Source organism: Triturus cristatus, chromosome 12 (assembly GCF_964204655.1).
Source record: "Triturus cristatus chromosome 12, aTriCri1.1, whole genome shotgun sequence".
Classification (NCBI taxonomy): domain Eukaryota; kingdom Metazoa; phylum Chordata; class Amphibia; order Caudata; family Salamandridae; genus Triturus; species Triturus cristatus.
In genome coordinates this window covers 131532095-131803450 of record NC_140595.1, presented here as the reverse complement: position 1 = coordinate 131803450, position 271356 = coordinate 131532095, and the positions used below count along the sequence as shown (strand labels likewise).

The 271356-nt window shown below is 44.4% G+C and overlaps 1 protein-coding gene and 1 long non-coding RNA gene across 6 annotated transcripts; one reads left to right on the top strand and one right to left on the bottom strand.

Annotated features, from left to right (window-relative positions):
• Positions 1–46965: 46965 nt before the first annotated feature.
• DCAF8 (DDB1 and CUL4 associated factor 8) lies at positions 46966–269499 on the top strand. Of its 5 annotated transcripts, XM_085638708.1 has the most exons (15): positions 47451–47670; positions 53722–53828; positions 62252–62301; positions 65579–65656; positions 67919–68586; positions 86391–86531; positions 92871–92965; positions 118618–118725; positions 140667–140739; positions 173777–173834; positions 176539–176646; positions 194634–194764; positions 219840–219959; positions 249029–249145; positions 265625–269499. In XM_085638708.1, exons 4-15 carry the CDS (start codon positions 65611–65613, stop codon positions 265742–265744), a joined length of 1785 nt encoding a protein of 594 aa, XP_085494834.1. In that variant the 5' UTR covers positions 47451–47670; positions 53722–53828; positions 62252–62301; positions 65579–65610; the 3' UTR covers positions 265745–269499. The 5 variants fall into 5 exon arrangements, with proteins under 5 accessions (XP_085494835.1, XP_085494833.1, XP_085494834.1 ...); XM_085638709.1 differs by lacking the exons at positions 47451–47670; positions 53722–53828 and adding an exon at positions 46966–47055 and having other exon boundaries at positions 265625–266782; XM_085638707.1 differs by lacking the exon at positions 53722–53828 and having other exon boundaries at positions 47437–47670.
• Positions 207463–208355, bottom strand: LOC146772880 (uncharacterized). The gene is made up of 2 exons (XR_014972291.1): positions 208242–208355; positions 207463–207733 (listed from the first exon to the last, which is right to left on the bottom strand). It is a non-coding gene; the product is annotated as an uncharacterized LOC146772880 (long non-coding RNA).
• Positions 269500–271356: the final 1857 nt, after the last annotated feature.

Here is a 271356-nt window from a genome sequence, read left to right as displayed (position 1 = left end):
GATTTTCCAGCACCCTGGCTATTATTTTTGTTTTAGTAATGAGCGAGGTCCCCCGGGCGGCTTGTTCAATGTTTGGGATATGCTTTAACTGTGAGCTCGGCTCCCTTGCGGCCGATACTTCAGTGTCCGCGTGGCGGCCGTTTCAGGAGCGCCTCGCTAAATTTTACAAATTGCGTGTTTGGGATGTACCATTATCGAAGTAGAGGGGGAGTATTTGTTTATATGGGTGTTAGGACAAATCCTTAACCATGCGCTAGAATTGCTACAAAGTTCTTTTTAAGTTCTTTTTTAAAAAATACATTCAGTAGCGCTAGTGCGTATGCAATGTTGCGGAAGTGCTCTTTAGTGTTTTCCGGTAAATAAAGCAATAGTCTTGTGTCAACACAGGCAGGCAACAGAATGCCTAACCTTACGTAAGATCTGCCCAGCCTGCAGATGCTCTTTAGCCTCTTTAAAACAGCTTCTACAGAGGCCGATGACGGCTGTTATCAGGCGCGCAACACCCATTGGACTCAAAGGGCTTCAGCCCCCCCGTCGTGTGTGGCAGCCCGGGATGAGACCGCTTCCCGGGCAGACACAAAGACGCGCCCGAGCACTTCACAGGTCTTTAAAAAGACCATTTGCATGTTAATGAGGCCTCGCTGTTGTTTCACCCCGTCTAAGAGCCCCTGCAGCCCCACTCTGCCTAGATTCAGCCCCCCCCACCCCCGAAATCAGCGCCACTCTGCCTACTGTTTAAAGATTTAGCACCCCCCCCCCGAAATTTTTGCTTAGTTGTTATTGGAAAGCAATTTGATTGGTAAATTGGCCGACTTTTGTTTTATTGTTCCAGAAGACGATAGAACCGCGCTGCATGACCACACCGTGTGATCTTGGGCACACTTTACAATTTCCACCATCCATCCAGTGGCTAAACTGCACAGTGTAAAACCCAATAACTGGGCACAATTACGGCGTCCCTGTGTGATCTTGAGCACTTATCACATCTCTGAGTACTTTAAAATACTTGAGCTCTTGGACAAATACTACCATGCATTTGCCTTGCCCAACTGTTTGCTGGTATGTGATTGATAAGAAACATGGCAGCACGACAACTGCTGTGGCCATTGCCGCACAAAAAGCACTGTCTCCAGAGTTGAGGCCGGGATTTTTCTCTCTTCTCATTTGATGGTGGTATTCGATCTGTTGTTTGGCTTGTTTGCTGTACTGTGCACACAGTTCCACGACACAATAGAGCGTAACAGAAGTAACAGTGTCTTGGTTGTGAAAGGCATGGCCTCCCATACCCGGCTTGTAATGGGAAAAGGGAGTGAACAGCAGTTTTCAATTAACAAGAAAAAGGTCAGAATAATTCTGGTGATTGGTGTTCCTGTTGGCGTGAGATTGTACGTTTGTCTGGTGGCGGTGCAGCATATTTTGTCCCATATTGGTTCACTATTATGTCATCTTTAATATGATTAGAGCTAAATTTAACATCATTATTATCAGTTTAACATTTAACTACAGCATTCAGCAATTGGAAGTAGACCAGTTAACGATTGCAAAGTGCCTCTCACTGAAGGGCTAGACACGTGGCAGTGCTTTTAATAACATTTGATGCATTATAACTAGAAAGTATTTTATTGAAATTAGTAAACAGTGCAGCAGGGAGGAATTATGTGGCGAATTTTTAATTCAGCAGAAATAGCCACAGCATTGCATAAATACAGTGTCCCTGACCATAACTATCACATTACTATGCACGGCACCCCTAGTCATGAGCACCTCCCTGGTCACTCCCACAAACCAATACATTTCAGTTTTCGGTTCAGAATTGCACAGCATGTATCTCGAACTCGCATATATCAAAGTGCCAGCATTACCGTTGCTTCTTTCTGCTTCTACCGCCTCCTCCGGTCCCTGTAGCAGCCGTGCAGCACAAATAACTAATCCCAGCCGCAGCGGCCTGGAAAAGCGGCCGCCTTCAGCCACGGTCACAAAGCTCTCTGGCCACTTCCCGCTGAAAGCTGAATATGGCGCTCATACCTGTGGAGCAAGGCCCGGCATTAACCTTGCTAAAGAAAGACGAAAGCGGGTGCCGTGCAACTAAATTATATAGCGTGGCGCCCGTCCCTAATAAAGTTATGAGCATGGCGGCCCGTGAAGGCCACCATGCTGAGAAAGAAAAAAACACTAAGCAAGGAAATAAAACACACAAGAAGACTAAAGCTGTCGTTGTGCTACAACAGATGGCGTGTCGCCCGTGGTTCTTAAAGTTATGCTCATGGCGGGTCAAGAAAGGGCACCATGCCGATAAAAAAACACAATAATGGACAAAACCAGGCACGCTAAAACATATAGCGCGACGCCCATGTCAAGGCAGGAAGCTTCAATAAAAAAAAAAAACAAGGAGGAGGGGTGGGACGTAGTGCCCGGCGCCACGTAACCGGCCAGTAAGGTTCGCGGTCGAACGAAATGGCTTTTCTTCTGAAGGCACGTTAAGCCCTTCGTGAGTTTTCATTTGGCTTAAGCAGTTACACTGTTTTTGACAAACGAAAAAAAGTATTTAAAACTTGGAAGGAAACGACATGGCACGAGAAACGAATGCTTCAGAAAAACAAGTAATGGTAAAAAGAATGACCGCGTGAACAAAAATGCAAGTGAAGGGCTGCTTGGGAACGAGCCTCTGCATAGGCTTAACATCGGTAATTCTCGTAAAATATAATTAATCTCCCCATGCCTATCCAAAAGTCAATGTGTCTGTCTGTTATGTAACTGGTGTCCTTTTACAGCACTGCAATACTATTCGGTCAACTTTGCGCTATTTAAAAATACAAAAAAAAATAAAACCCGGCTTCTAAAGTGGTCCGGACGCGAGCGCCCAAAGTGAAAGCAAATTTGTCAGGCGGACGCGCTTGGCGGGGGCGGGGGAGCGGACCCTTTGTAGTGGGATGCCAAACGGGTGATAACGAGAGGGCTCGTGGGTGGTAGAGTGTGGAAGTGGCTTCATACAATGAGAACAAGCAAGAAGGGGGTGGCAAATGGTGTGCACTTTGATGTCCTCAGTGGCCGCGCGGCTCACTGAGGACATCACTGTATTTGCACTGTATTTGGAGGCCTGAAAAGCACTGTTTGCACTTCCAAAACTCGCTTACTATAAGTCTCGCCAGAGCAGCGCTAAAGCGCTGTCTCAGACGAGACCTAAAAAGGTGACACACCTCTCAGCCTCACCACATGTAGATGGAAACTAGATCTTAATTCCGAAACTGCACGCACGGTGCTCCGAACGCCTCCTAACAAGCCATCATTCACTGCCGGGCAGCCCCGCACAATGGGGAAGAGAGAGGGCCTGGGACCTGGTACCCGTACTGGGCAGTGAGAAGTACTTGTGCCACAATGCAAGAAAACAAAGAGGAGCCTACCATTTGGTGCATATGAACTTTTCCCTGTTATGCATGTGTAAGGGTCACTGTGTGGACGCTCCATGATAAACAAACATAATGGCTAAATGCATAAAAAAACATTCAAAGGAACTCTTTAAAATATTTATGCAAGTTTACACCAAACTTTATGCTAAAAAAATAATGCACGAAGCCTGAAATCCCACTTGAAATTCATGCATCTAAATGTTATTATTAATATAACTGGGAATCAGAATTTTTTTTAAATAGTATTCGCGTGAGGCACACTATGCTGCGAAAGACATCTGGCTTGTTTTAAGAGTCCCTTAACAAAATCGTTCTGCTTTTGAAGCTGGCTTGAAAATAGCAAAGTCTGAGTAAACAGCTCTATCACCCCTGTTACTGAGAGGTTACCGCGAGGTCCTCTTTCGGCACAAAGGGGATTAGCCTCACGGACAGACCTGCCAATTCTAAAGCTGGCGAACCAGGTTTGAGTCCTGACATCTGTTCCCCATCCCGGGATTCCGGGCAAAGCACTCAATCTTCCCGTGCCTAAAAACATGAATCTGACCTTCTGTAACAACCTAGTGCTTGTGTAAAGCGCTCTAATGCCGGTCAAGCGCTATACAGCACTCCGTGGCAGCAGTGAAGGTAAGGGATATAGGGTTAGCTTATGCAAATTAATTTTTAAAGCACAAATATTACTTTAGCCACCACCATAGGCTGCTAGCAGTCATTGCGCACTAACAGTACGCTGTCAGGACATTTTTACACATTGTAGCTGACACTTTTCCTAGAGTGCCCGTACCATGTGTTTTACGTTTATTTTATCTATAGCTTCTTTAGAAGCTAAAAATATTCACTTCTTAACAGAAATAAAAGCATCTATGTCTTCATAAAATATATAGGGCCTCATGTAGGAAGCCAAATACCGGTCGGTAACGGCCGATTTTCGGTAATTATACCGTTACCGACCGGTATTTTGGCTTTTGAGATGTAGGGGGAGAATTTCATGATTCGGTATTTACCGAATCGGTAAAATTACCGAATCGGTAATATTACCGAATCGGTAAATTTACCGATTCGGTAAATACCGAATCATGAAATGAGATGTAGGGGGAGTGTGTGGTGGGTGTGGGGATTCGTTATTTACCACCAACTAAAGGTTGGTGGTAAATGACGAATAGGTGACAAAAAGCATTTTTGTGCACGTTTAAGTGTGCAATGTGGCAGACATACATGCCCTTAGGGCATGTATGTGCGCCACATGTGCACACATGGCCGAATCAGGGGTGCAACAGGGTATCAATGTGACACCCTGCCACCCTTGCATGTGCTCCCCCATTACCGAATCGGTATTTACCGATTCGGTAATGAGGCATACCTTCCCATCAATGGGAAGGTATGCCTCATTACCGAATCGGTAAATACCGATTCGGTAATTACCGAATTTTTCCGAATCGGTAATATTTAGCGACTCATTACCTACAATCGGTATTTATGAAGTGGTAAATGCAAGCCCACCTACATAAGGCCCATAATAATGTAACATCGCGGGAAGGATTCTGGGTAACAAAGGAGTTGGTGTCTGCTTTCTGCCTGCTTAAGAGTTGGTGTAGATATCTGTTTTGTGTCACTCAGACAGCAGGGCACACAAAACATATGTGCTAAAAAGCTCCTCTCTGACAGGCATAAGCCGCATTTTGACTATGCGGTATACGCTTATGCGAAACGACAGAAGGCATCTATCCTCTGCTTACAAGAAACCCACCTTAATTCCACCGAAGTCGGCAAACTACGAGTAAAATGGCGCGGACTCGTCTGCGCCACGACCTACTCCTCGTTTGCCCGGGGAGCACTGATATGGATCCGCCCAGGAACCCCTTTTCGGGAACTTAGACGGGTAGTGGATGACGACGGCAGATACGTTCTACTAGAGGGTCTCTTAGATGGGAGGGCTATCCTCTTAGGAAGCATATACGCCCCAAATGTTGATCAGGATAAATTCTGGGACCGCCTCACAATCTCTCTGGCCCAATTCACGCATATACCCTGGCTACTAGGCGGGGACTACAACTGTATCCTGGACCCGGGGCTGGACCGCTCACATCCCCCACTCCCACACTCCCCCACTCCCACACTCCCCCACATACAGACAAATAGACCGATTTAAAGCATGGGTCGCACACTGGTCCCTCGCAGATGCATGGAGGCTCCACCATCCCCAGTCCCGTATTTACTCCTTCCACTCCATTCCTCATAACCTACGAGTCCGGCTTGACCGATTCTTGTGCACTGCAGCGCTTCTCCCGCAAATATGCCACTCGGACTATCTAGGTAGAGTTGTTTCCGACCATGACGCACACATTCTCGGCCTCAAGTGGCGGCCCCCGCATCCCCCTGTCCCCACGTGGCGACTGTCGAGGGACTGTCTCGCGGACCAGACCTTCACGCATGACCACCAACGTAGCATCCAAGACTACTTTACGCATAACACAGGGACCGCGTCGTCAGCCCTGGTCGAGTGGGATAGCTTCAAGGTAGTGGCCCGTGGAGAATGCATTCGGTACAGAACCGGAGTGCGACACATTTTGGAGCGAGCCCTAGAGACGGCGGAGCAGCGCCTGTCGACGGCCACTAAGGCCGCAGACCAATCAGCAGCGACGGTAGCTCAGGTTGCCCACGCCAAATCAGAGTATCAAGCGGCGTGCGTGGACCTCCGTCGACATAATTTTCGGGCATATGCAACCCGAATGCACAAGGACCGTGACAAATCGGGTACACTCCTGGCATGGCTCGCTAAGCAGGATACTGAAGTCCGGCCTATTACCGCAATTATAGATCCCCAGGGCACCCTGGTATAATCCCAGGACGAGATCCTTCAGGCGTTCTATCAACATTACTCGGCGGTCTACACTGTTCCCTCGTCTCTTGATCCCGGAGCCGTCGACCATTTCCTAGACCCTCTCCCCCTTCCCCGGATCTCCGCCGCGGACCGGAAGGGACTAGACGCAAAGATAAAAACAACTGAGATTACAAGCGCGGTACGAGCACTGGCCCGCGGCAAGGCCCCTGGCCTTGACGGGCTCCCACTTGAATATTACGCCACTTTTGCTCCACTATTGACCCCTCGTCTATCAGCAGTATTAGACACGGCGCTAAAACTCGGCGAACTACCTGGCTCTATGAGAGCGTCGGTGATCGTGACATTCCCGAAACCCGACCGGGACCCTCAACTCCTAGCCTATCGTCCCATCACACTACTCACAGCCGACTGCAAAATTCTGGGAAAAATTTTGGCGGACAGATACTCACAAATTATACGCCCGTTAGTACACCCGGACCAATGCGGCTTCGTTCCGGGAAGAAATACCTCTCATAATATCAGGCGCCTCTTTCATATCCAGGATCAGATTGGTGACCGATTTCCTCACGCGGCAGTTCTGATCCTGGACCTTGAAAAGGCGTTCGACACTCTGGCGTGGCAATTCCTCTTCGCTGTCCTGAGACGGGCGGGCCTTGGCCCCACACTCATAGCCTACACTCGCCTGCTCTACACCAACCTAACGTCCCGGGTCCGCCTCGGCCACTATATCTCCCCGGACTTCGCAATACACAGAGGCACGCGACAAGGGTGCCCCCTTTCGCCCTTATTATTCGCGCTGGCGGTTGAACCCTTAGCCATCCGGCTTCGTAGAGATGGGCAAACCTGGGGTATCCCACTAGCGGACGTTACACACTGTGTATCCATGTATGCGGACGATCTCCTCATAAACATACGAGATGTGACAGCGGATCTCACCATGCTTGAGATCGCTCTAGCGGAGTTTGCGGAGGCCTCGGGACTGAGAGTGAATTGGGACAAGTCGATGATTTACCCCCTCCACCCGGATACCCCTTCCCGGGAGGTCTGGATTGGCGACCGGAAACTACATTGGGCGACAGAGGGTCCCCGATACCTCGGGATTCGATTATATCATTCCCCAGTTGACATGTTCGAGGGTAACCATCGTAGGGCACTAGCAGGGATACGATCCTCCATCGGGTTCTGGCGGAGCCTGCCGTTGGCCCCGATCGGCCGGGTAGCCCTGGCGAAGATGATACTGGTCCCGAGGCTTTTGTATTACTTTACCAATCTCCCAGTGATCCGATCCCGCTCCTTCTTCAAAGAGTTAGACACGCTTCTCAGCTCCCTAATATGGGGACAGGGGCGGCACAGAATCGCACTGGCCAAGCTAAAGCTTCCCACGACGCAAGGGGGGCTCGGGGCGCCCTCATTCGAAGCCTACTTCCTGGCGTCGCAGCTCCAGTGGCTCTCATACTGGACGGCGGAGCGATATACACTCGAGACATGCACGGCCACAGGATATATGCCCACACCCGAACTGCGCCGTCTGCTTCTACCGGGCTCCCGCCCCACACGAACCTACCCCCTGCAGGTAAACATCGCCCGGAAATGTATTCAACGCATACACCGCATGGCACCGCGCTGCCCTCCATACACGCCATCATTACCACTAGTCGGTTGGCCCTGCAACGACGGATTTTTCACATCCACCATGCTCCGGGAGTGGATGTCTAGGGACATCGTCGAAGCAGAATTGCTGTTTGACGAGGGACAGCTCCGGCCGTACCGGCAACTCATGGAAGTATACGATCTACCCCCAGGCCAATTCCTGCTTCACCGTCAACTCCTCAGCCATTTTCGACCATATGCAGATCTTACACGGGGGGAGCCTCCCACACATCCAGTCCTCCACACAATTTTACGAATGGGACAGGGTCGACACCTCATTACATGGTTATACAAATCAAGCCGAGACCTAACACCCCCACTGCTGATGCCTCTCCGAGCCCTATGGGAGGAGGAAGCGGGACGACCCTTTCATGACAGCGAATGGGACAGGGCGTTAGAATTCCCCAAAAAAGTATCCAGGAATGCCCGCTTTAAGAATATCCAGTTTCACATCCTACATAGGGCTTACCTGACGCCAGCGCGCCTTCAACGCTTCTATCCCGACACTACCTTCCTTTGCCCTCGTTGTCAAGCGGGGGATGCTGCCTTTTTCCACATGTTCTGGACCTGCCCGGACATACAGAACTATTGGTCATCTATCCACTCGACACTCGGGGATCTTACTGGGCTGACCCACTTGACTACCTGGGAGGGATGCACGCTGGGTATACTGGGGCGGAGGAAGCGACACAAGGTGCCGATGCGTTTCGTCTTCCTAGCCCACCTACTGGCCAAACGCTGTATAGCCATGCACTGGCGATCCCCTACCGGTCCCCCGCTCGCGGCTTGGGTAGGGGCGGTTCTTAAATGGGCTGCAGCCTAGGAGGACGCAATACGGGAGGAGGAGGCCAAAGGTACCCGAAAAACCCCAATCTCTCTAGAATGGGCGCTCCTACTACATCAATTCAGACAGTCCCAGGCCCCGGATGCCCCGGTCACCGACATGCATACCTCCGACCCCGTGTCGCCCCACATGACGCAGGGCCCCACAACGGGGGATATCCCCCATTGTCCCCCCACACCACCCTTAAGCCAGTTGGGTCCCTCCCTGCTCCCCTGACGTACCCATCGGCTCCTCACACCGGATTGCGCGCACGCTCATCCCCCCCCTCGGTGGGAGGCAGCAATACTGTAGGATGGTCAAGGGCGGGCTCCGGACATAGCCTTGGCCACATCATTCAGAACTTCATGGCACTCCCCAGTTTGGCTCTCCTCCCCAGTTTTTACTTTACTGGCAAGGAACTGCTACAGTACAGACCGCATCTACACAGAACAAGACACATACATGCTTTCTATATCGCAAATGGTGTAATTCGTTACTCATGTAACATGCTCATTTCCACGGAATGTGGTGTATGTATGCTTATCTTCATAAATGCCAATAAAAAGAACGTTCACAAAAAAATAAGTCGCATTTTGAATTCGGCAGAGGGTTGTTTTGCCATTGTCCTGAAGTTCCTTGCACATTTATGCCAACAGTGCGTAGTTTTATGTGAAAAACAACAACATTTGGAATGTAAAGTTTAAGCTATTGCTGTTGCATTATTATTAGCAACGCCAATAGCTCAAACTTTCAGTAATGCGAGACCTATTGCATTGCAAATGCTTGTTCTTCAAAGAAGTCTTTCGAGTTAAAGTGACTCCTCCTCTTGCTTGCCAAGCGCATGGTCATCGACACCATTGTTAGATTGTTTTTTTCCAGCTGTTGGATTCGGTCATGTGCTTCTCTGCTCTGGTCGACACTGTCATAAGGATTCTTTCCTAATACCGTCAGTATTGTTTTTGATCGAATTCAATCCATATTTAGAGGATAACTTTTTTAACACTGATTTTGTGCGGGAGACCGGATTCCATCATGCTCTTTGGAGACTTGATTCCATCATGCTCTTTGGAGACTTTGCCCCTCTGGGCCAAAATTCTCTTCTACGTGTTTTTTAATATTAAAATATCCAAAAGGTGATGGAACTGACACCTTTTAAATGTTGTCCTTACTGCCATTCTACATTTCCAAATGCTGATTTACACAGGGTGTGTAATTCATGCCTGTCTCCTGGTCAAGAACAAACCTGTGAGGCCTGTAAATCATTCAAGTTAAAGAATACTCTACAAGACAGGAAAGCCAGAAGACTGCTAATGTATTGACGCATTATCAATGAGACACAAGACATTTTCGGTTCAGAAGAGCCAGAAAGCGAAATGGAGGCACATCCATCTGCTGCAGATGAGGGTAAATTCTCTCCAGAACCGAGCGCCGATTCAGAAGAACAAGAAGATATCCTCACATCAGGGCAACAAACCATGAGTAAATTGGCCCATCGAAAACCACAGACATTACAGAAGTCTGATGTTGGGCCTGCCCTGCCTTCAGACCATGGTCGGTAACGATCTGCTGATTCCGGAAAGTCTGGCCTCGGCTCAGCTCTGAAAAAACAGCCTAAAGTCTAATGTTGGGCCTCCACTCCCTTTAGGCCGAGTTCGGCAACTATTGGCTGATTCCAGAAAGTCTGGCATTTGTGCGTATTTGAAAAAACAGCCTAAAGTCCTCGGTCTGAAACTGTCTACCTCAGAATCCTCGTTCTTGGCACTGAAAAATTAAAAAGCAGACACGTCTATATCTTCAGAACTGAAACCCTTGAATCCGAACTCTGGACTCAAAACGGAAACAATTCGCTCACAAAAATGCAGGAGAAAAGAAACTAATTTCGGAGTAGAAAAAGCAACTAGTTGTGCATTCTCCACAGACTGTACAACCAGTAATTGAGAAAATAAATTAGCAACTAGATTTTCGACAAAAACACTCAGTAATCCATCCTGATACAGAAAGAATACCCACCAGGCCCCCTCAAGAGCATGCATAACCTGTTAAAAAATAACTATCTTTTTCAGGAGGCAATGGACATTCCTACAAAAAAAGAAAAAAAAGGATAAAGCCATCAGTCCACTTTGCTTTAGTCTTCCTCCACAACAATATGAACACACCATCACCACAACACTCTCCAGTTCATAACCACATACATTCACCAGAAGAATCATTACATCTTTTACAGGGGATGGATGATGATCAACAGTCAATACCACCACAGGATGACTGGGATACAACTGATAAAGATCCACAAGATAATACAGATCCCGATCTTTATACATCTAAACCCTCCCCACCAGATGATACCGCTACATATCATGACCTTATCAGTAGGGCTGCAAATTTCCATAAGGTACCATTATATACTGAAGAAATAGAGGATGATTTTTTATTTGAGACTCTTTGTTTAACACAAAGATCTACACAGTATCTTCCTATGTTAAAAGGAATGCTCAGGCATATTATGGATATATTCAATAACCCTGTCACACCTAGAATTATCAGTCCTAGAGTTGATAAAAAATAGAAGTCTTCTCCAGCTGACCCTATTTACATTAGAAGTCAACTTACACCAGACTCTTTGGATGTGGCTACTGCTCGCAAAAGATCAAACTCCCAAGCAACTGGTAAGCTCCACCACCAGACAAATTGAGCAAACGTATAGATGCTGCAGGAAAAAGGGTAGCAGCTCAATCATTGGCGGATTTCTAATTCTATAGGCCTATTATCAAGATATGATAAGGCACACTGGAACGAAATGGAAGAAATTTTACAACATCTACCAGAGGAGGATAAAAAGAGGGCATATCAAATTGCATCAGAGGGTGAACTTATTTCTAACAAATATTAGATGTGCCATTGATGCTGCTGAAACACCTGCTAGATTAAACACTAGCCGCATACTAAGAAGACATGCCTGGTTAAGAGTATCTGGTTTTAAACCAGAGTACAACAAAATTTACTAGGCCTTCCCATTGATGGAGAGCATCCTTTTGGACTGCTGGTAGACAATCTCTTGCAAACATTTTTTAAAAAGTCAATGAGACTGCGAAATCAACGGGAGCCCTACAAACACAATTTCAATGGGGCACTTTTTGTCACTTCTCATATCACGGAGAATCAAAAACAACCTCCACTGACACATACACCTCCTATAATAAAGCACAAACTCAAACAGCTTCTCCTAGAGGATATTATAGGGGGTCCTACAGAGGAAACAATAATAGAGGTAAACGAGGTTTTAACAAAAACAATACCTCCACCAACACCAAGGCTTGACTCACCTATCATCCTCCCCAATCACACAACCCCTGTCAGGGTAAGACTACAATACTTTGTTACCGCATGGATAAATATCAAATCCGATCAATGGGTGTTGGATATTATCCTACATGGTTATTGTCTGGAGCGCACATCAACACCTCCAAATATTCCACCTCACACTCTCAGATCATCAACAGACCATCAAAAGCTACTCAAAGAGGAAATTCAAGCTTTACTGAACAAAGGCGCAATAGACCTAGTGCCACAACAACAAGGCACAGAAGTCTATTCCCTTTACTTCCTTATACCCAAAAAGGATGGAGCTCTAAGACTCATATTAGACCTCAGACCTCTAAACAGATGCATCCTTTCAGAACATTTTCATACGGTCACTCTTCAAGAAGTCATACCACTTCTCCAACAGGGAGACTTCATGATTGCATTAGACCTAAAGGATGCAAATTTCACATTCCAGTTCACCCAGCACACATGCAGTACCTCAGGTTTGCCTTTAACAGACAACACTTTCAATTCAAAGGTCACCTCAGCACCCAGGGTGTTTACCAAATATCTAGCAGTGGTAGCAGCCCAGTTGCGAAGGCAAAACATACACATCTTTCCATATGTAGACGACTGGCTAATCAAAAGCAACACATCACAAATGTTTGCAACACACACAAACTACAATAAATTAACTCTTCAACTAGGTTTACAATACATGCAGTAAAGTCACACCTGTATCCTCTTCAAATTCAGCCTTACTAGGGAGCCATACTGAATTGTCAAACATGAGTAGCCTACCCAAATGCAGCCAGGATAACCTGGTGCCACAGTTTCAACCTGAAAATCATGCATCAGTGAAAACAGTTATGTCTCCCAGAACCATGGCTTCATGTATAGCCACAGTACCTCATGCCAGACTCAATGTGCGCCCTCCACAACAATGCTTAATGCAACAATGGTCTCAAGCGGAGGGTCAATTGGGAGATCTAGTGTGGATCAGCTGCCAAGTTTGCCAATCGCAGCAATGGTGGAACTCAAAAATCTAATACAGAGATGGCTGTTTTTAGACCCAGTTCCACAAATAACCATAACAACAGGGGCACCAATGACTGGATGTGGAGCGCACTTACAAGAAATGACTGTACATGGGCATTGTACACACAGTCAATCCCTTCTACATATCAGTCACCTAGAGCTGCTGGCTGTTCATCTACTGATCAAAGGTTTTCTTCTTCACCCAATAGGAAACATAGTACTAATCAAAACAGACAACATGACTACCATGTATTATCTGCAAAAACAGGGGTGATCAAATATCCATAGCTGTGTCTCATAGCACAGAAGATTTGTAAGTTTGCTCTACAACCCAACATTCAGTTGGGCGCACACTACATTCCAGGAGTTGACAACAAATTGGCGAATCTCGCCAGCAGGAAACTCCAACAAGTCCATGAATGAGAACTCAATATACAAGTCCTACACCCATTCTTCCAACAATGGGGACTACCACACATAGACCTATTTGCAACACCAGAAAATGCAAAATGCCAAAACTTTGCCTCCAGATTCCAACATCCTCAGTCCAAAGACTATGCCCTATGGATCAGTTGGTCAGAGATATTTGCTTACGCTTTTCCACCTCTTCCCCCTGCTACCATTTGTAATTCGCAAATTAAGGCAGGCATCCCTGGCGCTCATGCTAGTTGCTCCCACATGGGCCAGGCCACTTTGGGACACAATGTTACTAGAGTTATCAGTAGTACCACATCAACTACTACCCAACAGACAAGACCTTCTCACTCAGAACCAGGGAGCAGTAAGCACACACATCCCAGATCACTCAGTCTTGCAATTTGGCTCCTGAGGGCTTAGAATTTGGATATCTAAATCTACCACAAGAATGTAAGAATATCTTAAAGGAAGCAAGAAGGCCCACAACACGGGCATGCTATGCAGCTAAAAGGAAGAGATTTGTTCGTTACTGGCACTCTAAAGACCTTGATCCACTAAAGGTATCACCTCAAAATATTTTATGTTACCGGCTTTATTTACAAAATGCAGGGTTAGCTTTTACTTCTATAAAAATACATCTTATAGCTTTAGCTGCATATCTTCAAAATAGAGAACAAACCTCTATATTCAGAATTCCTTTGATTAAAGCTTTTTCACAAGGCCTTAAGAATTCAGGGTTCTCCCAACCCCAGTATGGAACCTTAATATTGTACTGACAAGGTTAATGGGTGCACTATTTGAAACACTGCACAAATGCCCTTTACAATTTTTACTTCACTTCACTCAGAAGAGTAGGAGAAATTCAAGCACTAACTATAGAGGACACTTTTTTTTCAAGTACATTAAGACCAAGTTGTTCTAAGAATGAATCCAATTTTCTTTACCTAAGGTAGTATCGCAATTTTACATGAGCCAATCCATTGAATTGCCTATATTTTTTCCTCCGCCAGACTCGGTAGCAGAAAAAGCGTTACACACATTACATGTTAAAAGAGCACTAATGTACTATTTATATCGAACACAATTATTTTGGAAGACTAAAATATTTAGGGCATTCTCTAAACCACATAAGGGTAAAGCAATTTCCAAATCCGGTATTGCATGATGGATAGTAAAATGTATCCAAGCCTGCTATGCTAAAGCTAAAAAAAACTCTACCCATCCCACCAAAAGCCCACTCTACACACACAAAAGGTACTTATATGGCATATATGGGAAATATTCCAGTAGATGACATATGTAAAGCAGCTAAATGGACTACTCCACATACATTTACAAAACATTACTGTGTAGATGTTATGGCACAACAACAAGCTAATGGTCCAGCAGTACTACATACATCATTTCAAACAAATGCACCCGGCACAAGTTAGTCACCGCTTATAAGAGGAACTGCTTTGTATTCTATGCTAGTGCAAAACCAACAATTGAGGGACAGAATGCAGCACAGTGTCATACATTCACCCCACTACAGAGATTTGCTCTCCATGCCATTCCAGTTTGAACCCAGCCATATGTAAAACAGTCTTTATCCTGCGCCCAATGGGAACAGTCCAGCCCGAACTGCCAGGCCAGTGTATGAACTGGGGTGGCGAAGTGAGCTAAAGAATGATGATGGATTCAACCCAGATCAGTGACTGGGGGTTAGTGTTTGAAACGTTTAAGCACTCTGTCCATCATCTCATTATGTTGCTTTGTATTCTATGCTAAGCTTGTGTATCTACCGTCACACATGCTACCAAACGGTGAATGTTACCCTGTAAGCATCTTTGTGGCATGTAATGCTGTAGATTCACATGCATCCTTCCCGGTGACTTGTGTTTACTGCATTTGTGTACATTACTTATCACATTATTACATGGTCAACTACATAGGATACACTAATCTTTCACTCCATCCTCTCCCGCGAATGGAAAACAATCTAATAATGGAGCCGATTACCATATGTACTGCAAGCAAGAGGAGGAGTCACTGTACCTTGTGACTTGAAAGACTTCTTCGAAGAAAAACAACTTCCAAGCCCAACATTAGATGGTGAACCTATGCTTCAGCATGTTAATCTACAGCACTACATGCCACAAACAGATGCTTACAAGGTAAGGAACATATATATATATATACATATATATATATATATATATATATAAGAGAGATGTATTGTAATAAGATGTTACTTTAGATTTTTTTAAACATAGAAATTCACTGAAAAAACAAAGATCAAAGTGGAGATATACATAGGTGATATAATAATAACAAAAAAAATACAGTTTAAAAAACAAAAAATTCTATAATGCCAAAGTACTACAATTATTTTTTAAGTGGGAGTAAAGTGCTGTGCAAGAAAATGTAAAAGTCTTGTGCGCTAGGACCACAATCTTCCCAGCTTTTAGGAACAAGCGTTACACTTTTGAGAGGTAACGCTGGAAAGGGGGACATTGTGCCGCGGCTCTTTCCTTTACTGTAATAGTTCTACTGCTTTGACCAGTGCCATGAGCATCAATAAAAGTGAAAACAACTGGGGGGAGGGGCTGACTGCTTTGAATTTTGTGACGTCAGCTTGCTGTCACCCAAGTAAAAACAAATAAATAAATAAACTCCAGAAGTGAGGAAAGCTCGTTCCTCAAGTTCTAACTTTCTTTTTAGGTCTCCGCCTACCAGACAGCGCAGCTATCAGGTATGAGAAAGACACTTTCAGAAAATTGACCTGGGGATGCATTCCACCTGTGGCTTAGTATTGGCTTTGTGGTTTGAAACTCAAATTTTCTGCCTTTCAATTTGCTGGCTTTATTTGCTTTAAGCTGTGCAGCTCGAGTTCGTACCTCCCCATCCTAAAGCTGTGTTTACAGTATTCCAGGAACTCGTTTTCTGTCATAAATAGCCCTTCAAATCTTGATGTCATTATGTCACATTTGCTGGGCCTTCAAAGGCTGAGGTCAAATGTCAAGCTTTGTTGTTGTGGGAGCCTGGTGTTTATTTTGCTTATGACTGACTTTAAAGTGAGAGCATTTATAGGAAAAGGGAATACAGCCTTTTTTCTCCATGGAGCCTGCTTGTGCCCTCTTAATTTTTTTATTTATTTTAGACATAGCCATCTCAAAAGACATCTCTTTATCTGCACAAAATATTTCCAATTTTTTTTTTTTAATTCCTCTTCTTTTGTGAATCCATTTAATTTATGATGCAGCCTTTTTAGAAACGAAGTATGAAACTGCATTTCAGTCATAGGGTGATCTTTGGCAACTTACACTGTTTACGGCCCATTCCCTGTCAAGCACAGGATAAGATCTTTTAACAGGAAAGGCTCAGCCACATTGTAACACAATTTAACAATGCTTGGTTTTCACTTTGGTGTGTAAGCATATACTTCATTTATGACATATGTGGCAACTAGTTTTGGAGAGTTGGATAAGTCTGAAGGTACTTTCTACGAAAGCTTTTGTGTTTATGTTTAGCGACATAATAACTATGTATTCTGTCTGCAACTGTGCCCTTTTTGAACACATAAATTACTGGATACAAACGATTTCCTTATATGTCTTTGCAGGCAATAGGGTCATGATTTCAATGATGCAGCAGGTGCAGGTGCACAGGTCCAAAAGGTTTAGGAAACCCACTGAGTACGGTTATTGTGATATTTTACTACTAAACAAGCAGTCACAAGTGCAGTTACCTAGCAGGCACCAGGGTCATTATTTGAATGGTGTAGTGGGGCAGGGGGCAACATCTCTAGTTATTGCTGTATTTTACTACTAAACAAGCAGTTGAGTGCTTTTTTTTGGTACTTTTGAAACCACTGTACCCAAAGTAACACATAGCTTAGAGCATCACTATAACAAAAGCTGTAAACCTATTAGGGTTTCTGTCTACCTACAACTTGTGTTACATTCAGCGCATTTATATGACACGTTTTCACAGTTTTTGTATGGTCTTAAAATGCTTCTGAATCTGGACACTAACACCGTAGCAAAAGCATTCTTCATTCTATAACATTAGCACTTCAGCCGTTGTAAACACAATATAAATACTTATAACTTACTATATGGTATTGCATACCAAGCATTTGCAAAGCCAATAGGTCTCGCCTATGCGAGATTTATTGGCTTTGTCAATTTTTTCTTTTAGCCAATGCGTGTTTAAAAAGATATTCCTCTGGTGCTTTCCCCAGAAGGATAGTTTTCTTCAGTGTTGTGGGCCAACCATTTGTATCCTTTGCACTACAGAGGTAATGCGGTGGGTGAGAACAGTTTGTCCGCTGTATTAGGGGTTAATAACACAATGTATGCCTCTTATTCGTTTGTCGTAAAAGCAAAATATCTGCATTATTTTGTTTTAATCAGTAAGTCACACCCATGTCAGGTGTACTAAACAAATGCTCAAAGAGAAAGCTTTTGGAATGTTCGGGAGAGCGAGTGTAGGATACCGTGTAAGGTGAGTCAAATTTTGAATGAAAATAAAATGGTGTGGTGTATCACTTGATCAAGTGATGCTGAGCAGACAGAGACCGCTTGTACTGCCAAATGGGAGTGAAAGTTGATACCTCAAAAATCAACACTTGGTACTAAAGTAGCTCACACAGGTGCAGACATGAGAATTGTAAAATAATGAGAAACTAGTTGGAGTAAAAGCCAAACACCTACTGTGCTGTTGGGCAAAAGTGACCTCTGGGTTGCAACAGAAGACGTGCATGGGAAAATACCTGAAAACAACACCAGGTTAGAATAGCTTGAGACAGCGACAAGAATGAGAGTCGAGAATTTTTGGGGTATTCACCCACAATATTACAGAGAAAATCACCTTTATGCAAAATAATAAAGGGACACTTGGCATTAAAATTGAAAGAGTTAAAAGCCTAGTAAAACCAGTAAATAAAATTCAAAATTCATTGATTAGGGAGGAGGAGCCAAGATGGCGACCGGAGCAGGCGCTTGAGCGCCCGGCTCCGTCGGCCCTTGGCCTCGGACTATCATCCTGATTCCTATCCTCGCCGATTTTCGAGGTGCACCGTGTGCGACGACGCGCTGACCGCCCCGCCGCTTTCCCGGAGTCTTAGCCCGCCCGGATGCCGGAGTTCTTGGTGCCTTTGTTCTTCGCACTGGACCCCTGCTCTGTTGTGGCCTTGGCCGGCCCCCTGGAAGCTCCGCAGTCACTGGACCCGCTGGCGCAAACCTGAGCCCCGCGGTCCCGATCCCGCCTCACACCACGGACTGTCGCCAGATGAGCCGGGGGAGAGAAGCCCGGACACCTCCTGCACCCTGCACCTGACGGGCTGGAGCTATAGGGTAGGCCCCGGTGTGGCGGGTCTTCTGGCCCGCTCTGTGGACCGCGCTGTGGGAGGCTGCTGACCCCCTTCTTCTATCGCCTGGTTGGCGGCACAGAGCGCCCGAGGGAGGGGAAGCGACTGTTGGCTTTCACCCGTTGCGGCGCAGACCTGATGGGAATTGCCTCCTTGTAACGACCCCCCCCTGGCCACTGCACCGTTCAGCGGTAAAACATGGCGTTGCTTGCCTGCCTGCTGCTGGGGGGGGATGCTCCGGTCTCGCCCGCTACCCGCCTCGCCCTCCCTCTATCAGACTCTAGCTCCACAGTGCCGTCCCGGATTGCTGCCGATGTGGGGGCGCAGCTTCCGCTGACATGCGGCTCCGTTCTGGCTGCCCTGCGGGACTTTCGTCTGCAATTGTGTGCTGGCTTGCAAACACTGAGTGAGCGGTTCGACTCCATACTGTCGGCTGCGGGTCGCGAGCGCCCCGTTTGTTATCAACAAGACATGGGTCGGCCGGCGCTTCTGTCCTCTTGCGGGGCCGCAATGACGGTGTATAACCGTGCTACGCTGGTGTCTGCAACTGGCTTTCCCGGCATCCAGGATCAATCGCTCTCCTGCTCAATTGCGGATACTTTGTTTCCCCGTTCATCGCGGCCTGCCTTGTTGTTGCCTGCCCCACCGCGCCCGCAAGAGTATCCAGCTGAGCGACACCTGACGTCCACGAGGAATCGTTCTCGGTGGCCTACGGCTTCTTTTAGGTGGAACTCGTGTACTTTACAGGCCAGGTTTGGATTTTATATGGTGCACAAGGGGACCTCAATAGCTGATCGGCGGCCATTTTGTGACTCTACTTCTCCATCCTCTCCCCAGCGGCCATATTGTCTTTGTCTGCACGGGATGCGGGGCCTTCATGTGGGGGCTGGTCTAATCTTAAGCCCGCGATCGGGCCAGGGCTAGGTTGAGTTATATCACCATGGTTTCACGGCTGGACTGGACTCGGACTGGAACTGTTTGCATATGTTGTGCGCACTCGTCGCGAATTGTCTGCCTTCATTTAAATTGCTGTGACACGTTATCTTCACACGATCGCTTTTGGGTATAGTGGGTTTTCAGTGTGTGGAGGCGTGGCTGGCCGGTGGTCCCGGGCGCTCCGAGGTTACGTGGGCTCCTCCCCGCTTTCTTTCTTCTGTGTTTTCTTATTTTCTTCATTCTATTCCTACTTTCTCTCTCGTCTATATTTCGGGTTCATTGGGCGACAGGCACTATGCTGGGGGGGGGGGCAGGCCGTAGCCTCCGCATTGGTGTAGGGTGGGGGGGTAATTCACTGTTTTTTAGTTCTATGGGCCTTTTTCTTCTATGTTTCTGCGCTATACTTGTTTCGATTCGGGGTCCGGGTGTGGGGTGGATTGAGTGGGGGCGGCTTTGGAGGGGTGCGTATTTACTCATGTGACTATCCTGCTATCTAACTGCACCGCCTCACTGTTTGAGCTTTTCTATGGTCGTTTTAATGATGCTGCTGCTCTCCTGTGTGGTGAAGCCATCTTGCGGACTCGAATCTCCTTGGTTCTATCCTTTACTGACCTTTTTCTCGAAAAATTATTTTAAAAACCTTAAAATTAACCTTCACTTCTCCTTTCCCTTGTGTCAAGGATCTCTCCAGTGTATACCTCGTCAATCGTAGCTAAGCTTGATCATCAATGCACAAGGGATGTAATGTTTGACTCAGTGCTTAACCGTATTGTGGCCGGCCGGATGGTTGTAGGCCCGTATTTGTTCTTTTACTATGCACAAATAAAGGTTTTTAAAAAAAAAAAAAAACAAAAAAAAAAAAATTCATTGATTAGGTCTTAAATCACATTCATTATGGAGAAGGGCATATGAAACACTGGCTATTGCACTTGACCTTACAAAATAGGGAGAACTGGTGCAACCAGGAATACCAGTGGTACATATTATGCAACCGTATGTCAATGAAAAAAATTACAATCAAGCTACCCAGAAAGGATTGTCAGGTCTCAAACATTAAAAGGAACTGTTTATTGTAGTAAAAGAATTCTGATTCCCAACAACATGACATAAGACAACCTTGGCCGGATAGAACATGTATGACAAATTTGCAGACTACTCTGCTACTAAAATCATCACTGTCACCCAGTTACACAGATCATACTGATAGACAGCACTACCAACAAAAACTGCACCTGAACAACCAGTACCAACTGCGACCCGGTATCGCTGCAATTTCTGCAAACCTTTTCTGTGACATAGCTGCGACAAGCTGTCTTGGCACGAAAATGTCCCTTGCACAATAAATGGGTGTGCATCCCTGCTCTCAGTGACCCAGCTGCTTGTGAAATGGGTATCCTCTTTTTTGGTTGGACCAGCTGTAACGCTAATCAAACGTGCACCGAGGCCTGGGCTTGTCTATGGTGATTGTGTAGGGTCCAGAACCTCTTCTGTAAACTGGAGGACCGTAGCAAGCATGCCTTCCTTATTGGTATAGGACTGCTATCCACGTCCCAAATTGATGACATGAAGCAGATGTGTCAGCATACCAATTTATGTGGATTTGTAATACTAAACAGACCTTTTTTCTAGTCTGGCCTCACATGTATAACGTTCTGCTTAGATGTGACCACACTATTTGTGCTGACATCCATTGTACGTGTATCGCGAATGTTTATAAGGTATGGATGGCAGCAAGACAGTGTTGTGATGAGAGACTCATTCCTGGCCCGGTGGGATCCATTTTGAATAGTCCCTGGACTGAAAAGGCACATGATGGGGGACGGAATACAGCTTCCCCAGACAGTGGAAGTGTACTACCTGCATTCCTGTAGCTGAAGGAACACCAGATGTGTGTGGAAGGATGGAGACGGGGCTCCCCATAATAATTGAATGAGGAACTTTTAGCAGCGGATTGCTGAATAGTTTCTAGTGACTGCCATTTGGTTGATGGTAGGGGAGTGGGGGTGAGTTAGCAGATTTTGTTGTTCGAGGTAGGGGAGTCTGTACGCAGGGCCTGCCCTTTTGTCCTTATTGCTTCTTCAGGAAGGCTGATGACATCCAGGTGCATTGTTCCTAGATTGGATACGCTTGCTTGGAGTCATCTACATAATTACCTGGTTAGAGAGCAACCAACTTGCAAAAAAACAGTGTGTCAGCACTGTAGCCAAAATAAAATTTTAAAAGGAGCTGCCTAAACAGGTTCCTAGACTTTAGACAACATCACTTATCTGGAGAATTCATGTAGACGTTGGACTTAAATCATCCCACTTAGTTCCAATTCTAAGTTCTTCTTGACCATGAAAGGGAGTGCGCAGCAGAGTGCTTGAGAGCTGATATGATTGGGGGTTGGAATCTGCAGGACAACCAGTCTCCAGAGGTGAGAATTTCTTCCAGGGGAGATTTCCTATTGTGTGAAGCACCCAGAAGACCTGACAAGAACTGTGAAAGGGGTCACAGGCCCTACCTGCATGGTCCATATGCCGAACTGCCATTGGAAACCCTATCACTGAATCTCCATTAATGTGTGTAGTATTTTGTTTTGCTGCAGTTTCATAGTACTTCTCTTTTCATTAAGACACCCACTGGCTGGACCATGAGTTATTGCATCTATTTGTTTGAGTTTGAAGTCACTGCCCCCCACACTCTCTTCTAGAGAAGCCTGTGACTGCTCTAATGGGGGCATATTATAGAAGTGCCCCTGGTGCGCAATAGGCATTTGCACCCGCCTTGCGTGCCCCCCCCCCGGGGCTCTTTGGTACTACAGAAGGGAACCGCAGATGCTTGTGCGTCCTCTTCTATAAAACCGAAAGCGCTGGTGCAGATACAGCACCAGTGCCTACTCAAGAGGGTGTTCCCTAATTTGCATGGGAGCATGGCTCCATGCAAATGAGAAAATCCCTTTACCTCTGCGCCCACGCCGTATTGCAGATGCGGTCTCAGAGGCAAAGAAGCTCTCAGGAGGTGAACTTAAAGTGCCCCACCTAAAAGGTAAATGCTCCCTCTGATTGCAGCCCTCTGGTGGGGGTAGAGGGAGTACTATGAGCCTCCAGACATCCCCATGCAGGTGAGTGTAGTCACTCACAGCACCTGCCTGCAAGGTGATCTCTAATCCTCTTTGAAAGTGCAGGCAGGTTGCCGCCTGCACTGTAAAAAGACAGAGCAGCTTCAAAGCAGCAGCTTTGTTTTTCACGTGGGGGCAGCGCATTCATCCAAATTTGGCGCATTTTCCTTGATTGTGCCGGGGGCTCATTTTAAAAGGAGCGCTTGGTGCAATCAAGGAAAATGTGCCGTATGTGTAATACGGCCGCTGATGGTCAAGTGCAGAAAGAGTGAACTTGGTACAGTTTGCAGAGTCACAGTAAACTGGACCACAGGACACCAGACACAAACCATCCCAAGCACCACAATTGTGGCCGAGTAACTCCTGTCTGCCCTCTAACGATTTTCATAATAGGGAACATTTTTCTTCAGTTTATATTTCTGCCAGTTAAAATATTGTCGGTAGTTTTCAGTTATATATATGGCCCTGTGTCTACCAGCCTCTGGGAGCAAGATGCCACCTATATGTAAAGGCGAAACTTTAAAATGTGAGAAAATTAAACTATAGAGTTAACTTGTATGGATGCCATAAAACTCCCTATTTAACTTTTCTCCCAGTTCCAATTGTCATATTTACCGACTGCTGGCATCTTGCTCCCAGTGGCCTATAGATACAATGCCATATTTATAACAGAAAAATACAGCCATTTGAGTTCCCCCCAATCTCATTACATTGCAAGCTGCCTTTGAGTAAGAGGCTGGAGCCTCGAAACACGCCAGGCAAAAATAAGTTCAATACCGGAATGCAAATACTGGTTTCTCTTTGAAAGTAAAACCGGATGGTTTCATCTGCTGTTGTGTGCATCTTTGAAGCTCGGGCTTTTGTTGGAAATAAATAGAACGCGGCAGCCCTGCCGTGGAGGATGGCACTATCCCAGGAATGAAATGGAGAGGCTGCGTGGTTGGAACTATTCTACACTCGGTATGCAGCACAGCAGATGATGCAAATACAAACCGGCTCAGCATCCTGGGGCCTACTAGAAGTAAAACATTGCTTCAAGGATGTGAAAGACTAAACAGAACCCCCTGGAGGGGGAGATTTGCTCTAATAGGGACCACAAGTCCTAGCATGCATTAATAAAAAGCGCACTTAGCGAGGCCCACTGAGGGTCAGTATTTAATGAGAGCATGCAGCCAAATAGTCAGTTAGAGCTCACTGTCGAACTTTCACATTGCAAGCCGCCTATGAGTAAGAGGCTGGAGCCTCAAAATGCGTCAGGCAAAAATAATTTCGATACCGGAATGCAAATGCTGGTTTCTCTTTGAAAATAAAACTGGATGGTTTCATCTGCTGTTGTGTGCGTCCTTGAAGCTCTGGGCTTTTGTTGGAAATATATATATATATTTATATTCACTAAAAAAAACAAGGGTTAAAGTAACGTTATAGTTAGGTGTGATTAAAAAACCTGTTTTTGTTTATAATAAACGTAAAAAATCACTGAAAAAAACTAAACTTAATGTATTGTTATAGTTAGGTGAATAAGTCAGTGACAACATTAACATGTTGAACTAAAAAAAACATAGAAATTCGTAAGTTCTAGTTAGCAGAGCTAACTATAACTTGCGCCTCGCCATGCACTGCCTATGACCTCACATATTACATCCCTCATGACAAGTCCTACGACATCATTTATGACATCACTGATGACGTCTCAAACAAGGCCAAAGTTATTAGCAACACAATTTTTTTTATACCCTATGGAACAGTTGACAGAACTATAACTATCCAGTGGCGAGGTGATTTTTAGGTCTCGCCTGACCCAGCGCATGCGCTGGTCTGCCGAGACTCTTTGAGAGGGCTCCAAAAAGTGCTACCAGGCCAGCCTAGAGCTACAGGGCATGTGCGCGGGCGCGTGTGCCGCGCTTGACCACGATTACTTTCACTTTCGCGGCCGCTTTGATGTTTGATCGCGATCACTTTCACAGCTTTTGGGACCTTATAAGTATTTAGTTATGCAACTGTTGCATGGCTAAACACTTATAAGGTCCCAAAGGCGAGACCTATTTGCTATGCCAATGCTTGTTAGGGTTTAGTGGTGAGTAAGGTTATTGGGTTGTAAGGGTGTTTTTAGGGTTTAGGGTTGGTTGGGTTATAGGGTGGTAAAGGTATTTTTGGGTTTAGGGGTAGGTAGGGATATAGGGTGATAAGCGTTTTTGATAATGGGGCGTTTAGGGGAGTTCCCCCCCCAATTAAATAAAATTTTAATTATTGAAAACATATGGGGAATTTGAGGGGTCTCCCCCCAAAAACAAAAAACAATTCTATATATATTTCTCTTACCTTATTTATACTTACAAGCGTTGTAAAGGCAGATGCGTAGTAAATGTATGCGATCTAAAAAATACATTGTAAAAGCATGCGTTGTAACGTACAACCCAATATAAAACGTCTGCCAGTACTAGCATAGGTCCCTTGCAACATTCCTCATTATTTCAGCTACTTTGCTTCTGTTTAGTTCACCACTGACTGCATCACTGCACTTTTGTTGTGTGTTTCCCATCTTTCCTTTGAGCTTACCTAGACCCTCCGCATTAATGGATTTATGCTGATCCCCACCTTTTTGTGGCTTCAGCTGGACATTGTTACTCTGTCTGCGTCTTGGGCCTTCAATCCTAGCTCCCTGATAAATACGAATGGCAAATTGCTCATCTGAAATGAGAAAGTGGTTCACTTTATTATTGAAAACAAATCATATTTGCACGATATTTGTCTTGAGAGCATACTGATATTCCTGTACTGTGTTATTTTTCAAAAGAGTACCAAGCCAAGGTTCCATGAATGTCCTTAGGCAATATCCAGTGCCTATCCTTAACCAGTGTCTCCAGTGTGTCTCCCTTCCACCATTTATCCCCTAGTTCCCGGGATATTTTCCCATACTATATTTTAAATGGAACAGGTGGAGGAGTGTAATTCTCAGCAGGTCCCATTTTGTCAATCTAAGTGTTTTCTTCTAATCCTGGCAAAATATTCCTGCTACCTGTGGGACACTTTGAGGCTTCATCCTGTTTCAGGTTATGGTCCGTTTTGTAAGAGTAGTCCCTGCCAGCAAGACAAAATAACATTAATAGGCAGCCTGCCCTGTGCTCCATTCCTAGTGCTTACCTCACAAGGGTATTGATCACAAGAGGAACAGCTTCACAACAAATGAATGCCTGGATATCTAAGACCTGTTTTAAACAGAACTTTGAACGCAGAATTTATAGGTTGTACGATGGTACAACGCAGGCAATTACTTTGCATACCTTTGCCATGCATTTTTTAACACGCTTGTTTTTACCACGAATATGCATTTAAAATGCAGTGCAATACCACACATTGTTTTTAGATTTAAAAACAATATATTTGTGGGGGGAGACCCCCACCCACCAACTAACATTAAATGCGTGGTATTGGCATGCGTTGTAAATGCATATTCGTGGTAAAAATATGCGTGCTAAATAATGCGTTGTAAAGGCACAACAAGGTAAAAATCTCGCTGTAAAGGCTATTTCCCAGTCTAAACTGATTGTCAGTGACAGTAGTCCAAGCCAAGTTCAAGATGTCTTCCCAGCAACAGAGCTAGTAGTATTTACTTTCAACTGTTAGACAGCTCTAAGTATCTACGATTCCATATCAACAGCAACCTCAACCTCAAAGTCCACATAGCTAAGAAAATGAAATGCATGGAACAGTTCTGGCAACTTCAAAACGACATTTAAGCATGGCCAGAGGGTATGCCTCCCCGGCTGTGGTGTGGGACTGACACTTCTCTACATGAAAAATAATTATATTATTAACTTTCTTTTAACTATAACAGGACAGGTACTACAAATACATAATGTAACGGTATTCAACTCACTAAACACAAAGTGATGGCAGGGTGAGTTGCCTTGTCTGCAGTCCAAGCGTGACAATCCTGTGCATTTGTTTTTGCAGCTGGTAGATGGTGGTGGGTGTTGTAAGACTGCAGGAGTTGAGAACACCATCCTTGAAAAGCATGTACATGTTTTTGATATGAGGGATCTTGGCAATAGAAGCTGGAACCATTTTTCTTAGTTGGACGCCCATTTTATTTGATCACTGCAGATGGCATTTTAGTTACTGGTTTAGTGTTACGGTGAGTGGGGGCGGATGATGAAGCATGCCAGTTTACCCAGTCAAACTTCTTTTCTGCGCCAGTTAGGATCCATACAAAAACAGTGGGTGCAAGCAAATTATTAGGGCAGTAAGACTGAGCTTGAGCGCGTTATTTAGTGAGTTCCGCGCACCATAAACCATTTGGACTGATCGCAAGAATTTGAGGTTTTTTAAAGTCCATGTTAAGTGCAGCTTCTAGACACGTAATCGCTGTTCATCACCTGTTTCAAGCTTAACATCACATATAGACAAAGGAACATCAGGAAAGGTAGCAATACAGAGGTTACAGAACTACAGCTGAAAATATTGCTCTGTAACGATGTTCCAAAAGTACAGCAGAAGACTGGTTGACTTAAATAAGGCAAGATCAGAGCAAGGTGAATGTTACACAGTGGATAGAAGAAGATTCTTAAAAGAGAAAGGAAATAATACTGTTCCAGCAGGGGCAACTCCTCCGCTAAGGCGGAGAAGAGTCACCCCACTGGTCTCAGAGCAGGAAAAAATAAAATGACAATAACCTCATTATTATCATTGTATTTTTCTTCACTACGGGCTGGGTTAGGGCGGGGTGGGACTGGTGTCAGAGCCTGTGAGGAATGGTTCATGCACACACTAAGTACACATGACGGTTTAGCCAGCCGTCTTGGCCCGGCCATACAATCATGCGCACTTTGAATGTTCCCCACCAGGCTGTAATACACAGTATGGTGGGGAACATGCACAGGCTCCCTGTTCCCATCTGAGGCAGAACCATGGGGACTCAGACCAATCACAACGTTGCATTGCACCCTTGTTATTGGCTTAGGGGAGCCTGTGTGCTTCCGGGACTCGTCAGGAAGTAACGAAGGAGGAGAGAATGGTGGCCGTGAGGAGGTGTTTTTTAAAAATTATTTATTCCCCCCCCCATCGCCCACCCTGCCCCGCCACCTCCTTTACCTGCCAGCCGCCACTGTGTTCCAGTCCAGCAAAGTGTATGTCAGCTGCTCATTTAAAGAAGAGGATCATAAGGTGCCATGATGCAACCTGTATGGGTCGAGGAATCCTACAGCCTTAGTGTTACGTCATTTTTGCTGGCCAAACTTAATGAGATCTGTACAACAATATATGAAAGAATGTGTTGTGTTTTCAGAGTAAGACTACTCTTTATATCAGATCTTTCCAATTCTCAAAACTATACAGTCCTGTGGGTTATTTTTGACTACTTTTCCAAATTAGCGTATTTTGTACCTTAGAGGAAATTGCCCACTGCTGCAAGGTTGGCCAGACATTTTGTAAGGAAATACTTCGACTCTATGGCTTACCAGAGAACATTATCTCTGACAGAGAATCCCTATTTTTCTGCCAATTCTGGAATACCTTGCTCAGTACACAGTCAAGTACAAGTCCCAGAGGTTCATGTCTTATTACAGTGTTTACAAAAGAGTCAAAGAGTAGCCATTTGTGATCTCCTATCAGCAAAACATGAGTATAAGAGATAGATATTTTCAGTCATAGAAAGCATGCAGTGGGACATGGGCTGTCGTTATCAATATCCCGCCTACTGATTCCTGGTTCCAACCCTACGTTTTCACCACAGTTTGTAGGTTCCTTTTAAATTTAAATTGCCATGTGATTGGAAACTCCATGCTGTCTTCCATGTATATAGACTAAACCCAACCCTGTGGGAAAGTTAATTTGCTCCCAAACTATTCCCATTGTAGAAGTACAAGGGCAACCAAAATTTGAGGTATAGGCAACTCTAGACTCCTGCATTAGAAGAGGGTTCCTCCAGCACTTCATTGCATGGAAGGGATACGATGCATTTGACAGGTCATGGGAGCTGGCTTTATTTGTGTGTGCACCCTGCTTGGTAAGATAATTTTACTTTAAAAGTGACGTTAAATACTGGCGCTCCCTCCCACTTACATTGTTGGGAAGAGCGGCCCTTTTTAAGATGATGGTGCTCCCAGATTCCTCTACCCTCTCCAGAATACACCATTCCCGGTCCCTTTGTGCTACTTTACGGCAATAAACGCAGAGGTGACTGCACTATTATGGGACGGAAAGGCGACCCGGACAGGGGCGAACAAATTAGTGTGAGGTTGGTATGATGGAGGCATCGCCCTCCCCAATATAAAAATCTACTATTGGGCATCCCAATTGACAGTCATTAATCAATGGCTTCATGCACCCCACGACGAACCCGCCTATCGCATGGATAGACATATGTTGGAATCTGCTGGGATCATGGGAACACGCTACAATAAGACCAGGCGATCCACCCTCTTAGGCCCTACGGCGCACACGGTACAGGTGTGGTTCGAGGGCGGAGAGAACTAGGGTGGGAGGGGGTCATCACACAAGCTACACCACTATGGGATGTAAAGAAGCTAGGCATGTTACGAAACACTAAAGGTTTTACAAAGTGGGACTTGATAGGCATCTCTAAAGTGGGAGACCTATGGAAAAAGGGCGCAATGATTCCATTTGACCAATTGCAGCGCACTTACAATCTAGCGCATACTGAAATGTTCCGCTATATACAGATAAGACACGCACTCACTGAAAGTCACACCAGGCACGCTGGTAGCAGAGGCATCACTGTTGGAGGATAGACTCCTAACAGACCACCTGGCAAAGAAGGCCATCTCCCTCACCTACCTTAAAATAATTAATAACCAGCCAGACACGGTCGCAGCCCTAAGGACGAAGTGGGAATCGGAGTTAGGCGACTTAGATGATTCGGACTGGCAGGAGGCGCTTGCATCCCCCAAAGAGGTGGCGATATCCTCCAAATTTAAATGAATACAATAAAAAATTTTACATCGCACATACTACACGCGCACGCTTTTACAAAAGATAGGTAGCTGCGATACGCCACTCTGCCTCTGTCAATGTGGCGACATAGGCACATTTTTACATACAATCTGGCACTGCCTGAGGATAGTAGGGTACTGGGGGGCGGTCATGCGTACGGTCTCACAAGTAACAGACGTCACGACTCTTTCGTACCTAAAGAGGTGCATTCTCGACATCTGGGAACCCACGGACCTTAACCGTGCGACTCAGGAATGGGTGACACTTGGTATTATGGTGGCAAAGTGGAACATAGCACAACACTGGGGATCCTGTCAGACCCCTACCCTCTCACAGTGGTGTCGTGACATGGACGGCATCATGGTTGTCGAAAAATCTGTTTATACCCACAGAGGGTGCCCCAAAAAATGGACTTGAATATGGGGTAAGTGGAATGCTTATCGTGGGTATATCTGTGAACCCCCACGATCAGACACGAACTCGGAGGCAAGTGACTAAAGTGGTCTACAAAAGGTGCGACCCCCTGTTGTCATCCAGGAATGTTCACTGTAGTTATTGTATTGATTATACTGGACTGAAATGTGCTGTGCCAAAACAGGATATATGTACGCATGTCAATCAGATCTACAATACCACGTTTTGTTCTTTACAAAATGGCAATAAAAATATATTTTTTTAAAAAGAAAGATAATTTTACTCTCTTTTTCCAGAGAAATTTGAAGTCTAAAAGAGGTGAGATGCCTCTATCGGGGGATGGGGTACTGTCTGGATCCATGCAAGAACAAGTGGATACCAGCATACTAAGTGGACAATGACACTGGGCTGTAGAATACGACAATTGAGAACCAGACAGAGACAAGTCGGTGGAATGTGTCAAGGACCAGTCTCTGGCGGCTGGGGTGCTATAGGTATGGACGGGCCTTCCAGGGCACAGAGAGGCAGAGGCCTAAGAAATTTGTTAGAATGCAACTAACAAGAAATTGGTCAAGCACCTGAATGGCATCGAGAAGAAACAGAAGTGCACAACTTTCATGAGTTGTATGGTGTCTGCTGCCATTAGTTTTGCGCTCACCTTTTGGCATCCTTTGTACTTTACTGTTTTTCCTTTTCCCTTTCCCTTTTCTAGTGTATGTAAGATCTTACTTGTTTAATCACTACACCATCTCTCTTACATAAGGCCTGATTGGTTCTAATCAATCAGGCTAATTTGAATCTGGCTGCCTAGATACACGTTAAACGTTTTGCAGCCAGATTTCCAAGAGAGATTGGCCCCTATGAAGTTCCAAGAGTGTGTTGTTAGTGCAGCTCATGGAGTTTTGATATCATAGCCTCATAGATGGACAGACCAGACAAGTTAAAGAGTCTTGTCAGAATCGGCGCAATAAGCATGAAAGATATTTTATAAAACAAGTCTGAGTAGTCATCCGGCCCCAGCACTATGCCCATTTTTAGGTCTAGCAGTAACCGAGGCCTTTAGATTTTAATAACATTATATGTAACATACTCAAAGATTTTCAGCGAGCTCTCTTCATCCACTTGTCTTTTGTTGTGTCATTCACATTTTCCTTCTGCTTGCTACAACACACGGCATGGGCAATGTGTCAGCCCAGTACTTCTTTGTGAGTAATGGCATTCTGTTCTTTCACAAAGAGTTCATATGCACACAGAGTAGTTCTGTTTATGCTACAGGCTACAATTGCTGGTGGGGTTTTTGAGATAAGTTTTCTTTTAGCCTTTTTTTTCATATTGGCATGGACCGGTAGCTCCCTACAATAAAGTTTTTCTTAAGCAATGATAAAACATAGTAAGTAAGCATTGGCAAAGCCAAAGGTCTGCTAAAACACCAGAGCTATTGGGTTTGCCTTTTCCTGTTAGCTTTGCAATACTGGTGTTCACCTCTCCTACCTCAATGGGGCATTCTGAATGGGGCACTTGATCTAGGTATAGCTTCTAAACTTGAGAACTCTCAGGATAAGACTCAACTTACTCCTGAAACACTGCTTCTGAACTGTAGAAGACCCTTTAAAAGGCAGTAAATGCACTAGCTATTCCTGTGTCATCCAGTGTCTGTGATCCGTCTATATTTTGCTACTCTGCTATTGCATATATCTCACTCTCTTAGCCCATAATTTATCCACCAGTAGGCATCCTGCTCTACAACACCCTATATTACCATTGTGTGAAGCGGAGTAGGGTGTGTTTGCTTTTATGAATGTTGAGTACTCTAACATGAAGCACTATCAGTGTGTGCCACAACATAGTCAATCCCGCCCTCTTGTCTACATATTCCAGCTCATTTAGCTGGATTCAAGGTATGTGTGTACCTCCATCCTATTTCCATTAGGTATCACAAGGTGTGACATTGGATAACCCAGCACAACATTTTTAAGGAATCCCAGCGTATACTTCCTTCTATATCTCCCTGATCTTCCTTCAACAAATAGTCCTTACAACATTTCTCAATCTCCTCCTTGACCAAAACATCATTTAAAAGACGTTCAGATGCCATCTCCTATTTTTATTTGTGGTTTGACAAATATATCAAGCATTGGTGTTTTACAGGTGTGATCTGATATGGTGATGTGCCCAACCTCTGTCCCAGCTACCCTGTCCATCAAAGAAGCACCCACCAAAAAGGAATCTAGCCTGGCATATAGTCTATGTTCTAAGGAAAAAAATGTAGAGTCTACCTCATCAGTGTTGGACCTGCCGTCTGTTAATCAGCTCTATAGCGGAGTCGCTACCTTGTCCCTTGGCTTAGTGGCACATGAACAGTATGTAATTATCTCTAACGTGATCGATAACAGTAAGTTCCCCTCTAATTATTATAAACCCTTCAGCCACTGTCATGAAGTCCATAATGAGAGATTTGAGAAACATCTTCTAATCTCAGTTAGGAGCATGGATGCAGGATGCAGAACAAGTACTGGTTCCCAAATTAAGGACTAATGTCAGAGACCAGCCATTCACACAGGACACTGCCCTCAAAACCTCTTGCTGGAAGTGTTGCTCATAAAATTGCTTCCCTGCTCGTGTTAGTGAAGCTGGATAAAAATAACTTAATGGGGAACTACCTGGATTTAAGATGAATCCAGTCTTTTTTTTTCAAAAGAGGCTCTTTGGATTAAACATACATCTTTCTTGAAGTCATGTAGTAGGTTCAGTACATCTTGGTGCTTTGTGAGTGCATTAAGACCTTAAAGTCAATAAACCTTCAACATATGTCCGATAAATCAAATCTATTGGGCTCAACTGTCAAGGGGAGATCCTTGAGAAGTCAAATGATCATACTAAAAAGAAAATAAACCACTGATGAACCCCCTCATTTTCCTAAAACTACAGCTTTTACAAGTGGAACCAACAGCTATCCCTCCTACCAAATTGGTGGAAAGAAATAACCACAACAAACCCAAAAGTTGCATATAGGGTATTCACGTACAATTTAGAATTGTGAGCCTCATAGTCAGTAAGATCGTAATCGATGACCTGCCAATCCTACTACCCATGCCTGACTTTCTTGTTAAAATGCTTTGAAGTGGAAGATTTTCTAGGCCTGAGTAAGCTGAAATAAAACCAAATTAGATGTCTACAGCCTAAATCAATGGTATAAACATGTAGGGCTAATCCATATGTGGCTTTCCACAACCACACTGGTCTTACCAAAATCCTTGAGTGTAGATATTTATTTTGTTCTTCAGAAAAAACATTGCTGTGAATTCCATGTCAACTCTGTACTATCCAAAGTGCTCCTTGGTGTCTTCCAGCGGCAGGTCGTAGTTCAAAATGCAGTACAATTGTGATGTCCTTTTTAGGTCTCGCCTGGCGAAAGCAGCACATGCGCTGCTCTCGTCAGAGAGACCTTTTGGAATCGATTCTCCGCCGTGGGCTCATGCACGCGTCTGCATGGACAAAGATGGCTGCTCTCGCCATCTGTCCAATGCAGACAGCATGCGCGTGTCTGTGGGACAGTGGACAGTCCCACGCCATTTTGTTGTAGCTCGGGTCTACCCGTCGCACACGCGTGCGCGCGTCTTTAAACACGGTGTGCTTTCACTTTAAACTGAAGTGAAAGCACGCCGCCATGCACGCGCGCGTGCACGGTGTGCTTTCACTTTAAACGCAGTTTAAAGTGAAAGCACGCCGCCATGCGCGCGCCTGCTGCAACCCTGTGTAATCTGAAAGTCACGTGAAAATACTGAGAGGCAGCACCGGTCCAACTTTCATTTTTCAGAGTTTTGACGTTTTGATGGGTAAGATCTACATAAAAAAAGTCAATAGCATGTCTGGGAAAGGGTTATCAGTAAAGGACCGTGGTAGCTTTGCCAAGGATCAGGTCATAGTGTTGGAGGACTGATAATTATTGGACATTACTGTTGTTTTCAAAACTAACCTTACCTGGTCGTAGAGTTTGTATATAGAGACAAGATTATTTTATCTCACAGCTTTTTCCATGTATTTAATACTGCAATGTCGCCTTTAAAGTGGTAGCATACAATACTGATAAAAAAAGATCTCTCCAGTTGGTGCAGTCCGGTCGCTCTACAGTGGAGGTGGGGCGCCAGCAGCCTGAGCCTGAGTTTCTCTTCACTTACCACTATGAACTAGGGGCGCTTAGAAGCAGGTAAAACTGCCAGCACGTGACAGACCACTGCATTGGGCTGGTACTATACTACGGTCATTCTAGCCAGCTGCCTAGGGAGCCTTTTTCAAGGGTGGCAGATTGTATCTGTGAAACCCCGAAACCGGTCCTAGGATGCTTGTTTCCAGTCCAGGGAGAACTTGGCTTGGCAGTTCGGGCTGGACTGTTCCCATGAGGCACAGGGTCAAGACTGATTTGCATATGGCTGGGTTAAAACTGGAAAGGCACGGTGAGCAAAAAAACGATGGATTTAGGCCCAGATCTCTGTACTGGGGTGAATGTATGACATTGTTCTGCATTCTGTCCATCAACTGTTGTTTTTGCATTTGTCACCCCGAGTGGGAAGGGTATGCCCAGACGTGGGTCCCGTGCTCTCCATGCCACTGGAATCAAGCTATCCTGGCTGAAGAGGGGTGACCCCCGAAACCGGTCCTAGGATGCTTGTTTCCAGTCCAGGGAGAACCTGGCTTGGGAGTTCGGGCTGGACTGTTCCCATGAGGCACAGGGTCAAGACTGATTTGCATATGGCTGGGTTCAAACTGGAAAGGTACGGTGAGCAAAAAAACGATGGATTTAGGCCCGGATCTCTGTACTGGGGTGAATGTATGACATTGTTCTGCATTCTGTCCATTAACTGTTGTTTTTGCAGATTGTATCTAAAACCATCACATGCACCCGTTTGTTAAAGGATGGGTGTTTAAAATGTCACTTTACCGATGGCGCTAAAATTCCTGCGCCGCTCCACACCTCATTTACTCCTCCTAAGCGCTCTGAGCAGACTTTGACCCAAACAACTTTGCACCTCGCGCCAGCAAGCTGATGTGGGGTGCTGGCACACGGGACAGTGAAGCCCCCCACTCTCTTCCTAGCGCTTGGACGCCTATCAGATGGGCATTGTGCATCCTGCGTGGACTCAGAATGTCAAGCCAGGGTCCTCCTGGCTGCTATAGAACACCACTGGAGAGACGTGGCACTGTGGGAGCTCTTTTCTTTTACAGCCGCTTCCCTGGGGCAGTGACACAGATGTCCCTTGGAGAGAGAGGCGTGGTTTCATCTTCAGAGCCTGTTTCTCTACTACTCTCTCTCTACTTCTCACTCTCTACTACTCTCTACTATTCACTCTACTACTCTCTACTACTCACTCTCTACTATTCTCTACTACTCACTCTCTACTACTCTCCACTACTGTCTACTCCTCTCTACTACTCACTCTCTACTACTCTCCACTACTCTCTACTCCTCTGTACTCCTCTCTACTACTCACGCTCTACTACTCTCTACTACTCACTCTACTAACTCTCTACTACTCACTCTCTACTACTCACTCTCTACTATCTACTACTCACTCTCTACTACTCTCTCTACTAATCACTCTCTACTACTCACTCTACTACTCTCTACTACTCACTCTACTATCTCTCTACTACTCACTCTCTACTACTCACTCTCTACTACTCTCTACTCCTCTCTATTACTCACTCTCTACTACTCTCTCTTTACTACTCACTCTCTACTACTCTCTACTACTCACTCTACTACTCACTCTGCTAACTCTCTACTACTCACTCTCTACTAACTCTCTACTACTCACTCTCTACTACTCTCTACTACTCTCTACTACTAACTCTCTACTACTCACTCTCTACTACTATTTACTACTCTCTCTACTACTCACTCTCTACTACTCACTCTACTACTCACTCTACTAACTCTCTACTACTCACTCTACTACTCTCTACTACTCACTCTCTACTATCTACTACTCACTCTCTACTACTCTCTCTCTACTATGCTCTACTACTCACTCTACTACTCACTCTCTACTACTCACTCTCTACTACTCACTCTCTACTACTCTCCACTACTCTCTACTCCTCTGTACTCCTCTCTACTACTCACGCTCTACTACTCTGTACTACTCACTCTCTACTACTCACTCTCCACTACTCACTCTCTACTACTCACTCTACTACTCACTCTCTACTACTCACTCTACTACTCACTCTACTATCTCTCTACTACTCACTCTCTACTAACTCTCTACTACTCACTCTCTACTACTCTCTACTCCTCTCTGATACTCACTCTCTACTACTCTCTCTTTACTACTCACTCTCTACTACTCACTCTCTACTACTCTCTACTTCTCACTCTACTACTCTCTACTACTCACTCTGCTAACTCTCTACTACTCACTCTCTACTAACTCTCTACTACTCTCTACTCCTCTCTACTACTCACTCTCTACTACTCTCTCTTTACTACTCTGTACTACTCACTCTACTACTCTCTACTACTCACTCTCTACTCCTCTCTACTACTCACTCTTTACTACTCTCTACTACTCACTCTACTACTCTCTACTACTACTCTCTACTACTCTCTACTACTCTCTCTCTACTACTCTCTCTCTACTACTCACTCTCTACTACTCACTCTCTACTACCCACTCTCTACTACCCACTCTCTACTCCTCTCTCCTACTCACTCTCTACTACTCTCTACTGCTCACTCTCTACCTACTCTCTACTACTCTCTATCTACTACTCATTCTCTACTACTCACTCTCTACTACTCTCTACTACTGCAGTCCAATAGGTCTCGCATTACTAAAAGTTTGAGCTATTGGCGTTGTCAATAATAATTCAATGCCAATAGCTCAAGCTTTCAGTAATGGGACACCTATTGCATTGCAAATGAATCACGGCACACACGCTCGAGAAGCAAAAAACCTTGGGTGAAAGGAGTGACAGAATGACGAAAAGGCAGCCAACGCGTGATGAGCAGTTTGGAGACTGTAAGATGGGGAGAATGAAAACATAAGATACAAGCATTAAAAATGCAATAGGGCTCACATTTCATCAAGTTAAAGCCATTTTGCTTTGCTATACAAAACCATCGCAAAGCAAATGGCTTTAACTTAATCAAAGGCGAGACCTATTGCATTTTCAATGCTTGTTAGCTTAGTTAGTTAGCCACATTGTTAAGATAGTCTGACATTTTAGCCAGCAGAACACTTAATTCATAGATTTCTAGTTTTGCTTTTAGCATTGTAACTATGTGTTTAGAACAGCCTGCAAATGGCTTGACAACACACTAGGACTCTGTGTAGCTGTGTGATCACTTACTAACTAAGTTATTTTTTTAGGTCAAAGCCTAACAGCCAGTGCAGCTGTCTGGTTGGGAAAGACTTTTTGGAGACATTCTGAAAGCTTACCTGGAAATGCATTCCATCTATGGCTTACCATTGGCTTTGTGTTTTGTAACCCATGCTTGCTTGCTTTCTAATTTTTGCCGTTATTTGTTTTAGGCTGTCCAGCATGTCTTTGACTCTCCAGCAAAGCATAGCAAGTTTATCATCTCTCTGACTGCCTTCTCATATTCTTCAACAAGTGCTCGTTTTCTGGAAAAAAATTCTTTTACATGAGGCACTCAATGGAAGATGTTTCTTGCGTCCTATCTTTTTTTGCTTGACTAATTCTACTTATCTTTGTCACTAATTTGCGTGCGTATGAGGAACAATGTTGTGTCTACAAGCTTGTTTATTTTGGTCAGCGCTCTTTAGTAATAGCATAATTTAAACAATCCTCATCCTCAATCTCGGGTCCATGCCATAGGCGCTGGAAGAGTAGGAGTAGGGGGTGCTGAAGCACCTCCATAATACCCATGCTGGAGTTCAGAAGTGAATGAGCAATTAACAGGCCTTTAAGATTCGTTTTTATCTTGCCACATTTGCTGTGCATTTAGAGACAGAGATCAAATGTTAGGCTCTGTCTTCCAAGGAAGGTTGGTGTTTACTTTTCTATCTCTATAGGCAAAGTAAGAGGATTTATGTGACACTCGCTTGGAAGGCTGTAGGATATTGTTTTTTTCTAGCATACAACCAAATTTAAATGCCAGTAAATGAACTGGACAAATATTCCAGAACATATAAGGATTAGGAAAGCACAAATGAAGCACATTTTTTTTGTAATTCTGAAGAGTAATGGAAACAAATATTTTAATATGATCCCTTACGCTAGACACGGAAGACTCCATCATTGTTTCTTTGGCGCAGCAGCATTGAAGCCACGTCGGACTACACGCCAACAGATCCTGAAAGCGCTGAGAAGGCGCCTTGCTTTATTTTTGTGTAAATTCGATCCCGGCTTTCCGCTCTGGAGAACGCGGAAACACCTGAACTTTTGGTTGCCCTGAACTTGCTCTGGGGATACGAGATATCAAGCGCGAGGCAGCGCTACCTCACTCGTTCCTCAGGAATTTGCCTAACAAGCATTGGTGAGCATAAACGTTTAGGAGCACCTGGAATACTCTATCTTGGGAACTACCAGGAAAAGCAGAGCAACCAGGTGGATCGTGTGACTACCAACACGAGAGGATTATCGTCAAGCAGATAAGTACCTCATGTTATGTGAACCGTGACTATTTTTGTTGTACAAGACTTTCCTTTTCATAACATAGGAGAAGTGAAGCTGTCTGTTAAGTAAGTACACTACACATAAGGGTGTGTTTGCGGGTCCTGTGCATAGGGAAGAGCAATCTGATATGTGTTGTGTGCCGCTGGTGAGACCGTAGTTGGTGCAAACGGACTCTTGAATCCGAGGACTGCGAGGCCCAGCAGCCCTCCACCTTCCCGCTGCCGCCTCTTCCTCAGGACCCGCCCCCGGACAGTACTTCAGCCCTCGCGGCCCCCGCTCTCCGGGTGCCGCTGGTGAGACCGTAGTTGGTGCAAACGGACTCATGAATCCGAGGACTGCGAGGCCCAGCAGCCCTCCACCTTCCCGCTGCCGCCTCTTCCTCAGGACCACGCCCCCTGTGCATCCTCATAATCTCGCGCACGCATTTCCGCAGCGCGGAACGCAGCGCGGGTGAAGCCCGGGACAAGGGCGGGCCCGTCTGAGCCCGTCAGAGACCGACAGAGGCCGGGACGGGCCATACATCTTGGTTCTTTAGGTGAGCTGTGTCCAACTGAGTATGTGTTGATGGTGCGATGTTGTAATCTCCGAGTTGTTGCGCCTGGACGCCTACTTGACACTTTCTTGTCACGGTGATCTGCACCTCACCAATTTACACAAAACCCAATGGCCCCTGTTGGTACGAAGAAGGGTCGGAAGTCCCTTAGTGGAGCTGGAGTAGCCGGAACCTTGGATAACTTTATATTGAGAGCTGCGTCAGTCCTACAGAAGGAAATTGAACTCACTGAGAAAAGACTCTCTCTCGACCTACCGCACAATAAACGTTCCTCTTTGGGCAACATCGCCTTAGCAAAGTCGCCAGCAGCCATGAACTTGTCTACTCCAGCCTCTGACATTAGTGTACCGCTACTGAGTGAACATGAAAATGCTGCAATGGCAACTAGCAATGTCTGTTTTGTGCCCGAACAAAGCGCTTCCCAAGGCCCTGATGCTCCTATTTCTATGACCCATGAAGGAACAACTAGATCTGGCCAACCCATTCGCTCTGATGCTACTCTCGCCAAGCAGTCAGAAAAAGCGGCGAAACGTAAACGGGGTGACACAGTGCTGCCCAATAAAAGATCTAAAATTCAAAATCGGCAAAAGATCGGAACACGTGAAGCTGCGCTTAATATAGATTCGCCGGCTGGAGGTCCAGAGGTTCCGAGGGACTCTGCACTAAATAATGACTATTGGCTCAGGATGGAACAGCTACTAACTGCGACCTGTCGCCCTATCTGTAACAGACTTGATTCCTTGGAAAATAGACTCTCTAATTTGGAATCAATGTTTTCTATATTGAATAGGTCCAAGGGGCCAGAAGTTAGAGGGGGAACTAATGAAAGCGCTGTTGAGTCCGTTTGGCTCGCTCCTGCTCCCGCCCCCAATCCCGCCCCCAATCCGTTTAATGCACTGACAGATATAATAGAACATCCCACCTCGCTGAGTAAAGACCAGGCCATGACCAATGAGTCCCGTATTGTCCCATGCCCTCTCCCTCTCCCTCCACCTCCGGTCACAGGGAACTTAAGGAGTGGGAAGCCCCCCGCTACCGGCAATTCGTTAAACGAGTTAAGTGGTCCTGAATATGCCTTATGTAACTTGACAAGGCCATTTTCTGTCTCGAATTTACCCTCCTTGAACCTCCCCCCTGAATCTGTCCCGTATGCGGTGGTCCTTGCCGGGGTCCCTCCCCTGAGCCATGGATCAAGGGAGTCCTTCCTCGATTTAAAGAACAAATGTATACACTGGCTAAATTGCAATAAACCTCTTCCGTACCAGTGCACAAGCGAGCTATTATTTGCAAGGAGGATAAATTGGGTAGGTCGTAGACCCAAGGATATCCCAGGCGACTGTGTAGTAATTAATTTTAGGAATCCAAACATTGCTAGGTACATCTGCACATCTCAGCTGGGATCCCACTTTACCCCCCACTCAACAATCAAAGCCCTCCCAGTCACCTATTTCTACCCGGGACCCCAGAATTCTGGCACCGATGCTCATTATAGGGGAAGGGTAGATAGTGTGAGAATTGGTAGGGTTGGACCACCCCCCCCTTGCCCTATTAATGGAATTCATATCCTTGACCAATTCAAACCACCTCCGCTCGAACTTTTTCAGCATACTAATAGATATAGTATCCTTGACCAGGTGGATTGACGCTCAAATTGCAGTGTCCTGAAACCTCCCATAGACTCGGGGGGGCGGTTAGAATTGGAAGAATCGCTAGATGGGCCTGGGCAAGAATCTCTGAATAGGACAACTACCCCACCCTCAAATACCACCCCTGTTGTTGACCTGGCTCCAGTTATAACCAAACTAAAGTCGAGTTTTTGCTTGCTTTCTTGGAATGTGGCAGGTCTCAAGAATAAATTGTTGTGTGAAGATTGGGGCACATTTATTGACAATTTTGATATTTGCTTAATGCAAGAGACGTGGGCCCTTGAAAACTTCCAAAGGGTAGGCTTCGCATCTTTTAATACACTAGCAGTAACCAGTGGTAAGGGTAGACCTTCTGGGGGCCTCACTACTTGGGTGGGCCTCCACCTGGGCGCCACAGCAAGATAACTTAATACCTACTTAGATGACATCCAATGTGTTCTGCTTGAGTTCCCCAATAACAACTATTTGGCTCTCCTGAATGTCTACTCCAGACCTTCCCAGGGCGGCCGGGAATCTACGGTCATCGAACAGCTAAACACATTTATTCTGTCCTTGGATCCCGGATACTCTGTAATAGTGGGAGGCGACCTTAATTGCCAATACGAACCACTTAGTGTGTCGGCTCTAGATGACCCAACTACTGAAAATGAAAACTGGAATATTCCCGATCCCAAGATTCCCAAGGTCAAAGTATGGACCCCCCTGGTTCTTCAGATCTCGGCTCTTGCCCTCTCATTATCTCTGAGGGCATGTAATGGGAGATTTGATTCCGACAGACCTGGCCGAGCTACTTTTAACAGAACTGGACAAACCTCTATCCTCGATTACATTCTCATTCAAACCCGATCGCAGGACAAGGTCCTCGATTTCAATGTGATTGAACGTGTTGACAGTGATCATAACGCTCTGGTCGTAACATTTAAACCAGGAAGCTGGGGCATTGGCAGCAGTAGCAATGACGCCATACCACCCACATCTGCGCAACCTTTAATCTTGCGCAACAATGGACGAAGGGTTAGATGGCCCCGTATTGCTGCAAGCCAAAACAAAATCTCAGAGATCTATTGCCTCGCTCTTCCTCATCTTATTGAAATGCCTGAGGTTGGCTTAAATCGAACCACCATAGAACAGGTGACCGAACCTACAGGCATTCATCTACAGTTGGTAGAAAAATTGTCGAATGTGTTTTGTCCGCCAGGGAATGTTAGGTCCTATCCGCCCAAAAGGCAATTATGGTATTCCGCAGAGTGCAGGAAATCGAAGAGCGATTTGCTTACTGCCATTAAGGCCTCGGACAAAGGCAGGATAAAAATCTTGAGGGCAAGGTATAAACAAATTTTACAAAGGGCCAGAAAGGCTTGGGAGGTTGAGTTATGGGAGGAGTTAAGGTTAACCCTGCAGGCTAAAGACTTCAAGGGTTTTTGGTCCATTGTTAGTACGGGTAGGAAAGAACCTGGCCCTATTTCATTTCCAAATATATCTGCAGTGGCATGGGAAGCCCATTATGGGGGCCTGTATTCTTGCCCAAATGACAATGTATTATCTATATCCACTCCCCACAGCAGACCTGTTTGTCAAGCTGATGCCATTATGGATATAACACCAAAGGAGGTGGAAACGGCCATACGTTTGCTGATACCCAATAAAGCGCCGGGACTGGATAAAATCCCAGGCGATCTCTATCGCTCAGAACCAAAGATTTGGGTCCCGTATCTTTGCGCCTTATTTAACTCTATTTTGCTGGGTGCGGAACTCCCAGAGTCTTGGCTTGGTGCAGAAATCGTTCCGATATTTAAGAAAGGCTGTCCTTTACAACCTTCAAATTATAGGCCCATCAGCTTAATTGACACCACACAAAAGCTGTTTGGCCGAATAATTTTGGATAGATTACAGTCCTGGGAGTCAGACTATAATATCCTAAGTCTTCTGCAAGCGGGTTTCAGAGAGGGAATCTCCACTGTTGACCAGATTTTTCGACTTCAGATCATACATTGGAAGACCGTAAATCTAGAGGGTGGCAGCCTCTACCTTATTTTTGTTGATCTGAGGTCGGCATTTGACCTGGTACCACGAGAAAATCTGTGGAAGGTGCTTCGGGCCCTTAATGTCCCCCCGTATCTTTTGGATATTATGAGCAGACTCCACAGGAAAAACTTCGCCCAGGTCAGATGTGGAAAACATGGTGACCTGTCCTCCCGCTTCCCTGTTAACCGAGGAGTCCGACAAGGATGCGTGTTGGCACCCACGCTATTCTGTCTATACATCAATGGGCTCATTAAACATCTGGAAGGCATTAGGGATATAGACGCACCAAGACTTGCCACGGGCTTGGTGCCAGCGTTGATGTTCGCTGACGACACCTTGTTGCTGTCTCGAACGTCAACTGGCATCCAGCGCATCTTGGACGGCTTTGTGGTTTTCTGCGCTGAAAGAGGCCTTGAGATCAATTTAGCTAAAACTAAATTTATGATTCTCAACCCCCCCAAGCATACACGGCCAAACCCAGTTCTGAACGGTGTCCACCTTGAGCGGGTGACAACGTTCAGTTATCTGGGGATTACCTTACAAGAAAATTTTGGATGGGGGGGACAAATTGCCAACTCTGTGTTGAAACTTGCCCAAACCACTGGGGGAATTTCACAAGTATTTAGAGGCTTGGTCTCCAAACCAGTGGGACCAGCAATTGAAATTTATAGGACCCAACTGAGAGCAGCGTCTATCTATGGGGCAGAACTGTGGGGTCATTCAAAAATTTACAGCCTGATCAGGACTGAAAATTCCTTTATGAGGAGTTTATTGGGTTTACCCTCTAGCTCCCCGTTGATCCCTATCAGGCTGGATTTTGGCCTAATACCCATGGAACAAGTGGTAACGCTGCGCCCACTGGTATACTGGAAGAGACTCTGGTCTAATGCAGAGTTAGGCTCTTATCGGGAGGAATTTATGGGGGTTTGGTCTCAATTAAAGCATAAGAACATCTCCTGGTTAAGCTTTGTGAAGGATGCTTGCACCAAGATTGGCCTACCAGAACTATGGACCTCCCCGGAGGTGTCGTGTCCGGCCCTATCCAAAGCAAAGCTGGCCGCACAAGCTAAAAACTACCATCTTATGTGTTTATATGAACGTTCTGAGACCGGGAGGCTGACGACCGAGTTCCTACAAATTAAAGACAACTATAGGAAAGAGGAATTTTTAGATCTGGTCAGTTCCCCTGCAGCTAGGAAACTTTATTGCCAATTGAGTTTGGGTTGCTTGCCACTTAGATCGTTTACCTCCAGGTGGGATCCAAAAAATAGTACAGCCTGCCCGGCCTGTGGCCATAGTCTGGAGGACGAAAAACACGTTTTTTTTTTCTGCCCTACCTATTATCTCCAAAGAAAATGTTGGGTTAAGCCCATTTGCATTAATCTTGGATTTAGAGAGTGCGAGCATGCAATGAGAGTCCTGAAATGATACCCAACCTCCAATAGTTTTTGCAGTTTCCCGGTTCCTAAATGCAATGTGGCTAAAGCGCAGGAATTTCTTGTAGTCTTATATTGAGTTCTGTGTTGTCTGAATTTTATGCAATATTTTAGCAATTGCACTTGAAAATGAGTTGCCTGTAATGGCAGTGCCCTACCACACCATGCATACTCCACTCTATAACACTCTAATCTATGTCACTCTACGTCACTCCACTCTAATCTATGCCACTCTACGCCCCTCCACTCAACGCCACTTTACCCTACACCAATCTATTCCACTCTATGCCACTGTACGCAACACACTACTCCACTCTGACACACTACTCCACGCTACTCTACGATACTCCACTCTACTCCATTTTACACCACTCCACTCTTTGACACTCCACACCACTTTACTCCACTCAGCACCACTCCAATGTACGACACTACCCCATTCTACGCCACTGTACTCTACTCCACTCCACTCTATGCCACTGCTCTCTACTTCACGCCATGATATTCTACTCCACTGTATGCCCCTTAACTCCACTCTATACCACTCTATTCTACAACACTCTACTTCACTTTACTTCACTCTCTGCCACTCTACTCTGACACTTTAATCCAATTTACGCTACTCCACTCTATGCTAATTCACTCGACTACACTTAACTCCACTCTACACCACTCCACGCTATGACACTCTAAGCTACACCACTCCATGCCACTTTACTCTACTCTGCCACTTCAGTCTACACCACTCCACTCTATGCCATTCCCCTCTAAGCCACTCAACTCCATGACACCCTACTCCACTCTACACAACTGTACTCTATGACACTCTGCTCCACTCCACTCTATGACACTCCATTCTATACCAATTCACTGTAGGGCAGTGCATTTTGCTACGCTCTACACCACTCCACTCTATGACAGTCTACGATAATCCACTCTAAGTCACTCTATGCCACATCACAACACTCTACTCCACACTATGCCATTCCACTCTATACTACTCCACACCACTTCCCACCACTCTACTCTATAACCCTATACAATAATCCACTCTACAACACTTCATTCTATGACGCTCTACTCCATTCCAGTCTACTTCCGTCTATGCCACTCCACTCTAACTGCTCTACTCCATTCCAGTCTACTCCACTTTTCATCACTTCACTCTACTCCATCTATTCCACACCACTTCCCTTTACTCCAGTCTACACCAGTTGACTATGCTCCACACCATTCCACTCCACTTTACGCCATTTCTCTCTACTCAACTCCAATCTTTGACACTCTGCTCCACTCTAGGACACTTTTATCCACTCTATGCCACTTTACATCATTCTGTACGACTCCTCTGTACGGCACTCAGGGCTGGACTGGGAACCAAAACCGGCCCTGACAAACTGCTCAGCCGGCCCCCCTGGTGGGCGGCCAAGCTGTTTGCTGGGGCCGGTTTCGGACGATTTTGTTACAAGGGGCTGATATTGCCGGTCCCCAGTAACAAAAACGATCCCCCCGGGACCCAAAACCGGCCCCCACCCTGGTGACCCACCAGGGAAACGCCCGGTGCCCGCTACGGCCAGTCCAGCCCTGACAGCACTCCACTCTACGCCAATCTATGATATGGCACTCCACTCTGCGATTCTATGCCACTACAGGATACACCAGTCCACAACACTACTCCACTCTACGGTACACAACTCCACTCTATGACACTCTACAACACTCCACTCTATGACGCTCAACGACACCACACTCCATGACACCCAAAGCCATTCCACTCTCTGCCATTCCACAACACTACCTTCTACGCCACTAATTTATAGCCACGTTGAACAACATAAAATCTGGTGTACAACATGGCTAAAAACACATTGGCAAAGCCAATAGATGTCGCATAGGTGAGATCTGTTGGCTTTGCCAATGCTTCTTTAAACTTTCCGTTTGCATTCGGGACTCAGTTGCCTTAAGAAAAGGTGATGCAACTAGGCAGCAGAATTAGCGAGCGACACCGTCGATTTTGACTGTCACTCGGATTACAATTTCTGTCATACGATGAAGACAAACACAAAAGAAGGACAAGCATAACAAGTTGCACGTGAGCCTACCCGGAAGCTTTCATAATCTAATCCGCCATCTTGAAGTTGTACAGAATTTTTCAAATATTCGTTTGGTACAACTTGAAATTAATAAAAAGACTTGTTACTAAATAAACACGAGCTCTAGTTTTACATATCAATAACAAAAGAGTAAATTTGCTAACAATCATCAAATATTGGAGAACTATATATAACCGTCCTGTTTCAATGTGCAAACATATCGTCATCGCAAACACTTATTTTATTAGTAATAGTAGTTTTACCGCAGTTATACAGCAGGATTCTGGCAATGTAGTCAATTTTCTCATCCCATGACGCCTGGAAGTTGGCGGTCGCTCATAGGCCGTTAAAATGCCTAGAATTAATGTTGCTGAGCTTTTCAGTAAACCGAAACTCAGCGACGTGAACAGTGATGGAAGGCTAGAAAGGTAGATTTCCTTTTAACATTACAAAGGGAATTTTCAGTGTGGGCGCCGATTCAGAAAGGTTTCTTTTTTAAATTGAAATATGCTATTTAAAAGAAAATGCACGTGCCTCTGAATTGAAACAGAAAATAGTGAATCATTTTGTACTTTTTTGTATTTCAATTTCATGTAAAATTACGAATTAGAATTATTTTTGTATCGACTAAAAATAATAATTGACAAAAAGGTAGATTTGTTTTCCAAATATGTTGTTCAATTCCAAGTTTACTTATAATTACTTCAAACGGGTGGGACCGAGGGTATTCCAATATGGATGCTTACGCGAGCCCGTGATAGAGAGAAAATCGAAGTGTTGCACAGTCCGCGAAGTGCATCCCGGGGGCCACTGTTCAGTGGGAGGGGTAGTAGGGGGGTGAACTGAGTCGAGAAGATGGCGGCGGACGGGCCCCTAGGACCTGGTCGGAAAGGCTCCCCTCAGTTCCTGCGCTGCTTCTCACGCATGTGTCTTTGACTTGCTTCTGGAGCGGAGGAACCCCGGAAGGTTCCAGTGGGTTTTCGGGTGGGCACAGCGGCCTTTGGCAGCGGGAGCCCATGGACGGCATCTAGCGCCCCTACTCGGTGGGTTATTGCCAGGGCCCTCCTAAGACCTGTGGGGGCTGGGGCTTAGATGGGGGCAGCCTTCGCATCAGGTGGGCAGGACTGGTTTGCTGAACTGTCACGGATTTTGGATCACCGGGAATCAGAGAGTCACAAGTCCCACTTAGATTCTGGTGTTTACCTACGCTCATGACGTTCACCCTCGCACCAGATGTTTACAATTTTGTATCCCTCCTGGATTGTGTGTCCCACGAACCCCTGCATTGCAACCCAATATTATTTCAGAGATACCCTAATTTCAACATTTTCTACATGATATAGTTTAATGATAACATTTAGCCTTGCACACTGAAGCGCGGAACCGTATGTTAAACCGAACTCACCTGGTAGATAAGCCTTGTGTTCCTCGAATTTCTGATCACCTCGCATCTTCCTTAAGTGATGCACACTTTTTTTATTTACAAGTGTTCGCTTCGGTATTTACACTTGCTGTACTGGAAGTAAAAGTACATTTACTGATTGAGGAAATTACGACCATCTCTTGACGTGGAAACCTGCATGTAAATCTCTAGAGAAGTAGTCTTAATGATTTTGCGATCAGATATTCAGAACAATATTTACTATTAATATATTTTCTTATCATATCGGTTATCCTACACTCACATCGATAGTGTACACCTGATGGATATATACTCAGAAATCCCAAGCTTTGGACTATTCTGTTTGTTCTGTAGTTCGGTGGGTTCTCATATTTCCCAGGAACGAGCTAGGGCTTTCACTTTCAAGGCATTTTTTAAAAACATTTCCAGCAGTACTTGTCCATTTTTATTTTCGCAGTCTTCTCGGTATTTTTCCTTATTTGTTGTGTTCTCTGTCGTGCAGTTCTGTCCTTGGGAGGCAGAGTAATAGGCAAATCAAAACATACCTTTTCCGCGGAAAGTCCCGTGCACAATAAATACACAACAGCAACTGCCACTGTATTATCTATTTTTTCACATTTTTTTGTGCTTTTGTTGCAGAAAATGCAGTGGTATAAAACCCACTTTTCACAGGAACTGTGAAATATGGATTTTACCTGCATATTTATTTATTTAAAGAGTTTTATAAACATGACCCTCGGTCAGTGATCCTCAAACCTTTTAATGCCGCACCCCATACAAAAAAAAACCCCTCAATTTTCCACAATTCTGTTAAACTGGCATTGTTTAAATATGTCTAGACTTACATTGCAGTTAAGTTCTGTTACAGTTTCAAAAATCCTATCACATATGTGATTGCCACACATACTACTCTCATCAGGCAGGCCTACTAGCCTGTAAAAGTATCTACAGTGTGATTATTAGAAATGGAGGTGGGGGTTTTGAAGAATATTTAGAGTCCCTTCCCTTTTGACACCTCTCCCAGCCAGGAAATAAATGACAAAAGATGTTAGTGAAGGCCCATTACAGAGCGGCTTACCGCCTATCATTGTTTTCTGCTGAAAACAAAGCCCTGTTATCAGCATAATGCTGTTATCAGCAAAATGTATCTGTTGGCCAGAGCATGTCCCCCCCCCCCCCGCCCGAACACTTGGGGTGTCAGAGCGCTGTAAATAGTCCAGAACAGAGGCAATCCATAAACCATGAACAAAAATATCATCAGTTACATTACTGTATTCTCCAAGCGCTAGCATGACTCTAGCGTATCAGAGCGTTGCCCCTAGAGATGCAACACATAAACCAAAATATGATCTGTTACAGTACAAATATTCATCAAGCAATCAAAGCTTATTTACAAAACAGTTAGTGTTTCCTCTAAAGATGAGCATAATGACAGCTCCTTAACAAGCCTGTAGTGCTACACAATTGTGATATTAAGAAGTGCTATGCAAAACAGAGAACCACATTTTCCATTATTGTATCAACTATTCATACATTTAATGTGAACAAAACCTAAAATAAATATTACAATAAAAACACATAACCAGTAATGTGTTACATGGTATTTCTGGGTTCTCTTGACATTTACAAACAGACTCATGGTTTACGACGTTTGAGAACCCCTTCAATGGCAATTTTCAACTGCATTACACAGTTACGTATTTTGTATTATATACATTTATGTGTATACTATACACACATCTGAAATCATGGCATTATAATACACATGCTCATTTGCAGCTAGTTAAGGAAATCTCTTCCTGTTGTTTTTTCTAATACCCATGCTGTTAATCTGTACGTGTATCAACATGGCATAAAGATGGCAGTATACAGAGTGGCTCAAAGGATGAGACATGTTCTGTATTATTGTTTTTTCAAATACAGCAGACAGGTTGTTTTCGGTTTATGGGTAGAAATAGATTAAAGCTGAACCTATGACCATTATTTATGTCTAGTCTGTTTTCTTGGCAATATTTATTCTGCAGCTCTCAGAAGCAGAGCTTAGTTTTTATTCTTTCTCTTGACTGTGCTTTTTACTCTTTAACCCACTGCAGTGGAAAACTACATTTGTCTTTTTGATTGCAAACCCTCTATGTTATGTTGGGCTATGCACTCACAGTTTACCGTCAAGTGAGTTTTGTTTTCAACCATTTGAAGTTGTGTAATTATTCTTGAAAGGCACACCTCCTTGAATGATATATTGTAGTACTTAAAAAATACTACATCCTAGGATTAATCTCAATACTGACTCTGCATCTCAAGAAAAAAAATTGGAATGCCATGTGGTTGAGTGTATTATGTTGCCAAATTCTCCCCACCAAAGTGGATCTTGAGATTTATCATAAACCCCGAATATCAATATTATTTTTTGTGTGTTTACTTTAGTGCTTGCATATCTTCAAAGGATAGCAAATGTATTACAGTGCTTCGTTTTATTGTGCCATATGCGTCTGGCTGTACACAGACAATAAGCTATATGTGGCACACGTTAAATGTGTTCATAGGCCCAAGATTTGATGGGAATGCATGTTTGTGATGGCACTAAACCACACGTTACAGGTTTTTTTCCTTTTTTCAAATAATGCATATTTATTGTTCTGTGAACGCTGTAAGAGTGAGTTGCTAAGAAGCACATTACTTTTTGCTAACATGTCAAAGCAGGTATTAGAGCCCGGATCTCCTGGTTCCAGTATCAGTAAATTAACCACTGCGGTACATATTTTTTAGCCCACAGTTTATTTGATTTGACTACATGCACCAAACCTCTCCACAATAATTGTTACTATTTATTCGCAACGCACGGGTCCAGAACAGGAGTCTGAGGGAAATGTGTCAACCTAGCTGAGAGGGGGGATCCCTTTTTAAGGATGGTTCCCCTCACACACCAAAGGTGTCATGCTTCATCAAAGGGGTGCCTCCTCGCGTCAAGAACCTAGTCTTGACGTGTGCTACAAAACCCTTGCTGCGCTGGAGGAGCTCATGGATGTTTTCAATGAGTCAGGCGGGTTTTCCTAAAACCCTATGTGAGCGTGGTGTGTAGTGAGAGAAGGGGAGTGCTCGCATAAATGTGGATTAAAACTGGCTACCGGGTTAGCTATCGACAAATTTATTCAGGTACCCTGTGTCAGGATAAAAAAAAAGCAAATCTGATAATGGACCTGTCAGAATTAAAGACCGCTACATTAAAGTGTGATCAACATGTTTCGGGCTTGGGACCTATCAAAGTGTCATGGCATTCATCAGGATCAACAAAACAGCTACTGCAAACAGTGAGTGAATGAACAAATAAATATGTGAAAAATAGAAACAACGGTGTGTAATACTGAACTACAAGTGCTGTTTTTAATCCTGACACAGAGTAGCTGAATAAATTTGTCGATAGCTAACCCGGTAGCCAGTTTTAATCCACATTTACATGAGCACTGCACTTCTCTCACTACACACCACGCTCACATTGGGTTTCAGAAAAACCCGCCTGACTCACTGAAAACATCCCTGAGCTCCTCCCTCGCAGCAAGGGTGTTGTAGCCTGCGTTAGACTAGGTTCTTGACGTGAGGAGGCATCCTTATGATGAAGCATGACACCTTTTCATTGATCTTTATTTTGTTCCTAAAAATGTTTTTGAAGGGCAGTGTAATGGGTTTCACAAATTAACATACAAGGGAGCATATTCATGACAATTCTTTCCACGTGAAATTGTATTTGCCCCAAATATTCTTTGTTGAATCTACATATCCACTTAGGTACCCCTCGGGAGCTCTTTATATTTACCCTGATTCGTAATGGATTTGTCTTTTATATTTATTCAGAGTCCTTCCTGTAGTAGCCCATTCATATATAGCCAAAAGCTATATAGTTGGTCCATGCTATTTATTTCTGTTGCCCATAGAATTAGATTTTTATCTTTGTCCTCTCTGCAATAGAGCGTAAAGTTTACTCATAAACTTCCCTCACAGGCTCCCACAACTCATTTGAACCGCTGCAAAAGTTTAACATTTCTTAGAAGTGAAGTTTCGTATTCATTTGAAGGCTTCTATAAGCTAAAACTGTTTGTCTCTGACATTCCTGAAATGTGGGGATTAGCAGACTCCAAAAATAGCATACATTTTATCTTGCTATCCGTGTTAGAAAATCAATGATTTTTACTGATAGACCACCTGGATCCTGATGTCTGTCTCCTGGGTGCTTTCATCAGCATTAAAAAGTTCACAATAGTCTGGTGCCTAAAATGTGATTTGCTTGTGACTTTTTGACTCCTACCCAATACAGTCACTCTGGACATCTTTAACCCCTTCAGTGCCCATGACGAGCTGGACTCGTCATGGGCTGCGGTGGCGCTGTGCCCATGACGAGTCCAGCTCGTCATGAACTCCGCCCGCTAATGCAAGGCGCGGCACTGGGCGGGGAAAGGGGCGGGCATGCAAGGGGTTAAACAGTGCAACCAATTCACCAAAGTGTTATGTATATGGGAAGTAGAGGTACAGGAGTACTCCTGTACGAACTCTTACATTTCGACCAATTCACAAAAGTGATTATGAATATGGGAAGTAGAGGCACAGGAGTACTCCTGTACGGACTCTTACATTTCGACCAATTCACAAAAGTGATTATGAATATGGGAAGTAGTAGTACAGGCGTACTCTTTATGTACTCAAAGATGACTCTGTAAATCGGCCCTTAGCATCCTCTTCTGTTTAGTAAAAGTGCAAAGAGGGCGCAGTCGTCTATGTGTACTGATTGAACGTGAATAATCCCATTTTAAATGATTTGGGCCCAATTTACAAGAGGATGTCATGTAACTTAAAATCGTACTACAGTAGTGTAGCTTTATGTACTCAAAAATATCTTTGTGGATTGGCCCCATTGCACAAACGTTGATACAAAGTACACCTTAGTTACTCTTTCGTGTATGCTCTGTTTCAGGGTATACGGATCATTTTGGACATGGGCATGACTGGGGATGTGCAGCACCTCTGTTCACCCTCACTCACATGCAGCCAGATTCAGATCCTCCTCTGCCCTGAACATAGTCATTTCCTGTTTACGTCTGTCCACACTAAGCATTGGATCAGTGCCCTGTATATTCTCCTCCCCCCAACCTGTGCTACACTAGGTCTGCATAATCTCACTCTTTTGGTTTCTCCGTTTTGTCCAGTACGTCTTCAGCCATAGCTCACAATCAAGCCATGCTCCTTGTCTGCAAACTCTTCTGCCTTATAGGGCTACATTGAACATTTCAGGACTTATGCTAGGAATGGAAACTTGGCAGAGCTATACAACTTGAGGTCCGGGTGAGACCGAAGAGAATGTAGCTGTTATGCTGGGAGGGAATCGGGGCCACTGGAATTATGCTGCAGTGGAGCACCAAATTATGCTGCAGGGTGGACTGATTCAGGCGGCAAGAAAAGGCAAATTATGGGACATAATGTGGTATATGTCTTTATAGTATTACTTCATTATTTTTGAATTTTTACATATGGTAGTACTGTCTGATCAAACATTTCACCTCCTTATTACCAGTTTAACAACTAAATACAGAAATAAGCAACTGAAAATTAGCCTTTGCGAAGGGCCTTCCATTCTGTGCGAATATATGTTGCAACGTTTTTAGTAACTTTTGAACTAGAAATATTTTTTTGTTAAAATTTGCAGATGATAGAATATGTGGCAAATGCACCAAATTCATATTCAAGCAAATAAAGCCGTGGCTGCAGAAATGCATAATTCCAGTGGCCCTTGAGGTAAATGGGAGAAAAAAGGTAATTCTACTTTTCTGTTCTTGTTTGAGGACCGATAGAGATTTTTACAAATACATTAAATTCCTTTAATCTGCATTTCCTTTTGAATTGTGACCCCAGCTTCTCTAAATATCCACCGTAAATTCACCAGACTTCCTGCAGTGAAGCAAAGCTTATTTCACTCAAACCTATCAGTAGTGCAGTGTTTTTACCACCAATCTTCCTTGAGTTGTATTTTCTGTTTATTAAAAACCTTTAGGAGACGTTCCTTCATTTAAACTTTAAGGCCTTTGATATTGAATCTGTTCGTTTTCATAACTGCTGGAGAAAAGAGCCCAGAAATCTGTTCAGATCAACATGAAGGACCTCCTAGTGTTCTCTTGATGATTGCAAATATGGTCCAACCACTTTTTAAATGAGACCCTTATTTGGAACCTAATTAAAGATTTATGCAGCCCTAAAGTGCACACTGAGTTTTAACAGGGGTTAAACCTGAACTTTTTTCTGGACTAATTCAGCTGGCTATTAATACAGGCATGATGCTAGTATATTTCTGATTTCACTAGCCTGACCATTATCGATAAAGAATACATATCAGTAGGCAGTTTTTGCCTCAAAGCCTAGGGCAGATAATGAAGTTATGGGTAAAATAACAGCTGTTTAACAGTGTACAGAAAGTGGGCAATAAAATGATTACCATCCTGTCCTCTAATCTCTGTTAGGTGATATTAAATTTGCCCTCAGTGTCGGCTGCTTTCCTTCTCCTTTGAACATTAGAATGCATGAAAGTTACTGTAGTTAACAAATGGATTGTAGACATAGTGTGGTTGAGGCAATCACAACATTCTATTCTATGTACAGTGTGTGAGACTTGCCCGATGAGGTACAAGAACTACAGTTAAACAAAGCCTGTTGTTGTTCTGAAATGGATCATAAAATGTTGCCCCGTTTCCATAGTGAACTTATATATTTGTCTATTTTCTCATTTTGAAACTTATTTATCACTATCTGCCTTAATGTGTATATCTTTTTATTTATCCCTAGATTTCTAAAGGCGGAGCTAGATATTATGCCTAAAACATCCTTAAACATAAGCGTTCTAATTGTCACGTTTCTCCTTCTTGGATGGCTTTCTATTTGGCCTCTATATTTGCACTGAGTTGAGCATTTCTTTTGTAGCAAATATCCCCGTATCCCTAAGTTGCCCCAGTGTATAGCTCTTAAAAGGTGGGCTTGAACAATGCTCAAAATCTTTATGTTCCCACCTTGTAATACTCTCAATTTCTTTGAAGTGGCCTCTTTTCTACTTGTAATCACTCTTAAATTGGGTATATTTCGAATGGTCTATACCTGAATGCATCGTAGAATGTCTTAGATAACCCTTATACTCTTCACTAGGCCATAATTGCACATTGGGCCATTTTCAAAATCTTAAATTTCATCCTAAACTTAACTAATAGCCATTGCAGATGAACCATTGCTTCGTAGATCCACTTACTTTGCTTAAGCTTGCAAACTTCCCAGACTAGCTGGCTCTGTACTCCTTGAATTGAGGCAGGTACATATTCCAGGCTTTCTAACTACAGAGCTTTGCAACAGTCAAGCTTTCACAAAAGTGTAACTCAGACCAAGGCCAATAAGGGCAAAAATCCTAATAAAACAACATGTTTTGGACAAGATGTGAAAATGATATCAGTTCACCACTTCTGTTATTTGTTTGTGCAGTGACACGCCTTAATCCAGCCAGGCCCTCAAGCTTTTGACAGCTAAGTAAACCTCTGTTATTCGTCTAGAGTCATAAGTAGTCAAAAAGGAATAACACTGGTCTTACTGAGGCATCCACCAGCGTTATCTCTGTTTTCACCCAATTAAAGACCAGCGGGCTATGCCACATTGACCCATGGATTTGTTCAGGGTGTTCTGTGATATTGTTCTCCATTGCCTGTCCCCTTGCATTAACAGCTGCAACACCTCAGTGTATGTCTGTTGAGCTATGTTACATCTCCTTAGCAGCCCTGGCAGGACCCATACGTAGATGTTAAAATGCGCTGGATGGAAGGCTGGAGTCCATACTTGATGCCAGTTGTGTTGGAGCCATGACACCGGAGGTGTTATTGGAGAAAAGGGGTGAAAGGTCCCAATCCCTTACTGGCCTTATATTGAGCAATGATTTTCTTCTTTTGTGCTTGCCCTTGACAGGTGGAAACCCCTAACCCCCTAATGTAAGTAAGGTTCAAACAGGATTGTCCGGGCAAGGTTTGTTTTCTGTACTTTTTACGGAAAAAGTCCAATCACACTTTGGTTCATTTTGTAGGTTATTTATAATGGTGGTGTCACTCTATCCGTGATAGTGAGTGAACAAAAACAGCCAACACGTGTTTCACCCCTTTACACGGCCATCCGGCCTGGGGCTTTTTCAGGGCGGTTTGTAGGAGTACAGTATGAGTCCGGATAATCTCGGTCAAATGAATTCCTGGATTCTCTATAATTCGGGTATAATGCCGCTTCAGATCGTGTAGTCAGTCGATATGGATACCAGAGGTTGTCTGCCTTCTTTCGCCCTGTTTAAAAGAGCAACTAAGCGGTAATTTGCCCAGTCTAGTAACCTCAGCTACTGTTTCTAGATGCATCATCATCAGTATATGATTTTGTCGATTGTGGCTCCTGTCAAAACCAGTACTGCCAGATATCTCTCATCCCTGGCCTATTGGAGCCCTAAATCTTCCTTGACTAAAATAATCTCACAACTCCATCTAGTGGAGCGTATTAAATTTGGGCCAGTGCTTCATGATATGCATTGTGATTTATTTTGATTTACAAAGACTACCTTATTTGCTGCATAGCAACATTTCCAAAATAAAAACATTATCGAAAGAAAACATTAGACTAAAACAAATTTCATTTAGGATATTACATGATAAGTAGGTAATGTCCGATTCTAAATCGTCGCCTTTATTTCGCACAATAAGTGGTGTAAATATGTTGTGCAAGACTTGCAAAGTGGTTATTATTAGTTAATTTTCTTGTATAATGGCCTGATGTTTACGTGCCCACTCATGATGTTAGCCGTGGGCAGTTTGCATGTCTTACAGTTTTATCTTGGAGGATATTCTCGATCTTTGACAATTGGAAGTCCATGTAATATTTGTAATGCATGGGGTGACTTGTCTCTTGATTGAATGTGTCGAAAGAGGTGTTGCTCTATGGACCTTCTGCAGTGTTCTTCTGAAATGTGGTAGATTTAGGAGTAATGCATTTATGTCGGCGATGCTGGATGCAGTGCAATGTGTATAGATGAAATACGCATGCTCAGACTATTGTCTTGACTTTGGGTTCTAGTTTGAGGCTGGAGTTCAGTATACAGCCCAGGTTTTTGGTAGTCCTGACTAGAATTGTATAGATGTCGGTTCATGCTGGCAAGGAGGAACTGCTGGGGGATACAGGGTGCGCCAATTTGACTTCTGCTTATAGAAATATCAGTTTTATGTGGTTTCAGTTTTTATAGATTGACCTGATGGAAACCATCCCGTAGATTTATTTACCTACTGATGTTAATCTGAATCCTTTTGGAATAGTTATAGCATGTCGGGATAAAGGAATATTTTGTGGAGATTAGTGGTGTAGTTTTAGTGTTCAATGCGGCATTGCTTATGATAAGCAAAACTCCAAACATTTTTCTGTTAGTTCAGAGTTATGGTGACATGTGAACAGTTTGTAAACTCCTTGTTGATTAAGGATACCAAGACTGATCCCCTGCTCTCCTATGAATAATGAGAAGGGCTAAATGGTTTACTGTGTCAAAGTTTAGAGGTAGGTCTAGGAGAATGAAAACACAGTGGGTGTTGTGTATTTTCTCATTTCTTTAGTTTTAGTGTTGCAGGAATTCCACTTACAAGGTATCTTGCAAGGAGTGCCCTTTGAAGGTAAAATTCGAGTTGATCATAGATACAGCATTATATGAGTTTTGTGAGATTAGGAAATGGCCTGTACGTTTAGGATGATATGGAATCTGAGCTTTTGTAATGCCTCAGGAAATGCCAGGGTTTATTGAGAAGTGTTGATTTATGGAAGACAAGGGTTTGCACTACAGGAATTTAGGTGGGTCCTGCTATTCGCCAGTTCAGAAAGTCCAGTGTTTGTGATAATATCCAAACTGGTGATTGTTAGTTTTAGCAGTTCGCTTTTTAGGAGCTGTCATTCTGGATGTACGGCGTTGAGAAATTTGTGAGGTATACAGTCGTAGAAGCTTTGGATTTCAGTTGTGAAGGATTTGGTTAGTTTTTTTTGCTGATCAGATGATAAGCATGGTACATACTGTCGAAATAGTTTCAGTGCCCCTTTTCTTTTTGGTGATTGTGTAGTACCTTGTGATAGTGACTAAGTTGTGTTTGGAATGCCAGTCTGCATGACATTCTTGTAAGTGCGATAACTAGTCACTTGTATGAGTGAGGTAGTTTTTTGTTACTGGTAAGAAATCGGCAAACAAATATATTGCGGCATAGTTTTGCTTACATCTCCCGTCCAGACCCATGAATTAATTTGAACAAAGTGTATCACAAAAGTAGAAAGTAGTACTTTTGTTGGTTTTGTGTAAATCCTTTTATCCTGTTTTGAGCGGTACACGTATATAGAGGTTGCTGAGCAGGGCCTAAAAGGGTTAACACTTTTCTATATCGCTGCCATTGGGATTCACAAATTATTTGTGAGTCTCGGAAATAAACAAAAAAAAAAGTTGTATAGGTGGGGTGTGTCATTGGATGAAGAAGCCTTTTCTTCTGTTCTCCCCCTCGGAATCACGGTTCCAAATTTCGAATTGCAACAGATCTGATTTGCTGTAGCAAGAGAGAAGTTTCCGCCCTTGGTGGGTTGGGCAGAGAGCCTGGATACAGGCTAGGTTCTGTGCCAAAGCTCTGCAGTGCATGGCTGGAGGTTGTGCACAGAGGGGTTGGTCGCCTGCAATGGATTGGTGGAAGGGGACGGCTGCATGCACGCACAGCCAGAGGTCGTGGGTATTGGTTTTTGACTGCCATGCGCAGGGCCTTAAGCCAGCTCTACTGCACACTGGCTGTCCGAAGGCTGTAAGAAGCAGGGATTGGAAAATAAGTATATAATTGGAAAAAAAAAGTTACTGAAATTAAATGCAGTTAAAAACCTGAGAGATGGCTCTGGCTCACCTAAACCAGCTGAAAATCATCAGTTTTGGTTCCCAAAGCAAGTAAGGAAAACGGTGTGCATTGCGAGCTATGAAATGCTTTGGAAACCATAACTAGTGAATTTCAGAAATTTTACACATTTGAGCTAGAGTCATACGGCAGCTTTTCAAACTGTTTTTTTCCCCAGTGATATATAGTAGCTGCAGACTTGTGCATCTGTGTTGAACTCTACAGCATTTTGATGTTCTGAATCTCAAGTGATCTCTATCATTGATGTGATTTTATGGCCACTGCAAGACTAAGAAATCTTCTACAGGGTAAGTATGATGCATCATAATCATGCCCATAATTCTTGAGAATTAGCTAATGGCTTTTAGATTGTTGGAGGAATCGGCTGAATGTAGGATATCATGCAATGGAATCTTCATACCAGTAATTCACCCACTTTCAGTGGGGAGCTAGTCTTTGGCACATACTTCTACTCACCAAGTAACACATACATTTTAGAATATTGCTTATCTCCATTTTCCCTGACGGGGTCCTTTGCAGTTCTAAGGCATGTGTTAATTACATAGACCTCAGTTGCATCATTTGGAGAAATATATTTTGTAATTTTTTTAAAACGTCTTTCCAGACTTACTAACCCAAAACCCTTTCATTTATCATTTGTATGATTTTTTGTTTTAGGCTGTACTTTATTTTGAGATTTACTTTCAACCTTTGAAACAGACGCTGACATCAGAGGGGATCTATTATAGCTGCTAAGTTGAAAAGTAAAGGGTTATATTTTCTTCCATTTTCTGCAGAACAAAACCTTTAACCCTTTACCTTCGAACCTTCCTTTGTGTACCACCCTGAGGCATGCATATAGGAGACCTCCTAATTTGAATGTCTGGGATGTATTGTTAAAGACCCTTAAGAATAAGGACAATGAGTTATTTCTTTAGGATGAATAGCGACCTCTCAGCAATGGAGAACAAGTATCTTAAAAATTTGGTATCTCTTCTGCAAAGTGCCCCTCTCTGCCCATTAAAGCTTGATCTGGACATCAAACCCATTAGCGACATAGCAAAGCTTCGCCCCCTGCTATTTTGGCAGAGAATGGCTACCACTCCCGAACTGGCACCTTATGCCGCAGCTTTTAATGAGTTTAGTGCCCTGGACACCACAAAAAAAATTGACTGGATCAAACACGTTAAAAGACTCCTGGACATCATTGGTCAGCCGGGACATAGTACTGGCTTCCCACCAACCATCACCAGAGACCAGATCAAATTATTATATTGGGCATGGGTTGAGCAGACAGCACAGTGCAAAAGCAACCAGGGCAGACCAACAGAAGAACTTAGAAATCTGAAAACCTGCTGCTCCCTTGAAAGTTATTTGGATATCAATAAGGTGCCAGCCGACAGGAAGCTCTATATCCAGTTCAGGCATGGTAGTTTGCCAATCACTGTTTTCACAAACTCTTGGCACACTAATAAAGCCCAGCCCAAGGGCTGCCCTTGCTGTCCCTGCCAAAACGAATCAATAGGTCATGTTTTTTTTGCATGCACAGCCTATGCGTAACCCAGGGGCAAGTGGGTCGTCCCAGTTTGTAGATAATTTGGGACCTTAGATCGCAGAGTGGCCCAGCGCATATTGAAATCCGATGCAAGATCCTTATTTGTTGGCACAATTGCGAAATTTCAGGGCCACTTCTGGGCGATCAGAAGGAGATCAATGTTAATATCCTTACCTATCCCTGAGAGCCATTGATGTGACCACTCGCTCAATTAAGAATAATTGCCACAATGGCTGCTCTTTTTAGATGTACATTCATGTTTTATCTCTTAACACCGACAAATTATAATCTTGCATTCTTGCTCTTGTGTAAACATTGAAGCTTTTTAGGTAATCGTATGAATTTGTTTACTTCATGCTTTGGAATTTTAACTCTGGATATGACGACTGTACAAATGTTATGATCGCATTTGCACTTTATAGGTCCCAGTTACTTTGTATTGAATCCTCTGGCTTGTCCACGGCACCAAGAGCCATGAATTGCACACTAATTGTTGTTTAGGTATCCTGTGTATGCTGTTGTTGTCTTGTCATTTATTGTAATTTTATTTAATTGCATCTCTTAACGTTTATTTGTATGTTGTTTCAAATCAGAAAGTATGATTTCTGTTCTGATTGTTGTATCTTTTATGGTATTTTACCAAAATAAAGATTTCTGATGAGTGAATAGGTACTATTGACGATGGCTTGGAAATATATGGGCTTCTGATGGTGCATGAACCATGTGGATGCACTGGAGTGGAATGCTGGATGGTCAGCTATTTCCCTATCGTTAATTAAATAGAACTGATATCTGCGCTAACGAGACATACTGTAAGTGTGGAGTGAGGAATAAATGGAATGAGGGAGCAAACACTAATTACAGATCTCTGAAATTGTTAAATTCGGCTGTAGTCATTGAATAAACAACCAACTCCTGTATTTAAATAATCAAGCCTTATGTTATATCATATGTAAAAACAATTAAAAAAAACAACTTTTTTGTAATAAAAATGTTATGTCTGTTTTCAGCACTATTGACACAATAGATTTTTCAGTGTCAAAGAAATTAGTGATCTTTTTATTATTTATACAATTCATAGTGAATATCGATGTTCAATTTGAAATGAGGGCTAATCTATACTAAAGAGAGTGCAGTCAATATACATAAAACTTACATTATAATGATTGTTTCACACAGAAGCATTTTCAGATCACCAGGAATGAGGCATGATTTAAATACGTGGCTTCCAATTACAAACTTGAGCGACAGCAAAACTGAAGGAACTAAAAGAAAACGTTTCTTTCAAACAGTGTGTGGAAGAAATACCAACTAAAATTAAACTCCTTGATAAAACATTCATTACGTTTACTTTAAATGGGCTGTTAAGGTACACAGTACATTAAAATAATTCCTTTTTTATTGCTTTTTTGTTAGTGGTAGTTCTAGGACCAATGAGTAGATGAATAGATCTGTGAATCTTGGACCTGTGCACCCGTCTTTAGCATCTACTTTCTTATTTTTGAAAGATATCAAAAACTGTTCAGCTAAAATCTAGTCTATCCGTTTTTGTGATTGTACTGGGAAATGTTGTCCAAAATTGTTGGTTTTCAGACTTTTTTCTTAACATTTAGAAGTGGTTGTGTTTGCACCATTTAATTTGTGAGTTACTGAAGTAGCTTAAGAAAAATGAGATAATATTCCAGAACATTTTCGTTTATAAACTGATCATCTTATTTTGTTCTCAGGTCTACAGGAGATATCATCCAGTAGTCCCGTGCTGGTGATTCATCAAAAGGTGAGTAAGTGGCAGATAAATGAAATAAAAATAAATGTGGAGTTATTGATTTATCTTTTATCTTGCAAGGTAATTTGAAACTGAGTCCTCTATTTAGCTCACCAGTGCAATTTATAAAACAAAAAGTTTTAAACCCAGAGTCAACCCCCCCAGTGTTTTTTCTGCCTCATGTTGCCTGTCTACCCTGATTTAATTGACGAGCACTTCTCCCCTGCCTTTCCCGCCCTGATGATAACAGTTGAAAAACTGAGAGCATGGAACTAATGACCACTCCAGACCACAAAACTGCTTGAAGCCGTTGTCATTATTAAGATAGAAATTACTTTGTTGGTGTAACATTTTGTTGAGGGTCATCTTCATTTAAGGTATTCTTTCATTCTTAAATCACAAGTTGCAGTCCTATCTTCATGGCAGTGCCTAGCTCATTGATCACATCTAAAGATCTGAAGCATACCCATCAAGTTTACTGTATAAGATCATGGCAATAGAAGCAAAGAAATGAGAGAATAATACTCCTAATAAAAGTAGAAAGTTACTGGAGAGGTCCTTTTCAGAATCAGTTGTGCTTTGAAGATGTGTGCTGATCCTTGACGTATGCACCACTGTGCTGCAATAGGAGCTCTACTGTTGCTGCTGCTTGATGTGAAGAGATGTTTTAAGTTGAAACTACATTTTGTCTGTTACCCAAATTAGAAGTTGCAGGGAAATCAATACTGAATTAAATACCTACATATCTTTTATTTTAAAAGTAATATCTATTTCACTTGAACAAAAGGTATCAAACTGAAAATATTCTCACTGAGTATTATACAGAGCTGAATTGTCTGAGGTTTTGAGACCTACTCTGTTACTGAACTCTGACAAGACGGAGGTCCTCATGATCGGATCCACCCCCTCCGCCTGGGACAACTCATGGTGGCCGGCCGCACTGGGAACTGCACCGACGCCCACTAACCACGCACGCAATCTGGGAGTCATCCTTGACTCCGCATTGTCAAAGACCCAGCAAGTGAACGCTGTCTCCTCCTCCTGCTTCAACACCCTCCGCATGCTCCGTAAGATCTACAGATGGATCCCCACCGGTACCAGAAGGACAGTCACCCAGGCCCTTGTCACCAGCAGACTGGACTACGGTAACGCTTTCTATGCAGGAACATCAGCCAAACTCCAGAAATGACTGCAACGCATACAGAACGCCTCTGCGCGCCTCATCCTCGACATCCCCCGCCACATCGCAGTTCACCTGAAAGACCTACACTGGCTCCCCGTCAACAAGAGGATCACCTTCAAGCGCCTCATCCACGCTCACAAAGCTCTCCACAACACCGGACAAAAGTGTACCTCAACGAACGACTCACCTTCTACACCCCGAACCGCCAGCTTTGCTCTGCTGACCTCGCCGTCGCCCGCATCCGTTGAGCGACCGCCGGCGGCAGATTGTTCTCCCACCGCGCCGCTAAAACCTGGAACACCCTCCCCATCCGCCTGTGACAGACCCTGCGCCTTGAGACCCTCACGGGTGAGTTGTGCGCTCTACAAATGTATTGATTGATTGAATCACATAAATAATCCTCCACTCTCATGGCCAGTTTCATCTTAGATTCTCTCTCCTCTCACTCTTTTCACTCTTTTCACTCTTTTCACTCTTTTCACTCTTTTCACTCTTTTCACTCTTTTCACTCTTTTCACTCTTTTCACTCTTTTCACTCTTTTCACTCTTTTCACTCTTTTCACTCTTTTCACTCTTTTCACTCTTTTCACTCTTTTCACTCTTTTCACTCTTTTCACTCTTTTCACTCTTTTCACTCTTTTCACTCTTTTCACTCTTTTCACTCTTTTCACTCTTTTCACTCTTTTCACTCTTTTCACTCTTTTCACTCTTTTCACTCTTTTCACTCTTTTCTCAAAAAAACTATATTAACTTACATGTGACTGACTAAGAGAAAGGCACCTGCACACTGAGAGTATGCCTAGCAGTACCAAGTCCTGTATATTGTCTGACAAATCGAATCTGAGTCCATTTAAAACTGCTTATATGCACAAATAAAGCATTGGGCCCAAAAGCCAATCATCAGACACCAGCCCAAAAACCTAAAGACAGTAGTTGATAAACACAGCACATTTCACCTTAAAGAATTTGCGTTGATTTTAAGAGCGCCTCTGGTAGCTAGTTACATTTGTTTTGAAGGACAGTATGAGCTATGCTGTTCCATGGTCTCTGCTATGCTGAGCAGATGTCAGGCCCTGTGTCCTTTTAGGTCTCCTTTTGTCATTTTAGGTGTGCCTTGACCATACAGCTGTGTGAAGACCTATTGTTAGGCGTTCCTTAAAACATACTTGGAGTGAGTCGGCTATGGCTCTGCTCAGAGAGTTATTTATATGACCTCATGCTATTGTCTGGTATATAACTCCAGGTTCTAAGGAGTGTGGCTTTGGAGTGATGGACTGTTTCGCATCTCAGAAGTACACTGAGTCGTAGCATATTTATTATTTTGTCATAGATGTGTTGTATGCAGAAAACACTAAATATTTTGTCACAATTTACTCTGCAGCCTGCATTAAAAAATGTTTACGGATTGAAAATGTAAGTGATATTTGTTGGCTGTGCCTGTTCTTTTTGCCGTTTTGAAGTTTGTTCCACATATGCTCCTCTGTCCTGCAGGCTTCACCGTGCACAGCACTTGGCTCTGGTGGCAAAGATGCAGTTCTTGTCACTAGCTGTAAAGGAAAGGTTGGCTGCTGTCAAAGGGAGAAAAATCTGCAGTGAATTTGTTTGTGGATATGACAAGCTCTTTACTGCAGAAACCTTATCGATTCAATATAGGTGAAAGTGAGAGCCGAGGATTTGTAAAAAGAGATGAAAGGGTTAATATATTATTTTGAACATTACACATTTATATGTTCAATTCAACCTGATCATGCTACAGTGTGCTGAATGCAGTGCATCTGCTTAGTGTTCCAATTTGAGTGAAATGAGAAGAAAAATTTGTGTTGGTTTCCTTCAGTGGTCACACAGCAGCCAATCCATCCGTTTCAACTCGACTCATGAGCTTTTGTTTGGAAGTTTGATTATATGTCAAGTATATTATTTAGTCATTTAGAAAATTCTGGGCTGTTAGGCAAAATGTTTCTCTATTCATTTTGATATCTTTTTAAAGAACTTTTGTTAAGCACACGCTACTAGCTCCATAGCGACAGTCTAACCAATGTTGCAATTAAAACTGACAGATAATCATTTTAAGCTCAGAATCAACATGAATGCCTGATTTTGTTTCAGAAGTGGGATAAAAAGGAACAAGTCCTCTCAAGATGTCGGAAAAAGTCAGTGCTGATGAGAAGACAGAAATGGCTAACGGTAAGAAGTTTTGGTAGTGTTGCTATCAGAGTTAATATAATGTAGCTTGTTCTCGTAATAGACCGTTGTTCACGCGTTTTGTCAGTCACTGAAAGCACGCTAGTTAAGACATACTTCACATTCTGCCAAGGCCATCTACTCGTGGTGGCTTTGATGGTGCAAGGGGTACGTGGTAATGGCGATTGGTTTTGCACAAATGCATCAGTGTCCCATGACTGCAAAAGCTATTGTTGATCGATCTTCTTTGGCATATTTTTTGATGAATATGGCCTAATAGAACAACGGGATATAGTTTCAAAAATTGTCAATGACTACTTTTGCCTATGAAGACCGTCAGCAGGTTTGTCACGATGTTCAAACATAGCTTTCAGCTCAGTCAAGTTGTGTTCTCAGCATGTGTAAAAACATATCCTGCAATTGCCATCAGCATTGCTGTGCAGAGGAGACCTTTCCCTCATGCTTCTTACAGGTATTTCAAAGACACATGCCTTGATTGTGAGTTTGGTTGATTGAACCTGTTTGTTTCTGTAGTTTTGGAGGGGGCAGGGCAGTACAAACATTGCTTCTGCTGTTTGTGTACTCTTGCACCAGTCTCAAAGGGTCCGATATTCCTTCAGATTGGTCTAGGGGATGAACCTTTTGGTGGAGTCAAGCATCTCTCGGGATTGGGAACTTACTTCAGTGGTGGAACAGCCAGTTCTCACTTAAATAGGCAAGTGAGAAGGTGGGAGTGCGGGAGTCCTGCCTCCGTATTCTAGTATGCAGACAATTTTACAAATAGATTTAGTTTAATATTCTTCCCATGTAACTGGCTCTTTTAACTGGGAAAGTATTAGTGGACATGTTCGGAGGAAGGTAGGCATGGTGGAATTGGCCATTATTGGATCCAGTTTTTGTTTTGATGTAGCTGCTTTCCTTCACAAAGTGCTCTATGTATTCCAAACATTTAGACCATTGGCAGCGTTAATTTGAAATTGCAGGTGGCGTTTTTGATTATTTTATCAAAGTGTCTCATGTATACACTGAGGAACAGGGACAAGAGTACATTTGCACTGGTTGAATCTCTAGGGGGAGATCCATTATTTACATGGGGTTTGTGGCCACCAATAAATTAATAAACCCATGGTCTCTGCATAATATAGGCTGGCACAGAGGCAAAGTAGCTGTTGGGTGGCGCACAGTCATTGTGCCCATTGGAATAGAGGGTTTGGTAGTAGTTTAGAAGCCAGACATGCCACTACAGAATGGAGAAGTCACTCACTGTACCGGACTGCAGGGAATCCCCTTCTCCCAACCACCTTTCAAATGCATTCCAGTTGCAGCCTGCACAGTAAAAGGCAGGCCAATGGCTTCAAACTGCTGGCCTGTCTTTTACTAATGAGCGGTTTCCATTGCAGGTGCAGATTCTGGCCTTCACTGGGAATAGTGTATGTTTTGTGATACCTTTTAGCCTCCCATTCTGCATGCTGGCTGAACTATGCGCGGTGATACAGAATGGGACAGTTCCATATACAACCCATAGATTTCTTATATAGCAGTCCAGTTTGATGGTTGAAAATTTAAATTGTCATTGTGGCTCCTTCAGGGTTATCTTTACTTGTGGTATTGTATTTTTTGTAGTGTGGCATTACTGACTAAGACTCCTATAACGTCTGCATGTTGTCAAATGCTGCTTTTGTCTGGAAGAAGAAACTGCACTCCTTCCCCTTACCAGTGCTTTGAAGATCATTGTTTTTGATATCCAGTCAGAGAAACTGTATTTAGGGACAGTTGTTGGCCTACCTCTTGCAGGTGTTTAATGTTAATGTAGTGTTAAGGAGTTGAAAGTGAAGGGTGTGCTGCTAATCAAACATACCTGAACAATATCCTCCAAAACATGCCTCGAAAGCTGTTTGACCAAAATGGAAACTGTAAAGCTCTGTTCACAGTAACTAGTAATTTGTTGCACATGGCTGCTGGAATGTGGTCTGACAGAACTCTCTCTCACTCACCCAGTAGCACGACTATGATCCTATGCTTAAGATGATTTAATAGATGTTGTAGTAGGTTATCTGTTACATCATTCATGAAGAAACATATATGCCATTAGGTTTTCTCTGTATGCTGTTGGTAGTGAAATTACTCGCATTCTGGATTTTTTAAAATTTCAATCAAATTTGAGTGCTTGAATGTTAATGAAAATGTTACAATTTAAAAAAAACTTTGAGAAAATATTAGTATTGTACTTCTGGGCTAATTTGCTTTCCTGTTTGTATACCACAGGAAGCTGCTCTAGCAGTCCAGAAGATATGTCTGGTGCAGATGAAGGGAAAGAAACCTCTTCAGGAATTGAGGTCGAAGCTTCTGACCTTAGTCTGAGTCTCACAGGTGAAGACTCTGCTCCAAATCGCACCAGTGCAGAGAGGCATGACACTGACACAGAGAGTTCTGCGGAAGAGAAGGACTCCGACAGCATGGATGACACAGGCCACTACTCTATCAATGATGAGAACCGGGGCGATGATGCTTCACACTCAGATGATGACGAAGAGGATGTTGAAGAGTGCACCAGGAGACGAGGTCAGCGTAAACGTGCAAACCGTGATCAAGACTCATCAGATGATGAACGAGCCCTCGAGAGCTGGGTAGCCTCAGAGACTACTGCTTTGCCTCGACCTCGTTGGCGGGCAGTACGTGCTTTGAGGGAGAGGGAAATGGGCACTAACCCTAGTTTTGTGTACGAAGCCTGTGGTGCCAGAGGCTTTGTTCAACGTTTTCGACTCCAGCATGGCTTGGAGGGACATGTCGGCTGTGTCAACACTTTGCACTTTAACCAGCGCGGCACTTGGCTGGCAAGTGGGAGCGATGACCTCAAGGTTGTTGTATGGGACTGGATCAGGAAACACAAGGTCCTTGAGTTTGAAAGTGGACACAAGAGCAATGTCTTCCAGGTAGGAGATGAAGGCTGATTTAAGTTCATTGAGGAAAAGTTGCTGTATAAATGGCCATTTATATTTAGGTCTGGTAAATTTAAATTGAGAGATACTAATCCCTTCTAGTTTTACATTTGCCAGAAGTTTACTACCTCTTGTATTCTACTTTGGCAGGCCCAATATGTGGAATAAAAATATAAGAGTATTTGTAAATATTTTCCAGTAAATACAGACTGTTACTAATCTTCATTTATCCCTGTTCGTTCTATTACCATTTTGTTGGGTTGCGACTTGTGAAATAACTGTGATATTGTCGTACTCCATGGCATGTTTTCCTCTTGATTAGTTATCTATTCTTTAAGATGATAGAAGTCAATGAATTTCAATTGCCACCTATTGTTGTCCTAGTGATCCTCTGTGAAAGAGCGTTCAGTTATTGGTCGGACAGTGGTGACTTATGTCAAGAATGTCTGACCTTGCTAAAGGTGGTGGGTGTTAGACTGGATATCTCATTTGCACTGGGACATTTGTGATGGTGATGTGGGATTGGTGGTAGAATAGTCATGGGGACCATTTTATAAGTACGGGAAGGGTGGGTGTGTGAGTTCCAGACAAATAACACAAAAATGGCACTGTACTAGGTCTGACAATTAGCTATGTGTTGAAGGTAAAATTGATGAGGTAATTCTAACATTCTTAGATTGAAAAGGACCGTAGTAGAGTCCCTTGAATTATGGCAAGAGATTTTAGGTTCAGGAATTAAATATCCTGAAATTTGAGTGGAGTATCGAATGTGAAGGAAGGGCTGAGGTTTAAGATTCAAGAACGAGTGGGGTAGTCTAAATTTGGAACTTTGAGTGCTTTGTAACATACAGGGGTAAATGTGTAGGTAGTGGAACAAGGTACTGGACATGCAATGAGGGGGTTGTAAATGAGTGGCAGGAGAGGAGTTTGAACATCCTTGAGGTAAAGGATAAGCTGAAAATTAAAGTTTTAAATATGGTGCTGTGATTGAAGCCCTAAGGACTAATCTCATTTGCAGTGGGTAAGTAAAAGTTTATTTTGGAAAATTAATTCCTTAAAACTTTCACACAATAAAACCAAGATTTAAATTCAATATTACAAAATCGTTAAGACCAATTGAGATCACTTAAGACCTAACATAGCATAACTCTCTTTACAAAAACAATACAATCACAGGATGGCCTCCTTAAAGAAAAATAAAAAGTGTAGCAGGTCCAGTAACCCCACCTAAAAAACAGAGCTGGACATGCACAAAGGAGGCAATCTATATAAGCAGCCCATTTTGGCCTGAGCTAGAGTTTAAGACGTTTAGCTTTCCTTATTAATCCGGCCATAAATAAAAACGCGCTTAGAGCAAAGACAATGTAAATAGTTGTGCTGCCCTACAAGAGTGTGCCTCTTGATATCTCTGAAAGCCATAATACAAACCGAGTTGGCGGATCCATTTCCCTCTAGGCTTTGTGTATGCTGGACAGTAAAATAATACATGCTGTATGGATTCATTTGCAGCTAGCAAGCACATAATCTCATTTGTCCTGGCCGCGCACCATAAATAAAGTCCGAGACCACCAGAGGTTTTAAATTATATTGGAATATAATCCAATCAGCCCACGGGTGTCACCCCATACAATTTAGGACTTCTTGGGGGGTTAAGAGATATATACAAAAATAAATTTACAAACAGTTGTATCCTGATTTTGTAGGTGTTTAGTGCCCAATATAAGTACACCCAGCCGCTCCTAAATGTGACAAAGAAAATTCACTTTTTCTTTCTCAAGAACCTTTATGTTGTGAAGGAGTACTGGCTTAACTGACCGTGTCAGGGCATGATGGGACAATGGTTGGAGCGCTTTCTTTTGAAGAGCAGTGGCAGTTTTCCAGCCTTCCCAGGCAACAGCCTATTTGGCTACATTGCCCTTCTTGTCTCTCATCTTTCCTTTGAAAAAGGTTTGTAAAACTGTGATATAGTGACTTATATTTAAATAGTGACTTTCTTTGTGTTTAAAGTTGACTTTTAATCAAAATTATTGTTAATTGGCTAGAATAGCGGTCAGTAGATTGTCAAAAGCTTCAATTTTTGTTTTTAAAGCCTGGCTTTTCAAAAAAGGATATATATTGTGTGTGTGTGTCTATCTACACTGAAAAAAACCAAAGGTTACAGGGACATTATACCCAAACAAAACCACAGGAATTCAGCAGATCTAGTTCTAGTTATACTGATGTAAAGAAATCATAACTTGTGGCCTTAAGTTAGTTTCTTCAGATGAGTGCAACTGAAAGTATAACTATAATTGCTGAATTTTTATATTTCTATATCTAATTTGATGGATCTGGTGGCTTAGTGGACTAATGCGTCCACTGTAGAGGCTGTGTTCTACCTCGTGGTCACAGGTTCAAATCCCAGTGGGTCCACTCAGCCTTTCATCCTCCTAGGGTTGATAAAATGAGTACCACTGAGTTGAGTAAAAAAAAAAAAAAAAGTTTTTCAGTGCAAAGATACCCTTCTGGGTGAACGTTCACTTTACAAATACACGTTATGTTGTGTGGGTAAAACGGCAACCTAACTAGAGCGTCCCTGAAACCTTTGTTTTTTTCCCAGTGTATTTCTATGGGTTTTTTTTTTAACGTAAAGTAATATATAATTACCGTACGTTAATACAACCACCGCCACGCACAGCCTTCAGCTGTGGGCAGCGGGGGTTAGCCACAGGGCCTGGCCTGCAGTCGAACCCTGCAGCCAACAACCCCTCATGCACCCAACTCCACACTGCAAAGCGGGGGAATGGTGTGTGAGCGGGTTTTTCTTTCTTCCCATTGGCCTGACGATTCATCGCAGATTTACACTGGGAGTTGCGCAGTGCACCACGGTGGATCCGCGGACCCTCACTTAAAAAAAAAATTGTGCAATTCTCTGCTCATGAGGAGTCCTATATTTTTTATAGATATAGATATATAGCTATGTCTTCATATTTTTCCTCGGTTTGCAGTGTGTTGGCGTGCACCAGAACGCTAACTGTGCTTGGCAAATGGCTTAGAACCGCCTCCATGCCTAAATGTCCGCTCTCCCTTAACCAGTAATGAAAGGCTGACACTCTGGTTCGTTCAAAGGCAAAAAAATTGATTTGTGAATTGCTGTGGAGTACACCATAAATGCATTTCGGCTTTCAAAAAGCCTATGTCACACCATTGTGTGAGACGCTTAAATCACCATGTAACTAGTGTTAGTACATAAACAAAATACTATACATCTCAGTGCCCCGCAAAATTTCATAAATCTAAATCTTATGTGCACAGCCAAGTTATGCATAATGTCTACACCATCAATGTTCTCATTGATATAATTAATTGTGAATGCAGGCACATTAATCAAGCCTAAAATACATATTTTCTTAATCAGTGTTCAATCATTGTATAAGACCGTAATTGGTTCACACATGATAATCCTACATCTCAATAAATTTCATATAGGTGTACCTGACTTCACTTCTCTACAAGTTTAATTCCGCCCCAATGGGCTATTCATCCAGTTCATCAGTGCACTAAATGTTAACAAACATCGTAGGGCTTAATAGGTCAATTGCACTCAAGAGAATCTTCCACTCTGCCAGGCATGGATAATTCTTCTAAAATATGAAAATACATTACCATTGATATACAACAAGATAAAAAAAAGAGTATGTACAATTTCATAATGACATCTTACAAAGAAAACAGAATTCATAAATGTCTAAATCAGCTCTCGCATTGCCAGAGAAGGGCAACTATCCAATATTCTCACAGCTGGACATGCAATTCCTCGTCAACAGTCAGTACCCCAGGTTCCTTAGTGTTCAAATCTAAAATATACCTTGATTCCAACCTTCTCAAGTCCTTTCCCCTGTCTCCTCCTCTTATGTTTATTAGGATTGAATCAATGACAAAGTACTTTATTATGGTCTCATCACCATTGTGGCCTTTTAGGATATGTTTTGTTACCAGATAACTCATGTCTGTATTTTTGATAGCTCTAAGATGTTGGAGAATCCTCTAATGGATCTGGAGTACATTACTCCCTATGTCTATCCTCTGGCAAGGACATTGCAAAACCTACACTGCAAAATTACTCTTGCAGTTAAAACTCTCCTCAATCTTATCTGTCTGCCTGGCGAAATAGATATGTGGTCCGTTTTCATGCCTGCTTACAGGCCTTACACTTGTTGCATCTTGTAAAGCCGTTCTTCGGTTTCAGCCGAGTGTCTTTTACTATCCTTGACCTCACTCCTTACTAGATAGCCCCTTATGGAACGTGTCCTTCTGAAAGGGAAACAGGGTATTTTTTTTAACCTGAGACCCTATCACAGAATCTCTCCTTGTTAGGTGCCAATGTTTTTTTTCTGTGATCCTTTTGCAGCCTTATGTTGTCTACTGTAGGTTGTGATAAATCTACAAGTATCTGATTTTTGATTCACTTTAGATTTGTCTGCTTTGAAAAGTATGGTATCTCTGTCTTGCTTATGTGCTCTCTCATTGCTAGATCTAACGTCTTCTGTGTGTAGCCTTTATCCAGTAGTAGTCTATTTGTCATGTCGTGTTCCACCCTAGTATATTCTTGTTTGTGTGCTACATATTCTCTTTGCTCTTATTTATTCCCCTTATGGAATGCTGGCTTTCAATGGAATGGAATGGGATGGAAACGTATTGCATGCAGGATAGTATTTCCCACTGTGAGTTTTCTCACTAATGTTATCATCAATGTCTGGTTCTCCACCTTCAGCTTCCCATCTGGGAGCTCAATTTCTTTTGCACTTAAGTTAGTAGTGAATTTAAAATTGCAGTCATTTTGATTGATGTCACTTACACAATTCATAGCTTCCTCAACGGTCCCCTACCATGTAATTAAAAGCGTATCTATGAAGTACACCCACATAATAATGTGCACTGCCGACCTCATTATATCCGTACCATTAATCACCTGCTCCTCCCACCAGCCCATATGCAACTTTTTGCATAGCTGGGGACAAAGCAGAGGCCCCTCGCTGTCTCACCCCCCCCCCACCAATTATTTAGTACAACTTCTCATTAAACAGAAATGTTTTATTATTCAACCAGCACTCAGTCATAGCCATTATTATCTTAGTGTGTTTGAAATATTTCAATGGCATAGCCAGTTAAAAAAAAAATGCCCCACTGCTCTTAAGCTGTCTTCATGTTTAATACTTGTGTACAAGGAGGACACCTCTGGTGTTATCAGTAATATATCCTCTCAAGTAACATCAAAAATACGCCTTCGAAAATCTGAAGAATCCTTAATATAAGGTGGTAGGCTAAATACAACAAGCATTGGCATAGCCAATAGGTCTCGCCTTTGGGACCTAATAAGTGTTTAGCCATAATGTTCCTGTAACCTTTGATTTCTTTTTCAGTGAATTTCTAAGGTTTTTTTTAAATTCTATTTCCTAGTTATAAAATTCTTATAACCTTTGGTTTTTTTCAGTATATTTCTTCATTTTTTTAAATTTTATTTCCTAACTGTATCCTGTCACCTTTGAGAGTGGGTGAGTGGCTGTATGGGTCTGTGAGTGTGTGTGTGCGAGAGTGTTTTGGTGTGTTAGTGAGTGTGTGAGTGGTTGTAAGGGTTAGTGAGTGGGTGTGAGTAGCTTAGTGGGTGTGCGAGTCTATGAGTGGGCCTTAGTATCTGAATGGTTCTGTGAGTGGGTGCATAAGTGAATAGGTCTGTCAATGGGTATGCAAATGTCTGTGGGTCTGTGTGTGACTGCATCAGTGTCTTAAGTAGGTCTGTGAGTGGGTGCATTAGTGTCTGAGTGGGTCTGTGAGTGTGTGCGTAAATGTCTGAGTGGCTCTGCCAGTGGGTGTGTGAGTGGGTCTTTGAGTGGGTGTATAAGTCTAGTTGGATCTGTAAGTGTGTGAGTGTCTGAATGGGTATGTGAGTGGATGTGTGAGTCAGAGGGTGTGAGTGGGTCTGTGAGTCTGTGTCAGTGTCTGAGTAGGTCTATGAGTGGGGGCATGAATGTCTGAGTTGTTGCATGAGTCTGAGTGGACCTATGAGTGTGTGCGTCTGTGTGGGTCTGTGAGTGGGTGCGAGTTTCTGAGTGGATCTATGAGTGGGAATATGAGTGTCTGGGTATGTGAGTAGATGTCTGGGTGAGTGATTGAGTGGGATTGTAAATGGGTGCATGAGTGACTGGGGTGGGTCTGTAAGTGGTTGCATTGATCTCTGAGGGTGTGCGTGTCTGAGTGGGTCTGTCAGTAGGTATGAGAGTGTCTAGGTTTGTGAGTGGGTGTGTCAGGGTCTGAGTATGTGCTTAAATGTCTGAGCGGCTCTTGTCAGTGTGTGTGTGTGTGTGAGTGAAAGAGTGGGTGCCTGAGTCTGTGAGTGGATCTATGAGTGTCAGGTTATGTGAGTGGCTGTGTGAATGGGTGCATTTATGTCTCAGTTGGTCTGTGAGTGGGTGCGTGAGTGTCTGAATAGGTCTGTCAGTTGTGGTATGTGAATGTCTTAAGTTCTATTAGTGGGTGTGTCAGTGTGAATCTGTGAGTGGGTGCGATTGTCTGAGTAGGTATGTGAGTGTGTGCATAAATGTCTGGGTGTGTTAGTGGGTCTATAAGTGTCTGAATGGGTATGAGTTGCTGTGTGAGTTTGAGTGGGTTTGCAAATGGGTGAGTGAGTGACTGAGGGGGTCTTTAAGTAGGTGCATGAGTCTCTGAAAGGGTCTGTGAGTGAGTACAACCGTCTGAGTAGGACATTGAGTGGATGCATCCGTGTCTGAGTGATTCTGTGAGTGCATTACTGACAGTGAGTGTATGAATATATGTATATTTTTAGAAAAAATGTGCAAATCAGTTGTGAAGTTACACGGGGGCGCACTGAGGCTCACTACAGATTCGCGAATATTCGCACATGGAAAAAAAATAGTTTTGGGGCATTTTTGCTCACATAAAGAATCCCTCAGAGATCCCTGTATTCCACCTATGGGATCGGGGTACCTCTACCCTGATCCCTTCTACACCTTTCAACATTTATTTTGAGCACCCCGGGACCGTGTCCTGTTATATAAAATGATGGCGACCGCAGCTTTCTACTCCGGTGGCGGGCAGCTAATTAATATATTTTTTATATATATATATATATATAATTTCTATCCCTTGTTTATATGAGCCAAAATTGGAAGCCTTCCATTGTTGCTAAGATGGACTCTTCCAGAATCCCTCTGGCAGGTCACTCCAATCTCCTTCACTCGAAGCTAACATTTAAGAGCTTCTGCTTGCCGTTCAGGTATGCTTTGAACAGTTCAGATGTATTTTAGTTCTTTCTCTGACAGTCCGATGCAAAAGCCAGTGTCTACTTTAGAGTACCAGATCCTTGAAGTCCACTTTGGATTATAGTTACTTTTGTTTGGTGGAATGACCTGATGATCCTTTTAAGTATCATGCACCCCAGTTCGGTATATCTTCATCCTTCCAATGTGTGATACGCCTCTGATCTAAGCTTATTGAGAAGTCTTTAATTCCACAGAAGGGGTAAAGGGACAGGTATAAGTTGTCATCCATGTATTAATTGTAGAGTGTCCCAGACCTCCAATGCCACTTTTATCGGGGAGTCATTTAACTAGTTGCATATTATCTTTGTTGCCTATTAAGCCAAAGAACTTTCCAAAGAGACCTCTGTGCACACTTGTGATCAATGAAGGACCATTCTGTGTAAGTCTTAGCAGAAATCTATTTTAAAACATACCATATGTGTGCAGTATGGCAGCCGTTTGTAAAGTTGTGGATGCACAAGCAAGTTAGACATGTCTGAATGGGATTCTAGCCTTGTTTCCTTCCCAAACAAACTTGCATTGTGTCAAGTAGACTCTAGCAATGGATTTATGAGTGGCAGAATTGCAACATTTAAGGAAGCATTGTCATTTTAATGGATGCAGTGTGGCCCACACTTGGAAAATCCAAGGTTTTCCAATTGTGCGAGTCCATTTACATTATATGCAGTAGAGTCTTTTGTTTTTTTGTCTTTCCAGGCTTTAGTATTGGCTGCATCAGAGATGAGAAAAATCCTGAAGTATTCAAACGCATTGTTTCTCTATCCCAATTATTATAAGTTCTGCTCCAGGTCTCTCGATTTTTGAAGACCATAGTCTGATTCAAGACTTCTAATTTTGTCTTGTTGACTTTAGAGTGTGCTACTCTCTGTTAAGAGTGTTTCTCTCTCATAAGCTTACGCACCTAACTCTCCAGGATTGACATCAAAAGTCATCCACATACATAGTGAGTGTGAAAACCATGTGGATTTGTTGCCACATGCTTACTGTGCTAATAGCACCAGGGAAAGGGTAGAGAACATAGTGAAACGGGTATCTTTGCCTAGTACCTTGCTTGAAATGATCTTCATTGGGCAGTGAGCCCCTGACCCTTATCCTGGCAGTTGGGATCTCTTAGCTCCTCATCACCTAGTGGATAAATGGCTCACCCAGCCCAGATTCATGAAATGTGCTTGCTAGAATTGTTAAATCCACCCAGTCAAGTGCACATTCTACAGAAGGTATCAAGTTGAGGACTTTCAATGTGATTTTTCCATTCTGCTGATGCCAAATAAAGCTGACTGAATCGGTGTGGAAAAAACCTAGCACAACCATGTCATGTCAGTTATCTAACCTTTTCGAGAACCGCAGAATGCAACTTAACACCATTAGCTGAGGCACATGTGAGACATATATCGGACCCTTTGCCTGGGTTTTATGCCCTGGAATATTATGGCGTTGGAATGATGCAAGAAAAGGCACATAGAATAATAGCCTACTTGAATAGACCTCAAATAATAGTTGAAAGTCTGCAATAAATACACTTGATCCCTACAACAGAAGTCGGGTTTCTAGATGCTTGGGCACACACAGCTATTCCTCCTTGCACATTGTATACTCCAGAAGAGGAGTCATACTAGTTAGCAGGGGTCAATCATTCAGATATATACACATTGCTCTACCCTTAAGGTGGGTATTTAATATTATGAGGCCTACGGGGGACACCCGTGAACACATAAATGCCAGATATAGATAGCCTAAAATACCAGCCCACAATCAATATTGGAGAGTGGCGATTTTAACCTAGTTATTATACCTTCTTTGGATAGGTCCACCAATAATGTTTGTCCACTACCGGGTGGCCTTTCATATGTCATTAAAATAATGCAACAGCTTGTGGCAGCAGAGAAACCTACGTAAAAGGCTGCACGTTTTACTCCTCAATGCATGACAAGGAATCACAAATTAATTAGTGGCTATTGAAACGAGATATAGGTACTTGAATGACTGGAGTTGAAATTCAAAACTGCACACTTTCTGATCACTCTCCAGTGAGACAACAATCGGTCTGCCCCATAAGCTACCTAGAGGTAAAACCTGTAGATTTCCATCAGAAGCGCTAATAGATACAGAGTATTGAGAGGAGGTGAGACAAGTCAAAACTGAATGTTTTTGTTGAATACTAATTCATAGTCTTGTTTGGGCACCATATGGGAAGCTTTTAAGGCTTACATTATATTAGAGAAATTTGAATAGCAGAGCAGACAGACTTGCTGAAGGTTGTAGGACATATCCCACTAGGCTAGAAGATAAAATCGGAAATCCTTGGTAAACCAAATAAAATGTTGGTAGAATTTAGAGAAGAGGCTGACCAGGAAGTGTAATGTTTGGTACACAATGGCAGGCATTATAGAGAGGAAGACCGTGCAGATCAGACACTACTAGCTAGACCGGGGGTCTCCAACCTTTACAATAGTGCGAGCTACTTCTGATCAGTAAAATCTTTCCTGAGCTACTGCTCAAAATCAGGTCAGATTCCGGAAGGGTACACAACTTAAGCACCGCAACTCAAGTACTCGCAGTTGTGCTCCAGTGAACATACAACACTGTCACAGTAGCCGTATCACAAAAGGGTAACTGTGGTGTCTATAAAGCTATGCCTGTCTAAAGAAAGGAAGGAGCGAAAAGAAAGAAAATCAACAAGAATGCGATGAAGGTAGAGAAAAGTTGAAAGAAAAAGGGAAAGGAAGAAAAAGAAGGAAGAAGCTCAGCATTGATATAAATGGATATAAGTCACCGTTCATAGAAATTTTTGGAGGCACAAGAAAGGACTGCCTGTTTTCTCCATTACTATTTGCCGGCTTTCTTGAACTTCTGGTCTTTTGCTCATGTATGTCATGCTGATATAGGTTTGAGGTTTGGTGGCATGCAATACATAAATTCTCTTGATAAAGATGACATATTGGTATACCTTAGGGGCCTTGAACATAATCCACCTCTGTATATCAAGAAATTTGAGGCATTTGATTCCTTGTCTGGCCTACAGATTAACTCTGCTAAATCTAAAATCTTTCTTTTGAACATAATGTTGTTAGACTGGAGACAGAATATCTCTTACAATGGTGTGAGGATTGAGTCAGATAACCTTGAAATAAACATAGATTAAAAAAAATGGGTTTGTCCTAAAAGTTAATCCTGGCCTGGTAATATCTCGGCTATAGGATTAATGGAGCAGTGGATCACCTTACCATTGTCAGTGACTTGTAGATTAGCTCTCATCAATATGGTTGTCCTCCTGAGACTGCTGTATCGTTTTTTCTGTATTCAGTCCTTCTGAGCAGATGTCTCTTTAAAAGAATTTGTACCATATTGATTAGACTAGTGTGGGCTGGTAGGCATCCTCGACGTAGCTGGGCCATACTGACCCATCCATAACACTGAAAGATTCTCAAAACCAAATATGGTACAATACCTTTGAGCTACCCGTCATATTTTGCCCTTTTATTGGTTACTATTGAAGCATACATTGAAGCAGAGTGTGTGTGTGTATCCCTGCCCACGCAACACATTCCTGGTCAAACAGGTGAATAGGCCATCCGGTCAAATGAACACAGTAGCTCAATCAGTGTGGGCATGTATGCAATTGTCAATAAGGGTGGCTCTGGTCTTCTATGTTTAATGGAGGTACCATTAACAAATAATCCTAGACTGCCTGTGACAGTGGAACGTAAGATGGTCACAGTTAATTAGATTAGAGCTGATGAAAGTTGGAGATCTTTGCGTGGTTCGTACTTTTATGAAACTCGTCCTGGTAGAAGATTTGAGAATTGTTACCCGATTAGGTATCTTTCTGTATTTCAGAATGTGACATGACACGTACAGTTAAATTCCTGAGTTCCCAGCACAGCAGAAGAATTGAGGGCCATCTCGCTTGTTATTACATTTGCATAACCTAGGAGGAAAATACCATGCATCTCTGATGCTAAAGCTAACTCAAGAGAGATGAAAGGCAGGCATTGTTGGGAGATTGACACATCATCAGTTGTTCCTTCTAATGAGCCCACACTCTTGCCCAACTTGGAAACCTATTTGAAGGTGTCCTTGAGTTCATGCTATAGTTCGAAACAGACTGCATCAATGTTGTCTTGTGGGTCCTTAAAGATTACCAGTAGAAAGGTCCTAGTCAAGGCTTCATCCTTGCGAGTGCTCACTGCAACTTCTTTGGAGTTTTTTTCTGACATTCTCTAGCTGGTTTCTGTATTTTTGCCTGCTTCATCAGAGGTTACTGGAACATTGTCTTTTTTTCATAGCTCGTGGCTTTTGTTTAGTCTTTTTACATTTTCATTTTGCCCAGCAGTTGATCGCTTCAGAACACTGTACCAGGTAATCATTAGGCACTTTATGATGCAGCCTTTTTAAAAACAAAAATGGATTTTCACGGAGCTGGGATTGACTGTAAGGAAATTTAGGTGTCTCGCACAAAATGTGGGTGCCTTTAGGCAGATAGGATTGCGAAGTGTCACTCTTATGGCTTTGCCTGATCCAGCATCATGTCTGTGAAATGTCAAGGAACAGCGTGGCAGCTATTTTATTGTAGGATAGGCTGCACCAGGAGGGCCCCCTATGCCAGTCTGGAATGTCCTCTCGATAGGAGTGCAGCTGGTTGGGTCTTAGGAATTCTTAGCTGCCCCTTTCTCGCAGTGCTGCAACCTTTAGGGCATTCGAAGTTGAATAGATCCTACTGTTTCCTTTTCCTTTTTAGGTAACTCTCTCGCCCCCTATATTGAGATCCAGGCCTCTTAGCCCCACAACCACTTGCGTATCTTGCAATAGATGTTTGCTCAGAGTGTGAACCACATTGCAGCCCTTCATTGAACTGTCACCAGTACTCCCTTTCCTGCTGGTTTTGGGAAAATCGCTGTTACCTCAACATAGGTCACACGTGGCCTCCTCCCCTGGTCACTCTCCACTAACATCCCCTCCTTTCGTTATAACTCAATACTTCCCATGGAAGCCTGGTTGCATCTTGGATATTGTTCAAGCAGCTTAATGCCTACATCTTGGAACTTTCAAAAGATAGCTTGCAAGTCTCAAGTGAGGATGTGGGCATCTTTGGCTTTCTCTGAACCCCACAACTGCTTCACAACTTCTGGGCCTTGGGGTGTGTGCCCAGCTCCGCAGACTGCATCCCATGAGATCTATACAGGATCAGGCCCATTGGGGCAGACACTGCTAGTCCATTGTAATTTTGCCATATCTGACCCCAGCACACATGATTCTCTGCTTTGGGTGACTACACTGTTGGTCTTAAGGTTCTGCCACTTACAGCAGGGCCACTGTTAGATGGCGGCAGGGATCACGCGGAACACAAAGGGATTGTTCTGCAAAAATGTCTTTTATTACAAACAGTCAGTCACACTGTAAGAAAAGAAAATAAAGAGCAAGTGTCCCAGTGGTGTCTTCAGGGGAATAATTCGGCTTCTCCTTAGCACCGTCTGGGCAACGTCCTCTCCGCTGGGTTAAGTATGTGGCAGGATAAAGGGAAACAAAAACACAGGCACTATCGTTAGTGCGGGATTCTCTGGGGTGAAGACAGGAGAGGGGAGTGAGGGATCAATGCACCGAGAGTACTTGGCGTGTGGGGTTGGGAACAGTCACCGGAGAGGGAAGAAGTAAGAGCACTACGCTGACTCAAACAAAAGATCCCGTAAGTCAGCCTAAACTCTGTTTGTTTCCCGGTCTGACCGGCTGGGGTTGAATTCCCGCCCCGCTCCCAATTCCCCATAGCCGTGCATGAACCTGTTCGAGCCACATCCCTTCTGGGACGTGGCAGGGCGCAGCGTCCTCTCGTCGGCCTCCTGGCGTCTTGAACCGGGGCTCGTCAGGGCTCCACATCTGCTTCGGTCCTCGCGATGATGGTCCTTCGTTCTTTACGTCCTCGGGTTCCTCCTTCTGGATCTTTCCCTCTTCTTCCGGCCGCTGAGTTTTATCCGATTTGCGGAACGAAAGATCTGACCCCCAGGGGGCGGGGTCTGCAGAGTGTGAGCTGGAGTTAAAGGGCCAGCTGCAGGGCTCCTCAAGCCGGTCCTGTGTTCCGATGCGAACATGAGCGTCCAGGAGCTGAAAGGGAGAAAGAGTGCAGCTTTCAGGAGGGTGTATGTGAGAGTCCTTGACCAGTGGAGGCAGCGTCCGACAGCCACCCTGTGCCGTTAAGTCACTGCTTCCTCAGAATGTCTATTTACTGATCCTAGGGACTTCTTGCAAGGCATACTCTCACGCAGTGAATACAGCCTGCCCTATCCACTGGGCAACCAATAATCTCAACTCTTCTGCATTGGCCAGTATGTAGGATCAGTGTTCGCCAGCTTGTCTTTGTGGGTGTTACTGTTTACTCCTCCCTTTTCTACCCCTTCTTCTCTGCAGCCCATGGTGCCACCTCCACTCTGCCCTGGCACCTGCTGCCGGCGTAGCTTTAATTTGGACCATCTCTCCTTTTATTAGCTTTAATCTTTCTGATGTGACCTCTTCTCCTCTCCTCTATGGGCACTTGCCCATATGCTCCGCCTCCAATTTTGGGTCTGCATGAGGCATTCGCAGGCTCTTCCTCAGCCTGGTAACCACCTCTCGCTACTTGCCAACTACATTTGTTCATCCAAGTTCCTGGGCGTTCAAAGATTCTCTCACGTCAATGCCTCATCCAACTCTATCCAGGAGCTCATCGCCATGGTAGCTGACCGAAAGTCATTTACATACCATTTGAAAAATATTGCTTTAAAACTTGAAATCTAGTACAATTTGGAGCTTAGTATGAATTGTTACCATTATTATTTGTCCTCTATTTAGCTTTGAAGAGCACTCACTCAATCGGCTTCTCGTTATGAATCCAAACCAATTTTTTGTTCCCTTTTTAGGTCTCGCAGACCTAGCGCTGGAGCGCGCATGCGCTCCTTGCTCTGCGAGGATTTAATGTCATCAATACGCCTTCCGAAGGGGACTTGGAGCCACGCCCCTTCTTCCCATTGGCTTGCGTCATAGTTCTGGGTAAACGCTGGCTTTCTATTGTAAAGGATGCTTTTTAGTCCCTCCTTGTTGCCGCCCTGTCCACTTTTGGCCTCGCCCACCCGGACTAGATCTTTCACTTGCAGCGTTACGTAGTGGGCTTCATTAGTCATTAGGCACTATGTTTTTTCAGTCAGTTCCGTCCAGCCGTCTGTCTCCTCCGCACTCTGATACCCCCTCATGCCTATTTCTGCAGTTTGCTGTATTCTGGTTTGAATCCGAGCAAAGTCATTCAATACTCTGAAGTCCGTTGTGTGTTTGACTTGCTCCGCACGGAGATAATCCCTGCAAACGTCTTGCTAGTTTGTGTGCACCCATTGTGTCTGTGGTTAGGTTGTGTCTCCTAGACCCTTTTTTTGTTGCTTTTTCTTGTTGGCGAAAAGTCAGAGTAACATGATTTCTAAGGGAGTAAAACAGTTTCGTACATCTTAAATTTCAGGAGCTGCATGGTGGCGCACTGAGTTAATTGTGCATTGCGGACGGAGCCTTGTGTGTCACAAGTGTGAATCCAGCAAGGCGAACCCGGCTCCCAGGCAGCATGAGCACTCTTAAAACTGGCGATGCCAAGACCTCTGGTACACAGTGCTTGTGAATAGCACAACTGCCAATTAATGAATGTTTTCAAAAGCTCATTTTTAGTAAATCACCCCTTGTGGTGGGGCGAGAGCAGTACACGCATGTTCTGTGTTGCTGTGGTGGTCTCCAGTGACGTGATGTGTTATCTTGGGGTATCTCGTGGGCATGCTGTGAATGGCTGCTGCTGCTTCTCTCAGTACATGCCGTCTTGCCCTGTTAATGACTTTCTGTCCCTGCTCGTGTTGTTTTCAGTGTTTACGCACCGGTCCGCCATCTGTGTGCCCTTGTGGTGCTCTCGGCTCTCCTGAACGCTGTTCCGGTTCTCCAGTGCATCTGAAGTAGGCCTTGTGATGGTAGTTCATAGTGTCCGGTCCAGGCTGAGGACTGGTCGGGGTGATTTGTCTGCTGTGAGTGCTGGGGCCGTCGTTGGTCGAAAGTGCAAAGAAAGAGCTTTTAGTTTGGGGGTGATTTAAAATGGTGAATGGACTCTGGGTGTTGTGCAAATCGAAGGCTGTAAACAGAGCTCCCCAGCTGTGCGATAAACGTAGTTTTATTTCTAGCTAATTATTACCACAGCAGAGAAGATAAACTGAAACCGTACGCACGCTAAAGCGCCACATTACCTTGAATACCTGCTTGTCTCACATTCTGAGCAGGAGCCTACGAGGGTCTCTAAGGTGAGAGCGAAGGGTGGGAGGAAAGCTTCTCAGTGTTAGCAATGTTCCGAAATGGAGTTAACTGTACTTATCTTCACCTACCCCACCTTCACCTACCCCACCTTCAAAGCACTGAGTCCAGGGCGATGCCCTGCCACACCTGCCTCGTAGGTGTACAGGCTGACAGCAGCGTCTCCATACCCGAATCTGGAATTTTGCAGGGCTATGTGAATGGGTGTGCGAAATTACAGAAACTCACATGTTCGATTCTTCAAGAAACTTCACAATTTCATGAATTTTTCAAACTTTATCAGCAGTGAGGGTTAAAACAAATGCTGATGTACTTCGCATAAGAGCTGTAGTTTCGAGCAATCCTACATTTCGAGATTCCTTTTTATGACGGGCACATGCTGATGAGCTTTGCGGGGGTCAAGGGGGGGGGGGGGTAAAAGACATTGTCATTTACAACGCCATTTACTACGCCAATAGCTCTAAATTAAGCAAATGCGAGACCTATTGCATTTCCAGTGCTTGTGTTTTTTTTTTTTTACATAGAACGTTTTATTGGAATTTTACAGCTAACGTAGCTTAATGAAAGAATGCAGCAAGGATTGGTCTTCAATACATTACAAGTTTCATCAAGGGTTTTTTCATCGCTTGGGTGTTATTTTTGTCTTATTACATTTTCATTTTGCCCAGCGGTTGATCACTTCAAAACACTGCACGAGGTATGCATTGGGCACTTTACCATTCAGTCTTGTTTCGGAATGGAAGATCACAGAGCTGGACTTGGCTGTATGGAAATGTAGCGCTTTCACACACAATGTGGGCGCATCTAGGCGGATAGAATTGGGACGTGCCACCAGCTTATGGCTCCGCCTGTCTGGTGCCTGCCCCAATTGTTCACTTTTATGTTTATTAAATGTTGCTTTTTCGGGAAAAGCTATGGCAGCTGATGTTTTCTTGTTCTGTCAGCGATACAAGTATTAAATCATAGTATGACTACATGATGTTCACTGAGTTGATAAGATTTTCTAGCTACAGAAATTAGATATTGTTCCATCAAAGTGCGCAATTTTCTTCATCATATTAAGCTATAGAATGTTACTTTATAAGTGGCTTTTATAAACTTCTGCCTTGGGTGTGTGTTCTAAAGCTGAGGAAAACATAATTTCTATTTTCACACGAGTTCAGGGTCACCTTTTGATGAAAAAATAAATTAGTAGTTATTCTTCATGGTGCATTAGCTCCCACAACATTGGTGATCTGGTTGGATCCCGCCAATCTTTTAACACTCTTGGAAATTCTTCTCTAAAGACTTTCTATTTAGGCGAATTCTAGCATAGCTACATAATTATGAATTCAGGAGGCAAAAGGAAGAGTATGAGCTCACTAACTATCCAATGGTATTAGAAGTTTTTCCTACGCAGTTGCCTGAAGCAGGTGAAATAGCTCACACCATTGTGCCAGACATGAGCCTTGTTCATTAATAGTTACATTTTTAGTTTGATAAACCATGTTCTTTTAAACTCCATCAACCTCTCTTTGCTCACCTTACAGCCATTATATAGTAGGTGGACCGTTAGTTCCATACACCACAGGGCAACGTATTTATTGATCTTCAGCACAGTTCCTCTGGCCCCATGGCCCTCATGAATGATGGTTGATTGGTCCCTTATGTACAGTGCAGTGTAATCCACCAATGAATTGGTTTGTTTCCATTGTGGCTAACTTTGCATCAAGATATGAACAACTTGCTCTCTAGCGATTCCTTGTCTGTGGACTTCTCTCTTCTCCCATTTGCAAGAAAAGAGCAGTCAGAGGCATGCCATAAGATACATTTCCCTCTTCATCTGCTTTGAGCATCCCTCTCTACCTTTTAGCAGTGATAATACCTGTGATGGAAGAGCCAGAAATTAAGAACTTTTATGCTGTTGTAGATGCATCTCTCTAAGAGGTAGCTGGCATTTCGTTAAAACAAAAGAAACAAACCTAGCTTTTGCACCAAAACACATCTTCATTTGTAGGGGTTAGTTTTGCTATCATTACTAATTGTGTGTTCAAACACTCTCTACAGTAAAATGCTTACGCTTGGTTTCCTTTCCAACCTTAGAGATGAGGACATAAAGTGCAGAGCTGTGAGGATACTAGTTATGCATTTTTCTAGGTTTTACATAATCGGATTAAATAATTTTTTCCATTCATTTTGTAGGCAAAGTTCCTTCCTAACAGTGGGGACTCCACGCTAGCCATGTGTGCACGGGATGGGCAGGTACGGATTGCCGAACTATCTGCCACCCAGTGCTGCAAAAATACAAAGAGAGTGGCACAGCACAAGGGAGCCTGCCACAAGGTTAGTAATATGTTTGCGTCTATTGTTACAGTCATCAGTATATTTTATTGTTTTTTGAGATTTTGTTCTTGAAGATAGTATATTTACTTATAAGAGTTTATTTTTAACTTTGAAGATTTAATGCTTGTTTTAATAGCACAAGGGAAAACACGCAAAAGCTAACTTTGTGCATGTAAACATTTTTCATTGTTTTATAATGATCATCTTACTTGACTACAAGCTACTGCTCATGTAGGTTATAACACATTATTTGGGAAGGGAAGCCTTTCAAATTGTTATTCTGCTTTAACTATAAAGCATTAAGTGATGTTAGTGAGGGGGTGTTGCAAAAAGTAATACCCATGTCATATATACAAATGAGTGACAATAACTCTTTATATGAATTAAAAACTTCCTAGTTATAGTAAAGGAAAGTTTCTATTTTTATTACGGACTCGGAGGTGAGGATTAGGCATTTCTTTCTTCGTTTATTTCATCCAGCAGTCATTAAAAACGAATAACAAACCAGAAAAAACTAGATCGCCCATGATGCTCTAGGAGATAAACTACAGTCCAACAGCCAGTCAGTGCAGGGTAGCCTCTACTCTTTCCCCCAAGGACACACTATCTTCCTCTTTCTTCGTGCAAACACAACCGGAAAACATCGATCTCATTCTTGCTTGCCTAAATCCGACTCTGGGAAGAGAATAGACAACCCAGGAAGGACCAGTCGGATATTAAAACATGCATTCATCAGGCACAAGAACTCATTATTTCTATGTAGAACACACCCGCTTATCATTACATTATATACAGGAAAACAGGTTACCTACAGTGGCAATGAAGACCAAATAGGGAGGGTAGTTCCCAACTAGGGTGAACTTATCCTCGCCTCCGAGTCCTTAATAGAATTGAAACCTTCCTTTATGATAGCTAGGAAATTTTTAATTCTATGTCAGGACCGGAGGCGAGGATTAAACAAGTTTAAAGCTCACCCACCACTAGTGAATCCAGATTTCTGACCGGCTTATAGTAGAATCTCTTGAAGGTGGAGTCCGATGACCAACCTGCCGCCTTCAGGATATCCTCCAAATGGGCTCCAAGCGTAAAAGCTTTAGAGGCCGTGGCCCCCTGCACTGAGTGAGCCCCAATTCTGGATACGTCAATCCCTGCCTCCTGCATAGCCCAGCAGATCCAATGGGCAATAGTGGGAGAAGCTATGCGGTTTCGTAAGGGCAATAAATAACTGATAAATAGCTTTGTAGGCTTTAACAGGTATCACTACACAGAGTTTTGGAATATCTGGAAAGTGAGGATAAGACACTGTCCTAGAATTAGACTTTGTCCTTCTATAAATGTGAAAAGTAACCCCTTCTGGGGTAAATACTCTACCCGTCAGACTCAGCGCTCTTATGTCGGACACACTCCCGCAAGAAATCAAGCACAACAGGGTAGCCAGTTTGGCCGACAGTTGCTTCAGAGACAGATACTTATTAGCAAGACCAGGAATTAAACAGACGCAAGACTGTATTTATGTCCCATAATTCGGAGTACCGAGGCTCCAGGGGAGGAGAGAGCCTAATACCTCTGAGTAACTTGCACACCAGGGAGTGCTCACCTGCCGGGTGACCGTCCGCCGGCACGTGTCCCGCCGATATCACCGAACAAAAGACATTGATCGTCCTGTAAGATAGCAAATACAAGGAGATGATGGACAGAGCGCCGAAACTTTTCAGACACTCACCCCCTAGCCACAGATCTGGGTTGAATCCATCATCATTCTTTAGCTCACTTCGCCACCTCAGTTTAGACCCAGCTATATGCAAATCAGTCTTGACCCTGTGCCTCCTGGGAACAGCCCAGCCTGCACTGCCAAGCCAGATCTTCCCTGAACTGGAAACGCGCATCCTGGGACCGGTTTCGGGGTAACACTCCTCATCAGCCTGGGGTGATGAGGGGTGAAACCCCGAAGCCGCTCCTAGGATGCTTGTTTCCAGTCCAGGGAGGACCTGGCCTGGCAGTTCAGGCTGGACTGTTCCCATTGGGTGCAGGGTCAATACTGATTTGCATATGGCTGGGTTCAAACTGGAATGGCATAAGGAGAAAAAAAAACGATGGATTTAGGCCCACATCTCTGTACTGGGGTGAATGTATTACATTGTTCTGCATTCTGTCCATCAATTGTTTTTGCATGCGTCCTGTAAGTTAACCATCCAACGCCAAAGACGCCAACAAAATTGAATAAGGGCACAACCCCTGCCCCCATGGGATCCAACTGTCGTTGATTGCACCAACTCCCACCATCTGGACCAGGCTGACCGGTACCTCTTGTTGGTACCCTCTGCCCAAGCCTTTGTGAGTAAGGCGGCAGCTTCCGCTGAAAGTCCCGGCATCTCCCAACGTCGCCTGTAACCCGCCATGCCATAAGGCAGAGAGAGTTCATTAACAGAAGGCGATGGGGATTCCCTGGGGATCCTGAGGAAGCTCTCGAAACAGGGGTAGAGGGATTGGAAAATCCCAGGAAAGTTCCATTAGAACCGGAAACCAGGCTTGCAACCTCCAAATCGGGGTAATAACCACCAGATCCTCTCTGTCCCAGCAACTGGGTCAAGACCCTCGTGATCATGGCAAGTGGAGAGAACGCATACCCCCGTTCTGTACTCCAATCCTGAAGGAACGCATCCACTGCAGATGCCCCAAGATCCGGGCGCCAGCTGCAATACCTCTCCAACTGGGTGTCCAGGCGAGAGGCAAAAAGGTCTATTGAGAAAGGACCTCAACGGGTCTGGAGTCTCCGAAACATCCCCAGATGGAGCTTCCAAAGGCTTGAGTCAGACCAGTGGCGAGAATGCCAATCCGCCACCTGGTTGGACGCTCCTGGAAGGTGTTCTGCTGACAACGCAATCTGGTTGGACAGGCAGTATTCCCAAAGATCCCGAGCGAGATCCGATAAATTCTGAGTGCGAGTTCCACCAAGGTGATTGACATAGCGGACCACTGCTACATTGTCCATTTTAAGAAGGACTCCGCATTGAGCTTTGTCTCTGGTCCAGCATTTCACTGCAAATAATCCTGCTAAATGCTCCAGACAACTGATATGGAGGGACCTTTCCGCGGACCACCATCTTCCTCCTGTGGAAAATTCTCCGCAGCGAGCTCCTCAACATGAGCCGCTGGCATCTGACTTCATGACAATATCTGGTTGGGACATGGAGATCACACGCCCGTTCCAGGCCTCCATATGTGCAATCCACCATTGAATTTCCGTCCTCGTGTCCTCCGGAAGGGGAACAAACTGAGAGTAAGTTAGGCCTTTGCAGAGGTGGGTAATTTTAAGAGGTTGAACGGTAGTGCAGAGGCCCTGGAAAGATGGCCTGGATCGAGGAAGAGAGAAGACCTATGATCCTGGCGAGATGGCGTAGGGATATGGTGGACTTGGAGAGTGTCCGTTTGAGCTCGTGCCTGATCTTGGAAAAGTTTCCGCAAGGGAAGCGTCAGCATGGCGCTGACCGAGTCCACCACAAAGTCCAGGAATTGAATCTGTTGAGCAGGAATTTGGACCGACTTTTGGCCATTGATCAAGAACCTGAGGGATTCCAGTAAATCTACTGTCAGCTACAACTGAGAAGTTAGGCGTTGAGGACACTGATTCATGATCAAAATGCCATCTAAATAGACTATCATCTTTATCACCAGAGAACGAAATTGGAGAAAGCAGCGTTGTGGTGGGAAGATCGGGTATGCGTCGCGCAGATCCAGACCCACATCCACTCCTGTATCAGTAGAAGATCCCTGAGGAGATGAACTCCTTCCATTTTGAAGTGGCGCTATACCACCCTTTTGTTGAAATCACTGAGATTCATGACCCTACGGAATCCCCGTCCCTTTTTTCCACCAAAAATAGGTTTCTGAGAAAACCTTTGGGATGACATGAAGAGTGCAGGATGGCCCCTTTCTCTAACAGGCTAGCTATCTCTTTGTCTATCAGTGTCATGTGATCTTCGGGAAAGTGTAATGGGTTGGGGCGGGATGTTTGAACTGGACAATTGTAAAATTCTATACGGAACCCACTGATCGTCTGCAGCACTCAAGGGTCCGACGTCCAGGATTTCCATGCCTGCGGAAACAACGCCAGTCTGTCCTCTACTGAGACTCCGTCCTGATGCTGTACACTCTTCTTGTTGAGAGATAAGGGAGCCATTACCCCGTCCTCTGCCACCTCTCTTGCGCGGATAGGCTCTCGCTGGGTAGAAATTACCAAACTTGGCTGGATCCTGCCACTGACCTCTGTGGGTTTCTCCACCTCTGTAGGAGACTTGGTGGAAGGAGCGCCCCCTGCCATGACCAGCTCCGATAAAAACACGAGGAGTAAAAATACTTTTGATCAAAGATTGGGCCTTGTCCAGTGAATTTAATGTGTTTACAAATTTGCCCGATTCTTTAACAAAAGGGTGCCCGAAAAGGTTACCCTCTGCCGTGGGTCCTGCCTCTGAAGTAGAAAGGTCACCCAACTTCGGGTCAATTTTAATTAGTAGTGACCTACATCCTTCATAGATATTGCACAATTGGCGTTCCCCTGGAAAACGAATGCCCTTTGCGCCCAGTTAGACAAAACATCAGGTGGGATTAGTTTCCGCGACGCCTTACCGTCCTCAGCCATGTCATGAATTTTTGCTGACGGATCAGTGATGTCTAGAAACTTATCTTGGCAGTTTCGCCAGAAGCGACCAATGCCCTTCTTCGGGTCCTTTACAAGCTTGGCTACAAAAGTGGCCATTACTGCATCCATTTCAGGCATAAGTGCCACCTTCCCCTCCAAGGCTGGTCTGGGGTACTCCGCCTTCAGGCAGCTCCTCACCTCCTTATCTAGGGGTTTACGCAGCTGGTCCACTATATAAGACGCTACCTTAGTGACTAGAGTCCATTCGGCTGGTCTAGGGTGCAGAAGGTTGTCCGGATCCAGCATGTCAGACGCCTGATCCTGGATGTCCTTTGGCGCCTACCCCGGTGCCATCGAAGTGGATCCAGTTTGTCTCCAGGGCTTGCTAGGTTCTGTGTCCCCATCTGATGTCTGGGGGGACTGCACCACATTTGGTGCCCCTGGAGAATCAAGAAGGCCATTAGGGGTAAGCGCGGGCTGGGAGTCCATAAATACCTTCTTGATGCGTACAAAGGCATCCATGTCCACCACGGACGGGACATCCCTCTTGCGTTTGTCTGAGGCGGGAGTAGCCAGCTGCCCCAGAGGAAACTGGGCCAGAGGGCCTGACAGGTCTTCCCTCTGCTTGAGGAGTCGCTGGCACTGGGCCTGCAGCTTCTCAATCTTCCTCTCCTGCGGCGCTACTAAGTAAGACACTGCTTTAAAGCTTGATGTGTCCATCACGTGGCAACAATGATCATGTATGGGGAGGTAAGTTACCTTCTCCTCCTCATAATAGTCTTTGTACTCCTCCATATTAGAGTCTAAGAAATCTCCTGAAAAGGACATGGGGAAATTAGTAACAGGGCTTCCCTGTGTAACAATATTCAAGCCACCAAGGATAATAGAAGGCACAAGGCCTGGGACCACCTCACCTTGTATTTTTTGGGGTAAAGTAAAAACTGCCTAGGCCGGCCCCTGAATTGATCACCCAATAAGCGTTCTACCGGTAAAAACGGGTGTCTCGCTCCAGGCAGGGGCTCTGTGCACCACGGGGATTTCCCAGAATGCGGTAAAATTAGGCAATTAAGCCGATCTTCCCCCCGCAAGCATGACCGCCCGTACGCACCTTCACCAAGCTTTGGATCATGGTGAAATGGGGCAACCGTGGCGCACTGGGGGAGGCGGGGTGGGTCAAGACGCGTAATGCTTGTCAGAACTAGGTTGCGGCTCCCCTTGCGGTCAGAAGACAGCACCACGCCTCAGAGCCAGTGAAGGGATCAGCGGTCACGAAGGGATGACGGGCGTTCCTGCGGCCGCACTGCAAACAAAAAAGTTAATTAACGCGCATACATGAGCACAATAAACCAGCAGTAACAAGAATGTCAAAATAACGCGGTTGAATAAGAGGCACAATACATCAATAATTGAAGAGCTGTAACCACTTATCTTGTTGCTTCTGGAGCAGCGAAGAAAGAGGAAGATACTGTCCTCTGGGGAAGGAACAGAGGCTATCTTGCACAGATTGGCTGTTGGACTGTAGTTTATCTCCTAGAGCATCATGGGAGATGTAGTTTTTTCTTATTTGCTATTAATTGCTGGTGGCTGAAATAAACGAAGAAAGAAATGCCCAATACTCTCCTACGGTCCTGACATAGAATTAGTACTTAATTTCTGGCTTCTGACTTGCCAATTACCAAGTTTTCTTTGTTCCCTGGCAGCTTGCACTAGAACCTGATTCCCCATGCACTTTTCTGTCTGCTGGTGAAGACTCTGTTGTTTTCTCTATTGACCTTCGACAAGATCGTCCTGCTTCGTAAGTTAACTGTTCCTGATAACTTTTCCGAAGGAGAGGGAAATTATTTTAATTAATGTGTCGTAAATAAATTATTACGAGTTTCGGAATTTCTAGATAACAATACAATTATACATGAAGCAAAAGGCTGAGTCCGTGGTATCAGGTTCAAAAGGGCTTTATTCAAATAACTCGAGTTATAGGGAGAATAGTTCCATCACCACAAGGGATCAGGACCTGGGTTCTCAAAAAGGTATTCTCCAACTTTATTCACAGAGTACAGTATATATATGTTTGTAATAATATACGTAAGCAAGAGCGCTTCAGGCGGAGCAAGAGAGAATGAGATAAGAGCATGTGGGCGTGTAAGTAGGCGTGAAGGTGGGCGTCCACTTGATGATAATAGGTAAGTGTCATAGGTGGGTGGATGCCTAGAGGGGGTTGCGTGATCAGCTGGAACTTTACTGGAACTTTGCCTTACTTGTGCTCAACTCGAGCATGACGTGTAACAGACGTGGGGAAGGGTTGCTATGCAACCGGGAGTCTGGAGTCTAGAAGGGAGGCCTTCAGTGTCAGGGTGACCAGCACATCTCGTATTATCTGAAATCTATAGTTTGGAGCAGGGACTAATTTGTGACATAGGTTGCCCATCAGCAAGGGCCAATGTGGCATTTATTTCTTCGTTTACTGCTGAAGTCTTGCACGGGGGCTATGGGCTTTTCACTGACGTGAGCTTTGTAATCACACAAAAAGAGACAGAAAGGCTAGGCTTCTCCTTTGCAGATGTCATGTTTATCCCTCCTTCTCCAGGCAGGAATGTGGTTTCGGTAGGAGTAAGCAGATAACCGTGCTCAATACTGTCTCGGACAGGGCCCCTTTGGCTGAGGCCCAAGTGTGCAAGGCCAAGGATACGCAGCTACAGCTTTCAGAGCGTTCTGAGGCCTGAAACCTCTTTTCGGGTCTGGCTGAGCCACAAAACACGGGTTTTCATGTGGTGCAGAAAAACATGATGCAAAACGTGTAGGCCTCAATACAGATTTGTCGTTTCTCTCATGGGAGACTGGATGATGGCAGGCCACGTTATAGCATGAGCATCATGATAGACAGGCCATGGAGGGAAAATACGTAGGTGACATGTATGTGCACATGAGTGTGGGGGAACACACGGGGACACATAGGCCTCATGATATTTTATTTTCCTCATTCCCTCCTTGTCCCCTAGTGGACCCTTACGTCATATCTATTCTCATTAGGCAGTCAATCTGTTCTTGCAGCATTATTTTTCCATTTTCAATGCTTTGTAAATGGGGATGTGGGACACATGCAGTAGCACACAGGCCGCAAATGGCCGGGCCACACTGCAGACATAGGCAACAACTGAATATCATCAGTAGTATTAGTCCACAGACCGTCAACACTTTCCATCCCCATGCTGATATTATTTCCCAGAGCCAACTGGACCAAGTCCACGTGCCTGGATCTTGGTGTATGCTTTGGGCAATCTTGTGGAGTCTTGTTATTGCTTTGTATACAGACGGTGCGTTATTAGGTATGAAAACGCAGCAGCTGGAACCGATGACCCTACAGGCCCCGCCCCTATCCACTAGGATGACGTCAAGAACAAGACGATTCTGAAGAACGACCATTCTTATAGCAGACTGTTCCTGGGTCAAGTTCCCCAGGGCTGATGCAGTCTCATTAGCAACTGTTTCTAGAATCCTTGTTAGTCTGCGGATAAGTTTACTATTCTGGACGGGACCTACGAAGAAAAAGAATCCTTTGTTGAAATCTGTATATTGTTCCCAAGCTGTTTCAGTCTGGTCAATGCCAGAGGCATCGAGCCCTCGTCTGTGCCTGATAAGTGCTAGTTTAAGATTCTGATGATAGTTCGATGGGGCCAAGAAAACGGGTGGTAGGAGAAACGATATATAGCACGTCCCACCCCAGTCTAAGGGCAGTTGTACATAGGCTGTCTGGCCACAAATAAAGTAGGTGTGTCGTGATGCTCTGAAGTAAGACTTTCCTTTGTCTTTGAACACTAGTATAGTGTTACACTCGCTGTGCCCCAACTGTACAGAGCCTTCTTTTCTGACACACAAGTTCCCTTTTACTGGCAGGACTGTGATTGAGGATGGACCTAAATTGTGTATGGGCTTGACATTCAACACTATAAAGTCAAGGGTCGCATTTCCTTGCAGATACTCTTCATTTTCTAGATCGGTACCTTTCCTTTGGGGAAGACCTTCTTCATCTGGGAAACATGCTTTATTCATGACTTTGTTCGAGTTACCCCATACCCAGTCGCCCCTACACTCCTTATCTTGACATTCTTTGGCATCACCGTTGATGGATGTCATTAAGGCAAACCATGCTCCGCAAGAACCATTATGGGAGAATGGAAAAGGGAAAAGAGGCAACACTCCCTTCACCTTCTGATACGGGGGAAGTCGGCCACAGACCCAGCAGTCTGTAGCATTGCTGGTCTGATGTGAATGGTGCAGCATCTGGATAAAAGTATTGTTGCGTAAGGCAAGTCGATACGATAGCTCATGGGATGGCAGATCACTGAATGTGTGCTTTATGGTATCATTGGTAGAGTGTAAGAGTGAGGCAATAGGAGGAAAAATAGCATGTAGTATTAAGCTGATACATATCATCATGATGCACAGAAGAAATAAAAATATCAGAGTCACTATACATCTACCACGTAATATTTTACAGTATTTGGTTTTCATCTTGCTCTTTTTCTCATCTCCGGTATCCAAGATCTTATGCGAGCCAGAATACATGTTCAACCACTTCACCACCTAGTGGACTTAATTGATCAAACGGGTTCTGACTTGTTAGATCTAAGTTTGGTTTTGTAAGTCTGCTGGGGAGTCTCCTCTAATAAAGGGGGCTCAAAGTCTGAAGTCTTTATGTCTTTTTTAAACGAATCGTTATTCCCAAAGTAGCGTTTGCAATGATGTAGATGAACCCATCCTTTTCGTCCTTCGACTTTAACAGCGGTCCTCGTAGTTAATAGTATTAGTTTAGGCGTCTTCCACCTTGGCTCAAGAGGGCTCGTTCTGTCAAAGTTCCTTATGAGAACAAAGTCCCCAGGAGCGAGGGAATGTTCCTTGACCTGGGTGTTGTCAGGGAAGGCGGCAGCAACCTGCGAACGACAAGAGAGTAGTGCAGACATCAAGGAAGCCAGGTAATCTGTCAGCATGTTACTATCAACATCAGTGATCTTTTTAGGCATTGGAGTGCCCCACATATTCGGTGGTCTACCAAAGACCACTTCATAGGGAGATAAGCCTGTTCTAGAATGGGCTACCATTCGCATGTAAAAGAGGGCAACCGGCAGGGCTACCATCCAATCCACACCTTTGTCTGCGCAAATCTTTGCTAGTTTTATTTTTAAGGTCTGATTGTGTCTTTCTACAAGGCCTGCTGCCTCAGGATGTCGTACACAATGGAACTTCCAGGTATACCCTAACAGAAGGGACACTTGTTTCATGAGTTCAGAAGAGAAAGGCTGACCGTTGTCGGAATATACGACACGCGGTAATCCATAACGTGGGAAAAACTCTCGCACCAGTTGTCTGGCGGTAGTCACAGCAGTATAATCAGGGACGGGATAGGCCTCTGTCCATCTTGATAGGGAACATACTACTACTAGGACATATTTGTAACCTCTGCATCTATCCATTTGGATATAATCCATTTGAAGGACTTCGAAAGGATGGTCAGGTGGATGGAAACCACCTTGTTCCATCGGAATGCCTTTACCTGGATTGAATTGGCAACAGATCATACATGTTCGGACTTTTTGTTTCGCTGCTGCACGCAGGTGCTTGTTGAACCATATGTTCTGTAAGCTGTCTAGCATTGCTCTCTCTCCTAAGTGTGCAGGACTATGTGCGGTATTTATAATCACTTGTACCATTGAATCAGGAAGAAACCAGGTTTCTTTGCCCTTAGTCATCCAACCCTGATCAGTCAGTACCCCTCCTTGTTCCGACCATTTCTTTAATTCGTCTAGAGTAGCATGTGTCTGTATGTCTTGTACATCCTTGGAAGGATCCCTAACTGTCATGGCTTTGGACCTTAATGGTACCTGTGATTTCGTCATGTCTAGTGGGGTCTGAGCTGTCTGTTTAGCTGTTCGGTCTGCCAGATCATTGCCTTGAGAAATGGTATCTGTGGCTTTAGTATGTGCTTTGCATTTCAGGATAGCTATGGCTGTTGGTAAATGTATCGCTTCCAGAAGGGCATGAATAAGGGGGCCATGCTGTATCTTGGCCCCGTGAGAAGTCAAGAACCCTCTTTCCCTCCATAGGACGCCGAAGTCATGAACTACCCCATATGCGTATTGTGAATCAGTGTAAATATTTACTCTCAGGTGCTTAGCTCTTATGCAAGCTTGAGTCAGAGCGATGAGCTCTGCTGCTTGTGCTGACAGTATGTCTATTCTTTTAGTCTCTATGATTTCAGTAGCAGTGGTCACTGCATATGCTGCCACTAATTCTCCCGCCCCCGTCCTCATGCATGAGCCGTCAACATAGAGTGTTAGGTCAGGGTCTGGGAGTGCAACATCTGTCAAGTCTTGTCTTGGTTTCGTCACGGTATGTATTACTTCAACACAGTCATGTGGGGAAACGTTTTCTGTACTGGAGGGCAAAAGAGTAGCAGGATTCAATATGTTGCATCGTCTGATCTCTATGTGTGGTTGAAATAGCGTCAACTCATAACTTGTCAGTCTCGCTACAGTCAGGTGTTGTGTTTGTGTTCGGTTCAAGAGAACCTCTACTGCGTGTGGTACTTGTACTGTCAGGGGGTGGCCCAGCACTATCGAGTCACTTTGTCTTATGGCTAGGGCTGTTGCTGCAACAGATTTTAGGCACGCAGGCAAAGCCTGTGCTACTGGGTCCAATGTACTAGAAAAATAAGCACAAGGCTTGTGTTTTCCTGCATGATCTTGTGTGAGGACAGATAGTGCTGTTCCATCCCGCTCTGTCACAAAAAGCATAAAAGATTTGTTGTAATCAGGGATTGCTAAAACTGGTGCTTGACATAAAGCTCTTTTTAATTCTTCAAATGCCACAGTGTGTTCTTGTGTCCAAGGGAGGACTTTAGTAGAAGCTACCTCCTGTGTCGTCAATTGTATTAGGGGCTTGGCTATGTGAGCATACTGGGGAATCCACTGCCTGCAATATGAAGTGAGGCCAATGAATGCACGTACCTCCTTTTGTGTCTTGGGCTGTGAAAGACCAGAAATCAATTGAATACGTTCTGGTGTTAGTCGCCTACCCTCCTTGGATAGCAAGTGCCCAAGGTACGCCACTTGCTGTTCACAGAATTGTAACTTCGAAGGGGACACTTTGTGCCCCTTGTCAGCCAGGAAATGTAAAACAGTGAGTGATGCACTTTCACAGTCAGTTTCCGATTGTGCGGTAATGAGAATGTCATCTACATACTGTATCAGTGCTGTAGTGGTAGGCATATGAATACTGTCTAGTTGTCTTTTGAGCGCCTGACTGCAGATGCTAGGGCTTTCCGTGAAGCCCTGTGGTGCTCTTGTGAATCTGAAGCTGCGGCCTTTTAAACTGAAACCGAAAAGATATTGGCTGTCCGGATGTATTGGGATACTGAAAAAGGCGTTCTTTAGATCAATAACTGTAAAGAACGTAGCCTTCGCATCAATGGCAGTCAATAATGAAGAAATGTCCGGGACCACAGGGTACTGTGGCACCACACATTTGTTTAATTCTCGCAGGTCCACAACTAATCTGTAGACAGGTGGTGCATTGGGATCAGTTCTTTTAAGAATAGGAAGAACAGGTGAATTACATATGTTCGACTCTGTCTCTATCACCACCCCTTGTGCAATGAGTTCATCGATAATTTTCAGCAACCCTACTTCAGCTTCAGGTGGAATTTTATATTGTCGAATCCGTGGCAGCACCACTCCTTCCTTGAGGGTGACCTGGTATGGTGTAATGTTCATGAAACCTACGTCAGTCGGGCCTTGTGCCCATAGGTGCTGCGGTACATTTTGAAGCCTGATGTCAACGTCTTTCATAACAAAATGTCCCTTGAAATCGCGTAAATACAGTCGCACTCCTTCTGGCGAGCAACAGATAACTGCTCCCAGTTCCTTTAATGTTTTTATGCCAAGTAGGTTTTCTGGACATGATTTAGTAAGCAGTAAGTCTGTTGTATGTATTAGTGGACCGACTCCTAAAGAGACTGGTTCTGAAACCTCATTGATAATAGGCCTTCCTGAAAAGCCCAGGGATATACTTTTTGAGCCCGAGAGGGGTGCCCCTGGAACCTCGGAATGACTGATGGTAGTTCTACTTGCCCCGGTGTCAATCAAAACCTTTTTATTCTGTCCTAGTAAACGTGCATGCACATAGGGACCCGCTTGGTCCACAGGAACTGGAATAAGGGGCAAGTCGAATTCCCTCTCTGGGCTTTTTCACGAATATGCTTGGTATTCTGGATAGTTAGTCTGAGCGTGCTCATACATTTGTGCTGTGGCGTGGGCTGGTGCAGGTGCATGGACAGGCGGCGGCGGTGGTGGAAAGGTGTCTGATGTCTGATGTGTGTTATTTTCTTTGGGAGGGTAAGATCGTGGCTTAGTTTTACCTATCGCTATATTGTGTTTCAAGACCGCACATTCATTTACGAAGTGACCTGGCTTCTTGCAATAATTACAGGTCCCAGTATTTTGTTTTGTGCTATTCTTGTTCGTGTTTGTGTTTGCCGGTGTCGATTGGGCCACCAGCATCTTCATCTTTGTGTCTCTCATGCGTCTCTTATCCTGTTCGTGTTCCTCTCTAATTCTGTTCTGGTGGTATTGTAACATCTGTAACATTTGTGAAGGGCTGTTTGTTTGCCAAGTACTCTCAACCTTTAGTACCCTATACTTCACTTCTGGTAGGGAATTTTCTACTAGTTTGCTCACGAAAAGATGGGGATATGAATCACTACCGGGCTTAAGACCACTATTGATAGTGAAACATTTCTCGAACCTAGAGTAAAAATCGCTAGTGTCTTCGTCTGGTTTCTGTTTACAGGCCGAAATAGCATCCCAGTCTTCCTTCTTGGTGATTAGTAATCTGGGCAAAACTTGTACAAGGAGTTCAGGTAGGTCTTTAGCTCGAGGACCCAGACCAACCCCCGGGCCCCTTCCTGCCTCCTCTCTTTCCAGTATATCCCAACTGAGTCTTTTGTCTCCTACCTCCCAGTCCTGTCCTTTCAATTTCTCGTAAATACCAGTGGGCAATAGTACTTTTAATAACTTTAGAATGTCAGCATATGTATATTCTCCTAGGCGAAGAATGTCCTTTAGTTCTCGGTGAAAACCCCCCGGGTCTTTATCATGGGATGGTAACATTTTCTTCATTTCAAGTATCTCTAATTTTGACAAGGGGGTGTAGACATACACCCGTTGCAGTTCATTGTTTGCATCCTTTCAGGATGAACCTCTCGTAGGGGGTTCAGCTTGTCATACGACTGTTCCTTAACCTGAGGTGGAGCGGGAAGCAGGGATCTAGTCACGTATACTATATACTTGTGTCGCTGATCCAGAATGACATTAATCAGTTCAGTACCCATGTTCATCCACCTGTCTAGTATTATGTCGTCCAGCAATTTATACAACAGACCAGGACCAGAATATTGACTCTCATATAGCGTGATCAAATGTTGGACCATGTAAACACCCGCTATGCGCTGTTCGTTTGGTGGGAGGCTCAGGAACGTTTGGGCTACGATATCATTATTATATGCATCATATTGGGATATCCACAGGGTAGCTGATCGTGCTAATTCATTTTCGGTCGGGGTGAGGGGCTGATCGTTACCCAGCCATTTATTCACCGCTTTTTCGGTGATCTGGAACAAACTTTCAAGGGAATATCTTTCTTTTATGGCAGTTCCCTGTTTACGGTGATTGAGGCCCTTGGGCCTTTCGAATCGCCGGGCACGGCCCACATAATGTATTCTGTCTGTGTCCCCTGCTTCGTCATCAGAAGATAACTCAGCTGTTTCGTGCGGGCTTCCTTCATGTGATGCTATTATTGCCTTCCGGATTTTGGTCAACATGTTGTCTGTTTGGCCTGATTTATCATGCTGACCGGCATCTATGCGATCACTCCAACCAGTATAACAACGGTCTACATCACCATCACCTTCGTCTTTTTCTCTGATCAGACAATTAATTAGGAAGCGAAGGATATAGTTCTTAATAATTACCTTTCTATTTTGTACGGCTTCTGCTATACACTCAGGACCTTCCCCTGTTCTTATGAATGTGTAAATTTTCTTTAGATGTTTATCCATATCTGGTAATTTTTCCAAATCTGCGACTGCTCGCCTAAGCCGTAATGAAAACACGAGCATTCTGCCCTTTCCTGGATCTGGGTCATATATATATTCGGAGATTGCTACTTTTACTGTCGGTCCCCCTCCTGATGTTGCCCCGGATCCTCCCTCCCCGCCGTCCTCGAGCTCCTGGAGCTGTTCTTGTGTTGGGGGTGCAGGGAAAATTCCGTCCACGTATGATGGTGGGGGTTCCTCTAGGTAGTTGTTAATGAACGTGTCGGATGCTGTTTGTTTTATTTTTCGGGGTACTGGCGGTGGCACTCTAACTAATTTTTCTACTGGGGCCACTTTTGCTAGTTCCTCTGAAAGGACGGGATAAATACCAGCAACGGCAGTATTTCTTTCTCTTTCCGCCTGCTCTCTTTTTACCCGCTCCCCTTCTTCCTGTAATTTTTCTTCCTTTGCTTTTTCGGACTCCTGTCTACTTCTCTCTGCTTTGTGGAACTCTTTCTCTGTTCTTCTATGAGATTCCTTGCGCCATAACTCAATGGCATCCTTCTGAGCAGGTCTAGATTTTCTCTTCCGTATCTCTTCCTCTACCTTCATGATGCATTCCGCATCCCACGTTCCCGTAATGGTCCATTTATACTTTGTCTCTAAATCCTTCGTGTAATTCACCCAAAGTTCTAAAAACAACACGGCATCTAAACCATGCTTACAGTACATGAAATGTCCAGGTGTGTCTCTAGGCGGAATGTTAACTGGTTCCTCTAGTACACCTTTCCTGGTACCCATCTTACGCAGTTTCGAAAATAACGGCATGTTGGAATGTAACCGAAAACAAGATTCACAATGAACAACAAAAAAACCCAAAAATCACAATGCAGCAAACTTACACACAAACCTGACACATTCAAACCTAACTGAACCTAACTTAAGACGATAACATTCATACAGCTATATCGGTGCACCTGAAAACTTGGCCTCTAAATCTGGAAACATTAATTCTTGAACGCATGCTCTTGAACATACCGGTCTCACAAGTGAGACACGTCTTTACCGTGTTCATTAAATGAACCTGTCATGATTGCAACCCCCATGAGAAACTCACCGGGAAGCAGAACTTGTACTTGAACTTGAAGGCCTCGGAAACTTGACGCTGCGCAGGGAATGGCGTATCTTAGGTGGATCTCCTGAAACCTCGGACACAGCTCTCTCGCAGGTGGGCTCTGGGTCGGGACGATCCGCAATCCTCACCGCCTCGTATGGATGCCTGGTCGCAGTCCGTCTCCTTCGTTGGCCTGAGGGAGTTGGCGGGAAAACCCGCGTCGTGTACACTCGAAGTCCGTCACGGCTGTGGAAGGGGGCAAAACTGGACCTTCATCTCCGGCGCATGGGGAAGGAGATGTGTCCCTATTCGGGCGCCATTATGTCGTAAATAAATTATTACGAGTTTCGGAATTTCTAGATAACAATACAATTATACATGAAGCAAAAGGCTGAGTCCGTGGTATCCGGTTCAAAAGGGCTTTATTCAAATAACTCGAGTTATAGGGAGAATAGTTCCATCACCACAAGGGATCAGGACCTGGGTTCTCAAAAAGGTATTCTCCGACTTTATTCACAGAGTACAGTATATATATGTTTGTAATAATATACGTAAGCAAGAGCGCTTCAGGCGGAGCAAGAGAGAATGAGATAAGAGCATGTGGGCGTGTAAGTAGGCGTGAAGGTGGGCGTCCACTTGATGATAATAGGTAAGTGTCATAGGTGGGTGGATGCCTAGAGGGGGTTGCGTGATCAGCTGGAACTTTACTGGAACTTTGCCTTACTTGTGCTCAACTCGAGCATGACGTGTAACAGACGTGGGGAAGGGTTGCTATGCAACCGGGAGTCTGGAGTCTAGAAGGGAGGCCTTCAGTGTCAGGGTGACCAGCACATCTCGTATTATCTGATATCTATAGTTTGGAGCAGGGACTAATTTGTGACATAGGTTGCCCATCACCAAGGGCCAATGTGGCATTTATTTCTTCGTTTACTGCTGAAGTCTTGCACGGGGGCTATGGGCTTTTCACTGACGTGAGCTTTGTAATCACACAAAAAGAGACAGAAAGGCTAGGCTTCTCCTTTGCAGATGTCATGTTTATCCCTCCTTCTCCAGGCAGGAATGTGGTTTCGGTAGGAGTAAGCAGATAACCGTGCTCAATACTGTCTCGGACAGGGCCCCTTTGGCTGAGGCCCAAGTGTGCAAGGCCAAGGATACGCAGCTACAGCTTTCAGAGCGTTCTGAGGCCTGAAACCTCTTTTCGGGTCTGGCTGAGCCACAAAACACGGGTTTTCATGTGGTGCAGAAAAACATGATGCAAAACGTGTAGGCCTCAATACAGATTTGTCGTTTCTCTCATGGGAGACTGGATGATGGCAGGCCACGTTATAGCATGAGCATCATGATAGACAGGCCATGGAGGGAAAATACGTAGGTGACATGTATGTGCACATGAGTGTGGGGGAACACACGGGGACACATAGGCCTCATGATATTTTATTTTCCTCAAATGTCTCTCTCTTATATATTGTTAAGTTAATTTTCTGGTGTACAACATCAACACCTAAGATTGGAGCGTACTTACAGTTGGCAGGTAATTAAAATCCAGTGAATCAGGGGATCTTCATTGATGATTATGGACAATTAATAGTTACACATGTATGTTGTATTCTGGAGCACTTTCTCAAAGAGACAGTCTTATCTTTTAAAGTCGTCTGTTTACAAGCACATTTCTCTTGAACGATTGCTCCTGCCGATTGTTTATTTGAACTCTTTTCTAAGATACCAGACTGGAATTCATTTTTCTAGCACGAGCAAATCACTGGTGGTAGGTGGCCTTTTTTTACTGAAGGGCTCAAAAAGGAAAGAGTGTAAAAAATAATAATAAGAAGAAAGTGCACTACTGGAGTATTAGACATCAGAGTCTAATATTCCATGCTGGCATAGTAATGGGATCTGGAAAAGTCTAATTTTCTCACTCCCATGTTTAATAAGTTCACCTTTTCCCCTTCTTTTGAAGAAGATACCTCCTACAAATGTTTGGACGTTAAGCCCTACAGATCAAGTTGCAAGCAAAGTCAGTGACCGATTCGCATTCCATCTGTCGTGATTGCTTCGGAAAATTGCATAACCCCATGAGTGAGACCTGGGTGCTGCTCTCCTAGGAAAATTATTAGGGATTAGTGAGCTCCAGTTGTGATAGTTGGAGTAGTTTACAACTGGTGTCCTGGTCCCACAATACTATTGGACCCCTATTTGAATTACCAGTCAGCACTTCACTGTCTTGCTTTTTCTTCAGAACACCTGAGCTAGACTTCTAAACACAAGGGCACAACTTGAACACTTCAAAATAGGATTCTGCACACTTTAGAATACCAAAATACATCAGAAACAAAGCTCAACACTAATTTGGCAAGTAAAGGGGAATCTTTATTGCGGCAAGTTTCCATAGATCAATTGGCAATAATAAACATGTAAAATAAATGCATATAGTTAATGTATATACGCAAGAAAAAATGCATAGAAAGATAACGGAGTAAGTAATTAGAATTTTCAATACTTCACCGGCTGTCTGTTTAGCTTTATCATCCTTGCCAGGACGACTGGGGAACCCGTTGGCAGTCTCATCAGGTAGGTTTCAACCGGGCACAAAACGCCCTGGGCAGCGCGTTCCCTGCCAGGATAGAGGTCTAAGTCTTTATACTCTTTACTAACACGGAAAAAGATTTCTAGAATCTCCCCCTCCCTTTATCTGCACTATAGGTACTGTCTACAATCTCTGCGTCGAGGCCCCTCTACGGAACTGGCCAGGCTCTGAGAGCTGAGGCAGATTTCGTCACATTCTCATCCTTGGGCACTGAACGCATCCCATACTGTCTGTTCTAGCAGCTTGTCTCTCTCGTTTGGTGAAGTGAGAAACATAAACAATGTATGTTTGTGCAAGTAACTTGGGCCTGCTTCGTTCATAGCTGAAAGGCAGGGTCAGACAGACACGAGATGAAACGGTGCTCACAAAATGTAGTTAGCGTAAAATGGAGTCAATAGTCAATGTATGATCTCGTGATATATCACTGCCTCAGCATTGCATTCACTCTGTGTGAACGAGGCTGAGAAGTATAAGATTTAAGGGAATGATGAGTGTAAAAAACATGGAAGAGAGTAACATACAATACCATTTAATAACAGAATCAAATACCATTGAATAACTGAATTTCTAGGCAATGATTAACCTCACAACAAGAAAAATTATTGAATACACATAAAACTACCAGAAACCACTTGAAATGATGATAAAAAATGCCAGAACATCAAGCTTCCTCCTAAAGAATGCCAGATCATCAAGCTTCCTCCTAGCCAGATCTGACTGCAAAGTCTAGTACAGTACATAAACAGTAACATTTCTGTTAACATTAAAGTCTCTGTTAAGTGTGAGACTCTGGAGATATTTACAATCATGGATTTGGCTTTGCAAGCATTGAATTAAGGCTCGGGCTGATGCCAGTGTACTTTAATGAATATGAAGGCGTGAGGCGCACGAGTTGGCAGAAGCCAATTAAAAAAGAAATCCCACACAATAGCTGGTTTCACAGTCTTGCAAAATATGTTTAAAAGTGGTTGTGATTTCACTTGCTACTTTTCAAGGTGACAGTCTCTGGTTTGTACAGCACAGAATTGAGTTTCAGGCACTGGTATAGCCTTATGAGGCTTCGATGGACTTGCCACGAAACACCCATGGTTCCAAACTCGCACAAAATGGCTAGCCATCAACAGCCATGCAAGCTGAAGCAGTAAAAGGAGTGTTCGGACAAAGCCGGCAAACAGTGTTTACAACGCTGCTATTACCACGCAGATAACGACCACGTTGTTACCACGCGTGGCTTTACATCGCAAGTCGTTTCTACGACTTGCGCTAGGTGGCGTGCAACACCAGGGAATGTGTTGGATTTTAAATCCAACACATTCCCTGCTGTTGCGCTAACTGGAGTAGGAATAGTAATTTATACTATTCCTAAGTCCGGCGGAGAACCTAGCGCAAGTCGTAGAAACGACTTGCGATGTAAAGCCACGTGTGGTAACAATGCGTTTGTTGTAACAACTGCGTTGTAACCTACTGTGTGGTAATAGCACGCGTAGTAATGTGCTATATTCGGTAAAACCTGGTGCCTGACCACAGTCGGCAGGAGTCCATTAGCCCACAGACTAATCAGAGAGGTTCTTCAAATGTTTTTGTTTTTTGTATCCCAGAACCTTTTGCATCCTCCAAACACACAGATCTTGATTCAAAGACTTGCTTCTTTTTTACCAAAGCAATTGGATAATCTTGAACATTCTACAGAAGTTGAGGGTAGTGTGTTATTCCAAATATCTTTTAATACACAAGAAAGGGGCAAGACTGCGCCCATTTATGGAATTGTTATTCCTCAACAAATTGCTAATAGTGGGAAATTTCAGATCAAAACTCTGAAACCAGCCTTCTAGAACTGGTGTGGTTCTTTAGCTTAGGCTTCTGGATGCACAGTCACATGTCGTAATGGACTCTTATCATGGGGAAGTATCACTTGTAATTCGAAGCTTCCATTTTGGATAGCCTCTGTACCATACAGGTTTACCAAGGTGATGGCAGTGTTGGTTATTCCAAGCTTGCAATGCTAGGGAAATGTTGTTTACCTGTGCTTTAATTCTGTGCTCTGAGGGATGTTGTAGTGAATCGTCTTCAGACCAGTCTCGCCACTACATTCAAACTCTTTGAATAAACTTTGTTTCTAAGTCAGCAAGAAGTGTTCTTTCCTTATTCCAAAACGATGAATTCCATTCATGGGAACAATCCTGGATGCTCACTAAACTTGCTATTGGTTCTTCAGTTGAGTCTGGACAGCACTCCACTACTGATATAAAAATGCACAGGCAAATTGGCAAGATCAGTTCTGATGATCCTGGGCCTGTCTCTGTCTTGAATTCTCCTAGGCCGCAAATGTGGCTGCGAGTGAGACCTCTGCAACAGTCTATACGTTATGGTATCAGCAGTGTTGTCAGTTGAACTACCTAATTTGGATTCATCCAAAGTCAAGTTCCCTTAATTGGTGGAAAGACCCATCCAACCTAGAGGGCTGCCCTGTCCAAAAGTCTCCTAGACCATACCTAATTATTTTGCAACATTGTAAGGTTGAGGAGCTCAGCTAGCAAATTTGACCGGCAGCACTCTGGTTTCCTCAAGAAGTTATTTGCTGTATCAAGTTTTTAGAATTCGGACAGCCAATTAGCGCTGAGCTCTTTTTCCCACATTTATGTGGTATACCGTTTTCAAATACTAATAGACTACAACTCAACAATGTACTTTCTGATCAAGCAGTGAGGACTGGGTTCCAAACTGTTCTGCTAAGAGGCAATACGGCTGTTGGCCTGGGCCATAAACAAAGTAAGTGGTCTGTCCATAGGGAAGGACAATCAGACAGCTCGCATTCTAAGCCAGATGTCCTTGCCCAGTCATGAGTAGAAATTCCTACAAGAAGAGGCGGTCCTGGTATCTGCATCTAGGGAAATCTGGAGACAATTCTTTTCCTGACGTAAGCAGAGTAGAAATCAAACCTCTTTTGCTTACTTAAATTTACCAGAGAAATTTCTTGGGTGATGATAGATTTTTTTTTTATCTTTTCCAAGTCCACCATACTATTCCACCTATACCAGTTTTTCAGGGTGTGATCCATAAGATTACAGTGCACAAAACACAGGTCATTCATACCCACCAGGATTAGACCTGGTACCCCCGGTATCAAATGGTCAAAATGTAAATATAAAATAAAGGATAATCGATGCCCCAGAGTATCTGGTTGCTTCTGAGTTGTGCCAGGGCTATCGCTAATAAAATTATTGCACCACTGACGAGAAACACTGGTAATGTCCATTTCTAATTGAATTGAAGAAGTGCAGATACTCCATACCTGACAATGCCAACATTTTATGGCACTGATGGTACCTGTACTTAGTCTACTCTATGCACTTGTGCAACCACTCCTGAAGGTGTAATATTTTATATCCCTTAGAGGATGTCTTTTTTTTCATTGCAACATCCCAGCCCTAATCATGCATGCCTTGAACTTCAGCAGTTATCTATGTCCACCTACAAACGTATTGTAGAAGTAAGGGAGCTCTGTTTTTCTGGCATCCAGGCGTCATTCTACACTCTCACTAGGATGATCCCCATGTTTATACATCAAAGGGGTTTTGTTTATATGTCCATCTCACACAAAAACTATTATTGCTTCTTTAACTGTTTTGGGATCCTGCAAACAAATATTCTGTGAATTCAATGCAAATTTCCATTTTAGAGAAACACCAATTGTTCAAAAGTTTACTCCTTTGTTTGACATTTCACTCCTGCAGGCCTTTGCATCTTCAGAATGATGTCTGAAGATCTTAAAGCATCAAAGATGTAAATATTTATTTGTTTGACAGTGGAAAGAAACGTGTTCAGAAATGTTTTATAAATAAACGTTGAAGCTACATAGATCAGCGTGAATGGGGTGGCAAACCTAGCTAATACAAAAAGCTAGTGTTAATCCTGGTTAATTATGCCAGTTGTGCAGTTGCAAAATTGTGAGAGCACATTTAAATAGGGCTAATATTAACTTGGTAGATAACAGCGCTATGAAAAGCGGAGGTCTAATCAGTCTTTTTGGATTATAGTAAGTAATTGTCAGAGCTGTTTGGATGTCTTGTATGTGTTTCTTGAGAAGGGAAGGTGTTTTTAAAGACAGAAGATTGAGTAGGCAGCTATTGGGAAAGGGGTGGGTGTTGATGTCTATGAGCCCCAGGCCACTGAGAATAAGTGACTGGAGAGGTATGAGGTTTGCAAGGAGGATCAAGGGGGATTGCTGACACTGCCAAGGTCGCAGATAGTTCCAGTGGTATGGCGATGGTTGAAAGTCAGTTGTTATGCTTAGTGATGATAAAGTTTGAGGTGTTAAAGTTCTCTTACTGTGTGTGTAGCGCACAAAAGCACACTTGGAGAGGATTTAGGAATAATTCATGAGAGAAAAGATGTGAGATGTGATTGAAAATCATTCTAATATATTAACAAGCATTGCCATAGCCAATAAGTCTCGCCTTTGGGACCTTATAAGTGTTTAGCCATGCAACAGTTGATGTTGTTGCACCAAGGAAATTGTGCTGCATAACTAAATACTTATAAGGTCCCAAAGGCGAGACCTATTGGCTATGCCAATGCTTGTTTTATATAGTATTTTCACACGTGCCCAGCCCCCTGCCCCATAGATGTCAGCCGCCACTGACCCCACTGCTAAAGTGGAGGGTTGATGATCCCCCTGCCCTTAGGCATCAACAAAGTCTTTTCTACTCGTCAACAAGGGCAGCTAAGGTACTAATGGATTGAAAGGGTTAGAGTCGAAGTGAACCCAGATCTTGAGAGAGGATGGATTGTGAATGGAAATTGTAGTAGCTGGCAGGTTTACTCGGTTTTTACAGAAAAAGCAAGTAACACTGAAAGGCTCGTTTGATAATCAAAGACCTGCATATGTGGAGAAAAGGAAAATATATTTTGAAAATTGCTGGTGGCGACGATTTTTAGCGTGAGGAAAGAAGCTGCACTTTGTCGTTAGCGTGGCGGGCCCTGCGCGCATGTCAGGGAGTGTGGGAAATATGTGTAGGATTAGAAAGCATATTTTTTGCTATGAAAGCTGGCTTTGTCCATTAAGGTCAAGGCGCTCGTTCGCCAGTTCTTTACCCCTCTCTTCCCCTAAAGTATGCAGAGTCATAGGGTCAGGCAGACGGGGATTAAGAGTGCAGCTGGTGGGGAGGGGGACAAAAAGGAAGAACTGGAAGCATAGAGGAGAGGACCAATACAGAAACCGGGAGAGGAGTGAGGGCACACGGGGGAGAAACAGGGTGGGCGAAGATCACACGTCAAAGAGTGAGGAGGGCATGATGGATGCTGAAAAACGGGACTGGGCACAGCCGTTTGAAATAAGAGATGGAAATAAATTGAAAAGGAAGTAGGGAGGGAAATAATATGATAGGAACTACTGGGAGGGAGTGTGAAATGGAAGCGAAGGAGAGAGGGGAGCAAACGCTGGTACAACGTGAAAGGGCGACCAGGGGGAAGTTGTGAATAACAAATGAGAGAAAAGATGAAAGGAACATAGAGAGCCGGAAGGGGACAATTGGACAAACTGCACTAAAGGGAGCTATAAGCAGGAGTCAGATAGGAGGCACAGGAAATGAGAAAGAAAGAAAGAGGAAGTGAAGGAGCCCAAAAGAGAAAAAGATAAAATGGATGAGACGTAGTGACAAAGATGGCGAGAGGGTAAAAAGCAAACGAGCGCGTTGCCTTTGAAGCGCTTGTTGTCAAAGTAAAATAAAACAAGTGCGCGCAGAAAGGGAGGCTAGGGGGAGGTTGTGAATAACAAATGATAGAAAAGATGAAAGGAACTTAGAGAGCCGGAAGGGGAAAATTGGACAAACTGCACTAAAAGGAGCTACAAGCAGGAGTCCGATAGGAGGCACAGGAAATGAGAAAGAAAGAAAGAGGGAGTGAAGGAGCCCGAAAGACAAAAAGATGAAATGGACGAGACGTAGTGACAAAGATGGCGAGTGGGTAAAAAGCAAACTAGCGCGGTGCCTTGGAAGCGCTCGTTGTCAAAGTAAAACAAGCGCGCGCAGAAAGTTTAAAAAAAAAAAAAAAAAGGTGTGCAGGCTGCAGCGGGAGAGAGGAAGAGGGGTGCACCTGCGAGTGGTGCACGCGCGCTGGGGAGAGCTCTTTTTCAAAGCACATACTCATGATTGTGGCGTGCCGCTGCGCACTCCCGCAAGCTCTATGCCGCCACAAGCACGAGTATGTGCTTGGAAAAAGAGCTGCACGACGGCTAAAGGTCTCCTATGCAGTGCATGCGCACTGCGTAGGCGAGACCTAAAAAGGGGGGTTTAAGTACTGGATGATAGTTTTAGGAGGATGAGGGATCAAAGGTAGGTTTTTTAAGAGGTAGAAGTAATGAAGTTTAAAATGAATTTAAGTATGTGCTAAATTTGAGAGAATATTTAAACCGAGGTCAAACGGAGAAGTGCATCAGATACCGATGCAAGGGATTTAATAGTCTCGGGGATAAACAGACGATATGGTGCATAGGATAGTTGCACACTTAAATCATAGGAATGAGTTTAGATGGACAAGTGATGAAGTGGGAGCATATAGTAGGATGAGGTTGGCATGTGGTGAGGGAGCTTTTAATGGCGGTGGAGCATTCAGAAGTTTGTTCACAGTACTATGGTATTGATTTTCGACGCACAGTTATTGTCTGATAAGCATGGGTGAAAAATAAGCTAAATCAATAGCTCGCTGGACTGCTGCAGTTGCTTCCTTTCATTGGGGAGAAGTGTTTTGATTGATGTTTTGGCTAAACTATGGCAGCAACACTAGAGATAAGTACCAGTACAGCATTGCCTAGTTTTGTTTAATTCCGTACATGATACATAACGTGTAATATGGTTCTGCATGGCCATTGAGGAGTTCTTGTGACGACGTAAATCAAAAGGCCGCTGGCAGAGCGGTTTGTAAATGTCACCAAAACCCCGCCGAGATGGCAGTATTGGATCATATGACACAAATCACTCCTTTTGTGTTTTTAAATTGCAGCTTATTTGTAATTAGCATGAAACCACGGTTTTATTTCCAAACAGACAAGTTTGCCATTAATTGTATTTTAAATACTAGACTGTACTGTTTGATTGTCTATAGTAAAACATTACTGACAATTATTTGGTTATGTCTGATGCCCCTCCTCAACAATAGTAATACATATCTTATGATACTCTGTACATCTGGATAAGGGGTTTATTCAGTGGCTTTTTTTATGTCTAATTTGTTTTAGTAGAAGGTATTAACCAAAACCAGGGTTCAAGTGCATAGATTTGTTAATCAATTTAAAATCACACTCAAGAGACATTGACTATTAGGACAGTTGCTTTCTAGTGCAAAGTAATTGTTGTGTGCTGTCTGTGAGGCAGTAAGAATAATTTTTTCCTACTGAAGTTTGCTGTGCTGTGGTAATAAACACAAATGTGGCCTTTGCACTGTAGTAATAAATGTGAGAATGCCTCAAATAACATGTTGCAAATTATATATATATGCGTATGTGTGTGTGTGTGTGTATGTCAATGCATACATATAATATATTTTTTTTAAAACCATTTATTTATTGATTTTCATCATGTGTAACAAAACATTACAGCTTCTTATGACCAATAAAGGTTGGCCTGTAGTCGTCCACTACAACATTTCCCCTTACTTGCTTGCAATACCAGTAGAAACAACATGTGAATAGACCCAGAAAGCATGCATGTATCACAAGGCTTCATAATGCGAGAGAAAGAGAAAAAACAAAAGAATATAATGGAGGTACTCTTGTGTCGTCAATGATACATATCAGCAGGCAGTCAACACCACAATACTTATATCACATAAAAGTCACATTACATAACGCCGCATGCAACCGCCAGTCCAGATCCAACATTAAAAAGCGACATATCACATATCGTCATCATAAAGAGGGGAGACATGAGGTGCAAGGGATAACATGTTGCAAATAGCAGTCAAGCAGCATTACCCGATGGAGTAGTGTCCGACCCATCTCAGCCACGCTGGAGGAGGTAACCTTGCAGCGATCCCCATATACCCTTGGGCCTGGTAGCACTTGGAAGTATCTCAGCATAAACAGTCAATTGTTCCTGACAGTATAACAGGTCTTCCATCCAAACCTTGAACTTCAGAGCCCGTCCCCTGTCCCTCCTGCAAGCCACCCTACGCTTAGCCAGTAGGAGCGACACGGCCAGAAATTTGCGATATGACTTAGGGATTTGAGCAGTATATCCCAAGAGTGCCAGCAAGGGGTCTCTCTCCAAGGCATTCACCATGTTCTCAAGCGCCTCAAAGATTTGCCCCTAGAACTCCTGCACCCCTGGACACCCATGCTAAATGTATAAATCCGGCTCCCGGCCTCCTGCACCTCTCACAGAGATCGTTATCCGACAATTTATACCTATATTTCTTGACAGGTGTATAATATAGGCGATGCAGGAATTTGTAATGTATTACTCAGTCTACAGCTGGCAGAGATCTGGGCAGTTTGGAGACAGCAATACTCCCATTGGTCATCAGTTACCTCCCTTACTAGCTCTATAGCCCAGTGCGTGCGGGCTGCACTAGTGGTCTCCGTGGGCTGTGCGTGCATGCTTTTATAAAGCCTAGATACTAGATGTTTTCCATCTGTGGACCCCAGCATTTGATGTAACGGGAGAAGATTTGCAGGTTCCCGTGGAAAGTCTGGGATGACGGATCTAATTCCCTGCTGGAGTCGAGTATACAGGAATAAATCTAGCGGCGATGGTTGCATCCCCTGAAATAGTTGGTCCGAGGAGCGGAATATACCGTTGTGGAAGAGGTCACCCCAGGTAGCCACCTTGATCCGTTCGCATAATTTGCGAAAGCCCATTTCCTGCAACAGTGGCATGCAGGGATGATAGGACAATGGAAGCCGCGATGAGCATAGCAAAGGGGAATCAATAAGATTTGCAAGTCTGTGCCATGCATCAACAGTACCTGTGACCGTGGTGGGCGGTTCCGTGCGAGATCGAGCAAGGGCATGTATCATGCCATCCAGAAGAATGAGGTATGCAGCCAGTCCTCCGCTGCCACCTGCGGCATGTAGCGAGGGGGATGGATCCAAAAGTATGCATAGTGTAAAATACACCTCAAAATCTGGGACATCAAAACCACCCTGAGCGTAGGGCTTCGTAAGTATGGACCACTTGAGCCTCGACTGCCTGCCTCCCCATAACAGTCTAAGTAATTCAGTGTGGAGAGTTTAAAAAAAAATAGGAGCCAGGATGATATGGTATATAATATTCATGAAGAGGTATAGAAACCGCAGGAGAACCACAATTTTTATCAAGGAAGCGCGGACCGCAAGAGAAAGAGGCAAAGAGATCCAACGAGTAACGTTACCAGAAAGTTGTGCGATAGCCGTGCCGTAGTTGAGTCGTATGACCTCCTCTCTGGCCAGCTGTATGCCCAGGTAGCGAAGGTCGGCATCGCACCACTCCACCGGGAAGTCAAGGGCAAACCTAGCGACCGCTGGAGTCAGAGGGAAGAACGGAGACTTGCCCCAGTTAATGCCCACCCCCAATAGTCTGCCATATACCAGGAACTCCCGCAATACTGGGTTGATATTTTGCTGGGGATCTCTAATATAGAGAGTAACATCGTCCGCATAGAGAGAAATCAAAATGGGACGTAGGCAACAACGAAAAGCTTTATCTTGGTGGTGCTGCCGAAGTTGGACGCCAGCGGTTCAATTACAATGGCGAACAAGAGCGGGGATAATGGGCATCCCTGCCGGGTGCCTCTTGTGGTGGAAAACGCAGGTGAAAGGTGTCCGTTTATGAGCACCTTGGCAGTGGGCTGTTGGTATAGTAACCTAATCCAATGAATAGGGGAGGAAAACCCATTCTCTGTAAGACCCCGAAGAGGTAGTCCCACTCTACAGAATCAAATGCCTTTGTGGCATCCAAAAAAATGGCAGCAAGCGGGAACTCAGGTGCTACAGTCTGGAGCAAGGAAAACAAGGTGCGAAGATTATGAGTAGTGGCTCGTCTGGGGATGAAACCCGACTGGTCAGGCAGGATAAGCTTATCCATTAACAGCGTTAATTGGTTAGCCAGAACCTTAGCTAATATTTTCGTGTCACAATTTATGAGTGACAACGGTCTATAGGAATCGCAGGACGTAGGGGCCTTACCGGGCTTCAAGAGAGATGTGACCAGTGCCTCCCTCATCGATGGTGGGAGCACTCCAACCTCCAAGGATTCCTCAAACACCTCCTTAAGAACGGGCGCCATGATGTCAATATAACGTTTGAAAAATTCAGCAGGGATGCCATCTAGGCCCGGTGTCTTCCCATTTTTAAGCTGCATGATCGCCTCTCGGAGTTCGTCTATCTCAAAGGGAAGACAAAGAAATTTCCGCTGCGTATCACTAAGCCACCCAAGCGCCACATCCTCATGGTAGCTATCAAGTTCCATCGGCCCACGCCGCTGTGTGGTGTATAGCTCTCTGTAGTGTGAAGTGAACGTTGCGAGTATGTCGGCAGTGTCCCGCTGCACTATCTCCCCTGGCCCCTCGACCTCTAATATATGAGTGGAGAAGCGAGGGTGTCAAGTGACTTCGGCCAGCACTTTTACAGGCCGCTCCCCTTCACCATATCTACGAGCCACCCAATACCGTCCCCTAAATTTTGCCTCCCGTGCCGCAGTATCCTCATATTCCGACAACTTCTCCCGGAACTCACTCTGCACCTGACCCGTCTCCCCCTCCCCATCCGTGCCTCAAGCGCCTTTAAGTCTGCTTCCAATTTCCCAAGTGTTCTCTGTATATCTTTAAGTACACCAAAGCTTTTGGAGATACAATATCCTCGTATTGTGACCTTGAAGACCTCCCATATCGTCTCCACACTGTCCACTGCCCCCTGGTTTCTTAATACATATAATATATGTGTGAGTATTTATATATATATATATATATATATATATATATATATATATATATATATATATATATATAAAATCTACTGGCGGTCGCCAGTAGATAGTTATAGTTACAACCTAGTTTCCATAGGAAATCTCAAAATTCTATTTTGAATAACTTTGGCGCCGGTTGACGAATCCTCGCGAAATTTTCAAAACTAATGGGGCGCTCCGCTCAGCTCCTACCCTGAAAGTCTCGGGGTGATTCGTCAAGCGGGGGCCGAGAAAAAGGGGGGGTCCCAAAACGCGTTTTCCCCATGCATTTTTCCATAGGACCTTTAGACACAGCTACAGCCCGAACGGCTGAACAGAATTACGTTAAATTTGGCTGAGAGGTAGCCATAAGGGCAAGGAAGTGCCTTTTGCAGGTCTGGTGTAAATCTGTTCAGTATTTCTTGAGAAAATGGCATTTAAAAGTATATCAATATCTATACGCGCGCACCGTGCGCGCACCCTGCCGTGCGCGAGCGCAATTCTGATTGATGTTAGATGTCGGTAAACATTCGAATCGGTCGAAACCAGGAAGTGTCGGCCGCCATTTTGTCTCTCGCAGTCTGAGGGGGTGAAAAAAAAAGGAGGAGAAGGTGAAAAGGGGGCAGAGTGGACAGTTCCTGACCCCCTAGCCTTGGTCAGGGGATCACAGAAGGACCCCCAAGGGAGAAAAAAACCTCGCGATTTAAAAAAATAAATAATAATTTCACGGTGCGCGCACGGTGAAAAACCTGAAAAAAAAAAATTAATACATAACTTAGCATTTAAAAAACCGTACAAATTCACTATAACTCACGCGACCGCAATCCTCTGCTGATGACGTCAGATATTACATCACTGATGACATATGTGTCTTTATGAAAAATAAATATTTGTAATATATGTATAGCTAAAGATTAATGGAAGAAGACATGGGTAAATAAGTGTCTAAATACAGGGATGTAATATCTGACGTCATCAGCAGAGGATTGCGGTCGCGTGAGTTATAGTTGCCTACAGTAACTATAACGGGGGAATTTCATAGGTTTTCTACGAGTGAAATGTCCAGCTAACTATAACATGTGTGAAACCTATGGTTTTTTAAGTGAATTTGCAAGGTTTTTTAAATGCTAATTCGTAACTATAACGTGTGTGAAACCTATGGTTTTTTCAGTGAATATATATATATATATATAATATGGGGACACATACATACAGTTAGTAGTCCTGCTATGAACCGCTTCGCCCAACAAGGTGTCGCATGGTGCTGAGAGTTGACCCAGACAGAATCCAAATGTAATTTCTTATACTTGCAATAAAGCACACACACTCAAGACTTGCAAACAAAAATTAATTTATTGTAGACAGTAAACACCAGCTCATGCAATGCGTTTCGGACTAACGGCCCTGTTCACGCATGCGTTGCAGTTAGGCTGAAACACGTTGCATGACCTGCGGTTTATTGTGTGCAATATATTAATACTTTTCGCAAGTCCTGAGTGCGCATGCACGTGTTTTATTGCAAGTGGGAGAAATTCATCCCGGTATCTCGGTCTGACACGTTTCAAATTTCAAAGGATTTTATTGGGTTTTGAAATGGAACAGAAAAACATTGCGACGTAATACATGGCAAGGTACACTGGTGCAATGGACAAGTCTTATGTACAGAATTAGTTGATGGACTGTGAACTATATGTGAACGAAAGAGAGGTAACATAGAAAACATAAAGCAAGGTATAATACAAAGTAAAACGTAAAGAGAAATGGTCATAAAAGGAATAAAGCAGTGTGTATGACAAACCTGCGGTATAGTGAAAGTAACATACCTAATGAAATACAAAGAGCAAGTATATAGCCTCCAGAGTAAATTGTTCCAAAGTATACATCATAGGTTACATCCTATTAGCACAGCGTGTAACCGCACCCATGGCAAGCCTGTGATAAAGGCATAGTAACATATCTAATTAACGCAAGGAGCAAGTACGTGTTCTGCAGAGTACATTAATCCGAAGCATGTATTGCATGCTGTATAGTAACACAGATGCTCTATACACCGGTTTTTGGTGAGGCGACAACCTGACTTTGCATGCAGATGTGCAGAGGGTAATATAGTATTTATTACCATTGTTGATTGTGCAGAAGTGGCCATGACTAACAAGTAGGTCATGATGCGTGTTTCCTACCTTAATAATTGCTACAAATAGCGTTTTACTCAATGTGGATCTGCATATTCGATTTATGCCATGCTGTTTAATCAAATCCAAGTAGTAATAGATGTGTTTAACCAGAGACTGGATATTAAATCTATGCACCAAGATAAATCACCTTCAAATATGCCTGGTTACTATTGGCAAATTTATTTTCGTCTGCCAAAGTCCTTGAGGAAAATCTCTGAAGGCAATAAGTGGTGTTTTCTCATGTTACTTACACTGTACTGTGGCACAAATACGGAATTAGACCATTGCACTGCAGTGATAAAATAACGTGTGTTTATTGGTCAGACAGGTGTTATTGGGTTGCATTTATTTTCACTGGCATGGCATAAATATGTGGGTATATAGCTATTTGGAAACACACGTTTCTCCATAAGCACTGTTGATTTATTGAAAATAATCCAAGTTATATCCTTGATCACAATTTATGAGCAGCTACCATTTGATCTCTTGTTTTGCTGCTGTGCGTCTCATGAAGTTTCTTCTCTCCTTTTACTCCCCCCCCCCCCCATCTTTTTATTTTTATTTTATGAATGAAGTAAACTGGTTGTGACCAAGGAAGAGAAAAAAATTGGCCTCTACACTATTTATGTGAACCCTGCTAACACTCATCAGTTTGCTGTTGGAGGAAGAGATCAATTTATCCGGTAAGTTTTGAATTATTGCGTAAGCATAATGGGCGGAAGAGGGACATTGTGTCAATATCGATTAGTGTGATTTATGGTGTTTGTAAGCTATTTATTCTGATTTCTCTCCTCTTTGTTGGTATATTTGGTTTTTGACTGGTTTGCTGTCTCCAATGTCACATCATGGCCACACCAGGTTGTCTGACCAGGGGTTAGGGAAAACAGTCCAGCATACTGCCTCAGAACATTTCTGCAGTCAGTTTGCTGTTGGCCAGAAAGGGTGCTAGGAAAACTGCTTCAACTGACCCAGCTTTAGGACTGTGGGAGAGGATGTCTGGGAGAAATTCACGCTCTTCTTCCTGATCCTCATCGTTGACCATCAGCATGGCCACATCAGCTCTGTCTGAGAAAAGCTTCAGGCGGTTTACATGGATGACCCTGCATGTGCCTAGGTTTTCGAAGTAGGTGACCTCACCTTTCCTCTCAAGGATAGGGCTGGGACCACTCCATTTGTCCTGGGGGGGGGCCTAGGAACCACAGGCTCCAACACCAATACAATCTGCCCTGGCTGGAACTCCATCAGTACAGTCTTTTGGTCATACCAGAGCTTCTGGAGCTGTTGGTTTTGTTCAAGGATTTCAGTTGCTTTACCCATATACTCGGCCACCCTTGGACTTAGGCCTAGCACACAGTCCACAATATCTAGCTTTGGCTCTTTGAGAGGTCTCTCCCAGCCTTCTTTCACTAGACATAGTAGTCCCCTCATAGCATAACCAGACCGAAGGCTACTCCTTTCTGTGGCACTTCTCTGTAGGCCAAAAGCAGGCATGGCAAAAAGACATCCCATCTCCTACTGAGTTTTTCAGGAAGTCCCATGCTCATACCTTTCATGGTCTTATTGAATCTCTCCACTAGACCATTGGTTTGTGGGTGATATGGAGTGGTAAACTTGTATGTCACCCAAAACTCAGCCAATATCGCTTTTAGGTAGCCAGACATGATGTTACAACATCTATCTTATACCACCCCCTTAGGAAAGCCAACTCTAGTGAAGATACTGATAAGGGCCCTGGCAACTGCAGGAGCAGTGACAGACCTATGTGGACTTGCTTCAGGATACCTGATGGCATGATCCACTGCCACCAGTATAAATCTGTTTACTGATGCTGTTGGATGGTCATGGGGACCAACTATGTCAATCCTTACTCTTTCAAAGGGAACGTCAACCACTGAGAGTGGAATTAAGGGGTCCTTTGGGTGGTTACTTGTCTTGCCACTGGCTTGACAGGTAACCCAGGAGTTACAAAACTCCTTCACCTTCTGGGACATGTTTTGACCAGTGGAAGTGGGTGACAAGTGTAGTCCAAGTCTATGCCTGGCCAAGATACCCAGCAAAAGGGATGTAATGGGCCAATGAGACTAAGAACTCACTGTATTGCTGTGGCACTACCACTCTCCTAGTGGCACCAGGTTTTGGATCTCTGGCCTCCGTATACAGGAGCCCCTCTTCCCAATAGGTCCTGTGGGATCCACTAACTTCTCCCTTTTCCTGTGCTGCAGCTTGCTGTCTCAGGCTTTCTAGAGTGTGACAGGTTTTCTGTCCCTGGCTCAGCACTTCCATAGAGGGTTCCCCTGGGCCTAGGAGCTCTGCCATCTAAGGCCCAAGTTCTGGGGCTTCCTTCCCTCTAAGACTGAAAGATTTTTGGAGAGAGTGGACCTAAGCTTTGATGTTGCTCAGAATTTGTTTTGCCAGCCTTTTTGCCTTTTCTCTTGGAGGATTGGGCCATTATTCATGGCTCCAATTGCTCTTTTTCACCCTGGGCTTTACTCTGTGCTCTTGTTTTTACACACCCCATTCAGCGATAGTCATAGTCATACTTTCTTTATTCGACTATCTGCCAAGAAAAAAGATAAAACAAATACAATACATATCTGAGTAATAACCCCAGAAAGTGTAAAACCTATATTCCATAAAATAGTGGAAAACATAAAGTATTCAAAATGACACATAAAAATACAGTTCCACCCACATCACCATATGACAGTACATGCCAGCCCATATTTTATGATAGGTAGACCGTCTCATATCCCTTTCTAATGGCTATTGCTATTCTTCTAAAATGTAAAACCGCGAAGCAGGTTTCCCTATCCACAAGACTTTGCAAATATTTTAAGCCCTCCTGATGTGTTCAGTTCGGACTTCCACAATACAGGTAATACAAATGCATACCTGGGGTCCTTAAATAAAGGGCAAAATAGAATAAAGTGACCAGTGCTTTATTTAGTAGATTGGTCACATGGACAGGGCAGTAGATCGTGTGACCAGGCACCTTGGACTGGAAGAGAATCATGCCGAGCCTTCCTTAGAATGAACAAAGTGAAGCCACTTTGACACCATACACCTGGGCTTAGTAACGGCAGTCAATAATGGGCAGTCACATAAGTGGCAATTAAAATCCACTACTAACATTATCAACTCCTGGTCTACCCCACCCCCAGTTCCAAACTGAAGTTTAGGGACAAACTCATGCATTGGAGACTAGAAACCCCTTCTTGTCCTACTCTGGAAACATGTCTGTGGTCGCAGGCTGGATGAGACCAGGCAGCCAGCACACTAAGAGGCTGGTAAACTTTCAGGGCCTACCACTACTGGCATCAGTATGGATTTATTAAGACAAGGTGTTTGATACCGAGCACCATAGGTTTCAGTAGAGCCATCATGTAGCTGGTGAACTCTTAATGACTACTGCCCAGTACATATACTTAAGATGGCTTCCCTGTTCACTTGCACTCTTTAGCAGTGGAACTAGACAACACAGGGGCATGTCTGGTCATGCAGATATATCCTCACATGTTATATAATGCACCATGTCTTAGAGCAAGCAGGGCTGCTGTAGGGATGACTTGCATGTATTGCATGCACAGGGTTTATGTCATGTCGTGTTTTCCTATTTGTTTGTACCAGTTCACGTAGCCTGCAATGGCAGTCTACATGAGTTTGATGGTGGGACCCTCAGGGTGTCCCAATACATGCAGCCCTAGGGGACCCTCTTTAGTTTCCATGCCCTAGGTACCAGGGGTAAAAATTAATAGGGACTCACGGCGGTGCTAAAGGTTTTGCCTTTTGGGGTACAGTTGAACAGTTAACTTGTTTTTAGGGAAAGAGCACTGGCACTGGGGACCCGGTTAGCAGGATCACAGCATTTGTTGCAGTTTTTTTTTCATTTTAGCCCTCGGGGAGACCCTCTGGGTTCCCCAATGAGGCCTAGGGGTTCAGGGTTCCCTACCCTGCCCCCTTATATTAATATTTTTTTTGTAACTTCAGGAGTGGGGACAAAGTTCCCTAGTCCTATAATGGCTGCTACCAACAGTTTTCTCATGTTGTTGGCAGCCAATCAGCGCTCTCTCTCGCTGGAGTCTGACTCCCACTGGAGTGGGATGGCCGAAGGGAAATAAAGCACCCTGGGCCAATCTGAATGCTACATTTTTGAAGATGGCCCTCTTGTAAGAGCTCCTCTCCTCTCCTCTTCTCCCCTCTCCTCTTCTCCCCTCTCCCCATCTCCCCTCCCCACTTTCTCTCCCCTTTCCCCTTCCCTCCCTCTCCCCTCACCACTTTCCCTCCTTTTTTAGGTCTCGCCTTAGCCAGCGCGCATACGTTGCTCTGTGAGGCTTCCAGTAAAGGTTTTCAACTCGGAGCACACGCTTGTGTGTCTGCTTTGTTTTGTTGCTCACGCTATTGGCCTTTGCTTGAGTCTTTCTAAGAAAGACAGTACGCAATTGGCTAAAGGCGGGTGCTGTCCCGCCTTCTCTCTCCCCTGGCCTATGGAGCTCGGGAGCGAGCAGCAGCGCGGCCGGGTGCTTGCTGCATACCTAGCATTCCCTGCAGTGCGCACGCACGCGCTTGTTTTTCCTTGCCGCTCATCATGACTTTGTCACAGTGTACTAAAGGCACTTTTAAACGACTTACCGAACTGGCAGCTCACAGGCCAGATGCGCTACAGTCCTTTGACTCTTGCTAAGAGGTTGATCAAAGCTGACCTCAGGCACTTCCTGCCAGGACTGCCCCGCCCCTCCTCCCTTATCTGAAGCCGGCATTCCATCAACGTTTCCAATACGCATACCCACATTTAACGCGGCAGAAAAGACAATATTACCGGATGTTGTCACAATACTCCTTGACTTTCAAGAACTGGTCGGTTGAAAGCAGCGGGCTCCTCTGAATTCTTTCTATGACAGCCAGTTTATCTTCAAGGCTTTTGAAGTAAATTTCGCAGATTCTCAGAATTCGCAGTGAACCTAATTAGGCCTTGGAGAGCCTGAGAGTGGGAAGTAATCTCGCCGTCCCAGTGATCAAAGCCCAAGTGGCAGAGGTTGCAATTTAGGAATTCCTGTTGGTAGCCTCGGGCACATTTATCACAGTGCCTCCCGATGGTGCCCACCAGGCAGTTGCAAGCACCGCTTTCGCTGTCACACACTGGCCTTTGGGTGCCTTCCAGGTTGCACCTGCAGGCTGCAAACAATAAATAAGCAAATAAACAAATCGATACATACATAAAAAAATACTACTATATTAACCATCACGCTGCTGCTACTACTACTAATAACCAGAAATAAATCCTACTTTTTCCAATCCACGAGAACACCTGAAAACAATCAGCATCCTTTTACTTCCTCATTAAACGATTTGTTTATTCCTAGGTTGCTTGCTTGCATTGGTCACAGTCGTGGGTTTTTTATGCTCTTGTTTCTTGTTTCTCCTTGAAACAAAATGTATCACTTTGTATTAATTCAATTAGGAAAGGTTTTATTTCAAGTATTCACGTTCATTTTTATGTGGTTGCAGAAAGTCATTTTCTACTGATGTGGGGAGTACTTTTTTTCCATGTTCATTTTGTTTCTGTTCGATTGCATTTTAATTAGCTATTTTTTAAATAATAAATTAGCCTAATACCTGGATGACATTTTTCGAGCTGATCATTGTAAACAAGTGTGACCCCTGCAGCTGGGTGAAACAAGGTCTATCTGCCCAGCGGAAGTGCGGCACATCTTTGACCCATTCCTGTTGAGTCCGTCGGGCTTACAAGAGGGACAATGGAGTAGCCAACATGTCATGGGCCCTGAGGCAAGGAAGGAAATTGGCCCCCTAGCTCTTTGAATTGCCAAATACATCAATAAGGGCCCCTAATGCCTGGTCCCCTTGGCCTCAGGGTTGCGGTTGTACGCCATCTGCTCCACCAATGGAAGATATGCCCCTGAAAATGTTGGAACAGAATTTAGGAGGAAGGTTATGAGCCTGTTTTGAACGTTCTGCATCTCAGCCAACTATATGATTTTTGGGGGGGAATGGATGTGCGAAGTTGCATAGTTCTTTCTCAAACCTCACGCAATCCTTACAAATACCAGGCTTGCTACCCATAGGTGGTAAATTTATCTGCATGTGTGTTATCATAAACAAATCAGGACTTTCGAACCTCTTTAAAGTTGTTTAAAATAAAAAAAATCACCAATAATCAGCCAGTTTGAAAAAAGTCACGAAGAAAATTATTAAATTAACACTTGCACAAACTGAATAGGGCATTTTCATATGAAAAGCGAGAAACTCCGTGAACTGTGATGTGGCTAGTAAACGGCGTCTTGGAAGACTTTGCTCATATAATAACGTTTTTACACACCCAGCTTTTTTTTTAGCCAGTTTAGTTGACCGAAATAGCACACACCTATCCTACAGTGGCCCTGCAAGAGCAAAAGAAAAATGCACAGCATTCCGCTGTTGGATATGAAGGAGAACACAATCTAAAGGATTGCACACATATTTTGTCCCATTTGTAGTTACCTGCTGAATTGTACTATTTATGAATCATAGATGTAATCCTATCTCGTGGTGTATATTCTTACCCCTTTTCACAGTGTGTGCTACCTTTTTCCATTTCCCAGTCAGTTTTCACGAAGTTCGGGAAGTGTTTTAGGGGATCCATGTGCCTCAATGCTGTTGACTTCATGCAATTCCTTCAACAGCACTTACAATTTATATTAAAACGGGGCCCATTATACGTTCATCCTTATCAAGTGCACTTAGAACATTACAACTACCTGCCAAAGTAACACTGCATTCCTCACTATACCATTTTGTGTTCAAATGCCTCAATAGGAAGTTGCTGTTTACTCTATTCAACTCCTTCATAAACACCTCCATAACCTGCGCGGCTTCAAAACCAGAACTAAGCATAAATAGCAAAAGTTTTCTCAGCTTCAGCTTTATGTGCCACTACAGGGAGTTGCTGTTTACTCCATGCAACTCCTTCAACAGCACTTACAATTTATATTAAAACAGGGCCCATTAGATGTTCATCCTTATCAAGTGCACTTGTAACGGTGTGTCATACATGCAAACCATTTCCGTGCAGTTTTATAGTAAAAAATATGCAGCTTGGAATAGCCCACTAGAAACTGGGCACATTACACGTTTATCTTTATCAAGTGCACTTAGAACCTTAGAACTACCAGCCAAATTAACACCGCATTCCTCACTATACCATTTTCAGTTCAAATGCCAGTATGTGCTTTGATAGGGAGTTGCTGTTTACTCCATGCAACTCCTTCAACAGCACTTACAATGTATATTAAAACAGGGCCCATTAGATGTTCATCCTTATAAAGTGCACTTAAAACATTACACCTATCGGCCAAAGTAACACCGCATTCCTCACTATACCATTTTCTGCTCAAATGCCAGTATGTGCCTTGATAGGGAGTTGTTGTTTACTCCATGCAACTCCTTCATCAGCACTTACAATTTATATTAAAACGGGCCCATTAGACGTTCATCATCATCAAGTGCACTTAAAACATTACAACTACCGGCCAACGTAACAGCGCATTTCTCACTATACCATTTTGTGTTCAAATGGCAGTATATGCCTCTATAGGGAGCTTTGCTGCTTACTCCATGCAACTCCTTTAAAAAAACCTCCATACCCTGCGTGGCTTCAAAACCAGAACTAAGCATAAATAGCAAAAGTTTTCTCAGCTTCAACTTTATGTGCCACAATAGGGAGTTATTGTTTACTCCATGCAACTCCTTCAACAGCACTTACAATTTATATTAAAACGGGGCCCATTAGACGTTCATCCTTATCAAGTGCACTTGGAACATAACAACTACCGGCCACATTAACACCGCATTCCTTACATTATCATTTCCAGTTCAAATGCCAGTATGTGCCTCAATAGGGAGTTGCTGTTTACTCCATGCAACTCCTTCTGCAGCCCTTACAATTTATATTGAAACAGGGCCCATTAGACGTTCATCCTTATCAAGTGTACTTGTAGCTAGTGCAAATTAAACAAAAAACGGTGTGTCATACATGCAAACAATTTCCATCCAGTTTTATACTGAAATATATGCAGTTTGGAATAGCCCACTAGAAACTGGGCACATTACACGTTTATCCTTATCAACTGCACTTAGAACCTTAGAACTACCGGCCACATTAACACCACATTCCTTACATTATCATTTCCAGTTCAAATGCCAGTATGTGCCTCAATAGGGAGTTGCTGTTTACTCCATGCAGCTCCTTCAACAGCACTTACAATTTATATTAAAACGGGGCCCATTAGACGTTCATCCTTATCAGGTGCACTTAGAACATTAAAACTACAGGTCAAAGTAACACCGCATTCTTCACTATACCATTTTGTGTTCAAATGCCAGTATATGCCTCAATAGGAAGTTGCTGTTTACTCCATGCAACTCCTTCATAAACACCTCCATAACCTGCGCGGCTTCAAAACCGGAACTGAGCATGAATAGCAAAAGTTTTCTCAGCTTCAGCTTTATGTGCCACAATAGGGAGTTGCAGTTTACTCCATGCTACTCCTTCAACAGCACTTACAATTTATATTAAAACGGGGCCCATTAGACGTTCATCCTCATCAAGTGCACTTAAGACATTATATATAAAGTGACAAATGGTTATAACACTTTTTTAATGATAACTTATAACTTTTAAACATTCTGCACAACATTCACAATGCTCTGCAGCACATATTAAAAACGTTAACAAAGCCAATAGCTCTCTCTAAACACTTATAAGGCCCCAAAGGCGAGACCTATTGGCTATGCCAATGGTTGTTCTTTATTACCATATCTGAGGACCTCGAAATACATGACTTCAGGATGTTAAGTGTATAAAACCTTCTCGTGTGTTTGATTTAATAAACTATAATTTTGTTAATGTATCAAATGTATTATGGTTACCTAGACAACCGAAAAGGGTGCCCATAACTGACTTGCCTCTTATTTCACTATTGACATTGTTGTGAGGCTGGGAGGAAGACTGAATTATTCTAAATTCATATTTGAAAAAGTTCATTTCTTTTTTGTATTTTTGTATTTTTATCAAAAATACTTTCCAATGCAATGTACGGATGTAATCTGGTATATTAAGGTGAAACGGTCCTGCATTTTTGAATTATGAAGAGACTAACATATTTTTATACGTTTGCTGCAAGATGAAGGTGGTACAGGACAACCAAAGTACTTCCTTTGTTTAACTTCAATTAACCTTCAGCTAAAAGCTTGCCAGTTTAATTGATATGTTTGTAATATTAGTGCTGTGTCGAGTAAACAGCAGTCCAGTGCTTCTGTTGAGCAGAGGGCCACATGTAAAGGTCAGGAGGGCCGCATTCATCCCCCAGGCCGTACTTTGTTTCCCTGGTCAGCTTTGGCAGTGTTTGCTCTACCCAAGCTTAAAGTCATCAACTCCCAGTTAGGCAGAGATACGTCTAAAATGTCAAAACATGTTATCTGAAGACGACCATCTATCATCTAGTTGTTTTAGGAGTTGACTTAAAAATGGCAGTTCCTGTGGATTGTAGTCTGTTCATTATTGAGACAATAAATGTAGTAAAGTTGGATTTCTGTAGACTGTCCTGTTTTCATGGTTTATTTTGTGTGTGTTATTTGTGGTGTTCTTTCACTGGTTTTCAAACCTTTTGAAATCAGTGCTTATCAGTGTTTATACAGCTGTGTAACCCCCAGAATAGAAAAATATGCATTTTCCTAGAGCTTACACAACATGTTGTTTTCAGCAGTGATTGTTATAAAGCACATTTAATTTAAAGGACAAGAACTGCAGAGTATTTAGTGTCTTCCTATTTACATTGTGTCCAATTGACCTATGTTAGGCTGTTTAAAGCATTGAAAAAAGTCTGTGTATTTCACTTCAATAACACTCCCATCTCACTATCTGCTCTCACTTGTCCTTACGTCTCACACAAACTCTTTTGTTTGCACGACTGTTAATGGATTAAAAAAGTAAGAGTGTTATAAATAAAAACATGGGCCGTACATCTTTCTCTGTTCAAACAGTCAAACTATGTAATTCATTACCCCCAACCATTAGATTCACAAATAACAAACTTATCTTAAGACTACTCAGGAGCTGCTCTTTCCTACATGACCACCACACTCAAACACAAATGTAGAGCATATGCCTGTGCATGTAAATAAATATGTGTACTTTTATTACATGTATATATTTAGATATGTGCATTTCTTTGTAGAAAATGTATACTACTTATGGTTTAAAAATATATAGATATTCTTTAGGTCTACTTAACAAATGTATATATTACTTATAGTTAATATAGATATATATATATTTATACATGGTTTTCAAAGGTCACTGTGAAGAGCCGCTCACCCTCCTGACGACGCCGGTGCCAGCAGCGAGCACAGTCCCGCTATGTATATTTCCAAAGAAGTCGTTATCCCAACTCCAGAATAACTTCCAGCGGCACACCAGAGGACGAGTTCAATATAGGTTTATTGACTCAAAAACAAAACAGTACTATTGACTCAAAAACAAAACAGTACTATTGACTCAAAAACAAAAGAGTACTATTGACTCAAAAACAAAACAGTACTTATTGACTCAAAAACAAAACAGTATATTTATACATGTTCATCAAGTATACAGGCCATTACAGTTTTCTCATAATTTATTTGGGTGGATTCTTACGGATGTCTGTTTATTTACCACAATATGATCTTAACAATTGTATCTATAAGTGCTTCACTATTGAAATATGAGGAAAACATGAAAAATAAAACCCACAACAAATATATATATATATGTATAATCTACTGGCGGTCGCCAGTAGATAGTTATAGTTAGGACTGAGTTTTCATAGGAAATCTGAAAATTCTATTTTGAATAAGTTTGGCGCCGGTTGACGAATCCTCGCGAAATTTTCAAAACTAATGGGGCGCTCCGCTGAGCTCCTACCCTGAAAGTCTCGGGGAAGAATTCGTCAAACGGGGGCTGAGAAAGAAGGGGGGTCCCAAAACGCGTTTTCCCCATGCATTTTCCCATAGGACCTTTAGTCGAAGGTACAGCCCGAACGGCTGAACAGAATTACTTGAAATTTGGCAAAGAGGTAGTCCTCAGGTCAGGGATGTGCCTTTTGCATATATGGTGTCAATCTGTTCTGTAGTTTCTGAGAAAATTGCAGTTAAAAGTACATAAATATCTATATGCGCGCACGGTGCGCGCACCATGCGCAAGCGTAATTCTGATTGGTGGTTAGATGTCAGTCAACATTCGAATCGGTCGAAATCAGGAAGTGTCAGACGCCATTTTGTGTGTGACAGTGAAAAAGAAAGGTGGAGAATGTGAAAAGGGGGCAGGGTACAGAGTTCCTGACCCCCTAGCTTTTGTCAGGGTTCCCTGAAGGACCCCGAAGGGTGAAAAAAACATAATTTTTTTTAAAACTCGAGGTGCGTGCAGGGCGGAAAAAAATCATAAAAAAAATAGAATTAAAAATCAAATTTAAGTGTTTAGATGTTAGGTGGCTCTAAAAAGAGCCGTTGTGTTAATTGAGGAACAGAGGAACAAAAAAAATGAAAAAAAATTATGGGGTGCCGCATGTGTGCTGCTGTATCTTACTCTCTATTAGGGGAATGCTGGTGTCACCATAAGAGAGAAGAGCATTGCACGCATTGCACCGTATATGCACCCTCTTGAACAGAGGGTGTATATCCAGAAGAACAGAAGCAGGTGAAGCTGCCGCTGCAGATGATGTGCTCGGCTGAGCTGCCGATGATGTGCTCGGCTGAGCTGCGGCGGATGTGCTCGGCTGAGCTGCTGGAGGGTTGTCTCTAGCAGCTCGAGCAAAAGCCACAGGATGTACTCCTTTAACGTGCCTGATCATAGTGAAAATACTAAAAGAGTATTTCTTTTTAGGATCTCCTCTTGATAAGACAACACCACAAATAGTGCAGGTGACTTTTGGAGCATTCACCTTCTTCTGCCCCTCTGGAAATGTAAAAAATTGCCATATAAAAGAGTCTTTCTGTTTCCTCTGTCTCTGTAGCACAATGGTCTCCTGCTCACTCCCAGAAGATGACTGCTGCTCTGCCATTCTCAAGTACTGGAGTACTGGAAAAGCTGCTCAGCTCCTTCTCCCAGGGAATCAGAAGATATAATGAGGGGAGTGGGTGTGGTGTTGGCAGTTTCTGGAACTGAAACTACTATAAACCAATGAAAAGTGTTGTTTCTTATTCACATGACTTGCCGTGCGCGCGCATGCGTGCATGGAGCACGCACGCATGCGCGTACGGAGCACACGCGTACGGAGCACGCGCGCCTGCGCGTACGGCGCACGCACGACGTACGCATGTGCACGTGGGGCACGTACACATGGAGCACGTACGCATGCGCGCACGGTGCGCGCACGGTCAAAAACCCTTAAAGAATTTTTTTTTAAAGTGTTCATAAGTTTATAGAAGATATTAACTATGCTGTTCAACTTTATCCAAATTAAAAAAAAAAAAGAGCTGAGCCATTCCATATTACAGGATACAGTCAATCTATAACTATATACATGGGTAGCTTATTGTAAAATAATACATTCATAAATTAGCATTTAAAAAACCTTACAAATTCACTTAAAAAACCATAGGTTTCACACACGTTATAGTTCGGAATTAGCATTTAAAAATCTTGCAAATTCACCGAAAAAACCATAGGTTTCACACATGTTATAGTTAGCTGGACATTTCACTCGTACAAAACCATTGAAATTCCCCCGTTATAGTTAGTTCAGCTAACTATAACTCGCTCGCCCGCAATCCACTGTTGATGACGTCACATATTACATCACTCATGACCTGGTCAGTGACATCACTCATGACATCACTGATGACGTCATCCATGTGATAAATTACCACATCTTCTCACACCCTAATATAACCTTTGATACACCGACTCAAAATTTCAGAGTTCCATTCTCAAAACCATATATATATATATATATATATATATATATATATATATATATATATTTATAATTACACACACACACAAATTAGATTTTACGTACAGCAGCACCAGAAAGTCTGAACTTCCAACTATCCATACATGCACATATGGAACTTTATGCAATGCAATTTTTTCTCTCTTTATTATTTTCCTTTATACATGTACACCCTTTCTATGTAATTAAGTGTATATATATATATTGTATTGTATTTGTATTTATGTAGCGCTTACTACTCCTGACGAGGCATTGAAGGGCTTTTCCAGCGAGTAGCACGCTACTCCGGAACCCAAAAAGATTAGTGGTGAATTAGTATAGTGACATATGAAATTAATTTGAACTGTGGACATGGTAGTCTGTTATTTGGATTGAAAATGATAATGGAGGTATAGAAGTGGGAAGGGTTTGCATTCATATATCGATTGCTACCCCTGATGAGGTGTTGAAGCGCTTTGTGGCGGGTAACACGCTACTCTGAAACTCAAACAGGATTAGTGGTGAATTAGTATAGGGCAATATGAAATTAATTTGAGAAGTGGGCATTTTAGTCTGTTATTTGGTCTGAAAAGGATTAGTTGGGGTATAGAAGAGTGAAGGGTCTAGAATGTTTTTTTTGTTTGTTTTTTTGGAGTTCATAGCAGTAGTAGGGGGTTTGGGATGAGTAAAGGGGATGTGAAGGGGAAAGATTCAGAGGGAAGGGTTTAGCAAGGCTTGTTTGTGAGATCTCAATAGTAAGAAAGGTATGAGATTATGCAAGGAGGGCTACAGGAGGGAATAGTCTAGAAAGGGTTCTTTTGGGGATCATAGTAGTGGTATGGGTTTTGGGATGAATGAGAATTATGTTAGAGGATATATTGAGAGCTGTACAGGGTGAAAAATAAGAGTGCTTTGGAAAGAGTAGTAGAATGAGGTTTGCGATGAGTCACAGTGGAGTTAGAGAATATATTGCAAGAGATCAAGGGTAAATTATATGGTAGTGCATTTGATATGATGAATTCGAAGCAAAGTAATGAATATAAAGGTAATAAGTAAATGGAAGGTATATATGTATAAGGAAGGTGATATATGTAGGTTAAAGTTGCATTTAATAAACTCCGACTTTCAAGTGTTGCTGTACTTTAAATAATTATTTTGTTTGTAATTCAATAGTGAAGCAATTGTAGATAAATAGTTATTATAAAAGATTCACTTATTTATGCAGTCACTTATCTACATGTTAAACATAGAATAATGTAACTATAAGTAAGATGTACATTTGTTAAGCAGCACTAACGAATATCTATATCTTTAAAAACCTAATTATTATTCATGTTTATACAAAGCAATAAACATGTGGAGGTATACATCTATAGTCCAAATAAATTCTTATGTACAGAGGGATATGCCGATTATTTATGTTTGAGTGTGGTGGTTATGTGGGGAAGAGCTAACTCTTGAGTAGTCTTCTGAAGAGAAGGTGGTTATCCGTGGATCTTAAGTTTGGGGTAGAGAGTTCCATAGTTTGGCTTCTTGAACAGAGAAGGATGTGCCACCCATGTTTTTTTCTTGTATGGTGGGATTTTGAGGCGAGGTGCCACTCTAGAGCGCAGGTTCCTTTGTTGAATGCATTTGGTGATTTTATTCCTGATGAAGAGTGGTACTGTTCCATGTATCGCTTTGTGGGTGATACAAAGCAGCTTGAATGTGGATTTTGGGGCAACCGGTAACCAACGCAGGGCTTTCAAGGCAGGGGAGATGTGGGCTTGTGGCTTTATATATTAGAGTAGTCTGGCAGCAGAGTTCTGAATTCTTTGTAGTGTCTTCATAGTTGTTAAAGGTGATCCGTGGTAGAGGCTATTGGCGTAATTGAGTTTGGACAGAATCAGAGAGATGGTAGTCTGAACCTTTTCCAGAAAGCCCAGTTGGGGGAAGATGCGTCGCAGAGTTTTTATAGTTATGAAGCTTGTTCTTGCTAGTTTGTCCACTTGGCCATTCATTGATAGCTTGGAGTCCTGGTAATTCCTAGGTTTCTTACTTCCGTTGATACTTTATGCAGTTTTCCCAGATCATCAGGCCATGAGGCAAGTGGGTCATAATTTTTCCAATCCCCATACGTGAGTATTTCCGTTTTGGAAGCATTCAATTTGAGATGGCTCAATGTCAGCCGTTGATCCACGGCTCTGAGATCACTGAAAATTGGTAAGTTTCCAATGTCTTTGGGGCATTTCAGTTGAAGGAGTATTTGTGTGTCATCTGCATATTTATAGCACGTGAGGTGAAATTGATAGATCAGTGCCGATAAAGACTTCATGTAAATGTTAAAAATCATGGGTGAGATGATAGAGCCTTGAGGTACCCCTGTTTTTGTGAAGTACGGTTTGGAAGACAAAAGGGGGGTTATGGATGACATTAGTTCTGTTGTGAAGGTAGGATGTGACCCAGTCTAGAGCAGCCCACTCTATGCTGGCTTCGTAGAGTCTTTGTATCAGAGTGTCATGGTCAACCGTGTCAAAGGCAGCTGAGAGGTCCAAGAGAAGTAGTTCAGCAACCCCGTCCTGGTCAACTGTGTTCTTAAGGTCATTTCAGATGGCAACAAGGGCACATTTTGTACCTCTTTTTGTACGGAATCCCGTTTGGAAGTCTGAAAGTATGGCATTATCTACAATGAATTGTGCCATCTGGGCGAATGCTGCTCTTCCAATCAGGACAGGTCCATTTGTAATCGGTCTGTAGTTGTTGGGGTTCCTTGGGTCCAGGTTTGTTTTCTTCAGTAATGGGCATATTTATGACTTTTTTAGTTCTTCTGGAAATATTTCCGTGGGTAAAGAATTGTTGATGATTCTTCTTACTGGTGTGCCAGCAGAGGTTGTTAGAAGACCTTTCTTGAAGGTTTGTGGTGGAATCGGGTCAGAAGGGTAGCCGGCAGGCCCACTTGCTTTGACCAGGTCCATAAATTCATTGTGTGAAATTTATTGGTAGAAATAGAGAGGCTGGGTTAGCATATACTTGGACTGTTGTTTTGGAAAAGTGTTGGTGCTGATGTTTTTTTAAATGAGTCCTATGTGTCTGCTTTGGCCGTGTAATGACTTGCCACTTAGTGAAATCTTGAGTAATGTGATGAGCCCCTTCTAGACAATTTGGTTTAGGAAATTCTGTGAGAATTTTATAGAATTCTGTATTTGCACATTTAGCATTTTGAATTCTGTCTGAATAGTATCTTTTATTTATTTATTTTTTTAGCTTTTTTGATAGCTGACTTGTGTATTCTGTTACTCATATCGTTTTGGAACGGAATTTATTGTGCCTAGATCTGTACTGTTTCTAAGTGTTCAAAATTGAGTTTGTTCCACGGTCGATAGGTGGATGCATGTAAGGTGGTTTTGGGTGTGTTGCTTTGTGTTGTTTTATGTTGGAAAGCAATTAAATGGCGGTCTGATCAAGTGAGTGGAGTTAATGTTTGAAAGGTAACTATTTCTGTATTTGCAAAAATGACATCTAGGATGTGTTCAGCAATGTGTGTGGGTTTGTGGACGATCTGATGTAGGTTCAGTGCGTATAGGCCAGTGGTGATTGTTTTTGGATGGGACATATTGGGTTTGTCAAACCAAATGTTGAGGTCACTCGGAATGCATAGGTTGGAGTGTAGTGTTATCAGGTTTGAAAGAGTGTCTATAAGTGTGTCTGAGAATGTTGCATTGCTAGGTGGAGGTCAGTAAAGGAGCAGGAAGTTACAGGAGGAAGATGGTGTAGGGCTGCATTTGGTGAACAGGGCCTCACAACCTTGTATGTAGACACAGTCGGCTTTAGTGATACTTAACGTTTTCCTGAACACAACAGCTAGGCCACCTCTTCTTTTGCCTATTCGATTTTGCATGATAGTTTGAAAGCCTAGAGGAATGGCTTCATGCAACACTGGAGCCATATCATCTCCCAACCATGATTCAGTTATGGAGAGTATGTCGAGTTTCGTGTCGGTGAGAAGGTCGTAGATGTGATGCTTGTTTTTAGAGAGTGATCAAGCATTTATTAGAAGGCAGTTTAGAGAATGTGCTTTGGTGATAGCGTGACTTTGTTTTGTAGAAGAGTGAGCAGTGTTTTGTGTGTTTGTAGCAGGTGTGTTCTTAGTGCTACTATTAGCTGTATGAGCAAAGCAATAGTGTAGCTGTTCTGTATCGTGTTCCTCGTCCAGCAGGCTAAGAAGGCATTTTGATGGCTCTGCGGGTCTAGGTGGTGGAGACAGTGTTTGAGAGTGAGTTGGTGAGCTGTGTTGTTTTTGTAGTGTAGTCTTGCTGTGTAGTAGACATGGAGAAGCAAAGTTGTGGGGAGTGGTGTGTTGCTTATTTTGTGTGCGTCTGTTTAGGGTGGAAGGTGTATGAGTTAGGGGAGGTGGTGCAGTTTGTGGGTCCTGTAGTAAGGTTCTAAACTGTCCAATGGATGAGATGCGGTTAAAAGAGAGTTGCTGTGTATGTGTTTGGTGTGGGAGAAGAGAGAAAGCTTGGCATTGGAGTTTGTTTATGGTGTGTTTTGTGTAGTCTGAAAGGTGGGTGTGGGTGTATGTTTCTAGTTTGTGATGGAAAGTATTATGAGGTGTTGTGCGTGAGGGATTCTGTTGTGCAGGTGTGTGTTTTTGTTTTTGACGAGTAGTGAAAGAGTTGCTGATGCAATTGTTTTCTGAGCAGGATTTGTATGTAAAGTATTGTTGGTGAGTGGAAGGTAAAATGGGTGTTGATGTGTTTGTGAATATAGTGTATGTGATGTGTAAGAGGGGGATGAACTAGAGGCAAGAGTGTTTGTGTTAGATTTGATTGCTCGAAGGGGTAATATGTGTGGTGCAGTGAAATGTAAGTGTTGTGTGGTTGTGTTACTGTGATAGAAAGAAGAGGAGGGTGTTGGTGGGTGATAAGATGGCATGCTGAGTATAGGTTTGTTAAAAGGGGTCTGTTTGGAGTAATTAGAGCAGTGTGTCTCTCAATGGGATATAGTTAAATATGGTGTCAATGTGGGTTGTGCTTGTGATGAGTGGATTGGATAGTGATATAGGATAGAGTAGTGTTTTGTGTGTGAGTGAAGGTGCAAATATCTGGTAGCTGGGGTAGATGGGTGTATATGTGTGGTTTTGCAGTGGGTGCTGAGACACTGAACTTTGTGTAGGTTTAGTTTGTAGTCAATGAGTGGAGTACATTTGCTGTGTGTATGGTAATCTGGATGCGGATGGGTCAGCATAGGTGTTGGCGACTGTATGTTTGGGCAGCATTCCTGGCCTCAGTCCTGACCTGCCTTGAACAGGCTCAAACAGGCAGCTGCCCTTGTCCTCTCCGTCCTTTGGCTCGACGCCTCAGACTGTGACGCACTGAGCCCTGACCTTAAGTAGCCCTAGTGGTCAGGAGATCCCTTCGACCAATGAGAACCCTAGCCCCAACCAATCAGAGCACTAGTCCTAAACCCTAGGAAGAATAGGGGACCAACCCTTTACAGCCAATCACAGCCCTAGTCCTAGCTGGCAATCAAACACTAAACCTGAAGCCCTACATCCAATAAAAACCCTAGCCCCAGGAACCAATCGGAAACCCTACACCAACCCACCAATCAGAACTCTAACCCTAAGCTATAGGTCGAATTAAATAATGGGTGCTCCCATTTGTCTGGACAAAGCTAAACCTCTCTGAAGAGCAATAATAACATAATGAAAGTGAAACACGTGTCTGGGTTGCTTTTATTCATTTCAGGTTGGCTTGGATGGTGACCCCCTGTGGGAGAGACCGGGGTTTTGAGGCACGTGAATTGAGGACGGATACGCCGACAAGAAAAGTGACACAACGAATAGATTAAAGGAGGGTGACTTAATTTGTGGTCTTGATGTGAAAAAAGGTTGACCATTGAGATTTACGAGAGAAGAATCACATTGTGATCCCAGGAAGGAATACACTATAAAGGTTTACGGAGTCCATGTGTGGACGGCTAGCAGATGGGCAGTGGTCTACCCCCATATATTTGAGGAGCATAAAGAAGGTTGTAACTCCCTGGACACGGGCATATTCCTACGTATGGTACCATTGTGGTTTCTGTCTTAAACAATATTAGGAAGTATCTTATTCCAGTACCAGACTCATATACAGAAATCCCAGGGTTTGAGAACCATTGGTGTGATAAGTGGCGGGTCCTGATGAAGGTGGCTTCTACGTTTCTTTATGCCACCGAAACGCGTTGACAAAGTCCTTTTTATATCCTACTATTTCAGCAGTAGCCCTTTTTAGGGTCACAGAGACTGTAACCAACTTAACGTGTTAACTAGGATAGCTATACAGTTGTGTATGGGATGTGGATGTAATGTGGATGTATGAATGAGTAGTATGTGTGGTTTTGTTCTCTACCTGGGGTTGTATAGGAATATAATTTTGTATTAGACATTCTTTGTAAAATAGAAATATGTAATTTTGATATTTTTGTCAATGAACAATGATAAAAAGAATAATATCAGAACAAAATAAAGAAAAGTAATAAAAAAATAAGTTGGATTTGTAATTGAATTCCTTGTTCAAGAGCCCATGTAAAAATAAAAGTATTTTGAAAGTATAAGTAATAATATATAGGTCGTGAGGGAGTATTATTCTTTGGATTGGATGGTATGTATACCAGTCCAAAGCTGTCATACTGTGCCTGGAGTGGTAAAAGGCTTTTGTCATTTTACAGCTCGAAGTGGACGGCACTGTGCTAATCCTATGCTCAGGAACTTTGCTAGAAAAACAGACATTCCAGGTGAGCAGATTTTAGAGTGTGTAGGGTGCTCTCTACAGGAGCTGCTCTCCACATAAACTTGGGATCTACCCAGAGTTCTCTCCTTCTATTTTACCCTCTAACTACAGAACTGTTAGCCTGATCGATGGTGCCCAAAAGGTCTTTGCCCGTGCACTTCTCATGAAAATACAGACCTGGATATGTGACAATAACATCTTGTCTCCTTTCAAGCAGGGTTCAGACAAAAAGTTAGCTCTATCAATCAGGTTTTTCGCTTCCTAGTATTTGCCTAGAAGACCGTGGCTATTGGCCAGGGAAGCTTATATGTAGCATTTATTGATCTTAGGTCTGCATTTGACCTTATTCCTAGGCACAAGCTCTGGTGCATCCTGAAGGAGATGGGTCTCCCCAGTGAGATCGTGGCGTTGGTTGTTAGTCTACACAAGAACAACTACGCAAGGGTTTGCTGGGGTAGCCAAGGCCAGCTGACCGACCTGATCAGAGTGGATAGGGGGGTCCGCCAAGGATGTGTATTGGCTCCCACTCTTTTCTCACTTTTTATTAATGGAGTTGTTCAGCATCTTGCTGATATCCCAGTCGATGCACCGTCCTTAGGGCGGCACAAGGTGACATCCTTCCTCTTTGCCGACGAGACACTGCTAGTCTCTGAGACCCCCAGAGGCCTGCAATTGCTCCTAAACCGCTTTTAGACCTTCTGTGCAATGAGAGGTCTTGAGGTTAACACCTCAAAGACCATACTCTTAATGCGGAATCCACACAGATCTCTTAAAGGAAAACTGTATTTGGATGGGATTCCTCTTGAGAGAGTGAGCATCTTTGGTTATTTGGGGGTCACTCTCTCTGAGGACTTGTTTTGGAAACTTCATGTTAAGAGGTGGACCCTTCAGCATAGGCGTATTACAGGGTCCTTGATTAAAGAGCATGGTACTTCTTCGAGTTAGCCAATAGCTGTGCCACTTTGTATCTATGACCATAAGGCTCTGGGCTCAGCTTTATATGGAGCTGAACTTTGGGATCTCGAAAAACTGGACTCTTGATTTGTGACTGAGAACACATTTTTGAGAGCATTATGCTCACTTCCCCAGAACACACCCCTACTCCCGCTGGAAATGGACATGAGCAGAACCTCAATTGTAGAGAAAGCTAAGCTACGCTCTTTACTCTTTTGGCTGCGCTTAAAAACCACCCTCATATGTTGCTGCTCTGGACGAAGTTTGTGCGCTTGATCGCTTTGAGAAAATTGGCTGGCTGGCCAAGGTGAATTCCCCGATTACCACCATAGGGTTGGAAGGAGCATGGGATACTAAAAATCCTTAGTTGCTACCTAGTAAAGCTCCGATTAAGAAGCAATATTGGAATTGGGTGGCACGGTCCTCTATTTCCTACCCATCTTGGGGCTGCTTGACACTGGACTTAATTGAGTTTAAATTGGTAGGTGTCTTTGAACAATATTTGGAGGCTATTACAACCGTGCAGGATAGGAAGCTCTATATGCAATTTAGATTTGGCTCCCTCCCTGTAAATACCTTTACAGCCTCCTGGCGCCAGCCTTTTTCTGCATCCCATTTGTTCTGTAAGTATAACAAACATTGGCAAAGCCAATAGGTTTCGCCAATGAGAACATTAGGCTTTGCAATGTTTTGTAGCCATGCTGTAAAGAAGCGGATGCTTTGCAGTGGGGCTAAAACTACTTTAGAAAAATGCTATGATGCAGCCAGGGCTAATGTGCTTTTTACCCTATTTTTAAAAATAAAATAAAATGTGCATTAGCGCTGGATGCATCGTAGTCCTTTTTGAAATTATTTTTAGCTATGCTGCACAGCTGCCGCGCTACTATACAGCATGTCTACAAGTCACCCCCAAAGTCAGCAGTGCCCATGCTTTACAGCATGAACAAAAGACAATGGCAGAGTTTATAGTCTCAAATGATAGATCTATTGGCTTGTCCGATGCTTGTTCGGTCTCTGCACCCCTATGATTCTGAGAAAATCAATGAATCCCCGCATGCTCGAATTAGGAGTTTTTGCAAACTGTAATATTTTTCTATCACATAAAAAACACAATTGTGCCATGTCCATGTCTTTGTGAAAATACCTTTGGAAGCAAATAATATCTGATTTCACAATAAACATCCTTTTCTAAGGAGAAAAGGGCTTCTTCGAGGTTCATGTGTTATAGTAAAACAAGCTACACGTGGCAAGTCGTTCAATTAGGACTACAGGGAAGAAGAAAACAATTAGTGCCTTAATCACTACGTGATCAGTGGAAGGACAGCACGCAAGCAGAAACAATCAATACTTGGTCAAGTGAAGCCAACACACGCTGGCCTATAGAAGGCAGCAAATAAGAGTGACAATAAAGCCAACAAATGTTAACTAATGGGTGGGCTGCAATCCACTTGTATGGAATATCACTCTCAAGCGAGAGAGCATGCAGAGCATGCGCGCTGCTACTGGTGAGACATAGAAATGAGTTGGCCTTCAGAAAGTATATCTGCATGTGTTATTTATTATGGGATAATTTCAAGGAATTTGTTGTTTCGGCTTCTTAAATCTGTTCCATCTTTTGAGATTGTAAGTACCTTGGTACTTGTTATTTTGAATGATAAGAAATTGAACTTGTGTTTGTAAGCGATTTTGTACCTGTTGTGAGGTCTGTGTGTACACATTTCCCAATAAACTTATTTTATGTAGCGAAAAGCAAAACTGATGTAATGGGAAACAAAACGACATGGTGAATTCTTTTTTCCTGCCTGAGAGTGACTAGAAATCAACAAATCAAGTTAGAAGGAAATGGCGATATCTAGTCTTGCGGCTTTGAAATGAAAGTGTTTTTTGACTTGGTGTCTTATCTGAAGAAGCATTATACTGTCTTTTCAACATATCTTGTTTTCATTTGTAAAGGATATACGATCAGCGGAAAATTGATGAGAATGAAAACAATGGAGTCCTCAAAAAGTTCTGCCCTCTTCACCTGGTAAGGATTTCTCAAATTTGCACTAATGTAAGGAGGAAAGGCCAGCATGTATTAAGTAAAGTTCAGTGATGCCAGATATTTCAATTCCTTGGCACCGTTCCATAGAACTGAGTGACTTATTTTGAGGGTTTTACCAAAAATGCTGTAAATAAAACCTGTCAAGGAAACGAGCACCATCTTGGGTCCGGGGCACTTTATGAAAGCAGAAAGCATAATTTTATTTTGTAGCACGGAAAGGAACAGTGAATGGGTATTAGAACATTGGAATGCTGGAAGCTCCATTGAAAAAAAGGCTCGGGCCTTTAACGCTGCAGCGGGCCTTTAACAGCCGGTATAGCCCGCTACGGCGGGCTATAAGGCTATATTAGAACATTGGAATGTTGGAAGCTCCATTGAAAACAATGGAGTAGCTCCGGGCTTATAATGGCTGGTATAAGCCCGGAGCTCCAACATTCCAATGTTTCTTTGTTCACAGCTCTGGCTGTGAACAAAGGCTTCAGGGAACCTGAGGGGATTTCAATCCCCTTGCGCTCCCTGAAGCCTTTGTTTTATTTGTTAGAACTTTCTGCCCTCTAGTGGCAGAATGTTCTAAAAGCCTTATAGCCATTCGTAGCTGGGCTATACCGGCTATTAAAGTCCTGCTCCCTTGTTAAAGGGGCTCGCCTTCGGCTCGGGCCTTTAATGTTAGAGCGGGCCTTTAATAGCCGGTATAGCCCGCTACGGCGGGCTAAAAGGCTATAATCGAACTCTAGTAGCAGAATAAGATTGAGCTACCTGTGGCCTTTTCACAGATAAACACACAGTAAACCAAACCAGAGATCGTTTATATAGGGTCTTAACGAATTTTAGAAGAAAAAATATATATATTTTAAATAATTCAATGAAATATTCCTGAAACAAGAAAGGTTTGAATGTAATTCAGGTAATGTTTAACACGGTCCCCCATGCATCAAAAAACCTAACACACCCATTTACTTTTGACAAGCAAAGAGTTGTGGAGTTCCGATCGCAAACACATGCATTATTACTAGTTTATTTGTCTGCTAAAGTTACAGATTCCAAATGTTGTCATACTTTACTGCCAAGTTAAAGAAATTGTTCACTACCTTGTTTTAATATACAGCTTGTAACATGCCCATATGCCCCTTAAATCTGCAGACAAACAGTAGAGAAAGATATTAAAATCTAAATCTGGCATGATGTAATGAATATTGATATGAGAATCGTTTTAGAAAAACAAATTTATCGTTGTTTTATGAGTGTAGAAGTAAACAACATGATGTAGCATTGCAGTCTCAATGTTGGGCTTGCAGTATTTCAGGCAGATTGACAGTTGAAGTGATAATCATTGACGGACTATAAGGGAACAGAAGGAGTAAACCAGAATAGTCGGTGCCCAAGACACACAAAAGGTAATATGCTCAATCACTATAGAATGAGCCATGGGACTTGGTTGACACATTCTGTGGACATAACACACTTGGACCTGTCCCCCATTAGGATCCAAGACCTTATTTAGACATACAAAAAGCATTGGCAAACCCTCTGGGACTTATTATCTTTGCCAGTGTATTTAGCCTTGTAGTTGAGGATCCCTGAAACTGGCCAGCATGGCGAAAAGAGCTAACAAAAAAAGGTGCTATAACGCAGCAGTTGCATCATTTTGCATGTGTGCACCTAGATAAAGGTGCGAAGTTGTTATATTATCATGTACCTATTTTGATCAGTGAATAAAAAAGTAGCGCAAAAGTTTTTTTTTTTAAGAACGTTTGCATGAGTAACACAGAAGGCTAGGACGGAGGGAAAATGCACTGAAGGCACAAGTGGTGGAGAAGAGAAGCAATGCACAAGAGAGAAGATGTGGGGTGCCTGAAGCAAGTCAGAGAAGAAGCTATAGGTGAAACTGCAGTGTGAAGTGGGCAGGGAGCAGCACACGAGCGAGAGAGCAACATAGATCAGGGAGCACAGAAGGGCAAGTTGAACATGGAGATGGTTGGGTAGAAGCACACAGAGTGTGGTGGGGAGGCAGCTGGAAAACACATGCACTCTCTTGGAGTATGTCACCCAAAATAAAAAAGTAGTGGTTGAAGAACAAGCAGGGGAAGCATAAAAAGTAGCAAGTCAAAAGTGATGTTAAAGGGGGTATGTTCCATGGGATAGACCAATACAAGATTGACAAGCTAGGACACAAATAAGAAACAGGCAAATGAGAAGGACAGGAAAGCCAACCAATGGTAAGTAATGGTAAGTAAGTGGATTTCCAAGGATACACCTGGGGAGGGCCAAAGACCCCAGGGTTTGGCACAAGACAAAAAGAAGTTGGGTTGGTGGTGTGTGTGGGCTTCCTTCCCAGTGGCATTATTGTCCCCGGGTGCCCCCAGTTCCTGCGGATCAAATTGTCAAGAACATGATGGGGGAAGAAAGAAACCAGGGGAGTACTGCTGTCTCCTCCCCCCCCCCCCCCCCATTTTTCCGGGGAGCCCAATATCCCTGGGAATAGAGTAAGCCTGCGGGCCTGGAGGCTGGGTGCTTCTCCCGCCTTTGTGTTCATGTCCAATGGGGGAGTGTGCGTTTTGGGGGGGGGGGGGGGGAGGTAATTCAAACAAGATGATTCCTGTTTTTTTTAATCAGTGAACACAATTTAAGTGCATTATATCAGTTCTTTTTTGGTCGTTTAGAGCAGATCCATGGAAGAGTTACCCCCAGTCACTTTTTGACTGAACTGTTTTCGACCTATTGTCGTGAAAAGTTTGAGACATTGTCTCCTGGTGTGGAAGGGATGTCTGCGATGTAGGCTGGTTTTAAGCCCTGTGGCACCTGTCACTGGTAAATGTTGGTGATAGACCCATACCTCTGGTGCCTTGAACGTGACAACAACGCCAAGATCTGCTTTGATGGCCACGGCATGCACAACAAGGTTTTGCTGCTCGACGTGCAACACCGCAACAGTCTCAATCCCAGTCAAGAGGAAGGTCCTGGGATTGGTTGCTGAGCCACTCCAAAAGTCCATCTTCGGAATTATACGGATGTTTGGGTAAGTCCCATAAACATAAAAAGAACAAGAAGTTGTAGAGGCGCCTCGTCCCTTGAAGTAGTCTGACGAGACGAGGGTCTGGCTCCTCAGTTGAATGTGTGCCTGGGTTGTCTTGGTGCCTGAGTTTCTGGGTGCTGGAGTGATACCCACCCAACTCCAAGAGTTTTAGGATGTTGGCTTGGGAGCGACCCCTACTAGTCTTACACCGGCGTGTTCGCCCTTGGCACCTGTCAGACCCCTTGGATGCATGAATGGATCTGGACCAGCGCAGATAGAGCAACCTCGACCTCCACCGGCGCAGGCCCAATGCTAACGTCCCCGGCGCTGCCAGCTCCATTCTCATCCCCGATTCTGACATGGAGCAGGATGGGCGTCATCAGACTCCGGCTCCAGCTGGAGCCATGCCATCTAGGTCAGAGCCTATACCTACAGGGTAGGACTTGGGGATGAATATGAGGAGACTCTGGTCCCTGAAGAATACCAGCCCCTAAATCTCAATGAGGACACCTAGTGTGAGGATTTAGCGGATGCTAGTGTACTGGACTCCTTCCCAGATGCTGGTTTGGTCTCTCCTCCTGCTGTGGCTACGGATGAGGGAGCCTCATTTGCTTTGGTGGTGAGGAGGGTGGCCGAGGCCCTGGACCTTTAGTTGCCCTTTGTGGCTGCCAAGACAAATATCTTGATGAAGGTGCTTCAGCCGGGAGTTACCCCTTCCGAACTGCTTCTCCCATTTAATGAAGTCCTCATGGATGTCCTACATTGGGCCTGATCCAAGCCCTGCACCTGGGCCCCTGTGAATAGGACAATTGCCTGCCGCCACAGCCCTGCCCAAGAGGATTCCAGCTTCCTCCCCAGCACCACACCCCGGAGTGCTTGGTGTTCCAAGCCACCGCTTCTAGAGTAATTTCTGGCACATTCCTTACCATTCCACTAGACAGGAAATCAAAGAAGCTGGATACCTTGGGAAAGAAGATGTTTTCTTCTTCCAGCCTGGCACTGTGGTCAGTGAGCACCAGTTGCCTTTTGGGCCAATACTCTCATTCCCTCTGGGATTCGGTTGCGCTGGTGCTATCTGTGGTCTCGGAGGAGTCCCGAGCAATACTCTCTGAAGTTATTGCTGACGGGAGGGACCCAGCTAAGTTTGCTATATGTTGTGTGCTGGATAAGTCTGACTCAGTTGGCAGAGCGGTTTCATTGTCAATGGCCCTTAGACTGTGTGAGAACCACTGGCTTTTCGGGGGATGTCCAGGCTTTGCTCATGGACATGATCTTTGATGACTCCGGTCTTTCTGGAGACAAGGCAGACAGAAGAGTGGTGTCGAGGTCCTTGGGTCTTTACATGACCCCTCGCCAACCCCAGTCGGCTTTTCACTCCTTTCATGGCCATGGAAGGTGTTTCCAGCTGTCTCTCTACCGGCCTACCCACCATGGCATGCAAGCTTCCCAGCCCCTGCGTGGCCAAGGATGCAGTATCCTCATACATAGTGGGTCAGGTAGCCAGAAGTCCGGCCAGTCGTCCACCACCCTGGCAGCCTCCAAGCCCTTTTAGTTTGCCCTCCAACCATCATGGGCACCCAGTGGGAGGCAGGATATGCCATCACCTGCACCACCTGAGGTCAATAACATCCAACTGCTGGGTTCTCCAAATTGTCCGAAGGGGCTACTCCCTCCTCTTTGTGACTACCCCTCCACCCATGTTACTCATTTGCGAGACAGGCTGATGAAGGACCAAATCTCCCTACTCTGTCAGGAAGTGGCGTTTCTCTTGGCCAAGGGAGCTATAGAGAGGGTGCCGGCATCAGAAGTAGGTTGTGGTTGCTAGTGCCGCAACGTTCTGGTGCCCAAGAAGGATGTATGCCTTAGTCCTATCCTCGACCTACACCCTCTCAATTTCTTCCTGAAAAGGACAAATTCAGAATGCTCACGCTCCCTCAAGTTCTGTCTGCCCTAGACCCGGGATACTGGATGGTAGTGTTGGATTTGCAGGACCCATACTTCCACATTCCTGTCCTGCCTGCCCACTGACGTTACCGGCGATTCACAGTAGGCCACAAACTTTCCGATTACCGTGCTCCCCTTTGGCCTTACCAGTGCCCCTTCAGTGTTACTCATGCTGATGGCAGTGGTTGGATCACCTGCGGAGATCGGGGGTGCCTGTCTTCCCCGGTCTCGATGACTAGCTGTTGAAGGTCGCACACCCCGGACTACGACAAGCCTTCTGCACTCACAGGGTTCACTATAAATGTGCAGAAATCACACCTAACCTCCCCCGCCCTTTAGACTCTCCTTTTCATCAGAGCTGTTCTGGACTTATCCTTCTGATTGACACGTTCAGGATATTCAGGCTATGATACCAATGTTTCAGCAAGTATCCTGGATTTCGGTGAGACTGACTAAGGCTGCTGGTCCTCATGGCCTCCTGCTTGTGACACATGCCCATTGGCATATGCAGTCTCTGCAGTGGGACCTGAAGTTCCAGTAGATGCAGCATCGGGAGAATCTCTCAGACATGTTCCAGATCTCGGAGGGTACTGCAAAAAAATCTTCATTGGTGGTTTATGAACTGCGATTAGGTCAGCGGCAGATCCCTCTCCCTTGCCCAACCAAATCTGACAGTAGTGATAGATGTATCACTCCTGAGCTGGGGCGGCCATCAGGGACACATGGAGATCAGAGGACGCTGTTCTCCGGCAGAATCCATGTTGACCTATTGAAGCTCCGAGTGACCCAGCTGGCATTAAAAACCTTTACCCTTCATCAAAGGAAGTCTAGTGCAGGTGTCCACTGGACAGCACCACTGCCATGTGGTACTGCAACAAATGGCTGTGTAGGGTTGTGGACCCTTAGTCAAAGGCCCAGCGTCTCTGGACATGGCTGGAACATCAGGGCATTTCCTGACAGGATCTCTGAACGCCATAATGAACGAAATCAGACGATAACTAACTAATTATGAACGGCGTCTCCATCTGGAGGTGGTGGAAGTTCGATTTCAGTAGTGGGGAGAGCTTTTGGGTTGATCTGTTTACCACCCCTGAGAACGCATAATGTCAGCACTTCTGCGTGCTGAAGTTTTCAAGGCGGCTCTCCCATGGAGACGCTTTTCGTCTCGAGTGGACCTCAGGCATCCTATATGCCTTTCCATTCATACCACTCCTGCCAGACTTCTGAAGAAGATCAGGAACGACCAGGCCCAAGTCATCCTTGTGGCTCTAGTCTAGGTTTGGAGAGTCAGGTATCTCGAGCTGGTGAGCTTGCCCATCGGTCCTCTGATCAGGGTGCCTTTTCTGGAGCACCTTCTGTCGCAACAGCATGGGAAGGGTCTCCACCTGAAACTGTCAATGCTCAGCCTTCATGCGATGAGATTGAGTTTGCCTGAAGTCTGGAATGTGATCTTGGCAGCTCAGTGTCCCTCTCCCAACACAGTATACGCTGGCTATTGGAGCATGTTAATGACATGGTGTACAGCCATACAGGTTGACCCACTATCCCAAGTTCTTTTGTTTATCCTGACCCTGGCCCAGCAGGGCTCTGCGTTGGGCACGTTAAAGGGTTATTTGTCAGCCATTTCCGCTTTCCTGCAGCTGCCAGATCAGCCTTTCCTCTTAAGTCCCCTATTGTAAATAGGGTCCTTAAAGGTTTACAACACTTGTTTCCTCCAGCTTCCTTCATTATGCCTCAATGGGACCTTAACTTGGTTCTTACTTTTTAATGTGTGCTCGCTTTGAACCACTTCATACCTGCCCTCTTAAGCTTCTTACCATCAAGACAGCTTTTTAGGAGGCAATTACATCTACCCAGGCCAGTACATCACTGTGCCTACTTTTTACGCTCTGCCTCATCCCTCCAAAGGAAGAGCAACTCCACCGTCTGGACCCAAAAAGAGTGTGTCATTCTACCATGACCACACAAAACCATTCTGGGTGAATGATCATCTCTTCGTGGTTTATGTCCAAGCCAAAAAAAGGGGACTTCGTGCAGAAATGAATCATCTTCTGATGGATCATGCTCTTCATTAAGAAGTGTTACACATTGGCCAAGAAGCGACCCCCAGGGGGGTTTGCGTGCTCCTTCTACCAGAGCAAAGGCTGTCACCACTGTTTTAGCACACAGAGTTCCGTTCCTGGATATCTGCCAGGCAGCAAAAGGGGCCTCGCAGCACACTAAGCACTACTGCCCGGACAGTCAGGTCTATCGATACAGTCACTTTGTTCCTTCTCTCCACCAAGGCTTCCTAGTCTAAATCAAGATTGCAGACCCACCTCTGGGGAGGTATTGCTTGGGTATCTTTATTAGGGTAAGGAATCTGTGGCTAGAGGTCTCTATCATATGAATAAGTTACTTTGGTTTTGCCTTATTTGGTAGAGAGATTATCTAGCCGCAGATTCCTTACCGACTCCCCAATGCCAACCTCAGCGAATGGATTTTTAGGTACAGGGCAGATCCCTTTTCAGGGTCATAATCTCACATACCAGTGGTCAGTATTCTTTGTGGCTTCACGCTTCTGGCGTGGAAAGTAGCAAAAAGAAATTGACGTCAGTACGCTGGGTTGGCGTCAATATCGGCACCACACACAATACTTCTGACGCAGCCGACGCCTTGCGGAGCCGAAAGGTGCGCAGGGGTACTGCTCACAAACAAATTTGCGGATTCAGACTGGGGCCTTGGGATAAATCTAAGGTAAAGAATCCGTAGCTACGTATAGTTTCTACCAGATAACGCATTAACAAATGTAAGTAACTTGTTCTTTATTGATTTTTTGGGTGCACCTCAACATTAAAAAGTAGTGTGCACTCCCTTGATTCATAAACGGGCTTTTCAAATGGTCTTCATTTATCTAGACCTCGTTTCGTCATGGAATGCTTCATGCTACCGATTTACACAAGTTTTAGGCTATATCTCTCTTGGCTGCTATCAAACTTAAGCCTAGAATAATTTTTGGTATCTCGTAAGAATACTCATCCAGAATATTTAATAGGAGTATTTGTGAGTTAATACAACAAAATTACCCATAACATCGTTGTATGCTTTTTCTACATAACTACTTCCAGAATGCCTGCAGGACTCCGCAGCTCCATGAAGTAGGCAACTAGCCCCCTTCCTTTGACACCGAAGACATTTAGGTGAGGAATTTTACTTAATGCCCCAGAGCTTAAATCTGATATAGTATGCCCGATGTAGGTTCTTCCACTGAATCCAATTACATTTCGCAGTGATTGTCATCTCTCGGGGGTAATGCCAACACTTCTTGCCATTCCGTGCCTTCTGGTCTGCCCACATCTGCCAGTCTTAAGCTTATCAAAAGTGTCTTGTAAATTGATTACTAAAGATTTGTTGAAGCAGGAGACCTTTTTTCTCTCCTCGAGTTCTTCCATAGTGAATTTGGCTTCCAATGGATTGAAGTCTATTATATAGTCTTTAACTGGCTTATGTATGGGTGTAGTGCATGTTGTAGTTGTAGAAATGTGTAAAATTGACAAGCCATATTTTTCTTGGAGTTCAGCAAAAGATTTAAGTGTGTTATATGTAAGAACTACCCCCAGAGTGGACACACCTAATCTTTCCCATCCCTCAAAATTTGGTAATGGGGCCCTCTGAGGTATTAGTGCACTCTCCCATATTGTGGTTTCCTTGGTTAGTTGTCCTTGCCAGTATATTTGTTTCACAGTAGCTGCTATTTACGGTGTGCCCTGGCTGCTCCTCTATACATATATATAGCATCATATATGTATGACTCATGGGGGCCTTATTCTGCAAAGAAAGGAGCTGATAGTGGATGTAAGCCTTTGCAGAAAGAACGCGGAAAAGGGTAAGGGTAGTAGAGTAGGGTATGTAGCATTTTAGAGACCCTTCCCCATAAGGATAGCGGCACATGGATTCTAGCACTTGAGATCTTGTTGCAGGCTACCTGTCAAGAGACTTAGGCTTTCCGCCAGGGACGCCAGAGGCTTCAGAGTTATGTTCATTCTCGAATATTTGAACGAGTGGTGGACTGACTTGATTTGAGATTATGAGGCTCATTGTTCCATGACCTCTGGCATGTTTATCAGGAAAATACAAGATTTGTTCCAATTTACACTTAATCTGAAATAGACTGAAAACTCATTAACAGGTTGTTCGTTTTGGGATTTATGGTGTTTAGGAGCGAGAGAAGGACCACATTATTGTTTGCATATTTGGGGGACCTTGCCCTCCATTCCTTATGCCCAGCAGAAGCCCTCGGTTTATTCATCACATTGAAGCTACTCTACTAAAGATTCAATGGCTGTTTAACAAATCAGTTGGGAGCAGGGACAGCATGGCATGTGTGTCTACTTACTTGGACTGGAGTCGATCGAGTACTGTCTGGTCGTCCACGGGCCAGATAACAGTATGTAGCAAAGGTGTGTAGGCAATACATTTTCACCTCAAATTAGTCCTAAGTAGTAGGATGAAAATGTAGTCCTAGCTTAACCTATGAAATCCCTTTTTCAGAATCCACCAGGCATAGTGCAAAAGGTTTCTCAGGTCTGTGAGGACAGTGCAGTGGCGGTATATATTCTCCAAATGTTGTGCCTGGTAGATCTCAGTGGCATAAAGCTACTTTGATCGCATTTAACTAGCTTATGATTTACTTTCAACAGACCGTTAGCCAGGATTTTAGCAAACATTTTGGACTCTGGATTTATAAGTGAGGTTGGTCTGTGCAATATACATTCAGAAGCCAGGCGGTTGAGTTTAAGCAGCACAATGATGGTGACCTTGCACATGTACCTAGGAAGGCTGCTCCTCTTCTTAGCTGATATAAAGAGATCACACAGAGGCCTAACCAGAAAGGAGGCATATGCTTTACAGAATTTTGGAAACCCACTGGGACCAAGGATGTTTGTGATTTTAACTGGCTAAGTGTCTCTGTTACCACTTCAGTTGTAATTGCTGCATCCATTGTAATGCGATCTTCGCTAGTTAGGCACACATTTGGTGGGGCATCCATAAACTATACAAGCGCCACGGGCTGCATTGGGTCATAAGGAGAATAGAGCTGTAGATAAACCTGGGCAAATGTTTAAGCTGTATCATGCACGTGACTGATTAGTGCACCTTCATCATTTTTTGTCCTCCACACCCCACAATTTACCTATCACCTTCATCTCATGCTAGTGGATGTTAGTTTATAAGGTCATAGACTGTATGTGTTGTAAATATAGTCAATTTGATTGTATTGTGTGGTTGTATGGATGGTATGGTGGTGATTTATTTCATGCTGTTGCAGTGTTTTCTTTGGTATCTTTTTTTAAAGAAGAATTGATTTCATTGGCTACATTTTTCCTTTGTGCAGCATTTTCAGATCTGTCCGGTAGTCATTTGATGCAATACGTGAAGGCTTTGAATAAGGTTTTGTTCCTGCTGGCATTTTTTTGAAGTTTTTCTCTAAAAGGCAGCTTTGACCTTGGTCGTGAGCTTTGTATAAGCGAAATAAAGATTTTTTTCTTTTGAGGTAGGCCATCAGTCTTCTTGCTTGCAGGTGAGCACTTTACTGTTGAAAAGTTCTTGGATCCTGTATACTGGAAATGCTTTTGAAAAGGAAACCTCTGTCCAGTAAATCACTTGTACATTGAGCCAGGGTAGGGATAAAGCTATATTCAAGCCATATTTGTAAACATTTGTTTAATTTTCTTGCACTGCCAGTACTCTGATGTCCCTTATAGCTTGACATTCTGAAGTCTTCATGGAATCCAGAATGTTTCTGTTAACAGTGCGAAAGTGAATATTGTGCTAGCATATGTCTTGCTGTTTTGGGATATATCTTCTTTAGAAATACCTTGTCCGCATGTGATTTTAGCCTGTTTTAGGTCGAAGCCTACCCTGCGCTTTCTGGTTTGATAAAGATTTCTTGGGGACTTTCAGAAAGTTGACCTAGGAATGCATTCCGCTAGTGCTTACCATTGGCTTTGTGGTTTGTAACTCACATGTTCGAGGCATATGAGCTGCAGATTACACACTGTGCATAGATCGACATCTGGTGTTGGGCCCGGATGTTTGCACTTGTTTTTCTCTTGGAAAGTCTTTGGAAGTCACGAGGTATGTGACTCCTCCTCTGGATCATAGTGCGCATGGGCATCGGCTCCATTCTCAGATTGTTTTTTTCCGCCATCGGGCTTGGATGTGTTCTCATGTTCCAGCTCGGAACCGTTAACAGTTTCTCTTCGACGCGCAATCCTTTCCATCTCGACGGTATTGTTTCGATCGCGTTTCCAACCACAAGTGCCCTTCAACTCGAAGTCTTCGATTCCGGTCGTCGACGAAGGCCTTCGGGCCGACCAGGGCCTCATCTCCGGCTCATGGAAAGGACGCCATTTAAAAAGTGTCCTCGATGTGGGTCGAAGTTTCCCCACACCGACCTACATGAGGTATGCAACCTCTGCCTCTCACGGGAGCACGAGGCCAGAGACTGTCCAGCTTGTGCCTCCTTCCGCTCCAGAAAAGACCATCCGGGACCGACGAGCTCGAATAACAATGGCGCGCTCGTCATCTTCCATCCCAGACGACATCTTTCAAGAGGGCGTCGATGTTCCGGAGCAGGGTCGAGTTGAGGAAGCCATCATCAGCGCCTCCGAAGGAGACGATTCCGACATCGAAGACATCACTCCAGCTGAAAGGGCAGTGAGTACAGACGTCGACCCGACCCACCCACCCACCCACCCCCTCGACACAGTCGAAAAAGGCTTCGGTGCCACCTCCACCTTCGGGCCCAGGTGCACGCCGAGATACTGCTTCCCATGCCCTGCGTTCGGGCCCGGTAAAGAAGCCTGCTAAGCCTTTAGGCGACTCGGGCTCGAGTCAGCCTACCCTCGATACCGACAAGCCTACTCCGGCACCGAAGAAAAAGGCGTCTTCCACCTCATCACGCCGACTGCTGCTTCCACATCGAAGCACTCGTCGTCGAAGACTAGCACCAGTTCTTCGGCACCAACAACACCCTCGGAGCCGACAAAAAGCCACCTGCCGAAAGGCCCCGAAACTTCCAAACCGAAGACCTTGGAACCGAAAAAACAGCACCCTGCTCCAACTCCAAGAGACACTTCGAAAATACACGGTTCCAAGACAAAAACCGCTACCGAGGCCACGCCCAAAAAACTTACGACACGAAGCCCTCGGCACCGACGGATCTGCCTCCCACAGATGAACTGTTTCGACCAGATCCTACCCAAAAGACTAATGAAGGATCCTAAGACTGGTCATTTAATGCTCAGTATCAAAAAAAGACCACTACACATGCCTGCGCCTGGTCCACCACCAAAAAAGAGAGACTTTGCCACCTCTCCATTAAGGATTCCTTCTCCTCTTCCTCCTCCTCGCCCACCACACCACTCTCCCACACCTTCACCTACCCCAATAGATGATGATGATAATGACAACACATCAGACGATGAAAGGGGAGGTGCGGACGATCAACCCCCTGGGGACCCTACCCCTAATGGCTCCCCTGACCCATGGGATGATTATAGTGTCCCAGATGTTCCTTACACCCCACAAGATGATATTTATCCCTCCAGGCCTCCCCCCTCGGAGGACAATATCGGGTTCAAACAACTCCTTCAAAGAGCTGCCCAATACCACGGGGTGGCCCTGCACATAGAACCGGTAGAGGAGGATTTTCTTATGGATACCTTTGACACCACACAAAGGTCCACCTCAACACTGCCCATGCTTAAAGGGGTCATTAAGCACGCAACAGAGATCTTTAAAGACCCAGTCAGGGCTCTGGTCCTCAAACCACGAATAGAGAAGAAATATAAAGCTGCCCCTACTGACCCACTATACATTAAGGGCCCCGCACCACTAGACTCACTAGTAGTATCTAACGCCAGAAAGAGGGCAAATTCCTAAACGTCAGGTGACGCACCACCACCAGACAAGGAATCCAAACTCCTAGACGCCTCTGGCAAACGCACAGCGTCACAGGCAGCAAATATTTGGCGCATTGCGAACACCCAAGCGCTCCTAGCCAGATATGACAGAGCACATAATGACGAACTTGAGTCCATAATGCAACACCTCCCTGACAAATACAAAAACAGGGCCAGCGAGCTAATCCATGAGGGTAAGACCATCACTAATACCTCCATTCGCTCTGCCCTAGATGCAGCAGACACCGCTTCAAGAGCAATCAAGACCAGTGTCCTTTTGCGCAGGCATGCCTGGTTACGTATATCAGGTTTTAAACCAGAAGTACAGAGTTCTATACTCAATCAACCTTTTGATGAGCAACACTTATTTGGGCCCAGCGTAGACGTATCCCTCGAAAAAATGAAGAAGGATACAGACACCGCCAAATCTGTGGGAGCCTTGCAATCGCAAGCTCCCAGACGATCCTTTCGTCGCTCATCCTTTAGAAGCACCCATTGAGGCTACTCCTCTGCTAGCCCCTCCACCTCTTACAAAGCTCCAGCACAATCCACCTTTGCTAGAGGTTACCAAAGGGGTGGTTACTGGGGGAATAACAGCAAAGGCAGAGGCAAAAATAACAACTCCCGCTCTGCCTCCACACCAACCCCATGACTTCCCTCCACTTCCCCCCGACTATTCCACTCCAGTCGGGGGGAAGACTCCACCAATTTCTCCCTGCCTGGATAAACATCACTTCAGACAGGTGGGTCCACGAAATAATTCAATCAGGCTACTGTCTCGAACTAACATCCCAGCCAAACACCGTCCAATGTCACAAGAACATCTGTCACTTTTAAAGCGATAGGTAATCTCCCTCCTACAAAAGAGTGCAATAGAACCAGTTCCACTGCACCAGCAAAACAAGGGAGTCTACTCCCTCTACTTTCTCATACCAAAAAAGGACGGATCTCTAAGGCCTATTTTAGACCTCAGACCTCTAAACATATACATATAATCAGACCATTTCCACATGGTCACACTTCAGCAGGTCCTCCATCTGCTATCCCAGGGCGACTTCCTTGCCACTCTAGACCTCAAGGATGCCTATTTCCACATTCCCATTCACAACGCTCACAGAAAGTATCTAAGATTTGTGGTGGACGGTCAGCACTATCAATTCAAGGTACTCCCATTCGGAGTCACCACAGCACCAAGAGTGTTCACCAAGTGCCTAGCAGTAGTGGCAGCACATCTAAGAAGATAAAACATACATGTCTTCCCATACCTAGACGACTGGCTCATAAAAGCCAAATCGCACAATCAGTGTGTACAACACACTCTCCCCACTATTCAACAACTTCACAACCTGGGATTCACCATAAATTACGCCAAGTTCCAGCTCCAACCGTCCCACACGCACCAATACCTCGGTGCCACCATAAACACCGCAAAAACACTTGCCTATCCCAGTCCCGCAAAGATAGCGAGCATCCAATCTCTTCTCACCAGATTCCAACCGCAACACTCTCTTCCAGCTCGAGTGTTCATGCAACTCATAGGAATGATGGCCTCTTGCATATTCATAGTGCCTCATGCAAGACTCCAGATGCGTCCTCTCCAAGAGTGCTTAGCACGCCAATGGAACCAGGCTCAAGGTCAGCTAACAGATCTGGTGTTGGTAGACGGTCGCACCCATCGCTCTCTGCAGTGGTGGAACATCAAGAACCTTTCCAAAGGGCAACCGTTCCTCGAGCCAGTTCCTCAAATAGTCATGACAGCAGACGTATCGCTCTCCGGCTGGGGAGCTCACCTGCTACATTACACCATGCAGGGCAGGTGGACACCTCAACAAAAGTTACTCCACATCAACCATTTGGAGTTACTAGCCATATTCCTAGCCTTAAAAGCATTTCAAAAACATATATCAGGCAAGACTGTTTAAGTCCGCACCGACAACATGACAGCCATGTATTACATCCAGAAACCAGGCGGGACACACTGTCTGCAGCTCTCTCAACTTGCACAGAGCATATGGAGGTGGGCTATACCTCAGAACATTTTTCTCCTGGCCCAACATGTCCGAGGAGTCCAAAACACAATAGCCGACCTCTTGAGTCGTCAAACAGAACAAATCCACGAGTGGGAACTTCATCCACAAGTTCTTCAACCGTTCTTTCAGACTTGGGGGCAACCACAGATAGACCTCTTCGCCACCCAAGAAAACGCCAAATGCCCAAACTTCGCCGCCAGGTATCCTCACCCATTGTCCAAAGGCAATGCGATATGGATGAACTGGTCAGGCAGATTTGCGTATGCTTTTCCGCTTCTCCCACTTATTCCACTAGTGGTGTGCAAACTACAGCAACACTCATTAACACTCATCCTAGTTGCTCCAACTTGGGCCAGACAGCCATGGGACACCACACTGCTGGAACTCTCAGTGGTTCCGCACCAAAAACTACACCTCTCTCCACGCCTCTTAACCCAGAACCATGGAGAGATCCAACACCCAGACCCAGCTCAGCTCAACCTAGCGATCTGGCTCCTGAAATCCTAGAATTCGGTTACCTTAACCTTCCTCCTTGACTGTATGAACGTCATCAAAGAAGCTAGACGGCCTACCACTAGAGCATGCTATGCAGCCAAGTGGAAAAGATTTGTAGTATACTGCGTTAACAACAACACCAATCCCCTAGATGTGTCTATCCAACACATCATAGGCTACTTACTACACCTCCAAAGATGCAACCTAGCCTATACCTCTATCCGATTGCATCTTGCTGCCATAGCAGCATATCTACAAAATAGACAACACCTCTCACTTTTCAGGGTACCTGCCATTAAGGCCTTTATGGAAGAACTCAAAAGAATAATTCCCCCCAGAGTACCACCTTCCCCTGTGTGGAATTTGAACATCGTACTCACAAGACTAATGGGGCCTCCATTCGAACCCCTACATAAATGTGAGCTACAATTCTTAACATGGAAAACTGCTTTTCCTTGTAGCCATTACTTCTCTATGAAGAGTTAGTGAACTACAAGCACTAAACATTCAAGAACCCTTTCTACAGATGCATGTTAATAAAGTGGTTCTCCGTACTAGTCCTAAATTCCTCCCTAAAGTAATTTCTCCCTTCCACCTCAAACAATCTGTAGACCTGCCTGTATTCTTCTCGCCACCCCCTTTTGTACCGCTTTGTTCGCCACAAGTTGGCAGGGTATGCTCAGACGTGAGTCCCTTGCTCACTTTGCCACTGGATTCAAGCAAGCCTGGCTGAAGACGGCTGAAATTCCAGAAACTGGTCCTAGGAAGCTTGTTTCCGGTCCAGGGAAGGCATGGCTCGGCAGTTGGGGCTTGTGAGAAAGTGCCATCTTTCTTGCATGGTATGCCCCCACTTTTTGCTAAATTGCTGAATGTACTTCGATTGAGTGTACCCTGGGTTCCTGCCAATCAGGTGCCCAGGGCCTATGTTCCTTCCTTAAACCACACAAACTCCAAATTGGCAAACCCTAGCCACATGTCAGCCCCTAGTAAATGGTACCCTAGGTACCCAGGGCCTTGTGGCCAGGGAAGGCCTCTAAGGGCTGCAGCACTCATTGTGCCACCCTCAGAGGCCCTGTACCCTTACACACACACTGCCCTTGCAGGCTGAGTGTCTGGGTGCAGGACAAAACAAAGAGTCGACATGGCACACATCACTGTGTACCATGCCCATCACCTACACTGCCAAGGCATATGTCAGCCACCCCTCTAGCTGGGTGCATTACGCCTATGGTGTGGGCACAGGAGCAGGAGCCCTGTGCCCCTACAGTACCCGGGTCCATTCCTGGGCACTGTAAGTGCAGTGCTGTCATTTAAGAGTACATGGTGCTGAGAGCTTGTCAAACACGAGCTCCACAGCACCATATTGGCAACACTGAAGCCTGGGAAGTTTGGTATCAAACTTCTCAGCACATTGAACCCACACTGATGCCAGTGTAGGATTTAATGTACTAAGCACCCCAGAGGGCATCTTAGAGATGCCCCCTTACAGCTAACTTACAATCCACGTCTGCTCTGAGGCTGCCCAGACTGCCACACAGCAGACACGTTGCTGGACCCCTGGGTGGGAGAGCCCCTGCTCTCCCGGGCCTGCAACAATGCACATCCTGGGTGAGGTGAGAAATCTCCTCCCCCAGGATGAGCAAAGGGAAGCTTCAAAGGCAGGCCGCCATTTGGAGTTTCCCCAGGCCACTGCAACCCCCCACTCTGGCGGGAAGCTTGGCCGGAAACCCCATACAAGGACAGGGGATGTGCCAGCCTGCCCACCCCACCCCTCAGGTGGGGGAGGCGAGGTGAAGCACATCTCCGGGCTCTCGCCATCTTGAAGATGGGAGGCCCTACCCTATCAGGATTAGGCTACTGCCCCCCTCCCACAGGAGAGAGGCAGGATAGGGGGTGTACCCACCCCAGGACAAGGACCCATTGGTCCCTGGCCTTCACCTACCTGTAACGCCCCTAAATCTAGTATTTAGGGGCCCCCTGAACCTTCCTTCCTTAGATTCCAGATAGAAAATTACAAGAAGAGCAAGAAGAACAAAGACCTGCCCTGCAGCTGCTAAAAAGAGAAGAAGACACCAACTGCTTAGGCCCCAGCCCTACCGGCCTGTCGACTCTCGAACCTGCACCAGCGCGGCATCTCTCGTGGCCAGCAACCTCACCAACCCCGGAGGACCTGGCTACCTTTTGGCTCTAAGCCCCTGGGACTCCCATGAGTAGAGGCTCTACTCAAGAAACCTATTTTTAACCCCTGGCAGCAGCCCGGAACCGCGGACCCAACACACTCTGCACCAGCCAAGCCTGGCCAGTGCCGGAGTGGACAAAGACCCTGAGGACGACCCCACGGCGACTGTGACCCCGAGTCCGGCACCCAAGGACCCCCCTCGACATCCCGGAGGAAGCCTGCAGCCTCAGAACCAAGTGCCACCCCAACCGCGATCAACCAGAGGGTAAGATTCCCGACGTCAAAAGGCACCCCTGCACCCGGCGCCCTGCGGCCCCCTGTGCCCAATCCCGGGGTACCCACCTAACCTACAACTACCCAACTTACCTCTCGAAGTGGTGGTGGCACCTGAAACATCCTCGTCCCCGAGCCTGCAGCCTTTTTCCAAACCGGAACATTCCCATTGATTTCCATTGAGCGCCCGAGGGCTCAAAAGCACCCTGCACCCAGCCGCCCGAGTTGCCCTGGCAGTGCCCTCTCTACACTAACCTACTTCCCCACTTGCCCTGAGTAAGTGACCAGGAGCCCAGCTCCCACAGCCGCGTGGCTTGCCAGACAGCAGCCACCAACCAAGGCACCCCTATCCCTCATAGGATAACATTGGGCCTAACTCTCTCTGCACCCGGCCATCCTGAAACTGCTGAGGGTGAACCAACTGTACCTACCTAACACTGGGGGACCCCTGAGTCCATGCCCGGAATTTCAACTCTGCCAGTCGAGTACTTACCCTTAAACCGCTAACTTCATTTTCCTCATAGGGTAACATTGACTGGCTTTTTCTTCAAAAATCTTCTAAGTGTGAACTTTTCAAAACTGCAAAAATTCACCAAAAATCAGCCAAGTGACAAAAACGAATTTACTCACCTGTTCCTAGGTGAGCTCCCAGTGCTGGATCTTGGTGCCCAGCCCTGACCCTGAAAAGTGTTCACAACTATACTTACCTCTAACTCATTTTTCTCCCATAGGAAACCATTGTCTGCTTTTCTGTGAAATTTCTTCTAAGTGTCTATTTTTGCAAATTTGAAATATTCTTTTAAAATCGTACCATTTCTGCAAACGAAATTACTTACCTGCTTTTGATAAGGACCCCAGTCCTGGGTCTAGGTGCCCAGTCCTGGATTACTAAAGTAACGATAAAGTACTCTACCTGCAATTTGAATTTCTTGCCATAGAGATCCATTGAATGTTTTCTTTGAAATATTTTCTAAGTGCTAACTTTTGAAATAGCTAAATATTATTTAAAAATCATTACAGTTATTAAGTCGACTTTCATCACTTGATTCTGAATGCTGACCCCAGGCTGGTTCTAGGAGCCAGACCTGGAATTCCAGAAGTAATCTGAAAAGTAATTTATTACAAATAACCTGAATTTACCATTGAGCTCAATGCATTGTTATGTTTAGGAAATAGGATTGTTTATTGCAACCAACTGTGACTGTTTACACAAATGTATTGCTTAAGACAAAAGTATTTATACTCAACCTCTCATTCTGAGAAAGTATATTTTTACCCCCTTTGTGGTTCTAAAAATAAAACAAGCATGTATTTTATATATATAAACCATTGGCCTAGAGTTCAGTTATTGAGTGTGTGAAACCATTTGCTGACTGAGTGTGTACAATAAATGCTTTACACTGTCCTCTGGTACTGCCTTACTGCTCGACCAAGCTACCACTTTTGAGAGTAAGGTCATACCTAACTTTGACCTCTATCAGCCTCTGGGGGACTGTGGACTCTGTACACCCTGTACCTATTAGGGAACAGTATATACAGAGCCACTTTCTCACAGGGCTGGACTGTTCCCATGAGGCACAGGGTCAGACTGATTTGCATATGGTCATGTCTGAACTGGGGTGGCAGAGTGGGCTAAAGAACGGTGATGGATCAAACCAGATCTGTTGACTGGGTGTGAGTGTTTGATTGGATCTGATGCTCCGTCCATCACCACCCCCTTTTGTACCGCTTTGTTCGCCACAAGTTGGCAGGGTATGCTCAGACGTGAGTACCTTGCTCACTTTGCCACTGGATTCAAGCAAGCCTGGCTGAAGACGGCTGAATTGCCAGAAACCGGTCCCAGGAAGCTATTTCCGGTCCAGGGAAGGCATGGCTTGGCAGTTTGGGCTGGACTGTTCCCATGCGGCACAGGGTCAGACTGATTTGCATATGGTCATGTCTGAACTGGGGTGGCAGAGTGGGCTAAAGAACGGTGATGGATCAAACCCAGATCTGTTGACTGGGTGTGAGTGTTTGATTGGTTCTGATGCTCCGTCCATCACCACCCCCTTTTGTACCGCTGTATTCTTCTTGCAGCCACAAACAGTCACAGAAAGATCTCTTCACACCTTAGATGTCAAAAGAGCACTACTATCCTACATAGAAAGAACAAAGCCCTTTCGTAAGACCAAATAACTATTTGTGTCTTTCTCACCACCACATACAGGCAACCCCATATCAAAATCTGGGCTGGCTAGGTGGATTGTCAAATGCATACAAATTTGTTACCACAAAGCAAAACGTACATTATCTGTTCCTCCTAAAGCCCACTCTACACGAAAGATAGGGTCTTCAATGGCATTTCTAGGCAACATTCCCTTAGATCAGGGGTACTCACAAACTTTGTCGGGGGCCAAAATTGCAGTGTGGTTAGTGGCCGAGTGCCGCACTGGTAGGGGTGGAGTCAGTGGGGGCGGGATCAGTGGGGGACGGAGCTAGAGTAAAAAAAAAACCTTTCAAAACATTAGACAATGCTGTATTTCACAATCAGATGCAACTACAAAGAGCACATTTTGATAATACATTTTTATTTGAAGGCATTTAGTGAAAGTAGAACAGCAAGTACAAAGGCAAACATAATGGGGGAAAAGTCTTTCCCAAGGCACAGAGTTTATCCACTAATTTTACATTTCATGTCCGCAAATAACTTCTTGTATTCTGGAACCTTTTCAGAGAGTGCAAGTCTCATGAGGTGATCCAGATGTGCATCAGTCAGTTTGTTTCTTAGTTTATTTTTTTATAGCACCCATTGTAGAAAAGGAATACTCGCATACAAATGTGGAGCCAAACATGCAAAGTAATCTCTGTGCCAAGGTAAAAAGAAGAGGGAATTTTTCAGGTGGCACACTTTGCCAGAAATCTTCTGGTTCCTTCCCCAAGAAAGAGGACTTGTGCACAGAGCTGAATTGCATGTCAATTAGTTCCATCTCAGCTTGTGCCCTTTTTGAACCAAGAAGTTCAACAGCTTCAAGATTCCTTGCACTAACCATCCATGGATTTTCTACAAGCCTGAAAAGTGGGGTGAGAACTCTGAACTGAGAAAATCGCCTCTTAATGTCCCCAGACATTTCCTCCAGATAAGTACACAGATTGAGACTGAACAACATTTCCTGGGCTTTTTCAACCCTCTGTGTTAAAGACTGCAACTTAGTAAAGTGTGTGAGATCACCATCGTTCATCTGCTCTCGGAACAGCTCGAGTTTACTTTCAAAGGAGTATATGGCACTCATCATTGAGGACACAAGTTTCTGTCTACCTTGAAGTGCCAGGTTGAGTGTGTTGAAATGTGAGAAGATGTCACACAGAAAATGGAGCATGGTGAGCCATTGCAAGTCATATAATTCTGGGAAGGACTGCCCTCGGCTGATTACAAATGGTTCAATTTCTGGAAGCAAACTAATAAATCTTTCTAGCACTCTACCTTTGCTCAACCACCTAACCTCAGTATGCAACAACCGATCTGCATATTCACTTTCCGCATCCCTCAGCAATAATTTAAAAAGTCTGTGGTTGAGTGCTTTTGCTTGAATATAATTAACAATTTTAACGACTTGCTTCATAACATCATTTAGTTGCCCTTGTTTTATTTTCGTGCATAATGCTTCCTGATGGATTATACAATGATGATCAATTAAAGTGGATGATTGAAGTTTTTTTCTTAACAGAGATACAAAGCCCTTCTCATGTCCAATCATGGAGGGTGCCCCATCTGTAGTGACACTTACAAGATTGTTCAATGGCAGGTGATGAGATACAAAGAAATGACACATGCTGGCCAATACATCCTCTCCTCTTGTGTGACCATGCAATGGCAAAAGGCAGAGAAGCTCTTCCTTTGGAATGATTCCTTGTTCCAAATACCTCACCCAAATCATTAACTGTGCCACATCACCTACATCTGTTGACTCATCCACAGCAATGCTAAAGAAAGGGGACAGCTTGACTGCATTGATGACCTGTGCTAGAACATTGTCACCCATTGACTCGATTCGACATGTGCATGTGGAATCTGACAGTTGCAATGCACCGATTTCCTTCATAATGTTTGATTTATTAGGATAGTTGGCAAATAAAATGTCTGCTGCCGAGAGAAAACACTTCTTAACCAGCTCTGCTTCTGTAAATGGCTTTTTATGTTTGGCAAGTAAGTAACAAATTTGGAAGGATGCCTCGGTTACTGCCTCGGATTCTTTCATCTGGCACAGAAAGAGCTTTTGTTGGGATAGAAGGGCTTCCTTTAGTGATGCCACCTTCGCAGAACGCAGTTTGGAGTTCAGGGGAAAGTTTGCAGTGTATCCAGAGTGCCGCGTTTTGTAGTGCCGTTCCAGATAATACCTCTTTAGCACATTTACTTTCTCTTTGCAAAGCAAACAAGTGGCTTTTTCTTTTGGGCATTCCACAAACAAGTACTCTTCTTCCCATGCTTCCTGGAAGGTCCTGTGTTCGCTCTGGATCGATCTTGGTCGTTTGCAAGGCTTGGAAACGGGACTGTAGGCCATTGCGGAGGAATCGGATTTTCCGCCCGACAGCACCCTACGACTGATAAACCGACACACCTCACGACCGATACTGCGTCACGACCGATGGACCAACACCACTTCTCGCAACAGATCTGTGAGCAACATCAAAGTAATGTTTTGTTTAAACATACAACATAATGGGTAAACCTGCACATGTCACTCAATAGGGATTTGAAATAAATGGCATGCACACACGTATCTAAAAGCCCACGTTCACGCGCAGGTATCTTGGCGCTAAATAACAGATGTTTGTTGCTACCCAACTCATTTTATCGACCTCAGATGGATGAAGGGCAGGACCCGCCGGGATTTGAACCTGTGACCATGATGTAGAACGCAGGCCCCTGCAGTGGACAAGGGGAGGGCCCTGGTTTCAGGTGGGGATTAGTATGGTATGCAGTTTCTGTTATCAGTACTTCTCACCCCTTTCCCCACAAGAGCAGTTTAAACATGCATGAGAAAATATCCTAGTTTGCAAGTCTTTTCCACACCATTATGGCCCTGCTAATCGCGATATTGCGCCATGAGCGATAAGGAAGCTTGGAGCAAGCACTTCAATTGGGAGGTGTATCATAGTGTGGCGTAATTAACCGTTCAACATTTCTTTAATGTAAATCCGGCCAACATAGAGTGTCCGTTTCTTTCATCCTTTACTTCTAAACCTCTGTAGAGCTATCGAGGAAAAACAGATACTCCGAGAGAGAGAATATAGCGGTAATTAAAGCGCTACACAGAAAAGAAAGTGCCCCTGGCGTTCGTGCTTAACTTTTGAATTTGTTGTTGAATTGCTGAAAAGCAGGCAATGCCAGTGAAGTAGCTTTCGTTTCTACTTACTTTGTTGAAGTGCTTGTTGTGAGGACGCCTCGCCCTTTTGCGCTCTAAAAACGTCTTTTCAAGGCACTACCTCAAACCCTTTATAGAAAAGCACGCATCTCAACTCAACGTTGAAAATCTGAGAGAACACATTTCAACATTTGCAATTGAACACGTGCCTAGTCTCGTCCTATACATGTATAAACAACGGAAGGTGCGGCTCAATATATAACACAATTATATAGTCATGGATGTTAGTTAAATAGCTTTGAAGCTGTTAAAGGGAGCAAGTTCTTTGTGGATTTTTTTTCCGATTTACTTTTGTTCCTATTTGTGTGATTACCAAGGCGGTCATCAGATAATCACCCAGACATGCTCTCGCGCGATGGGAAACGTGCTGCTCTTTAAGCCCATCTCTGCATGGACTGATGCACAAGCAAAAATGCATATTTAATGCATTTCAATTCCCGTCACAATACATCCCCAAAAAGTCGCTTTTTAACATAAAATGCCCTTTCTTGTTGGTCTAAATTTAAAATAGTGTGAATGTTTCCCGAGGCGCGAGTGATAAAAACGTAGTTATTTTTCCGCTTTAGAAGGCCTGGATGTGCTTGGTCTTTCCCCCAGCAGGCCACTCGCCCTACCCTGAGTTGTAGTAGGAATTACCCAATCCAAACTATTGGTGGGTCGCGATATCTTGACCACAATATTGAAGGACAAGGGGGCGTATTATGCATGTGTCCAATGCGCATGTGCACGAATTAGTTTGCATACATGCATCCCAGTCTACGTACACATAAAATCAGTTTGTAAATTAGGGAATGCAAAACGTTTAATTTTACAAGAGGTTAGCAAGAGAGCTCAGTGAGTAAAATACTCATCAATAACGTCTGTTGACACGCAGGTCACCAGTCGTGGTGGGGGCAAGGCTAACTTGAACTTACATTCTTTCAAGGCTGGTCAACCAGATAGTGTGAAACTGGAAAATTTTAAGACGTTTTTCACATTGTTACACATTTAGTGCATGACCAGTCTGAATGCATGTGATATTTGTTAAACATTTGAAGTACAATATTCGCACAAGAAAAAATTCAATTTGCAAAACCGTCCGTGCACAAAATGTATTTCACACTATGCAGGGTGACCAGCTATAAAAACACGCTATTATTGTAGCCAAAGTTGCTGACGAGTAAAAGATTTGAGAACCATGCCCACCGATTTTACATGAAAATATTTCTACTCTCTGAATACCGTTGTTATATCTTTAGGAGGATTTGCTTCAATATTTTGGCGCTCCAATGACTACCATAATTGGTTTAAAACAGGCAACTGAAAAATATCTCGCGTTTCCAGTATTTATTTTTCCGCCTTAGAAGTGGAGGTCACAAAAGAATAAAGAAAAAAAAACATACCTGTGCAGGCGAAGAGACGCTGCTGTGAAGGTTCTCCGGGGCTGCGGGCTGGAAGGACGTTGTCAACAGGGACACAGGAAGCTCTCTAAAAGGTCCTTTAAAAGTCAGCTGTAACTAGCGCTAGTTACAGCTGACTTTTAAAGGGCCTGAACTTCGTGTGATGTCAGAGGCAGGCAGGCCAATCAGAGGTAAGCAGTAAGCAGAGACGATGGCCCCAGGAGGAAACCTTGTGAATACGTATTAAAGCGTATTCACAACGTTTGCTCCTGCGGCCATCTTCCCTGTTTACTCCAAGGAAGTGTACTGTAATCGAGTGTACTGTAATCGATCAAGGTCCGTGGGCCGCCAATGAAGGCCGGGCGGGCCGCCAGCGGCCCGCGGGACGTACTATGAGTAACCCTGCCTTAGATGATATCTGCAGAGCAGCTACATGGTCTACACCGCACACATTCACAAAACACTATTGTGTTGATGTGCAAACTAAACAACAGGCTAGTGTGGGCCAGGCTGTACTCAAAACACTATTTCAAACTACTGCAACAGATTCTGGTGGTCGCCGCTAAGGGTGGATACTGCTTTACAATCTATGCGCAGTGTGTAATCTGCAGCTCATATGCCTCGAACGGAATATGCTACTTACCAATATGCATCTGTTCCTGGCATGTAGAGCTGCAGATCTACACACGCCCACCCGCTTCCCCGGCTACCTTTACCTGTTCTAGTATTATCTTACTTAGATACAACACACATGGGCATCTTTTCTGTTTCTTACTACACTCCATCATTTCCCTGCTGGCAAAAAACAATCTGAGTATGGAGCCGATGCCCATGCGCACTATGATCCAAAGGAGTAGTCACATACCTCGTGACTTCCAAAGACTTTCCAAGACAAAAACAAGTGCAAACATTCGGGCCCAACACCAGATGGCGATCTATGCACAGTGTGTAGATCTGCAGCTCTACATGCCAAGAACAGATGCATACTGGTAAGTAGCATATTCCTTTCTAGTTTTCTATTTGCTGGCTTTATTTGCTTTAGGAAGTTTAGTTTGAGTTAGTTCCTCGCGTTGAACAAACCTTGTTTACTGTATTCTTCCACAAACTCGCTTTCTGTGAACTGGCCTTTAACCCCTTCGCTGCTGCGGACATTCCGCTGCAGCGCTGGGGGGGGGCAGGGGGGCAGCGCGGTGGGCCTGTGCTCATGACGGAGCCGCTCCGTCATGAGCCACGGTTGAGCTGTGCTCATGACGGAACGGTTCCGTCATGACTCCGCCCATTTGCGTTGTCCCCCCGCACAGGCGGGGAAACAGCGCCGCGTAGGCGGAGCGGCCGCCAACGGGCGTGTCATGACGGAACCGTTCCGTCATGAGCACACGGCAACCGTGGCTCATGACGGAACAGTTCCGTCATGAGCGGGGAAGGGGTTAAATCTTGATCTTATCTTGTTACATTTGCTGTGCATTCAAAGACAGTTCAAATGTCAGTCTCTCTCTTCCAGGGAGCTTGGTGTTTATTTTACTTTCTCTGGCTTCAATGTGGAAATCCTGCTGAGCACTCATGTCAAAAGACATGGTCTGGTTTTTATCTAGCACACAACAAAAACAAATTAACTGTGCTGATGTTTTGGAATACTTCAGAATTAGTACAAATGAAGCACGTTTTTTTGTAATTCTGAAGTGTGGTGGAAACAAATATTTGAATACGATCAAAACACATCAATACCCTACGTGATGACATTTGCTCATATTATCGTTTGTGTGCATTAAAACCGTATTTTGGTGCAAAGATCATTTCAGTTGAAAATGTGTTGTAATAGCGGTGCGCTACCATAACATGCATATTCCACACTATGCCCCTCCACTCCATGCCCTTCCTCGCCTTGCCCCTCCACTCTACTCTGACCCTCTTCGACACGCTACTCCACTTGACTCAACACCATTCCAATCTACACCACTCACTCCATGACATATGCCAATCCACTTTCCACCCCTTCACACCACCTACCCACTACACTCTACCCCACTCCACTCCAATCTATTCTACAGCACTCCAATGGACCCCAGCCTACCCCACCCCACTTCGCTACAGTCTACCCCAATCTACTTTACTCCAATCCAGTCCACTCTACCCAGTCTAACCCACTCCAATCTACCTCACCCACATTTACCCACCCTACCCCACCCCATTCTGCCCCATTCTAACTCAATATACCCCACTCCACTCCAATTTACCCTACTCCACCACGATCCAATTTACCTAACCCACTCCAATCTACCCCATTTCAATTTACCTCACTGTAATCTCCCCCACTCTAACCCAGTCTACCCCACTCTAACCCAAATGACCCATCTTCACTCTACCCAATTACCCCACTCCACCCCACTCAACTCAATCTACCCCAATCCACTGCACTCCCCTCTTCCCCAATCCACTCCACTTTACTCCAGTACATCCCAGTCCAATCTACCCCGCTTCTACCCTACCATATTTCACACAATCTTTCCCACTCCAAGCTGCCCCACCCCAATTTACTCACTCCAGTTTACCCACCCCACTCCAATCTACCCCATTTAAATCTGCCTCACTGTAATCTACCCAATTCTAACCCAATCTCCGCCACTCTAACCCAGTCTAGCCCACTCTAACCCAAATGACCCCTCCACTCCACCCAATCTACCCCACTCCACTCAATCTAACCCACTCCACTCAATTTAACCCAGTCAACCCCACCCCATCTACCCCACTCCAACGCGATCTACCGCACTCCACTCAAATCTACCCCACTCTGCTCCTGTCTACCCCATTCTATCCCACTGCATGTCAATCCAGTCCAATCTACCCAGTCCACTCCAATTTACCTTAGTCCAACCCACTCTACTCTAACCGACTCCACTCAACTCCAATATACCTTTGTCTCATTTACCCCACTCCGTTCCAATTAACCCTCTCCACTCCAAACTCCAGTGCAATACATCCAACTCCTCTCCACTCTAACCCTCTCCACTCTAACCTACCACACTCTGGTCTACCACACTTCAGTCCACCCTATCGACCCCACTCCGATCCACCCTATCCAAATCTACACCTCTCCACTTAACTCAAATCTACCTCACTCCAATCTCCAACACTCCTATCAAATCTGCCCCACTCCACTGTAAGCCAACCCACCCCACTCCAATCTCACTACTATAATCTACCCCTCTCCATTCCATCCCTCCCAGATCTACCCAACTTCAATCTACTACTATCTACTTCACTGCAATCTTCTCCACTCTACCTCAATCTACCACATTTCACCCCACTCTACCGCAATCACTCCACTCTACCAGACTCCACTCTATCCCACTCCACTCCAATATACCCCACTTCAAACTACCCCACTCACCCCTCTTCAATCTACACCTCTCCAATCTACCCCACACCACCCTAATCTACTTTACTACATTTAATTCTTCCCTTCTCAATCCAACTCCTCTCCATTCTCTACTCCACTCTAGTCTGTCCAACCTCACCCTACTGCACTTCACTCTTCTCCACTCCACTCTACCCCAGTCTACTCACTCCAATCTACCCCACTCTAACTCAATCTACTCCACTTTAACCCAATCTACCCCACTCCACTTCTCTCCACCCCACCCCCTCCAACTCCAATCTACTCCACCACACTCCACCTCAACCTACCCTCGTCCAATCTACCCCACGCTAACTAACCTACCCTTCTCCAATATACCCTAGCCCAATCTACTCCACGCCACTCTATCCAACTCTGCTCCAACCTACACCACTCCAGTCTACAACACTCTACTTCAGTCCACTTCACTCCAATCTACCCTACCATCATCCACACAATCTATCCCCTTCCAGTCTACCCCACTCCACATTGATCTACCCCTCTCCACTCCAATCTACTTCACACCAATCCACTACACTCCCCTCTTCCCCAATCTACCCCACTCCACTTTGCTCCAATATATCTCAGTCCAATCTTCCCCACTTCACGCCAGTTGACCCTACCATATTTCACACAATCTATCCCACTCCAGGCTACCCCACTCCCCTCCAATCTACCTCAATATATCCACCCGCAGTCTACCCCACCCCACTCCAATCTACCCCATTCAAATCAACCCCACTTCACTCTGCTCTACTCCGGTCTACCTACCTCAATCTACTCCACTCCACCCCAATCTACCCCACTCAAATCTATCCCAATCTACTCCACTCCAGTCTATCACACTCCAATCTACTCCATCGCATCCATCCCACACCACTAAAATCTTCTCCACTGATCTAGCCCACTGCAAACTATCCCAATCTACCCCATTCCATTATACCCTAATACATTTTCATCATCATCATCAAAAACTTTATTACTATCACCAGGATCCTAAAAAGTACACAGCATAAGTATAAAAGCATGAATATAAACATGTGAGAATAAATACATTAAAAACAATTTCATTGGGTAGATGTGCAAAGAGCAAAATGCAGCAATTCCTAGAAGAATAAAGTGCTACATGCAAGTAGCTTCCCACGCCTGATCCACATTGCATACCAGAATCTTGAGAGGTCAAAAACCTTTGGTCTACTGGTATCAATGCATAATGTTCTTATTACCTCAAGATAATGTCCCGGGCCAACAAGTCTGCACAATGGAAAAATCTGTTTTTTCCTCCGGGCCAAATAATGGGGACAAAAGAAAAGTAAATGGACAATTGATTCTGGGTGAGCTTTACATGTAGGGCACAAGACATCAAAAGAAGCACTAGAACACCTCTTAAAGCAAAGTAATCTGGTGGGCAGAGTCTTATAACAGAACTGTAAAAAATGTTTGCTTGCCTACGTTGGAATGATTTCATCTATAGTTGACTCAAACAATGGAACGGATTTAAAAAGCAGAAAATCTTTTGTCAAACTATTCGCTTGTTCTGCCAAGGCCATTGCCAGTGTCTTTCCCCAATACAATACTTTCAGCTTCCGCCTCGAGATTTGCACCATACTTTCTGGATTAGTCCAGAAGGGCTCCATCCCCAGCCTCCCCAGTAATTCGTGTAAGGAGATGAACCACCTAATCGATGATGCCATGGACAATTTCAGGAGATCCTTCAGTCTCTCTCTATACGTTTTCAGCTCTTCCACTGTCCACAGCCTAAACCAGAACATTAGCAATTTACAGTTCAATTTGTGTTGCAGCTGCCTATGAGTAAGGCCCAAGTACAGAAGTTTCAAAGGGGAACTAACAGGAAGATCGACCAGCGATCTTAGGAAGCGGTTTTCAACAATTGTAAGGGGGCATTGATTGCCCGTGCCCCATAGCTCAGCACCATAAAGAACTCCTCCCAAAACCTTAGTGTTGTAGATTTTGAGGGATGGGGCAATTTGGCGGAATACTGTTTTCCTATGTATTTTGCTGATGTGGGCACATTGGTAGATTAATTGTAACTTTGCTTTTCCCATGTGTGCCCCTCAGTCGATCGATGGAGTCAGGTGGATGCCCAAGTAATCAAAGACTTCTACTTGCTCCAACTTGGCGCTACCAGGCCACACCAATCTAGTTGTTGGTTTATTTTGCCCTCTATTAAGAATCATGAACTTGGTTTTTATCTCATTTAAAATCAAGCCCCTATCATCACAAAACCTTATAAAATCGTTCAGGAGTTGTTGAAGACCCTGCGGCGATTTGGATATTAGAAGCGTGTCGTCGGCAAACAGTGCAGGTACTCTTCTAACACCAATTTTAGGGGCACCACAACCGTCCCTGTCTACATAATCAACAACTCCATTAATGAAAAGAGTAGAAAGGGTGGGCGCCAACACACAACCATGCCTTACTCCACGTTGGACAGGGAAAGTTTCTGTTACTTGGTTGTTTGTGCTGCACCTGACCTGTGCTGTGTTGGATGAATGGAGTCTAATTAAAATGTTTAAAAGATTAGCAGGGAGCCCCATCTCTTTTAAGACCTCCAAAGCCTAGCCTGGGGAACTAGGTCGAATGCAGTGCGATAATCGACAAAAGCCACATATAGTTTGCCCCCCTTAACTACTACTTCCTTCCAGTAAATGCACCCAATCTACCCGACTCCACTCCACACTACTCCAGTCCACTCTTCCCCAATCCATCCACTCCAGTCTACCACAATATGTCCCACTCCATCCCAATCTACCTCAACCAACTCTACTCCACTCCACCCCAATCTGCATCGCACCACCCTAATCTACCCCTCTCCTGTCTACCCCACTCCAGTCTTCCTCAATCCACCCTACTCCCCTGCTCTACCCCCACTCGCCTCTACGCCAATTTATCCCACTCCAGTCTACACCACCTGACCCCACGCCACTATGGTTTAGCCTTGCTAAACAGCAGCCACACTGGTGTACAACATGGCTAAAACACATTGTCAAAGCCAATAGCTTTCGAATAGGTGAGACCTGTTTGCTTTGCCAATAATTGTCTTAAGAGTAGCTTAAAGTCCGCTCTTTACACTGTTGAACCAATTTGTTTTTTTTACTTCCCTTCATAAGCTTATGTTTTTCATATCTTTTCCTTTTTTAAATACCTTTTTAAAGCTTTAAAGGCTGTGAAGGCGTCATCATCAATGTCAAAAATATAGATCTTCGAACAAGTGAGAACATACTCGCGGCTCTATATTCAAAGTATTCAAACTAGGAGTGCGGAGTCTCTTGATATTTGTTATCTTTTTAGGACGGGCACTAGCCAAAACATTTTGATTTTAGCAATATGATATACATTTTTTTATGGGGGCTTTCATTCAGCCCACTCCATCCATTGGTCGGTTGTGCCATTTACATCTTCTTCCACCCAATATAACATACAACCTGGGGAAATGGGTCAGCCCACTTTAGCCATTGGTAACTTCACTGTGAGTGATAGCATTCGACTCTTTCACAAGGAACACATCTGCACAGAAAGTAGTTCCTTCAGTGCAGGGGTTACTATGGCATTGTTTTCTTTTTTTAAACCAAAATTAATTTTCCTTTTTTTTTTTTGCATTTTTCTTTTTAATGTTTTTGTTCTGAGCGTCCGGCAGATCCCACAACTGTTTTTTTATATAAACCATGGCAAAACAAGTGCTGACAAAGCCTAAAGGCTCCCTGCAACGCCAGACCAATTGGCTTTGTGAATGTCTATTCTTACGTTTTTGTTTTTGTCCTCTTTTAATATTCTGCACAAAGTCCGTGTGGGTGACTACAATATCTTTCAAGCCAACTACCAGACTCTGTTAATACCGAAGGATGCACATTTGTACTGCCTGAAATCCTGGTACTTTGATTAAAACGTCTTTAAATATTTTTCAAACGTTATCCATTCCTATAGAGATTGGGGGGGAAAAGAAGCAATAAAGGGGGCAGCACTTATCAGTATTTCACCATAGATGCAAATGTTCCCAGTCCTCGCCAAGACATTATTTGCAACACTTTTCAGGTACTTATTTAATTTAACCTTTCATTGATGAATATTAATTTTCCTAGTGTCTTATGTTTTGATGCTAAAGTGTCATTAGAAGTGTGTCAGTAACATTCAGATCTGGGGACCGATTTTAAATCCTGAATTTCACTCAAATTCTGCTTAGTGTGTTTCTGCCCACGCTGGTCTCTCTCGGTAATACCCAGTTGAATTTGCATTGGCAAAATGATGGTAATACTGAAATACTGCACGTTAAAACCTGTTGGAAGGACCATTCCCTCACATTATTTCCCCATGATTTTTCCCATATCCAGTGGGCAAACTTAAACATCTGGTGCGGAAAGCGTTTACGGTATTTCTCATGGTATTTTGTATCCTACTTTAACTCTCCCACATCCTGGCAAGGCATGTGTGGAATTTTGTAAAAAGTTCCCTGTCAGAATGTTTCCTCAGCTCGATGCTGTAATAATACAAGCATTGTGATTTTAGGTTTCATTCCTTAATAAGTTAGAATATTTATGTTCTCTGCCAGATATATGCAGGCATTAAGATTGTGTAGACAATATCAAAATGGAGCACCTTTAAAGCAGCTGTTTTGGTTTAATTTTTTTCTACGGGTTAATTTTCAACATCTTTATTGAATCAGTGCTGAATATATATATAAGGTGTGGCTCTTTTAGACGAGCACTGGTAATGCAGCGGATTATGTTCAGACACCCTGATGGTCTATATTGTATTCATCAATTTTTTTTTTTTACTGCCACTGGTGAACAACTTGTTTAGATACAAGATTGAATTCTCAGTTTGAAGGCTTTATCTTGGTAACAAACATTTTGCATGCTTAAACACTGTTTAGCCACCCCACTGTTGATTACTGCCTTGCTCACCATATCCGTGGCTCATGAAAATATTTTGTTTCTTTGGTCCAGGTAAACAGTGATTCAAAAGCCAATGTAACCTGTCTTGTGTATAGCCATGATGGAGCAGGTAAGACCATTGCCAATTGTCTATCAGTTTCCAGTTCATTTAAGATGTAGTGGAATAACTGTTCATATTTAACCCCATTGAGCTATGTACTGTTTATCTTTTAAAGTTGTCTTTATTATGTTCATTTTAGTATACGGTTTGCCTTTTACAAAATAGTTGAAGTGTTTATAGAATTGTTTTTTTAATATTGTGAGTATTGCTGAGAGAGTTTACTTTTGATTTTATACACAATTTCAGTTGATGGTTTAGGGTATTTAAATGCAGTTGCTACAAAGAAAAGCAGTGATTTTGCAATATAAATGTAGGCAATGTGTTTCCCATTTGTTGGTATACTTGGGCTCCTTTGTTCATGCTTACTGGCAAGTTCAGGCCATTATTCAGCTGCACTCAGTTTTTGCCCTTCTGCTTTCTGGTGCAAAGCATTTTTGAATACGAAGTCTATTTTCTCTCTTTAGGAGGATCTATGTTTCTCTGAGGTTTCTCTATTAGGCTTCCTAAAGTTCTTTACATTTGTTGAACTTTACTTTACTTTCAGCGTGAGATGCCCTTTCTGGCTTGGCTTTAGATCTAAGTCTGCCTGATGTCTGGGGAAATTAGGAGACCCTTTGGACCCTTTCTCCAAGCTTTTCCTAAGGTGCCCTTTGGGATAGTGCCCCAGGGGCACCCCAAATATACCATCTATGGGAATTGGGAGTCTTCCCGGATTTTGTTTTTACAGTTCTTTCCTAGATGTCATTTGTGAAGTTTTAATCAGTGGCCTTTACAGCTTGGCGACATCTGAGGCTTTTAAGGCCCCATTGTATTTTTTGTTGTTGCTTGCAGTTGCCTTTTCATTAAGTTAAACCATGCTTTGGCCTAGGGTTTCCTCTTCCCTTAGACTTACCTGTGTTTGAAGGCCTGCACTGAGCTTGCCTACAGTGCTCCTTTATATATAAAGGCCTTGCACTTCACCCTAGCCAAAAGGCACACAGGCGCCTTCGTTTACTCACAGGCTAGATATCAACATCATTTGTAGGCACTATTATGTCTCTACCTTAGGGCAGCATCTCAGAACACTCTTAGCAAAGAGAAATGTTTCGATAATTACGCCATGAGACATTTTAAGCTTTTTATCCTAAAAGGGATTTGAAAGCTCAACAGATTTTTTTTTATCTCTGTTTTAAAAAGCTGTAAAAAATGAAAAAAGTGAGCTGGGTGCGACTATAACCATATCTATAAACATTCTGCCTCGATCAGTGGCAAAAGCTATTCATTTATCTTCTCCGATGGGCAGTATGCTAAAACTCTTCAGCATTTATTTAAACAAATACTTAACAACTTAGTTTCTATGAATGCTACAATCATATCCATAAATACATAAGAAAAAGTACCACATAATTTTACCCTCATGTTAATACTATCCGTTTGTCACATTTATTTTTAAACCAAATACAAAAGGTATGTACATATTTCTTGGTAATTTAGTTCTTTATGGGAAATCTGTTTTTCTTTTAATTGAAAGCAATAATTCTTGTAAATGCATTTCAGGGCCACAACTTTCTTAAATTGGAGTATGTAAAATTTTGCATCGTTAATCTTTTTTGCATTCACATGCTGTACATCATATTGCCTTCTAGTGGTGGGGTTCAGAATTATTTCTCTTCCCAGCTCCCACACCCCCTGGGCATTGCTAACTATTTAGTGTTATGTACATCCTCTTGTGATGTCACTTGTAAGCCCCGGTAGCCACTCTGCTTGATCGCCATTTTCATATTCTTTTACCTGCTGTTGGCTGGAGAAATGAAGAGGCATCATTGCCAAAAGTCGACCAACTTTGAGGGAATCGATTTAACACCTAGGAAAACAGAGGTTTAATTAACCAAAGACATCAACCCCTTGTGTTGGAGAATGAACAAGGGGGGGGATGAGGCATAACCGCTTCAATCCGTCCCATCATAGGTTTGCTCAGAAAGACCGCTCAAGGTCCGCAACCATTGTTTGCTGAAAGACCAAAGATCAGAAGGGTCTAACGGGTGTCCAGAATTCCTGCCCAAGACCCTGAAACCAGGGTATAATGTGATATGAGGGTGTCAACAAAGGTATTTCCATCTACCTGAATAGATGTTTGTAATTTAATACATAGTCTTTAGTGATCTACTTTTCATTTTTAAAGAAAAAGCACTGACTGGACAATAATATATTGAGTATTGTCATTGTGGGTCATTTAATTGAGATTACTAGTCCACACCACCTCCTCAGACTAGGCCTTTGACTGTTCTGCTTTGTTACCCTGAGAGCTCAAGTGCTACAATGGGGTACTTTGTTCCCATTAAAAAGATAATTGCGAACTCATTACTTGCTCAGGACTCTCAGCCTTCAGAACTAATAGGCCAATTTCTTGCACCCACTATTGATAGCGGTTTACTAGCAAGTAACACTGGAATCTTTAGTCTTGCTCTGTTTTGAAAACTGCGAAGGACATTTAATTTTGTTTGCTTTTCCTTTATTTTATTCCCATATTTTCAGCACGTTTGTTTGCTTAGATAGAGGATGGGTAAGTCTATCACAAAGAAGACCGTTTACGGCTATCATGTTGAATACCTATCAGAATTCTCATAACATAAATACCAATTGGAAATATCTGCTCCTAAAATTGAGACTTGCTACCCTTGACTAGAAATACATCAACTGAGACACTGGTTGTATTGTATTTTGTTTTATACAGAACTCCTCGCCAGTTACAATGATGAAGATATTTACCTTTTCAACTCTTCTCACAGTGATGGCGCAGAGTACATCAAACGATATAAGGGCCATCGCAACAATGCCACAGGTAAGGCACGTTTTTGGAAAGGATTTTCAGTTATTGGTGTTTACAGCGACAAGGATAAGAATCTAGATCTTGCTCACTGAGGCTTGTGAGCCTCGAAAAGGTTGGGAGGGAGGGTGAGGTTGGGCAAGCATGTTTTAAAAAATATATGTTCGAGGCATATGAGCTGCAGATTATACACTGTGCATAGATCGCCATCTGGTGTTGGGCCTGGATGTTTGCAGTTTGTTTTTCTTCTTGGACAATCTTTGGAAGTCACGAGTTCGGTGACTCCTCCTTCGGTCCGTACTGCGCATGGGCTTCGGCTACATCCTCAGATTGTTTTTTCCCGCCATCGGGCTCGGATGTAATACTTCGTGCTCCGGCTTCGAACCTTTCCAGTTCGACCTTCGACGAAAAATCCTCGTCCATCGAGATTCTTCAGAGAAAATCATTTTCTTCATCTCTCTCTTCGGCACTTCCTCGATTCCAGGCAGCGGCCTTCGGGCCTATCTCGACTCCGGTCTCGGCCGATGGAAAGGACTCCCTTCAAGAAGTGCCCAAAATGTGGGTCTAAATTTCCCCACACCGATCTACATCAGGTGTGCAACCTCTGCCTCTCTCCCGAACATGAGGCCCGAGACTGCCCCGCCTGCAAGTCTTTTCGATCGAAAAAGACTATTCGGGATCGACGAGCTCGACGCACCATGGCGCACTCATCGACCTCGGCTCCACCTGACATCTTCGGAGAAGACACCGGAGCTTTGGGACAGCAGCACACCGAACAGGAGGACGATGTCGTCAGCGCTTCCGAGGCCGACGACTCCGACGTGGAGGAGATCACACCGGCGCAGAGGGTCGTGAGTACTCTACCCCCTCCCACTCCCGCGCCCATACCGAAAGAGACTCCGGTTACACCTTCGCCTCCGGGCCTAGGGAAAACCAAGCATATCGCTTCCATCACCCCACCTTCGGGCCCGGTGAAGAGGCATCATAAGTCTCCCGGCGGCTTGGACTCGAGCCAGCCTACTAGCGGCGCCGAAAAACACCCTTCGGCGCCGAAGAAAACCACACCAAGCTCCGTTCCGAAGCCATCGGTGTCGAAACCTGGCCTCTCGGTGCCGACCAAACATAAATCCCTCGGCACCGACGCTCCCGTGCCGAAGCCTGCCTCGGCACCGAACAAAAAATCGGAGGCCCCGAAAAAGCATGGCACGGATAAACCAACGAAGCCGTCTGTTCCGAAAACATCGGCACCGATAGAGGAATCTGTGCCGGAGGAGCTATTCACGCCAAATCCTCGCCAAAAGACTTTAACAAAGGATCCAAAGACTGGACATTTGACTTTGTCTTCCAAGAAAAGACATTTAGACAAGCCAGCTCCTCCTCCACCGCCAAGACGGAAGGACTCTGCCACATCCCCCTTCAGAGTACCCTCCCCACCACCTCCACCTCCTCCACCTCCCCCATCTCCGCCTCCACCTTCTCCACCCTTGCCTCATCGCTCTCCAACCCCGTCTCCAGACCCTGATGACCAAGGGGATCCATACTATGATCCAACAGATGCCCCACAGGACCCCACTCCTCCGGGCACACCAGACCCATGGGAGGATTATCATAATCCAGACGTCCCAGATGTGCCTCAGGATGATCTTTATCCATCCAGGCCATCTCCACCAGAGGACTCCCTGGGGTTCCACCACTTGTTACAACGGGCTGCACATTATCATGGGGTGGAGTAACACAGTGATCCAGTTGAGGAAGACTTCCTACTTGACACTTTTGACATAGCAGATAAATCCACTGCCATATTACCCATGCTTAAAGGAGTGACCAAACATGCGGCAGAGGTTTTCAAAGACCCCGTCAGGGCTAGGGTCTTAAACCCCAGAATAGAGAAGAAATATAAGGCAGCCCCCACAGATCCTGCCTATATTAAAGGACCTGCACCCCTAGACTCATTAGTGGTATCCACAGCTAGGAAGCGATCCAATTCTCAGTCATCGGGTGAGGCTCCACCACCCGATAAGGAGTCCAAGCTCTTAGATGCGTCCGGCAAACGCACTGCCTCGCAAGCTGCCAATATGTGGCGCATTGCCAGCACGCAAGCGCTGCTGGCGCGGTACGACAGGGCGCACTATGATGAGCTGGAAGCTCTCATGCAACATCTCCCAGAGAAATATAAAAATAAGGCTCATGAACTGATACAAGAGGGAAAGATTATTACCAACACCTCTATTAAATGTGCCCTTGACGCAGCAGACACAGCTTCCAGGGCTATAAACACCAGTGTTCTGCTTCGCTGCCACGCCTGGCTCAGAATCTCAGGATTTAAGCCGGAGGTCCAAGCATCTATATTGAACCACCCTTTTGACCAACAACACTTATTTGGCCCAAAAGTAGACGAAGCCCTGGAAAAAATGAAGAAGGATACAGATACGGCGAAGTCTATGGGAGCATTACAATCCCACACTCCTAGACGCTCCGTTCGCCGTTCCTCCTTTCGAGGCACTGGCAGGGGTTACTCTACCGATAACGTCTCCACGTCCTACAAGTCCCCTCCTCAGACTACCTTCACAAAGGGCTATCAAAGAGGTGGATATAGAGGGAACAATAATAAAGGCAGGGGCAAAACCAACACCGCCCGTTCTGCCACACCGCCCACACAATGACTTTCCCCCGCTCCCCCCACACCGCCCACACAATGACTTTCCCCCGCTCCCCCAGACCATTCCACTCCGGTCGGGGGCAGACTACAAGACTTTGTTCAAACCTGGGAGGCCATAACATCAGACAAATGGGTGACCCAAATTATTCGGTCAGGGTACTGTCTCGAACTAACATCTACCCCCCCAAATATTCCTCCCAGGCACCGTGCAATGTCACAAGAACATACCACACTGCTGAAACAAGCGGTAATCTCCCTCCTGCAAAAACAGGCAATAGAGCAGGTCCCCATCAATCAGCAAAATTTAGGGGTCTACTCTCTGTACTTTCTGATACCAAAGAAAGACGAGACCCTACGGCCCATTCTAGACCTCCGGCCTCTAAATGCATACATCCATTCAGACCCTTTTCACATGGTAACTCTCCAACAAGTTCTCCCACTCCTCTGCCAGGACGACTTTCTCACTACACTGGACTTGAAAGACGCATACTTTCATATTCCAATACACCCTTCTCACAGAAAGTACCTCAGATTTATGGTGGACGGCCAACATTATCAGTTCAAGGCTCTCCCCTTCGGGGTCACAACCGCACCAAGAGGTAAGTAGCATATTCCATATATTCGAGACGTGTTTAGCAGTAGATGTTTTGCATACTCCTGCCATCTAGTGTTGGGTCCGGATGTTTGCAAGTTGTTTTTCTTTGAAGAGGAGGTCTTCCGAGTCACGAGGCAAGGTGATTTCTCTTGGTAATAATGCGCATGGATATCAACTCCATTGTTAGATTGTTTTCTTTTTGCCATCAGGTTCGGGCATGTATTGCGGCTCTCCAGTTCGAGACCATTTTCGGGATCCCTTCTTTGTGCAATCCACTCTACCCTCGTTGGTATTGCTTCAAATGCATTTTCCATCCCTCACGTATCGAGCATTGGAAGACTTTGTCCAATTCTGGTCGGAACACTTGAATCGCAGCCATTTGGCCTGGCCCTGTTTTGAACTGTTAAGTTACACTCAATATTAACTCCATCTGAGATAATTCTGCCTTCGGTGCCACTCCAAATACCCGCGCACTGACCCTCTCAAAGTCTGTAATCTATGCTTGTCGCCAGAGCACAAAGAAGACTGTGAGACTGTACGGTCATTTCAATCTAAAAATATCTTGCGGACCGTCTGGCTCAACGCAGGGTAATGCAGAGGCAGAACATACTCTCAATAGGTTCGGCCAAGAAGATATCAAACAAGAAGAGGAAGACATGGAAGCGTCAGCTGCTGAGGATGAAGGGGTCTTTTGTGTTCAAGATTCCGACTCTGAACTAGAGATCGATTTGGAGTCCCATGATCTTCACCCTATTAGAGGTGCAGTGAGTACCCAAACCCCTCACCTGTCCACACAAAAACATTCCATTCCTGTACAACAAAAGGCTTCTGGGCCACCACTGCCATCTGCCCATGATAGGCACCGAGAGTCCGCTTCCAAAGCCTCGCCCTCAGCACCAAAAACACAGACAAAACCTTCCGGCTTTGCTCTGAACCTAAACAACACCAAAGAGAGAACCACTTTAGTCACGAAAAATACAGCATCGAAACAGAAATCAGCTCTAACAACACTCCCGGAGCCCATTTTACAAACTATGCAAGAAAGACTTGATCCAAAGCACAAGAAAATGCACATTCATCCAGAGACTGAACGCATTATAACAAAACCTGTGTCAGTACCATTTTCCAAAAGGAAAACCTTTTTCCAATAGGGCATTCATGAGAAAATACCTCTAGAAAGATGAAAAATGACATAGCTGCCAATCCCCTGCAAGCTATTCCTCCTCCTTCTACAGAACCACATTCACCCGTACCTTTCTTACCTCATTCACCTCAAAACCCTCTAAATATCACACCTCAGGGTTCTCCTCACGCAGACAAAGGTTTCGGGGTGATAATTATCCAGCTCCACCAGACCCCTGGCAGGATTATTATATAGAGCCTCCACAAGACACAGATTATGATCTTTATCCTGCGAAACCATCACCTCCAGATTACACTTCATACCAAGAGTTTATAGCCAGAGCAGCTGTATACCATGGGGTCACTTTATACAATGAAGCCTTAGAATGAGACTTTTAATTTGAAACATTAGGAAATTCACACACAACATCTTAGTCTCTTCCCATAATAAAAGGTATGATGCGCCATGCAAACGATATGTTTAAAGACCGTGCATGCATTATTACACCTAGGGTGGACAAAACGTATAAACCACCACCATCTGACCCAATTTTTATTAGAGGTCAGCTTCCACCAGTCTCATTAGTTGTGTATAATGCTCGTCAAAGAGCAAACTCACAAACCACATGTGATGCACCACGACCCGACAAAGAGTCAGAACTCATTGATGCCTCTGTTTACTTGCCAGATACGACAGAACTCACTGGGATGAGATGGAGGAATAGAATTAGATGCTACTGATACCGCTACCAGAGAGATTAATACCAGGTTCCTCCTACGAAGGCACGCATGGTTACATATATCTGGTTTCAAACCAAAGGTTCAGCAGACATTAAATGCCCCTTACGATAACCAACATCTCATCGGCCCACAAGTTGATGAGGCCTTTGAGAAGATGAAAAAAGATACAGGAGTGGCAAAATTAATGGGAGCATTTCAAACACCCACCAATAGAGGCTCCTTTTGTCGCTCATTTTCCAGTGGAGGTTCAAAGACCACTTCCACAGAAGCCTCCACATCCTCATATAGGACACAAGCTCAAGCCTCTCCATCCAGAGGATTTTACAGGGGCAACTATAGGGGTAACAACTGCAAAGGTCCGGGTAAAGGCACACCAACCCATACCTCCCCACCTGGAAACAGTGACTCTATAATCATTCCCTCCGACCATCGTGCACCTGTCGGGGGTCGACTACAGCAGTTTCTTCCGATGTGGTATTTAATAACTTCAGACAAGTGGGTGTTGGAAATTGTCCATCATATTTATTGCCTGGAGCTCACCAGCAATCCTCCCAATATACCACTTCACCCTCACAAGCTTTCTCTGGAACATCAGCAATTGCTCAAAAGGGAAGTACAAGCTCTATTAATCAAAGGAGCTATAGAGCCAGTTCCAATACAACATCAAGGGTCAGGGATTTACTCACTGTAATCTCTAATTCCCAACAAGGAAGGATCTCTACAGCCTATTTTAGACTTGAGGACCTTAAACCACTACATACTGTCAGTACACTTCCATACGGTCCATAAGTACTTCCATAAGTACTTCTACTTACACAGCAGGGCTAGTTCTGTCTCTCACCATCCTTCTGGTAGCTCCCCACATGGGCTTGTCAACCATGGTTCACCACACTACTCGCTCTTTCTGTAGTTCCACACAAGAAACTTCTCCTCAACTCAAATCTTCTCACTCAATACCATGGCAAAATCAGACATCCACAGGAGCTAAACCTAGAGTTTGGATATCTAAACATGCCAGCAGAATGCATGACCATTCTTAAGGAGGCACTTAAACCTACCACTAGAGCTTGCTATACAGCTAAATGGAAAAGATTGGTTATTTAGTGTAATAAACAAAATATTGATCCACTCAATGCATCTAAACAAAACACTTCCATATGTCTACATCTTGCAGCAGTGGCTGCCTAGCTTCAAAACAGGCGCCACTTATCTTTGTTCAGAGTGCCAGTTATTAAGGCTTTCATGGTAGGCCTTAAAAGAGTGATACACCAAGGGTCCTTCCTGCACTTGCGTGAAATCTCAATATTGTTCTAACACTACTTATTGGTTCATACTTTGAACAATTACACAATTTCCCCCTTTAATATCTTTCTTGGAAGGCTGCTTTCTTAATTGCTATCTCCTCACTAAGGCGTGTTGGTGAGCTTCAGGCACGAACTTTAGAAGAACCTTTCTTCCAGCTTCATGGGGATAGGGTGGTTCTTCATACCAATGCAAAATTCCTTCCAAAGGTGGTATCCCCTTTCCACATTAATAAATCTGTTGAGCTAACTGTTTTCTTTCCTCAACCAGCTTCTGTGACAGAAAGAGCTCTTCATACACTAGACTTTAAAAGAGCATTAATGTATTATAGTGACAGAAAAAAAGATTTTTGCAAAACAACCTTTTGTTGCATTTGCTCCCCCTCATAAAGGGAAACTCATTTCAAAATCTGGCATTTCTAGATGGATCGTTTAAATGTATCCAGACATGCTATCTCAAAGCCAAAAGGAAATTGTCTATACCCCCAAGAGCACGCTCTGAACGTAAATTGGGAGCATCTATGGCTTTCTTAGGTAACATTCCCATGGCTGACATATGTAAAGCAGCCACATGGTCTGCAGCACACACATTTACCAAGCACTATTGTGTGGATATTTTAGCACACCAACAAGTTAATGATGTTCTGTACTCTTTTTCAAACACCTGCAACGTCCACTGGTTAGCCACGGCTATTTGGAGGGTACTGCTATACAGTCTATACAAAGCATGTGTATCTATAGCCACACATGCCTCTGATGGGTTATGTTCCCTACTATGTAGGAACCTGTTCTTGACATGTACTACTGTAGATTCACATGCACCCACCCTCCTCCCTGGACATCTATGATCGTTGCAGTTCTAATATATATTTCATATGCATGGACATCTCTTTACTTACACATACTTATACTCTATTCTCACCCTCTTGCGGGAAGACAATCTAACAATTGAGTTGAAGCCCATGCACACTATTACCAAGAGGAGGAGTCACCTTACCTTGAGACTCTAAAGGCTTTGAAGAAGAACAACTTGCAAACACCCGGACCCAACACTAGATGGCAAGGATCAGCAGCACTACATGCCAAGAATACATGCTTACAGGGCAAGTAACATTGTGTGTGGGTGGGGTGGGTGGATGGATGGATGGATGGATGGTCGGTCCAGTAGAAGGCTGGGAGCCGAAACGTGTAGACCGTCCATCTGTGTGTTTGCACTATGGTGTAATCAATAAAAAAGAAGAAACCTACTGTCTATGGTGCAGTGAGTTTTTTTGTTGTGAAAAAGAAACTAAAACCGTGAAAAATGTGTGTGTGTGTATATATATATATATATATATATATATATATATATATATCTCCACAGCAGCAGACCAATTCAGTGTCAGCCGACACAAAGGAGATCACTCGCGGGAATTCGTGTAGAATACTTTTAATGTGCAGAACCTCCCTGCACTGAGAGACGCGTTTCGGCACTCCAATGTAGCGTTTTGGACATGGGCATTCAAGGCAGTAAACTGTAAATTCTGAGTTACAGTTAAGTAGCCGATTTATACTCCTGACTGATTTAGGGCCACTCTTGAGTACTGTAGTTTGTCACTTTCTGGCTAAATTTACAAGCTTTACATTTCATGCAAGGAAAAAAGCCGGTGCCAGTGTTGCGAGTGCGGCTTTTGTCTTTCCGAAGAAGTAGAAGTTGTGTGGATATTCAGCGGCTTGGTCCTGTCGCAAAGCAACCCACCGCTAGCAAGTGCGCCATCATTACCCGACCTCGGTCCAACTTTGTCTGTAGCGTGAAAACGATGTGGGTAATGGACGCTGCCTTGTACTGTATAAGGCATGGTTCCCTGCAGCCTCGATAATAGGACTGCACAGGGAGCAACACGGAACTGGAATGTTTCCCTACATACAGCAAAAAACATTGGCAGAACCCACTGGACGGTTTTTAATATGACTAAATTACTAAACTACGAATCTCAACATGCAACAGCAATACATCCACAAGGATGTCCACCAGAGGGCTGAAATCGTTTAAATTGCAATTGTTCCTCGTGGTTGGTAATTGGTTCCTGCTGCCAAGGCTTACCTTTGAGAAAGTTCAGAGATGAACGAAACGCATCAGGACAGCCTGTAGCTGTTTATTAAATAATCAATTGCCAGTGTTTCAAGTGCGGCTTATGTCTTTCCGAACGGGGAGAAGTTGTGTGGAGATAGATAGATATATATATATATATATATATATATATATATATAATCTCCTACAGCAGCAGACCAATTAGTAGATCACTCGCGGGAATTCGTGTAGAATACTTTTAATGTGCAGAACTCTCTGCACTGACAGACGCGTTTCGGCACTCCAATGTAGTGTTTTGGACATGGGCATTCAAGGCAGTAAACTGTAAATTCTGAGTTACAGTTAAGTAGCCGATTTATACTCCTGACTGATTTAGGGCCGCTCTCTTGAGTACTGTAGTTTGTCACTTTCTGGCTAAATTTACAAGCTTTGCATTTAATGCAAGGAAAAAAGCCGGTGACAGCTTCTTTTCTCAAGGGAGTGGCATGATAGTGGTTGAATACCAGGTGATTATGAATGATCTCATGGTATTACCATGATTCCTACCATACTTGTTTTTGCTCCCCATATCCCATATTAGATGAGGACATATGGATTTTCCACAAATGCACTGCATTAGCTATTTTGTGTCAGAAACATGTAATAAGATGGCTGCCAAAAATTGGGCCCATTGATGTGATGAGACTCTCTAGCTATCTTCTCTGTTCATGAAACTTTTCTAATGATCTGCACTTTTTTCACTTTAAAATAGTGGTTGAAATGTTTGCTCACTGACATCCTGTTGATAAGATTCAGCAACTTAGTAACCTACTCCTTAAAACTTGCATATTGGAAATACCCCAGGATTTGGAGCATTCATTATGAATTTGTTGCCTCAAAAGCCTATAGATTGGCTATAGAGCTGATGTAGGGTTTATGGCCTGTGATGCGAAGACCTATCTGAGTGATATATGGCTGAGGAGAATCACATGGCCAGAGTGAGGAACAAAGCAACACTGGCAAATGATTTGTGTGAATATGGTAATTGGATTATTGTGTTAAATGATCCCTTGAAAGTGGAAGTGCTCTTTATGTTGTGCTCCCATTGCAACCACTGGTCCTGTTTTTGTTTTTTTTAACCTTAAATCTTTTTGCTTCTCTTAAAATTGAGTTGATAGTGTTCCTAACCTTGGTGGCCCTAATTACCCCCTTGAGAAGTATGGAATATTCTGTTTCATTATTAAAATAGTTATCTTTTTGGCCTTGTTCCCTCCAGCCATTCTATGTAAACCAAAAAGCATTTTATGAAAAAAATAAACAAATACACATCCATTTCAGATTTAAGGAAAGAATTCTAATTTATATTAAGTTGACTAGAAAAGCACGAAAAATACATTGCCATATCCAAAGAGGATATACATATTTGGCCCACATAAATAAAAAGGGCTGAAAATTAAAGTTCTATATTTTGAGGAAAGAAAAAAACTCAAACTTGTGTTAAATCTGTTGACACAAAGCAGCATGAAGGTGGTTTTGAGGATCGAATTTGGGATAATGTTATTGACTAATCAGAATTTTTTTTTAGCACTTTTTTGAACGCAAGGTGCGGTGAGAGTAGGCAAAATGAATAAAAGATCTTAATTTGTTATTAAGTGTGGTGGATATTTAAAGCGTGGTAAAATTCTGAGGGCTCGTGAAAAGGGCCTTGCTGAAAAATATTTGTGCATCCGATAATGAATAGAAAGCCTCAGGATGTTCCAGCCGAGCAAAACTCTGAGACAGACATTGCTGCTGAGCTGTAACCTCATCGATATTGCCTGTTACCCCAATATCCCCTACTGCCTCTGACAACCCTCGAGGAAATAGATGATGAGCGTTTCGCCTCTTGGAGCCCTAGATCCGGCCCAGTAGGAATCATGGGGAGTGCTGCTGCCCTGCTGATAGCATTACGATTCCAGTCGCAGGTGTTCCTGACAAACCTCCCTCAGAAATACCAGGGGGAGGATCCCAATTCCTCCCCAGCTGCACGTGCTTCTGTTAGAAGAGGAGAGACATAGTGATCCATGGTTCTCCGAGATTATGGAATAGATTTAGATGCTGGGAAGGGCGTTGCGCCTCCATGACATCTGATATACCCTTTTTAGGTCGAGCATTCAAGACCTCTTGTATATACTTTAGTATATACTCCTATATTAGTATATACTTATATGTGTATGTACTTAGAGGGCTCTGAAGATCAGCCCTAGGACTTGTCTGCTTCCGCTTAGGGACTTTTTTCTGTTCAACTGTCTCTATTTAACAGTCTTAATAGAAAAGGACCAGTAGAGGTCAGTAAAATACCAGAATTGCTTTCTGCTGAGGGACTTTATTTTTTTTTTTCTTCTGGCAACTGCCTCTATTTAACTTTCTTGATAGAAAACGACCAGCAGAGGTCAGTAAAATACCAGAATCACTTTAGCATTATCTAGATTACAGTTCATAGAAATTGTCTCCCTCGTAGACAGCAATATTTTTTCAATCTTATATTTTCAGTGATATGACCACCGAAGGCTGAACAGAGCTTTGGACTACACTATTTCCAGCTTAAAAGGCAATATTTCTCTCCTTGTGTTCCCATACCTAGCGTGTCACGCAGTTTGGTGCTTACTTTCCCTCCATGTTAAGGAACAGTAGATGTTTCAGCACCCAGGCTAATGTGCTGCATAGCTAAATACATATAAGGTCCAAAAGGCGAGACCGATTGCATTGCAAATGCTTGTTTATCCTCCAGAGGCTTATCCTGATCTTGCAAGTCTCGACAACAGCCCATGCTGCAGCTGAAAGTGCCCCCCACCCCCGGCTGCCTTAGCTGACCCTCCCAGACTCATCGCCTTACTGGTCGAAGCCTTAGCAGGCTGAGGCTTCCTCCTCCTCAGACTGGGGAGGGGCTAAAGGCTTTCAGGCAGCAGTACCCCCTTAACTGTTGTCTTGGGAGGCATCCTGGGAAAACAGAGGCCGGAAGTTATTTGTCGCAAAAAAGCCTGACTCCACCACCTTGCTTTAAAGCGCCCTCCCTCATGTGCCTTAAGCAGTAACTGCAGAAGGAGAAACCACCGGAGGAACAAAAATAATTTTGCAGTCAGCTGTCCTGAGGTTCCAAGCGAATTGCTCATGCTGCAGCTTCATAAGTTTCACTTTAATAATAGCGGAAGCACCAGTCACCCTCCCCTGCTCCTAGGTTGCTTCCGTTCTCCCCGAGGGTAAATTGTATGTCTCTTCAGGGATGCCTTTTCTACACTAAACGATTGGGACATGGACAGCGTGATTCAGAGGACCCACCGCTTTCCATTTCGTTCACCAAAGGATGGCCTGCCTGCCCACTGTCTAAGGGCCATTTTTATCTACGTGGCTAATTTATTGTTGCAACAAGAAATTTTCCAGGCGGTCCAACCCAGATCCCCAATCAAAGCCTGCGGGGTTGAGTTTTTTGTCCGTTTGAATTTCTGCCATGAGACAGTGGTCAGGCGGTGGCAGCTCCGAAGAACATATCCCTGCTCTCCGAAAACGTATTTTTGCTTTGACGCCTGGAAAACTATAGGTCTCTTGCAAGAATGGTAGCCAGTGAGGCAATGCGTAATTAGCAGTGTCCCTGTCATATTTTTTTTCTATCTGGCTTCACGAGCAGTCACCCTGATTTATAATGTTTTTTGTCTGTACTTTCTTTTACATCTATTTTGGGATCACAGGAAGGGGAGGTGTCGGTCGTTTATCTCTTTTTTACTGTCTCGTTTCTTCTTTACACTTTGGCTGGAGACCCGCTCAGGGGGGTCTTCACTCTCCACTGTTGCTTACAGGGTCGCGTATTTTCTTCCTGTGTTTCAGGGGTTGGTGTGGGGATAGGCCTTGTATGGGGCTCAGGTTTAGGTGGTGGGGGCCTGGGGGGTGTGGTAGCATGGGGAGGGTTTCTTAAGGGGGTGTGGGGTTGGGGCACGATGTTTGTGTAGGTGTTTGCATTAAAATGAGAGTAGATGCTGGCAGGAGTCTGGGGGAAATGGGAGAATTTGGAGAAAGGTAGCAGATATGTGAACACATACAGAGGTTTTTTGCAGAGTGGGGGTCTGTCTCTTTGTTTCAGTTTAGGGAGTGACTGGTCAAGGAACGATTCTGATAATGGCTAGCAATTCTAATTGTCATGACCAGCACATACATATTCTTTCTTTGAATGTAATTGGGATTAAAGTGCCCCATAAATGTAGGTTAATCAAGGAGGAGCTCTTTATTTACGCCTGCATATTGTTTGCCTACAGGAGACTCCTCTCAACAAGTGGCAAGCCATGCTATTGGATGATGAGAGTTATCAAGTGCTTTGTACCGCCTGTTTAAACTTTTGCTCAGAGGGGCTAGTTCTTCTGGATCGGGACAAGAGCTAGACTATGGTGGGACATAATTCGGATCCCAATGGTCGATGGCTTATTGCGACTATTACCTGTGGAAACTTCCAGTTAACACAATGTATTGTCTATGGCCCTAACGAGGTTGACCCTGCGGTTTTTAACGTTTTATTGGCTGAGCTGCATCAATGGCCTGACCCACTGGTACTCAGTGGGGATTTTAATGCTACTCTTCATCCTGGTTCTGACTCTTTAAACTGTGGGAAACTGAGTATGGCACCTAAGGTGAAGCAGCATCTCAGGGATGCTTTGAGACAGTTAATGGCTTCCTACGCACCTATTAATATTTGGCAGCATTGTCCCCCTAAGGATCCTGGGTTCACTTTCTACACACCACTCGTGCTCGCGGATTGACCTATGCCTTGTCAGCCAGTCTCTATTACTCCTCCTTCGGATTCAGTTGAATCCTAGAACGATCCCTGACGATAATGCACTGTCTTTGTTTTTTTTCAGTGGAATGATTTTCAGTTTTATCGGCCTCTGACCTGGACTTTTGATTGAAGGCTTTGATTTGACGATGAATATATTCATTTTATGAATAAGGAAGTTAGGGGGTATCTGGAGCTCAACTTTGGTTCTGCCATGACTTTGGTTATATGGGATGCGCTTAAATCGTGTTGTAGAGGGCATAGACAGAGGCTCGCACACGGTTTTCCCTTGCCCGTATGGAACATCACTTGGCACAGAGTGTAATGAACCAGAACAGGAAAATGTTTTTTATCAATCTTAGACCAACTCACAATTGTTCAGACTGCTCTTAGGGAGAGACTATGGGACAGGGCAGTCAAGAAGTTTCAAGCTAAACCCTTTACTACTTTTTTAAAATCATGAAGAGATGGGGCATATACTTTTCTTCCGAATCAAGGATAGAGCTTGCGCAAACACTAGTCAGAAAATTCTCAATAACAGAGAACAGGTTAGTGACCAACTGCTAATTTGAGAAGAATTCTGTACGTTTTTTCAGAGATTGTATCTAGAGGATGGGTCTGCCTCAAAACATACCATCCATCAATTTATTAGTATGTGCCGTCATTGTAATCTGACTGATATACAACAGTCCAGTTTGGGAAATCCAGTCATACTGCTTGAAGTTGAGACTGCAGATAGTCAGCTCGCCATGGGGAAAGCATCTGGTCCAGATCAAATCCCCCTTGGGTTTTATGTAGTCTTTTTACATATCCGCGTACTTCTCTTATGTGATCTTTTTAATTCATTCAAATCTCTGGGACAGATGACTGAATCTTGATCAAAGACAAATATGGTTAAAAAGGAAAGGGAAAGAACTTTTATTGTATTGGGGTCATATCGACTGATTTCATTGATTAAGGTTGATTAAAAAATGTATACTCTGATCTTGTCCAGTAGATTATCTTCTGTGACTTTAGGCTTGGTTGATGAAAACCAGCATGGGTTTATACCGGGTAGAGACACTACCGCTCATGGTAATACAGCTGTTACTGCTTTGGAAGCTGGGTCGGTCGAAGAGGGCACGGTCGGAATGATGATGCTTGATGCATAAAAGGCCTTCTACCGTGTTTCTTGGGCATTTCTCAGAGCAGTGATGTTTGCGTCTGGTTTTTGCCCTGGTCCATTAACCGGGTTCAGCAACTCTATAAAGGATTGACTGCCAGGGTCTTTATTGGAACTCAATGATGGGGAAGCTTAATTGGACTGTTCTGACTTATCTGATATGAGATCTCAAGCTAATAGTATTAGGACACTCCCTGGCAATTCCACCTCATTTGGCAAGGATAGATTTCTTAACAATATCCTTGACAAGATTAGTGCTGGCTTCTTAAGGAGGTCCCAAATTTCTGCTCTGGTAGCATGAATTTTTTAATTCTGGCTTTCTTGAAATCTTCCTAATTGACAATGATAAGTGTAGTTCTAAGTTAATCAGAATGTGGGACCCAATGAAGTGGATGTTTAGTCGGTTTCAGGCTGATTTGGGCTGGTCATGACCTATAATCTTCATCGATACTCTTTTTGTTTGTTCTGCAATAGTTTGTTAATCAGACACACCCTGTACTTTATATTGACAATTCTAGTATTCTGATTTATGGTTTCTTTATTTTTCTGATGATGGTATGTGCAAATAAAATATATATGTGCTTGTGTGTGTGTGTGTGTGTGTGTATGTATATATATATATATATATATATATATGTGTGTATATATATATATTATCTACTGGCGGTCGCCAGTAGATAGTTATAGTTAGGATCGTGTTTCCATAGGAAATCTGCAACATTCTATTTGGAATAACTTTGGCGCCGATTGACGAATCCTCGCGAAATTTTCAAAATAGGTGGGGCGCTCCGCTCCTTCCTTGAAAGTCTCGGGGGGATTCGTCAAGCGTGGGCTGAGAAAAAGGGGGGTCCCAAAACGCGTTTTCCCCATGCATTTTTCCATATGACGTTTAGTCCAAGCGACAGCCCGAACGGCTGAACAGAATTACTTGAAATTTGGCAGAGAGGTAGTCCTCAGGTCAGGGATGTGCCTTTTGCAGGTCTGGTGTAAATCTGTTCAGTAGTTCCTGAGAAAATAGCATTTAAATCAATATATCTCTATAAGCGCGCACCGTGCGCGTACGGTAAAACTTACCGTACGCGCACGCTGCCGTGCGCGAGCGTGATTCTGATTGGTTGTTAGATCTTAGTAAACATTCGAATCGGTCGAAACCAGGAAGTGTCGGCCGCCATTTTGTCTCTCGCAGTCTGAGGGGGTGAAAAACAAAGGTGGAGAACGTGAAAAGGGGGCAAGGTGGACAGTTCCTGACTCCCTAGCCTTTGTCAGGGGGTCCCAGAAGGACCCCCAAGGGCCAAAATTTCCTTTAATTTTTTTGCGAAAAATCGCGGAGTACGCGTAGCGTGCGCGTACGGTAGAAACGGAAAAATTCCGCGAACTGCGTAATGTGGGCGCGCGGTGCTCGTGCGGTACGCGCACGGTGAAAAACCTTAAAAAAAAAAAAAAATACATAACTTAGCATTTAAAAAACCGTACAAATTCACTGAAAAAACCATAGGTTTCACACACGTTATAGTTAGGAATTAGCAGTTAAAAAACCTTGCAAATTCACTTAAAAAACCATAGGTTTCACACATGTTATAGTTAGCTGGACATTTCACTCGTGAAAAACCATTGAAATTCCCCCGTTATAGTTAGTGCAGGCAACTATAACTCACGCGACCGCAATCCTCTGCTGATGACGTCAGATATTACATCACTGATGACATATGTGTCTTTCTGAAAAAAAAATATTTGTAATATATATATATATATATAGCTAAAAATGTATGGAAGAAGACATGGGTAAATAAGTGTCTAATTACAGTGATGTAATATCTGACGTCATCAGCAGAGGATTGCGGTCGCGTGAGTTATAGTTGCCTGCACTAACTATAACGGGGGAATTTCAATGGTTTTTCACGAGTGAAATGTCCAGCTAACTATAACATGTGTGAAACCTATGGTTTTTTAAGTGTATGTGTATGTATATATATATATATATGTATGTGTATATAAAAATTACCTTGTCCTTTTTGAGGAACAACCCAGGAAGGTGCTTTCTGATCATAATGCTTTCCAAACCGCTCTCTTTTCGCCATCAGACCAAATTACTGAAACCCTTTTGATACCTAGAATGTTATATTTAGGAAACACTTCTAAGCTACGTCCAAAGGCCTCAAGATTGACAGAGGATGCAGGACTCTAGGCCTACACTTAATATCTGTGTGTTTGGCTCCGAGGACTGATAGGAGGTCTTGGAACCGTACATGACTTTGTGGGTTTGAGTGACAGAGAACGTTCAAAATTAAACTAGTTAAGAGTCTGATTCCAGGATACAGGTATTTTCTCCTGTAATGAGTTTTGAGTTGATTTATATGAATGGGTTAAGGTGTGAATGAAAAGAAGAATTTTGACTTCCATGAAGCCCAATGTCTGACACAGTATGAAACGGCAAGAGGTGCAATATCTTAACAGTTCACCTTATCAAAACTTTAAGGAACTACTCACCACAGCCCTCCAACAAAACAAACAGACACATTGTCCATTCATATCAAATAACTGCATGTCTCTTCACTCAAGACGCAACATGCCTCTCCGTTGAGGCACACTTCATGCATAATCCAATTCACATCTCTGAAAAACACTGAGCATGCACTTGGTGCACCCAAACACACCAGTCCACACAATAATCAGATTTGTTACACCATTTTACTCCCTTCCTTTTTTAGTCCCCAAAATAAGATGCTTATATGTACTTTTTTTCCTGGTCGTCCTCGTCCAATCGTTGTCAGAAAGGATATTCTTTAGATGTGTGCTGGCTTTATTATAATTTAGTAAAGCATTCTCTTGGCAACTCCTGTGTCAGTCATATTTAGATTCCGCTTATTATCACAGGGTTTTTCATCACATCGACTCCTACTGATGACTCCCACAGAATGTTTTTGCATTTTTAAAGACTTCTTCCCAGATCGCCTCAGTATGGCTGTGTAATACATGCACGTGAACGTTTGAAAGATATCGATCTGTGAAAGTAATGTTACTGGTTATTACCATGTCTTCCCAGTCCTTTTGTTGAGGTTCTGGGTATTCTTAAGAGTATGCAATGTTAAAGATCTCAACGTCAAGTGCAATCAAGATGGTACAGTGTAAAAGTTTTCCTGCTCTGATCTAGCGACTAATTTCGTATTTTGCTTTGAGCAAACATGTTTGTGAACAACACAGACAGCAGCCGTGAAGGTCAATTTGCCCTCTATAACTACACTATCCTTGCAGCTATGAAATGTGGATGATCGGTATTCCACTCGGGATGTGCCTTGTGAAGCTATTCAGCTTTCAGAGTCCACTGGCAGCAGTTGATTTATGGTTAGAGATGAATGACCTTAGGAATGTTTGCAGCTTAAAATTCTTCCTCCTAAAGATCAACCAAAAGTGCAATTAATTTTATTATTATAACAAATCTAGGCTGGATAAGGCAAATGTATTTGCTAATGTTTTAGATTGAAGAAGGCGTTTGCTAGAGTGAATGTAAGCTGCACATTGAACAGATGGCTTGGGAGTGATTTGAGCTTGCATCTGAATCTGTCCTTTCTTTCAGTAAAAGGCGTCAATTTCTATGGCCCCAAGAGTGAATTTGTGGTCAGTGGAAGTGACTGTGGACACATCTTCTTATGGGAGAAGTCATCCAGTCAAATTGTGCAGTTTATGGAGGGAGATAAAGGAGGAGTGGTGAGTTACTTTTAATCATAGTTTTTTTCATAATAAATGGTTGACTCTTAACTTTTCTTTTTGTTCACTCAAACTGGATGAAGGTCTGTTGGATGTAGTAAACTGGTAATACTATAGAAGGTATATTCAACCCACTTGGTGCTAAGTCTTAGAAATTGTCTAGAATTTGTTAGTGAGAAATGTCTACTATACACCATAATATCATTCTCTTATATTCTAATTAGATTAATTAATTGAACATCGAAAACTCTGACGCACCTTTGTCTCAGCTTGCTTGCTCTGCTGTAGCTCTCACTTCCCTGAGGCTTCTGCCCCTACATACCTTTAATAAAATTCACCACGTCATCTGCCTGTTCTGTCTTTGGTGTTTCACGAAGCTAAACCTTTCTACCAAAGACTTTTCGTGTTTAGTCTTCCCCTATTTTCTTTTATTTTTTATAAGTTGCATGTGCCTGTGTTTAAAAAAAAAAAAAAAAAATCTGTTTTATTGGCATTTTATCACTAAAGAACATGACAGGCATCCTAAAGCATTGACAGTAATGTGCAATCCTAGCACACAGCATGAACTAACAATGTAGCTGATTCCAAATACTTGGTTCATAGTCTATATCAGTATGAAGATTCTGTTCATTAGTTGTCAAGATAGGATTGAAAACAAACTATCTAACAACATCAAAGTACTGGAACCAGTGTGTATATAGGGGGCACGCAAGTATGTCCAGCATGCCGGTGTATCCACCCGCGTGTTCAGCTTTTAGATAAGAGAGTTGTCTGACCTGATGCGGGTATCCCGACACTGGATGACAAGAGAGTAGGGGGACATTCTTCCCACATGAGTCGTTATCAGGTTGCCCCCACATAAGTCATATATTGGGGTGTTGCATTTAAAAATAATGTCTATTTGCAGTTCAGATCCAGTCTGCATTAGCGGACATCCAATTGTCCTCATCCCTTGCATCTGTCCCTATGGGGATCATTCGTCTATCTTGGACTGCACTGCCAATAATATATTCTTCCAACGCCTCAAACCTGTGTCTCCCAGTCCACCCCGGTTTAGCCCCTTCAGGACCACTATTTCCACCCTGTCTGCTTATGCACTTTGGCTAGCCACTTCTACTAATGTGGAGGCTGTCATGCTTTCCAAGCCATAGCTATGGCTCACTTTGCCCGTATTAGTCCGAGGTCAGTTGCGCATTCTAACCATTTTACCCATCCTCTACATGTTCTTTATGGGTTCCTGTATAACCACTACACTGCTGTTTTGTGTAATCATATTCTATCTTTTTTTTTTTTTTTTTTTTACAGAATTTTATATAGCGCAAACTTGACCCGAATCGGGTATCAGAGCGCTTTACATAGCACCAGTTACGTTACATGAGGACACACATTCATTTTTGTTAGGCACGGGGAGATTAAGTGATTTGCCCAGAATCACAGGATGTTCAGCGTCATTGCCGAGACTCGAACCCAGTTCCCCAGATTCGAGGTCGGCCGCCCTAGCCAACTCCTCTCCCCAATTGGTGGTTACTTTAAAAATATTCCAGATAGGTTTGTGAAGGTATAATTGCTGTAAAACAAGTGGCACTGCTGCTCTAAGTACATGATGGGAAGAAAATATTATGGACAAATTACATCTTGCATCTTTATTAAATTTGGATTAAGAAATGTTCCATTGTCTCTCTCCCCTTGGTTTTTCGTTTTTTGTGTGCCTGCCTAGAACTACCTTAGCCCCACATGAGAAGCACCTGTGTAATTGTGTAAAGGACAGTGCATAGAATATTTGCTGTTGCTTTTGAATTTGTATTTTTAGTCTGTAATTTTCATCACAATTGAATAATGTGCGTCTTCATTCAGTAGTGCAGCCTAAGCCTGGATGATAGTGATACTGGCTTGGTACGTTAAGAAAGCTTAGAAGCTTAGCTTCAGAGCTCCTTCTGTTCGCATTGACCTCTTTTAATCCCTCCCCTGGTTTATGTCCTCACATTTGTTTTTTTTTATTCTCCAAGGTAAGACCTAAGGCTGGACAGCCTAAAACAATTAAAGCCAGCAAATAGAAAGCAAGCAAATGTTAGTTACAAACCACAAAGCCAATGAAAAGCAGTGGGTGAAATGCATTCCATTCCCCGGGAAGCTTTCTGAATGTCCCCAAGATGTCGTTAGCAAACCAGCCTTAGTCTTCAACCTAAAAAGAGAGAGGATACAGAGGGATCAGAGAAGAGGGAGAAACGAGAGATGAAATAGGGGCTGGGTGAGTGAAAGAGGGAAAGGGTGGAGGAGAGCAGGACAGGTTTGAACAAATAGAAATACTTTTCCTTCTCAGTCGCCTGCTTACTGGTTGCATATGTTTGTATTCATATATCATGAAAAGCAAATATTGTGTCTCAACTTTGATAGTAAAATAGATTATTCCCATTGAATCACTTTTAAGCTTTATAGGCGGGATCTTATAAGACTGTGCCAGAAGTTACTACGAAGTCATCTACATGTTGGTCATTACATATTGCCTATGTTAATAAATTCCCCTACTGCTTTTTTAGGACTTGTTAGCAGGGTGAAACGTGAGGTGTAGGTGGTTCGCTTTGAATTAGAAGCAAACACCCCAATGGGCACTCACTGAGCTGGGCAATAAGGCTTTTTAACAAGTCATTTGCTCCACAAGAGAACACATGTTTGCCTGGGATACAAATCTGAGCACTTGAAAAGCAACCTCCTCCATCTCCCTACTTGACTGTTTGAAAGGGTTCACTTTTTAAAAGCATATTATAGAATATTTTAAAAGAGAAAGGATAGCGTGTTTTCGATTTATTTTTACAAAAACAATGCAGGAAATATGATTAATTGCACTGTGCAGAGAAAATGGCAGGATGTGTATTTGAGTTTCCCAAATGAATCTTTTTTTAATGAAATATGTGATGCTCAACGTTGCTGTGATTTGTTTTCTTGGTATAGTAGGCCTTTATACTGAAAGGAAAAGTAAATGGGTAGAAAACTGTTTCAGAAAAAGTGATCAGACATAGAGACAGTTCTGAGGGGCTTTTGGAAAAGTCACTAAAGCACTGAATTCGATGTGTTCATTAAAGGCTCAAATCCCAAATGTTCCTCTCACCCGACTCTGCGATTCAGCTGACGATTTTAAGGATTCATTTTGGATATATGACAAAGTCAAATAATGTATAGATAAAACATGCGTACATTTCAATTACAGTCAATAACAAGACAAACTCATTGATACCAAATATAACTACATTCTAGTAAACCCCAAACCATGCAGTCACTAGAAGCAGCAAAGATGTGTATGCTTAAAAAGGGTCTACTGCCATGCCCAAAGTGCTAGATAGTAAATATGTTTGCTCTAAGTGTCTCTATGCTCTGTAGATATACTGTCGTTAGCAACAATGAAGACTAATCACATAATTGAGGCATGTTCACATAAGAGAACATGCCACCTAACTCTACATTCACACACATAGGTTGAAGATGGCATTATTTGTATTTAAGTAGAGCGTGCAAGATGGTAAGAAATGTGTCTAGTCTTCATGAGAAGCCAGACTAGAATTGAAGCATTCCAAACATCAGCCAATCTTTCAGAACTTCCCGTGCTTTGAGATGCCAGTTTGTAGCAAGGAAGCAACTTGTGCCTAACACTATAGTTTGCAGGCAGATATTTGGCACTTATACTGCATGAACTGTTGCTGATGTGGTATCATATGTTTGTAAAGTGCTTAACTCCTTAAAGTGCTTTCCAGGAATGTAAGAAGAAAAAAAGTAAAGGGGGTCAAAAGGAGACAAGGAAGGAAATCATCTGAATGAGAAACGGAAGAGGACATACAATATAACGTAACTGTCAGTATGGCACAGATGCCATCCTCTGGTCAATGCAATGCTCTGAGGCAGAGTGGGCCCCATGTGCTAGCCTGTTACACGGTGGCTCTCAAGAACTGTGGAATGGTCTGTGTGTGAAAGTAAATCGGAAGCAACATAGAAGTAGGTTTGTCCCTTTGGCGAGGAACTGCACTTCTCCCCTGATGCCCTTCCATTGGTGGCCAGTGCTCAGTGGCATTCGCTGTTTATCTACCTCTTACCCCTTCGTTGTTACTCCCCCTGTAAATCCCCCGCAGCTTTCCCACCCTTCCCCAACCCTTTTGCGTCGCATTAAAAAAAAACGTTCTCGTTTTTAGAAGAGCCCAGCACTTTTGTGCACGTTTAATTTTTTTTTTTTACTGCTACAAGTGAAAAACTAAATAAGCACTGCAGGGAAGGGGGAGGGCAACACAAGGACTGCAGCGCATCAGCTACAGCTGGAAGTGACAGCAGTCCAAAACACAACAGTGCCTGGCATGCAGGGAGTGCAGCATAGTGTGGCCCGACTGCCCTCATCATAAAATGCCTTCAGGGCTGTCAGGGGAGTAGTTTCTGGGTACGGCGCTCTTGCCATGGGGCTGAGATCTCAATCAGTCATGAAACATGAAGTGGGTGTCGTGCTGACCAAAAAAACAAGTAGATTAAGCACGGCGCTTGTGAAACCGGTTCAGTGTTAGTCTATTCAAAATGAATAAAATTAGAGGTGTGTGAGCTGCGCAGAGAAAAATAAATGTGCGGCCGTCATACTTGGAGATAAAACACAGCATTGCTGCGTGTCACGCTGGAAGTGCTCGCTGTTGATGTGTAAAATAAAAAGTTTCAAATACAGGTCATACAGTAGCACAAGTGAGAGAAGACAAGTCCTGGGGGGGGATCCATGCGACAATTGAGTAAAAAGGTGGGACAAGCAGGAACCATTATCCAATTAGAAGCAGCGTTTTTTTAAAGGACACAGACAAAAGCTAATTGAAGCTGGAGTCGGGTTGTAAGCCCATAGAGTGAATACAGCATGTTGAGAGATGGCGCGTGCACTACCTAGGCTTGACCTAAAAAGGGGCAATAGAACCTGTCACAACAAAGGGGTATACTCCCTATACTTCCTAATACTCAAAAAGGATAGCTCACTACGTCCCATAACACTTCAATATGTAATACAACTACTACAGGAAGGCGACTTCATGAATGCATTAGATCTAAATGACGGATATTATCATATTCCATTCCACCCGGCACATCGCAGATATCTCCAGTTTGTGGTAAGTGGACGTCCCTATCAATTTAAAGTACTGCCATTCGGGGTAACAGCAGCTCTGCGGGTATTCACAAAATGTCTAGCTGAGCTAGATGCAAATCTAAGAAGGGAATACATATATGCTTTTCCCTATCTGGACGATTGGCTGATCAAGAGTTCCAGCAAGCCAACATGTCTACAGGACACTCAAACCACAATCAACCTTTTACACAAATTGGAATTTACAATGAATGCCACCAAATCCCATCTACAACCTCTCCAGATACAGCCTCATCTTGAAGCCATATTCCATTCAATCACAGCAAAAGCATACCCCAATCCACAGAGGGTTCTCAATCTCCAGAACCAACTGGCTCTTTTTCAGCCACATTGTCGCCTAACATTCAAAACATTGATGCACCTACTTGGTATGGTTGCTTCTTGCATAGCGATAGTTCAACATATGAGACCCTACAGAAGTGCTTAGCATCACAATAGTCACAAGTTGGGAAGGGGGGTAATGGATGATCTAGTGTGGTTTTCACCAAAGGTCCATTAGGCACTACAATGGTGGAACTTGCAGAACACACAAATGGTAAGAATGTCAACCTTGGTATACAACACTGCTGGAGCTCTCCATAGTCCCTCACGAGAAACTATCCAATATTTTATATCTTCTCACTCAGAGTGGGGTCATAGTAAAGTACCTCCATGTTCAACAACTCGAGCTTGCAAACTGGCTCCTGATGTCATAGAATTTGGGTATCTAGAGTTACCTCAAGAATGCATGAACATTCTAAAGGAAGCTATAAGACAAACCACAAGGGTGTGTTATGCAGCAAAATGGAAACGTTTTGTACACTACTGCGCTGCAAACAACATAAACTCATTCTCATCATCTGAGAAACAACTGGTATGTTACTTGTTACATCTGCAAAAAAGCACATTTAGCATACACATCTATATGCCTGCATTTGGCAGCAATCGCAACGTACCTACAAAACAGAAAACACCAATCTCTTTTCCTTATACCTGTCATTGAGGCATTCAAAGAGGGACTTAAGTAATTCTATGTCCGGACCGGAGGCTCAGATTATGCTTTATTTCTTATAACAAAAACACAGCAGCCAGAAAAGCACTAAAATACGTTTTTGTCCTAACATTATAGGGAAACATATGAAGAAAAACTAAAGAAGTCCGCAAAAAGACTACAAATGCCATCAGTCCATACGGGGATGTGGTAACATAGTCCTTCCATAGTGTCAGTACTGGATAGAAAGGGTGTCCATCTTGTATAATCCCCCTCTTTCTTCGCTGCTTCGCAGCCAGTTAAGTCCATTTTTTCACTTACTCTTGAAACAAGTGTTTAAGTTTGGTTTCTTGTATTGTTTATTAGTAAAGCAGGATTTGATAACCGGCGCTGAAGGGAGCGCGTATGTGTGATTGTATCCGCCTGCTGTTCTTTTCAGATTCCCCTCACGGCAGCGCGAGCTTTTCTTCACTCCTTACGCGACCGGCCCAATTGCAGCGGTGCTTTTGACGCCCGCCAGGGGGAGCTCTCGCGTCTCGCTGCTCCCGCGGCGCAGTTCCCTCAGTTGAGGAGCTGCGCTGCGTGGGCTGCATTGCCAAAGCCGGTCCCCCTGCCGCCACACCAGTTACGTCATGTGGGGTCGGTATTTGTCACAAACATAATTTCAACAACGCCCTGCTCGGGGTCTGTATTTGCAGTTTGACTGCGGAATTGCTTAAGGACACAATCACACGCTTTGAAAAACAGCTGATTTACATTGAGCGCGCCGGATGGCGGGTCAGCCTCGTCAGTTCCCTGAAAGCCAGCGCGCTCGGGGCAAGTGCAGCCCCCCTAGCGGTACTGTTCCGTGCCCAAGAACGTTGCAGTCCACAGGTCTACCCAAAAACGGTTCTGGCTCAGCCTGCCTGGGAATTTGTGAGGGTTTCATTCCCTATATTTGTTTGTATCCCCATCATCCCAACCCAGCTAATTTAATTTTACTTTACCACAGTGACAAGATGGAGCAGGGGTCTTATTATGAGGAGGAAGAGTCTAGCCAATACCTCCCTTATGATGATGACTTTTTCGAGGCAGTGGATAATTCCATCTACAGGTGTGTCAATGAGGTGGTAGGCCCCATGTAGGACTTCTACCCCACCAGGGAACAATGCTTCCGAGGCCGGGGCGGCTTTAAGAACACTGGCGGCGGCCAAACAAGCAGTAAGTGTTATGCCTGCAGGGCAGGTGCGTATTGGGGGTTGTCTGGCGACCTCCCAGGATGCTTGGGCGGAGCTCACGTCAGATGCTGGAGTCTTACAGACCATCAGAGGTTTTCACATAGAGTTTTACGATGTGCCGCAGCAAGAAGGGTTTCCACACCCCATTTCCTTTACTGTTGCCGATGCCCTGCTGATCGAGGAGGTATCCGCACTGCTCAGAAAAGGGGCCATTTGTCGATCAGCTCTGCACCCCAACGGCTTCCTCAGCAACATTTTTTGGTAGACAAAATCGATGGGGGGGAGACGCCCGGTAATCCACCTCAAAGAATTCAACGGGTGGTTGGTCTACCGACATTTCAAGATGGAAGGGATTCATCTCCTCCGAGACGTGCTCCTTCCGAACGATTGGATGGTCAGGTTGGATCTAAAAGACTCCTATCTCATGGTTCCCATCCATCCTCTGCATCGGCGGTTCCTCCAGTTTCGCTGGAAAGCTCAGCTTTACGAATTTACCGCCCTTCCGTTTGGGCTTTCATCAGCACCATGGTGCTTCACAAATGTGCTTCACCCAGTGGTAGAGTTTTTAAGAAGCCAGGGTGTGCGGATGATAGTGTACTTAGACATAATCCTGCTCATGGCTCAGTGTCCCAAGAAGTTGACAGCTCAATTGCTGCAGGCGGTTTCCCTCTTAGAGGACCTGGGGTTCGTCATCAATGGAGAGAAGTCGGTCCTTTCACCAACTCGGAGTCTGGTTTTCCTCGGATTTGTCGTGGACTCTATCCACTCCTCCTTGAGCCTGCCATCTCAAATGATGGCCAAAATTCGGCACAAATTGAGGCAGACCATTGCCAAGACCCATACCCCGCTCTGTCAGATTGCCTGAGTGGTAGGTCTTCTCTCCTCGTCAATTCAGGTAATCTTTCCGTTATCGTGCCTTGCAACAGGAGAGGTCTATCGTACGATCAGACAGTTCCCCTCTCGGCGGAATTGAAGGAGGAGATGTCATGGTGGCTTACCCACATAGAGGCCTGGAATGGCCGAGCGATCTTCAGGTCAGCGCCGGAGTTAGTTATAGAGTCGGACGCCAGCAAGTCAGGATGGGGCGCCCGTTGCGGAGAATTCTCCACAGGCGGTGCCTGGTCATTAGAGGAGCAGAAGTTGCATATCAACTGCTTAGAGCTCTTAGTGGGGTCATTCGCCGTTTGCTGCCGGACCAGGGACCAAGTGAGTTCATGTGTCTTGCTAAAGATGGACAACATCTCTGAGGTCCGTTTAGTCAATCACCTGGGAGGCCCTCTTTCCCGAGCCCTGGCAGACCTAGCAAAGGAGTTTTGGGAGTATTGCCTGGCCCATCACGTCTCCGTGACAGCGGAGTATCTCCCAGGCCAAGCCAACCAGGTGGCGGATTGGCACTCCAGGTATCTGAAGGATTCCAGCCTGTGGAAGCTGGATGTTCAAGTCTTCCGGTGGTTGAACGACCTTTGAGGGCCGTTCTCGGTGGATCTTTTTGCGTCCCGCCTCGACCACCAACTTCCGCGTCTTTTCAGTTGGAGGCCCGACCCTCTAGCGGAGGCCACGGACGTGTTCCTCCAGAACTGGAGCCAGGAGAAGAGTTATGCTTTCCCGCCTTTCTCGATGGTGGTGAGGACGGCGGCCCGGATCCGGCACCTGGAGGCAGATCTGGTGTTGGTGACGCGGTGTTGGAGGTCTCAAGTTTTTTGGTTTTCGGTTTTTCTGGAACTTTCTTGGGATTCTCCAATCCTACTCCCCCGCTCCCTCATTTTCTTCTCAATCCGGACGGGGAGCAGCATCACCTCATCATCCAGGGCTCTCTCCGCCTCATGGCATGGAGGCTTTCAGGAGACGTTGGTCTCTCCCAGGCCTTTGGAGACCGGCTCAGACGCTCTTGTCAAAGGCCTGGGCAGACAGTACCTCAAAACGCTATAGTTCCGCGTGGACTAAGTGGATGCGTCGGTGTCTTCTACGGGACTTGGATCCCGTGGTCGCAGGCCTCGTTCCCATTCTAAACTTCCTTGCGGAATTGGCAACGGACGGTCTGGCGTACCAGTCTATTAATGCAGTGCGTTCTGCGATTTTACCTGCTCATTGCCCATTGCGTCTTTTGCGGGGCATTCGCCTGTCATTGCCCCCAGAGCCACGATATTCTGCTCTCTGGGACGTCAATTTGGTTTTAAACCTCCTTCTGTTTTGGCAATGGCAACCCAACAAGTATCTTTCCTTGAAAGAGCTTTCTGCAAAGTTGGCCATTCTTTTATGCCTGGTTTCCTGTCGCAGGGTTTCTGACGTCCGAGCTTTGGACATTATAGCGGGAGTCTTCTCCCCAGACGGGGTTACCTTTGCGGTGGGTCGCCGTACTAAGTTGACGTCTAGAACGATTTTGTACCCCGCCTTTACGGACGTCCCCAAGCTGTGTGTGGTGAATTGCCTCAAAGCATACGAGGAAATGACTCTTGAATTTCCCCCTCCGGGCGAGCAACAACTTCTTATTGCACTAAGAAAGCCGCACAAGGCAGTCTCCTCCCCCACTATAGCCAGGTGGGTGCGATGGGTCATGCAGGAGTCGGGCATTGACACAAAGCTGTTTGGAGCTCATTCTGCCAGGGGCGCAGTGGCCTCTAAGACTTTTTCTGTGGGAACTAGATTAGAGGACCTAATACGTGCAGCGGACTGGTCCTCCGATTCCACCTTTAAACAGTTCTATTTCAAACCAGTGGTGGATGTGGCTCAGTTGGTGGTAAGTAAGCTTTGAACTAGCATAATCTGAGCCTCCAGTCCTGACATAGAATCGAATTTTGCCTAGCATAGTAACAGTAAGTTTCAATTCTATTAAGGACACAGAGGCGAGGATTATCCCACCCGGAGCACCTTCCTGGTGTGAACCCACCCGTAACTGAGTAAGTAATCAATTTCAACAATCCTTTACAGCTTTCTGTCGACTGACTTTTGTTCGTGGTTGTTCATAGACCATGTGATAACAGTGGAATTGGCTTTGTGGATTCTTACGTGGTGTCTCTCTTTTAGGGAATGACGGTTCAAAACAGGACCAGTAATCAGATGGCGTGTTCATGCGAAGAAAGAGGGGGATTATACAAGATGGACGCCCTTTCTATCCAGTACTGACACTATGGAAGGACTAGGTTACCACATCCCCCTATGGACTGATGGGATTTGTAGTCTTTTTGCGGACATCATATGTTTCCCTATAATGTTGGGACAAAAACGTGTTTTAGTGCTTTTCTGGCTGCTGTGTTTTTGTTATAAGAAATAAAGCATAATCCTCGCCTCCGTGTCCTTAATAGAATTGAAACTTACAGTTTCTATGCTAGGCAAATTCCGATACCACCACGTACACTTCCTGCATCAACATGGAACCTGAACATTTTGTTATCAAGGCTAATGTCCACACCTGTTGAACCAATGCACATATGCAAAATACAGTTTTTAACATGGAAAGTGGCATTCTTTGTTGCCATTACATCGCTACAGAGAGTCAGCAAAATACATGCACTCTCTATTGAGGAGCCTTATTTTCAGGTATTCCAACACAAAGTTCGCCTACACACAAAAAAAAGTTTCTACCAAAAATAGTCATTATCACTTTTCCATTTAAATCAAACTTTAGATTTACCTGTTTTCTTTTCAAAACTAGAAACAGTAGCACAAAGAGCATTACATACACTAGATGTAAAACATGCCCTTATGTACTATGAGGAAATAACAAAAGCCTTCAGAAAACCACAACAGCTATTTGTAGCTTTTTCTAAGCTACGGAAAGGCAATCCAGTCTCAAAAGCTAGAGTCGCTAGATCGATAGTAAAATGTATACACATTTGCTACATCAAAGCAAAATGAACACTAACTACAATGCAAATACCTCATTCAACATGAAGAAAAGTAGCATCAATGGCATTTTTAGGAAATATCTTGCTAACAGACATTTGTAAAGTGGCAACATGCTCAAACCCACACACATTTACCAAACGCTGTTGTGTCTGTGTAAGCCAGGGAACAGGCTCTGGTGGGACAAACAGTTCTACACATGTTATTTCCAGCCAATGCACCATCTGATGCCTAAAGTCACAGCGCGAGGAGTACTGCTTTACAGTCTGTGCATAGCATGTGTATTTGCAACCAACACATGCTATGAATAGAGTATGTTACTTACCCTGTAAGCATCTATTCATAGCGTGTAGTGCTGCAGATTCACATGCACCCTCCTGCCTCCCCGGCAGGTATTAAATGGTGACACAAATTCACAAAACAGCATGTTGAACAGCAAATGCTAACTGAGCAGACTATTTGCAAAAGTGGAAGGCAACGGATCAGGACCCAATTTATTTTATCTTATTCTGTTATTCCCTGAAATCCCAAATACCTTCATCTCCTCATCTGCAAATTTCGGTCTTCAAGGCAGCCATGTCGCAATTTTTCAGAAGCTTCAGCTCCTTCTGAAGCACCTTCGAGCCCCACAGAGCTGCAAGCAGCTTAATTTGGACTTCTGCCTGTGGGCCCTCCCTTGAAAGCAACTGACCTCTTGGGAACTATGGCTGGCCTGTGCAGTCACCAGTTCATACTTCTGCTATGGCTCAAAGACCAATGCCTGTCCCTTCTCTGCCAGTGCCAACTCCGCGACCCCCTCTAGATGCCGCTGTCTGACCCAGACCATCATCTGCTTGCTCCAGGCTTGTGTCATGCTGTTATATCTCGAAGGCATAACCAGATTCTGATCCTCAAACTCTTCCTCAACCCCAGCACTGTCAGAGGCAGGATGCTTCTTTTGCTTATTCCCTGGTGCAGTTCTGGCTGTGCAACATGCTTCCCATGACACTCATTCACCGTAGTTGTGTGAAGGGCAGTTAAATTGCATGCTTTACATTGCCTACAGTGGAAAAAAATTACAATTTTGTTGACTTAGATCCTCTAACCAGGTCCAACTTCTGCTGAGCCATTCGTGCCGTGTAACAAGGCTCTTACATATACCCTTAAGACCAGTTGGTTAGACCCATGCTCAGGCCCTCCGGTCAGTCGATGCCAGGCATTGTAGCTGATTCAATGCAATGTAGACAGGTCCCTGGTGACTAAGATTTTCCACTAAGGCTCCCTGCACCTGGAAGCTTAGTTGTACAGGTGTCATCAGTAAGGTTGATATAATGAATGTAACGATGAGGGTTACAACTATGTGTGCACCAGAGAGTAATATCTAGTAGATAGTTATTAACTTGCAATTAATAGTCTCCTGCTCACTTCCTAGTGGCCCACCGTTAAAGCCACCTGAATACAAAACTTTTGAATTATAATGGAAAGGAGCGGAGTAATATTACATAATATAAACAAATAAATGTTGTAGTACAACAAATGAATTTATATTATTTGTTTTTATTTCTCATTCTTTATATTTCTTAATATTGTTCCTTCCTGATTTTTTCAATTATTCAATCATTAAATAGTATTCCAATCAACTAATACATTGGTTTTCATCTAAACCTATACATGTACAACTGTTACATTAATTCCAACTAACAATATTCAAAATTTCAAACAATATAATAAATCCGTTGAGTGAATATTGCTCAATGTACATAGCCATACAGCCGACGCGTTTCGTCCTGTCTAGGACATCATCAGGGCTGTAATGAAGGAGAAAAGAAAAAAGAATATCGTATCACTCTCCATTATTCCATGTAGGATTCTTACTAAGTACCTATACAAGGAAGAAAGGTATTCCTAGTATACAGAATATACCTATTGAACAATACAATCATTAAAATAAAAATAAAAAATATCCATTTATGATCGAACAGTGTTAACAATTATTTTCCATTCTAGTGATGAGCTAATCGCTACTTTGATCCCTGATTTTCCAGTTGTGCCCTTGGTCCCACCCATGGCCGTATTATTCCTTTCACGTGTTCCATTACAGAGAGGATAACCCACAACATCCTGCCTATAATATAACTGTTTACAAAATCAACATTCATTTAAGTACTCACAATTTATTATCAAACTTAAAGATATAAGCTCCAATTCAATTTTATATTTTCCAAAAATTGACCCTTTTGTCATAAAACCACTCTACCTCTCCCCTCCTGCTAATAATATCCAAAAGCTTGCATTTCTCTAATAATTATTTCTCACCTTCATATTACATGGAACAATCCTTGCACAACTATGCTTTCCTTTACTTTAATTCACCTCTTAGTTTTCCGTTGCTTTGTTTATTGTCACCAACATTTTTTTTTTTTATCCCAATCAATCCTTCTGTATACGATTGATTAATCTAAAATATATAACAAAAGATACATTAGTAATAACAATCCTTTCCATCCTTCCATTAGTAAGTTGACACGTCCAATTTCCTTATCGTACCTATAATATTATGTCCTCACAACTCCCACATCTGATCCAATGATCCCGCTCAGTTGCTTATAATCGCCATTATCCGTTTGAAACCTCCAAGCTTCCATCAATATTATTGCAAATTCAACTTGTTTGTTATCCTCCTGTTCACTGACTATTTAACTGTAAATGTAACCAAAAGACACCACATTAATATCACTACTATCAATCCTCCAAAATTAAAATAAAACGCCCTATTACAAACACGTACCTTGCAACAGAAAACCCTCATGACTTGCAGCCGGTCCGATAGCCTAGCTCTGTAGTCTGATACCGCTAACTCTCCTTTTGAAGGATTCAAGCACCAATCATTTTCTCTGATTTCCAAACCTCATTACCATATCTCTCCGGGTGTTTCCATTCTGGTCCACCCGTTTGAACCTCCAATCAAATCACGTTTAACTACATCAAATTCCAAGCAATGTCTGAATGTCTTTAAACATTGCCGACCAATCATTTTCTCAGTTTTTCCAAACCACGTAACCAGGGTGTTTCCATTCTGGTCCACCAGTGTGAACTTCCAATCAAATCACGTCAACTACATCAAATTTCAAGCCATGTCTAAGTATCGTTCCAAACATTACCGACCAATCATTATCTCCAATTTCTAAGTCCCGTTACCATGTCCCATTTGGGTGTTGCCATTCTAGTCCACCAGTTTAAACCTCCAATCAAATCACGTTTAACCACATCAAATTTCTAGCAATATCTGCATATCTTTCTAAACGTTACCGATCAATTATTATTTCTGGTTTCAAAGCCTCATTTACACAAGGGCTCAAGTAACTCTCTCTCTGGTCCGATTACCCTCACCCAACATCCGTGAAGAACAAAAACTAAAATAAATAAAAATAAATATATATAAGGACGCCTATTCCTGTTCGCTAATACCGTTATTGACAATGTCAAGCTAATTATTGTTCCTAGTTACTATGCCTCATTCACATTTGGGCTCAGATAGTTCCCTATCCGACCCATTTAGCCTCACCCAACATCCATGAAGGACAAAGATAAGGGAACACCTATTCAATACATCAACAGACCAGTATCTAGAAAGGATCCTTACAACAATTAGTATTGTGTATTCCTGGACAGATCCCTAATTTTACAAAATTGGTTAACACTGAAGAATCATACCTGGCAAACGCCCTCTGTCACCAATACCGGCCGCAATCTATTGCGATTCCTGCTAGAAATTCCACCTCATAATCCAATCACAACCCATCTACATTAGCAATACTGCAGAGGTTACCACTGGAATTATTTTATTCCAAAAAATAGTGGCGCTCAGAATCGCTGTTTAAACCCAGCTCCACTGTTCTACACCTACTAATCCATTGTGCCTCCTCCTGTCTGATCTTTAGTTCCCAGTTACCTCCTCTACGTCCTTGTTCTATTTTCCGTATACCATGGAACCGTACATTTTTACTCAGTGGATGTACCTCCTTAATATGCTGAAACAGTGGTGACCTGATATCCTCATTATTAATTGACTGTTTATGTTCCTGTATTCGCAATTTTAAATTGCGCTTTGTACTACCAATATACACTATTCCGCATGCACAAATTATAACATAAATGACCCCCGTACTGTTACAGTTTATAAATTCCCTGATGGGATATTTCCTCTTTGTGTTATATGAAAACTCCTTAATCTTATTAATACCCATATTGCATACATTGCAGGTGCCACAAGTGTAGAAACGCCTCCGAATGGTTTCTACACTTGTGGCACCTGCAATGTATGCAATATGGGTATTAATAAGATTAAGGAGTTTTCATATAACACAAATATCCCCATCAGGGAATTTATAAACTGTAACAGTACGGGGGTCATTTATGTTATAATTAGTGCATGCGCAAAAGTGTATATTGGTAGTACAAAGCGCAATTTAAAATTGCGAATACAGGAACATAAACGGTCAATTAATAATGAGGATGTCAGGTCACCACTGTTTCAGCATATTAAGGAGGTACATCCACTGAGTAAAGATGTAAGGTTCCATGGTATACGGAAAATAGATCAAGGATGTAGAGGAGGTAACTGGGAACTAAAGATCAGACAGGAGGAGGCACGATGGATTAGTAGGTGTAGAACAGTGGAGCTGGGTTTAAACAGCGATTCTGAGCTCCACTATTTTTTGGAATAAAATAATTCCAGTGGTATCCTCTGCAGTATTGCTAATGTAGATGGGTTGTGATTGGATTATGAGGTGGAATTTCTAGCAGGAATCGCAATAGATTGCGGCCGGTATTGGTGACAGAGGGCGTTTGCCAGGTATGATTCTTCAGTGTTAACCAATTTTGTAAAATTAGGGATCTGTCCAGGAATACACAATACTAATTGTTGTAAGGATCCTTTCTAGATACTGGTCTGTTGATGTATTGAATAGGTGTTCCCTTATCTTTGTCCTTCATGGATGTTGGGTGAGGCTAAATGGGTTGGATAGGGAACTATCTGAGCCCAAATGTGAATGAGGCGTAGTAACTAGGAACAATAATTAGCTTGACATTGTCAATAACGGTATTAGCGAACAGGAATAGGCGCCCTTATATATTTTTATTTTTATTTATTTTTGTTCTTCATTGATGTTGGGTGAGGGTAATCGGACCAGAGAGAGAGTTACTTGAGCCCTTGTGTAAATGAGGCTTTGAAACCAGAAATAATAATTGATCGGTAACGTTTAGAAAGATATGCAGATATTGCTAGAAATTTGATGTGGTTAAACGTGATTTGATTGGAGGTTTAAACTGGTGGACTAGAATGGCAACACCCAAATGGGACATGGTAACGGGACTTAGAAATTGGAGATAATGATTGGTCGGTAATGTTTGGAACGATACTTAGACATGGCTTGAAATTTGATGTAGTTGACGTGATTTGATTGGAAGTTCACACTGGTGGACCAGAATGGAAACACCCTGGTTACGTGGTTTGGAAAAACTGAGAAAATGATTGGTCAGCAATGTTTGAAAGACATTCAGACATTGCTTGGAATTTGATGTAGTTAAACGTGATTTGATTGGAGGTTCAAACGGGTGGACCAGAATGGAAACACCCGGCGAGATATGGTAATGAGGTTTGGAAATCGGAGAAAATGATTGGTGCTTGAATCCTTCAAAAGGAGAGTTAGCGGTATCAGGCTACAGAGCTAGGCTATCGGACCGGCTGCAAGTCACGAGGGTTTTCTGTTGCAAGGTACGTGTTTGTAATAGGGCGTTTTATTTTAATTTTGGAGGATTGATAGTAGTGATATTAATGTGGTGTCTTTTGGTTACATTTACAGTTAAATAGTCAGTGAACAGGAGGATAACAAACAAGTTGAATTTGCAATAATATTGATGGAAGCTTGGAGGTTTCAAACGGATAATGGCGATTATAAGCAAGTGAGCGGGATCATTGGATCAGATGTGGGAGTTGGGAGGACATAAGATTATAGGTACAATAAGGAAATTGGACGTGTCAACTTACTAATGGAAGGATGGAAAGGATTGTTATTACTAATGTATCTTTTGTTATATATTTTAGATTAATCAATCGTATACAGAAGGATTGATTGGGATAAAAAAAAAAATTTGGGTGACAATAAACAAAGCAACGGAAAACTAAGAGGTGAATTAAAGTAAAGGAAAGCATAGTTGTGCAAGGATTGTTCCATGTGATATGAAGGTGAGAAATAATTATTAGAGAAATGCAAGCTTTTGGATATTATTAGCAGGAGGGGAGAGGTAGAGTGGTTTTATGACAAAAGGGTCAATTTTTGGAAAATATAAAATTGAATTGGAGCTTATATATTTAAGTTTGATAATAAATTGTGAGTTCTTAAATGAATGTTGATTTTGTAAACAGTTATATTATAGGCAGGATGTTGTGGGTTATCCTCTCTGTAAGGGAACACGTGAAAGGAATAATACGGCCATGGGTGGGACCAAGGACGCAACTGGAAAATCAGGGATCAAAGTAGCGATTAGCTCATCACTAGAATGGAAAATAATTGTTAACACTGTTCGATCATAAATGGATATTTTTTATTTTTATTTTAATGATTGTATTGTTCAATAGGTATATTCTGTATACTAGGGATACATTTCTTCCTTGTATAGGGACTTTAGTAAGAATCATACATGGAATAATGGAGAGTGATACGATATTCTTTTTTCTTTTCTCCTTCATTACAGCCCTGATGATGTCCTAGACAGGACGAAACGCGTCCGCTGTATGGCTATGTACATTGAGCAATATTCACTCAACGGATTTATTATATTGTTTGAAATTTTGAATATTGTTAGTTGGAATTAATGTAACAGTTATACATGTATAGGTTTAGATGAAAACCAATGTATTAGTTGATTGGAATACTATTTAATGATTGAATAATTGAAAAAATCAGGAAGGAACAATATTAAGAAATATAAAGAATGAGAAATAAAAACAAATAATATAAATTCATTTGTTGTACTACAACATTTATTTGTTTATATTATGTAATATTACTCCGCTCCTTTCCATTATAATTCAAAAGTCAATCAGTAAGGTCACTCATAATGATTTTCTGACCAATCCTCCGGCTAGAGAGTTGAAATGTATTAATGGCTTCCGAAAGAGAATGTTCCCTTTGCCTGTTGGCCCTTAAGATCTTTGAACGGTGTGTGACTTCTGGGTAGGTACACCCCTGCTTTACGGGAAGCAGAATCTTGCTGGCAATCCCGGATGGCCTCAGAGGTTTGCTAGCTCAAAAAATACGTGATGTCCAGGACGTGGTGAGTGGTGGTTTGGACAGCATAGACTTTATAGGCAGAGTTACTGGCACTAGTGTAAGTAGTAAGAAGGCACGTCTGGATGCGATCAATCAGGTTTTCATGAAATGTCCAGGCATCCCTTACAGATGTGCCTTTTGATGGCTTTAGATTCTTTGGGAGATGACAGATTCAGTGCTAACTATTTAAGGACAGTCATGCCACAATGTATTTGGGATTCTTGTCTCCCTCTATGCAGTTCCATCAACAGTACAAAAAACTTGGGATTATTCCAGTCGGCTTGCCAACCTTTCTAACGTTTGCAGCTGCAGCAGGCTTAGTCATTTTGGGAAAGAGGCCATGGCAGTGGGTGAGACATTTCGCACCAAGTGGCTGCCACATCACTTAAACTCACCGTGAAGGGCCATATTAAGCCAGTGGGAGGCACCTTACTACATTTCCTCCCCGACTGGAGATCCACCACATCCGACTGATGGGTCTTGCAAATCATTCAAAAGGGGCTACTCTATGACTTTCGTTTCCTTCTCACACCGTTTTCCTTCCACATCAGAGCGCCTAGAGACACATGGCCATTATTGAGACAGATTTGAAGCAACCACCAGTACAATCTATGAGATGTCACTTCTATAAAGAATATTTATAAGCGTTTTCTTTGCACACACAATTTTATTGGGACTATTTTGGGGGGGAGTAGTTACTGAATAGAATGTAAGTACTGTCCAAGAAGACTCTGGTGTTCCCTATCATTGTCCTGATTAAGATCCTAGTTGAGGCATAATTGGCACACATTTTGTGACAAGTCCCAACATCAACAAAATTTGTTTTTGCCTGTATCTCAATTCTAAGTTCATAAAAGAAGCTCTGCGGATTGTCACACCAGCCCGACATAAGAGTGAAACATTATAAATTATTCTATAGCAATATATACTTGTGATGTAAAGCCTATTTCTCTGACTTGTTTGTTCTTGAACTCCTATTTATATGTAAGGGGGTTGCTTAACCTCTTATCCTGAATTGATAAATGTATAGAATTAATCAGAAAAAACCAAACATATTGTTGTACTCCATCAAAGGGAGACTGATGCATGTCCTCATGTATTGCAACAAGCACCACTGAGTAGGGCCCCGGAATCTGTGCCAGGAGGCCCTACATTGCTAGAGCTGGCTGGACGAACACAACCTCCTGTGTATTATGTGTGGGAGGAACCGAGGATTACCATGGTACATTCCCCACACATCCTATCTTCCTTAAGAGCCCACGTTTAGTGTAACCAAGTGTGTTTTTCCCTCTTGAAAATACCTAAAGTGGGTAAGGTTAGCCCCAGGAACTTTTACCCCAATGACTATGGCATCCAGTTGTCATTCCCACCCACTAGCTCATGCCATGCATAAATGTGGCACCCACTTCAGAACAAGCATTGGCATAGCCAATAGGTCTCGCCTTTGGGGCGTTATAAGTGTTTAGACAGAGCTTTTGGCTTAGTTAACGTTTTTAATGTGTGTTGTAGAGCATTGTGAATGTTGTGCAGCACACACAGCTGTGCATTGTGCACAGATGTCAAAGGTAGCATGCACCACAGCTGCGCAGAGGCATTATTTAGCAGCCGGTGCCAGCAAGCACGCACAGAAAAGCAATTGCTAATTATTAGGTGTCCATGTGCGCACCGGCAGACACCGGCTCAAATTAAGTCCCCAGCAGGGGCCTGCGTTACGCCCCTGGATCGAGCGAGCACTAAGAGCCTGGACTACTACACACACAAACACACTCAAAGGAACTGTAATACAAAGGACACCTGGTATGCAGCGGCTGATCTGTAGGCCTCCTGTAGAGTGAAATGTGCTGGCTTTCTGAACTGTCCCCGTGTGCAGGCCTCCCACGGAAAACTCTTTATTTAACAATATTCTCAAAAACAAAACATCTTTTAATGCTCCGTGTCCTTTATTTTGTATAGTAGACACCTTGTTAGATGTTTGGATGGTTTTGGCATATCAATATAATGAGTGTAGCTGAAAAATAAAATAACGGTGGCAGCGTGGGCCTGTTAAGGTTATTAACGTTCCTGCAGATTAACAGAGCCTAAACACTTATGTCTGTTGCACCAGTCTCGGGGAGGAGACAGTGGGAGGGAGAGATGGGAAGAGTGAAGGGGCGGGTGAGGAGCCAGTGGAGGGAGATAAATTGCAGCAATAAGAAATAATACACAGACTGTTTACTGTAGAGCCGTCTGTTGGAAGTGTGGGAGGGGTGGTGGGTCTGCCTCCTGTTGGAGTGGCGGTACTGGTGTGCTTCCTGTCTGAGCAGCACAGGGGCACAAATGTTGCTGCTGATGATTTAAAAACTTACAAATAGTGTAATAAAGGGCGATAATGTCAATGCCAAAGTTGCAAGGAATAATAAAATGTAATAATATTATAATACTATCACAGCAGCTTGTGGCAGAGGAGTTTGTCCCTCGGCCGGGGTGGAGAGGACGCGCCTTGTAAGGAAAGCTGCAAGGTCCAGCGCCTTGGTGCTTCTGTCAGGGTGCTTTATAATCCACCTTATGGCGGTGGGGTCTTTCCCTCGGCCGGGGTAGAGGGGACGTGCCGTGTAAGAAAAGCTGCGAAGTCCAGTGAGTTCTCAAAAGCTAAAATTGGAAATCTGGGCATCTGTGTGTGAAATTTGTTTATTAAACAGAAAACGAGAGAACCACGTGGGTGTGATGGAGGGGGCACGTGCAGTGGGGTGAAGGAAACACGCACCACAGCTGTGCACTGTGCAGTGGGGTGAAAGAAGGCATGCACCACAGCTGTGCAGTGGGGTGAAAGGAAGCACGCACCACAGCTGTGCACTGGGGTGAAAGGAGGCACACACCACATATCTTCACTGTGCAGTGTTGTGAAAGGAAGCACGCGCCACTACTGTGCAGTGGGGTGAAAGGAAGCACTCTCCACAGCTGTGCATTGTGCAGTGATGTCAAAGGTAGCACATACCACAGCTGCGCAGAGATGTGAAAGGAAGCAGGCACCATGGTGATGAAAGAACGCAAATGTTAAAAGGTGCGGTCCATTTTGAAGCTGTGTACTGTGCAATGGGGAAAGGAAGCACGCAACACAGCTGTGTACTGTGCAGAGATGTCAAAGGTAGAATGCACCACAGCTGCGCAGAGGTGTGAAAGGAAGCATGCACCACGGCGTTGGAAAAATTTGAATGTTAATAGGTGCGGTCAATTTTTAAGCTGTGTACTGTGCAATGGGGGAAAGGAAGCATGCACTACAGCTGTGCACTGTGCAGGGATGTCAAAGGTAGCACGCACCACAGCTGCGCAGAGGTGTGAAAAGAAGTGCGCACCATGGTGCTGAAAAAACGTGAATGTTAAAAGGTGCGGTCAATTTTTATGCTGTGTACTGTGCAATGGGGGGAAAGGAAGCACACCCCACCGCTGTGCACTGTGCAGAGATGTGAAAGGTAGCACGCACCACAGCTGCGCAGAGGCATTATTTAGCAGCCGGTGCCAGCAAGCACGCACAAAAAGCAAGTGCTAATAATTAAGCGCCCATGTGCGCACCGGCAGACACCGGCTCAAATTAAGCCCCCACCAAGGGCCTGCGTTACACCCCTGGATCGAGCGAGCACCAAAAGCAATGTGGGGAAAGGAAACACGCACAACGACGGTGCACTATGCAGAGATGTCAAAGGTAGCACGCACTGCGCAGAGGTGTAAAAGGAAGCACGCACCATGATGAAAAAGCGCTAATGTTAAAAGGTGTGGTCAATTTTTAAGATGGTACCGAAAAAGAGGCGGCTATAGAGGCCAACTACAGAGTACAGCAAATGTCTTGACAATAACATACTAATACAAAGATAACGGTGCAGGAAGAGAGTGCTGACATATATGAAATGCGAGTGCTGGAAAAAGAAGTGCACACTCTTGTGGCGGTGGGGTCTGTCCCTTGGCCGGGGCGGAGGGGACGCGCCTTGTTAGTATTTTATTGTCATGAATGCAGCTGCTGGAAAAGAAGCGTGCACTCTTGTGGCGGTGGGGTCTGTGCCTTGGGCGGGGTGGAGGGGACGTGCCTTGTAAGGAAAGCTGCAAGGTCTTGAAATGAAACCTGAGCCACAACAGATGGCACGCTGCGCGCCGCTGCTCGTTCCTGACAGCTAAATACTGTGAGAGTAAACATTTTCAGAAAAGGCGGGACATGCACCCGCCTTTGGCCAATTGCGTGCTTTCATTTTTGAAAGCCACACGCAAAGGCCAATAGCATTTGTGGAAAATCGAACACCACACGCACAAGTTTGCAGAAAGTCTGAAGTGATTCCAAGAGGCCTTCTCCTAGAGCACCGCATGCGCGCTGCGCTAGGCTCGACCTAACAATTTTGGGCATGAGAAAGAACAGAAGACTAGTGGACCTGCTGTCTGTGACCTGAGAGGAGCCCTGTAAGGCTGGACCTGGACCCTCCTATAACTATGACAAAGAAATGGGCTCCAAGGGCCATAAGGCTTACTGCCTGTTCAAGCGGAAGGTATGTAGAAAGCTAAAAGAGACCTTTCCTACATTTGGCATACCAGCTGGGCCTGGACCCTCCTGTTGGCCTTTACCACACACCCTGTGAGACAAGTGCCTCCCCTAAGCTCTTGGGGGGAGTTTAGATGTGTACTTATTTAGTGGTTTGGGACTTAAAGGACTAAACTCAGAAGGTAAAATCACTGTCCAGGACGAATCTGGTTGGGGTATCCGACCAACCTTCCATTCTGACCAGCCTCCAATTGCACCCATCTCCTGGTCTACCATGACCATGGACACTGTCCCACCATTTTTTTCCAAAACTTTATAAATTCATATCCCCTCATCCTCTTGTTGGATTTTTGTCACGTTGGTGTGATTTTGTTTATTAAAATGTATTCTATTTTTGTAATTCTGTGGTGAATTTTGACTTTTGTTTTGACTGTATTTCTATTTTGGTTCTGCATAAGAACTTTACAGACTGCCGTAAGTTAAACCTGTTTGCTCTCTGTCACATTTGCCTGGGGGATGAGCTCAGATTAATTTAGTGCCTTTAAGGGTTCAACCTGACATGGATTGTGATTTGTTACTTGAGGTGGGTGGTCATCTGCTCCAAGTAATAATTCCAATTTCTTACATATATCCATATGTATAAGCTTGCAAACTTAGTATATATGGTTTAATAATGCAAAGCCTTTATCAGGGTGCTACCCCCTGTAGTAATACTCCAATTTCTTACAAAATAAAAACTGACCACTAATACTGGTGTGATTGTCATTGAGCACAAGGGACAACTAGCTCCTCCAGTGTGAGGTTGCATGGTCATCCTAGGTCTCGTCAGAAATGGTCTGGCGAAATGCACACTTGCTGTAAATAGGCTCATATCCAACTGCCTCTAATGTGTTACAGTCAGAATACATGAACGTAAAAAATGCCGTGGGAGTGGTGCCTGTTGAGGTAAAATGTAGGATAGAGAAGCGCTGTATTCTAGGAAATTCCTTGCTTTGGTCTCCTTTTCTAGCTTTTCAGATTGGAGATGGGACTGCTCCAATGGAAACTTAGCTATGGTGTGTGCATAAACCTCTTTCAGCAATATGGAAGGTGGCAGCATGGCAGGTTAATTGCCAGACTAATGCCTTCATGAGTTTTAGCAAAGCATTTTACTGGATCATTGCCTCTGTACCGCCTATCCCCCTCCTGAAGTGAACCTGCACATTGGTTCTAGATGTGAAAGGATTTGTTTAATTAATTTTTAAGAACAAGTGTGAACAGTGAGTTTGCAATAAACTGACACCTATGAAAATGTAAATTTTCCGTGGGCTCCCTTTACAATTTTCAACCTGTGATGTGATTGTCCCTTTAAAATGGTGTTTGAACCTGTCCGGTAGTTATACCTTTGCAGGAGCTAGGTTTGCCAAATAGCCTTGAAACCCAGTGGAGACAAATTTTAAAATATAGGGTCTATTAGACCTCAAACTCTTTGCTTTTGTAGCAACCGAATGGAGGTATTTTAGAAAGGCTACTACATGCCAGACCCTTCCATGGTGTTCAAGAATTTAAAAAGAATCTTTCCATCTTATCTAGATATACTCAGACAAACCAGAATCAGCGGATCATGCCAGAAGCATTGAAGCCAAAACTGGTTGTGGTCTGGTTGTTTGTAGAGAGCTGTCAACTCCTGCATCTCTTAATAGTCCCCAACTTAATGCTAGCGGATTACAAATTTTGATTAGCCTGTTTTAATGTGTCTTTCTGTTATCAACTTTACGAATGTGGTCCATTTCTGTTTTTTTGGTTTAGCCTCACCTTTCCTTTATAAGATTGTAGGTGATTGAGAGGAGCCTTTTTCTTTCTGACAAAATTCCCACTCCGGTTTCCTCTGATCCCATCAATAAGTAAATCCACAATTGGCTGTTTAAAAACAGGACAATCGAGAGGTAGGATTTACACCCGACTTAATGCAAGGCTGGTAAACCAATTCTAGTTTTGTTTCATGTATACATGATTATTCCTGCTGCGGGTGTTGGTGGGTTTTAGCAACCAGTCCTTATTTATGGAAAAATAACATAAGAACATTGCCTTTTTTTGCAGGTAAACTGTCTGGAGCCCCATCCCCATCTGCCAGTCTTGGCAACAAGTGGCCTTGATTATGATGTGAAGATTTGGGTGCCAACGGCAGAGACACCAACTGAATTGTCGGGATTAAAGGAGGTGAGAAATAATACTTAAAAAACAACTTCTGCCATCCACTGATTAGCATTTGTATTGGTGTGAAAAAAGTGTGAAATGCCTCCCAGAATCAAACACTAGGCTTACTTGAATAGGTTCCTCTAAACTTTCCAGAATATGCAGTGTGGGGGCTGTGAGCATCCTTTTCTAACATTAGTGTCAAGTTCTGCTTGTGTGGCAAAGCCTGCTGGGTTTACCTATAACATTCTGGGGTGCACTTAAAAGGCGGAAAACAGAATGCCAAGGTAATTCTTGTGCATCCACTGCCCTTTAAGCACCCATGAAAGGACATGATCAGGATAGCAATAACATTCTTGTGTATCTTTTGTCTGGTTTCTAGCTGTCAGAAATTGCACTGTACAATGTTACATTCCCCAGTATGTATCTATATAGTTGTGGCATACTCAGAAAAGTACATTTTAAATATTCAGCTTTTTTGTATTTGTTCCTTCCATAATATTTTCAAAGCAGTGCAGCGCTGCTTAACTCTAGTAAAGATACATATTTTATTTTCAATCCTTTTGTATCTATATAATCAGAATTGTTCCTGGGTTAGTATTGAATTGACACAAATTATGTCTATTGCCATAAAGACATAACGAGTGAATAAAGGAATTTCTACTGCCAGACAACTCTTTTGCTCTCCTTTGTTTAGTGATTTGAAACAAATGTATTTGAACCATGCTTGCATGGTCTAGCTCTGGGGCCTTTTTGATTTTTTTAATGCTAAAAGTGCACAGCCTCAAATTTCATTTCATCGAAGTTAATTTCATTTCATCGAAGTTAATGTTCAAGATATTCCCATATAATTTTACAGTTACACCTGCTGTGTGACTTCAGAAGCGGGCCTAATGTCTAAAGCATTGTTTTTTTTGTTTTTTTATTCAGTGTACTTTTCTTTTATATTCTGTCTGCGCTCTCACTCCTGTTGACATTTTAATGACATGATCCTTATTTGTGTACTACGCCTGCTGTGTGTGCCTACTGCTATGTATGCTCTCTGCTGTTGTAGTAAGATGTTTTCAAGGTCCAGGGATAGGTAGTGTATTTTGTACTTAGAAGTTTTAGGGCTTAGGGATGGGTAGTGTAGAAGGCTAGAAAAGAGAGTTAGGGCTCAGGGATGAATACTGACTAGGGATACTAATGGGTTTATATGGTTCTGGGATGCATAGTAAAAACTGTTAAGTGTTTGTGATGGGTAGTGTATAGGGGTAGAATGGATTTGTTTTATAACCAAGATTTTACAGTTTTTTAAATAAAATAACTACAAACCATACACTGTAAGTGGTCAGGTACAGAAGTTATGGAGAATACACAATACCTGGCTTGATACAGATGATTCCAATCTGTTATGAACCCCAATGTCCCCCAATATAGGCCTAGGTAGTTGCACAACCTTTTACCTACATTTGTTTTACATTGTTGTACATAACGGCTCTGGTGCTGACCCTTTACCTAGTTAGGTGCCGAATAAATGTCATGTGGTTTCTTCGAAAACTAGCCTCATTTATTATGCATGAGGATTCTTAATATCGCAGCAAGATTACCATCTTCTGCATAATAACTCTGTACAAAAGTCACCACTATCGTCATCCTTGGCCGACAAGCCCACAGTGCCATGACACATCTAGGTAGAACCCCTGAGGGTAGCTTTCGGGTATATAAGTACCACATCTTCGCTGGGCAAACCAGAGGAGAAGCTTCCATGCTGACACGAGACACTGAAGTCCCTGCCCGCAGTCACTCCAGCACACAGTGGACTGACATCCCTCGCGGGGTGTCCAACTCGAGACCAAGACCGGGGTCCTTTGTTCTCTCCCATCAGGTTATGGGGTTGGCTCTGTCCTATGGGGATTCTTGGCTATACACCTACATACATACTAGGTACACTTAGGTACATCTAGTTAGGGTTTGCATCGTAGGAGTACTCATGATTACTGCCATGTATCTATATGCTTGCATATATTCATTGTTTTAGTACAATGGTAGAATTCTACCTTTTATTTACTCTGTTGGAGCTTATAACTGTATACATCTGTTTCTGTCTAATGGTTGTTGCAGCACACGTATCTTTTACTAGAATAAATGCTTTTTGAAAACGTCCCCACCGTTTATTCTGTATATCTCTCTGAGACCGAGTGACAGAGTGAAAAGCACTGTACTGTTTCGACGATCCCTGAGGAGTCAGGGTTGTCATGTCCGATAGTTGCCTGAAACTATTCGCTCCTTGGCAAGGTTGGGGGGCTTATAGTGGCACTGTGAGCTTGCTGGTTTACAGGCTAACATATCCTTCGGGGGTGTCTGGAATCAGTCTGGACACTAATCGCTTAATTTGTTATCTAAACATGCAGATCCTATATAGATTTGTAGGAACTTCATGACAAAACCATAATGAGCCAACCATTTGCCCCAGATTTTCTTGTACTTATGGGGGCACCCTCTTGCAACATAAATTAGATCCTCAAGCTTTGCACACTAGTCCATCTCCCAGCGCTAGGTTAGCAAAGTAGGCGGTTTGCAAAGTTTCAGGCTTGGACAATGTCCCTTTTGGCAATGTGAGTTCCCAGTCCCACCAACAACTACTCCCCTCTGTTCCCTCAAACGTCCTCAAGCAATCCCAAGATGGCTATATGTGAGGAGAGATTTGAGGGCCTCTCCAGGGTCCGTACGTGTGAGTGAAAGATGGTAGACCAGTACCTCACAATCACAGGAACGATCCAGACCATATGGAAAACATCTGTCGTCTCCTTAGCACACCGGGTGTATGCGAGATCAAGTGTTAGTGGGCCTTCCACAACAACGTCAAGTATGTATCATGGATATATTTCATTTGAACCATACAGAGCCTAGAGGATATTGCCAGTTCCTGTGGTGCCATTAGAGCCTCCCTCCACTCACTGTCTTTAAGTGGCCCATCCATGCCTCCGATTTAGCTTTCAATGGGGTGAGGCGGTCTGGTGAACTAATTTCCAGAATCACTAGAAATGTATAAATGTGCGGTATATTTCCTTTCCCCAGTGGCCCCATTAGTGTTTGGGCCTCCAAGGGCTAAACTTAGGAATTCCCTAGAGAGACTCCCCATGGGACCCTGATAGTGGGGATTTTTTGGGGATCAGTGTGGGAAGTGTATAAGGGTAGCAATGAATTTATAGGGCTCATTAATGGGTAGTGTATTGGGAGGATTTTTTAGGGTTTTGGGATTGGTAGTTTATATGGTTATTGATGAGTTTTTAGGCATCGGGGATGGGTAATGTATAGGGTTGTAAGACGTTTTTAAGGCTCAGTGATTGGTAGTGTATAGGTGTGGTAATATGTATTGTTAGAGCCCCAGGATGGTATTTTATGAAAATGAAGTGTAATAAAATGAGTTAATTAAAAGTATACATAATAATTAGATCACATTTTAAAAATTGAAATACAATTGAAACTAATTTATTTTGTAATTATGTAAAAAAAATACTATTAAATATATTTCCTTTAAATGTGTGTATATTTGTTTATAAAATATATATGCACACATATACGTGTGTGCATGTGTATATCGATCTAGCTATTTATACATGTATATATCGCTAAGCCTGAAAGAGTTTTATTTTGAGAATTATATGTGTATGTGTGTATATATTTGTGTGTGTGTGTATATGTGTATGTGTATGTGTATGTATAGAAGCTAAGGCCATCTGACCGGCTTCCGCGCTGAGTGCTGCGAGACCCTGTGGCAAGTCGAGGGGTCCTCGTAGAAGATGCACTCCACGGCGCATAGGTGGTATGGCTGGCATAATCGACAGGGCACTCAGAGGACGGCAATTGTGCCGCAACAAATAATAACATTTTCTTTAACGGACTTCGAATCCCAGAATACATCAGGAAGGAAGAATGCTGGGTCCGAGTCCTCTTTCGGTGTTTGTGTGCCATATCCAATGGGACTCACCTGTTATAAACCATCTTGATAGGTTGTGCCACTATATCCTACTGGCGGTCGCTAATATCTTTGGTGCTGTTTGACGAATCGTAGCAAAATTTTCAAAACTAGTGTGGCACTCCGGTCAGCTCCTGTCTTGAAAGTTTCGGGGTGATTCGTCAAACGGGGGCCGAGGAAAAAGGGGGTCCCAAAGCTCGATTTTTCCAGGTTAATTTCTATTGTAACTTTTGTCGCGGCTACAGCCCAAACTGATGAACTTACACCAAATTTGGCAGAGAGGTTGCTCTTGGTCCAGAGTGCACTCTTTGCTTTAAATGGTGTAAATCCGTTCAGTAGTTACTGAGAAATTTAAAATTTAAAAATAGCTATATCCCGGTGCTTCAATTGAAATAAATGTGTGGGAGGCTCCTGCTCCACACCACACTGCCCCGGGGACCGCCGCCTTCCCGGGCGCACTGAAATTAAGGGCGGGGGCCTCGTGGGGGCCCCAGGGACTGCCACCTCCCTAGGGCTCCAATACAATGAAAGAAGTGGGGGGGCTCCTACTCCCCCACACACTGCCCCGGGGACCACCACCTCCCCGGGGCACACTAAAATTAAGGGCGGGGGGCCTCACAGCTCCACCTAGCCCCAGAGACCGTCACCTCCCCGGGGCTTCAATTTCATTAAAGAAGTGGGGGGCTCTTCCCCCCCACACTGCCCCGGGGACCAAGACCTCCCCGGGACTTCAAACATGATGGGGGGCGCGCAGCCCCCCTCCTGGAGCCCTCTATGGCCCTGGGGACCCCCAGGGCCGGCTCCAGCAATGTCCCGGGGTGCCTACCCCTGGGACATTTGCAGTTTGCTATGGCAGGGCGGTGGCCCGCCCTGCCATAGCAAACACTGCTTTGCTTCATGGAAGCGAGAGCAGGAAACCTGCTCTCACTTCCATGTATCAAAGCAGATTGCTTTTGGACAAGGGGAGCTGCATGTCAGCAGGAGATGGGGAGCTGGCTGGGACCGTGGGGGCATTGAGGCTCCCCTGCAGTCTTCAACATGAGGCCAGACCCCGGGGGATGGGGTCCCTGGGGCCAAAAGTGGCCCAGGAAAGGGGGGGCCACGCGGCCCCCTCCTGTTAAAAATATAAAATAAAGAGGCAAAGCAAAGGAGGGGTGGGCGCGCAGCCCTCATCCTTATCAATGTAAAAAAAAATATTAATATATATATATATATATATATATATATATATATATATATATATATATATATATATATATATCTGAAAAAACCATAGGTTTCAGGCACGTTATAGTTGGGAATTAGCATTTAAAAAACCATAGAAATTCACTGAAAAAAACATAGGTTTCAGGGGCGTTATAGTTAGCTGGACTTTTCGCTCGTACAAAACCATTGAAATTCCCCCGTTATAGTTAGTTCAGCTAACTATAACTCGCACGCCCGCAATGCACTGCTGATAACGTCACATATTACATCACTCATGACATGGTCATTGACATCACTCATGACATCACTGATGACATCTCAAATGACATCACTCATGACATCATCCTTGTGATAGAGTGGCAGATCTCCTCTCCCCCTAATATAACCTTTGATACACAGATTCAAAAATAGAAAATAAAATTTTCAAAACAATGGACATACCAATACCAGTTACAACAACCTATTCAGTAATTCTATGGTTTTTTCAGTGAATTTCTAAGGTTTTTTAAATGCTAATTCCTAACTAAAACATGCCTGAAACCTATGTTTTTTTCAGTGAATTTCAAAGGTTATTTAAATGCTAATTCTTAACTATGCCTACAGAGATAGGACATGTGAAGAAAGAAGATAAAACGCACAGAAAGAAAAAAAAGAAATGCAGAAAGAAGCAACAGAAGTCCTCAAAGACGAAGAAAAGTGCAGGAAGAAGGATAACGTGCAGAAAGAACAAACAGAAGAGCAGAAAGAAGCCTTGTTGCAAAATCATCCTGTACCCTCAACTTTTTCAGAAGGATACTGGTGGTAACTGAGTCTGACTAACCAGTCCTAGAGCCAGTGCTATGTTAAAAGACACTCAGAATACAGTGAAAACACCTACATACACTAGGGAACACTATGCGTTGGGGTCCCCCTGTGATTAGCATGACCTACTCTGTAAGCCCCTAGTATATAATAGGGCAGGGGGATTAAAACTACCTCTTAAAACGCGCCACAGGGCGTGTTTGCACACGTCACCTCAGTCACCTCCCTTCCCCACTGTGTAAACACGCCCTGTGGCCGTTTTAAGTTGGGAGATTAAGTCCCCTTGAATCCTGAGGGTCCCTAGAGTCCAACTAGACCACTAGTTACCTCCAGTAAGCGCCACAGAGCTGCGTTGCAGAGAGATGTAAAAAGAGGCACGGCCTAGACCACCTCTCTGCAACGCAGCGCAGTGGTGCTTACTGGAAGCACCTGGTGGGCTAGTTGGTCCCCAGGGTCCCTCAGGATTGAAGGTGAATTATTTCCCCAACTTAAAACGCGCCACAGGGAGTGTTTGCACACGTTAACTTAGGCCCCGTCCCCTCCCTTCACCACTGTGTAAACACGCCGTGTGTCCGTTTTTAGTTGGGAGATTAAGTCCCCTTGAATCCTGAGGGTCCCTAGGGTCCAACAAGTCAATAGGTACCTCCAGTAAGCGCCACAGAGCTGCGTTGCAGAGAGGTGTAAAAAGTGGCACGGCCTGGACCACATCTCTGCAACGCAGCTCAGTAGCTCTTACTGAAAGCACCTGGTGGGCTAGTTCGCCCCCAGGGGCCCTTAGGATTGAAGGGGAATTATTTCCCCAACTTAAAACGCGCCACAGGGCGTGTTTGCACACCTCACCTCAGACCCCGCCCCCTCCCTTCACCACTGTGTAAACGCGCCCTGTGGCCGTTCTAAGTTGAGAGATTAAGTCCCCTTGAATCCTGAGGGTCCCTAGGGGCAAAATAGCCCACTAGGTACGTCCAGTAAGCGCCATTGCAGAGAGGTGTAAAAAGGGGCACGGCCTGCACCACCTCTCTGCAACGCAGCACAGTGGCGCTTACTGGAAGCACCTGGTGGGCTAGTTGGCCCCCAGGGTCCCTCAGGATTGAAAGGGAATTATTTCCCCAACTTAAAACGCGCCACAGGGCGTGTTTGCACACCTCACCTCAGACCCCGTCCCCTCCCTTCACCACTGTGTAAACGCGCCCTGTGGCCGTTCTAAGTTGAGAGATTAAGTCCCCTTGAATCCTAAGGGTCCCTAGGGTCAAACTAGCCCACTAGGTACCTCCAGTAAGCGCCACAGAGCTGCGTTGCAGAGAGGTGTAAAAAGGGGCGTGGCCTCAGAACACCTGTCTGCAGCGCAGCTCCCTGGCGCATACTGGAGATACCTGTTGGGCTGGTTGGCCCTCAGGGAACCCACAGTATTGAAGGGGAATTCATTCCCCAACTTACAACTCGCCAGGGGGCGCGTTTGCAGAGTGCTACAAGGAGGGGGCGTGGCCTCCGGCGCGATGCTGGTCATTTATTTATTTTATTTTTTTAAGAAGGGGGGCTGTGTGGCCCCCCTTCATTTTCTAATTTATTGGCCCTGGGAACCCCATCCCCCAGGGCCTGCCCCCTAATTTAATTATTTTTTAAAAAAATTGGGAAGGGGGCAGCGTGGTCCCCTCCCAAGGCCTTAATCGGCCCTGGGGACCCCAACCCCCGGGGCATGGCATTTTTTTTTATTTTATTTTTTAACTCTTTAGAGGGGGGGGGGGCTGCGTTGCCCCCCTCCTCAGGCCACTTATGGCCCTGGGGACCCCATCCCCCGGGTCCGGCCTTTGTTTTTTATATTTTATTTTAATATATTTATAGAAACACCTAGGACATGCTGGACAAACCGTTTGTACCTATCACCATGACGATTTGCGTGATATTCATTAAAAGGCGACTATGCATACAATGAATCCACGTGGAATGTATTTACACCGCTAGTGAAGCTCTGACGTGTCTGACGCCCTACCGTGCCTAATCCCGGCGCCCCCGCCGGTGGGTACTCTCCAAGTAGACACCCTTGTCGTTAATTTATACAAACATGGGTAGGTATTGACGGGCACATTTAATACACACGCACACCATGCCATTCAAAGGAGATTCGACAAAAATTCGACCAAAACTATGCAAGAAACCCCCCTCACTGTTAATAAAACACACATCCACCGCCGGATGTGTAATACTTTTTATTTTACTCTCTGGAAAGGAGACGAACCTCACTTGAGAGTGAACCTAACTTGAGAGTCACAGCGTGCTCCTGGCTGAGCCCAATGCTGTGTTACACCCACCAGTGCCCGCCGAGTGCCACACACCTCTGTGTTGTATTCCACCAGCTAGTGCGTATGCTATGACACTCTCTAGCCCATGTGCACTGTAACACCACCCTGTGAATGTCATGCCACACTTGCCTTCGCACAGGTTATATTGCCCCATCTAACGTGCCTTCCTCGATGCCTATGTTATAACGCACAGCGCTATGCCATACAGGTTACAATATGGGATCCATATCTTTGTCACAGTGCATATGCAACGTTACACTCCCCAGCACATATTTTATATTACAACTTTAGAGACTAGTTAAGTTACACAACACTGCCCTGTGCATATTACACTCCAAGGCGCATATCGCATAGCACGTGCTAGTGCCTGTGCTATCTCACGCTCTCCAATGAATCTGTCATTGCGCACAATGTATTGCATATTATATTTCACGCCCGGTTCATTTTATATCACACTTTTTGGTGCATAGTTTATACCATACACTATATCTAGTTTTCATTTTCAATCGTGCTCTCAGGACTATGTTCTATATAACACTGCGTTCACCTACCCTTTTCCCGGGCATTACATTTTGCGATGCAGGGTGGAGGGTCGGGGTGTTTCTGCCAAGTGAGCCCGGAGTCGCAGTCACAAACGTCCTCTTCTTCCTGAATAAAAGTGAGATTATGCTGCATACTTGTTCATATTTTAAGTAGTTCGCACACACACACATTTTAAAAACAATAAAGTTCCTAATACCCACCTTCTCTGAACAGTTAGCTTGCTGCCCCATCCACCTCCTCCCTATCCTCTGTTGTCTGAATCCCTGGACTAGCCTCCTCCCTCCTGCCATGCATGGTCTGATGTGCTGCCACTGCCCTCCATTTAGCATGATGTACCAGTCCACTCCTCCTGCCCTCCATTGCCCAATTCTATGCCCCATCATTGTCCTCCTGCTTAGCCTCTGTGCTTAGCTTGCTGCCTCTATTCTCCTTCCCCCTGCTTTCCGATGTCTTTGTGCATGCCCCTGCTCCATCCTTTTTTGCCCACCATGTTCCATGGACCTGCCACTCCTATCTACTCTGGGTGTTCTGTTGAGCTGCCACTCCCCTCTCACCTGCCTAGCATTGTCAGATGACTGTAACCTGTCCCTGCCACCTCCACCCTACCTGTCCACATGCCATGCCCCTATCCCCTTCCTCCTGTCCTCCATGGTCCATTTTACTGCCACACCCTTCTGCCCTCCCTGGTCTGTTGTGCTGCAACTGCTCCTCCTGCCTGCCCCGCGCGGTCTGTATTGAGGCTCCTTCCCCTGAACTCTCTTGTCTGTGCCCAGGTCCTGACCCTCCCTTCTATCCTCCATGGTCCTTTGTGCATGCCCCTGCACCCTCCTTCTTGCCCATCATAGTCATTGTGCTGACACTAACGCTCCTGCTTGCCATGCATCGTCTTCTGTGCTGCCACGGTCCCTCCCACCTTCCCTGTGTGGTCAGCTAGCCGCCCCTAACCCCCTCCCACCTTCCCTCCTCTGTGTGTATGCCATCATAGTCTCACTGTTGCTCTCCATGGTGTGTCTTGTTTCTAGTGCCCATCCTGCCTGGCCTCCATGGTTATATTGCTGCTCCTGCCCCCTCTCCCCCAGCCTTCTGTTTCCATGTGCAGACCCCTATTCCCTCCCTCCTGGCTTGTCTGTTCCATTGTAATGCCCCTGATCCGTCCCTCCTGCCCTTTATGGTCTGTTATGCTGCAGCTTTCTCTCCTGTCTGTCCATTATGGTCAGCTAGCTACCATTGCCTCTTTCCCCTCTGTTCTCTGTTGTACATGTGCATGGTCCTGTCCCCTCCCTATTGCTTTCTATGGATTGTTGTGCTGCACTCCCGTCCCGCATGCCCTGTGTGGTGTATTGTGCTGCTGCAAACCCTGATGCCTGCCCTGTAGGGTCAGTTTGGTGCACCTCTCCATGTCCCTCCTCTGTTATCCGAGTCCATGTCCCTACCCCAATTCCTCCTGCCTTCCATGATCCAATGTACCATACTTGCGAACATTTTGAACTTGGTAAGAGGGAGATTTTGAAAAAAAACTGGGGTATTGATTTTCCCCTTTGAGTTGCATTGAAAAACAGGAGATTGTAGACAGGAGACAGATCAAATAAAGCCCATTTGAGCTTTAAAACATAGGACGTTTCCTGGCTGAATCGGGTCTGTTGGCATGTATGGTTGTACTACCACTGCCTCTTCCTTCTGCCCACAATGGTCTATTATATTGCCACAGCCTCTCTTGCCAGTCCTGTATTGTTGGTTTGTTGCCCCTGCCCCCCTTTCCACTGCCCTCCATAGTTTGTTGTGCTGCCACTGCCCTTCCTGCCTGCCCAGTGTGGTCAAATTATTGCCTCTGCACCCTCCTACCTGCCTTCAATTTTCAGAGTCCGTGCCCCTGGCCTCTGCCTCTCAACAGTATCCTAATGAGCAACTAGATTGCTAACATTCTATATTTATTACAAAAGTGTGGAACGTCTGACGTCATCTTGATGTAATCAAAGCTGTAACTCCTAGAGCATTTCCTTTAGAAATTACGTATATGAGAGGGTCTTATTTGCATCAAAATTATGGTTGGTGCTCTAAAAAACTAAAATGAGGACATATTTTCAGAGTTTTCAAATAGCGACAAAGCACTTTTAAATTATTTGTTATCTTTGTTTTTTTATCCAGTTGACCACTTTATTAAATGTTGCACTTAGGGGAGAGGATGTGGTGTTACTTCCAGAGCTGCAGACTTTGCAACTGGGGAACCAGGTTGGAGTTTCTGCTTCAGCTCAACATTCTGTGATTCTGGTCAAATCACTTAGTCTCCCCATGTCTACTACCAAAATGAATTTGATCTTGTGTGATGTAACCAATGCTCATGTAAAGCACTCCAATACCTGACAAGTCTGCACTATATAAAACTGCAAAAACACAAAAAATAAGTGTTTTGCACACTTCTGTAATTGGGCTACATGTGGGCTACAACTGGGTGATTTTTGTGCTGCATTTGGGCTCTTTTGTCTCTGGTGGCCATCTTGGGAGACTTATTTGTTATGAAGTTTCCTAATTTCCTCATTTACTTTAGTCTCCTCAGTAGGAAATACTTTCAGTTTTTTACTTTCATTCCATCAAGAAGGTATTCAGATATGTCACACATTTTCCATAAATTCTGAATGTTAGCATTCTAGTTGCTCATTAGATCACTGTAGTAAAGCTACTGCTCACCACGGAAGTCTGCTGCTGGTATTAAAAGTGCATGTTTCAGTCTGCATGTCAGAATATTTTAATGAAATAGAAGAGGATTTGAGAAGTCACTCAAAATGTGCCCTAATCTTTCTTTCTTTAGCTCTAATCATAATTTCTATGGCAAAATGAACCCCCTCATTGTGTTCCTTTGCAAATTAAATGTTTTAAGTGTTACCAGTTTATTCCAATCAAGATGGCTTCAGGTGTGCCATACCTTTGTCATAAGTAAGACAGTAAGCGCTCTCGTTGTTCTTAGGAACACTCTGGGACATTCTGTCATTGGGCTATACTTGGGCTACATCATGGTGATATTTGGGCTCTTTTGTCTCTGGTGGCCATTTTGGGAGACTTATTTGTTATGAAGTTTCCTAATTTCCTTATTTACTGCAGTCTCCTCAGTAGGAAATACTTTCAGTTTTTTTACTTTGGTTCCATCAAGAAGGCATTCAGATGTGTCGCACATTAGCCATAAATTCTGAATGTTAGCACTCTAGTTGCTCATTAGATCACTGTAGTAAAGCTACTGCTCACCACGGAAGTCTGCTGCTGGTATTCAAAGTGCATGTTTCAGTTTGCATGTCAGAATTTTTTTATGAAATAGAAGAGGATTTGAGAAATCAAAATGTGCCCTATTTTTTCTTTCTGCATCACTAATCATAATTTCTATGGCAAAATGAACCCCCTCATTTTGTTCCTTTGCAAATTAAATGTTTTAAGTGTTACCACTTTATTCCAATCAAGATGGCTTCAGGTGTGCAATACGTTTGTCATAAGTAGGACTGTTAGCGCTCTAGTTGTTCTTTAGAACACTCTGGGAAGCTGCAGTAGAACACAAAGGAATCAACTGACTGTCTCTGCCCTTGTTGGATGTACATGTTTTACTGAGAATGTCAGACTTCATTCTCGCATGACTGAGAAAGATAATGTTAATTTACAGAAAATATGCTCTCAGTTTAGCTTATAGATCACCTTCCAAACCTCTGTGGGGAAAAGCATGAGAAAATAGATTTCTCTCAAACATGATTCATGATATCACAGCAGAAGGCTTTTTCACATGGTAAAATCACCTTAGAACACACCACAATTCCTAAAATGAGTATGGTATCATCAACAAATGATTTATAATGTAACTAAAGTCTTAAAACCTTCTATTAACTGCAATGCTTTTTAATGAGGTGCTATCATGTATATTGGTCCCAAGACGGCTGCCAACACTTCTTGGATGAAGTGCTGACAGTCAATCAGATCTCACGATGAGATGTGTGGTTAGGCTCCGCCCAGATATACATGTGATTTTGATTTTCTCAGGCACTACTGAACGGATTCACACCATTTAAGCAAAAGGCACGACTCTGAACCAAGGTCTACCTTTCTGCCAAATTTGGTGTAATTCCGTTCAGCAGTTCGGGCTGTAGCTGCGGCTAAAGGTCCTATGGGAAATTGCATGGTGAAAACACGTTTTGGGACCCCCCTTTTTTCTCAGCCCCCGCTACACGAATCATCCCGAGACTTTCAGGATAGGAGAAGCCCAGAGCTGGCCTAAAGTTTTGAAAATTTTGCGAAGATTCATCAACGGGCGCCAAAGTTATTCCAAATAGAATGTTGCGGATTTCCTATGGAAAATAGGTCCTGACTATAACTACCTATTGGCGACCGCCAGTAGGTAATATATATGTATGTATGTATATGTATATATATATATATATATATATATATATATTATTCACCAAAGTCGCTCCTTCCGACAGCTGAGGACCCAAAGAAGGTGGCACACACACCGGCGGAGCAAGCCGGTAATAAATCCAGTCGAGAGAATTGCTAGTCGTGCGCTCTCAGTAATACGAATCACCGAACAGACCAGAGATTCAAGGGTGTTTAATTACAACGCGTTTCAGCTTACGAAGAAGCCTTGTTCACGTAATACAACAGTGCAATGAAAACCATGACTGATAAAGTTTCAAGTAGTGAGCATAGACAAAGGACAAACATTGTCGTTCTGAAGCTATAACGGCAGACATCTTGGAATGGTATATTGCCACAGTGTGGTAACGTGAAAAGTAATGTAAAATAGCTGCCAGAATGGACTTGGACTGTCAAACACATTGTAAAACACAATAAATGGTATACACTATCGCCATACATGTGGAGCTATGTCAGCCTTTGTCAGAAAATGGTGCTGAACACATTGTGTATGATTCGAAAAATATAATATAGCAAGCTCACTGACAGATATAACATTGTTAAATAACTGACAGATATAACATGCATACGTCAACTAGTAAATAGAATATGTATTCAACGGTTATTGCATGACAAGAAAAATGCTCTGTCAACACTGTTTAGGAGGAACAGTACGAGAAGGGCAAGTGCCCCTAAACGAAGTGCTGCCAATACTGGTAAACCATTGTAACAAAGCTCTTGTCTAAATAGGAGCTTAAACGACCCAATATGCAAATACAAGTGTATAAACAAGTCTAGAATGCTAGATCTCTGATAAAGAAAGCTAACGTGGGCTTGCTATAAGGAAATTAATAATAACCAAGGTCAAAAAGGGCAAGTGCCCAGAATGTAATAATTAGTGATCGAACTATACAAAGTCATACGTGCTTTCAGAGACCAACCAGTCATGGTAATAAGTGAAGATAAGGGGAAAAGGGTAGGTTGCCCGTGAAGTGTGCGTGCCAGTGTCTGGGCCCCTTCCTTTCCTCCTGGAAATAAAAGAAAACAGAAGAGAAATGTAAGGTACAAAACCTCCGTACATATTAGAATCATTACATAGTAATATCTCAAATATACAGCTCTGTCAAATGGAAAGAAGAAGAATCATGCATCACACGTTGTACAAAAAAATATCTTAAAAAACATCAGAGTTTGTGGGGGTCTAATCTTCTTGTCATTCAGTTAAAAGCATTGAGAAGCTCACAGTGGGCATTTGTGCTCTATACAAATTACTGTATTATAGCACTTTTCCTCTACGTGCTGTTATTCTCACTCCACTTCTATAATTTTCCGTAACGTGATTGGAATGTAAGTGAGCTTGCTGACATGCACTAAAAGACTTGAAAATAAGTGTTGTATGCTTGTGTATTTACAAACTGATTATTTACAAAGTGTAGTATTAAAATCTAGGCGTTTGCTTCAAAGAGCGGCTATATTTTTGATAGACCTACAGTTGCTCTTCTCAACGAGTCATATGACCTGCTCTTCGCATTGCGTAACATGCTCTTATCCAATTTCTCATTTGAAAAGTAACTCTAAAATGACTGTGTTTTTGATAGCATTAGTCATTGAAAAAAAAAAAGAATTTTGAGTGAATATTCCAGATGGTGTTATCAAAGCTTTGAAAACCCAGGTTGCTCGCGTTTAGTAATGTTGGGAATAAAGGTAAAAATAAACTATCTTGAATGCACACTGTATGCCAGTGAAGTTCCTCGTGGAGATGAATCACTTCTATGCGAGCTCCTCTATTCTGAGGAGCTCAACTCTCCATCGATGATGTGAGCAGTCTGAGCGGCTATGAAGACTGGGTCACCGCGCTCCCTTTAATATACTCATACCTGTCACTTCGCTGGGTAACAAGCACCGAAGACCGTTTTGGGAGGTCACCAGTGAAGTAAGTGAGGGATTGTCTGCCTCTGTTTTTGTTGCCTTCCTTTTTAACATTAAAACCTTAGACATTAAAACCTTAATCTAGACCAGCACTTGTAGAAGCAAAAGTAGAACAGGGGATTACATTTGTTTGGGAGGAAGGATGCGGGTAAAATAGCATTTCAGACATGTCACCCTAACACAAACATGACCAAACTACTGTATATGTATTTTTTTGTTGTAAAAGCGGACATCCAGGGAATGCAAGTTATGTAGACAAGTCGGGTTTATAAATATTCTGTATTTAGGTCTCACTGCAGACAACTGTAGCTGTCAGGCAGATAACACGTTATCAATGCTGTGCCAAATATATACATACTGCAAGTGGGATTTAGGTCAGCCACCTTCAGTTATTGCCTATTATAATTTTTACTGATGAGCCGTTAGTTGGAATGGCTGCCATTGAAGCCACAGTAGAATTTAACTTTGGAGAAGTGTTTTATCCGTACCCCCTAATTGTCACTGTAACTCTCTTCAGCCCTCCTCTTACCCCAGTGCAGAATGTTTCCCCCACCTCCATCTGCTGCTACCTATTACTTGTTAGCTGGCTGTGTTCATCGTTTGGCTTTGGCTTTATCCATTCTTGTTAGCCTGCATTACAAGTATTGTCAGTGGCTTTTATGTAATTCAACAAGTATTGACAAACCCAGTAGTAGGTTTGAGTGGGTTCTGTGCCACTGAGGAAGTCAGTGAGGATGATGTCCACACTTTAAATATATGTAGACTCTGGACAGGGCATGGGTGTTAGGAGGTGAGCTCTGTAGTCTGCTCATTGCATGTTCCTCTCTCAAGAAAGGCAACCAAGCTCAGTCAATGGCTGTGGGCCTTCCTGGGCGCACTACCATGATGATTCTAAGGATGGCAAGTGTCATAGCTGCTGCCTTTGAGAGGGATGCTCGGAATCAGTTCCACACTGCTCCCATGCCACCCTGTTCCAAGGTGCTCGGCTGCCCTCACAAGAGCCCCATATGCACAAGTCGAAAGGGGGCCATCAAGTGGAGCTGAGGACTGTGTTTTTTTAGGCTTCGTGACCTGTGCACTCTACTGCAGTCCCCCACTGCTATCTTTTAAATTAATCCAGGTGCATGCTTGTATTGTGGGTAAGAAGCTTAGCACAAGTCCAACGGTGTATCGTCCGGGAATGTTTGGGATATTGAACACCCTCCACTAATATGTTTTTGCAGGCTAGGTCAAGGTAAGTGGTGGCTGACGTTTTGGAGTCTCAAGAGGTATGAGTAAGCTACGAGCACTATTAACATTATAAGTGGATACATTGATCTGTGTCTTGATGCATGTGTCGTCCAATAGATGTGGCCAATTTATTTATTGTGTACATGAGTTCATTCCGGCTAAACCGAAAATGTTGACCTGGACGGGTGAACTCTGGCTACGTGATTAGTGATCACCCTTTGCAAAGCCATTTTGAACATACAAACAGATGGGTTTCTCCTCTCTATAGCTTTCACTGCTGATTGTATACAGAGGAATGGGTTTTAATGGTTCACACACATACATAGTGTGTATTCATTCATTCTTTTACTGGGTAGCTCCGTGAGACATGATAGCGGGGCTCAAGTGTGGGGCATGGGTCTAAATTCTGCTTGACATTGCTTGCTGGCACCTCCGCCTGATAGTGACCCAGTGTGCATCGCATGACCTTCATGGCACACACTGTGAAAGTGACACGTTGAGTCTCCCATGCAGTGTGGTCGGTGCTCAGGAATGTCAGGTGACAGTCTCCCAGCCCCTGCAGCATCAGCTCTCTACGTCTGCTGCATTTCACCTTAAGGCCTCATCTGAAAGAAACACGTTGGTTAGATTCCTCACCTTAGAATATCCCCAGGCGTCAGACTGGATCCGGAAGATTTTTCGTCAGCAATACCCCTTGCGTGTCGCTAGGCGTCGTCTGCGGCTCCGCGTCCGTCGTCGGCGTCGTGCGCCGGAATGACGTCGTCGGAGTACTTAGACGCTGCCCTCGCGCGCTGACGTCAGTTCTTCTTTTTTCCGCGCCAGTAAGCGCAGATCCGGGAGAGCTACCCCTTTAGTCAATTTTTGACTCTTTTTGGTCAATTCTCGATTCTGGTGCCGGTAGGATGCCTGGTTTCAAGGCCTGCGACGACTGTCACCGACTGATGTCGGTGACCGATCATCACCGCCGGTGCCTGTACTGCTTGGGCCTTGACCACAACGCGGTGTCGTGCTCCGATTGTATGGCCCTGACCTCGAAAGCTAGGCGGGAGCGGTCCCGCAAGCTTCTCGAGCTTCGCCACTCGGCTCCGCGTCGCTCTCGATCCCGGTCCAGGGGGAGGTCCAAGTATCGGTCGCGGAGCCGCACCCGACATCGTCACTCGTCTGGCTCGAAGTCTTCGGGTAAGTCGAGGCACTCCAAGAAGTCCAAGAAGCGACACCGCTCTTCGGACTCCCCTCGCCGGTCGCGCGACTCAGCCGAAGGTCCGGGTGGTTCCGGCAGGAGCCGCGCAAGTCCCCATACCAGACAGTCCCTGGGACTGACGCGACGCCGGCGGAGGTCAGTGCCTTCCTCTCGGCCATGAGGAGCCTGGCCCCGCCGTCGACGCCCGCTGGCGCGCCTTCGGGCCCCGCGGACTCGACTGGGCGACCTCGCATGCCGGCGGCTCCGGCCCCGGCGCCGTTGGAGGCTCCGGCCCCGATGCCGCAGGTCCCCCGAGGGGCCTGAGCCTGGGCCCCCGTCGACGCCGGTCGGCCTCGTAACGCCTCCTCCGCCGGCGCCGACACCGATACCACCCCCGACGCCGGCTCCGGTCGACGTCGATCCCCGGTTCAGCCCCTGTCCGGTCCCGACACCGATGCGGCGCCGCCCGACGCCGCATCCGACGCCGCTAGAGACACATATTGTCTATCGACCGGCTCCGATCATTCCTCCTGTTTACCAGGAATCGGATGACGGGGCGACTGGGAGGGGTCTGATGACCCTATGGCCCTTCAGAGCCAACTTGCACAGGACTGGGCAGATGAACTGGGGGAGGCCAGTGGGTTGGATACCTCTCCGGACACTGGATTCATTTCTCCTCCGACTGTGGCTTCGGAGGAGGGTGCAGCTTTTTCTGTGGTGCTGCGCAAAGCGGCCGAAGCCCTTGGGCTTGAGCTGCCTGCCGTGGCTGTGAGGACTAACATCCTCACTGAGGTGCTTCAGTCTGCCGCATGCTCCACTGAGCCTCTGCTGCCATTCAATGAGGCCCTCACTGACGTTCTGCAGGGCACCTGGTCCAAGCCCTCCACAGTCCCTCCTGTATATAGGAACGTTGCCAGGCGCCACCGCCCTGCTCCGGGCGACCCCAGTTTTCTGTCCCAACAACCCACCCCAGAGAGTCTGGTTATCCAGGTCTCTACCTCCCAATCCTCCTTCCAGTCCGCTCCTCCGGACCGGGATTCCAAGAGACTGGAACAGTTTGGCAAGAAGCTGTTCTCTTCGCTCAGTTTGGACCTGCGGTCTTTGAACACCGCCTGTCTCTTGGACCGTTATTCCCACTCTCTGTGAGATGCGGTGGAGGACGTGCTGCCACTGTGCCCGGAGGAGGCCCGGGCGCGGCTTTCCTCGGGCCTGGCCGATGGGAGAGATGCAGCGCGCCATGCAATCCGATGTGGACTCGACACTATGGACTCGCTGGGTAGGGCGATTTCTACCACGGTGGCGCTTCGACGTCACGCCTGGCTGCGGTCCACGTCTTTTTCAGGGGATGTCCAGAGCACCCTCATGGACATGCCTTTTGATGGCGCTCGCCTTTTTGGTGACAAAGCGGACAGTGCGCTGGCTCGCTTCAAGGACTCCCGGGCTACGTCCACGTTCTTGGGCCTCTCGGCCCCGCGGCCACAACCTTCCGCTTTTCGCTCCTTTCGTGGCCAAGGAAGGGGCACCTCCTCACGTCCGCCTAGCCACCGGCCGCAGAACCAGCCTGCACGCGGTCGCGGACGTGATTTCCGCCGAGGCGGTACCGGAGTAAGACGCGGTCAGTCCACATCCACCCCGGCAGCATCCGCCTCAAAGCCTTCCTAGTCCGAGCTTTCAGGCCCATTCCACGCCAGTGGGCGGCAGAGTTCGCCATCACCTGCTCCACTGGCGTTCCATCACGTCGGACAGGTGGGTGCTGCAAATCGTCCGAAGGGGCTACTCCCTCCCCTTCGAGACGACCCCTCCAGCCATGCCACCGCAGCACCACCGTATCTCGGGGGATCATTTGAATCTTCTCCACGAGGAGGTTTCGGCCCTCTTGGCCAAGGGGGCTGTCGAGCGCGTTCCGAGCCCAGAAGTAGGTTGTGGTTGTTATTCCCACTACTTTCTGGTTCCCAAGAAGGGCAAAGGGGGCCTACGCCCTATCTTGGACCTCCGGAACGTCAATGCCTTCCTCCGGAAGGAACGGTTCAAAATGTTGACTTTGGCTCAGGTTTTAGCTGCCCTAGACCCTGGAGACTGGATGGTAGCGTTGGACTTGCAGGACGCATATTTCCACATCCCCGTCCTGCCGGCCCACCGGCGTTACCTGCGGTTCACAGTGGGTTAGGAGCACTTTCAGTTCACCGTGCTCCCCTTCGGCCTTACCAGTGCTCCTCGGGTGTTCACGAAAGTGATGGCAGTGGTCGCAGCTCATCTGCGCAGATCAGGGGTTCCAGTCGTCCCCTATCTCGACGACTGGTTGTTGAAGGCGGGCTCGCCCCAGGCAGTCGTCTCCCACCTCCAGACTACGGATCTCCTGCATTTGCTGGGGTTTTCCATCAACGTGCCGAAGTCACACCTGAGCCCCTCTCAGAAGCACCTCTTCATCGGAGCGGTTCTCGATTCGGCGCAGTTCCGGGTCCATCCACCGGAGCAGCGGGTCCGGGATTTACAGGCCCTGATTCCCATCTTTTGGCCTCTATCCTGGGTTTCAGTCAGGCTAGTGTTGCGGCTTCTGGGACTGATGGCCTCCTGCATCCTACTAGTGCATCATGCCAGGCGGCGCATGCGGGCTCTGCAGTGGGACCTGAAGTTTCAGTGGGCCGAGCATCACGGCAACCTGTCCGACCATGTCTTGATCTCGGAGGGCACTGCACAGCAGTTGCAGTGGTGGCTCACGGACCGCGATTGGGTCACGGGCAAGAGCCTCTCCCTACCCCTACCGGAGCATGTCGTAGTGACGGATGCGTCCCTCCTGGGATGGGGTGGCCATATGGGAGAGGCGGAGATCAGAGGCATCAACATCAACTTGTTGGAGCTGCGAGCGATCCGGCTTGCACTGAAAGCCTTCCTTCCCTCTGTCCGGGGAAGTGTCGTGCAGGTGTTCACGGACAACACCACCGCCATGTGGTATTGCAACAAACAGGGCGGGGTGGGGTCGTGGACCCTTTGTCAGGAGGCTCTGCGCCTCTGGACATGGCTGGAACACCAGGGCGTTACCCTGGTGGTTCAACATCTGGGGGGCTCTCTGAACGCCAGAGCAGACGAACTCAGCCGCCGGTGCATGATGGATCACGAATGGCGTCTGAACTCCGAGGTGGCGCAAGGTCTCTTTCAGCAGTGGGGAGAGCCTTGGTTAGATCTATTCGCCACCGACGAGAACGCGGAATGTCAGCAGTTCTGCGCGTTGGAATTTCCAAGGCGGCACTCGCTCGGCGATGCTTTTCGTCGCGAGTGGAGTTGCGGTCTGTTGTACGCCTTTCCGTCTATACCACTTCTGCCCAGAGTGCTGAAGAAGATCAAGCGCGACCGGGCCCAAGTCATCTTGGTGGCTCCGGATTGGGCACGAAGGTACTGGTATCCCGAGCTACTCAGTATGTTGACCGATCCTCCGATACGTCTGCCCCTTCGGGAGGATCTTCTGTCGCAGCAGCAGGGGACGGTCCTCCACCCGAACCTGTCCAGCCTCCACCTCCATGCGTGGAGATTGAGCGGCGGCAGTTGATGCCATTTGACTTGCCTCCTGAAGTCTGTGATATCATTCTGGCAGCCAGGCGTCCCTCCACAAAGACGGTATACGCCTGCCGGTGGAACAAATTTGTGGCATGGTGCACAGCAAAGGCTGTGGATCCCCTCTCCGCCCCTCTTTCTGAGGTTCTCCTCTTTCTTCTTTCTTTGGCCCGGCAGGGCTCTGCCCTGGGCACCTTGAAAGGTTATCTTGCTGCTCTCTCTGCCTTCTTACGGCTTCCAGATCAGCCCTCTCTTTTCAAGTCCCCTGTAGTGTCACGCTTTCTTAAAGGCATTTCTCACACGTTCCCTCCTGTCCCTTTCGTAATGCCTCAGTGGGACTTGAATCTTGTCTTGACATTCCTGATGTGCGCTCCCTTTGAGCCTCTTTACAATTGTCCTCTTCGTCTTCTCACTCTTAAGACTGCTTTCCTGGTAGCCATCACCTCGTGATGAGTGAGTGAGTGAGCTCCAGGCTCTATCGTCCAAGCCTCCTTTTCTATCTGTTCATCCGGACAAGGTTGTCCTTCGGCCTCGTCCTTCCTTTCTTCCGAAAGTGGTGACCCCCTTTCATCTTGGGCAATCTGTCACCTTGCCCACCTTCTTTCCGCCTCCACATCCTTCCAAAGAGGAAGAGCGGCTCCACCGTCTGGACCCAAAACGTGCGCTCTCCTTTTATTTGGAACGCACTAAACAGTTCCGAGTGGACGACCAGCTTTTCGTTGGCTACGTGGGTGCAAAGAAGGGAAAAGCTGTACACAAACGGACCATCTCCCGGTGGGTCGTTTTGTGTATAAAAATCTGTTATTCCTTGGCAAAAAAGGAACCGCCTGTTGGGCTGCGCGCCCATTCTACTCGGGCCACAGCGGCTACTACTGCTTTGGGACAGGGAGTCCCTTTGCAGGGCATCTGTCAGGCGGCCACGTGGGCTTCGCTGCACACGTTTGCCAGGCATTATTGCCTGGACAGCCAAGTCCGGAGGGATGGCTTCTTTGGCCGTTCTGTCCTCCAGGACTTTCTGGTGTGATCTTGGTTCGCAGACCCACCACCGGGGTTGGTATTGCTTGGGTATGTATTCTAAGGTGAGGAATCTAACTAACGTGTTTCTTTCAGATGAACAAGTTACTTACCTTCGGTAACGATGTATCTGTAAGAAACATCAGTTAGTTAGATTCCTCACCGACCCACCCATCCTCCCCGTTCTGCGAACTGACATCTAGGGTTAAGGCTATCCTTTTCAGGGCCCTAGAATTTTTTGGCACCAGTGTCGGTCTCTTGCATGGCTCTGCGTTCCTGGCGCGGAAGGCTATGTACAAGAACTGACGTCAGCGCGCGAGGGCGGCGTCTAAGTACTCCGACGACGTCATTCCGGCGCACAACGCCGACGACGGATGCGGAGCCGCAGGGGACGCCTAGCGACGCGCAAGGGGTATTGCTGACGAAAAATCTTCCGGATCCAGTCTGACGCCTGGGGATATTCTAAGGTGAGGAATCTAACTAACTAATGTTTCTTACAGATACATCGTTACCGAAGGTAAGTAACTTGTTCTTTTATTACATGATTCAGGTGTTGGGACCTACTTGTGGTGCTGCTGAGGGATGGGGAGATATAATATTTGCCATCAGACCTTGATATGAAGGCCTTTGTCTTTATCCAGGAGTCTTAACTTCTTCCTTTAGTCCAATGGCATGCGGGCTGCTTGACTCCTATTTGGGTCTGAGTGACCATTGCACAGTTTTTCCTAAGCATTGTAACCCTGCAGGCAGTTTCTGAATTTCATGTAGTCCCAACGGTTGTTCAACTGGGACCCTAAGCATTTAAAGGTCTGCCTGCTCCTTCAAATGTTGTCAAAGTGTGGGATGAGGCAAACCCACTGCCGGGGGTGCTACTCATGGACATGCCTCAAAAGGTGCGTATTCTCCCTTCTGAAGTGCATTCCTCTGCATGGGAGCAGCACATAGAGAGTAGCGATACCGCGGAAGTGCATGCACATCTACCCTGCTTCCATTAGAGCTCCAAGAACCTGGAACTCTTGACTGCAGTTTCTTGCATAGGACCCAGTCAAGGTAACCCTGACTTTTCCTCTTCTATTCTCAGCCTCCAGCGTGGCCAAATATGTGCCTTTGTTGCCCAACCTCAGAAGAAACCTCATACACAACACCACCACTAATGAGTGGGGGAGGGGGTAGACTAGTTGGGAGAGTGTGGTGGTGTGGTCAACAGGACAGATAATATGCTTGGGGAGGTAATGAACAAGTGTGCGCGCTCATCACCCTTACTTTGCTGTTGCTCGTGCTGGACCTTTTCTGTGTGGGTTGAAGCTTACTTTGCTATTGCCTGTTATTCTTTTTTGAGTGAAGCTTTTAATGCTGATTCTAATGCAGTATGTGTTCTCGGGCTGTCTCTAAAGGAGCCTGCTTACATGCCGCATCTGCTGTATTTGTTTGGTGCATAACGGAAACACCCAATGCTGTTGCTGTGTATCAGTTTTGTATATGTTAGTGAAAGGTTCACCGCTGTTGCTTTTATAAAGAGGTATAGATATAGTGTATCTGTGTGTTTATGTAGTCTGCACTACTGCCCACGCTGTAACATTACTATGAGTGTACACTACACTTTTCCTAAACTTACCTCTTCTCTTTACGAAGAGAGACCTGCACTGCTCCTTACCTGTTCTCTATCGATTCTTTGTGTGCAAGGAAGCAGTCACCACTCATTACTCCTGCACCACCTAGTCCCTGTTTGAAGTGACGCCTATACTGCTGCGGCCTTCACTCTACTATATTAAGTCACTTCAGTTAATATTTGAGAAAGTTTCAAATAAAATGTGTCTTGGAGAGTTTTTGATGATGTTTGGAGGTGTTTTAATGTTATTTGATGGTGCCACTAAATATTTGCGCTAACAGTGTAGACCTATAGTAAGTGGTAGATTTGTGAATGTATGATGGTTCATGTGTTGCCTAATGGTGGCTGATGATGTATGATGGTTCATGTGTTCCCTAATGGTGGCTAAAGTTAGGGTGTATGGTAGTGGCTTTGTGGATATTTCATAGTATGATTGTATCTTTGTGGGTGTGGTCATATAAACATGGTTTTGTTGTTGACTTATTCTAATGGGATCCAGCATATGGTGAGGGTTGTGCTTGCTTACAAAGGTGTGTGGTTATTTATGATGTGCCAATACCTGCATGATAGTTGGTGCTTTTTTGTAGGCTTTGTACAGCATATGTTAAAATTGATTGTATGGGAGCATGACATGTTTGTGCTGGCTCTCTGGGTTCATCATGGTGGATTTGGGTCCATATGATGGTGTGCTCATCAGTGAATGTAGCTGGGTATATAAACATGGCTAAATGGTTGTCAGTGGGGGGTTGGGTGTGTACTGGTGGGTGGCAGATCTATAATAGTTGTTGCGTACTGATGCAAAAGGTCGTTTGATGGTTTTCATTCTGTTATAGACACTGTAGAGCAATTATGGGTGCATGGTTGAATGCAATATGATGGTGGTTTGCGAGTGAGCATATGGTGGTGCTGAATGAATTTGGCTATGCAGTTGTTTGAATAGGGGGGTGTTGCTGTATAGTTATGTTTATGTGGACATATGTTTGTTGTGTGTTTAAGGTGGTATTGTGGAATTGTGAACTGCTATATGCCTCTAACTACACTTTTTCTTAAAGTTGTATGATTTATGTTAAACAACTTTCTTATAAATACTTTGTTATAAAGTCTAAATAGATTAAACATTTGGACAGTTGTGTGAACATTTAGGAGTGTTTGTTATCAGTGCTTTTGGCCGGCAGCTTTACCACGTGGATTGTGAACGTGTGGGGTGTATAGGCTACACTCCATGTATGTTGTGGAGTGTTTATCCAGCATGTGTATCGGGTTATATATCCAGATGGAGATTGTGTCTTGAGCATCATTTCCAATATCAGTCATGTGCCTTTAGGCCTCTCTATTAGTCTCGGTGTATATTGAGTCAGGAGTGGGTCTGTTTTATGTGTGTGTGTTTTTTAAAAGTGTGTAGAGACGGGAGTATGGATTACGGTGTTTGTATCGGGTGGACTTTGCTTTGAGTGTGCCTGGTCAAGTTGGACTTTGTTTACGTCCTTATTTGGTCGCATGAAGTGTTTATCTGGCATTGTGGAGTGTCGGTCTATGTCAGTTTTTTTGTGCATTTGTATTAATAGGAGTGTATATTGAATCATGAGTGTTTATCTGTCATGTGTATCCAGCGTGTATACTGGTCAGGAGCATGCCTGTTTTCTGTGTTTTCTTTCATGAGTGTTTGGAGTCGAGTGTGGCACTCTATCGTGTGTGTGTGTGAATTACATTTGCTATGTGCCTCCAGTATAGGATGTATGCTGTTTTCAATGTAAGTCTCATTCACAATGTGAGGAAAAGAGGTTTATCATATTATGTGGTTGTGCGACTTCACCGTGTAATACTCTACCCTTTAGGTCCACTAGGTTTAGTCTGTAAAACTCTCAGCTCAAACCTGGGTAGGTGTGTCACTGATAAGCAAGGCTTACACAGAAGAACAAGTGTAAAGCATTTAAACTACCCCAAATCGTTGAATAATTTGACACAACACTCAAGAAATCAGACACCAATTTATAAAAAATTGACTGTATTTTAATAAGAATTTAGAAACTAGAATAAAAAAGATACACTGGAGGTTTCTGTAGATATAGATTTTACAAGCAATAGTATAATGAAACAATGTCGCTCAATCACGACCAAGCCTTGGCAAAGTCAACGAACTGTACCCTTCAGCTGTTCTGCGTTGCAGTGGATTCCTGAGTAGTGATCCTGATGTAAGGGATGAAGGATGCTGAAGATGCTTCAAGGATGCTGTGAATGCGATGTCTTCAACATGGGCTTTCTTGCAGGGATTCCTCGGTTGATGACTCTGGTGAGGGAATCCTGGTTACTGGGTCGACATCCCACAAAGACCTCTCCGGTCTGGCCAAAGCCTTGTCTCTTGTTCTCGGAGTCACATGCCAATTCTTTCTGGGTTGATATCTCACCTTTTGGGGATTCTACCAACTCTCCACCTGCACTCCAGGGCTCAGAGAACTCTGGTGCATCTCTGAGTGTCAGATCTTGGTCCTCGGTCCTGCAGGACAGCAGTGGTAGCAGCTTGAAGTCTTTGGGCTACCAACTTGACCCAGCAGGCTTCTAAAGCTGTTGTGTCCCTGTGCTGCGAATAGGATGCCAGTTAGCTGGAATTTGGAGTTCTCTTGGCTTGACTGTGCTCTGGAGACACCTCCCACTTGAGCAGGACACAGGAGGCACAGTCCCTCTGTTCTGTAGCCACCAGGTGCTGCAGGTGCAGTCTTCAGTGGTGCAGCCTCTCTCTGCTGGTCCGTCGGTGCAGCAGGGCGGTCCTTCTTCCCAATCAGTTGAGAAGTGGGTGCCAGGGGTGCCCCCTTTATGCTCAGAAAGGGCCCTCTAAGCTTGATGCATTTGGCAGCCAATGGGCTACCAGGTGTTCTCCAACTGGTGGTAACTTGCGGTGGCGTATGACTCCTGCCACAATGCACAATTCTGCTCACTCCCAAGATGATGAGACACCTCTCTTGGTGTACAAACTACCCTAGCTCACCCCTGGGGTGCGGCTATCTCAGGGCTACATGCTCCTGGGGAAACAGGTTTGACAACTAGTTTTCCCTCTCTCTCTCTCTCTCTCCTGTGCCAGCCTATTTACCAAAACAATGGGGCACTACTCGCCAATTGGGTGACCAAATCTTTCCACAGTAAAAGTGGTAGTTGTGCTTGTTTTATTGTCGGGACATGCAGAGTACATGTCCTGCCTGTGTCTTATGCACATGGTATGCCTACCAGAGGGGTGACTTACACAGATGTTCATGGGAAGTGGAGACTTTGCCATTGCTTTAAATGGCAAAATCGGGCTAGCAGTGCCGAACTGCTCTGCCAGTCTGCAGTGGTGAACTGGGGAACTTGTGTTACTTGGGGGACCTCCAGGGTGGCACAACAAGTGCTGTAAGCCTTGGGGAACCCTTAAAACTCACATCCCATGTGTACCAGAGTACCATGCACTCTCAAAGTTGACAAACCAGCAGCATTGTTCAAAAAACCTGGGAGCTACCAAACAAAAAGAGGCATTTCCTTGCATACAGTTGTCTCAAATGTTAACAGTTCCCGACTTTGTGGACTTTCATTAGAGTTTGAGCGTTTGGCCCTAAAAACATATCCGCCAACATGCTCACTGTTTACCGTGTATGTCCAAAACCATAGTACAGATTTTCACCAAACCAAGAAAAGGTACCAAAGGATCGCTGCGCTAATAAAACAATTTGGCAACCAGCTGTTTTACAGATTTGCTTCGAGAAAAAATTCTAATGGGAAATACCATTCCAATGCCAACTTAAGAATCAAAAGTTAGAACCCTGCCCTTTCATCTTTTGAATCCTGTAACCGACCTGCAACCATATTTGGCATACTCTTAGAAGTTCCTCAGTAGAATATCGTTCGGACTTTAGTGCAGATTTGCGAATGATACCTAAAGTAAATATGGACCCCAAAATCTTCATTCCTATGGAGGGATGTGTCAACCTTCACTACAGAAGCATGGAAGCCGGCATTCTCTGTATAAAATCCTCTCCCTGGACGTTTTAGGCTGTAGTTGTAACATCCCTAGTCATCTGTAATAAAATGAAATGACACAGCTGCTCAGCTGGTAGAGCCAGCCGACACTGTGCATGTCAGGGCAAGAAGCAGGATTACAACTGCTATCTGAAGAGAGAAAGAACTAGACTGTCAGATTTTCTGTTTCAGAAATTAGCAGGCATCACCTGAAAGGAGCCTTTTATTGGAACATGTTTTTGCAGTTATGATTCATTACACAAAAGGCGCGATTTTCATATGCTGTTTAGCATCTATCATGAACTATAGTTGTTTTTTGGAAGTGACTTGTATTAAGAAGCATATCATGTTTTTCCACCAATGACTACTTTTATATTAGCGTGCTTACTTTCTCACTACATTATTCTACTTATTTGCTGCATTACTCGTTCATGTAAATGTGCAGGAGGGCAAGGATTTAGTCTTTTTGTGGCAGGATTATCTTTGCCAATGCTAAAATGGGAAGGCGGTACAAAAAAGTTCCAGGTTGATTGTCCTGTGTATAAAAGCGTTCTATGCTCTGGCCAAAAAGCATCTCCTGAGGCCCTTTGAACTAATTCATCTAGAGCCAAGGCTGATACTTTGGCGCCAGTGAGGGGTGTTTGGTGTGGGACTCCTGCCGGGCTATTCAGTGGTCGTCCATACACACCTTCAATGGCATTTCGATCTCCAGAGTCAAGCCCACACAATAGACCCTTTCGCCCACTCGGTCCTGCAGGTCATCCTTGTACACTTCACCTTTTGAGAGGTACTGCTGTGGAATCTGCAGTTAGAAGTATCTATCAGGGGAACCAGTTAGTTACCTTTGTAATCGTCTTTGCGATGGATACTCTAACCTCACATTCCCCATAGCTCTCCCTCCTTTCCTTTTTGTGGCGTGGACCGTTAGGCTTCTAAAAGTTACATTTTGCAGACTGTCACATTTGCAATTTGTCGCCTCCAATCTATGTCTAACGGATGATTTCCAAAGAAAACTGATGTCCGTGCACAGGGGGGATGCCTGTATAGTGCTCCTCGCTGTCCCTTCCAGGGGCTGGCTACCATAACCAGCTCGGATTTGCCATGTTGTGCATAATCTGTACAATACAAGCCCTCTTTTCCATGGGAAACACTTATCCTCTTCCCAATCAGATCCGGTAAGCAGGAAGATCAGCATGTGAACAGAGCCAATGACCCTCTCTCAGTGGTGCTGCCTAAAGCTCTGTTTCTGTTGATTTCTTAAGGTCTGGCGACAGCTGCATTGTGTGGGATTGAAGCAGTGGCAGCATTGGATTGTGCTTTGTCGTAGCCCATCTTTACATAATTATGCATGTACTCCTTGAGCATTCAAAAGATTGTTGGTGTGTTTCGTGTCTTTTGTTTTAGATCATCAAGAAAAACAAACGAGAGCGGGATGAAGAAAGCCTACGGCACACAGATCTCTTCGACAACCACATGCTCTGGTTCCTCATGCACCACCTGAGAAATAGGCCTCCAGACAGGGTAGGTATAAAGCACCACATGTCCCTTGTATCTCTCTCCAATATAAATGAGGTGCAGTTACAGCGTAAATTTTTTTTATCTAATATTCGTATTAATGCAACATGTTGCTAACTACCATAATTAGAGGGCTTCATTAATAATGTTGCAAGTGCTGTATGTGTCACCAGGAGAAGGGAAAAGCGAAGTCAGTGGGAGAACAGTGCAGATCAGTTGTGGTCTGCAGAGGCTTTAAAAAACTGCGTCTGCCTAATGGACATTGAGCAAATGGCAACTAGACCTCTTTGTATTATTTATAAGAGCAATCTTTGAGAGTAAGTGATCATCCGCCACAGCCTGTAATTGAACTACCAATGTAGTCGTTGCTTCTCTGAGATTTTGTAGTGGTCGTTGGATGTATTTTACTCTGAGATAAGTCTGCTCATAGGTCTCAGATGGACCTATAATATAGTCAAGGGACTATAAACTGCATTTGTTTGGAAATCTGAAGCCCACGCAAAGACCAAGAAGCAACCATACTTAGGTTGTCTGCATTGGCCGAGAGGAAATGTAGAGTGATTTGGAATTACCAAGATCATTTTGCCATATATCCCAGTTGTAAGTCTCTTGTTTCGCATTTGTAAACGTTATTCATTCAGCTATACCTCAGACAACCTTTGATGTTCCTTTGATGCCTATAAAAAATCCAAGATTTTCAAAAGGCAGATCCAAAACTCCTAGGAGGCATTTGACAAGTCCTCATCTCAGGACATTAGGTCTATGAGAAGCGGAAAATTGCTTAGAGCGGAGTAGCTGACATCTGAAAGGGAAGCTCCTGGAAGTGGGGAGTTTGGCACTTCGGCTCACATAAAAGCCCCTATAAACTACCTCAACTTTATTTAAAAAAAATGTAAGTTGTCGCATAAGTGTTGAGTCAATATTAGGGTGTTTGTGGTTTGTGGGGCATGAGAGCATCCAATCTGTTATAAAAAAGCTCCCTGGATATAATATCTTCTATTAAAAAATGAGGAGCTTATTTTTCGTTTTTTCTGCTGAGGAGTAATTGCGCCTCCAAACTTTCTCCAGTCTCCAACACCTCCTTTTCAGTTCCCTGAGCTTAGTTGAGTACCAGGGTGCCGTTGGGCATATTTTTGACCACTCTGAAGGGGCCAGTTTATTTACTGCCTAGTGAATCCAATTTGAGTACCTAGCCACCGTATTATTGGGTTCGCCAGGTAATACTGGTTGGGAGGACTCTTAATGTCTCGGTCAGTTCTTTCCTATCGATCATATTGCAGGCCCGATTTAGTTGGTGTAGTAAGGATGCAAAATCTTACAACCATGTGGTCGCACAAAGTAACAGGGAGGGTGTCCTCAAACTGTAATTCTGAGTGATTTTAAAATATTGCATCGCATTTTTATGATAGAAAAAGTCCATTACCAATAGAAAGTCCTACCTTTCTGCTTCAAGTCACCACCACAGCCTTTTCAAATTGCATGGTGATAGTCGCAGCCTATCTCCGTAAAATTGAAATGTTTTGTCTACTTCAAGGGGCAGGATTTAGTCAGTCGCCCGAAGTCCACCACCACCGCGGTGCAGTCCGTCTACTAACTGGCAACAGTCATACTCACAAAAGTGTATCCTTCGGGGGAGTGTTTTTGTTCTAACCGTCTGAAGTGTCAAGCTCCCAAATAGGAATCATCTGATACACATCCGATTTCTACACTTGTGGGCTCAATGGCATCCTTCATCTTTGTGCTTGTATATCTTCATGTATGTAATGTCACACCTCTGAGCGAAGCACCGTCTGCACTATACCACTGACTGTACAGCACATTGTTTTGACATAAATATATTCCCCTATGGAAAGTGTAAAAAAGGTTCAAATATTCGTTGAATGTGTGTGGGTCCAAGTTCTTGTTTTTTATGCATTATAGAATATCTGTTCTGCAGAAGGTGAATTACCACTCTGTATTAAACAATTTGTATACTCCAATACCTATGATTGGTTTGCAAGGTATATTCAAGAATGGATACGCCGTCCATTAGGACCACATTTTTCTACAATTACAGATACTCTAGTCCTTCTGCTAGACAGATCAACACCATTCAAGAATGTTTGTGCCAGAAACGTTTATACTTTTTAAAAGAGCAATTTTCAGCCAAGAACCAGCAATATCTTATTTTTATAGAAGGTATCTTAGGTTCATCTGTGTTGGTCTTCCATTTCCTAAATCTGTGGTAAATGCTTTTGCACGTGTTAAATGTAGGAAGGAGGCTGACACTGATTTTCTAAACAGTGTGAGCAATCCCGTCAGTGACTCAAAACACTTGTTGTTTGCATTGGTCCAAAAGAGAATTGGATCTTCTGCTGGGCTTAACACCCAGACTGAAGTTCTGCAATGTCCTATTGTAGATGAGACACCCTTGAGGCGATGAGAACTAGTGTTATGAACTCCTATTCGTGAGGAAGATCTGATGATTTTTCTTTACAGTGGGTGGGCCCCATGGTGCAGGCTCTATGCTCTTGTCATATGTACTCTTTAAAGTTTATGGTTGCGTGGTTACAGGCAAGTCACCTGTTCCTCTGTGGCCCATGAAGAATACTCTGATTTGTAGGTGCTAATGCATAGTTGTTTTTCTAGGATAAAATGCAGAATTACTCCCATGTTTGATTAGTGCTTGGAAAATTAGTTTTTGCAGCGTGAATCTTTCTGGATTCACTATGCTGTGCATTATTCCGCGATCTTGTGGTTGGGTCCGGATTCGTAGTCTTTTCTTTGTTTTTTTTTTTTTTGTAGCCCATGTGGGCGTCGACGTCCACCATTTGGTGCACCTCCCGTGACGTCGTCGTGCTTCCTGCGGAAGTCCCACCTTTGGGGCGCCATCTTCAGATTCTTTTTTCCGCCGTTGGGTCTGGATCGACATCGGGAAGCTCCAGAAATTCACTCGGAGGAAGAAGGAAGAAAAGCGAGTTTCATCGATAGAATCAAGAGAAGACATCAGGAATAGAACAGATTTCATCAGGAGCGCGAAGAAAGAGGACCAGCGAGCTTTTTCTTCGACAGCCTTGGAGAATGCACGCTCAGAGACCCTGAGCGAAATGGACAAGACGCCATTCAAGTTCTGCCCAAACTGCCACCACAAGTTCGCGCAGAAAGACCAGCATCCGGTCTGCAACCTCTGCCTACCGGTGGATCACCAGAGTATCGACTGCAACGCCTGCTCAGCCTTCGCGCCGAAGACACTCAGGGTGAGAGAGAGGCAGAGAAGAGCCAACGCCAACATGGATGGCAAAGGGAAACCCCCGACACTCTACGAGCTGGGCCTCGACACGGACGACGAGGACAACGTCGCCGAGACAGCCGAAAACTTCACGGTCGTAGAGACCGACAAGAAAAAAGAAGACGAGGTAAGAGAATCGTCGAGCGCAAATCAAAAAACACCTCGAAAACACGAGGGGGACTCGAAGAAAACCGAGTCAAGGTCCACGAAGGGAGCCCCGGCGCCGAAAACTTCGACGTCCAAAGGGGGAACTTCGGACAAAAGGCCCAGCGGATCCTTACAAAAGGACTCCCTGGTGCAGAAAGACGCCGAAAGGCAAGGGTCGTCGAAATCATCCCATGAAACGGGCCGATCGACGCAGAAAGAACGTTCGACGTCGACGCAAGTTTCATCGAAAAGACCCGCGGTCGACGCCGAAAGCATCTCCGAAATGGAGAAAAAGAAGAGGCGGCTCGAGGCCGAAATGGAGAACATCCTTCAAAGGAAGAAGGAGTTCGACGCCAGGATGAAGGAATTCAAGATTCCAACGGTTTCATCGGCGGACGTCGTCGAGGTCGAAGAGGAGTTCGACGCCGAAGGGCTGACAAGGGATCTCGAAGAAGAAGAGGAGCCCTATTATGAGGAAGAAGCCGAGGAAGAAGACCAACAGTCGTTCTTCGAATCGGCGGCATCTACCAGCAACGACGTCGAATGGCACGATCTCGACACCGAAAACCCGGAAGAGCCCGTGGACACGTACCCCTCGAGGCCTTCGCCACCCGACGACATCGGGGTATACAATATGGTGGTGAAGAGCGCAGCACTGGCCTTCGGCGTCAAACTCGACGAGGAGAGGCCGAAAGCCGATTTTCTCGTCGAAACACTGCTCCCCATCCAGACTAGGAGTCAGTTCCTCCCCATGCTACAAAGCGTGATGAACCAGGGGAGAGAAGCCTTCAAGGAGCCTGCCACCTGCCGGTCGATCACACCCAGGACAGAGAAGAAATATAAGCACTCCTCCCTGGACCCACCTTACATCAAGGGTAGCGTCACCGCAGACTCCATCATAGCCTCCACGGCCAGGAGAAGGGCCAACGTTCCAGCAACTTCGGGCCCACCTCCGGATAAAGAGAGCAGGAGGATCGACCTCACAGGCAGAAAGGTCGAGAGGAACGCCGCAATGCACTGGCGCATGGCGAATTCGAATGCACTCCTCAATAGACACCAATACCAACACTGGGATGAGATGGGGGAGCTAGTAAAGCACCTCCCCGAAGAATACCGCCAGAGAGCCTCTCACCTGGTGGATGAAGGAAAGAACATCGCCAACTCCTGTATAAAGACGGCGTTGGATGGGGCAGAGACTTCAGCAAGACTCATGGCCATAGGGGTCACAGAGAGGAGGCATGCATGGCTAAGAATCTCGGGATTCAAACCGGAAGTGCAGAACAACATCCTTGGCACCCCCTTCAATGGAGAGACACTGTTCGGAGCAACGGTGGACGAAAAGCTCACCCAGCTCAAGAAGGAAAACGAGACAGCAAGGTCCATGGGGGCCCTACAGCTGAGGGGAATGAGACGAGGTAATCCCTCGAGGAGACCCTACGGTAGGGGTGCAAGGCAACAAGGGACATCGCACCAGGCGTTCCAACAAGGTCAGCAGGGCGAAGGTCACGGTCAAGGTCAGCAGAAGCAAAGCTGGCAATATCAACCTCGGGGCCAGTCCTTTCGCGGGAGAGGGAACGGACGTGGCCAAAGGAGGAGAGGGGGCGATCAGCCCTCCTCGAAGTGACTCAGCACGCAAGAAGACGCCTACCCTCGTCAGGTCCCCAAGGGTGAGGCGCAAAAAAGTGTCATCAGGGGGAAGAGAAGATTCAAGAGCCTACGAGCATACGTCACCAGTAGGCGGAAGGCTGAGGTTCTACCTTCAGGAGTGGCGGCGTATAACCACAGACAAGTGGATACGGAACATCGTGCAGTACGGATACTGCGTAGACTTGGAGAAAAGACCTCCAAACAGGAAACCGAAGGGAAGACAGAGATCTGCCCAAGAACTGGCAATACTCAGAGAAGAAACGCGGAAACTCCTACAAAAGGGAGCCATAGAGGCAGTGCCGTTCGGGGAACGCAACAAAGGGGTCTACTCAAACTACTTCGTGGTTCCGAAGGTAGACGGAGACCTCAGGCCCATTCTGGACCTCCGTTACCTAAACAAGTTCATAAGAACGCAAAGGTTCAAAATGACTTCACTGCAGGAGGTACTGCCACAGATAAGAGAAGGGGACTTCATGGTCACCGTGGACCTCAAGGATGCCTACCTTCACATCCCAATAAACAGAAGGCACAAGGGCCTTCTAAGATTCAACATCGAACAGGAACACTACGAGTTCACAACCCTGGCCTTCGGAATGAAATCAGCGCCAAGGGTCTTTACAAAATGCCTGTCGGCGGTAGCGGCACACCTACGAAAGCAGGGCATACACGTATACCCATACTTGGACGACTGGCTGGTCAAGGCAAACTCACGCGAGAAGTGCGAGAGGCACGCAAAACGCGTAACAGACACCCTCACAAATCTGGGATTTTCCATCCACTGGGGAAAATCATCGCTGGAACCGGAACAGGTAAAGATTTTCCTGGGGGCAAAGATCAACTCCCTCAACAGTACAGTAGTGCCCAGCGACAGGAGGACAGATGCCCTACTGAAGGAGACGCAGCTCTACCAGAAGGGGCGAGCTCTGACAGTGAGGGCGGTGAGCAAGATGATGGGGATGATGGCGTCCTGTATACAGCTGGTGCCGAATGTACGCCTGCACATGAGACCATTCCAGGAATGGCTGCAACAGCAATGGTCACAAGCAAACGGAAGTTGGGAGGATCTAGTGGTTGTTACGCACGCAGTGCAGGAGGAGATAACTTGGTGGAACAGAGACAACATAACAACAGGGAGAAGCCTGACACCACCAAGCCCAACAGTGACCATTACCACGGACGCATCGCAGATGGGATGGGGAGCGCACATGGACAACCTCAGAGTGAGGGGTCTATGGGCTCCGGCAGACGCGGTCCGCCACATCAACTACCTCGAGTTGAAAACGATACTGCTAGCCCTGAAGGCATTCCAGAGACACCTGTGCGGCCAGAGGGTGTTGGTACAGACAGACAACACCACGGCGATGTTCTACATCAACAAACAAGGGGGGACACAGTCGTTTCCCCTCTCATCCCTAGCTCAGGAGATTTGGAGATGGGCCATACCTCTCAAGATAGATCTACTGGCAATTCACCTACCAGGGAAGGACAATGTGGAGGCAGACTGGCTGAGCAGGCAGACGTCAGCATCGCACGAGTGGGAGCTCAATGGCCAGGAAACGGAGAAAATCTTCCGGAGATGGGGGACTCCCACAATAGACCTATTTGCAACACGCCACAATGCAAAATGCCAAAACTTCGCGTCCAGGCAACCAGATCAGCAATCCAAGGGAAATGCCCTATGGATAAGCTGGTGGAGGACATTTGCCTACGCCTTTCCACCGATACCCCTGTTGCACAGAGTGCTCGACAAGTGCAGAACCAGCAACATGACTCTGATCCTGGTGGCCCCACAGTGGGCGAGGCAGACATGGTTCTCACAGATTCAAGAAATGGCGCAAGGCAATCCGTACAGGTTCGAGAGGAGAAAAGACCTGCTCTCAATGCAAAACGGGGAGGTCCTGCACCCAGAGCCAGAGACCCTCAACCTAGCAGCATGGCTCCTGAAGACCTAGAGTTCGCACACCTAAGGTTACCTCAGAGCACTATGCGAGTGCTACGGGAGGCAAGGAAACCTACTACAAGAAAGTGCTACAGCGCAAAGTGGAAGAGATTCACGGTGTGGTGCAGGAAGAAGGGCCTGCACAACAGAATGACAAGAGACTCAACTGTGCTGAGGTACCTCACACACCTTCTAAAGAGTAACCTCTGCTCGAGCTCCCTAAGGGTGCACCTAGCAGCGATCGTTGCCTACACCAGAGGTGAGAAGGGTGGAAGTTTCTTCAGCTCGCAGGTGGTGAAGAGATTCATGGAGGGAGCCAAAAGAATGGCACCCCCGAAAAGGATGCCGCCGCCGGCATGGAATTTAAACGTGGTTCTGACGGAGCTCATGAAGGCGCCGTTTGAACCCATTCACAAGGCCAATCTACAAATGTTGACGATGAAAACTGCCTTTCTAGTGGCCATAACCTCACTACGCAGGGTGAGCGAGCTTCAAGCGCTAACGCTACAGGAGCCCTACATTCAAATTCACAAGGACAGGGTAGTCCTGAGGACGGACCCACACTTCATGCCCAAGGTAGTGTCGGCGTTCCACATGAATCAGAGTATCCAGATACCGAGTTTCTTCCAAAACCCGACTACAAACGCAGAAAAGGCCCTGCACACCCTCGATGCCAGAAGAGCGGTGATGCACTACATTGAAAGAACCAAGGAACTCAGGAAGTCGAAGCAGCTGTTTGTGTCCTTTGCTACTAGCTTCATGGGTAGACCAGTGACCAAGGGCACCATCGCTAGGTGGATTGCCCTCACTATTCAATTCTGTCACAAACAGGCTGGACAGGAGCTAACGGAGGGGCCACAAGCTCACTCCACAAGGAAGAAGGGGGCCACAGTTGCCTTCCTGGCAAACACGCCCATCCAAGACATTTGTCTCGCAGCAACTTGGGCATCTGTGCACACGTTCACAAAGCACTACTGCGTGGACATTCAAATGAATAAGGAAGCACAGGTCGGACAGAAGGTGCTACAACACATTTTCAACGACCAGCGATCATCTTCCACCCAGCCACCACAAAAATAGGAAAACCGCTACAAAGTCTATGCACAGCATAGTGAATCCAGAAAGATTCACGCTGCAAAACGAAAAGTTTCTTACCTGTCGGTGTAGTTTTGCAGCTTGAAGATCTTTCTGGGTTCACTAGCGAACCCACCCACCTCCGCCAGGAAGATGAGGCTGGAGGAAGAGGGGGTGAAATGGATAGGATCAAATAGGTGAAGACGTACTGAAATATGGACAAAAAGATTAATCAATCGCCTAGGGTTAAAAAAAAAAAAAAAAAAAAAGGGAAAAAAGAACCCGAAGATGGCGCCCCAAAGGTGGGACTTCCGCAGGAAGCACGACGACGTCACGGGAGGTGCACCAAATGGTGGACGTCGACGCCCACCTGGGCTACAAAAAAAAAAACAAAAACAAAGAAAAGACTACGAATCCGGACCCAACCACAAGATCGCGGAATAATGCACAGCATAGTGAATCCAGAAAGATCTTCAAGCTGCAAAACTACACCGACAGGTAAGAAACTTTTCGTTATGGATACTATAACGTGCGAAGCTGAAATGTACATGTTAAAAATGAACAACTGGCAGTCACTGTTCCTAGGGGCGTCGTTGCACCTATCCCCTGGTAAGTAAGTGGATAGCGTAAGTTCTAAATGGCAGATTGGCAACTGTTTTTACGTATTTGGCAAACATGCCACTATAGGTTAATGACAACTAATTTCTACAGACCATTTTATGTTAATGGCAGCTGTTTCTACATACCTGGATTAGACATCATCAGGGTATTCAGTGACGGAGCATTCTATAACTGTTAGGCCATTGAGCCATGCAGCTCTTTTTTTTTTTTTTTTTTAAAAACCTTTATTTGTGCATATTAAAAGAACAAATACGGGCCTACAACCATCAGGCCGGCCACAATACGGTTAAGCACTGAGACAAACATTACATCCCCTGTGCATCAATGGTCAAGATTAGCAACGATTCAGGAGTTATACACTGGAGAGATCCTTGACACCAGGGGAAGGAGAAGTGAAGGTTAATTTTAAGGTTTTCAAAATAATTTTATCGAGGAAAAAGTCAGTAGAGGATAGAACCAAGGAGATTCGAGTCCGCAAGATGGCTTCACCACACAGGAGAGCAGCAGCATCATTAAAACGGCCATAGAAAATCTCAGACAGTGAGGCGATGCAGTTATATAACAGGATAGTCACATGAGTAAATACGCACCCCTCCAAAGCCGCCCCCACTCAATCCACCCCACACCCGGACCCCGAATCGAAACAAGTATAGCGCAGAGACATAGAAGAAAAAGGCCCATAGAACTAAAAAGAAACAGTAAATTACCCCCCCACCCTACACCAATGCGGAGGCTACGGCCTGCCCCCCCCCCAGCATAGTGCCTGTCGCCCAATGAACCCGAAATATAGACAAGAGAGAAAGTAGGAATAGAGTAAAGGAAATAAGAAAACAAAGAAGAAAGCGGGGAGGAGCCCACGTAACCTCGGAGCGCCCGAAACCACCGGCCAGCTACGCCTCCACACACTGAGAACCCACTACACCCAAAAGCGGTCGTGTGAAGATAACGTGTCACAACAATTTAAATGAAGGCAGACAAATCGCGACGAGTGCGCACAACATATGCAAACAGTTCCAGTCCCAGTCCAGCCCATCCGTGAAACCATGGTGATAGAAATCAATCTAGCCCTGGCCCGATCGCGGGCTTAAGATTAGACCAGCCCCCACATGAAGGCCCCGCATCCCGTGCAGACAAAGACAATATGGCCGCTTGGGAGAAGATGGAGAAGTAGAGTCACAAAATGGCCGCCGATCATCTATTGAGGTCCCCTTGTGCACCATATAAAATCCAGACCTGGCCTGTAAAGTACAGGAGTTCCACATAAAAGAAGCCGTAGGCCACCGTGAACGGTTCCTCGAGGACGTCAGGTGTCGCTCAGCTGGATACTCTTGCGGACGCGGTGAGGCAGGCAACAACAAAGCAGGCAGCAATGAACGGGGAAACAAAGTATCCGCAATTGAGCAGGAGATCGATTGATCCTGGGTGCCGGGAAAGCCAGATGCAGACACCAGTGTAGCACGGTTATATACAGTCGTTGCGTCCCCGCAAGAGGACAGAAGCACTGGCAGACCCACGTCTTGTTGATAACAAACGGGGCGCTCACGACCCGCAGCCGACAGTATGGAGTCGAACCGCTCACTCAGCGTTTGCAAGCCAACACACAATTGCAGACGAAAGTCCCGCAGGGCAGCCAGAACGGAGCCGCATGTCAGCGGAAGCTGCGCCCCCACATCGGCAGCAATCCGGGACGGCACTGTGGAGCTGGAGTCTGGTAGAGGGAGGGCGAAGCGGGCAGCGGGCGAGACCGGAGCATCACCCCCCAGCAGCGAGCAGGCAATCAACGCCATGTTTTACCGCTGAACGGTACAGTGGCCAGGGGGGGGTCGTAACAAGGAGGCAATTCCCCTCAGGTCTGCGCCGCAACAGGTGAAAGCCAACAGTCGCTTCCCCTCCCTCGGACTCTCTTTGCAGCCGACTAGGCAATAGAAGAAGGGGGTCTGCAGCCTTCCACAGCGCGGTCCACAGAGCGGGGCAGGAGACCCGCCACACCGGGGCTTACCCTATAGCTCCAGCCCGTCAGGTGCAAGGTGCAGGAGGTGTCCGGGCGTCTCTCCCCCGGCTCATCTGGCGACAGTCCGTGGTGTGAGGCGGGATCGGGGCCGCGGGGCTCAGGTTTGCGCCGGCGGGTCCAGTGACTGCGGAGCTTCCAGGGGGCCGGCCAAGGCCACAATAGAGCAGGGGTCCAGTGCGGAGAACAAAGGCACCAAGAACTCCGGCATCCGGGCGGGCTCAGACTCCGGGAAAGCGGCGGCGCGGTCAGCGCGTCGTCGCACACGTTGCACCTCGAAAATCGGCGAGGATAGGAATCAGGATGATAGTCCGAGGCCAAGGGCCGACGGAGCCGGGCGCTCAAGCGTCTGCTCCGGTCGCCATCTTGGCTCCTCCACCCATGCAGCTCTTTTAAGGTGACATTTGGTCAGAACAGAAGTTGGGAGTGTTTACTTTCTCATGACTTCATCACCTCATCGTGGTGGCATGTGTCTGCTGCTTTTTCTGGAGGCGGTTTTCACTTTGCTACTTCTCCTGTGTATTTTAACATCCCACACAGGCCCTTCTGTTAGACCTGTCATGGTATAGATCCCAGCTGCCTGTCTTCTCATGTTCTGTCAAAGTTGTTTTCCGTTCATTATGTAAAGATAGCAAGTAATTTAAATCACATAATACAACAGTATCACAAAGCTATACATTTTCTGAACTTTTGAAGAATAACCTATAAAAAGGAGGATCCATGTGTAGGAAAAATACACCTAGAAAGAATGATTGTAGAAGTATGGAATAATTGTTGTCCATTGCAATCAAAGATTTCGGCTAACTTCCTGAGTTGTAACTGTGCTGACCTTTGAGTGCATGTTAGAGGTCCATTGTTGACTTGTATAAGTGACGTTTGTTCCTGAAATCTGACTAAATGCTTAACCGGTGCTGCATCCTGGTGTCGTTATAGGGCACTTCTTCATCAACATAGTTTACAGTCCTGCGATTCCCTCTGACATCAATAGATAACAAAATATTTATGTGATTGTACAGAATCACATGAACGCTTTTTAAGCAGCATTTTATTTAAATAAAAAAGAAGAAATAGAAGAAATGTTATGAGGCAAAATGTTCTTTTGTACTTTTTCCTTTTTAAAATGACACATCCAGTTCTAGGACATGGGTATTCACAAACATTTTCCTGGGGGCCGCAAAGTTGGTCTATGGTGTGACTGCGGGCCTCACTGATGCCAGAAGTGGGTGTGAAGTGGGTGTAGGGGAAGCAAAGCATGTATATCTAGTGCCTGTGTTTACAAATGAAGATGTTCCCAAAGTTAAGGGCCTAGTTCCTTACTTTCCTTAACTGCAATTAACCTTTAAATAAGTGTTTGCTGTATATATAACTTTTTTTTTTCATGGTAGGTCTGAGTCGAGTAAACGGCAGCCCAGAGCTGCTGCTGCCGCCCAGGGGGCAGTATGTAAAGGTCAGGGGGGCCGCATGCAGCCCCCGGGTCGTACTTTGAGTATCACTGCTCTAGGGTATCCACTAAGAAGCCCTGGCAATGTAGTCCCCTACTGTCCCCTTTTGAAAGAAGCTTTCATGCTGCCTGTCCTGAAGTATGATTTTTTGCGTCAGCCTGTAGTCCAATAGTTTTGCCACAAGTCTCATGGTTTTGCAGATCAATCTTTAGATTGCCTTTGTCCTCTGACTTTTTCTATGTGTAAGTGTTGATCTCCATGTAGTACAGCTTTGGAGATCGCATTGAAACATGCGTAGATATTATATCCTTTGGTCCTTTGAGATAAGAGTTGAGTGTAAAGTCGCCTCAACCAACTTTTCACATTTATTTATCAGCAGTTTAGTTTGGGATTCAAGCTGGGCTGTGGAGGTGTGCTTAATTTGCTTGGATATGTTAGCTTCCAGTTGGCTTTCTGCAGATTCCTTCCTTTCTTTGATTTGCCGCATGTCTAATTTGACATCAGCCGCAGCTCTTCCCAAGTTTGCCTCTGTTAAATATGTATATTAAGTTCAGCAATGCATGTTTTCATGTCCACCTTCATCAGTGCCTCAAACCCTCCTGCTGCCATCTCTCCGATATCCTTGTTATTTGGGAATTGCTGATATCTCATTACTTCTCCTGCTTTGACATTCTGTTATCTAGGACAGTCAGCCTGTCTCTCTCATTGCCATGCATGAGATACTTTTTAGGTCTTGCCTAGGCAGCGCTTGCGCTGGCTCTTCGAGACAGGCTGTATTCAGGTATGGACTTGAAGCTCCGCCCATTTTCCTCCCATCTTTTCAATTGGCTCCTGTTACTGTCCATTCTAAATGGTTGCTTTTGCTTGTTAATGGGCTTAGTAGTCCCTCCTTAGTACTGCCTTTTTTGCTTTTGTAACCTCCCGCGTGTGATTGCGGCTCGCCCAACTTTTAACTTAGCAGCACAGGCGGCGTGCTGCGCTGCTTACCAAAAGCTCACAATATTGAAAAAATAGACTTTGGCGAGCCGCGCCGAAGAAAACAAATGCACAGCTTGCCAAAGTCTATTTTTTCAATATTATATGCTTTTAATAAGCAGCACGACACAGGCTGTGTGCTGTGCTGCTTACTAAAAGCTTACTATATTAAACAAATACTCTTTGGCGAGCCATGCCTTTCTTTTCTTCAGTGCGGCTCGCCAAAGTCTATTTTTTGCTTTTAATAAGCAGCGAGGCACAGGGGGCTGCTGCGCTGTTTACCAAAAGCTTACAATAGTGAAAAAATAGACTTTGGCGAGCCCGCCGAAGAAAACAAATGCGCGGCTTGCCAAAGTCTATTTTTTCAATATTATATGCTTTTAATAGGCAGCACGGCACAGCTGGCGTGCTGCGCTGCTTACCAAAAGCTCACAATATTGAAAAAAATAGATGTTGGCAGCCGCACCTTTCTTTTCATCCGCTCGCCTTGCTAGAGTCTATGCATTAGGTCTGTTGGAGTTCTTGGCATTATAAATTCTAATGTGTTTTTTACCTAGTCATGCTGCAGTACCATATGTGGCCAAGAGAGGTTCCATGGGACCTCTTTTGGCCACATATTGTACTGCACCCTGCACCATGGCTAGGTAAAAAAACATTGGCATTTATAATGCCAATAACTCCAACTCCAACAAATTCAAGACCTATTGAATTTGCAATGCTTGTTTCAGAAATTTGTAGTTCTTTTATCTATAGCAATTATGAATGGTTGCACACCACACCTTAGATATATTCAGCCTCATGCACAGGGTCCAAGTCAGAAAAAAGCACCACTATAGTTTTATGCTGCCATTTAGGATGGCTCTCTCAATATCCACAACATCTACCCAACTATAGACGCACCGTATGACAACTGCGCATTAGCCAGACAAACAAGGAGGAAGAAGTTTGAGAGTCCTGTCAAGAGAAGTGCAGTTGATATGCATTGGTAACTTGTGGGGGACATATCAGTGGCTGTGGTTTATCTCCTAGATCTCCAGAACTGGAAAGTAGACAAGGCCAGCAGGCATCTCTTAGCAGAGCATGTGTAGGTGCTAAATAAAGATGTTCTGCAAGACAAATTTCACACTTGAGGCAACTCAGCAAATCATCCGGTTTACCACAAAAACACAAAATACTCTACCTTCTCCTCCTGGTTCCTGAGCCAAGATCCATAGAGAATGCTCATTTGGCCGGTTGGTTGTGGGCATTCACCCGTACTTTTCCTCCAAATCTTTTGTTCCCCTACACAGTTGGCAAGGTTGTTCCTTACAGGCTGGACCTTTTTACCAGGATGTAGAATAAGATCATTCACCCAAACTACCCTTGCTGAACTTGGTTGCTTGCTTCCCATGTACTTGCATTGAGGCCACCTGAACCTGCCAGAAAACGGAATGACTATCCTAACAGAGGCACTGGCTGTTCTACCACTCAAACCTTCTATACCCGAGGTGGAAGAACATCTGCTTACAGTGTATCCAAAAGAAGGTGGACCGTAGAGCTTGCCAGGAAGAGTTGGTATTCCCCTATTGTATTTCATTGACAAAATCTGGGCTTACTTTCCCTTGTGTTGTCTGGCATCACTGCTTACCCTCCGCTCAGGCATTGTTTTCTCTATCTTCGTGTTGAAAGAACTCTGCATTACTCTTGAAACATAACTGGGCCCTTCATTTGAACCCTAGCATAAAGCATGCAACACTTGTCATGGGAAGTAGATTTCCTGTTCGTTAAATCTTCACATGGAGATTATGGACGGAAAGCTGATACTTTTCAGACACTCGCCCCCAGTCACAGATCTGGGTTGAATCCATCATAGTTCTTTATCTCACTTCCCCACCTCAGTTCAGACCCAGCCATATGCAAATCAGTCTTGACCCTGTTCCTCATGGGAATAGTCCAGCCCGAACTGACATGCCATGTCTTTTCCTGGATCGGAAACAAGCATCCTAGGACTGTTTCCAGGGTAACACCCCTCATCAGCCAGGCTAGCTTGAATCCAGTGGCAAAGTGAGCAAGGGATCCTTGTCTGACCATACCTTGCCACCTTAGGGCCAACAATGCAAACACAAGGAGATGATGGACGGAGCTGAACTGCGTCTGGAGAAACCTTTCATGGTTCTCAATGCAATAAGGTCTCCGTAAGAGCTAGCATCATACCCCTTTATAAGGTTATTCCAAACCCTTTTCTGCTGAAATGTCTTTCCGCACTGAAGAGAGTGTTGAGAGACATTCTAGCCAAGAGCAAAGATCTCAGTCATTGTCAACTGTTATTGGTTACGCTTTGCGCTACCCTCACTGACATGACATCTCTGAAACAAACCATAGCTAGGTGGCTAGTCTCGGGCGTTGTTAAGAGCGACTGAAAGGCTAACAGGCCTCTGCCTTTGGATCCTTTCTTCAGGCAGTTTTTCAGACTTCTGTTTTGTTCTGCTCTTCATAGTCATGAAAGAGATTCCTGTGACCGAAGGAAGGGTTACTTATCTCTAAATCCAGTCTCTGAGATTTGTTTTCTCATAGTCTCTGTAAAACAACCCTCGCACCTCCGTGTTTTCCAAAGCCACAAGTAAAAACCTTAGTGAGGTATCCTTCGTTCCTCTGTTTCTCTGGCAAGCTGCCTTACGGACAGTACAAGGCATGATGGGAGCTCAAGCTGCTTTTGAAATTCTTAAAGGTGCAGTGTCTGTGGGCACTGAGTGGACACAGCCGTCTTGTGGCCATATATAGTTTTTGCTTGAAAATAAACTAGAACACACTGGGGTTTTCCTCCAAATGAGGAGTAAGCTTAATTTAGCCTATTGGATGTTTTTTTTTTAATTCATCAATCATTGCACAAGCAAATATTGAACTCGACCTAACAAATGTATGACATTTACGAAGTACCAAGTCTGAAGCCCTTTTAGACTTGATCACAAACTACCTGGGTACATATGTTGTTTTTGTAACTGAAAAAAATGGACATGATATATTTATCTACATTCCTACAGTCAATTTTATTAACTCTGAAGAAGCTACTAAGCCCCTAACCGCGTGTCGGCTGTTGTTCTGCGGTAATTTGCATTAAATGAGGGTATAATATTGAAGAACTGGCGCCTCAGAAGAATTTGTTTGAAGTATTTTTTCCCTATTCTGTAGGAGCATCTGCCCACAGCATTGTCAGCTGATCTAGGTATTTCAGTGCTAGAGAAAGTGGACCATTTCTGTGAGACCTAAATACTTTGCGTGTGCTTTCAAATTTGAAAATCTTGTAAACAAAGATGTTGGGGTTCTACATTTACAGAGCATCCTAAATGAATTTGTTAATACTTTTTTTGTTTTGTTTTTTTAACAGCGCCGGAGAGAGGGGGGCACCGGAGCCGGAGATGCAGACTCGGATGACTCTCCAAGTTCTTCAGACACCTCCGACGATGACGAGGCAGGCCCAGATAGGGTTCAATGTATGCCTTCATGAGCTTGCTCCCACAAACGTCATCGGGATGTGGAAGGAAGGAGACTCCAAAGTTTTGTGCTAACATTTAAAATATTTTCAGCTTTTTATTGAAAAAAATCTAAAGAAACGAAAATGGGGTAAAAGATGACATCCTCCTCCCACCATGTTCTCCAGGGCGGCTTTTTTGTTCGGCAATATTGCACTTTGGACTTTTTGCTTTTGCAAAGAGAAGATGAACAGGATGACAGGAAAAAAAGAACAATGATTACAAAAAATAGTAAATATATACATAAAATCGAAGACACTGAATACGCTTCACGCTTACTTTAGCCTTTGGGTCTGAATTTCCTAAGGCATTTAACTTTTTGGGGAGAGGTTGGAATGGAGAGAGCATGGGTATGAGTGTGTGAGAGGTACATGTTATTTTTCTACTACATTTTCCCAGGTAAGAGCGTTTGGCCTTTAAGACCTGTACCTACAATATTTGATTGGCTAATATGTTGAGTAGTTTTGTTCTTCCTCACGCTCCCGTGAGCCTCCCCAAATCCCAAAGTTTGACTGTTGTTTTTAGACTAGCTGCTGTGGTGAAGGGATTCATTGGTTTCTGCTTTCTGATGGGAAACGTCTTGTGCTAAGAGCATCAAGCAAGCTATTTCAGCCACCACTTATTCCAAAGAAAGATTGCTGGACTTACACTTTGGCTTGTTGTTATGTCCTCTAAAACCTTTTTAGGTCTTTGGCTTGAAGTGCTTAACCTCTGTAAAGTCGCTGCTCTTTCCCAAATCGATGCAAAAGCGAAAACACTTGGAAAGAAATCTCTATTCTGCATCGGAACATGTTTTATTTTCTGTTTAGTGTAACTGTTTACGAAATACTTACAAAATGCCTGTAAAGGGTACTAAAACCGGTGGTAGAACCCTCATCACAAATGGTTATAACTTATAAACAAATGGGTTATGACTTATAAACAAATCTTCCCACCTCGTTTCTTTTTATTCCTTTCCCTAGTAGCTAATCTCTTTTCTCTTTAATAATAAATTTTATTTAAAAAAAAACAAACTTTTCTCCATTTTCCCCCTTTGTCACCTCTCTGGTTCATGGAATTGCAGTTAAGGATGCCACCAGTTCTGCCGAGAGTCCTTGAAGACTGGATCATGGTCGGAGGTTGGCAGAGGGGTTATTGTTCTTTGTCCTTTAACCCCCTCACTGTGAAGGGCACCACATTATGCTTTCCTTTATTGGAAAATGAGTGTGGAGGAAAGGGTTATATTTTTGGTCATTAATTCTTTTTGCCAGAACATACGAAGCCTAAAAAAAAAGCACTATTCCCTCCTCTCAAGACTTCAGCTGTAGAGATTAAGTGCACTGTAATCGGTCAAAACATTAGATGCGCCTAAGCAGTAGGATTGATGCATTTGACATTCTCCGCTTTACATCCAGGATTTATGAGAATTTTCATTAGATGTGGCCCAGACATAACTATTGGGATAAAGTCGTTAACAATACTACAGGACTGCACTTAGGTGGCAATGTTCAGACTACCTTCTATGCACTCGTGGAACCCTGGTGGCAAGTTTATTGAGAATCGAATACCAGTTTGTGTTAGGCCCATTTCTACGCAGTTCATTATTTCACCAAAAGAGAAAATAACGACTTTATTCAACCGATAACTTGGTTTTCATCCCACGTCTTTTTGAAAGACCAAAAGCACAACTTCATTGTTTTTAGAATTACCAGGAGATGGTGTTTACCTTACTCTGAGGCTTGATGAAGAACATGTACCCTCGATACTCTTGACTCTGAGGTATACCTGGGTGCCTGTGGGAACTAGCAGTGGGCCTGTGAAAGTGAAACACCAGCTTGTCTTCCAGTTATTCAAGCTTGAGGCACATGTTGCCTCTATTGCGTGGTGCAACCCTGCTCCTCTTCTGAAAACCTCACAGCTAAAGCAATGTTCAAACTCAAAGGTCAGATGCATTTAGTGATAGCAGTTTCACTCTGCAAAATCAATTTCACTTGTCCTAAGAGCTTTTGTGCCATCATAAGACTAGAAAGCAGTTACAGCTCATTTAGCTCGATAGCTGTGCAGGAAAGGTTAATGATAAAAAAAACTTATTGCAAAGACCCCCTTTTTCGTCAACTCGTTTCAAATATTTTGTTGTGTTTTTTAAATCTTATTTTTCTGTGTGGTTTCACGGTGTGTTGTGCCCTGTTCTGGTATATTTGTTGCACATTTGCCTGATTATCTATTCACTATAGGAGGGAAGTGTGCCCGGTGGCTACAAGGTATAATTAATGTCCTTTTTGGTATTAAGTTTAAAAAGGTGTAAATATCAAATAGACTGCAAGTTGCCTCGCTGGAAAAAGCAGTATTAGGTAAGAAATACACACACCTCACTTAACGTTTCATTAGGTTTTGGTGGCTTCTGGTCTGATATTTGGCTAGGCTACTTTATTGCTTTGATAGTTTCAGAGTGTGTTTTTTCTGTTTTCCCAACTCGCCATGTAATCTTCTTGTGCAGTGTTGCATGTGCTGATTGGAACGAGACCATTCAAGGGCTATCAGACGCTGGAGGCAAAAATATGTACTTGAGACCCATGTTCAGTTACTTTTTGTGCATGTGCTACTTGATCAGTTTTTCCAGATTTCCAACAACACATTACTTTTAAAATGTATCACAATGCAATGCATTTACCTACACCCCCTACCATTGACTCCTAATTAGCTAAGGTAATCCCTGGGTCTTTCAAATTAACACCACTATATACTTTCCTTTAAAGCAGATCTTTTACGTTACCTATAATTTGGCTTTGAAATTTTTTGAAGATTGCCAAAGCTTTTCCTAGTATATTTCTGCGTAGGTGGGAATTGTTCAAGTGCATTTGGAAGTCTTCAAAGTTACTTTAGAACATGAATTTGTACAAGTGAACTGAATCGCCTGCTCTCAAAATCTTCGAAACAGAGCCTGAACTCATGTCCTCACTGTGCTGGATGTTTCCAGTCTGCCTATAATGAGTAGTTACTGGATTAAGGATTCGGTATAACAAACTAACCCAAATAAAATGAAGTTATACTGTTGGGTAAGGAACTTCTTTTGGGTTCCCATGCCGAGCTTCAAGGCCAAGGTGGACGCTTGGCTGACATGTATGTCAATCCTCTCCCATCCTCGGACAAATTAACATCTTGAACAAACAAATGGGAATTTGCATCTACCAAAAAAGAATATCTTTGATAGTTTGAACATCCTGGCGGTCGTTGACTTTGATCTAGCGGTTTGTTTTAAAATGCGTCATGACAACTGGATGCCATACTTGTAAGCCATTTAAATATTGATGTAATTTTCTTTATTTGTGGAACTAACAGAAGCTATTAGCACTGTTTGACGTGCAAGAGGTGTTTTAGCATACTTTGGAACAAAATTTAAATTTTGGAGACAATTGCCTCCTCATAGTACAGCGCAATACATTACCATTTCACATTTATCGATTGTAGCAAGTATCAGATGCTTCATTTATGGAACAACAAAGTTTCTTTTTAAGGTAACTTGCTATAGAACAAGTTTCCACTTTAGTTGAAATAGCAGCGACTGTGCAGAAAGGTTAAGCCTTTATTTGCAGCGCCACCCCATCTTCAAGAGCGAACAGGAATGTTGCAGGCCAGCAGCTTGTGGGTTTTGCACTTTTTGCAAGTGTTTGCACTGCCTCCCCCTCATTGCCTCTTTATAAGCACATGTGTTTTTAGAAGAGGGAAAAATAAAAAAAATAAAACTTGTGCCGATCTTTTTGCAAAGACATTGCTTATCACCGTTTGCTTAAAGGCTCCGATCTGTGTATATGTATGTATATATATATATATTGAAAAAACATATATAGATAACATATTTGCTTAAACCATCTAGGGTGTTATCAAGTTTAAATTGTTTAAAGTTGAAGGATGAAAAGTTATATATTCTATACAAATGCAATAAAAGTGTTTAAAAAAGCAGCAAGGGCTTGCCAAGAAACTGAAAAAGCTTTTCAGTTCTAAAGAATCTTGCTTGTCATCCCACAGATTTATGTCTCTATTTCAATCATCCACATGTGTGAGTTGCAAAGTGGAAGAGTGCTTTGTTGCGTTGCATGGATATTGGGAACTAAAATTGGGGGGGTGATATTAATGCCACTCTCTGTATGTCCATGATCTATTTTTTGTTTGAGTGTTTCAGTGATTTAGCAGAGTGAAAGTCAAGGATAACTGGATAGATATTGTAGCCGTAATTGAACTTGGATCGTGGTTGAATTTGATTTACATCTAATTCTTGTGTAGTGCTTTATGCTGGAAATCCCCTTCTGAGCATTGGCCACTCCACAACTAACAATAGGTGTCTTGAAGCGGGACAGAATGGTGACACAAATGTCCAAAGAGAAGTAAGTCTTGCAAAAAATTATAAAATTTCCCTAGCACTCTGAGAAACTTTCTGATTTTACTCATTGTTTGGCCCTCGGATGCAAGGGAGTTTGTGATAAAGAAAAATACAAAAGACTGCTCGTACATCCTCATTTTTTTCATTTAGGCATTCCTCTTATAATCAACAGACTTGAACTTTGAAATAATATTGTAAGGAAATCCACCTTAGTACTGTTTCACCGTTTTATTTTGTTCGGCTATCTGGTTTGGCCTCTGCTGGCCTTGATAAACAGGCTCTTGCCACCTGTGTCCTGTTTAAATGTACAATCTGAAAGAAACACATTAGTTATAGAGTCCTTACCTTAGAATTACCGCCAGGCGTCAGACTGGATCCGGAAAGTTTTTCGTCTGCAGTACCTCTGGCGTCTGTCTGCTCCGCGTCCATCATTGGTATCGTGTCGCCGGGATGACGTCGCAGTAGCTACTTAGACGCCGCCCTCGCGAGTTGACGTCAGTTCTCTGCTTTTTCCGCCGGTGGTTCCGGCGTCGCAGGGCCACCTTGGATCCAGGCCTGGTGGAGGTGTAATCAGGTCAACCGGCGCCGCTTCCTCTGGCACCACTACCGCGTTCCAAGCCGGTCGAACCCCCGGCCGGCGTCGACCCAGGCCTCCATCCCGAAGTGGATCTGAAGTCGGACCGGTGTCGTCCGATGCCGGATCCGGCGCCAAGAGCGGTTTTTATGCACCTGTTCACTCCTGGGGTCCATTTTCAACCAGAATGGCACCCAGATGATGATGATGATAAGGACTGGGAGGGGTCAGGTGACCCTTTAAATGACCAGGTGGACAGTGAACAGGAAAGGAGAGAGGAACTGGGGAATGCCAGTGGTTTGGACACCTCCCCTGACCTTGGCATATTGTCTCCTCCTACCGTTGCTACGGAGGAGGGAGCATCATACGCAGTGGTGTTGCGTAGGGTGGCCGAGGCTCTTAACCTCGAGCTTCCTACGGTGGCAGTCAGGACTAACCTCCTGACAGAGGTGCATCAACTGGCTGCGAGCTCTTCGGAGCCCTTGCTACCGTTTAATAAGGCCCTCACCGACATCCTTTTGGGCACATGGTCCAGGCCCAACGCTGGGGCTCCCGTGGACAGGATGATTGCCCGACGTCACCGCCCGACTCCAGGCGACCCCATTTTCCTCTCCCAACACCCCACCCGGGAGAGCTTGGTGGTCCAAGCCTCCACT

What these genes read in the sequence shown, in the direction of transcription:
- DCAF8 (XM_085638707.1), top strand. Translation starts at nt 65,611, where the DNA reads ATGTCGGAAAAAGTCAGTGCTGATGAGAAGACAGAAATGGCTAACG. An exon ending in GGAAGAGATCAATTTATCCG is followed by an intron (nt 118,726 to 140,666) that starts GTAAGTTTTGAA and finishes TCATTTGTAAAG; the next exon opens with GATATACGATCAGCGGAAAA. An exon ending in GTATAGCCATGATGGAGCAG is followed by an intron (nt 173,835 to 176,538) that starts GTAAGACCATTG and finishes TGTTTTATACAG; the next exon opens with AACTCCTCGCCAGTTACAAT.